This window comes from Dromaius novaehollandiae, chromosome 16 (genome assembly GCF_036370855.1).
Source record: "Dromaius novaehollandiae isolate bDroNov1 chromosome 16, bDroNov1.hap1, whole genome shotgun sequence".
NCBI classification, from domain to species: domain Eukaryota; kingdom Metazoa; phylum Chordata; class Aves; order Casuariiformes; family Dromaiidae; genus Dromaius; species Dromaius novaehollandiae.
The window spans coordinates 17,895,003-18,177,407 of NC_088113.1; the positions used below are offsets into that span (position 1 = coordinate 17,895,003).

Consider the following 282,405-nt stretch of genomic DNA (forward strand, 5'->3'; position numbering starts at 1 on the left):
CCAAACACTGTTGCGCAAAACAGACTGGCTCTTGCTAACAGAGCAAGGAAGTAGCTTTGAAAGCAGTTTTATTCTAAAAAATAAAAAATAAATTTTGCCCATGGCTATGAATCAAGAAATGCTAGTGCTGATAGAAGGGGACTTTGTTATATGTATCATGTCTATACAGATTACCAAATACAAAATGCCAGTGTAACTTGGCTGTATTGTTTTCTGCAGGATCTTGCTAACTGGTCTTATTGGCGCACTGACGTCTGTAATGTCAGGTTAATGTTGGGATCAGAGGGTAGTTGGGTTGCAGGTGTGTGACTTAATGAGTTATTAATTGGATGGCAGGTGGAGCATAAAGAGGGAGCACAAAGGCTGCTGGAATGCTAATGTGTTATTTGAACAGTTAGCTCTGTAGTGCAGATTAAAAGACAATAAATGTTTGCTTTGGCTTAATCTTTCCAAGAATATCTTTGTTTTCTTTTTTACAAGCAGCAAGATTACCTTTATCATGGAAACTCTTATTTTGGGGGAGACTGTACCCTGTAATCTGGAGATTTTTGTCTTGCATAAAAGTTATGAGAGGAGAGGCTTTTTGAGAGAGATAGTGTCTTTACTGAACCAACTGTACTCTGTGTATGTAGGGAGAATGGTTTAGCTTTCAGCTCAGCATTTCTTCAATAGGTTTACAGTCTGATTGCTACCCTAAAAGTTGTATTTTGATTTTTGAAACTATGGGGACTTTGTCCACTTCCATTAATAATGAAGTTCATTACTGTTGTGAAAACGGCTCTGCTATAAATGAAAATCTCGTCCTTCTATTGCTGCTGCCTAGCCTTTAAAGAACAGCTTTGTTTTCTTCTGTTTGTCTTCCATACTGCAATTCCCAGTGCTATTCCCCCTTAACAAGTTGCCTCATCTTGTTAGATAGGAATTAATTGTGCCTGCGCTACAGAGGTCTGGAAAGACTGAAGTTATGAATATTTGGATGGCAGGTTATATATGTGTGCCAATAATGATAAGGGATGATTGGGCAACTATCTCGATAATAGAACAAAGCTACCTTCAGGCTGCACTCTTGATTTTTTTCTATGCGGTTCTGAGACTTATTATGTGGTATGTGCCCGTTTTTCTGAGACATAAAACATAGCTGGCAGGACAAAGGCAGAGAGTTTTTTCTAGCTTGTTTTAATATTGAGATTGTGTTTGTCCTTCATTTTTCCACCAAGAGTAATTTTTCATCTCCTCTTTCCTAATTGAAATAGAATTGTCCAAGGAGGCCTTAATGGCATCTGATTCTCTTATCCACAAATTTTTTTCCTCTGCCCTTGTTTATATGAAATACCACTTTGACTCTCTGAAGTGTGCATTTATTAGGCTCCATTCTTAGCTGCTTATTATAATGTTAAGTCACAAAGACAGAAGTATACATGTATTATATATATATTTCCTTGGTTTAAAGACAAAAGACTAGCTGTGCTACTAAACCATATAATTATGGTTTAATAACTTAGTCATGTCTGCATGCTGAATTTCAGTAAGAGGTAGTGGGTATGACTGGTTACTTTGTTACAATCCATTTTATTCTGGTAACATTCCATTAATTTTAATTGGATTCACTCTGGCATAATGCAGTGGTGACCCAGGCCCAGATTGATTCTGTTTTTTATTTTATTTCTTTTTTTCCTGAAAGTGGCATTGCAGTATGCTCAAATATTGTTACTTTATGCCATGGTTATTGGATAAAATAAGCACAAGGCTCTTCATTTGTTATATCTTATTCATATATGCTGAAAATGTTTTCTACAGACTAAATTACCTTTTGAAATGCATGCTTTAAAAATGCACTTAGTTCCAGATATATTAATGCTGAAAAGTAGGACTGAAAACTAACTGCAGGACAAATGCATCTTTTATTATTCAAATCTTCAGCTGGGTGCCTTTTACCTTTGTAACTAGACAAATACATGGTCAGTAAAGGCATAGGTAAGAGTATTTTAGAAACAGAAATTATCTTAGGTTTTGGATTGATTTTTAGCACATGGAAAGGCTTGGTCATAACTTTTAAGAGTTTGCATTTCGATCGTGGCATTTGGTTCCTCAGTGCTTAATTACCATTGAGATTGGAACATCACTGTTTTCGAAAGACACGTCAATCCCCACCGAATATATCCTTTGTACACACACTAATCAGGCGTTGATAGAAGTTAGCCATTCACTGTCTAAATCTAGATGAATTAATCTTCCACTAAACGTGGAAAATGCTTATGAAGAAAAATATTTGCATGAGGCAATGTAATTACTAAAACACTGATTGTCAAGAAGACATCTGTGATATTACAGATGAAGTATCCATATTTTGATTATCTTATTCATGAAATCATACTGTTTTGTGGCTCTTCATTTCCTGTTGTTTTCCTCTATCACAAATCAGGAAGATGAGTTTGGCCAGCTAGTTTGCTTTGTCCAGACAAGACACACATTTATCACATTTAAAAAAATAACCTAGTAAAAGGTCACTGTATTAAATAAACATTTTTACTAGGTTATTTTAGAAAATGTTTATTTTCTTCATTTACACACCCCCACACCAGACATGTAATGTAAGTTTAAAACATCAGTTCAAATAAACAACCACTGGGACAGTGAGCTCTGTCTAGAAAAACAAGAAGCAGTAATATTTAGTAACTTCCCTGCCAGAAGTTGTGATTCTGAAGCTTGCCTATCTATGTGACGGGTGAAGTCCTATATTAGCTTTGTTTCCCAAAGGTCCCGATGGCCCCTGTAACTCTAGATGTGACAAATGTATTTTATTTTGGTGAGCTAACTCATCTTTATTTCTATATCAACAGAAAATTTCCAGCTTCATTAACTTATTTATTACCATCAGGAAAGTGGCTTTGAGGGATGAAAATTTCTTCTGTGTTTTGCCTCGTATCTTCTTTTTTTACAATGCTCTATCTTTGGGAGTGATTTATTAGCTTCCTTTTCCTAGTGGAAATTATATCACAAAGAAGCTGAGGTCCAAATATAGCCAGGTAGTGAAAAGCTTATGTCCCACTGAATTTGGGGAATTTGGAATATAAGTATCTGTGTATTTTGACCCAAGTGACTTGCTCAGTCACGTAGGAAACTTTGGCAAGGCAGAGGACCTGGGACTTAGAAAAACAGAGTATAGCACTAATCCTGTAATACTTGATTTTTTTTTTAACTCTAGATGGCTTGTACAAGCATAATTTATAACCATAAATGTTGTATTTACATCTGTAACTTCAGCATGCTTCACCTTGATGTGTCTACAGCAGGATGAAAATACACAACTCACTGAAGAGATGCCCGGTTCTGTGTGCTGTATCACATTTGCCTTCCCCAAAATTGGTGTTACTCTTGCAAGGTATTATACTTTTTCAGTATCCGTTTTACCTTCTTTGTGATATTGCAGTCTCTTTCAGCAGCTAGGATTTTAGCATTATCAGAGCTGACTCAGCTATCTCCTTTTTTTTTTTTTTTTAAATTCAGGATTTTTTCCCCTCCCAATAAATAAAACTTGATTTGTGGATTGATAGCAAAAATTGCCATGTGAACATGTACAGTTTATTAACTGGTGCTGCTAATTCAGGTAGTTTATCATTAATTCATTAAAGGTTCTAAAGATAGAGTAATTTTTAATACTTATTAAATGTATTCAAGTGGTTTAGAAAATTGATCAACACAGAACAGTTCCAGAATTGTATATTCAGCCAAAATGAACTTAGTGCTACATAAATTAATTTCATAATTTATCTAGTCTGGAGCAAAACCAATAATACATTTGACTAATCAGGTCACTTGATAAATGAGTGCACAGTATGAAATTTGCTTTTAGTGATTATTCAAGCTAAAAAATAGCTTTTTCCTCCAATTCATGCTACTAAAGCCTGAGTGCTTATATATTAATGGAGGCAATAATTACAGAGAGTCACAAACATAAAATTGGATAAAGAAGGAACTTGTTCAAAGTTTCTCAGATGATTTTATACCTGCTCTTGCCTTTGATAGGTAATAATCCATTTTTCTAACACAGTATTGTAGATCCCATCAGCACACAAATACCTCTTCAGAGATTGCTGTACAGCTTGCATTTAGCCTTAGTAAAGTTTGTTTTGTGTTGTTTTGGTGTGGAGGAGGCATTACTTCTGCTGCATTATTTCCTGGGTTGGTGCACTGTCGTGCCAATTTTATGAATGGTAAATGTTAATTAGAAATTTTCCCTATATATAGGTTGGGGTTAAAAAGTACTCTGCTAAAGTGTGCACGGTGATGGCACCTGGTGAATTAATTGCTATGCTGAGGTGGAAGCATGGTTGTTCAGATGAGTTGATTATAATGGCCTTAAATAGTTGATTTCTCTGTTCTTAGTCTTCTGTTCAGTGCCTGGGCTTGGGCCATCTCTTAAGACGATGTGAGTTAAGGAGGCATGGTGGTTGTATTTCTAGTTTTTCAAAGGAAATTATTCAACAACCTATGTTCTCAGAAAGCATTTCTGAGATGGTGACTTTGCAACAGAGCTCAGAAGCACATGAGATTTCTGAGGAGAAATTTCTAAGGGATATCAGCTTTTTATCCTTTTGAAATAGATGAAATATTCCATATGCTTCATTCTGCATGGGTTCTTCCTGATGAGAACTTCAGAAAGGGTGTGTTGGGCATTTGGGTCCTCTGCTGACATTTTAATTTGTCTTGTGGCTCTTTACACCTTGCAATGACAATCATTTGAGCACATCTGATTCCAGTCTTCCCTTTACTCTGGAAGTAGCTACATGTCAACATTCTTCTGTTTATGTAGTTCTATAAAGTATTTTGCAACCTTTGTGTAGATTAAGAATATTAACAGCAACAATAAAGGCTCTTCCTACTTGTTACTTTCATCAAATCTCTTGAATAATGGCTTAATTCCTTGTTATGTGAAGTCTTAACTTAAGCTTCATGCAAGTACTGTACATACTATTATTTCATCCCAGTATATTTTGAATACAAGCTATATCAGAGATATTAAGCAGTGCTTTAGCTATAATGGTCTATTGAATTTGTGCTTCCTAGAGTGTAAATTTTATGCTTAATGGAGGGTAATCACCTTGTTTTGTCAATCTGTCATCAATTCATGGACACTGTAGGGTGTACATGCAACCTTATGTTCAAGGAATTATATATGCAGCTCCCATTATTGTTTGTTGTTAAAAAAAACAGCTTCTAATGACTAAAAGCTGTGTGTGAGCTGTTACTTAACTCTTAATGGCTAAAGCATTTGCCAGAATTGTCATTGCCCTTCTAGCAGAGCTTGCTGTTCATGAATGCTTAGAGATATCCTGAATAAGACAGTTAACTATGTTGCGAACAGTTTTCCTTCAGTGTTAATTGTGCTGCTAAGTCCTTAGATGATATGTTAAAAATAATTCAAAAGTCAATGTCCCATCACAAATGCATTTTTGTGCTTAAAAGAAGGCCTGATGTCTACTTGTGGGCACAGTCTGCTAGTAAAAACTTCAGTTTGTCACGAGCCTTGCATTTACAAGCACAGAATGGATCCTTGTGTTGTCTGTACACACGTACCTCCTTTATGCTCTTTCCTTGCCATCTCTTCTGTATGGTCATTGTATATTATGGCAGGGGGCCTTAGGAGTTATTGGCAGATATTTGCTGTATAAGAAAAGCCTTTACAACACAACACAAAAGTCCTGCTTGGCACATCTGAGTCATTTTTTTAAATTATATCGCATTGTGGAATTTCACAAATGGAAAAATAATAGCCTTGTTCTTCCCCCACAAATGTGCACACATAGCCCTACCTATAATGTTTGCTAATTGGATGAAGTATTAGTTCTGTTGTGTACTCCGACTGTGCAAGCAGCTTGTAAATTACGGAGTAAAAATCTGTGGCCTGTAAACACCTAGTAACAAGTAATGCTCATGCATTCTGGACTGTAGTGATAAAAATGGTGGTGATTTAACGAGTCGTCAGCATTCCTCAGCTCACAAGGGAGGTTTACAGACAGACCTGGGTTTTCTGCCTTTGAGGTATGTACATGTCATCCTCTCCCAGGAGCCGGGGGTTTTGTTTAAGTGAATGCTAATGACACAGTTGTATATCTCAATAAAATGATGGCACCACATTATAGCTGACATCTTTCACCCTGCAGATTTCCTGGTTGCTTTTCTAAAAACTAATTCCCTAATCCTGCAAATGCAACCGTATTGGCAGAAAAATACGTTGTGAAATGGAGTGGAAGAAAGGAGTAGATTTAACTCAAGATTAAGTGTACGTGTAAGTGCTGTGAGATCCCTGCTATCCACAGGAGCATCTGTGAAACCTTGCATGATAAAGTCTGGTTTTGTGATAAAGCAAGGTGTTAGAAACCCAGGGAGCTTTTGCACTCTGTGGCAGTTATCCAGGGTGGCTAGCAACACGTTTTTATTCTCTGCCTGCTATTCCCACTTCTGAAGTGAAGATAATACTCCTTATTCTGTTCCATCTATTTGCAGAACAAGTGCTGTAGAGTGAGGGATTCTCTTCCAAGACCAGGTCTATATTTCAAAGTTGTACTGGCTTCACTGCATGGGGAGCTGGGGTTGTGGAAAATTAATCCTCCCTCTTAGAAATCATGTTGTTAAGCTTCTTCTTTCTAGCAAGGATACTAACCTAGTGTCTGTCTATCCCTGTAGTGCTATGAAAATGAATATTCATTTACAAACATGGAAGGAAACCATTAGCATTCTTTCAAATCAAAATATAATCACATCTTCCTGATTTCAAAGACTCTCTCAGCAGATCTCATTAATTATCCCAGACAGGTGTTTTTCAACAAAAGCTCCTTCTTGCACTGTCTCTTCTTCTCTAGCCTCCTACTTGAGCTAATGAAGCTTCAGTGATGTCTCTGGAACAATGGAGCAATTTATATAACTACAGGTTAGGAGAGAACAAATAAGGAGTCATAATTGAGGAAGGGTGCTGAAGAGAGGCTGTGGGAGCAAAGTTCTTCTATGTGTGTGAAGAGATATCTCATTATGGGTGATTAGGGAGGAAGCATTGCAGAGCCAAAAAGAAAGTAGCTGTGCTGAAAAATGTGCTTTGATAGTTTATTGATATGCAAACATTGCTCTATGAAAGGACCAGAGACCTCGTTATTTCAGCCTTTACATCCTCAAGTTAATGGAGTGTAGGTTTCTATTAAGAGAAAGGAACTGGCATTACCTCCAAACATGACTTATGGTAAATCACCTGGCCTGATTCTTTAAAAAGCTTCTGGGTACAATTTACAGCTGCATGAACATTGTTTACTAACACTCCATGCATAAATTGGATACTTCTCTCTGGAAATAGCCGTTTTCTTCCTCTGTGCCTATGTGCTTCTGCAAATACCTGATGCATGTGCTTAATTATGGCAAGTCATCTTTCATGTTTTTTGAAAACAGGACCTGCCTGTTCAGTTTTCTGTCTATAAGATAGAAATGGGACACTTTTTTAACAGGTGTGGTAACGAAATATAGGTGTCTGATACAGTGTGTGTGTGTGTATATATATATTTTTTTTGCTAGACCAGTTGACAAGACACCCTGCCTTGTCCTATGGTAATATGTTTTCAGAGTTCATATTCAATTATGCCTAGGAGCTCCCTAGTGCCTACCTTTTACAAATGCATATAGACATTCATATTCTAAACACTAAAAGTCAACAGAATGCAAGTACTCCTTAAAGCATATTTGAATTGGTCATCAGCTACTTTGAAACTTTAAACTAGTTCATAGCATTTTCGGTATGGAAACCAGGGTCAGGTATGGCTGCAGATACAGGCATAAGTAGCTATTTTTCTTTTTTATTTGGCAAAGCAGGAGCTCTTATTTCAGGAAGGAGTACAAGTATCTTTCCTGCAAAGTCTACCAAATGAATAAAATCACTTTCAGCAAGGTTTTGGTAATTCTCAGGAGTCACCTTTTAGAACCATAGGATACGCATAGAAAGAGTTCCCCTTCCTGCTCAAACTCATGGCTGGGCTACATTGTTATTCAATAATTTTTTTTATTTCTATCCTTAAGCAAGAACTGTTCTTGTTGAAAAGAAACTTGATTATTGAGTTCGACCTATTCATATCCTTCTAGAAAAAGCAGGCAAAAGGATATCTCTCTGAAAGAGTCCAGCTACAACAAACAGAAAACATAAAATAACCAGGAATCACCTGCTTACCTCCCAGCAGAGAAGGCTGTGGCCTTGGAGACACTATTACTTGGGGATTCCCCCAGTCCTGCAAAGCACCTCTCTGTTGCACATGCAGTAAGTGGATTTGATCTGGGCTTACTGTGCCAAAGATGTAGAATTGCTCTGAATACACAGATAAACTGTGTGCGCACAGTAACTGCCTTTCTAGTCTCCTAGCTCCCCTGAAATAAAGGGTTTCTTACTACATCCTGTATGTTTTTCTTTAGGATATGGGATTTGACTATGCATTAAAGTACTTTCTGTATTAATATAGGCAATCTGAAAAGACCTAGCATTAACTGGCAAGTCTTTTAGACCTTTCAAAATGCTTCAGGGGCCTGTGCACTAGGACGGTTGACAGTTGCAGCAAGGTTGACTCAATCCTTCCTGTTTTCCAGGAAATTGTTAACCAAACAGCAAAAAAAAAAAAAAGAAAAGGAATTTCTTTCTGACAAATTCATAAATCATCTATCTGCCTATGATCAAAGATCTCCTAGTGCTTTAAGGAGGATTTTGCCCTTGTCTTACATGAAATTTACTTCCTCGTGCACTGCAAAACCTACTCTTGGGTCTTTCAAACAGTGTGGGACTTGCTATAGAATTCCTTTAGCAGAAGTTCACAGGTGCCTAGGGGGAGAGGTGAGTGCGCAATACTCTGGATGCCCACTCAGTGCAACAAAACTGTAACGCTTGCATTCATTCTGTGCTATTGTGCTTGCCAACTACATGACTGCTTTCATAAATATTATGTAATTATGCACATAATGTATTTTGAAAAAGAACAATATTGTTTATGGTTCTGATCACCTTATAAAGGAACGGAGGTGTTTGCATTTTCCTCTGCTTTGTTTTGATATTGTTAGCTTTCACAATCAAAAAGAGTTGATTTGGAAGGTTAGAGGTAAGAACAAGAAGATACTATTAACCTCTCCTTAAAAATAAATGAAAATTTTCTTTGCTGAATTGTTGGTGTTCCAGTCCATAAAGTATAGGTGTTGATATTTTGCTGAATAGGGGTTGACTTAGCAGAACTTTTAAACATAGATCAGGAATCCATCACTTCTGGGGCAGTAAGCCCCTACCACAATCTGTTAAATCATGTGTAATTTAAGTCCAGGCTCCCAGTGCTGAGAGTCTTGAATGCTCTGTCTTAACTTGCATACATCTGACCTCTGCAGTATTCTTTTTTTTCCCTCTTTGATAACGACTACAGTGTGTCTTGAACAAACATTTCACACTTCGAATGCTTCACAGAATTCAAAATCCAAACCTTAATCTTTGCTGATCCATGAAAAGAATATTAACGTCTTTCAGAGGAAATAATCAATCATGAATATGTTTAATCATTGAAACTTTTATTTTCAGGCATGCATACATGTGTGGGTACAAGCATGGGCACAGACAGGTATATATGGTATATATAGTATATAGTGTCTCTTATAAGATAATATGCTATGAAGCATTCTAGAAGTCCACCAAATCATGTTTCCCTAGAAACCGGTTTGGAGGGAAATGATGCTTTACTCCTGTCTTATCTGAGAATTTATATTAGTTCTGGGACTGTGTTTTGCCCATCTTGACAATGCACATTGACACAATTGAAACATTACCTCTGTCATTGTGATGGAAGCATCATTGATTTCTCCTGTTTCCTTTTCCCGATGTCTGTGGTTTTCAGTCTTCATCTTATCATGCAGGAATAAAAGCTATGATTGTAAATCTCTCTGTTTGGAAATGAATTGACGGCTCCTTCTGTCCATAGGGAGGTCAGAGACCACACAAATACTCTGCAAAAGGCTCACAATAAAATGTATCCATTTTGTTACTCTTTAAGAAGGGACTTTTAGACCAAAAATGCTTGTTCCATTCTGATAGCACAAAGAAAAGCACCAATAGATTTTAAATTATACAGGAATCTATTGATGTCACTGGTGGGAATCTAAGAAAGCAAGGCACTTGTGAAGATGGTATGTGCGCTTCAGTGCAGGTACATCATGGTCTTATAGAATACTGAAAGCAAAACCAATCGCCACCAGCTCCCTGTGAGTTAGTACGATCATTTTTAGAAGTCTCTAAAAACTGTTCCTCAGCTCTGGTGGTCTTGCCTAATAATGTTTCAAGATGCTTGATGTGTATTGGAATATGGAGGAAATAAATAATTTTAAAAAACCCTCAGTCATCTTTACATTTTATGCGATCAGAAAGTCCAATTACCATTCCTTACTCAGGCAAATGTCTTGTATAGGAAGGACTGATAAATTCTTTGTTTGTTCATTTTAGTCAGGAGTAATGAAACCACAATAGGGATGATAATCTCTCACATCTGATTTATCAGAGATTTAGCTGTTAACCACAGAGAGCTGTGTGTTTTTTACATGGAGTTTTCTCTTTTAAGTGTCCTCTCTCTTAAAATGATGGAACAAGTGTCTGCTAATAAAAAGACTGCCTGACTTTCTGTTATGTTTAGAGATATTTCTGTGAAAAACAAAGCAAGCTCCCCAAAATGGGAGAATGGAAGGAGCCCAACCAGGTGCTTTGTGCTGTAATTGTATTCAGTCTTGTTAAATGGCATAACTGATACCTATTTTGACTTAAAGGTTTCCAGAGAAAGCTATTTTACTAACAGATGTAAGGACTAAGCTTTCAATAGTTACCTATAGCATCATGCTAGTTTTGGTGGTGGTAGATGGCACACAGTTGATGTTTGTTTGCAAGTAGGCTAAGGACTGATGGGCAGAAATCAGGGTATCGGATGGATATGTGTTCTACAGGTGCAAGAAATACTCTGTGTCATGTAGGGGCAAGAAAGAAGTGGTAGGGGAGCAAGCATTGGGGACATAACTTAAGGAGCTGAATTAAAGCTTCCTGGAGAAAGGTGCTCCTTTGAATCAGGGAAGACCACATGGAATGGGGCCGGCTTCTATTTTGCCACCAATTTAGTATAATTTTAAGAGATGGTTGGCCTCTACTGTATTTCAGAGACCTTCCCCTGACCCATGGAAGATCATGTAGGATAGTCTCTTATTTTTAATTTTAAAAGAAGATAATATCCTTTTTCTGGACAATAAGAATGTGGAGAAGGTTACTGCTACTTAATACCAGGTAGTAAAAGCAGAGACAATAATCCCTCCATCCTTTTCCTTTAGTATAACGTAACTACTAGCTTTTCTATAATCTGAATAAATGATCTAGTAGTCCTATCTCTCTTTCTGAACAAATGAAGAGAAACACAGCTGGAAACTAGTAACTAGTTCATATTATGAATTCGTCTTTTTCAGGCAGACCAGTGGATTTCATGAGTCACAGGAAGAGTTAGTGTTAATGTAACCTTTTCAAATCTAAATTGTGTGAAACATGCTCTGCAAAAGTAGTAGTCTTGGAAAGAATTAAGTGATATGCTTTCACCATGGACTTAATGTGCTACCAGGATGTGCTAATCAGTGGTAAGAGAAATCCAGCTGTCAGAGGAGCTTGTTTTGGAGTTGTTTGTTTGTTTTGCAAATGTATAAGCTTTAATTGTGTCCTCAGACAAATCTGTAGGTGTTCTGCTTTTCAGTTGGATTTATAATTTCCAACAACGCCCTGTTTACCATAAAGTATTTAGCAAGCTTTGTATAAAAATACTTTATTGAGGTTCTCAGAGGCTGGTAGACACAAGGAAAGGTACAAGCGAGCTCAACAACGTGCATACTAGCTATTCTTAGTATGCTTATTTCAAAGGATATGTTTTGACTCGTACATAATGGTCTGACTGAGCATGTTACAAGACTGAAATATCATATACACCAAACAAGGCAAGAACTTGACTTCATATGACAATATTGATCTACTCAACAAGTATCGCTGAAATAAAGTTCAATAGTATTGTTTCTTTTATTCCTACCAACAGCCAAGAAACTGTTTACAACAGCTAAATGTAATTGGCAATCACAACATCATAAGCTTTTGGGGACTACTTTACAATATTTGGGTTTCTATCTGTAGTTTTCAGACATATGATTTTGAGCTCCCCTGTACGTTACTGTTAGATATGAGCTTTTGCCATGGCAACTAATTATGTATTTATATTACAATAGCACTGAACAGTGCTAACAGAGATTGGGAGTTACAGTCTTTTGCTTTATGTTTGTACTACCTCTGTTCCCACAGAGATTATAGACTAAATAGGCAAGTATGAAGTGTGAGATGGGAAGCAGAGACAAAATTCCCAAGGTCTCACATTAAGACTGAGTGAGATAGAGCCCTGGTCTCTTGAATCCGGTATTGTATATGTGAAACTAGTTGACTGCTGAAAAGAAAAAGGATTTGATGCCTATGTTACTTGGATGAGCTAGATTAGGGTCTCTGTTCAAAATATGTTTTCCAAAGGAAGCGTGCAAGAGATTTGGAGCTTGCTAAAATTAAGAGGTCTGGAACTAACTTGAAAAGCAGAACGCGAACTTCACTTCTCCTACTGGCTATTATTCTACAACACATTGCCAAAAGAGAATTTTTAAGATCTTGCAGGAGATATTTAAAGACACCCCTGGGTTATCAGAAGAGAGACTACACGGAGAAGCTGACACCTTCCACGCAGGTACAGGAGCCCTGTTCTTGCAGTTTGGCAGGACTCCCAGCATCTGTGAGGACCGGTGACTACACTTGCTCTTGCTGGGCATCTGCAGCCTGAAAGTCACTCTCATTCCCTTGCTCTTCTCCATCCCTTTAATACATTGCAAAGCCAGTCAAACAGCTGACAGTCTAAATGGGGAAAGGCAGACAAGTCCATTGTGGGACACGGGACCATGCTTGAGGAAGGATGCTAGAGAGAAGAGGGGTAAGCTTCCAAAGGGGGCAAGATTGATAGGAATACACAGAAGAAGAGACAGAAACCATTGGCAAGGAGCAGAAGGAATTGTTGTCATGGAGGTGGGGACGTGGGCTGGTGCGTGGCTGTCTGCAAAGGAAATTTTATTGGTTTTGAAGCAAGGATCAGGAAATGGCAACAGGGTGCTTGAGGATGTTGGGGTCTCCTAAGTCTGGCTGTAAACTCCTTGGGGCAGAGATTTGCCCCTTTTGGGGCAAATACCTATTGCACCATCTGCAATGGGGATCTAGATTATGGCTATAGTTGTAGTAGCAATAATGACAAATGAGGTGGTTTTTTTCCTGAAGAAAAGTTTGAAATTCTGCATCATAGCATATGCATAATGTTATAAGTGTAAGAAAAAAAAGCCTCTCATTCACAAAAATAATCTGGTTTGAAAGCAGTCCAATGTTTTTAGATTAGATATTTGTATTTTAGTTTTATTTTTTTTATTTTTGTTTGTTTTAACAAAATGCTGGTGCCACTCTGGCTGACTAGGTGGCAGCAGAGCTCTTTTATGGCATCTTGTGGTAGAAGGCGCAGATTTTGGGAGCGTGGTTAATGTAAAAAACTTACCCCTCCATTCTGCATGTTTTTGTTGTTGATGGACTGGAAGAAATTAATACCGATCTCACTGCTGCCTTCCTCACATCCCCCTGACCAGTGCCCCCAGATTCTTCCAAGGAAGCAAACTACAGTACACAAGGGAATTAAGAGAGGCTCTTCCCATCCATACACAGGGCTGGGTTCACTTCCAGCAGTTCTGAAGGGAATTGTGAGGTTGAATCTTTAGCTTCTTCGGACAGAGGAGTTTAATAAAAGCTCTTCTGAAGCTGTGGTGGCAGAGAGGGTATAGGACAGGGTTGACAGCAGAGTTGATCCACAGCAGCCAAAAGGAAGTCTCATACCAGTAATCAGGGATGCAGTGGCCATGGCAGGCAGCACGGATGATCATGAGGAGAGTGTACGGTGCCCAGCAAATCCCAAAAATGCCCACAATTATTGCCAGTGATTTGGCCACTTTCTTGTCCCTGGAGAGCCTGAAGTGTTGAGTCATGCTCTGGGAGACTACCTTCATTCGTTTCTCTAAGGACAGAGTAGATGCTGAATTTTTAGAGCTCTTTTTGTTGTAATACTTTGGTTTTTCGGAGCACTCTGGGATTGTTGTCAGTGCATCTTTTGCGCTCAGGCTGGCAGTGGAGGCTGCGTGTTGTGCTTTGCTCTTGGAGAGGTTGAGGGTTTCAGCTGGCTCCTTCTGCTCCCACTTACAGCATTTCAAAGACGGCTTTTCTTCTGGGCTCGTTTCCATCTCTTCAGTGAAGGACTGGTTGTGTACTTTGTGGAAAATATCCAGGCGTATTTTGGTACGCTTCTGTATGTTCAGGTAAATGCTCAGGTTGAAAAACATTACACTGATGAAAGGGGTGAAAAACTCCAGCGTAGAGGCTGTCATGAGAAAATACCAGTTGTAGAAAAATTCAGCGTAGCATTCCCCGGTGGGTATGATACTCTGGCCTGATATATATTCCCAGCTGATAATGGCAGGTCCATAGAGCAGGAATGCTAATACCCAAACCATCACCATCTTCAGCACTGCTTGCTTGGTGTTGCCTTGCTGGGCTCTGTAGGCGACCTGCAATGGGGATATCTTTTTCTTAGGAATGGCCATACACACCAACTGGTTGAGGCTCTCCACAAATGAACTGTTAGCATTTCTAATAAAGTTGCTAGGCAATATCCCAGCAGTGTAACAAATTCATAAGCCATAGGCAACAGGAGCAATTGCTAGATAAATCACACTCCTGCAGGGAAAACTTAGAGCCCTCATCTTGCAGCTCCAAAAATGTACTTGGCTTTTCTCAGTGGAAATGTACTGACTTGGTTCAAGCTCGGCACTCCCTTGCCTGAGTTGTCCCTAGCTACTCTCTGTGACTGCTGGGCATCAAACTCCCAGGCTAGGCAGAGATTTTGCTTTGGCTCTCTCTGCACTTGGGCTCATTGCAGCTAACCTATATCATATCTGGAACCGGGGAAAAAACTAACAGCAATGGATCCGATCTGCCTGTGAGTTGCCAGCTACCTCCTGCGAAATGCCGAGTGTTTTCATCTCACAGCATAGTACCCAAACACCTCAGGGCAGCGCCCTGCAGAAGTGGAGCTGAAATCTACTGCCTTGGTAGCCACGGAGAACCTAGGAGTCCTACTGCAATCCACTTTTTTGTCCTGGAGATAACAAGCCCCTGGAAGTTGGTAATGGGTCTGCTTAGCTCACTGACTCACTTGTATATTACCTTCCTGGTGTCTGAGAAGGGAGCACCTGCACAATGGAGTTTGAACCTTAAATGATTTAATTGTGCCAGAAATACTAGTCTGAAACCACCACTGAATTATGTATTTGAGGATAATTATTGCTTTCCATCATCAGGCTGAAAGATTCATAATTTCTGGAGGATTCAAAAGGCTTTTAATTATTGCAACAAATCTGGAGAATAAAGCACGGGGAGAATATTCCCCACTCAGCTGCCATGACAGGACTCACCGCTCTTGTCACGGAGAGAAATCTGTCATAGCTAATCAGTACGATGTTGAAGACTGAAGAGGTGCAGAGCAGGTAATCAACTACCAGCCAGAGTTTGCAGAGGCTCCTGCCGAAGATCCACCTCCCTGTCAGCACATAGGGCACGTACAAGGGGATGCAGAAGGCACCTGCAACCAGAGCCGCTCGGTCACGCTGGAGCACGGGAGTCTGCACGGCGGCCGGCCCCGGGGGAGCCCGAGCCCGGCCTCGCACCCCCCGCACCCTCCGAAGCCCCTGTGCGGCCGCTGCTCCGCCCGGCTGCAGGGACCGGCCGCGGGGCTCCGGGCGCCGCGCTGTCCCCCGCGGCGGGCGGCGGCGGAGGGGACCCCCGGGCGCTGCTGGGGGGGGACCCGGCGCTGCCGGGGGCTGGCGGTGCGGGGAGCCGGGGGCCGCCGGGGGGGTGCCGGGGCACCGGCTCTCCCGGGCCGCCGCGAAGTTTCCTGCGGGGCCGGCGGCGGCGGCAGCGCGGGCGCGGAGCGGGGCGGCACTTTACCTACTAGGAAATCCGAGATGGCCAGGTTGAGCAGGAAGAAGTTGTTCTGGGTGCGCAGGCTGGAGTCCGCCACGAAGGCCAGCATGACCAGGGCATTGCCGGCCACCGTGACGGCGATCAGCAGCGCCATGAGCGCGCCCAGCGCCGCGGTGCCGGCGGCGGCGAAGCGCCCGGCGGCGGCGGCGGAGCCGTTCAGCGCCCCGCCGCTCTCCATGGCCCGCGCCGCGCCGCGCCCGCGGCCCCGCGCCGGGCTGCGCCTCGCCCCGCCCCGCCCCGCCTCGCCCCGGGGGCCGGGAGCCTCGGGGGGGCACCAGCCCCGCTGCCTCGGAGCCGCTGGGACCGGCGGTGCGTCCCCGGCGCACCTCTGCGTCCCCCAGAGCATCCCTGCATCCCCCAGAGCGTCCCTGTACCCCCCAGAGCATCCCTGCATCCCTCCAGAGCATCCCTGCATCCCTCCCCAGAGCACCCCTGTACCCCCCAGGGCATCTCGGCAACCCCTCAAAACATCCCTGCATCCCCCAGAGCACCCCTGCGTCCCTACCTGGGAGCACTCCTGCATCTCCCTAGAGCATTCCTGCACCCCTTTCCCCTGGAGCATCCTTGCCTCCTCCTCCCCAGAAGCATCCCTGTGTCCCCAAGAGCATCTTTGCATCCATCCCCGGGGGCTCTCCTGGATCCCCCCAGCACAGCCCCACATCCCTACCCAAGAGCATTCCTCCATTCCTCCTGTGAGCATCCCTGCATCCCTCCAGAGCATCCCTCCATCCCCCCCGAGCGTCCTGCCGCCTCCCCAACAGCCCCCCTCCATCCCCCTGGAAGCACCCTCCCTCCCTGCAGAGCATCCCTCTCTCCAGCCAGGACACCCCTCGGGACCCCCGCGCCAGCCCGCCTGCCCCCTCCTCGCCCTGCCGGCGGTCCCTGCCCCGCTCCGCTTTGGGGGCGCGGAGGGCCGGGGCTGCGGGCGATGCCCGGTCCCTGCGGCTCTCGGTGGGCACAGCTCCTACGGGGCCGCCTCGGGCGCTCTGCCTCCACGGCGAGGAGCGGAGGCTGAGGGCCAGGAGTCCCCTCCGCGCTGGCTGAGCCAGGCCTGGCCACGCTGCCGGGCAGTGCTGCCTGCAGCCCCGGGCCCGAGGGGGCTGTTTAACGCCCCGTCCCCCCGAGCGCTGCACAGCTAAGGAGAACAGCTTCGGGTCGGAGAGTCGGATCAGCTGAAGTTACCTGCCCCGTAAAACCCGAGCGCACGGTGCCCGCTCTGGGCTGCGGGCGTGCAAATCTGCAGGGGTATCATGTCACCGCGGAGATGGTCACCTCCCCACGGTGCAGCCACCGCTGGAGAAAGGCAGGGGAAAGCTGCAGGGCGGCAGCGTCAGAAACCGGAGCAGCACCCCGGCCGGAGACCCTGGCCAGGCGCCTTTTTCTTTTCTGGGGAAGTCTGGTAAGTTGTGCACCTTTCTGAAGAAGGGGGCTCCAGCGGCAAAGCAACAGCATCTCGCAACCCCGGAAACCCCTGCGGAGCTGCCGCCCGGGAGGTGTGCCTTGTCCGGCTGCTCCAGCCCCGCCGCGGGGCCGGGCCGCACGTGTCCCCCGGGGAGCCGGGGCCGCCGGGCAGAGCGGGGCAGCAGAGACAGCACGGGAGGCGAGCCCGTCCGCAGCTGGCATTTGGGGAGACCCAGAAGAACCTCGCGTGCGACTTCGGTGCTGCCTTGGGGAAGGACCAGCTCAAGGAGGAGGCTGACCGGCCTCCCGCCGAGGTGCTCGGTGGCGAACGGCAGAGCAGCTCTGCAATCGCGCCGTGGTCGCAGTCTGAGAGAGCTGCCGGGTTTGGGGCATAGCTCCCCATACGTAATGGAGAAAGTGTGGTTTTTTTTTTTTGATGATGTTTAATGAACCAACAGGCCACTTCCGTTCTGCTGCTGTTTATGATCTCGTATCACTTGTAACCTCTGGATAGTCAGAGAATCATTAATATTCATTGAAATGTTTACAAATGCCGAATTGCTGCGTGCATGCCGCAGCGTTATCACTGCAGGCTGCCTGCTGTTTGTTAGCTGTCGTTCATTACTCATGAAGTTTTTGCCGTGGAAGCAGGAAGCGGAGACGGTACTTTGTACCTAGGGTAATTTACAAAGTGATTTGCAAAATATGATATGGGCAGTCCTCAATTATTGTTTATCCAGAGTAATTTGCCTGGAGTATTAGATAAATAAGAGGTGGCAGAGCTGAGCAGACTACAGTCCTCCTGACCATGATATTTATCTCCCGCTTCAGCAGCAGGACAAAAATCTATCCAATTTACTTCAGAAAACCATGGTACCTCGGTAGTGAAGCAAAGGGAACTGCCCAGCTCGGAAGATGAAGGCAAAGCGGATTACATGTGGGTATGCAAGTGGATGGTGTGATGGACTTAGGCAGTTCATGGATGACATGTGGATATTGCATGTTCATGAGCGCCTATATCACACGTGTTCAGATGGGGCGTGTTGGTCGCCAGCCGGCCCCCGGGTCCTCTGCAAGGCTGAGAAGCCTCCTGAGCCTCAGCGCTTTTCTACCACTGACTCCCCAAATGGCCAAGGGTCCCCATGGGACCTTGTCAGAGGGGCTGAGCTGCAACCCAGCTCTCCTGAGCCTGGTTTTGGGTTATTCTGATGGCGAGGCCCCAGCCCAGCACGCCCCGCCGCGCTGCTCCCGGAGGCAGGGACGGCTCCGCCGCTGGGACGAGGTGGCCAAGGACCCTGGCACGCAGCCGAGGTGCTGCGGCACGTTTCCTCGGTGCACGCGCGTTTGCTGTGGGTCGGGAGCTGCCCCCTAAGAGAGGTTCCTGGAAGCCCGGGCGGAGGCCGGGGAGCAGCCCGGGGGCCGTGCCGCTTGGACACGGGCAAGCGCGCGTGCTGCCGCAGCGAGGATCGGTGCTCGGGAGCAGCTCCGGCGCGGGGTTTGCCAACCCTTGCTGGTGACCGTCCCCTTCTGCTTCGGGGCGATCGGTCTGACTCACAGGGCATTTTGTACCCGCTTTGTATGCGTGCGGCTTAGTGACACCGGCTGCTGGTTCTGCTGCTTATCATCTTGGTCTGGAGGTCCTAGAGGGACCAGTTTGGAGCTTCCTTTGTACATATTTCCTCTGTTCAGCATCTCGTTTATGTTTTCTCTTGTGACTTGTGGGATTGCACACAGATTTATAAGCTGGACAGACGAGGTATGATGAAGTTCTCTCTTCTCCAAAACTCTCTTTCAAAGAAATAAAGTCTCAGCGTGGGCTGATTATGCGGCCACTGGTGCTGGGACTGAGCTGCTCTTCCCAGCGGGGCACCTTCTTTTACAGGCCAGCACTAATTCTCCTTCTTTCTAGAATCCAGCATCCTGCAGTTTTATTAAGTCCCCATAGTCCCCATGCTATAAAAATGCAACAGTTTTATTATTCTCCCAGGTCAAGATGTTTTCACTGTAACGCTGAAGAGGTTCCTTGAGCTACAAGACATATGCTAGAGCCCACGTTAAATCTGAGCCTCTTATACGTGCCCCTATAGTGTCTTAGACCACCATCACTTTGTCTTCAGGTTACTTCACGCATTTGTTTGCAGTTCAGGAAGATCTCAGATAACATATGCCAAACACTGGATGTGGAAAATCACACCACAAAACCCATGTTCAGACTCTCAGCAGTGCCGTGGGGATGCTGAGATTTTGTCAGATGCTTTTTCGGGTGCTTAGATTCTGTTAGCTGCTCCTCATCTTTCTAACGAACCAAGAAGTCCAGATGCAAGGAGCTGGAGTGCTCCCCTCTCCGGGAGGCATGTCAATATATGTGATGAGACAACTTTCTTAGCTTGCTTTGTTGTTTTTATCTGATCCACTTAAGTTTTATTCCATGAAATGTCCTTTTAGCTCTGAAGAGTACATTAAAGTGTTTCCTAAATACAGCAGCATCCTTGCCCACAGGTAGCTCTTAACTGTAGTGAGCGTGGCGCCAGGTGGGTATTCCTTTTTAGCTGATCGATTAAAAATTTCTATATAATCGACAGCATCTCCCACCTTCAGCGACGGTGATCTTCTGCTGCTGACAAAGCGACGACCACGCTTGAGTCGTTCAGACATGAACAGGGCGAAACTTGTCCCCTCCGTCCTTGCAGGCTGCCTCGGAGGACGTGTGGCCTGACATCGCCTTCCCGCGCAGCCCAGCCCAGACGCGTGGTGATGGTCACGGCCCGGCTCCGTGTGCAGACGTCGCCTTGACTCCGCAAGGCAGCGGGCGGCCAAAGAGGATCAAACCCTGCTGCCGCAGGCGCTGATGTGCCGTGCTCCGGCTCGGGGGTCCACGGACACCTGGAAGCTCCCTCTGGAGCGGCCCCCGTCCTCCGGGAGAGACGCCGTTATCGCCACGCCTGCGCCGCGGTGTCTCCGTTGCCTATCGCTGGCCCACGGAGCCAGCTCATCCGTGAAACAAGCCCTGAGGAACAGGATGGTTAAAAACCCCTTTGTGTTCGTGCCTTGGCCGATGAGGGCTGCAAGTGCTCTGGCGTTCGCACAAGTATCTGTCGGCGTGCAGCCCGTCCCCTTGTTTCATTTCCTCCTCTTCTGGCTTTCATCGCGGGGAAATGTTTATATGGCTTGGAAAACGCCCTTTTCTGAGCTGCCCTCAGCAGTGAGTAGTGCCGGCGGGGAGCGTGAGAGCAGCGCAGCGGAGAGGAGCGGAGAGGCCCCGGAGCTGCGGGGACAGCGTCTCCGGACCACCGAGCTGCTCGGCCACTGCACAAACAGCGACGCCAAAGCCTAACGCAAGCTTTCTACATGCAGCCTCAGAGGAGAGGGTACAGAAAGTGCCAGGGCACCATCTCCCATCCCAGAGATGCCTCTCCAGTGAAACGCTACTCTTTGATATATTTTCCTTTTAAAAATAACAGCAACTTGACTGTTAAACTCGGTGAGATACGAGGTTTGAAGAACAGCGTGCCCATCCAGAGCTGGACGGGACATAACGAAATCGGCTCTCAGGCGTGCTTCATCCTGCTGCTCGAGCAGGCGTCAGAATGGCCTCTGCTAGCGGCAGCCTGGGGTTTTTCCTTTGAGCATTGCAAGGGACTTAATTCAGCAGGTTCATCGTTTGAGAAACAAGACGATGATGAGAACAGTCCTTGAAAATGCTGAGCAATACACTGGGAACTCAGCTTTCGAAAAGGTGAGGGCAGCACCCGCAGCTGTGCCCTCAGGTGGGCGCGTGGCTCCAGCACCCTCATCACCGCTGCTCCCCTCCTCAGTACGCGTGCGCTACATACATCTGCGTGCAGAGCAGGTCCTACACCTCTTTCCTTCTATTTCAGTGCCTTTCCTTCCTCCTTCCTTCCTTCCTTCCTCCTTCCTTCCTCCTTCCTTCCTTCTTTCCTTCCTTCCTTCCTTCCTTCCTTCCTTCTTTCCTTCTTTCCTTCCTTCCTTCCCTGGTGCTTCTTCTCTCTCCTTCCATTCCCAGCTTTAGCTGTAACCTGCAAATACAGCCCCACCAAAGCATCGAACCCCCGTATCCTCTGGCACGAGCGAGGCTCTTTCACTTGGACCTGTCCCAAACCGCAGTCACTGGCTTTGGCTCCGTGGGAACCAATTCCTTGAAATTACAGGTCACCTTGTCACCAAGCAAAGCCACATTCGCCGTCTTGTGCAGAAGCCAACCGCCCCGCTCTGAGCGTGGAAGTGCCGAGCCGAGCTGCTCCGGGGGAGGAAAGCACAGTCGGGCAGCATGAGTAATATGGTTAGTAATGAAGAAACTGTCTGAGGAGAATTAACACCTGGTTCTTGTCAAGGCCAATTCAATATTGCATTTTGAAATGAAAATTTCAGAGCACAAGGGGAATAAGAACAAAAGTCAGCCTGCATCTGTCAGCTTGGACTGATTTGGCATCTGCTAAGACCAATAGATGTTTTCACAGAGAGATGGCAGGGTCTGAATAACAAGACATAATATCCGTATACAGCTGTTACCAGCTACGCTGGAATCATTTTGCTGTGCGGATGAGTAAATGCTACAGTTCTACGGAAAAAACAGCAGTCAAACTTGGTTCTCCATCAGGTGATGCTTTAAGGAAGCAGGGCTGGGCTTCCTTTCTCAAGCTCTTAGGAAGATACATAGCTTAGAAGCTGATTGGGGGCATTCGAGAAAGACTGAACAGCTTCTAATCAAAGCCAGTTTTGTTCCCATGTGGATGTGAAAAAGGAGCAGCTGTAGAGAAATGAGCTGGGTTTCTCTGGACTTTGGCTGGTGCAAGCTGCGGGAGCGCGTGCTCCGTACTGCTTAATCAAACTTTATACAACTTAATGACACTTAGCAATTAGCAGGGTCTAGTTTAAACCCACTTATGGAAGCCACAGTTTTCTTCAGAGCTACTCCGGGCTTCCTATGGGAGAAGATGTGCAAATGTCAGCTCCCCAGCTCCCCGCTGGCCCGCGGAGACCCGGAGGCAGGGAACTCGTTGGGAACCTTATGTAATATTTAACAGACTTCCTGAACTAATTAAGTATATTACTTTATATAGAAACTAACATATCTCGAATACGTATCAAAGTTTAATTCCATTTAATTCATCACTGCCACACAACGTGGGGCCCAATTTTCTTCTCTCTGACGAGAGGCAGCCACATGGGCTCGTTGTGTGCGGCGGGGAGGAGAACGTAGCTCTTGTTCTTCCAGCAGAATTCCACGTGGAAACATAACGGCAATTCTGCTCTTGCCTGAACCAGGAGAGATCCTTCAGATTCACGCTAGCGTGGCTGAAAGCAGAAGCTGTTCAAAAACCCTCAGATAGGTGTTCAGCGTCTTACAAATTGGAGTGTCCTTCAGGCACAATGTTTGAGAAGCTTCTCAGAAAGTCAAAGTTTGGACTCACAGTCTGGTATTTATTCCACCAGCATATCTGGTTGCAAAAGCCATGCTGCACAGAAGAAGAGGTAGTTCTCCAGAGCCCTGAAGAGCAGAAGGCGAACATGATCTTTGTTGCTGAGATCAGAAACCAGCTCCAAAACTTCTTAGCTTCAGGGAAATCAGCAGTCTAGCTAGCTTCTAGTTTGGCTGATTGGACCATTTGACTTCTCCAGCACCCTGATAATGAAGCCTGTTGTCTCCAGGCTGCTGGACGGTGTCTAGCTGAGGGGCTGCAGACTCGTTGCTTTGCTCTAGCTATCTGGTAGCCTCTGTGAAACGAACCCACGGAGTCTGTCCAGACCCGAGGGATAGCAACCTCCTTCACCTAGACACTGCCCTTCCTCCACCTCCCTCCTCCGTATAAATAGGGTGATCTCTGCTGCTGCGGGTTGGGCACATCTCTTTGGGATGGGGACTTCTTCTGAGACCCGCGAAGGTCCAATAGCTTCATAGTCTGTTAGCAAAGTGCATCTCCATCCAAGGAAGATAACCTTTGTCGGAGGAGTGAACCGTGTCCCTCTGCTCTTCCAGCCTCATCCGCGCTCCTTGCTGCCCCTCTCCTGCAACGGAGGAGCAGGCTCCCTCCGGAGCCCGAGCTGTGTGTTATTGTCTGTGGGGCTCCGAATCAGTTTAATTCAGGAAGAACTCCCTCTGCACAACGATTTTCCCTGACTTCTGGCTTTTCTAACACAAATCCCTTCCCAAGCCACGTCTTCGGCTGCCTGCGGCAGCGTCAAGCCTGCCCTTAGATCTGACAAAGGCAGGTGGAAGATGGGCTTCGTTTTGAGCCTCAGCGTGCCTAATGTATTCCCTTCTATTAGCTCCTGCTCCAGGTCCTGATCTCCGAGTCCTCGTCTTTTCAGGTTTCCTTTTGATGTTCGTCATAAGCCAGCAGAGACTAATAGCGAGTGTGCCAGGCACCTCGCTACAAAAGCCTGGCAAAGGGGGATTGAAAGGGACACGGGGACAGGAGGGAGACGCAGCGTGCAGGAGGCATCAGCTGCGATGACGCTCAGCGTGTTTCTGCCCGCGGTGGTATCTGCTCGCGTCCCTCTTCCAAGCACAGAAACACTCCTGGCACACGAGGAGCCTCGTGCCTTGTCCGTCCCCCGTGCCTCGTCCATCCCCGGGGGCTCGTCCGTCCCCTGTGCCTCGTCCATCCCCGGGGGCTCGTCGGCCCCACGCGCCCCCCTGCCCCGCGCCCCCGGCTCTGCTCCATGCAGCCAGCTGCGATGTGTCCTCCTGGGGTTTACACTCGCCTCGGGCTGCTGGAGAAGACAATTTCAGCAAAACAAGGGCAACTTCGGCCTCTAGACGAGCTGGTAGTCTGGACCCAGACTCACGCAGAGAGGAACAGCCTGGGAGCAGGGCCGCAGAGGAGCCGAAACCCCAGCAGACCGGTTGATCCAGCTTGCAATAAACAGCATTTTAGCAACAAAATGAGTTTCACCGCCCAGCCTGCCGAGGCGAGGTTGCCGAGGTTTCTGGCCTGCTGTGCTGTCCCTGTTCCTCTGGACAGGGAGCTGGTTTTCTCTGGCCGTAAATAAGGGTTATTTGTGTTGTCCCTGCTGCATCCATGACCTTGCTCTCCCTGCGAAAGCCCCCGGCGAAGCCCCTCTCGGGGGAGCGCATGTGTGACACCGTTGCCCCCGAACACAACCGCTGCTGCGGTTAACAGAGTTCGGAGCATCCTGCAACAGATAACGGGGAAAGACGGAAAACAGCCAGTTCCCTCCCTGGCAGCCCCCGTCCTGCCCGATAAACCTGTGCCCTGCGGGGCAGCTTGGAGAGGAGCGAGGGGCCCAGCCGCCTCCGCCTTCAGCGTCTCCCCAGCGGCTGAAAGCTTGGGGGGAGGCCAGGAGCCAGGCCTGGGGGTGCTGGGGGTGCCGGGGCCCGCGGGATCCCCGGGAGGGGCACCGGATTTCGTGGCGAGGATGCCAGCAGCGCAGGAGACGCGTGCACCTCCGTCCCGGGCTGGTTTCCCCTTTTCTTAGTTTGGATGTTGCCGTTCTGCAAGCTGTGCGCAGAGGCCCTGCCTGCAGGGGCCGTTCTGGGCCGCTCTGAGCAGCTTTCGGGGAAGAAACTTTCTACTTCTGCTGCTTAAAACGCATCACGTCCAGGCAGCGCCGTTTCCAGGGCCCTGCCGGCCGGTCCCGCTTGCTCACGAGCAGGTTGGGCGCGACAGGGCAGCGACTCCAAACCACGCTTCATGCCACAGCTGGTGTTTAACCATAGTGTGGCTCGTTTTAAAGCCCTTCACCAGTTTCAAAGCAAATCTGAGTTGGCATGTGTAAAAACGGGTCCGTACATTTGCAGGCATCGATATCGAAACGCGATCGCCCAAGCGTGTCGCAGCCCTTTTCTGTGCCCCGGCACACGCCGGCAGGATTTCGCATCCAGACCAGTTGTGCAAAGTGCACTATACTTTGGAAAACAGATCCTAGGTGGATCCTCTGTAGTAAGCAAGGAGTGAAAGCTTTCGGGAAAGCACCCGGGCTGCCCGTTAGACCAGCCAGACTTCAGAAGGTGTCAGCAAGTTGTGGGACCTCTCGAAAACACGGAGAAAATATTCCACAGTTTTCCTTTAATTCAATTATCTTGATTCAGATTTATTTTTTTCCAGCTCCATGCCTCTTACACTGCTGATCGCTTGGTGGAGGCAGTCCCACATCCCGGAGATCCCAAGGATCTCAGAGCTCCCAAAGCACTTTGCAATTGGAGATTCATTTTCCGAAGCGTCCGCTCCGAGCGGCACGGCTGATGGGGAGCAGGGAGGCTGCAGCACGGCAGCGCCTAGAAAGCCAGTTCTGAGACGTGCGTTGTCTCCTGGTCCCGTACATGCTCGCTGCCCGCTGCCGTACAGATGCAATGCTGCGCTTGCACAACCACCGCGGCCGCGTGTACGAGAGAGGTGCGGGAACAGATTTCTCCTCCCAGGAAGCCGTGCAAGGAGAAAAGACAGCCGAAAAAAAAAAGTTGCATCCTGCACAAAGTGGGCTCTGTAAACGACACGCAGCAGGGCTCAGCCGCTCGAGTGGAGCGGAGCTGCTCCGTGCCGAAAGTGGAGGCAGAGCTGCCAGGCTTGGGCGCGAGGTCTGGTTTCCAGCGCAGCGGAGGCGATGCAAAAGCATCTCCCTCCTGCATTCGTGGTGCTGCAGGCTGAGCTCAGGCCGCCTCATGCAGGGCGTTTTCTCAAAACGCTGGAAAATCGCCGGAGGGGCGGCTGCTGGCACATCCCTGGGGACGGAGGCTCGCCGTCCCCCCTCGGCAACCACAAGCACCTCGGTGGCCGGAGCGGAGCGCGAGCGGCTGCACGGAGCGCGAGAGGGACGAGGCAGCGGCAGCAAGGCAAAATCCGCGTGTGCCGCCGCTCCACGCGGAAAACGGGGAACGCTGCGGCGGTGGGAGGGCATTCAGCCCTTTGCACTCAGGATTTGGTCCACTGTATGTCCCGAATAATCATTAAGCAAGTTCGGATAGAATTTTTATTTACCAGCCTCAAAAAGGAAGGGAAGGATCCTTAATGGTTGATTAGATCAAAAAAGCATAATTTATTTTTCAGTAAGTGCTTTAGATGCAAGATCAATGGCTTGAGGTTGATTGATAGGAGCTGTTTGCAAAGACCTCAGATCTAATTGCGCTCGGGCAATCACACGGGCTTTTCTTTGACTAGCGCTAGACACCATCCATCCCTCTTGTGCGGATGCAGGAGGTACCAGAAAACAGCGATGCTTTGCACTGGAGAGTTGCTCAGCAACTGCCCCGTTTTATTTCTGAGTTGTCCCTGAGTACAGCAGCCTTTCTCTTTGATCTTCAGGTAATTTCTGTTGCGGCTGCTTCTCGCAAAAAGAAAGACAGACAATATTTTAAAAGAATTGCACCTCTATTTGCCACAATCTTTTTCTCAAGCGCAGCCGAAGCCTGATGGCACCAGGGAAATCAGTGCGTTTCACTGCGGAGGGAGGGAAATGCAGGTCCCTCTGCTCGGCCAGAGCCTTTCCGGGGGCAGCTGGGGGAGCCGGGCTCCCACGGGAGGGAGCCTCCGTTTCCGTACGTGGTCCAAACCCGATACTCAGACGCACAGTAACGGCGCTCAGCTCTCGCCACCGAGCTGCCGAGCAGCCGGTTTTGGGGCTGGTCAGCAGGGCAGGGGAGCCAGACCAGCGCTCCCATCCCGGCAGCGTCCGGCTAAGGAACGGGATGGGGCGATTTGTCCAGGGAAGACGGCGCCAGAGCCGGGATTTCTCGCTCTGCTGCAACCCCCGGATGGGAATCGCAGCAGGTTGGGGCAGAAAGAGCATCCTGACTTGCAGCCCGAGTATCGGCCCTGCCTGGGGGGAGAGCAAGGCCCCTGCATGCAGCGAAACGCGGTCTGTGCCCGGCGGGGACCCTCCGGGGGAGCAGAGGTGCCGGTGCCCGCGTTTCCCAGCAGCTCCCGGCCGGGGTTACGTCCCAGCTGGGCGACGGCAGCAAGAGAAACGCGCGATTTCACCATTTCCCCTCGGTCTCAGGGCAACCGCATTGGGCAATCGATCACCTGGGCGCCAGCTGCAGAACCGCAAGCGGGGAAACCTTCCTTTCTGCGCTCCTTCCCCGGGGCGGGCGGCAGAAAGCAGCCGGTTTGATTTGCTGGTGCTGGGGCAGGCACCGCGCAGAGGTCTGGAACACGTCTCCCGAAACTTTCAGTGCAAACCAGCTCCAAAAACAACAGAACGAGGCAAATTCCATTCCTACATCTGGTAAAAATCGGAGCTCAAAAGGCCTAAAAATAGACTTGCCTTGCCTGGGGAATTCTAGCCTCGCCTTGTAACTCGTGGTGCTAGAGATTATTGCATTCATAATTTAAATGTTGGATGGGTATAAAATTACTTGTGTGGGAGTTTTTCAATTTCTGGTAAGTGCATTTACATTAAATAGCGGCTGCACGCACAAAAGGCAGCAGAAAGCCTTTCCACGCCTGCGCGCCCGAGGCAGGCAGAGCGCGGGCAGCCTTACGGCACGCTGCTGCGAGCGCTGAGTCTTTTTGCCCTGCCAAAAACCTGACGACGTTGACCGTGGCTGGAAGGTCGGTTGTGTCTCCTCCGACACGGGGCATCGGGCGCCGCTGAGCCGAGTCCTGCCGGGCTGGAAAACCGCCCCGCGCTGCTCCGGGTGCCTCCGGGGACGGCGACGGCTCGCGGCGGGGTTTGCAGCTATTGCAAACGAGTGACATCCCGGCCAACGGGACGTTCAGGTGACAAACCCTGCTCTTCCCCAGCGCCCAGCCCGAGACTCTCACTTCCCCATCACCAAAGACACGCACGGAGTAAGCAAGCGATCAACGGTGCTTTAATACCTGCGGCAACGCGGTCCCGTCCCCCCGACGGAGCCCTTTCGTGGCTGCTGGCAGCCATCCTTCCGCCCTGTAACTTGTTTTCTCCCGTTTTCTGAAAGGGCTTCCTCGGACAAAACTAGCGCCGGACATGTAAGGCGTCACCGTGAATATCAATGAAGGGTTTTCTTCTCCCTCCCGCTCGTGCTGCCCGCCGCCGGGCTCGCTCCCGGCAGACCGCAGCTCCGGAGCCAAACTTCCCGGCCAAATGGGGATAGGATTCGACTTTATTGTTCACGCTCAAGTGTTCTGTCTTTTTTACCTGCTTTTGCGGGATTTTGCGATGGGACCCTTTCCGTGCTTCCTTTTTCAGGCCAATCTGCAGCACCGGTACCGTTGGTTTCTGGAAGTTTTAGGGGATAATTTTCTCGCGGGCGAGGTAGCGCAGCAACGTGAAATTAATCCGGATTTTGTTTCTGACGGATGCGTGTGAATTAGTAGTCACTAATTAATTTGTTCTAGCGGTTGCCTAGGGACCAGCGATCAGCATTTTGTTACATTCAGTGCAGGAGACCGTCCCGGCAAGTGATGCTGGCATATAAATACTCGTTTGGATCAAAGGTGGATCAGAGGGGCAATTATCCAAAGCTGAAGAAAATTACAAGCCAGACTGATGTGAAACAGCCCATAGTGTACGAGTACAAACGCTTACCGGCTGCGGTACCAGGCCTTTCTGCAGGCGTTACAGGCCGGTACCCAACCATGAGCGGAAGTGTTAAAATCCAGGAATTTTCAACAAAAGTGCTGAGCAGACCTGGCTGGAGTCTGTCCCAGGTCTGGGCTGGGTGGAGGCAGCAGCGCGGGTGCCCGGGCCCTTATCCCCATCCCCAGAGTGATGCCTGGATCTGTCCTCCGAAGTGTGGGGAAAATGCACGGAAACGGTTCCCGCGGCCAGAGCCAGCCCGTCTGCTGCTCCACCGGCGATGCAGACAGGCGGAGAGGGGGCTGGCGCTGCCTTCGGGGACCCCCGGTGCTACCGAATTAATAGCAGCTAATTCACTAAATCACTTCAATTCACTAATTTCCCAAACAACAGCAAAGCATGCGTATTGCTGGGGCGGCAGGGGTGCGTCCGCCGTTCCGGCTCGGCAGGGCGGCTCTCCCGCGGCCGAGGCACCTTTGGGCAGGGCTGCAGGAGCGTCCCCTCCTCGCGCCCCGCGGTGCCGGCCAGGGCCCGGGCACGGGGACGCGTTACCGAGGATGCACCCAGGCGGGTTAGCGCTTACTCACACGTCAACAAGTCTAACGAGCTTCTCTCGACTTAGATTTCCGGAAAGCGAGCACCGTGCGAGCCGTTGCCTTAATCTGTGATGCAAGTCCCGCCGTCCGCGGATCGAAGTCGGGGCCGGAGCGCGCGGGGTAACTTGCCAGGCTGCTGCACACGCAGCTAAAACCCAGGCGCGGTAATTGAGCCTAAATGAGACGCTCTTGTGGCCAAGCTTGGCAAATAAACCTCTATTAGGATGTAAAGCATCATTGATCATGACCGCGAGATGAACTGGCGGCAGCGCGGTGGCTCGTGGGCACCGGGAAAAGAGTGTCCTGGGATCTGCTGCCGGGAGCGGGTTCCCCGACGCGGTGATCCCTTACGGCGCTTCCCACGCCCCGCACCAACGTGGGGGGATCAAAGCTGGGAGTCGAGACCCGTCCATCCCAACACGCCCTGCTTTGGGGCTGCGAGAAAACCACGGTCCTGCAGGAAAACCAGGGAGGGTGAGACGGGCCGTGGATCCGACCTCGTAGCCAGCCTGGCTGTTTCTGCTTATCGACTTTTGCCTTATTATTTATAGATTCCTCTTTCTCTTGAATTGCTTTTCTTCCAATTCTGGTTAAAATCCGTGCGCTTTCAGCATTACCATGTTCTTCACTAAAGCCTTATCGGTATTACTATTGTCTGATTTTTAATGTGTTCTTTATATTCAATAGATTTCTATGACACATAACATATTCACTCTATCTTCCTTTTTTTAGCGCCAGGAGCTCAGAATATGGTATTACAGGGAACAGGATTTTGAATGTATATTTTGCAAGACGGGACAGGCTACAGGAGGAAATCTTTATTATTCAGATAGTGTGTGGGTGGTGGGAAGAAAGAGCCATGCAGAATGCTAAAACTCAGATAAAACACTGGGGCCGAGCGCGATGCCCAGGCTGGCGTCTGCCCCGGCGGGGCGAGTGCCGGCTCCCCGGTGGAAAGCGGGCCCGAAGCGCTTTAACCAGCAGGGCCGGGAGCTCCCCCGCGCCGGGCGACAACCCCAGACCGGCCGCTGCCCCGACCCGCTTCCCTCTGAGCATCTCGCTGCTCCGCGGATGTTGCAGTTAGTGTGTTCGATCAGTCATTCTCAGGGCTGCTCTGCCCAGGGTGACATTTGGGGATAGCAATTGTGCTTTTAATTCACACCCTGCCTCAATGCAAATTAACTTTCAAGCGTAGGCAAGCCCCAGTCTACAGGGTGATGCTGTTTGCAAACGGGAGTGCTCCGTGCACGCTCCGCACGCGGCGCAGGCTGGTGCCGGGGCTTTGGAAAGCTCTCCAATGCAAAGGGGAAACCCGGGATTCGGCTGGGGGTTTCCTCCGCGCTGGGGTGGCTCCGGCAGAGCTGCGCGTGGGGAAGGGCTGGTCTGCTCTGCAGATGTGCAGGTGTGCAGATGTGCAGGTGTGCAGATGTGCAGGCGTGCGGGTGCGCAAGCGCACAGATGTGCAGGTGTGCTGGTGTGCAGGCGTGCTGGCATGCAGGCGTACAGGTGGCGGGTGCAGATGCTGCAACTCCAGCCCAGAGATGCTGCAGCGCTCGTTATATAAATGTTTTCGGTTTCGAAGCTCCCTGGCTGGGAGCCATCGCTGGAAAAGAGCACCCGGTGGCAGAGGTTAGCACTTGCCCGCGCCTGTCGTGGCTGGAGCGGCTGCCTCGGCAGATTGGCTTATTCGGAGAAGGGGAGAAGGGGCATTTGTCTCTGCTCACACACACTGGTGAAAATTGATCGCTGTTTTTGCTGTAACAGGCCGCGTTTTGAGGGATTATCTCAGGATCACAGGATTCAATGTGTTTTGTTTCTCCATCTTGCCCTTCCTTATTCTGCTGCAATTCGGATTTTGTAAATCTGCTGCAGTGACGAGGTTTTCTTGGAACGGTTCTTTCGGCAGATCGCATTGCTCCACAGTACCTGAACAGTTGGCTATATAGGCCAGGTCGATAGTTACACCTATGCATGAGACAGTTGCTCAACACTTTCCACTGTAAAACCCCATTTTAATTACTTTTAACATTGCAAAACCTTTGCCAGCAAGGCAAAATTTTCCATGCCATCTCCTGTCAAAGGCACCTACTCGCTCCCCTCACTGCCAGCGCGACGGGGAGACAAACGAAGATCTAGATTCTTGCCCCTCTCCAATTTTGGGGTTTCGTTGCCACAAGCCAAAAGCTGCCACAAACTGAGTATTCCTGGATCACCTAATCGGCAGACGTCCCTGTCCGCGAGCCCTTCCGAGGACTCGTCCGCGCCAGCTGCGCGGTCACGACGAGGGGCCGCTGGGGCTCATTTGTGTGCAGCGCTTGGTGGTGCCGAGCACAGGCTCAGAAAATAATCCAAAGTCCTGCTCAGTTTCTCTGTGTGGCCCTTCGCATAAAAGCTGCAACGGGAATATTTATGGGATTAATATTCAGCCCATAGGCTCACGCGCTGCTGAATCAGGACTTACTGAAGAAAGCGATCGTCTTTCTGTGCAGATCAGGAGAATCTTGAAACCGGATTTGGAACGATACAAATTATCCTCTCCTTCCAAAGACTTTTAGTCTTAAAAAATGAGTCCAACCCCACCTCCCCTCTAATTTACCCTGCGCGGATACAGGGGTGAAACAACACGCGGTGCAGGACCAGGGCCGCTAGCGAGACTGGATATCCTCCGAGCCAGCGGGACCCCCATGACACGTGTGAGAAATTCCCCATGGATGTTGTATTTAAAAGCTTCCGCTTGTTCCCGAGTGAGGAGCATTATCAGTGTGAATTCACGTCTCCCATACTGTCATGTTACTCCTGTATTACTCCAAAATACTCGCTCCGAAATGGGCTGAGAGCTCGTGGCCACCCGCCGTCGGCCCATTTCGGAGCGAGCAGTACTCGGGCATCGACGCGCTGCACCACGCAAAGCGGTCGAGGACGCTTGGAGGGAGCCGCGCCGCAGCCGGGTGCTGCTCTCCCGCCGGCACGGCAGCTTTGGAGAAGTCCTCTCGTTCCGCACGGAGCACGTCGAAGCCTCCCCGGGCAAACACGGCAACGGCTCATTTCGCCTCCACCATGCGCGATGTACTTCGTCCGGACTCGCCGGTTTTCTAGCTGCCCGGGACAGGCGCTTGCTCTCTCTGCCGTGCAGCTCCTGAGGTATCTTGCTCTGTTTGCGCTTTGTTTGCAATCTGTTTCGTTAGTTTGGTTTAGTTCTTTTTGTCCTTTTAAAGTCCTGGTTGCTGGGTCCAGTGAGATTTCATTTGATTTAGCTTTCAGGTACAAAAAGGGAGGGAGGGAGAGAGACATTTGGGAGGAAGAGTTTCAACTCTCTCTGATTGTGGGAAAAAATTCAGAGCGTGTGAAGGAAAAGCACCTTGCAGACTCAGACACGGGGAGGTAAATAAAAAGAGCAGAACAGGTCTTACCTAAAAGAACTGCTATGAGTCACGGCCATTTTAAAGTCCTGAGTCACGGTTTTGGTGCTTGCATCAACATCTACAGATACTCTCAGTTCCTTTAGCATGTCAGTAGTTCCTCTGCAGTGATCAGGGCTGTTACGAGCTTGCAGCGAGTTAATTGTTGTGTACGAGAAAGTGCAAGATCAGGGCAAGCGAAACAAAGGCGCCTGCCAGCTCCTCTCCGGGCTGGGTGCTCCTTTCACGCACGAGCTGCCAAGCCATGGATTTGTTGGCCATTTCTCTGGGATTTTGCCCCATAGCCTGCTCAGAGCAGTAGCACTGACCGCAACAGCGATGCTGGATGTATAGAAATCCTTGTGATGCGGGCGCAGCCCAAGGCCACATCGTGCCCGCGGGTTGAGGCCGCCGGGCTCACCGGAGGCTCTACAGAGCCGCTCTGCTCATGCGCCGCCTGCACCGAGCTCGTGGCCCCGGCACAGGCCGGACATGCGGCATGGGCATGGCTAGCGTACGCCAGCCGGCAGGACTTGCTCTGGGAGACCCCGGGCAGGACGTGGGGGAACAAACAAGTGACCTGAAAATCAGGATGTTGCATTTAGTGGCCTAGTGGTGACACATGGTATAACCTACAAGCAACTTGCCTCAAACTTGATTAGAATATTTAACAATAACACAAAAACACCTAATTCTTATCACGCTATAGCAAAGCGTAGGGCATGTATCAACCTCCAAGGTGACTCTGATGTACTAGGTGCGCCTGCCATGAGATGACAGATGAATCACACGCACACCCCACAAGCACACATGACCAAAGATAAAAGGAGCAACAATTCTTAACTGCCAGACCAATAGGAGACCCAACTCTCCAGAGGTTATGGTGAGGCCTGCTCACCCTCCTGGGTGGATGAAAACACATGTACCAGACAGAGCACACGCTGCCGGTATAGGCTGCAGCCCGAATGCGTGTGTCTGTGGGACGAGGGGCTCAAGGTGCCCCCCAAGGCGGCCCCCGGTGAGGCGTGCGCCAGCCTCCCCAGCCCGGGGGCTCCTGGTCCCCGCCCTCATCTGCATAGACTCGCCCCCGCGCGCCATTGGCCGGCGTTCTCCCCGGCGGTGGCGAGGCCGTGGGGCTGTGGGGTGGGGCGCCTCATTAGCATTCGCCCCGCCCCGGAGCGGGCGGGCGGGGGCGCTGGTTAGCTGCTTCTGGGGCGGCGGGGCGGGGCCGCGCTCTGCGATTGGCGGCGCGGCGCGTCATTCCGTCGCGGCGAGGGCCGCACTTCCGCCTCGGTGTCAGCGGCGCCGGGCGGGGGGGTGTTGCTGCGGCGGGGCCGTCGCGGGAACGCGGTGCCAGGTAACTGCCTGCCGGCCGGCCCCGGGCGTGGCGGGGGGCCCGGCCCCCGCGGCGGGCTGCCCTGCCTCGCCGTCCCTGCGGAGCCGCTGCCCCGAGGGGGCTGGGCTCCCCCCACCTGCCGCGGCGGCGCCCCCCGGCCGCGGGAAGGGCGGGAGCGCCTCCCTCGGCCCCGCCCGGGCCTCGCGCCGGCCCCCTCCCCCACGCGCGGCGGCCGTTAACGGCCGTTAACGGCTCCGCGTCAGCCGCCCCGCGGGCGGCGCTGCGCCGGGACGAGGGGGGCTCCCCCCGCCGGCCCCGCTCGGCCCCGCTCGGCCAGGTGTCCTGCCCGTCCAGCCGAGGACGGGCGGGGGCAGAGCGGCGGGGCCGAGCCCCCGGGCCTGGGCCGTCGCGCTGGGGGAGCGCAGCTGCCCCGAGCGCTGCTCCTGCCTGGCAGAAGCAGGATCCCGGACCTGCGGGTTTGTTTGCTCAGGGCTCTGTGATGCGTAGGCCTGTACAGCTGCATAAATAATGCGTTGTTTTGAAACTATGCTCCCTCCACCTTTCCTTTTTTTTTGTTAAGCAAGGCTGGCAGACCTTGAATGCCCCCGAGTGCGGGCCCGTGTAGCAAAACCCTCTGTCAGCCGCGGGGCTCATACCGGGCAGCGAGGGGGGCAGAGGGGGCAGAAGGACGTTTCTGCGGTGAGCAGGGCTTGCGAGGCAGCTGGGCTCTGCATCCCGGCGAAGGGAGTTTCTCTTCTGGTTGCTTTTGGAGCCAGGTAGTTTGGAGAAGATGTCTGTAACAGCTGGTTCCCAAGACGGATGTGTTGAGCGCAGCTCCAGCGTGAAACAGGAGCCTCAAGGGGCTTTTTAGGCCGCAGCTAAAGCACAGACAGCAGTTAGGATTTCTTTCAGTTTGTTTTTTGTTTTTCAGTCACCCACTCAATGTTTCTCTTACAGAGCTCCTGAAAGGGAGACAAGCAAGATGGGAAAAATAACAGGAAAAAAGCCTTTTTTTTAAAAATAACATGCCACCAGAACCTCTGCATGGTAACAAAGGTATAAATTATGTTGCCATTTATTTAATTTGGTTATTAATCTTGTTTGTGCTGTATGTATGTTTTGACTCAGGACTCCCCTAGGAAAGGGTTCGTTACTCTACAACACTTGGAGACCGGAATTTGAGATGTGCGCCTAAAAGCCCTTTGTTGTGTCTGCCATAAGCTTGCATTTCTCCTCCGAAATACCTGCAAAAGCGTGTTCAGTGCAAGCGCCTATTACTTTAATTCACTACCGGTTTTCTCAATTAAAATACATAGTCTTCATTTAGGCTTTCATAAAGCAAAAGTGAGAAAGAGAAGCTGAGCTGCAGTGTAGGTTAGCATTAGTGTGTCACTGTTCTCATAGTGTTTTCTTTCTTCAAGCTTATCCATGTAGGTAAGAAAAAATAAAATGAATTCATCTTTTTAATTTCAATTTTTCCTTCAAAAGTTCAGTAAGTCCGTGTTCATGTTGGTATGTGGGGGCAACCAAATGTATATCGTCTTACAAACTTTATGTGAGTACGTTGTGAGACTTCTACAACTTAAGGGCAATTTCTGGAAGCAGTGACTTGGGCAACTTCCAAACATAAAGCACTACACTGTGGGGTGGAAGTAGGAGAACTGGCTAAACTAGTAGGGAAGCACAAGAAATCCCAAGCAGTGATTTTTCTCTAGCTATGTTTTTGCTTAGTGTAGACATAGCTTTTTCTTCAAATAATTGTCAAGTTTTGCAAATGACTTTATAGTAATATAATGGAAACTTTTTAATTGTTGCCTCTTTGGGTTCCCAAAGTAAAGTTAAATTGGGAGCTTGCAGCAATTGCTAGTTAGATGAAAGTGTTCTGAAAATAAAACAGATGATAGTTCTGAAGGGACTGATCTTTCTTTTGACCGTGTGACAGAGAGGTGAGGGATGATTCTTAATGTTGTCTTGCTTCGTCAGGAGCACCTCATAATGAACTTACAACTTCAAGGAGTGCTGAAAAGAAAACACTGAGACATCTACTGTCTGGGAATAAATATGCATCTTTTTCAAAAAAATGGCTCTTTGGCCATGCCAATATAATATTATAAACAGAAAATTTGAAGATGGAAAATGATGATTAGATAACAGACTCTGTGTGTGGAAGTAGCTGAAGACTAGATAGGTCAAAGTAAAGGTTTTGGTTGATGTGGTGCTGAAAAACAAGAAAATTGAGGCTTGTGCAAGTAGTTAGTTATGTTTGGCAACATCTATGTAAATGCATTTATTTTGGTAACTGTGATCATTGGGGGCAGTTTTCACTGTTTGATGCTTTCTTTAAATGAATTTTAAAACTGTTACTGCTTTCGGTGATAGGTTCTTGCTTAAGCCGACAGGTCTTATGATTGAAACTGTTATTTCTTTTGGTTGTCTTATGAATACTACTGTGTGAACTTCACACATGCTGACCTAGAACAAAGGTGGAAAGCTTACCTTTCTGTTGTTTTAGTGTTGGTTGGAAAACATACCAACCATACAAACATACCAGGCTTTTTTGCTTTGATAACTCTGTATTTTTAAAAAACTGTTTGTACTGCCAGTCAGATGATTTTTGCTTGAAAGAAAGCTTCACATGTAAGTACTCTGAATCTTTACGCAGATAATTCATTAGCTTTGGTATTTGAAGTAACTTGTTCTCGAGCAGTTCGATGTTACATCATACTGCTTGATAACTAAACTTCCCTTTACAAGTTGGCATTTTTTTCCTGTCCTTCACTCAACATTGATTTTGCCACCTGAGTCATGAAGATAATCTCTGAACAGAAATGACTGTCCTTGACACTTGTATCATGTTTTAAAGTGCTGTTTAATCTGCTCTTTTAAAAATAACTAACATGTTTGTTTCTCATATGTTTTTTCCAAAATGCATAAAATCAGGCCTGCAAAGAATATGCTTTAAACATGGAGTTCTGAACATCCTGACTATTTTTGCCGAGTCTGAATAAGTAAATGGTATACTTGTCACAGGAGCATCTTCGTCTAGATGAATGAAGTGGGAAATTAGAGCCATGGATTGGTCATCCTTTATCTGCCACTTGGGTAGACATGGGACTTGGATGTGCTTCCTGATGCAGAAAATCTAGGTTATACATTGTATTGGTTTATTTCTTTTTTAATTTTTTATGCAGTAGACCCTATAGAACTTGGAATTAAAAATTACATCATCTCAAGCCTCTAATTCTTAACTTACTTTGCAGAAGAAAGTGTGATGACATAATTAAATATTTACTTTGTGTTCTAAGAGGCTCATAATAGAAACCTGTATGGAAGCAAGAAGTGCTTAGAATGTGGCAGATGCGGCTTACTGTTAGTTGCAGATACACTCTGAAAATATGTTGTTGATCCAGTACACAAGATAGCATCATAATTTTCAGGATCAATAGCATGTAAGAATAGATTAAGCTTACTTTAACTCTATTTTTATACTGTTAAAATTATAATTTAACTTTCTGGCCTAGACAGATCCTTCAGATTATTTTGGTATATTTTATTATGCACATGTTTTAATCATCTAGTACTGCCAAAAAAGTTAAGATGACTTTTCAAAAGTACTATTGACAGAATTTTTAGAGCCAGATTTTTAGTGAATTACAGCTGCCCTTCATTCAGAAGATGCAGGAGGGTGGATACCAGTGTCATCTTGCGATTGTTTATAAATCTGGTAGAGTATACACAAAAGGTGAATTGTGCCTGCAGCTGCAGAAATGCATCTGGATCTTTTAGCCTTGGCCCCTTTTTTCTATGGTCCAGAACTTAAACTGGCCATTGCACTGGGCATGTAATGTCAATACTTGGTATTAGATTTAATAGCAACCCTAATTGGCAGGATTCCTATTTGAGTTCACTTTCTTTGCTGTGGTGGTGGTGTTAAAGGTTTAGATGAGACAGGGATTGTGGCTGTTGGTATGCTTTGGACCTTTGGGGTATTACAGAGGAGTTTGCCTGCTCATGAAATTTGTCAAGAAATGCATTTTCATGAATTGGTAATTTCATTATATTTTACTAGTGTAATTTGAACTTTTCTGAGCCAGTTTTTTAGGCCTCTTTCTGCCCCCACCCCCCCCCCAAAAAAAAAAGAAAAAAAGAATCTGTTAATATAGCTCATTGGGTTTTGGTACTAGTGATAGTTCAAAAGTAATTACAGTACAGAAACTTTTAAGATGGTAAGCATCTGAAATCTAGGCATCTCTGTTCCTACACATTTCTCTCACTTCAGACCTAACCAGCTCAGACCATTGAAGTGGTGGAGGCCAACGTAGACTATGCTTCTTAAAATATGTTGGTGCAGTCGAGCAAAAACTACAGTCCTTTCAATAACTCTGAATTAGAAAGTGTTAATTCTACTGAGAAGTTAGCTCATCAGCCTATTTATAATGTTAGTTCAGCAGCGTGTTTGTTTACCAGACAAAATGAGATCTTAGTTGGAAGAATATATATTCTCCCACATGCATGTGTTCGTTTAGTCTTTACCAGAAAAAAAATAAACTATTGAACCCTTGTTTAATACTAAAACAAAAACATTACCTATATTTAGAGTTGAAGATAACTAATTTTTATTTATATGGTCTTATTTTCTCTTAAACATAATTATAAGTGCTTTGCAACCTTTTTATTATCAAAGTGGATAAATATTAGGAGGCAGGTGGCTATGTGGAGTCTTTATTAAAACTGAGCAGTAAATAGAGATAGAATTTGACTTCAAGCCAGGAAACTGTCTTTTTTTTTTTTTTTTTTTTTTTTTTTTTAATTCTTGACGACAGCAGGCATGGTAAGAACTCTTATCCTGGTATCGTAAGATACCTGTTATGAGTATAGCTTTAGGAAATTCATAGCATAAATTCTGACTTTATAAAAGCTATTTTAATTTTGGGGTCTAATCTGATAACTCGTAATAGTCTGCTAGCTTTAAAGGAACAGTTCTGTAAGCTGTTTGCATGAGCTAGTGCTGCAGGATTTGAGTATGTGAAGAATTGGTGGTGGACATAAAAACCAGAGTTGTTTAACATGGTAGTACTCTGCACTAGGTTAGTGAGCTGTTGTTGTCCTTGGGGCTTTTTTGCAATATGATTATCATCATAACTGTTCAGGGGTCTCCATGAAAATGATTTGTGAGATACTTTGTACAGAGTAAATGTAAAACTATACCAGCAAAGGGAGAATGAACGCACAGAAACATATGTTTAGAAGTGCCTGTAAGTAGGAAAATCAATAAACTAAACCTTTAACTATTTTTTTTCTGTTTTAATGGTTTTCTCCAGTGAAGTTATATGCCATAATTGTCTTTGTATTCTTAAATTTCAGTGATCAACTTGTTTACATTGTATTTACATGATGATGAGAAATGTTAAAGTATACTTAATTGTATCTTCAAAGTACAAAGTTTGGTTGAAAGATAAATGTTCATAGATGGTTAATTTTGTATCTACTGACACTTGCGTCCAAAGCTACTGTGTTGCATCCAAAGCTACTGTGTTTGGAGCTATTGATTACGTCCCACCTTGCCACTTTAGAAATATGGAAAAACAAATGTTCAGGAAACTAGTAAGAAGCAACTGGTTTTACAAAGCAGTACTGATTTACTAATTTTTTTTCTAACGGTGTGGCTAGAAATGAGCTGGTGTATCAGTCACGATCACGTGTGGCATTATGCATCATGAATGTGGAAGGCATATAAAAAAAAGAATTTTATCATCTTTTACAATTGTGGACAATGAGAGGGTTTCCAAGGGAAGGCTATGTAGTTTAAAGAATGTTGTAACAGATGCACTCAAGTGGGAAAATGTCTCAAATATTGATAAAAAGTTGGAGAACAATTACAGAATTCTATGGGAATTTCAATTAAGTGTTTTACACCAGAAAATACTAATTTGATGGAATCAGGTTTCCTCACTTTTTTTGTTAGGTTTGGTAACAGTTCTGCAAGTCAGCATCCTTGTCTGTAGAACAGAATTTGTGGCCAGAGTGAGACTGGGAATAGCCATCAGTTTTGTACGTGGTTAATCACTATACTGCTAAGAGTATTTTCGATCCAGTTTCATTTATACAAGTTTCATGTTCAATAAATCATGCTTCTGATTGAAGGGCCTTGTGATGGGGCATACTCAGGGTGTGGAACAGTTTTTTTGTAGCTTGTTCTGATGCAGAAAGAAACAGATTTTGTAGCCTTAATTTTGTAACAAACCAGAAACCTAGCATCTCAGTTGGCCCTAATTCTTATGAAGTATCACCAAAAATCTGTAGGCCTGGGAAAACAGAACATGATACCATCTGCCATTAAATCTATTTGGCTGATGTGTTCAAAGCTAAACTTTCAGATGTGCAGTTTGCTGCCACTGTTGTTTAAAGAGCTTAGCCGAACTTATTTTTAAAGCAATCAGCCTCATCTACTTCACTTCTGGGGTACTCAAAACTGGCCCTGGTGCATTTAATTGTAACTGCCAGCTGCATGAAGCTTTATAATAGGGATAGCTGCAGCCTTCGAAGAAATGGAAAGGTGATGGTGGGCCAGGTTTTCAGCTGATCCTCCTCATTCAACCTTTCTGTGCTCTGTTTAACAGGCTTAGAGGAGGAAGTTGCACTTCTCTTACTGTGGATGTTGGGTTAGTTTAATCTTGCCAAGACATCTTGGCAGGAGATGTTACTACATTAAGACTTTGGAGTAGGGAACACATGTAACTGGGTAAATAGAATTCTCTTCTGGATGCTGCCGTCTGTGTAGCTGTTCTCTGGTTGAAGAGATTTTAAGTGTGTAAGTTGCCAAATCAGATGGCTTCTTGGCAAATTTTTATACATGTTTTAGATCCAGTGTTGTTGGTAGCCTAATTTCATAAGTCAATTAAGATTCATCCTTGCTGAAGCTTTCATTCAGAGATGAAACAGTGCAGTTTGATGCTTTGAGGAGATGTGTATGAAGCAAAAACACATGAATATTTATCTCCTAGTTCAAGCTATTTATTTCTGTCCCTTGAAGTACTACTGCTATGTTTTATTTGAGCTGACAACTCAAGAAAAGATGGGATTGGCTCTTATTCCACTAGTCATGCTGTAGGACTATTGTTTTTTAGTTCTTATATTTTTAGTGCCAATATGAAGGCTGTATCTATTTATTCTTCTCCTGGCTCTTTTGGAGTGTCCTGCTCTGGACAAAAGTTGTGTCCTGGACCCAAGATAGCAAATGAATGAAAATGTTGCTCTTTATTAACATAGGTTGTTAGATGGATTAAAGAGGCCATGAATAGGTTTTCCTTTGCATCAAGCTAATTTTAAATTCTGTCCAAACTATTTCTATTAAATTGAGCTTGTGTCTTTTTGACCTATTAAAGAAAAGTGAAATTCTGAAAATTGAACATCTTTTCAGAGCTCATGTGATTTACCTCTTTTCTGCTATCTGGCAATAATTGTGCAGTATTTCAGTCGTGAGATTTGGCAGAAAGTTTTCATTAGTTATTGTGATGAAAACCTCACTTGACTTTCATTTTTCCTTTCATCTCTTCTTTTTTTCTTACTTGCAAGTATTCTCCTTTGAAGTTACTTTGTTACTTAGTTTTAAAATTTGCTGTGGAAGTGCGGGTCCAGCATAACCTCTCTAGGCATGTGAAAAAGTTGATGAAAATGCAAAATCATTGCTAATTCTTTGTTGGCAACTTAATTCCAGTGTATTGAACTTCTGATATACTACTGGTTATACTGGAGAAACCGTGGTTTACTATTTCTGTACTTGTGTTTATTTAAATGCTTCTTGATCTCAAATAGATTCAGTATCTCTATTCACTGGCTGTGTAATGATCATATCCTAGTGTTTATATATTTGTCTTGCAGAGCTAGAACACGTGCTTTAAGAGTGAAATATCAGGATCTGTAAAGGGAGAGGAATGTTGTCAACAAAACTTTTGCTTTCCAGAATTGCTGCATGATATTAAGTTGCAACTCTGGGTCCAGAGGTGAAAGACACTGCAGATGTAGTCAGTCAACCAAATTTCAAAAATGATCTTGGTGAACTGCATTCCATTCAAATCGGTCACTCCAGCTGTAATGCTTACCTTTCTGTAGAAATGTAAGTGTTTCTTCAAGGGGGAGTAACTTCTTCTGGTTAACACAGCTGGGTCTTTTTGTTGAAGACTAATATATAGGAACAAGTTAATAGGGAGCAACTAGTTATGTTAACTAAGCCATGGTATTTGCTTGTTTAAACTCTTACACATTGCTTTAAACAGGGCTTAGTGCCTTTTTTGGTGTATAAATGATGAGAATGTCAGGATCTTACCAACACAGGCATAAGTTTTTTTCTTCTGTTTAGGAATGGAACTTGAGCATGTGTTGTAACAAACTTCAGGAAATACTATCCTAGGTAGATAAATGGCATATCAAGCTTCAACTTCTAGCACTTGGCAGAGCTGTAAGCAAATGAAATGGTGTTATGGACAACCATTACAGATGGTATCACCAGCCTCATGTAGCTGTGGTGAATATAGGAACCAGAGAGGAACCTTTATCATCTCATCAGGCAGTGGATCTCCACCCCTTTGGTTTCAGAGAAAAACCTATATAGGATTGAGTAGGACCTCTCCCTAAAAGGTGTACATGTATGTGTTCTTGTATGGACAGTTGTATGCATATTGCAGAATGCATTGAGCAGATTAGATACTTTATAAAGCTATTTTCGAAGTCTTGTACTGTTGTTGTCCTAGTTTAAAAAATAAATACGTGTGAGGGGAAGTGGTAATAGATCAGAACTGTGCAAAGTCTGTCACTGATCTTATTGATAGGAGAAGAGCTTGATATACATCTTTGGAAAGCTGTTCTTTGTGTGTTCTGCTTCTAGGGACAATGAGTTTGTACAGCGCCCTCTGATCTGTGCAGAGTTAAGCTTTTGAAAGCAAAGCATGTTACCGGAAGCCAGATCAGCTGGTATGTGTTACTGTCAAGTTACCAGTTCAGTGCAATACTTGACAAAACACTTTCTGTTTGACATTATTCATAACCAGCTGATTGACAGGTACAGTAAAACTTTTTCTTCGTTATGGGAGCTTAGCTGTCACTGTAGTGAAAGTGATATGAATACTATAATTTTCTGGTTAGCCCTAGCCCACTGCTAATGTTCCGCATAAAGGTTGTAAAGCTGATCATGGAGGGAAGCATGTTTTCCTCTGAGTGATTGACTCTCTTAGGATCTGTTTTAGTATCAGCAGTGCCTGTCGGGACCATCGGTGTGTTATGCATGTTTAGGAACAGCTGTTGCTTGGTTATTTCTTGTCATCCTTAGCAGTTGTATTTCTGGCAGGCAGTATGTCAACCTTAGTAATTTCCTCCTCTCCACAGAATGTGTTGCAAGCTGTGTTCTCAACCTGGTGCAGGTGTTTTCTCTTATTTCTGCAGTGTTTAATGCAACTGCATGCTTTGTTTTGTCTCTGTGTTGTCTTTAAAATACTTTCATTTTTATCCCCCCCCCCCCCCCCCCAAGAGGGGAAACAGGCTACTAGTCGAGTTATCGAGCTGTCTTACAGGACTTTTTTTCTTTCCTCTTGGGAGAGAGTAAGGCCCTGATCTTGGTTTTCTGTTTTTATCTATTGGCTTTTACATTACCATCCTGGTACAGCTCAGTTTCTTTCTGTGGTAGATTTAAGGCGCTTGGATTCCTAGACAAAGTGTGAGTGTCATCAAACTGCAGTGTGCTTCTAGGATCCCGGTCTACAACTTGTTCCAGTGGCAAATGTGAATGAAGTCAGTGAGCGTCCATGGAGGCTTTTAACCTGCCTATAAAAACCAAGGGCCTTTCTCATATGCCTGTACAAAATAGACTAAATTCTGTTTCTGCAGCTTAATGACTGTTTTTACACCCCTGATGATAGCAATTTTTCATGTCTTCCTATGGTTTTGCTTCCAGTAGCAAGGTGAGGAGATTTTTTTTCAGTTGCCTTTTAAAGATCAAATGAGCTTTAGCTTTTATTTTGTAAACTTCTGCAATTGCCTTTTAGATTGTCTATTGCTTGGAGCTTTCAAAAAAACCTGCTGATGGTAAATTGAGTACTGCTGTGCCTTGGCAAAACATCCTAATGTCTTTTTAAGAAGAGGACTGTCCATGGTTATCAGTCATACAGGAATGTGCTAGCCTTTTTTGATGAGTTGTGAGAATTCAGAGGAGTTTTAGTGGAGTAACTTGCTTTTGGTCACCTGTCCTTGTGCAGCACTAATGACACCTTTTAATGATGAATGTGTGAAGCAGACTTTGAGTGTGTGAGACTTGTAGCTAGTGTTATATTTCAGTCCCCTATGGTTCAGATTGTTGGGTTACTTGCTTGGGACCAATCTGGAATTCTTACTTCATTGTTGGTATTAACATTTCTAAGTTGTGTTATAGGACAGTGTAATATCTTGTTTAACCTGTTGGTGCATGGTTTTACAACATCACTAAGGTGCAAGGCTTATTTGAGAGGAACCCAAATAGTAGTCCTTTGATTAGAAGCCATGAGAAGCTCTTGCAAGTTTTTGGCTTTGCATGCTATGCTTAGCTTAACTCTTGCTAGTCTGGTTTTGTATATCGTAGGTATTTGCATGCAAATAGGTAAAATGACTAGAAAAACTAGCTCCTACCAAAATAATTTCTTTGTAAAGATTTGCTTCAGGAAATTATGTTAAACTGTCTTCTGTTAATTGCTGTGCACCCACTTCAAATGTAATTGCAAAAAGTAGAATTGTTTTGTGAATGTTCTTGACAACTTAGTGCAGAGAATTTCGTGCAGCAAAATATAAGATAATAGTTTACAGTTCAGATTTACTAACCAATAATAAAGTTGTAGTGTTGCGATGGGTATGATAGCTTTTTTATTTGCTTTATCTGTTTTTCAGTTTTAGCTTTAAAAATATCACCTCTTCTGAGGGGAAATCAGTCTGTTACAAACATAAAAATAAATGTGGCAATTTTTATGTGTGCACACAAAACGCAAATAAAAATTAATATATACCAATCCATAGCCTTAAAATATGAGGAAACAGATGAGCTTTGTGATTTGTCTTACAAACCATGAAACCTGGGTTGTTTGTGGTCAGGAGAAATTAAATCACAAATTTCCAGTTCTCTTAAGAATTCTCTGCTTGCAGCTTTTCCTATTATTTATAAAATAATTTATTTACAATCTCTTGTTTGTTGTAAATTGGCAGCAGACAGCTGGGCCACAATCCCCAGGCCAAACCATCTTTCTGGGTATCTATGCCCAGAAAGTACTGCATGCTCAGGCCCAGCCCGTTAGCACTGGGTTTTAAAGTGAAGCCCAGTAAGCTAATTTTCACCTGTAAATCAGTGAACACCTATGGCTAAAATAGTGTTCTCCAGGCTTAATTTCCAAAGAGTAAGTGAAGCCCTAAAGGGAAAAATGGTTGTGGCATATACATAGCATTCAGTAGGAATGTAAGAAAATAACTGAATATACTTTTAGCCCTACAGTGTAGCTGAGGCATAAAGATGTGGACATGATACAATGTTCATGCTTTATGAAAGCTTTTTCAGGATGGGAACTGATCCTAGGGTTGGAGCTTTCTTATGCAGGAGTATTGCATCCCTTCTGTGAACATGTCTATAGCAGTTCTGATAAAGAAAGCTGTTAACTGCAGTTGCTAGTGTGTAAGTGAATTCTTCTTGGTACATGATGAAAATGCAGGGGGAAAGGCAGATTACAAATGTTGAATATGAAGCAAACAGGATGTTTTTGTCTTCTGACACTTCAGCTTAGTTTGAGGTAACTTTTTGTTGTTGCTTTTAATAAGAGAAGAGTATTTTACAGTGGCCTTTTGGCTCAGGAAAGACAAATACTGCTATCGGTATGTGTTCTGATACAAGCAGTTTCATGTTATTTCTGCTAAATAAAGAGCTGAATTTGGAAGAAGTGTACAAGTGTTAAGCTATTCTCAGGTTGCTTTGAGAAAGTTGATTACAGCTATTCTGACTAGTTTTCCCATCGCGATGTAGTGCAACTCTGGTGCAAAATATATTACTTTATCATTTTTAAAATCCCCCTAGCACCTTAAGAGAATGTTGTGGCTGTTGTTTAAAGTGACTTACATGAATATTTTGTTCTTTGTTTAGGTAATAGCTACAAATCTTGTGTATAACTTAGAGATATGACCGAACTCTCATTTTCAAGTAGACGGGAGCTTGAAGTGTAGTGTGAGGTGCATATCATGAAGAGAACTTATTAATAGCATAACTTTTAGTTAACTAAAGCCTTTCACTCCAGTTACTTCAATTGTATTTGGTGAATGTTGTTTATAGGAAAGCTTCACTGTCTTTGCAGTGGAATTGTGTGCTGCATAGTATAGTTCCACTTTGCAAGTCCTTTTGTAATGCAGTGATTATCATGAGGAGAAGGGAGATGAGAAGTTGGCATTCATCTATATGACCTTGTTTACTATAAGGCTCTTAAAAATTGTCAATTATCCTGTTATCAATGCTGAGTCACAGTTCTTATTCCTGAGTGCCTTCCGTGGAAGACTATAACATACTGGAGTTCTTGTTATCAAGGAGCTACTTGCAAGCTGATATGTAACATGGTTGTGCTTGGATAGGCAACCTGAAGAAGTGTGCTTTTTGCATTTGAACTGAGTAAGAGTGGGTTTAAAACTAGCTTGTGTGTGGTTTTTTTGTAGTGTATTGCAGGTAGCTGTCACTGTCCCAGACCAGAATCTCACCCTGTGAGCTGTGTGTTATAGTAAGATAGTCCTGCTGAAAGAGCTTAAGTAAAAAATAAAGTTATAACATAGAAACACAAGAAAACACTGAGGAAATGTGAGAACCGTAGTGCTGATCTTGAGAGTGCTGCATATTGTGCATATACAAGTTTTCTTCTGGAAATACTTGCTGCAGCTTTGCTAGAAGGATGCAATATTTGTAGACAGATAAAATGGTGAATGTCTTGCATCTCCCAGGATATAGTTTCTTGGAGAGATAAAGAAGCCCTCTAATGCAACTCCTTTTTTGGAAAGCCGGTGGAGCCATCTTAGTATGGTGATAATGGCTTTTTGGTGAACAGTTGTACTGAGATGTTTAGTTCCTGTTTTCTGTAGCAGCTGTTTTCTTAGGATTCTTCCCCCATCCCCAATTGAAAGGTTTATGTAGCTGCTTCCTTGAGGACAAATTTTTTTCACAAAAATAGGGTATAATTGGAGGCCTTGGAAGAGATACTTGCGGATACATTGCTGGTATGGCTGAAAACCTGGAGAAACTCTTAAGGCTGTCAGCTGCTTTGGTATGAGTGAGCATTTCTTACAAAGCCAAGGACTAGCTTCTGCTAGGCTAGGTAACACAGTAGGTACGCTGATTTTTTCTTGCAGTACAGATTTCAGTATTTAATTTGTTGGTAGTGAATTATGGCTGTGAAGTTCATTAATGTAAATAGGCATTTAGAACACCGTAATTCATTCTACTGTTGTTTTGAGATGGAGTGTAACATCCTGTTTTGTTGATCCAGAAATCTGAGCTAGCTACTACTTTTGAACGAGTTATTGGTTAAGAGGGTTTCTGTGTTTTTCTGGTTCTGTAGCAGCATGATTTCTGGTGGCCTGAACTGCCTGTATCTTTTTGAAGTGAAGCTGCTACTCCTTTGCCTTTTGCATGCAGAACATCTGCAGATAATCTTTCACTGAATGTCTTCAGGTATATGTGCTTCTGATTTGTTAGTAGTTTGAGCTGTTGCATCCTTCCCTAGGGGAATGTGATACTTTGACATATCTGAATCAGAAACTTGTTGCTGATAAGCAAGAAAGTTGAAGAAGGTTTAAAGGTCTGTCACTGTAGAACAGCACAGGAAAAAGAGAAGGAAACCGTCATTCAGCTGAGCAATTGCAACAGGAGTGTAGTAACAGTCAAGAGAAGCAGCTGCATATAGTTTTGTCCTTAGTGGCCTTGTAAATAAGAAATTACTGAAGATTTTGTGGAAGCTCAGATACTCGCCATGACTCAGAGACAGTTAAAAACTCTTATGATGGCAAGCAAAATAGGAAGTACCTGAGGGAAAAGTCCCGAGAGAGCAAGTGGCAAACTGAAATACCTGGCCTTGACAGACATAATGAATGTAGCGTTTGCCTTGAAGTATTAACTTCGATGAGCTGTAAAACAGATAAGCTATTTTAGCACTTCCTTCTGAATGAAGAATTGGAAGGACTATATGAGGTATTAAGATAGTTTTCTTTCTGGGCAATGAGGTAAAAAGACTTGAAATACAAGGGGAATCATGCAATTTGATTTCTTGCAGAGAGGAAGAGGAGGAACTGGCTTTAAGTGTGGCAGGCTGAGACTGTCTGTGGCAGACAGACGACTGAGAGTGCACTTCTGTCTTTGTTTCTCCTAATTGGAATGGAAATGTGCAAGTTATAATTACTCTGGAAAACCTCTACTGTCACAAAAGCAATGGGATCGTCAAGGATCATAAAAATTGAGACTGACAGATTTAGGTTGTTTTGGAGGTGATATTGATAGCATGCTATGCTGTCATTTCACACTGTTCTTGACTGGTCATTGGTACCTGGTGAACATTTGTGAGAGTGGAAACTAAATTTTCTGATTCTTTCCCTTTGACTAAAATTGGGTGAAATAAACATGTTTAGATTACACTGTTGCCAACCACGTGGAATAAATCTAATTTAGCATGTGAATAAAGCAGAGCTGGAATGCTTCATAAATCTGTAACTTATTTGTAGTGTGTGTGCCTTTACTGAGGAAAAAGTGTTTTCTTTTCTTACACTCTCTCTACAGGGAAAAATCTCCAGTTTTCTCTTCAAGAGTTCATAGCAGTAGCCTGACAAAACTTCTATAATGGTCTGGCCACATTTCAGTAGATACTGATGGCATGGTGTGGGATGAGTCCCAATCTTTCTGTAGCAGGGAGATTTTGGGTATCTAACATTCTCTTGCCTGTTCCCAGTTTTTTGTGTTAAGGATGCTGTAAGGTTTACCCTGTTTCTGAAGAAGGAAATTTTTACTTTGCCAGTTGTCTTTTTCTTTGCTCTGTTTTCTGCTCCTTCTAGCTCTCCTGTATCACTTGATGAAATTTAACTTACAGTATACAAAGCATATTTAACAATAATGTATGTGATGTATTTATTTACACACAGAAAACAAGTGTGACCTAATACATCCTTTTTTCTTGTGGGAGGTAGTGTCAGTTTCACAATTACTTTGGTTTAAAGACTGTTTACCATGAATGCAAGAATCCAAGTATGCAGACTTTCTTTTGTCATGGGAAGAAATGGAAAAATTAATATGTCAAGTGTGCATGTGTGTGCGCATAAGAAATGTGGAAGGTGCTAATTCTTTTTCCCTGTCTTGTCAAATAGATCATCTGAAACAGCTTGGCATTTGCAAACGAAGATCTCGAGAGCACACAAATACTTAATTTTTAAATCGAGCTCAACGATGCATTAGAGGAAGCTGGGTTGACTGTGCAGAGATTTCATGCTGAAGGATGAACAGTGAAGAAGAGTTTTATGATGCCGTTACGGGTGAGTGATGGGCACAGTGCTGAAAAAAACTACAGACTGCATTGTGTTTGTGCTGAGGGGATAGGAATCTATTCCTGTTAAGAATAAATAAGAAATAAAATGCCCTGGCTATGACTATTAGTAAAACCTTTTCTTTTCAGAAGAAGGAAGAAATAGTGGTTCAGTGATTTTTTTTGTTTTGTTTTTAAACGCTTATGGCTGACTCGCTTTATCACTGTTAGCACAATTAGTCCTTTAGTACCGATGTCTTGCTTTCATTTTTCTGTAAAATGTAGGCTATTTAATAGAAGCTTGAGAAGTGATGCCGTGAAAACACTTTTGAAAGGTGAAACATCTTCCATAGATGGTGGTTGTGGTTGTTGTTTTTATTTATTTATTTTAATGGAAAACGTATCCCAAAGAACTGAAGTAGAAAAAGTTTCCTAGTCAGAAACAGATTGTTACGAAAGCATGCTTTCAAGATAGGGAGCCAAATTTTTTGCCATCCAGTGCTGACATGAATCACTTGACACTTGAGCAGTGTATCAAATAGTACTTTTCTTTGAACTGATAAGGACGAATGGTTATTTATAAGAGCCTTACATAGTTTTAGTGGTGAAATGAAATGCTTAAACTATCTTTAATAAAAAAATCCTTTCAGAAATCCGAAACAGCTTAAAATTCCTCCACTTAAATGTCTCTTTAGAAATCCTATAATAGAGGTGAAATGAGAAATGCCAGCAAATAGTGCATGTGGAGTCCTTAACTTGGAATCAAGCGAACAGAAGGACAATAATGGGAAGCATTAAAATTGAGGGAATAAAAGTAGTATAGCAGATACAAGTGGGTAAGGTGGACTTACAGAGATTGGTTTGAGATTCCTCTGAGGAGTAAACAGAGAGGGGCAGGTGAAACAATTTGACTCCCAGCATGCTGTACAGGACTTCTCAAAAGTATGCCAGTGAGAGGAAAAGGAGACTTGGATTGCATTCATGCTAGCTAGTGGTGACATGCTTTTGCTCCAGATTCCTCTGTAAAATCCAAATAGTGGTACTGTTAAAACCTTGAAAACCCTATGGATTTTTCTAGTACGTTTTTGGTAAGCATTTGAATCCAAGAGCTCAGGACCACACCCATGAATGAACTAGAAATTACTCCACTTTAAAAGGTGAACAGAAATATGTCTCTAAGTTTAAGGTCTGAGTTTTACAGCCTTGACGATGTTGATGCATTCCTTTTGTCTCTTGCTGTAGCAATGCACAGCCCTCAGTCTGAGTCATCTGTATTTGAACAGTCAGTTCTTCTCCCTGCCTTCTAGTTCCCCTTTTCCCGATGCCAAAAGGTCGATTCTTCCTACAAGCTCAAGGTTTCTGAGCTACTGCGAGCAAGATGCTCATGTGCCTTACAGTTTTTGCTAGTTCCACTTGGAAGCAGGATATCGTCTCAATTCTGAGAGCATTCCTTGCTCCATCCTAATTTTATCCTCCCATAAGGAGGAATATGATGAGAAGAGAGAATATTCTAAGCAAAAGAAGGTGATGTGTCTTGTCCTGTGCCTAGATTTGCTGTCAGCCCAGCTGTCTCCTGGTTGAGAGTGTTTGGTCAACAGCACTTCTCCAGGAACTAAATGTGGTTGAATTTTTTTGCCCAGGAGCCTGGGCAATATCTGTTGCCCTGGAGCTTGGCCTGGAGGTGTTTTGTTTAAGTGGAGTGCTAAGCTTCAAATAATTTGTTTAAAATTCTTTCTCCCTCAGGACTGTCTTTAAAGGCAGATGCTTGCTGTCTTCCTCCAGCTAGATACTTTAGAAGATGCTGACAGTTTGGTGGATTATGTACACAAACCAAGTGAAGTCTCGAATTAGTTTTTCTTAGCTGTGTCTTCTCCAAGTCATGCATAAATGTGATGTGAAGTAGAACTATGAATAAGTCTTTCTGCGCTCATATCCCCCATCTCTTGGTGCCTGTAGTAACTCTTTTCTCCTGTTAGCCCTACGGGCTGTGTGTCTTTTACACAGTGCCTTGCTGCACTCCTTTCCACAGTGAAAACTTCAGGATTTGGGATTCCAAATTTTGATTAAAAATGAAATGCCCTTGGCAAAATCTTCAGTCTATTCTTTCCAAGGATACTCGCCTTCTTGCAGGTCAGATCAACAGAAGTCGGCTTTAGACGTGTGCTTGTTTTGCTCTAAAACTGTGACTGGGACACAGCTACCACATTCTCCACACATTCTCAAACTGTCTTAGCTCCATGTTGAGATGAAAACTGTGTACACAGTACTCTTCTGCTCTCACTCCCCCAGAGTCTTGTGTCCTGGTTTCCAAAGAGGGAGCTGTGACATGTTCCCACAGGTTCCCTGGTATTAGTAATTGATGTACTGTGTTTTGTGCCCTTTCAAATAGCAAAGCAGGTGTACAAGCCTGCATCTAGATTGTAGGGCAGTTGAACTCTGTATAAGTCATGCTTTAGAAATCTGCAGAAGTCTTAGCAGCAGACGAAGTAGGATGCTCTCCAATTTAAAGTATGAGTTCACTCCTTCAGGAAGCCAGAAGTTTTCTGTAGCCACTACTTAATGACATCCACTTCAAGGACATGAATCTGTCCTAAGGAGACTTGCTTTATGTCAGGATGAATTCCATCTCTTTGTTAATTTTTCTGCTTCTGACATTGTCCCTGTCACAGCCAAAAGACAAGCTCACGTGGTGGAATTGCATGCTGTGAGCTTGGGAAACATCCTCCTGGCAGATGATTTTACCCTGAATGGATGATGATTGTACTTGTAAACATGCAGGATGGACTGTGTTATATAGGTGATGAATCTTTTGCTTGAGCTTGTGAATGGTGAATAGCTTCCATGGAGAGAAGTTTCTTTGCATTCAGAGGTTATTACCTTTGCTGATTAGTTGGACATATGACATCTTACTTCATGAATGATTACTTACCTCGGGAATCTGTTGGAAAAATGTGTAGTGCCGATTGCTTCTTGACAGCACAACATCTGCTAGGTTCACAAATACAGTCTTTTCTGAGACTAGGTCAGGTAAACTTGTAAATTCTTAGAACTCAGATTTTTCCAAATATTATGCAAGACAGGGAGTACATAGCTTTCATCAATTCCTTCTGGTCTGTGTCACCCTGGGCTTATTAATCTTACTGTGGACTTGTTAGAGGCTGTATGCCATTGGGTTCTGCTGTGTTAGAACTGTATCTTTTATTTAATTCTGTCAGATATCTGTTTGCCAAAGTACTGTGTGAAAGGATTGCCACAGAACAGCAAAATGCTTGGCTAATTACTGGGATAATTTCCTGTTTTTCAAAAATAATAGTATCATTCTGATTTTTTGAATATTAATCTGCAGTTCCATGGAATCCCCTGTCCGTGTCCATGAGGTTAATCTGGCCTGGTGTATCTGTGAACATGTTGCTCTTCTGGTTCCTACTGTTTGATGATCGTTTACTGTAATCTATTCCTCCCTCCTGGGGAGGGAGAAGTGAGCTGCCAGATTCATATAATTTTCTAATGTTTGGATCTGACTGAATCAGGAGATTCTGCCATGGGGTTTAAGCAATGCAAATCTTGTGGAAGGTCAGCCTGCCTCCTATTGGAAATAGCTTGATACAGCTACATGTTGTGAAGACGGACTTTATTGTAAGTGGAGAATGTAACTTCTGGCAAAGAAAAAAATTATCTCATTTTACTTGTGATCTACATTTCCTGCATACTGATCCCTAATCTTCCTTCCCATTCTAGGTCTGTAGGTTTTTGGTACTATGCTATTTTGATTCCCTTTGTTTTGAGTGACAAGGTTGAACTAGTATTTAAGGAAGTTGCTGACAGTATATGAAAGTCTTGTGTCTTTATATATGACTCAGAATACTGTGCCTCCTTGCTGCCTCGTAGGTGGATGTATAACATAGTCTGAGTGGACTTATTTCATTTGCAGGATGGGGAAGAAGACGACTATGAAAACTAGAGTTACTGGCAAGTCATTTTTCTTTAAGCTCTTGAAATAGATTGATGTTGGCACCCAACTTAAGTATATGTTCTGTGAATGACTTTGAAAATTTAAGGCTTTTTAAAAGCTTTTATTTTCTCCTTAACACAGATAAGTTGGAACTTTTGATTTAATTAATTGTTAACACTGTCTTTCAGTGTGTGGTTCCCCTGCCTTTTAAATCCCCATTTTTGTCATTGTTCCCAGGGATTTCTCACTACAAAATCTGCTCCGTAAGTAGAACTTATCTACTGAGTTCTATGAGTTCCAAGCTTTAATGACAACTGGAGAAATTCTTTTGTAACTTAGAAAAACTGCAACAAAACATTTCATTTGTTTTTTTCTTCTGGATCAGTACTTCCTCTGTGAAGAATATTCTCTGGATAGTTTTTTGTAGAACTATAATACTTGGAATTTTTTTGACAAGCAAATTTTATAACTTACTCAATTGGCTTATAGTAGACAAGCCAGCTGTTACTTAAAGGTGGATGTCACAGCTGTTGAAAGTCTAGTGGTTGCATAGCTGTGTACACTAATTAAAAAAAAAAAGGAAAAGAAAAAAGCGAATATAACTGGGTAAAGATGTACTCTGACAAAGAGGACTAACACTTCTGATATAGCCTCTTGTTCTGGAGCAGGGTTTTAATTTTTGTTGCTTGTACACTGAAGACAAATTTGTTAGAACCAGTATTTGTTTAGTCATCAATGACCTTGTTGTCCATTTACATTTACCCCCCCCCCCAACCCCCAATCTAAATTCCTATTGTGATGTACAGGAATGGGGCAAAACACTTGTGAATCATGGAGAAAGATAAAGAATAGTAAAGAAAAGTATAGATAAAGACAATGACTGCTTCATAGAATTTGCCAGGTTCTAGGCACAGTGTAATTCCAGTGATGCTTTTCATAACCATTCCCCTATAAGCCAGTTGACTTTTCCTTTTATGAAACTTTCCTTTTGCATTTAGGTGTGTTTACCTCTTTGAAGTGCCTGCTGATGCTATGCTATGTGTGTTTAATCAGCTTTGTGGGTGAGGGCACATGTACCTGAAAGCTCATCTGTTTTTCCCCACTTCATCAGTTAGACTAATAAGTTATGTTGTTTTGCCATACAGTACTTGCCTTTTCCATCTCCTTGTACCTTAACAGGTACCAAAAAAAGGCTACTATATAATTAGAAATGCCACTTTTTAATAATAAATATTTTTTGTTGTGGGTTGACTAAAGATAGGCATATGTTTTTTTTTTTTGTTTGTTTGTTTTAAGACAGGTGTTTCAGGGTAGTCTTCATTTTAATGACCTGAGCGCACATAACCATCATACTTTCCAATTAAGTACTAAGACCTGCTAAGGTGTGGTTATTGCTGTATAATTATATGCTTGTGACATCAAAATGTAGGGGAGAGATTAATACATTACATCACCTTTTACAGCTGCTATTTACCAAATAAGATAGTATCAATGATACTTCCTTCTGTAGTTTTGAAGGTTATTGTTATGGTATTTATACCTGCTAAAAATGCAGCTTTTTCATTCTGAATGAATGCCTTATTTTATAGAGCAGTTCTGTCTAAGTGCTATATGGGGAATACTTTTTATTATGCTAATACTTGTGTGAAATGTGTATATTTTTACTTAGGCTTTAGTTTCTCCTTAAACAAATCAGAGAGGCTTTTACAGAAATGGTTTCAAAGTAGCTCTGCTGGCTACAGAATCAGAAATGATGTTTGCTTTGCTATGTGTGGGGTTTTTTTTTTTTTCTTCTTCACCTTGGCTTCTCTCTTGTCCATCTCTGTGTAATAAAGGATTAGGCTGCATTGCAGCCTTTCTTTCAGTGTTGACTTTAGGTAATTTTTCTGTGGAGATCAAGGTAGAAATAAGTGTGACCTAATATTTGATGATGTCTTGTCATGCTGTTATTGGCTGGAGTTGTACCTGTGTGCTTATGCAAAAACAGGGTTTTGTGTACTCAAGCACTGAAAGTGCAATGGTTGAAAATTTTACTCAGTGTTTGGATTCATTTGTGGGAAGTTTCCTTTTTCTTAGATCTTAGACTTATCTTTTTTAAAGGAATCCAAAACTGCTTTTTTTATATGCATGTAAATTGTTTAAGGAATCTGCGCTTACAATCATGAATTCCAGTGCACAGATTCCAGTTATTCTTTAGACATGTGCAAATGTGTGTCTGCATATATGTGTGTGTGTGTATATATATATATATATATATATATATATATATATATATATATATATATATATATATATATATATATATATATATATATATATATATACAGGCGCACATGTTTTTACAGTTTTCTTATTTAAAAGTGTATGTGAAACTAAATCATCGCCATGTTCTAACTGAAAAATGAATAGTTGACTGCAGAAGCTTGTGTTTCTGTAGATTCCTGTTGATTTAACTTTTTTGATAATTAAAGCTGTTCAAGACATGTTTTTTTGTGGATACCAGAGTTTAGCTATAACAATATTTCCAATAGCTTTTTTCCCCCAGGGTATTTCCACTTTACAAGTGGATGGAGTTAAGTTGTAGGAAATGAAGCCACTTATTCCAGGTCATGCTTTGGGTCACTTCTGGAGCTCAGTGAATGGTTCATCTTGGTTTCTGCAGGTTCCTGCTGTAACCGTTAGGAAAGTATTACGTGCTTTGTACAAATGGATGGCAAAAAGAAATTAGGTATCTTAAACTTCTGTTGCTCTAGTATCCTGGTTGTTTGCCGTTGAATTATGATACAGCCTTTTCCCTTTATCGTACATATTTTTTTTTCTTCCTTATCTGTTAGCAGTATGAGCAGGCAAGTTAATTTTTTTAAGGTCTTTGAGAAAAAACATGTAAGTGAACAAAATTATTGTAATCACACTGCAGCTCTGAAGAAGAGAACAATATACCTAATCTGATTAGGAGCTATTGAAGAACTCGTAGGGTTCTAAATCGGTTTTATATTCAGCAGCATAAAAAAATCAGTTGAGGATGCTTGATTCTAATGAGATACTTGGCTCTCAATACTCTTGGAAATTAGGTCACTTAATAAAGGTTCTTCACTCTGATATTTTTTAAAATAAAATAACCTGATATGAATGTATTTCTGCTGTGAGAGTTGCAAAATGTGAGTGACACTTTGTGAGAGGAATAGGGTTCCTAGGAAAACTATTGCCATATTATTACTTTTTTTAAACAGGCTTTGATTCTGACAATTCTTCGGGGGACTTTTCAGAAGCAAATCATAAAGCTGCAGAAATGCTTGATCTAGATCCACACCAAAGCAATAGGACTGGAAAACATAATGGAGAGAGAGAGATTCAAGAAAATGGAATTAAGAGACACAGGTAAACACACAGTAATACATAGTAAAGAAAAGTGTATGTGCTGGCTCACTATCTTTTGGGGCATTGAGGACTTATCATTGGAAGAGGTAATTTCTCTGGAACTCAAAAGACATTTCACTGTCTGTCTCTTCTGTTAGCTCTAGAGCAATGCTTTGCTGCTTTTGTGAAGACCTACAAATGAATATGTCCCTTCATTTAAGGGACTGATAGTGATTGTTGTTGTTTTTTCCCTATTACAGGACATCATTACCTGCCCCAATGTTTTCTAGAAGCGATTTTAGTGTGTGGAGCATATTAAAAAAATGCATTGGACTGGTAAGTTAATTTGGATGAATTGTGCTGTTGTTAGGTATCCTAGCTTCAACTGGCTAATTTTATTGTTTAAAACCTGGACACAGAAGAATACCTGATGCATTTTTCATTTGTAGGGAATGTCACTGTAAACTGCAGCTCTTTAAATGTCAACAAATGGAACTGTTTCCTTACTTGATTTAGCTGTTGGAGCACATGGATTGAAAATTCCTTGTGCTGTCTGATAAGTACTAGTCTAAAGCCCTTAGAAATAGTCACATATGGTTTGATCGACACAACCCTCTGTTTTTTCACTTTTCTGTACTTAGCAAAATGTAATTTGATGCTTTGATTTTTCATAATCAAACCAGTACGATACCCCAAGAAAAATTGCTTTCCTCTGATTTAGGGGATAGAAGTGCTTGGGATCTGTAAGTTTTTCTTCTGACAGAGGCCAGTGTGTGGACTTGGGCTGTTAATGATGTATTGCAATTGGGTCACAAGATTTATTTTTGGAGTCAGAAATGGACCTTTACATTGGTCTTCGTTTTTAAAGGACCCGGGTGCTTGCATCTTAATTGGCCATCGCTACTCTTTTCCTTTAATCCTTTCAGAACTGGGTTTCATGTTTCACTACTTCATTCTTATTAGGAATGAAAATGAGGTTCTGCACTGGAGAGCCTTCCTACTGTAGCTGCTTTTTAGAAGTATTAAGCAATTACATTCATATCTAGTCTAGGTGTGTTAGTACAGCCCTCTGTGAGTGCAACACACAAGTCAGCAAGCCCTTTCGCTAGCTTAACTTGTGTCATCTAGGAGCTGGTATAACTGTACTGACAAAACTCCTTTTGTTAGAATGGGCGACGTATCTGCCAGGATGCTGTGTTTGAACCAAATGAGTTTACGTCACTTAAGGGTCACGTTTTTTTCCTTATTGCCTTTGACAGTGTGAGGAAATCATTACATTAATTTTGTCTGGTGGGATTCTCCATTCCACTAAGACGTAAGCACTTGAGTAAATGCTTAAAGTGCTCGGTTGTGAGTGCCTTTCTTTAATAAGCAACCAGATGTGCTTGGATATAGTGGAAGAGCTTGAGAATTAGGAATCTATGTGAGATATTGACATGTGGAATGAGAAACTTGTTACAGGACACAAATAACAGGTTGCTGAAACAAAGCCACTAACATCTGTTAAAGCAATTTAAATCCTATTCTTTGTGTAACTGTTTCTTTGAAATAGGTAGGCTTTGTATTGCAGAACAGTGCAGAATCTGTGGTTACAGCAGTAAAATAGTTAAATTTTATGTAAATAGATATGTGAGGATTTCAGAGAAAGGCATGGTACTTAAATATTTGTAATGAGCTGGTTGGCACATCATTGCTGCTAAGGATAGAAATTTTAACCTTTTCTGTTTTACATAGAACACAAAATAGAAGGTAAAGTTTGTCTTGAATTTACTAGGTTAGCTTGTTCAAATTTTGAAGAGTTCTGCCATGCTTCTAGCCCCTTTCATCTGAAATACTTAGAGGTATCCTGTAGGCTTGTAAAATGTCTTTTGAAGAATGCTACAGCTAAATTAATTATTTTCACATGCAACTTACTTTCAAAATTCTTGTTCTTGTCATTTGATAACTTAGTGTTGTGTCTAAGAAACTAGTTTTTACTTCCGTCTTCTAGGAGCTGTCTAAAATTACAATGCCCATTGTCTTCAATGAACCATTGAGTTTCCTTCAACGGATAACAGAGTATATGGAACATATATACCTCATTAATAAGGCTTGTAGTCATGCAAATCCCCTGGAAAGAATGCAGGTATGTAACAGCTTCCACTGCCTGATTAGTTCAGAATAAGTGTTCCTCTCCCAGAGTCTTTAAGACAATTTTTCACCGGAGTGCATTGCCTTCTCTGGGGCTAATCATAAGAATCCCCATATTGGCCTCTCTGGACAAGTTTCTTGTTTCACAGTGGCTGGTATCAGATGCTTGGGTCACTTTCACACTTCATGCGGTGCATAGATACTGAGGCCAAGGTCTAGTGCAGGAGAGTGCCACAACTGACCATGTCCAGGGTCCTCAACCTGTTCAGTACTGCTTTAACTGTAACTTTCTTCTTGTGTTTGTGTGTGTTGTGAAGATGAGGTTTTACCTTTAAATTACTCTAAATTGATTTGTTGAGTAGCTCCATGATTTTTAAGTAACAGATGAAAATTGTTGTGACATAGACAAACTTTACCATTCTTCTTTTCTTCTCCAAAGTGGATTGGTTTTGGGGGTAGAATATAATATCTGACTAGTCTTACAGTAAGGGACTGAACGTAAGGGTACCAGGCCAGCCTATGTTAGGGTATACTGGTATTGCTCATGGCTCTATTTTAGTTAAGAGAAATTGGAGTGTACATCTTGTATTCTGTGTTTGTATAACACGTACCCCTACTTATCAGCCTGTGAGAGCTTCTAAATATCATTTGTACCTGCTAGTAGGATTCAAGAAACATCCCATCTACATTAGAAATGATGCTTGCCTGACACTCAGAAAAGCAAGACTCTGTTCCCAGTATACAAGTGTCCGGGACGGTCAAAATAGGGGAAAAGCAGATTTAAAAAAACAAACAAACAAACAAAAAAACGCACTATTAGAGGTAGGTGGAGAGGGAGAGTGAACCCTGACAAAGGACTAGAGAAAATGATTGCTTCTCGGAAATGAGATGCTTTTTAACTGCATCTCTTCCCCCAGTTCCATATTACTTAAATCCTATGGCTCACAAATGTTTTAACCTTAAGGAATATATAGTTTCTTTGTTTGGATGAATAGTAAAATACTGTAATATGTAAATATAGTGTACAAAAGTTGTAGTTTTAATGTACTGTTCTCATAATCTATTCTTACTTGCTTTTAGGCTGTAGCCGCTTTTGCGGTTTCTGCTGTAGCTTCTCAGTGGGAGAGAACTGGCAAACCATTTAACCCACTTCTAGGAGAAACCTATGAATTAACAAGGTAATAATTACTTTAAATTGGGAACTATTTGTGTTGTTAAACTGTGATGCCAGTTTGGTGGTTTATGCAGTGAAATAAATAAAAATCTGTTAAAAGAAGTTTCTGAAGTACAGCTATTTTTTCCCCAGACTAACACAAAATCTTTGAGAAGTTGTTGTAAAACTAAAAATTTTATTTCTACCTTTAGGTGGAGTTTCCTTTGAATTATTCAGAGGAAAAATTGGTCTGTATTCTTCTGACAGAGATTTCTCCTGACCAGATACTAATGGTTAACCAGTTTTAACTGTTTTGCCAATCATGTCAGATACAGGCTGAGAGACTTTCAGCTTGGTTAAATGGGTGATATGTATGCTGTGGAGAAAATGACTTCCAGTCAGATATACTGCTACCCGAGTAGCTCCAGAATATTCAATAGTTGTTTTAAACAGCTTCAGATGCCTTTCTGGGTAAAAGTCATTTAGGAGTTTTGATTGTGGGTTGTTTTGTGGTGTAAGAGAAAAGGTGTTCAGAGAGTATAATTTCCTTCATTTTATTGATTGTGTGCCATGGAACTAGAAAAATTGAAATCTCATGTTTAATGTAAAAATCCTTAAGACTTTTCCCCTCAAGTGTCAACTGAATTTTTTTTCCTGATGTAACGTTAAAAAAACGGTTGATTAACCACTTAATGCCTCCTTTTGTCTTTTTTGTTTGTTTTTATTTTTTTTTTAAGGGAGGATTTAGGTTTTAGGTTTATATCTGAGCAAGTCAGCCACCACCCACCTATTAGTGCATTTTATTCGGAAGGCCTCAATAAGGACTTTGTTTTTCATGGATCAATCTACCCCAAACTAAAATTCTGGGGAAAGAGTATAGAAGCTGAGCCCCGGGGAACAATTACATTGGAGCTGCTAAAGTGAGTATGAGGAAAAGAAATGTTTTTATGCTTATTTCCTTAACATGTAGTTGTATAAAAATAGGTGATGACATCCTATTGGTTCTTCATAGATGAGTTTCTGAAAACCTCTTGTCAAAGGGATTGTAGGGGTTTATTTACAAGTTATCGTTCACTGCTTTATTTCAGGGCTCTTTTGTTGGAATTGTCATGCCTGCACAGCTGCAGCAATTAAACTCTGTTTTGCTACTGTGAAAATTAACGTTTCTTAAAAATTGAATGCTACTGAAAACCAGTTCCTTGAAGGCACATAAAATTTAAATAGCTAAAATTCTATTACCAGGCTATTCAGGCCCATTGTACTTTTAAATTTCAGAGTCTGTTTTGGTCATTTGAAAATGTGTCTGTGTGTGTGGAAAGCATCAATTCAGAATAGTTGCTTTATGCTACAGGGAAACCTGAGGAATTCATCAGGATTTCTATCACCTATTTAACACTTTTTCTTGTGTATGATCACCTTCCTAATAAAATCACGAATGGCCTTTCGGATTACTTCTAGGCTTCTTTCTAATTGATTATATCTCTTATGCTATTTTCCTTAAGTTGGTTTGTGCCCTGGTGGCACTAAGACTCTTTATTCTTCCCGAGTAGGTCACAAACATGCACAAGTTTACACTCACAGAAAAAGCATTCTACATTTAGGCACTTCAAGGTGCTTTTGTAAGAGCTTTCCCCAAGCCTAACGTAGGTTATTCTGAAATATCTTTTTAGGAAACTTCTAGATGTTTGGTTTCAATGAAGGGGCAACTTGCCTGCCATAGAGAGTATTGACTTTTCCTGTAGTTTCTTTTGAAAGTGTATTGATTCACTGAGCTGCTGGCATCCAATCTCTCTAGGCTTATAAAAATAGGAATTTAACTTAGCTAAGGGGTGATGGGAGTAGAGGAAATTTCTTCTGAATATAGAAAGAATGTTGCTGTAGAATACAGACTTGACAAAAATCAAAGTTTGTTTCTGGAGAGAGAACCTTTATTTGGAAGGCTGTTAAAGTTCTTGTTCTGCCTAATCAAATTCCAGGATACAGATTTAAATAGGAGTGTGACTGAGTACAGCGTATCTGTTAAATATTTGCTTCAAGTTAGTAGCAGACATTGAACTCAAATTTTGAACCACTTAATCTTGTGATTCTTATTATTTTTTTGGTTTGAATAGGTCTGAGAACTACGCCAGACCTGAGTTCATAACAAGTAACTGTTTAGGTCGCAAAATTGAAAGTCAGCCTAAGTGCTGCATTTGTGTTAACCATGACTGTATTTTCAAAACATGCATTAGAAAGCACACTTCTTCCTCGCTCCTCCAGCACAAATACTAAAATGCCTCAATTTGTCAGCACTGGGCATGAGTGCCTTGTATTAAATTTTATGCTATGAAAAGCTTTTGCTATCAAGTAGTTCATGAATAAAAATTTTTGCTAAGGCTGATGTGATAAAGCTTTTCTTTTTTTTTCTGAAGAAGAGCAGTCATTGTTCTAAAGTATACTTGAAGACAGTTTGCCATGGAAAATTGTCAAACTTCAGTGATCTGCACTGTACTGGAAAATGACAGAACAGTTGGAATATTTAATGTTTGTGTTCCATGAATACTGCATGGAAGTAGTAGCACAAGGCATTTGTCACAAAAAGGACACTACTTTTTTTCTATATTTTTGGTATTAAAATTGGGTTTGCAAACTCTCCTTCGATGTCTTGATTGTTTACCAGGTAGCATTAGCATTTCTTTTGTTGGTATTGAAAATGAGTGAAAATAGAGGACTTTGACTCTGCCAAGCCAGTGATGATAGGAATCCAGTAGTTTAACATTTTGATCGCTTACAGAATAGTTTCTTTTAAGGGTGTTGAATTGTTAACTCATCTTTCTAAAGCTTTTTACAAAACATGTTTAAAAAAAAAAGTGGAGAATTCTTCAGTTCTAGGACTTTCCCTTTAGTTCTTCTCAGTAAATCTTGAGAAAAGGATTGAGTTGAGTAGTAAATTGAATTTTAAATGTCATATTTATGAAGCCTGAATATAGTGCCATGGTGTCACACTGATTTAAAAAAAAATAAACAACCCCACGAAACCCTTCAAAAAAGAAAAAAGGGAACAAAACCAAAAACCCCACACCACTTGGTAATGCGTTGGATTGTGTTGAAGTAAAGGCCTTGGACAGAAGGTTTATTTAAATAAAACACTGAGTGCAGTAGCATTTGTCTGACATTGGAGCAGGCTTCATATACTGATGGACTTTTGGCATATTTGTGGGAGACAGCTGCATTTTTAGTTTTTTTCATCTCTATATGCTTGCTTTCTAAACCCTTCCACAACTTGCCTGGAAGAAAGGGTCTTGGTGTTAAAAGCTCACAGCCCTTGTCAGGTTTGCTGACTCCTATCATTCTCTCCAGGTTCAAAAGCTTTTACCGCCCAGTGTTTGTATAAAGAATTGTCTAAGTGGATTAGTCTGACTAACTCTTAAGGAGGAGTGTCTTCATTTCAAACCTTGATAGTGACTAACCTCCCTTCTGGAAGTCTCACTAAAAATATTCATTTTCAGTCATGAAGGCTGAACTAGTTTCTTATCACAGAAAGGTGCTCTCTGGATTATGGTAGAGATTTATAATAAAGGTCTTTGTGGGAAGAAGTTTGCATAGCTGCTGCAGTAGTTGGATAGAAGACTTCACACATTATTTTGTCAGTCCAGTTCTCATGTAAGCATTATGTTATATCACATATGACTTCAGAGGTGCAAATGAAAAAGATGAATCCCTGTACTAGTGCTTATGTTGGGCTGGAATTTGTAATCAAAAGCGTAGCAACTCTAAAACTTACTGTTTCAGCTCTATAAGAAGTAAGAAAAATAAGAGGGATATTGCTTTATTAACTGGCTCTGATGTTTAGATATAACACACTGTTAGTTTATAAAGAAACGTCTGCTTATTTTCTGTTTCGAAGTTAACTGCCTGCTATTCATAGGAGTGCTAAATATTTTGCCCTACCACAAATAGAATTGAAAATCGGCTTACGTTCTATCTCAAATTCCAGAAATGGATTTATTTTTCTATTTTCTTTACAGACATAATGAAGCTTACACATGGACAAATCCAACCTGTTGTGTACATAATGTAATTATTGGTAAACTGTGGTTAGAACAATATGGAACGGTGGAAATTGTAAATCACAGGTAACACTAATCATGAAACTGAGGGTTGGCTTGTAGGGACTGCTGCATGGTTGTTTTCACATTTGTTACAAGGCAGATAATCTTGCTTTTGGTCAGATACAGTGTGCTTTGGTTTTTAGGTCCAAAGTCTGTTTTTTTTTTTTCCATCTGACAAATGTATACTATTCACTGGCCTGAGCTTAGTATTATAATGATATGAGTGAAAATGCGATAGGCTAGATGGCATATGGGATACAAAGACTTAGATTTTTGTGAGTACCTATTCAAATTCAGCCCTACTGAGAGAACTGAAACTTCATTTAACCTCAGAATAATTAAATGGGAATAATTGTTGGAGGCTTGCAATGGGCCTCCATCGTGTTCCTTGTGATTTGGCACTCTTTGTGGTTTGCATAACAGAGCATGTTTTAAATTAAGGGTACAACACAGAAGAATGACAGCAAAGTAGAATAATGTGAATTTAGAGCATGTCAGTTGCTCTGCTAACTGCCTATATATACGCTTTTACATTATATAAAATAAAGGAGAAAATGACCTCCTGTAATGATGAGGGAGAGAATTTTGTGAAAACTACACTACTTCTGCCCATGTTTTTTGGTTAATAAATGGGAGCTTTAATCCAACAGGGCTGCTGTTTTGATACTTCTTACAATGCCAGATCTGCAATTCTTTCAGTTATATTCCCAGAAAAGACCCAGTGTGATCTCTGTATGCTATATGTCTGACAGAAACTTGGCCAGGTACCTCACTGGGAGAGATTATCTGCATATGTGTACAATTTGATGTAAGGAAGATGCTGAAATACAATACTGGTGTATGTTTGTAAAATCTTAGTTCCGAATTTTGGACAAGTGCAATTTAGAGAGAACTTTTTAATGCACTTAGCTTGGTTTTCCTATGTAGGTCATTCATAAAAGTTCTGTGTATTTGGGTAAAAATTAGTTGTGAATAGATACCAATTTAAAATATGGTGCATTAATGGTGTGGATTAGGCAGTCTGCAGGACTGCATTCATTTTATTCCTAATGTTGTCAGTAAATTTTTGATATACATGAAATTCAGAAGTCTATTCATATTTTCAGTTGGCTTTCACAGGCTTACGATATCCTTACATCCACATTGTTTTCTTACTGGTCTTTTCTAGTTTTGTGTAATTTTGAAATTTGTGTGCCTTTTAATGCTCTGGTCAGATAATAAACTATAGTTAAAAATAATAAATAAATAGATCTCTGCCTGCCCCCCATTACCTATAAGTATATGAAAGAAACTAAATAAAGTGTGGATAAAGAGAACAAAGTAAACTTATTAGCGTGTGTAGGGGCTTGCTTTGTCAGATACACAGGGAGTTTTGTTTATTAGGTTCAAAGTCTGTTTTTTAAATGTATTCTTGTTTCTTTTACAGTACTGGAGATAAATGTGTCCTTAATTTTAAACCATGTGGACTGTTTGGGAAAGAGCTTCACAAAGTAGAGGGATACATTCAGGACAAAAAGTGAGTGATAAAAGCCTCTTTGCTTCTCTGTTTCTGAGCCCTATAGCATTTCTTTAGTGCTGGCATGGTGACCACAACCAATGTGGATGCAAAGTTCCCAGCAATGTAGATTGTAACCATTTCTCTGTGTCAGTATTAAATCCCTTGATTCTAGCGGTTTAATACTGACTTTGCAAGCCGTATTAGGAAAACTGTAAAGTCCAGTGGTTTGAAATAAAGGCATCCCGGGAAAATGCAGAGTAGTTGCAACTGATTTATTTTCATTATTAATATATTCACAGTTCTAGTCTTTCGTTCAAAATACTGAGAATACAGTAGTTAAAAACTTTTAATGAAAGCAAAGCCTGTCATGTGGCTCTGAGTCCCTCTGTCTTAAACTGTTGGCTTCTCTGCACCCACACTCATATTTTAATTGACAAAAAAGCATATGACTAACTCGCAAAGATATGTTATGCGGGACTGAATACCAGCAAAACTGGAAGAAGCTGAACCCTTTTCCTGGAATTAATCAAATTTTCTGGCTTGTAAAAATAAAAATAAATAAAAAAAATATATAAAAAAATAAAAAAATAAAAAAATAAAAAAAATAAAAAATAAAAAACAAAAAAAATAAAAAAATAAAAAATAAAAAATAAAAATAAATAAAAAAAAATCTGCAAGCAAAAAGAAAATACAACCAAGTAGGAAGCTGTGTATTTAATAAGGATCAGAATTTGCATGACTTAGCTTTTGCTTCTTCACTTCTATAAAGCTTTCTAAGTTAAGTGTCTCCTTTTGCTTACTCTACAGCAAAAAGAAGCTGTGTGTGATCTATGGCAAGTGGACAGAATGCTTATGGTGCACTGATCCCACCACATATGAAGCTTACAAAAAGAATGAGAAGAGAGGTGGTGAGCAGAAGAAACTGAAGCCGGTAAGAAGTCAGGATTCTTTAGGGAGAACAGATAAGGAAATATGAGAAATGAAAATATCTCCTTGTAACAATATCATCTTTACAAAAGTGGGCAGGTGGTGGTGAATGGAGGGTTAAAACAGTCTGTATTTGGTGGGAGTGCAGTGTTAGACCCATGAGATGGCAATGCACTTTGAACTTGTGTTGACTTTAGTGAGAGCTGCTGGTATTTAGAGAGCTCAGAGAAATAGCATTTGCTAATGGATTTGTTGACGAAGTCATCAAATATCAACTCCCAAGTTGGTGTTGTCCTGTGCTTGAGTAAGGAAAGTGGCTCTGCCGCCAACTCCAGACATGAAAATATCAGGATTTGGCAGTTCTAAAGAAAGAATGTAACTATACGCTTTTTTTGTTTAGTATGTTTGTGTTTTGTTGACTTGACCTTTTAGAATCTCTCACGTAGAGAGGCTTGACAACAAGAGGGTCTGGAAACTCGTGTGGTTTTCTTTTTTTTTCTTCACGTATAAGCAGAGTGTCTTGTTCAGTCAAGTTACCGCGAAAGCCTGGTGCTTTATGAAAAATGCAAAATGTTGGAATATTCAACAGAGGACTGCTGGGTTTCCTGATATAAACAGAAGTCTTGCAGACCCTGGTTGCTTGTTCAAAATGAAAATGATAGTTTAAAGTTAAGAATGAATAGCTTCAGTTCAAGAGGCTCAAACTTGGAGTGGGAAGCATTTACATGAGAAGAATCTAGAGCAATAACAGGCCTTGTTTTTTGGCTCTGGATTCTGTCATGGTGCAGACTTTTTTAAAAAAAAGTTTTGTAAATAAAAGTCAAAATAGTATGATTCTGTTCAGCTTATGAAAATCAATTCTTTCCTTCCTTCCTTGCTGTTGAATTTATATTTAGATGGGGAACTATCTGACAGTAAACCAGATGTTGACATGGAAAGTAGTCTGAAAGGGTCTTTTTAAAAAATGAATACTCAAACCAAATGAGTTGAAATTAGAATCTTAACTGTATGGAACCATTTTCCAGCATGTAAAACTGGGTCTGCTTAGTAGGGTATTTTTGAATAAAATAAATGAGCGATGTCAGATGGGGCAGAAAGAAAAGGAAGAAAAAAAATAAAAGGTGGGAGAGAAGACATTGTCACTCTAGGAGGTTATTGTCTCAAACTTCCCTTCTGGTCGTTGTGGCTTTAAGTAGTTTCTTATGGTGAAATCCTCTGAACATCTGCAATTTAGCTGTCCGTGTCCTAAGACAGTCAGATTCTCCTATAGATCAGTCTGCTGGCAGGAACCAAGTATGCAGGAAACAGATTTTCAGGTAGGCTAGGGAAGCTGCCAGATGATCTGTGGTCTGTACAGTTCAACTAGATGAAAAAGCATCTGGTGCTACAGCTGGTGTTGTCTGGCCAGACAGAATGCTTAGCTTGTACGTGCTCTGCCTGCCTGCCTCTCGGCTTTATGAGGGAAATGTTATTTTCTGCTGTGTTTGTGCTTCATGCTGTCTCTTTCTTTCCTCCAAGTATTGCAAAACCAGATTGTATTTTCTTCCTAAAATAGATAAAGCCATCACAAAAGTGATTGAGATCAGCGGAATGAGCAGTAGAATAAAAATAAAATAGCAAGGTGCTAAAGTAAAACTCTTCATCCCATTTTTGCTCTCACATGAAACTCAAACTGTAGTCCAGCTTTGTGAAACTGCTACTGCTGATGTTCATCCAACTTTCTTTGTAGCACTGAGCCTGGGAATGCTGGCCAGAACCCTGGGAAATACTTCTTCCTTTTAAGAGCAGTTGCTGAATACTTAGTGTAGCTTAGACAGTGCCTGTGTGAATCTGTATAACCTTAGTTGTGGTGTGAGTCCTGGTGTGGAAAGGTGCCTTTTGTTAGGTTGAAACAAATCAAATTGGTCAGGTGTTCTTAAACACTTAATTCCCTAAACTAAGTAGTTATTCTGCCTCCTTGGAGGCGCTAAGAGTAGTAGGAATGTGAGGTGACAGCTCACTCCAAGAATAGAATAATAAAAGTAAGTAGAAGTAAGACCAGTGGTTGAATGTCACTGTTTTAATGTCAGAGGGTCCTGTAAAGATTCACTTGGTAATTGGAAGCCACACTGAAATTTTTATTCAGACGTCAGCAGCTGAGCAGACTGTAGAAATCTAAGTTACAAGGACATCATTGTCTTTTCCAGTGGCAGGCCTAAAGGTCTGCACAGCTTCTTAGAAGAATATCTGAACTGGGATGTGGGGATAACTGGGATGTGGTGAGACTTTTCTGTGCTCGAAAGCATAAGAGATCACTGCACTCCTAGATGAGCTGTAAATGAACTCTTTTGTTGTCCTTTTATTATGTACAACTACATGGAGCCTGGAATAGGGCAGCTGTGACTTGGTCTACTGAGAGCAGCCTCTTGAAGAATACCTCTCTTGATTTTATGTATGTAATAACAGTGCATCACTGATTCTGAGAACAAAGGAACTTAGAGAGGAATACACTATTTATAAACTTAAGTACAAAGCCTTTATAGTGAGAAAACTGGCAGTGATAATAGTTCATTAGAATTTGGATCATAGGAAAACATATGCATGAACATATCTGTTTTTTAATCAGACATCAAAATTTTTTGCAAGTGATGGAGCATTAACCAAGAGCAGACATGGCCCTATTCATTAACTTCCCTATGCCATTGTTGGAATTGGTTTAAATTACAGTTTTGACTCATTCCAACCCAAAGAAGTAATAGTTATGTAGGCAGAATTAGGCTATGGGATGGGGCAGAAGGGAAGCTAGAGAGAAGATTCCTGAAAGACATGAATTTACTACTTTTTAAAAAAAAAAAAAAAAACAGAAGGTGAAGTTGTACATAGGTGATGAGAGACTATTCAGTGATAGTGGGAGCAAGACATTAAGATGAAAATGAGCAGTATATGGGGTGGGGAAAAGCAAACATAAGGGGTAAGGCAGAAATACCAGAGAGTGTTTAAAACCTTGAATTTTAATGGATTCTTCAACAGTCATTCTGTAGAACTCTAGATGATTTCCCTTTTCCCCTGCCACATGTTATCTCTGTTTCAGAGTGAAGATGTTATTAAATCTGAAAATGATGAGGCTGATGATATGCCAGAGGTTCAAGAGACAGTGCAGTTCATACCAGGCAGTAAATTGCTTTGGAGAATAAATTGTAGGCCACCAAACTCATCACAGGTAACTGTTCCAATCAAGTTGAGTGTTCCTATCACAAGTGACTTTTCCAAGGGGACATGAGTAACGTTCAAGGGAAACCCTGTTGATACGTCTGCTTATTGACAGACTCTGGCAATTCTTGCTGCAGCAGCAAAATTATAATATGAGAAGCTTTCTGCTTAGTCCCCTGGCAGAAAGTATTACTCCTATGTCAAAGTTGGCAGAAAAAAATGTATGCTCAGGCTGCAGCTGCTTCAGTGTAGAGTCCGGTGTCTTGGGTTCAACTGTCTGCAAGATCTTTGTGTTAGTGTAGCCAAAGTATAGATACATAGTGCACTCTGACCCTGCTGTTGGAAGCCTTGCTTTCAAAAAATAGAACCAAAAAAAACCGCTAAACAAACAAAAACTGCAGTAACTGGACAGCTGGGTATTAACTAATAATTGCAACAAGATTTTTTGGAAATTGCACCAAATGGGGAGTGTGTGTGTATATATGTCTATATAAATACATATATATATACACACACTATTGTCTTGAATAAGTCCAGAGTATTGTCTTCTGAAAGCAAAGAATGCATGCTTTCTTGAGAAAAATTACTTGTCTTTTAGTTTTAGGCTTTTCTTTTATAAAAGTCATGATATTAAATGTCAGACATGGAGAAAATCTATCACGGTCCTCTGAAGCAATTAAAGGTGTTTCCCTCTCCTCCCCCTTCCACCCCCTTCCCCCCCACTGAAAAGAGCACTTTTGTATGAGCTAAACCCTACTTTTGGGGTAGCCCGGAGGAGCACTTTTGACTTGGTGATTACTCTTGGAAATTTTGGTGTATCAATTTGGTGTAGTGAACCCAGTGCCACTTTGCCAAAATAACTTGTGTGTTATCTTTAATTTCCTTTTAAGATGTACAATTTCACCAGTTTTGCTGTGAGTCTCAATGAGCTAGAAAAGGGTATGGAAGCAATATTAGCTCCTACTGACTGTCGGCTGCGTCCAGATATCAGAAACATGGAAGATGGAAACATGGGTATGTGTTTGCTGGAGGAAGTATTTTTGTATTAGTAAGTTTGAGAGGTATGATTGAGGGGAAGTGGTTTGATATAGGAACACGGTGTTCTGTTTCTCATTCCTGAAGTTGCCTTAACACTTTTTTTTCCTCTATCCTGTTCTAATGAACATGCTTTTGAACAAGCTTTTGAACAATATATAAAGTCTGTTTCCCCCTGAAAATTCTGGGAGAGCAGATGTGTCCAAGATGGATCCCAAAGACTACTACGCTGCATTGTGGTGCAATTACATGTTTGGTAACTTGGAGAAATTGGCAAATGTACTTCATTGCTCTAGAATTTGTCCAGAAAAACATGTGGAGAACAGATGTGCCCTGCTGCTCTGGAGTTTGTCAGGAAAAGCATGTGGTGAAATAGTGAAAATATGCTTTATTTATTATGTTCAATCTGTGTTCTTTCCCACTGTCTGGGTTCCAAGACATAAAACGCCGAAATTTCTGATTCTACTCTGCATTTGTAGTAGCAACTCTTCTGAAGTGATGGTTTTAGTTTTGTTGAATGAGATTGTCAAATGCTTTCTCTTGTTTGTGAATCGCATTCTATTTCCCTGCAATCTTTCCCCTGTTTTCTGCTTTTTGGGGGGTTTTATTTTGCTAAATAATCAATTCTTATTGAAATGTTTTGTTAGATCTGGCTAGCAAGGAAAAAGAGAGACTAGAAGAGAAACAAAGAGCTGCTCGCAAGGAACGCGCAAAAGATGAAGTAGAGTGGCAGACACGGTAAGGGGGGAAGAAGTTGGGCGTGCATTTAATGCTTGGAGTGGTTTGGTTTTACTGCCTGAAATGTTTTTATTCAAGACAATGTGTGCTTGATTTCCTGCATGACAGCACAATCCGTAGTGTCTCTTAAAGCATTTGCTGGGTCAATGTTTAAATAATGTAACTGGAAGCCAAAATTGCTGATAATTTTGTCCTGGAGAAATTATCTTAGGAGTAAATGCTGAAGCCTGTCATAATTAACTACTATGGCAATGCTGGATTTTTTTTTTCCCCCTCCCTACAGAGGTCATCATCTTATGTTATTGAATAAAATGTTAAGTCTCATCTCCCCTTTAACTACTTCCTGCCCAGTTTTTGGCAGTTGAGTAGCATGTTGTGGCCCTCCAGAGCTTCTTACTTTCAAACTGTCAGGACTTTTTGACTTGGTTACTCCAGAAATTGCTCTTTGATTACACATTTATGTGACTTTTCAATCACAGACTGCATCATGGAGTAATGTGCAATTTGGCTTGTGCTTCTGGAACAGGTTGCTTGTACAGATGCCAATACTATGCAGTCAAATGTTGTACACACAAGGCCAGTTTCTGCAGGGGTCTCCTTCAAAGGCAAAAACTTTTGGATGTTCCCATGATCTCATGAACTTCAGAAGAGAAAGCATTTTATTCCCAAAGGCTGGAAGGAACAGCTACAAACTCATTCCAGTTATTGCCTTTGAAAATCTCTTCTAGAGAACATAGAATTGTTTTCAGTTAGTGTGGTCAAAAACTGAGCATTTGTTGACATTCTATGCAAAGTACAGCTCCATAGAACAAAACCATTTTTCTTGTTTGGGCAGGTTTACAGAAAGGATCCTGGAACTGATTTGGCATTCCTTTTAAGGAAAATTATCATATATGATCAAAAATATCAATATATTCTTTATATTTAGAATGGGACAGCAATTTAAAAATCCATTTCATATCCCTTCTTGACTTTATATTAAAAAAGTATGAATTAGAGGATGATTGCCATTACATCGGAAGTTTAATGCTGTACTTCTAATGTTCTGAATATTTCTGGAGAGAATAGGCTTTTTTCTTCTGAGAAAAATCAGTCTCTCTTTGCAATGTCTTGTAAAAGGAGCAAAGTGGTTTTTTCCCCCTTTTAATAACTGTTCCCTCTTTTAACCATTTTCTTTGTTTTTCTTTTTTCCTTTACAGATGGTTCCATCAAGGCACTAACCCATACACTGGGACTCCAGATTGGCTGTACTCAGGTGGCTATTTTGATAGAAATTTCTCAGACTGTCCAGACATATACTGAAATTACTGAACCGATAGCTCATCTCATCTGGACATCTAGTTACTAGATTTCATTCTAAGCCAGTTACTCTGGTTTTGTTAATAGCAAAAACCAGCTTTTCTATGTAAATTTTAACAAAAATTCTATCACTCAACAATCGAGGATTTAATTATCACTAACTTTGGATTGCCAAATACTTAAATACTGTTGCATTCTTTCCATAAAGCTGAAAATGATCATGTTTTCACTAATTTTTAAAGGGACCTTTGGTTCTTCATTTTTTTCCTAGTTTCTTTGTCAGGAAGGTATGCTGTATCTGGTAGAGCTTGTAACAACCTTGAAAACTATGTAACTTTAATAAAATAAATAGAGATAATATCTTTGTTACTTAGTACAGCAGTGAAGAATCTGAGTTTTTGGGAACTTGGAATAGAGATGAAAAACTAGTACGGTACAAACATGATTACATCTATTACTGTTGCTATTCCCCATGAAGAGATGTATGTGGAATTTTTAGATGGTATGTAGCACTACATGGGGATTGGAGCTCCTGGCCCCTCTCTCTCTCAATACGGTTCAATACTTCAAAGACTTGCAGGAACAAAACACAAAATGTTAGCTTCTGGAACTGTAGTTCTGTTCAGTAGTCTGTTACAGAGTCTTCACAATCTTTGGACACTGTGAGCATTAAACTGTGTACCTGTGATAAAATTGCATAAAACATAGGAGAAGGGAAGGATGCGTTAAAAAAGGTCTGCTTTTTCTGAAGTAAAATGGTGTTCTTAAATACAGGAAGCTTCAGAAACAATTGCAGGAATGTTGAAGTGGTTACAATGTAAAATATATTGCTTGCTACCACTTGGAGGCTTAGATCTCCAGCACTACTTTTGGCAGCTTTGGCACTATGTATGCTTCTAGACTAAACTTTTATTTGGAAGCACTTGGTAGACATATCCACACACGTTCATATTTTGGGGATGTTTTTGTTTGCATGTTTTTATTAGGTCATGTCTGTTCTGTATGTTGTGAAAAAGCAGAACCAATTTAAAGCTGTAGCATAGTTATACCTATTATAAATTTTCAAATTTTCTGTGAGCACGTGCTGTCATACAAGTGGAATTTTTTGTTCCATATTGAAATATCAAAGCCATATAATACTGGAACTATTTGAACTACAGGTCATTTACTGTATTGATGCATTAATTTTCCTTCAAAGTGGTACACTTCTGAGAGGGGGAAGGAGGCTTGAAAAATTAGGCTGAACAATTTAAACTAATTTTAATGTTGCTTGTTTCTTTTATGAAAGCTTTTAATTTAGTAACCAGGCAAAACTGCAGAGTGGCTGCAGTGCAGCTAGGTTTACAGTAATTCGGACATTGCTGATGTTAAGCACCAGCAACTTGAAGAATTAGTGGAAGAATTGATCTGATTGATGCCCAGACACATTTGTGGTTTCATCCAAAGATTAGATTTAGAATTGCTTCTCCCAGAGGATTAAAAAACAAAAGAAAATAAACATTACCCTGGTGAAACATTTTTATATGAAATCATGCATTTAAAGATCAGGTTAACTTTAAATTTGTTGAGATTTAGCTGCCTTCTTTATTGGAAAAATAGGCAAATTGTAAAAATTCAAGGCAATAAGTAAGGGCATAATCTGAAATGTGCTCATGGCAACTTCATTCTGTTGCCAGAAATTGGACTTTACGCTGATTGCAGTCTTTCAGATATAACCTAGACTTGGAAATATGGTGCAGACAAATTAATATTTATTCCTAATAAGTGTGTAGACACTTGGCTTTTAAAAGACATTGCTGATCCTCATGGGACAGCATAAAAATACTTTCAGCTTTTTGTAAAAATTTAACTTTATTGGCTTTACAGACACTGTATTCCCCTTTCTAACCTCACTGTAAGCAGAGTAGGGAATCATTTATGTAGGTGAGGCTTGAAAAGATTCATATATTAAGCTGGTTTAAAATTTCACGAGAATTTAAAACTTGTTTGAACTAAATAGTATGTACACTGTTGTATTAGTGTTTTTAAAACATTATGTGTAAAATGGAATTGCCAGAATGGAAAAATGATATAGTAATTGCTAAAGAAATACTCTATTTATAAGAAGTAACGTACAGGTTAGCAACTCTCTCCAAGTCATGATTTAAATTCAGAAGACCTAACCCCTTTTCATTATGCAAAACCATGAAGAGATAGTAGCAGCATGTTTAATCCAAACTGCTTTATAGCATTTTCAGGGATTAAAAAAAAAAAAAAAAAAAGGAAAGATTTCTAAAATAGGATCATTTAATTTTTTCTTTATCCCCTTCTCCTCTTCCTTTAGTGTATTGTTTTTTTGGGTAAAAAATTCTGTCTTGGTTCTGAGTCTATTCTCTATGTAGTTTATTGTTCTTCATTGAAAATATTTAGAAAATATTTTCCCACCACTGATGAAAAGTATGTGTTTGGCTGGCCATGAGATGCATACTACAAAATTTTGATTACTCTGAAAGTGGAAACGTTTTATTTTAAATGCAGATCTCACCTCAGTAGTTTACTTGTCAAAACATTGATAACTTTGCACCTTTTAAAAGAATGTCACTTTTATAACTTGATTAAACACTGACTGTATATAAAATAACTGTGTTAGTATATGTTAATATAGCTATGTAGAGATATCATCTAGAAAGAAATTATAATAAATGCTTAACACCCTTTAGAGCTCTAGATGGTGAGAGAGAGGTTTTTGTAAAGTGTGACTTTCATACTAGGGCAACTGTTTTGTAGGGCAAGAAAACAGTTGGAGATTACTCTGGCTTTATTGCTGAGCCGGTGTCAGATCACTTACATTTTGTATTCCCCTTGATGCTTATTAGACAAATATGATTTAAATTAGAGCTTTGACACCCCCCTCTCTCCCAGATTTAGCTCTTTTCTGCACATAAGTGGACTCAATTCTTTAACAGCTTGTTGCTGTGCAGTACATTGGATATAAGAAATGTGGGATGATATCAACGTACACTGAGAGCTATCATGGCAAAGGACATGTAGTTGGTGGAACTCATTTCTGAGATGCGCAAGGTAGAAGAAAGGGCCGGGGAGTCTTGTGGGAGCCTTCTCACTGCAGGGGAGCCACACAATGCTCTAGGCTAAAACAAGCTGAGTGTTAATTGGAGAAGGGGAATAAGTGGACTTATACTAAAAAATTTTAGTGGAAGTGATAAACTAACTTTGTAGTCATTGTATAGCTTCTTTTTCTGTGTCTTTGAGGCAATGTCACATTGCAAATTGGGAGCAGCTTTTTCAAACATCAAGCATTTAGATAATTACTAGTGTCCAGATTAATGATGACAGGAAGTGTATGCTCTAAATTAGTCAGAAAAACAACTAATTAGCAGTATTTATCCCATTTTAACAATTAAAAAATCAATTCTCTGTTCTTTGAAGTATAACATTGAGTTTTTTTTTTTTTTTTTTTGCTGAAATTTAAAAATAAATAACATTCCCCCAAATCTCTTCTAAAGTAGAACTGTTGTAAAAGACTTCAGCTCCCCCACTGTAGACAGCTGTGTGTGATGGAGCAGCTCCCCCACTGTAGACAGCTGTGTGTGATGGAGCAGCACAAATGCCCCTCGGGTCCCTCCTAAGTGTAGCCCTTGGCCTCTTCACTGTTCCCTGATGTCCTCATGTTACATGTGAACATACATATTTGTTTATTAGGCCTCATGCTAAACACTACAATAATTTGGTAATGCCCTGTAGCTTGCTCTCATTGAAAACACCTGTGACTTGGGTCAACTGTATGATAAAGCAATATTTAAATTATGTAAAGCTAATAGTTCTAACACCTAATTTGATTCTTGGTATGTTTTTATAGCATGAAAAATTAAAAATGCTTATATCCAGACTTCCAGTCCACTCTGATTTATACTTCTATGAAGCTGCTTCTTGCCTTACTCGATCGCTGTTTCCCTGTTCCCTGCCCGGTGTCTGCCTTACCCCCCTTGCATGAGCGTGTGGATGATAAAAAATGCTCTAGTGAAATGGATTTATTTTTATAATATTTAATATCTGTCAATACCCATCTCTATTAACAACCGTTTGGCTTTTTAGAGAAGTCTGTACAGGTTTGTGGACATACATGTTAAACTGTAAAGCTGTAAATCTGAATAAAGGTCATTTTGGAGAAGACGCCCCGCCTGCGGCCTCTGCTTTGGGGCGGGGCGGGGCGGGGCGCGGCCCGGCCATCTTGCCCGGCGGCCCCGCCCCGCGGCCGTTATGACACAGCACAATGGTGGGGGGCGGTGCCGGCGCGGTGCATGTCGGGCCGCCCGCGCTTGAGTGACGGCGGCAGCACCCAACCCCGTGCGGCGCGGCGGGGGACGGGCGCGGTCGGCCCCGTGGCGGGCGGGGTTCCGGCGCGCGGAGCAGGAAGAGCGGAGCGGGGCGCGGGGCCTGCGGGCGCGGCGGCGGCGGCAGGTACCGGCGCGGGGGGGGGGCGCCGGGCCGGGCTCCTCAGCGCCGTGCGGGCCCGCAGCCGCCAGCCCGCCGCTGCCAGCCCGCCGCCTCCCTGGGGAGCGGCCCGGCCGCGGGGGCAGCCGCGAGCCCGACCCGGCCGCGGTGACTAAGCGCTGCCGGCGGAGGCGGCGCTCGGGGCCGGGCTGAGCCGGCGGCAGGGGCCGCGATCGCGCTGCGGGCGGGCGCGGGGCCTTGCCGAAGCCCTCACCCCGGCCCCTCCTGGCGTGCAGGCACCGCGGCGGGGGTGCTGGGGGTGCCCGTCCCAGCCAGGCGTTCCCCGGGGCGGCTCATAGGAAGCCTGAACTATTGTTTAGAAGCGTCTTAAAAAGCAATCGCGAAGTCACTGAAGCTGACATCGTTTGCAGTTTTCAGACAGTAACGTCTGTACACGCTAGGTTGGCAGATAAGTTATTTGGGAAACCTGATCTTTGTGGCGCTCAGAAACGGCAGCACGTGAGGCTGTGGGGACGTACAGCGTTCAGTAGCAAAGAGGTTAACCACGAAGGTCAGTTTGGGCACTAGTTGCTGAAGCAGGAGTCAGAAGATCAGAATTACAATAGAGTTTTACGCAATTAAAATGTCGCTGATCCTGTGAACGGTGTTATAGACCAAAGGAAGAAGTTTCAGGGAGAAGGTGGTTTCATTTTCAGGTGTGTTAGCGGAAGCGCTCCTTGTCATTAGTGGAGCTGTGTGGAGGAGCCTTTCTTCATTCTGCTTTTTTGGGTCCTGTTTTAGCTTTTGGAGTGCCTTCCAACTCCCGGAGCCAGTGGGAAGTTCATTTTGTAAAGTCTTATATTGGGAAGAGGGAATGTGGGAAACCTTCTGGTCATACTTGCTGATCCCTCTCTATTCCAGGATGTCTTCAGGTGCATTGTTTCCAAGCCTGGTGCCAGGCTCCCGTGGCTCTTCCAGCAAATACCTGGTGGAATTTCGGGCAGGAAAGATGTCCCTGAAAGGCAGCACTGTAACCCCAGACAAGAGAAAAGGCCTCGTTTACATCCAGCAAACTGATGATTCCCTCATTCACTTTTGCTGGAAAGACAGGACTTCAGGCAATGTTGAAGATGTGAGTATAGTTTTGTATTTCAAGGTATTAAGTCGCAGTGTTGTCTTGTTTCTGTTTTGTCAGCGTTGCTGAAAGAGCTTTTCTAAGACAAGTTAGGATGAGAATGCCACTGTGGCTTGACAGACAGGCATGTTTAAATCCTCTCTGTTCAGGGAGGAGGGCAGAGGCCTGTGTAGGAGGCTAAAAGGAGTAACAATTATTTCCTAAAACATTTCTTGCTACTGCTGTATCTTCCAGGATTTGATTATTTTTCCTGATGACTGTGAATTCAAGAGGGTACCTCAGTGTACTACTGGTCGTGTGTACGTGTTGAAATTCAAAGCAGGATCAAAACGACTCTTCTTCTGGATGCAGGTTTGTGAGAAGTAAATAATGTAGGTCTTGAAGCAAAAAACTTCCAGTTTGTCTTGCAGGTGTAAAAACAACTTTCTTACAGGAGCCGAAGACAGATAAAGATGAAGAACACTGCCGTAAAGTGAATGAGTATCTCAACAATCCACCAATGCCTGGTGCTTTGGGTGGTAATGCGAGTGGAGGCCATGAGCTCTCAGCATTAGGAGGTACAGTCCATTCTCTGCTCTTTAATGTGAGAAGCCTTTTCAGAAAATAAGCACTTGTAGTTTCCTAGGAAGAAATTCTGGAGGACTTTGGAGGGTGAGTTGGGAACGATGTTATTACAAGAAGTGTAAACACACTTTTAGCAGAATAAAATGTGCTGTCGTAATAGGCGCAGGCTGAAGGTAAGACTTCCAGAAGAAATCTCTCTTGTTGCCAGCAGATTCTCTGGAGTCTTACCTCTTTATGAAGCCAAGTTGCATTTATCTTTTATGAGCATCATGAATCAGTAAACACTTGAAACTGTTTTTTTCCGTACAGAATGTGATGCCAATTAATCTCCTGCTGTTTGAGCTGGAGTGCTGTGAAAAAACTATGTGAATATGTTGTGTTTCAGAATGTTTTTGTTTTTAGGTGAGGGTGGCTTGCAAAGCCTTCTTGGAAACATGAGCCATAACCAGCTCATGCAGCTGATCGGACCAACGGGCTTAGGAGGACTTGGTAAAATGCTTTAATATCTTTATGCCAAAATGGTATTTTCTCCTGCCAGGTTAAATCTTACCTGACGATGAATATTTTCAAGTAGTGCTATTGATTTGAATAGCACTTCCTTGACATGAGAAAGCAAGGCCCTACTTCAAAGATGAGCTAAGGGACAAAAAAAAGGATGCAGGCAAGGAAGGGAACCAGAACACGGCCCTCCTCTTAGGGCTTGATCTGCAAGGAACATAGGTTCCGCTCCTTGCTCCCCTGGATCTTTTGCTTTTTCCCCCTCCCTCTTCTTCCGCCTAAATATTCACTGGAGCAGGGATTAAACAACAGGGATTCATCCCAAGTGGATACCCCAGTTACCAAGCTAAAGAGTCTTGCTCATATTGTCTCTGATACAGTAAATATTTGTGTGCAAAGTAGAATGGCTTCAAGATGAAGGCTGGAATGTTCCTACCCCACTGCAGTTTATAGCTCGGAAGGGTTTAGGGCTTTCTCTTCTGGGCGTTGCTTGGAAGAGCTTGAATCACTGAACTGTTTTTCTGAAGGGAATGAGAGATAGGTTGGAGTCACCGTTGCAGTCTGCTCTTAACACTGTCCATGCTCAAAGCCCAATAGGGCATTTCCTGAGAAATCAGACCCTGCCAGTGAAGTAGGCAAAGGAATGCTTAGCAGGTGTCAGTGACAAAAGTTTGGTGCTTAAGCTTTGAAGTCCTTTTTTGTAGATCTAGCCTTAGTGTCTTTGTAAGCTTCAAATGCAAATCTGATGCTGGTTGGGGAAATGTTGGGAGATTCTGACTTCTTAGGATGTGTATGGAAAAGGCTTTCTTGCTTCCTTCTTGAAGCTTCACAGGACTCCTGAAACTTATTTCTTCTTACTCTCAATACTGGTTGTCAGCAGCTCTTCTTTCTTTGCCTTTCCATCTTATTGTAAGACAGCTTGACGTGAAGCTAACTACTGTAATGCAAAGAAAACCATCTGCTTGAGTCTGCAAACAGTGGTTATGGTGAAACTGGATGGATCTTTCTCCCTGGTAGTATATTGTTCTTTTACATCTGGTTTGCATCTCTCTCAGGACTCTGCCTTTACTGCAGCTCCTGGGTAAACTTTTCCTAGCAAGGACAAACTCAGTAGAGTAGCATGTGATATGACCTGGTTAGCTTTACTCTGCTGGTTCTGCTGCTGTGGAAGCAATGTGGTTAGTGAACAAGCGAACAAGTACCAGACAGGCAGCTTAGTACTTGCTCTGACCTCTCCAGATTTCTGCAGTTTCAGTCAATGATGCATTTGCTAATGGAGCACTGTCTTTTTCTCCTCTGTGTTCTCAGAGAGTTCCCAAAAGGTGGATGATGAATGCAGATGCTTGTATAGGAAAGTGTATCTAATTAGATGTGGTATAAGAAACCCTTGAGTGGGAAGCATGTGGTAAATGAAGCATTTGGCTAGCATGGCTCAGAAGAATCCTAGTCACCAATAACTCTAATGGGTCTAGAAGCCACACCATTCCCTAGCTCTTCTTAGCTGATGTTCTTGATGCTGCTGCAAGTTCTTGGTAGTTGTGAATAGCAGTATGGACGAAGGAGGCTGTGATTCTGATTTCTTTTACGTATGACAGTTGGCTCGAAGGCCAAGTGTTGGTTTTCTGCTGTTTTTTTTCCTGATCAGTGTTCTGCTGGGAGCACTTTACTCATGCAAGGCAGTGTCTGTACTTTGCCCTGCCTGTGAAGTGTTTAAGGACTCAGTTGCTCCTGCTGCTGCATCTGTGTTAGCTTTGAAGTTGCAAGAAGTCCGGGTGTTTGGGGGAAGACAATAATGGTGATTCAAAGGTTGCCTCTACAGTCTATATCTGCTGAGGGTCTTGGCTTTAAAGTTTAGAGAAAAGTTGGATTTTTTGGAAACTAGTAGATAGGAGGGCAAGGGTTCTCTGATAATGATTGTGTATGTATGGCACAAACCAAAATCATTTCATCCTTGTGAACAGCTAGAAATTGAGTAATTTCTAAAATGTGCAATTATCTTTAAGACAGTTTTCTGATAGGGATGCAAGATCAGGAAATGAGAGCTGTTTATTTACAGAAAGGGGGGAGGGGTTGGTCTAGGTTCTTTCACCCCCTCCTCCTTTATTTTAGCCAATAAAACCTTTCAGGTACAAGAATGACCTCTCTGGACCAGAGAGGTGCAAGAAAAGAAAGAAAGAAAGAAGTTTCTAAATCTGTTCTTTTTTTATCTTTATGGAAGGTGGGCTGGGTGCACTGACGGGTCCTGGGCTGGCTAGTTTACTTGGAAGTGGGGGACCACCAACCAGCAGTTCATCATCAAGGTAGGATACCTATGTGGTCTAGGATTGTAATATTTTTGTAATGTAAAATTGCCACTTATGTGGGAGGAATTGTGGCCTACTGAGCAGAGAATATAATGGGAATTAAGACTGCTCATTACCTCTCTAGAATGACGGTGGTAGCTCTTTATATTGCCAGGGCTTGAAAAGAAGTTTGTTTATTTTTTTTTAATGGAATGGGGCAAAACTCTTTTTGCAGGTAACTAGTTCTACTAATTATCCTTCCAGCTCTCGCAGCCAGTCAGCTGCTGTGACACCATCTTCCACGACTTCTTCTACACGTGTAACGCCTGCCCCATCTGTTCCTGCGGCTGCATCTGTGACCAGTCCGAGTCCTGTACCGAGTTCGGGTAATGGAACCAGCTCAGCCACAAGCCCAACCCAGCCCATTCAATTGAGTGACCTTCAGAACATTTTAGCTACTATGAATGTGCCATCTGGAGCAGGAGGACAGCAAGGTAACAGTATTCTGACCAGACAGCTGTTGGATCCAGGAGTCCTTTGGAGCTGTTTTACTGTCCTATCCTGTTCCAAATTGGTTTGAAAGGTCTCTTAAATTTTTTTGTTCTTTTTTTCATTTGAGTGCTATTCTTCTTGGCTGCTTCAAGAATCTTAATCTTGTTCCAAAACTGAGAGGGAGAAAGGGTGCCAGCAATTTGCTCAATACATTTCAGTACTCCACTGGCAAAATCAATTGCTTAACGTGTCAAAATGTGTTTTTTGTACATAGTCTAACAATCAACCATTTATTTTCTTCCTAGTTGACTTGGCTACTGTTCTGACTCCTGAGATAATGGCTCCCATTCTGGCCAATGCTGAAGTGCAAGAGCGGTTGATGCCTTACCTTCCCTCAGGGGAATCTCTGCCGCAGACAGCTGAAGAGATTCAGAATACCCTGACATCTCCTCAGTTTCAGCAGGTAGATGCCTAACTGTCACTTAAGTGCAGCTCTCCTTTCCTCCTCCCCTACGTGGGGTGACTTGTGCTGCCCTGCTTTGTCAGGTTTCTGCCACTGTTCAGAGTAGGAAGCTATTCTGTAGAAGTGAAAGTGGGGAGGGACATGACTTAATGAAACACTGTTCTTCCTTTCTTCCTGTGGTTGCCCAAGGGCAGATTAGAATATTATACTTTCTCTTTTGGAACTGGGCTCTACCTTTCTCTGTATTATAAATGCTATCTCTGGCAAATTACAGCAGATGTAGTAGCAAATTCATTATTTTCTTTTAAAAAAAATGGCTTCTACATTGTCTTAAAACTAGTTTCAAGTGACTGCACAAGTGACTGGAAGGGAAGAGAAGAGGTGCTGGTGTTTACATCCCTTTTTCCTCTTAACCACTAGTATGTAATTCAAAGTATGTTTGGGCATACTTTATCAATCAGATTAAATCTGCTTTATTATAGGCTATCTGGACCTATGCAGACTGAAATTTGTCAATATACAAAACTTCACTGGCCAAGAAGGATGTCTTTAGATTAAACTGTGACAACTCTTTTGTGCAGACAAGATTTCAGAAATGAGGGATATTTTTTTCACTGGATATTTGACAGAGTATTCTGCAGGTAGATAAAAGCTGAAGTTGTCCATGCTCTAAATTAGCTGGAAGTTATGTCACTGTGGTTTGGTGTGCTGCTCAGTCTGCATTCTAGCAGGGCATATCAGTTTGTGCTTACTGTAGCAGTGACCCTGACTGTATGGCATCTAGTTGGTTAAAAGCAAGTATTGTTCCTGATGATTGAAAAATACTCACAGGGCCTGTGGTGTGAAGAGGCAGTTCAGAGCCTGACCACAGTGCAATAATGTTTTTAAAGGAGGGAGGCTGCTCCCAGGTAGGTCATACAGTCAACATGCTATAATAGGTTATGGAAATGTACAGAGAATGCTGTCATCATTAGATTATTATACAGCAGCCACGTGGTGTTGGAGAAACATGATGCAAACTTTATCGGATGCTGTTGACTTTAATTCACAGGCATTGAGCATGTTCAGTGCTGCCTTAGCTTCTGGACAGCTTGGCCCCCTAATGAGCCAGTTTGGCTTACCCGCAGAGGCAGTAGATGCAGCAAATAAAGGTGGTAAGTATTTGTGTTGTTGGGAGCATGATTAAGTATCCCTTTTGCACTGCAAATAACCATTGCATGTGGATTCTGAGTAACTTTCAAAAGCTGATTCTTGCACTCTTTTTTTTTTAAATGAAAAAGTATCTATGTGGCTCAGGTTTTCTTCAGCAGATGCAGCTATTGATGTCAGCCTGACATCAGAGGATTCACGGTTCTACAAAGAGATGTGCTGAGTAGCTTTGTGATGGTTTTCTTGAAAGATACAAAAGATTCTGGAAATGTCATAGTCCCCTTGTTTAGGAATGCTTGCTTTTGTGAGAATCTTTAATGCTTCATTTGAAATAAGTGCACAGTTGGGGCCTTAAGCACTGTGAGGGGAGGGAGGGTATCAGTTTTCCCTGATGAGCTTTTAGAATCCCTTCCATTACTCAAGTAAACCTGTTCTGAGACTGCCTGTACACAGTGTTAAACTCCATAAAATGCTGTTGAGGTCAGAGTATCCGAATATGCACTATGTATGAATGAATGTTAAAACTGTCTTCTCTATTAGTAGAGTCTTGCTAAAGAAACTGTTTATTTTTCAACTAAGGAAGCTTAACCTCCTGTGGAGAATGAATCCTGTCTCTGAAAAATGCAAATTTAAGTAACTCATGTGTTTAATTTTTAGATGTAGAAGCGTTTGCCAAAGCAATGCAGAACAGTGTCAAGTCAGACCAAAAGGAAGGCGACTCTAAGGACAAGAAAGATGAAGAGGAAGATATGAGTTTAGATTAAGTTATTTGCTCTTCCTTCCAGATATTCCTAGATACTAACTTAAGCAACTGCAGTAGGATTACTAACTAACTTCATATTATGCTTATGTAAATCTAAAAATAAAGGAATTTTCTTTATCTGCCATATTGGGTTTCTCAGTCTATTTAGCATGCACTTCAGTAGTACTTGCTGTTTCTTTTCAGTGGAGGGGCTTACAGTTCAGTTCAGTTTTAATGCATTTGACATCAGGTTAGCCCAGTTCTTCAGATTTCTTTGTGATGGAGTCCTGAGAGTTGAACACTATGTAGGTGGACAGAATCTCAAGTGTTAAGTATAAGTGGAAAATAGGAAGTTACTTCCTTGTGTTCTGTTGTGTTTCTGCTTTGCATTGCTGAAAGTTGTAAAAAGTATTTTTACTTGGGTAAGCAGTGAGTAGTTACCTTAAGGCTGTGGGCTGTATGACAGAGGGGAACAAGCACTTCCCTCAGCCTGGCAGCTACACTCTTGCTAATACAGCCCAGGATGCGGTTGTCCTTTGTAGGCGTGAGGGCGCACTGCTGACTGACGTCCAACTTCTTGCCCACCAGGTCATGTTCTGCAAAGCTGCCAGCTAACCGAGTCATTGTCCCGCATGTACTGCTGCGTGGATCATCCTGTCCCAGGTGCAGGTCCTCACCTTTGTTGAACTCCTTGAGGTTCAACTGCATGAACTTCAGACCACCACCACCGCAGGTAGCGTGCTAGGAATTACGGCAGGAGCTCCTAGAGATGCTGCCGGAGAGGGAGCTGCTTGTGGCAAATATAAATGTAGGGTCCCATGCTGACATTTCCTGAGGTGGTGGTTATTCCTCTTCCAGTTCTACATAAATCTAATATTTGCTCTTCACTAGTCAAGTGAAAGAGTAACATAAAACTTTATTCAGCTCCAAAGTATGTACCACTGATTTACAAAGACCATCTTTAATACTACAACTTAAAAACAGGTCATAATTACATTTAAGATAGACATGTTAAAAACCCATTTTACAATATTTACCCCTCATAAAAAACAATATAATGATATAAGTTATAAGTCCATTTCAGAAGCAAGATTTTGTCCCCATGTGTCTAGATATATATATATACACACACACAAATATATATATGATGTGTAAGTGCACAAGTGAACTAGGTGGCTTGGGAGAAAATGGTTTTGATTTCAAGTGAAAACTGCACTACAATAGGAGTGAGTTAAGCCAAACAGGAGAAGGTAACTGTTGGAAGGGCAGGTGAGGGCAAAATGACATATCTCAAACCTAGCCAGGCTTAGAGGTAACCTTTCTTTATTTCTTCCCTTTCAAGCTACACTTTCTTACTTCATACAACAGGACTTTTGCCAGTGTATCTAATGGCAGTGAGTGTAAGTGCAGAGTTATGAATTTAGGCGTGGCATTTGTGATGTCTTTCGTCTTTCCCTCAGCAGTTCTTCCAGCCTTGTCTTTTTTTTTCTGATTGTTTTGAATTAATCTGAACAGAAGAGGCTGGTTCTGTAAACAGATTTTTGTCTTGAAGCCCCGCCCTTGCAGAGCTCTTTGCATAGCAGTGGCAGGTGAACTGACAGTGACCTTGGGGGTTAAATGTATCCTTGCTTGTAAAAACACAAAAGTGACAGAATTAATCCAGTTTGTCCTAATTGCATTTATTATAAAACAGGCTGCCTAGAGCCTTTAGCAGAAGACAGTCTGTGACTGTTACTAATAGCCTCAAGTATTCTGTGAACTAAAATCTATGTGCATTGAAGTGTGGGGAAAAGGGAACAGGATTTAGGCTGTGTGAGTGCATGGCTGCTGACTGCTTAAGCCCGTGCTCTGTAGACGACATGAGCCACGCATCAGAAAGAGTCCTGCTGCAGATGCTCGACCACTGGTAAAGGAGTTAGTTAGCCCTATCTCCTGTTCAAACTTTTTGGTTCCATTTGTAAAAGATGTCCCTGAAGTGCCCCCTTCTCCCCACCTTTCTCCCCTGCCCTCCTTCCCCATAGATACCTGGCCCCTCTCTGCTTTTGGCCCCTGACTTGCACCTGCAGGCTTGCTCTGCAGTTGCTGGAGATCAAGTATGTTTGACCACTGTTAATCAAATCTAGTAAGTAACAGCTGGGGCCCAGAGAGCAGTGCAGCTTTCTGTCGGTCAGACTTTACACTGAGGTGCACTTAGAGCATGGGGCAACCCTTAAGGCTGACTGAGCCCCTGACAGTCCTGGTTTGCAGCAAGCTCATGTGGCTCCTGTTAATCACCAGATTCCTTATACAGCCCACGTAATGAGGGAGGGGAGGCAATGGCCATGCTGTGCCGGCCTTGGCTGTCTCTGCAAAGGGAAAAAAAATAAAACCAAGTATTAGTCTGGTTACCCAGAGGCATTGCCAAGTGTGGCCTAGTGACGTGAAGGCAGGGGCTGTGGCACAGCTTCTTCGGGGCTTCTGGAACAAGCTCCAGTCTGACAGGTGCTGTGTTAACTTGCCCTGTGGCCTAGCTGATCGGTTGTGTGATTACATCAGGTCCCCCAACTGTCTCTGGCCACGAACCTCAGGAGTCTTTGGGGTAAGTGAGATATATAGCACAGGAGGCTTCCCAAACACCTCCCTCCCCCTGCAAGCGCTGTGAGACCTCAACCAGCAGCCACTGCCAGGCAAGGGCTACGGCCACAACTCTGCAGGACCCCAAAGAGCTACTCTGGGACTCCCAGCTTGAACTGCTGCCGTTTGGGGAGAAAAGGGCATGCGGCACAATGAATTCATTTGAGGCAGAGCAGGGTATTAAGTGCCTCTTAAAACAGGAATAGTAACGCCTTGGGCTGTGTGGTGGTTTGTTCCAGAGCCGAAATCTGCTCCACGGCCCTCCCGACTCACCTGGCAGCCCTCCCAGGTGGAACGTCGCCCTGGCACCGGGTGCAGGGGGCTGGGACCTCTGGCTGGGGCCCACTGTGTAGTTTCCTTCTGTGTCCACATCAATCTGGATTATGTTTTTCCTTTTGATAACTTAGAAAGGAATTGACAGTCAGTACTGCTTCCTCATCCGGGGAGCAATTCCACCTCCTCCCTCCTGCAGGGACCTGTTTGTTAAAACCCCCCCCCGGAAAAGGGCCTGATGCAAATGCTCTAATTGCTGAGTTTTGCAACTCGCAGGTGTGATAAAACACTCCCCCTCTAAAACACCGATCTCCGCTGTGGGGTTTGAGCCCTTTGGACACAAACTGAGCCAGGTTGGAGACAACTGGGCTCTTGTTCCTGGCAGGAAGTGTTAACAGTGGAACAAGCCAAGGCTGGGGCTGCAGTAGGGCGCTGGGCACGCAGGGCACCCATCCCCTGGCCTGGGCCAGGCACCACCTCCCCCCTGTTCACCAGCTGTGACAGCACTAACACGATCAGGCAATTAGCTAATTAGGAAATGACTTACTGGCAGCTCCAATCTCCTAAATTAAGTACTTACAGGTGGGAGCTGGGGCCTTAAATACCCAAGGAAGGGGCCTAGGCTCCCTCCTAGGAGAGAGGAGTAGAGCAGCAAGAGCCAAGCTCCAGCGCGGTCTGCTCTGAGCTGAGCACGGGGTGCCACCTCACCTGTAATGGTGTGCCACCGCCCGTCGCAGAGAGCCGGGCGAGCCACCGACGTCGAGAACTCGTCAGCCCCGGTGCTGGCACTTGCGGTGACCTAGGGCAGCGAGACAAACCCAGTGGATCAGGTTCCTTCTACTCTCTCCCTGTGGAAAGCTCAGCTGCTCCAAAGGGGCATCTCATCTTGTGAGAAAAGGTGCAGCTGGGAAACAGGGACCCCTCCCTGTCCCTCTGGCTGGGCTCTCCCCAGGAAGCCCCAGTGCAATGGGGTGGCTTTGGTGTCACCCCTCCTCCCCCCCAGGGGAGGGGCTGCGTGGAGTTGGGGGCTGGCTGGGCACCCACTGGGCCACCCTCCTGCTACCTTTGTCTCGTCCATGTACAGCTGGAGGTGGGGGTTCCTCCTCGTGCCGATGTGGAAGACGAGGCCAGAGGCGCTGCGGGGACGGACCTCCAGTGTCACCTCCAAGTCCTGCCCCGTTGTCACTGTGTCAGCTGGAAGGAAAATGCCACTAGTGAGAAGGAGGATAGGGACAAGGGGCCTCCTATTACACATGTCCCTCCCTGTTAGTGGCTGGCTTGGAGCTGCAGAGCACCAGGGCCAGCCCGGGCTGCTGTGGGTACCTAGGATGATGGACCCGCCCTCTGCAGAGAAGAAGACGCCGCTCTCCTGGGCTCCCTCGTAGCACGGTGTCACTGCGACGGTGTGTGAGGGGGGGCCCAGGGGCCTCCCATCCAGCTGCAGGTTCCTCAGGCACCCGTTGAAGCTGGAGGTAGAAGCAACCTGCGGAGAGAGGCCGCAGGAGTGAGCGCAGGGGGGCCAGGAATGACGCGCATGGAGCGATGCCATGGGACCGCCAATCCCTTACCGGGACATGAGCCTTGGCCATCCCAGCTGGCATTCCCCCCACGTAGAAGGGAGTCTGGGCTAGGAAGTGTCCTGCGGCGGTCACAGTGGCCTCCTGGGCTCGCAGCCCATCGATGACCAGCTGGGCTCGGCTCTGGTCGCGGCTGAAGAAGACCTGCAGGGGCCAGAGGTTAGTGCTGGCGCTGGGGGTTTCCTGGTGCAGGAGGATGCTGCAAGGGCTGGGCTGGGGAGGAGGGCACAAGGGCCTCAGGTGGGTGCAAGTCCCCAGGACGACCCCCATGTCCTCGGCTCGGAGGTTCAGCCAGCCCTAGCAGTGTAGCCACTGCAGCTCCCACACCACCCTGGGACTTGGATGTCCCTCGTGCAATTGGGACCAAGGCCCAGGGAAGGGCTGAGCTGAGCTGACCTCATGCACGAGCACCTGAGGCAGCCGGTGATGGCATATCTGCAGGAGTTGAGCCCCTGCGAGCAGCATGGGTCGAGTCCTCCCTCCCTGCCGAGCCTGGGGCCCCCTGCTCACCGTGTGCCACCGCCGGTCCCGGTACTTGTCTTTGCTGCGGATCCGCAGCCGGCGCCCGCCAAGGTCTGCCAGGAGCACGAAGCGCCCGTTGGAGACGATGAGCGCCAGGAAGGTGCCCCGCTCGCCGGCGACGTAGAAGAGCAGCCCGTTAGAGGAGCTGAGCTTCACCTCCAGGGAGAAATAGGACCTGGGGGGAGAGGACGCGGGCTCTGAGCACCTTGTGTCCTGCGGCCGCGGGCAGCCAGGGCACCTGCTCTCCAAGGCCTGCCCTCGGACGGTGCCCAGGCGCTGAGCCCGCGTGGGGCCGGCCCGGGATGAGCCTCACCTCTCGCGGAAGGAGCCCGGGATCTCCTCGAACTCCCAGCGGCTGCTTGGGGACCCCCCGAACTGGAAGCTGCCTCTCGCCGCGCGGGGGTGCAGGGGCAGCTGGCAGCCGCTGCCCTGGTCGTGGCGCCGGTCCTTCGAGGCAGCCTTGCCCGGGGGCTGGGTGGAACGAGCCCAAAAACAGGGTGAGGGGAGCACGCTTGCGGGTGGCACCCCCGGGCACGGCTCTGCCAGCCCCACGCCCCCGGGGTGCACGGAGCAGGGACGTGCCGGTGCGGATGGGCAAAGCGGAGGCTGGGCAAGTCCCACGGGAGGCAGGAGGGCCGGGAGCTGCGGGTGTCACAGGACACAGGCGCCCAGCAAGGGAGGGAACAGGAGGAGAAGACAGGGGAGACATGGGGAATTTCAGCAGCTGTGGGGCCTGGGTTGGTACCTTGGGTTTCCGCCTGTCCTTCTTCGAAGCGACTCTGAGCTGCTGCGGCCGCTCCCCCCAGGGACAGCTCATGGTGACGTTGACGCTCCGCACGTTCTGCTGCAGGTCCACGACCATCTGGGGGTCCAGCTTCCTGCAGCGCAGAGAGAAGGGGTCTCCCGTCACCGGGAGGTGGGAAGGGCCCGAGCCCCGTCCCCGGCTCTCCCCAGCACCCACCGCTTCACGAAGACGTTGCTGATGCAGCCGCTCAGGTTGCTGAGGGCGCCCGGCTCCGGCGAGCCCCCGAGCTGGAAGAGCTGCCGCTCCTCCTGCCGCCGCTGCCTCCGGCTGGGCCCCGCTCCCGGCACGGCCTCCTGCAGCTCGTCGTCCACGTAGAGCCGGACCCTGCGGGGGCATGGGCGCGGCCTGAGCGGGGTGCTCCGGCGAGCCGGCACCCCGGGCCCCGGGAGGGCGGCCTGGGACGTACCCGCGGACGTCGCTGTAGAAGGCCACGTAGTGGGTCCTGTCGTCCGCGTAAGCGTTTCTCGTGGTGAATTCGGTTTTCAGCACGTTCAAGGCCAGCTGGCCCCCCTTGAGAGACACCTGGCAGGTCCCCTCCTGGGAAAAGCATCACCCTGTTACTGCCGGGAGGCCAAAGCCCGGGGAAGGACTCCTTTCCCACCCTGCCTGGAGGTGCTCCGGTGCCCAGCGGGGCTCCCACCTGGGTGCCGTGGTGGTAGAGCAGCCCCTCGCGCTGGCTGGTCCGGAAACTGAAGCCGCTGTAGAAGTCCTGCAGCTGGGGCACGTTCTTCAGGGACAGGGTCAAGTAGCCGTGGCCGTGGAAGGTAATGGAGCGAGCCACCTGCGAGGGACACGGCGGGAGGCAGCATGAGAGCGCGGGACCCGCCAGCCCCACCACAGCCCTTTGCTGACCCTAGACAAGCCACTGAACCTCTTGGTGCTGCAGTTTCCCGGGGTGGGATTGCAGGGATGCTGGGAGGACAACCCAGTCGCTCGGTGCTTGTTCGGTCAGAGCACTGAGGAGCTGCTGGCTTTATTTCCCATGTGAATGAGCCTGTCTCCGCTTTTGTTTCCCCAACAGACCCTCTCCCCGGGCCCGGGGAGGCAGGTGAGCACGCAGGCCTGGCTGCTGCAGCGTTTCACCTACCAGGAGGTCCGAGGTGCACCCGTAGCTCACGCCGACCGTGCTCATGCGCTTCAAGTCGACGTACTTGCCGAGAGCCTTCAAGCCCTTCATGCAGCCCCGGATGGACCCCCCTGTGGGGAACAGCGCTTTCAAGCTGCGGGAGAAGCAGACGGCGTTACCAGGCTGGCCCCGGGCAGGGTCTCGCCCCGCGGTCCCCTCCAGCCCGTCACACGCAGCACCCGTGCAGGACCACAGTGCCTGGGAGTGTCTGTGGTGCCTCGAGCGTGAGGCTGCTCCAAACCACCTGGCAATGCCAAGGAGGGCTTGGTGACACCAAGGAGCAGCTTGTTCCTCATGGAGATGTTGAGTCCTCGAGCCCATGGCAACAGGCTGGAAGAAAAAAGGCTCCTGGGAGCTCTGCAGGGACCGCACCAGTAGCCTGGGATCTGGCGAGGAAGCGTCAGTACCACCCCAGCCCTTCCCCGGGGTGCTGGAGGGGAAGATGTGGGCTCTCCTGTCCTTGGTCCATGCACGTATCCCCAGCCCTGTGGTGCCTACGTGGGGCTGGACCCACCTGGAGGGCAGCACAGCCGGGGGCACGCCACCCAGGTAGTAGGAGACAGCATTCTCCAGGGAGTTCTCCTGCTCCACCATGAAGATGGTGAGTCGCTCCAGCCGCACAAGGATGCGTTTCTTATTGCTCATTTTGAGGAGGAAAATCTGGATCTGGAGACAGAGGGGGAAATCGGGGCAATTGGTTCTATCTTGAAAGACTGCAGAAGGTGTCCAGTCCACAGCTGCAGGTGAAGAAAACCCACGAGGGAGACCCAGAGCCTGCAGGCTTCAAACCTTCCCCTCCAAATGAAGGTCTGAGCATCCCGTTTGCCCTGTAGATGAGCAGCCCTGGGGGAGAGGGAGCTGAGAGCCAACATGGGAGCTGTGGCAAGGAGCAACCTCAGAGGACGGACTGGCCGAGCCCATCTGGATCCCCCATGAGGGCAGTGCAAGGCCCAGGAGAGCAGGGCCACTCTCATCCATGCTGCGCTTCCAGGGGCTGCAGCTGCTCTCCCCGGCTGGCAGGAGCTGTAGCCCGAGGCCGGTGCGGCTGCTGCGTCCCTGCTCGGGACCAGCCGGGCACGCGCAAGCAGGGCACGCGGACGCTCCTTACCGCTTGGTTTGCGGTGCTGCCGATGGCGAGGGACGAGGAGTTGCTGCTGGGTTTTGCCATCTCCAGGCCACCGCTGAAGTCGTAGTAAAGCACCAGCTTCCCGTCCCGGATGGCCAGACACAGGAACTGTCCCTGGGGAAGAGAGGGTGGACGCTCAGCACCCCCAGCCCCATGCGCTGCTGCTGAGCCCAGCCTGCCTTTTGGCACTAGCAGGAACGGGTCCCACCACTGCTGCCTTGACCTGAGTCACAGAGATGGTGACAGAGGATTTCTCTGGAAATGGCAGCCCTGTGGCTGGGCATGAAGATGGCATCGTGGGCTGGAAATGCCTCTTGCAGCACTGCCTGTCCCAGCAAAGGCTGGCCTGGCCTGGAGGGGCTATGGAGGTGCATGGATGCCCTTGGAGGTAAAGGCAGTCTCTCCAGAACTGAACTCTTCCCATCTGCTTGCCTGAACTGGGAACACTTGCAAGCAGGGATGGGATTTCCCCTGCCTGCCTGCTAAAGAGAAAGTCTCGATCCAGCCCTCCAGGAGAGCTGGGCCAGGCCTAGGTGGGGGACGAAGGCTCCCTGACTGCCCGGAGGCCCCACGCAGGGCCAGGGGAGTTGGCACCTGCCTCGTTCTCCAGGAAGAAGAGGATGCCGTTGTAGGAGACCACCCGGATCTCCTGCTCAAAGCGCTTGGTCGTGCCAAACTGGCTCTCAAACTTGATCTCCGCGTAACCGGTGCCGTCAAAGTAGGAGCCGTCTGTCAGCCAGGGGTCTCCTGTGGACTTGGACCTGAGCCATGGGAGCAGAGAGGATGCAGCATCACTGCAAAGCCAAGCCCACATGGCTCTGGGGCAGCCAAAGGTCAGGATAATCCCCATCTCTGGGGGCAGGAGCTGCCCTAGACCTGGGCAGGGTGTCCTACCTTGCGCAGGGCTTCTCCGCAGTGGTGTCCAACTGGAAGGTGCGCTGGAAGTTGTACAGACTCACCACCTCCTCGTTCAGCGTGTCCAGCTCCAGGCATCCACGGTAGTTGGGGTAGCGCAAAGTGGGAGGGGGCTGGGAACAAAACCAGCCAGTTGGGGCAAGTTTGATCCTGCTTTCCCCGTGAAACAAAGCATCTCCCCCCAGAACCTCCAGGGGTATTGCTGAGGTCTCACAAAAGAAGCCTCCCTCCCTGCTCCCAGTGCCCATCTCACCGTGAAGCTGGAGGGGTAGCCGCCCACATAGAAGACCACGCTGCGTGGGTCCAGGTTGAGCAGCCCCTGCTCCCCCTTGGCGACGCTGTCTCCCTTGGTCTCATGCACCGTCTGCCTCTCCACGATCACCGACATGTGTCCGTACTGCAGGATCCTGTGGCAGGAAGGGATGGTCAGGATGAGTGGAGGCCCACAAGGAGGGACCAGCCCTGCTCTCCCCAAGCACAGAAGCCTCCTTGCAGAGCCCTGCAGGAAAGGGGCCACATCCCCCATGGTGCAGCCCCATTGCAGCAGCGCACTGAAAGGAGCCAGGCTTAACATTATCAGCACTGTCACAAGGCTGAATGGATTTGCTACAAAGACATCTTCATCTCTCCTCTCCCACAGGTGCTCTCCAGCCCCTCTGTGATATGATACCTCCAAAAACCAGCAGGAGATGGTGTGTTATCTCAGTGCTGACCACATTTAAGGACGACTGGAAGTTGGAGTCCACATCACCTCTGCAAGCCCGAGGCCTGCCTGGTTTTGGATGTAGCGCTACCTGCATCTGCTGCTGGGACAGTCCTCCGATGAAATTCTTTGGGATGTGTCCGTCCTCCTCCTGCTGTTCCTCCCCTCCTGGACTGCTGCCATACTTTAGGCAACTGCTGCATTTCTCCCTTGGGGTGGTCCACCCGTTCATCTTTGCTCTCCCTGCACTGGCTGTCCCTCAGAAGAGCCTGCCATGCCCCTCATTTGCCTCTGTCTCCTACCTGTTGATGCTGATGGTGGCAAACTGCTCTCCAATCTCCTCGTCGACAGTCAGGGAGGCCGGGTCCTCGTCTCCCAGTTTGTAGACCCACTGCACTTTGCGGTCCTTGAGCACGATGCCCAGGTAGTCTCCGGAGGCCTGAATGCGGGGAACAACAGGGCCACAGATTGGCATTCAACCCCTCCAGGATGGGCAGGACTGTCAAGGGATGCTCTCCCTGATAGAGAGGAGTCCTCCTCCACAGCAGTAGAACACGGGGATGAAGGCTGCACGTCCCTTACCCCTGCATGTCTGGTGCTGAGCATGGTGGCAGAGGGAGGCTGGGCAAACCCCGCTGCCTGCACTGCCCTCTCCATCACTGCATCCTCCTGCCCTTCTCTGCCACCGATGCCCAAGTGGCCCGTCTTACCTCTCGGCTGCCCAGGTACAGCACGAACCGCCCCTCTTCAGCCCCGTCCTGGTGCTGCTGCCTGGCCTTGGGCTCGGGGTTCTGGATGTAGAACTTGAGGGACGTGTAGGCTGCCAAGTCCTGCAGGTTGCTGGGCATGCGGACCTGTACGCCTGAGCTGCCGTTGAACTTCATGGGGACTTTCACCTGGAGGGAGAGAAATCCAACCCCGCGGGACTGAAAGCGCTGTTACCTCCTCTCCTTCCATCGCCAGCTCTGCCAAGTCAAAGCACTTTCTGGAGTTTGTGCATGCGAAAGGGACACTACCTGGGGGCCCCAGAGCTCCTCTGGATGCCTCTCCCACTCATGTACTGCCCTCATGCTCGCCCTCATTCACCACAAACCCCCCAAACCCTCCACCCAGTGCTCTGCAGCCCTCGTGCTCCCATTAACCCACCTTACTCGCCGCGTTCCTCGCCTGCGTAATGAGCTGCCGGATCCGCACGATGTTCTCCGACACGGTGGCGTTCTTGTTCCTCCTGTTCTCCAGGCTGCTCAGCTTCCCCAGCAGCAGCGGGATGGTGCTTTCCAGACTGGACACTGGGTTTGGAGAGGAGCCCAGTTTTATCAAGGTTAGTGCGGGAGAGAGAGGTGAAGCTTAGGCAGCTTGGAGACATGCAAATCAAGGCAGTGGTAGTTGGGAGCAGAGCCACCAAATTATCCCCTAAACCCAGCAGCCTCGATGGTAGACTGAAAATATTCCAGTGCATGCAAATCCCTGCAGTAAATGCACAGGTGACATGCACTGCAGGGCTCGGGAAAAAAATGAAGGGTACAGTAGCTTGGAGGCACCCAATGTTAGCTGCCTGCCTCCCTCTACTCCTGACTTGAAGCTGCGAAGCACAGCTTCCGAAAGCAAGGTGCTTGCTAAGGGCAGACCTGTCCACGTGCTGACGGATGCTGAACTCGGCCGCAGTGAGCCCAGCAGGCTCAGCGCTCACCGGACTTCCTGGCGTCCTGGACTGCCTGGTTCAGGTCTTCGTTTCGAAGGTCTCCGTATTGGTTTTTCCATTCATCCAGGTTCTTTTTCATGGTGTTCAGGGTATCTTCCACTCCCGCAGCTGTTTCATTGGCCTTGGCTGCTGCTGCTTTGGCATTCTGGATTGCCTCCTTCGTGTCCTCTGCAAGAAAAGGAGAAAAGTCTCTGGGATGAACAGGGAAGAGAAGGAAGAGTCCAGCTCCTAACTGGAGTTAGCTGCATGCCAACCCTCACAAGGAGACACAGGCTGCGGGGCTTGCAGGAGCGATGCTGGAAATGGAGACCTCTGCAAACCCAGGTACAGGAGCATGTGTGCATGTTTACCTAATGCAAAGGGCTCCACATTAAAGGAGGATGTGGTCCATTCCCATCCATCCAGGGACTTCTGGGATGGAAAACGGGGGCGGGCAGCGGGAGAGCTGTATGTGAGTGCTGTACAGCCTGCCTCCCGTGGGAACACTGACCCCTCTGCCTCACCCACGCTCAAAGTCCAGCCCTGTCCACAGCCCCCCTGCCTCGAGAGGGGAGGATGTAGACTACAGAGGGATTTATAGGACCACCCTACAAGAGCAGGCCATGTGGGGCATGGCCGGGGTGTGAGGAAGGGGGCAGGAGAACCTGCCCAGCAGCAGCTGCCCCGGGACAAACCTTGGTCCCTGCCCAGCGTGTCCTGTACGGACTGGAGCTGGCTCAGGAGCTCTTCCTTCTTCACGCGGAGGTCAGCAAGTTTGTCCTTTGCTGCCTGCAGAGTGCCTTTAATAGCTGCAATTAAAGAAATGTATAAACACATATGCCATGTGTTGGGTCTCAGTCCAGCCCAAAGGACATCACACCCTGCTACTTCCACCCACAGCCACCACCCAGCCTGCCCTAACCCACCCGCAAACTGCTCTCCCCGCACAGTGATCTGCTGTGACTTCTGCTCTCTTCCCAACCTCCTTGTGTCTGTGCAAGGAGCCTCTCACCCCCGTTGAGTTTTCTCTGCTCTCTCTTCACAGCCTCTTCAAGGTTGCTGCTGTTCTTCTTCAGTTCTTTAGAGATGGCCCCGAGGTTTTCTGACATGACGTTCTATAAAACAAACATGCACTGCCTGGGCCACGGCCTGAGAGTCTGGAAGAAGAAATTAAGTCCCTGGTCCTCGGGGTGTGCTGCTGGGCTGTGACAGGCAGAGATAAACAGACCTGGACTAAGGGACACCAAACCCCAGGAGACTGGCCCTGGCCTCAGCAGGGCCCGGAGAGATGCTGTTCTCCAGCACAGAGTGAAGTGCTGAAGCCCTAGAGGGAAGGGGCAGGCAGAGTCCAATATGCTGGTGTGAAAAGCTATGGGGCTGTCGAGGGGACAAAGAAGGGTTGGATCCTGCTCATCCACGCAGGGGATACCACAGCACATACCATCAAAGCCTCGCTGGCCGCCTCGTTGGCATCGTGGGCAGCTCGCTCGGCTTTTTTCACAGCTTCGATGATGCTGGCATAGGCGTTGGAGGCGTCAATCGCTCGCTGGATGAAGCCATCCTGGTTCGTGCCCTGGATAATGCTGTGTTTGAAGATGAAGCAGTCAAGTCCTTGAAGACAGCTCAGGGTAGGTTCCTGCCCTTGCCCCCCGCCACGGTCAGACCCCTTCAGGCTCCTCATTGCAGCGCATGCTCTGCACTAAAGCCCTGGAGACCGCACCCCCTGCTCCCCTGCCATGCCTGTCCCCAGCACCTCGGGCACCAGCCCCTGCGATGAGGGGCCACCTGCACAGCCGCTTTGAGAGGCAGGGCGCGGGTCTCGGGGAAGGAAAGTGCCATCTCCCTGTTACTGCTGCTGGTCTGGAGCAGTCAGGATACAGCTGGATCCAGGAGGTCGGCTGACCGTAACGCAAGGGTCACACCTCCCCAGCACCGACTGCCCCTGCTCTCCGCTGCACTCAGCGACGGGACGGGGTGCTTGGCAGCGATGTGCGCATGGGACAGAGCTGTGGCTGGGGTGGAGGTCTCTGTCCCAGGCGAGAGAGGGCTGGGTGATGACGACCAAGCGGCAGGGAGACAGGTGGATGCATTACCTGGACAGGTTCCTTGCAAGCTCGTCCAGGAGCCGGGCATGCTCCTCAGCCTGCTCTACGATTGGGATCTTGCTGCTGGCTGGGGAGAACTTCTTCACCCGCTCCGTCAGGGGCAGCTTGGCCCCATCCAGCAGAGCTGCCAACCTCTCGTACTCCTGCAAGGACACACGTCACTCCCGAGGGCCACTTGCCGCCTCCCCAGCGTTGCACCAAGAGGGTACAGACACCCGTGCGGGGCTGGACACCTGGTTCAGCGGTGCCACAGCTGCTCTGTGCTCCCCTCCTCCCCTCCGCCCGCCCCCGATGTGGAGCTGTGTGGCCCCATTGCCCCCCGCTCTCTGGCCAGGCTGAAGCGCCTGCATCACTCACCTCCTTTGCACCCTCCATCTTCTGCAGGAAGTTGGAGACCTGTGCCAGCGAGTCCTTGGCCATCCTCAGGGTGTCCTGCACCACCCCGTACTGCTTTTGGAGTTCCCGGCTCTTTTGCTAGAGACACAGGTGTGGAGTTAGGAGCCGGAGGCCCTAGGACAGGCCCACCCTTGTACTGCATGGCCGTACAAGCTCACCCGGGGAAGGAAGGTCTACCTGACTCTCCTCCAGGTTGTTGCGATTCAGGCTGTTCAAGTCCTCTGTCTGCCTGGTTTTGTTCACAGCCTCGTTGAGGGCGTCACGGAGGTCCATTAGCTCAGAGCTGTGCTGAGCCAGCCGCGCTCGGATGCTGCTCACCAGGTCCTGGTTAGCCTGCCAGCGGGCGTACAGCTCGTTCTTCACGTGATGCAGCACTGAGGACAGAGGAGACAAGACCCGTTTCTAACCTGTTCTCCTGTGTTAAAGGGCTCTTTCTGTGTCTGTGCTGCAGAAAAGCCTGATTTTGGTCTCACTTCGCAGATATTGAGGCCAGAAGAGACCATCCTCCCTTCCTCCCTCCTTCAGCCTGCACAGCACACGATCTTATCCAGCATCATCTCCAGACCTACAACTTTAGCTTGAGGGACAGCATCTCTTTCAGAAAGACACCCAGCCATGACTGAAAGACTCCAAATGATGGACAACAACTAGCTAAGGTTGGTTCCAGTGCTTCATTACTGTTTAAAAAAAAATACTGCTTATTTCTAGTTTGAGAGTTTGAGTTTCTAGTATTTCTAGTCTGAGAGCTAGTTTATAATTCTAGCTTTCAGCTGCTGAATTTTGTTGTGTTGCCACAGCCCCTGGTGCAGCCAGCTATGCAGCAGGGCTTTGTGTGGAAGCAGAATCTGGCCCCTTGCTTGCTGCAAGAGATGCCCTCAGGATCGTGGACCTGGCATCCGAGCCGGCAGGGTAGCGGGCTCTCTGCTGTTGTTCTGAACAACTCCACTGCGCAGTGAACATGAGCAAACACGAGGGGATTTATTTGCATCCACATATGATACATATATAATAACAATAACTCCTATTTCTAAGTGTTATCACTTTTCATCATCAAACAGAACTACCCAGCTATTATAATCAAAAGTCAATTAAAAAAAAAAAAAAGAAAATCCCAGAGCCAGACTCACGCTTCTGAGCCTCCTCATGCTCCTGCCTTGCCAGCGCTTCATGGCTGCCAAAACTCCGCTCCTTCATCTCCTTCAGCATCCTCTCCACCTCGGCCATCTTCTGCCGGAACTCCTCGGTGGAGGTGGTGCTGGCATTTGCCATCCCAAACTTGGCCATCTGCTGCATCAGGTCTGCAGGGAAATCCAGGCCCCTCATTAGCATCAAATGACCCTTCGCAACCCACCCGAGCTCTTTCCTATCTCACCCCGAGAAACTGCACCCAGCTTTCGCGGCAGTACTCAGGCACCCTCTGATCTGCTCAAGATCACTGAGGAGCATCACCACGTTTCTGTCCCCTTTGCTGTCACCATAATACATGCTACACCCCAAGCACCTGTTTGTGGATCTCTCCTAGACCCAGTCACTCTGTTTTGCTAAATCTCTCCTGGAACAGTGGTGCAGACAGCCCCCATTTTCTGCACTTTAACAAATGTTTGTGCAAGTTTGACATGCTTTTTCCAAAGATGGTGCTCAGCCAAACAGCTGGGGTTCACAACAACCCTGCTCTACTTAAATAACTAGAAGCCTGCGGGGATCTCCATTATATTTGTATTTCCCCTTTGTTTTTCCAAGGCATGCGGTACACTGCTGCTTGCAAAGCGAGAGCGTGGCATTCCCAGCAGGAAAAAAACCACAAAGCAGAGAGACAACTTTAGCACCTACCTGCAATGCTTTTCTGGATGCTTTGGACATCTCGCAGGAGCTGTTCCCCCCTCTGGTAAGTCGCTCTTGTGTGCTGCTCTAAATGGTTTGCTTCTCTTTGAGTCATTGTCATCTACAACACAAAATCCAGGTTTAGCTGAAGCATGAGATTGTTTAATGTGACCTGTCAGAGAGGGAGCGAAAGTTGGAGCTGCCTCAAAAGCAAGTAATGAATCGAGAAACGACCAGAAATACCACAGTAAGTTTAGCAGCCCTCCGAAGGACCAATCCAGATAATCTAGTTCAGGCATGTGAGTAAGAGGCCCTGACACCCACAGCTTAGTGCTGGGCTGGGCAGGTGATCCAGCCGGTCTCAATGAGGCTCCTCAAGGCCTTCAAAGACCTCATTTTTGGTAAAAGGAGGGATTCATACTCCGGCAAGGGGAGGAAGATGGGCAAACACCCTACTTTGTGCTGCAGTGCATTGAGGTCCTGCGTGAGGTCCACGTTCTCGTCCTCCAGCTCGTCCACCCTTTGCCTGACCTTGCTTAGGGCTCGCTGGTACTCGCGCAGGTGGCTCTGCAAGAGAGAGCAGAAATCAGGCAAATGGGCCGGGAAAAGCAGGCAGAAAGCAGCGTTAAAGCCTTCCACGTACAGTGATGGTGGCCATAGTGCTGTTGAAACCGTGGAGGCGAGCCCAGGCGATGGAGCTGGCGTTCAGGTTAACCAGCTGGCCCTGAATGGAGGGGAAGGACGTCTCGATGCTCTGCAGATCTTCGAGCAGGAGCAGGACACAGCTGTCGCACACTGCCGCGGGAAAGGAGCGGTGAGCAGAGAGCCCTTTCCCTGGCTTCCCTCACCACCTTGCCCGCGGCTGCAGGAGGGACACGGGCTCCTTTCCCGGCCAGGCCACCCCAACCCTACTGCACCACCACGCTGGGGCAGAAGGAAGGGAGAAGCGAGGAGAGGTCACAGCACGATACAGACCTTCGCACCTCGTGCCGTCCGGGCCGTTGGCCACGAGGACCTGGTGCTTCTGCAGGCAGACGTCGCACTGCTTCCCTGCCAGGCCGTTGGGGCAGGTGCACTCGCCCGTGCGCGGGTCGCAGGAGCCGCCTTTGCACTCGCACTCTGCCGCGAGAGAGGGGAGGCTGGAGCGGCCGCGCCGGGGAACGCGGCGGAGCAAACCTCCATCCCGGGAGCAGGCACTAAGGGCTGGGGTTTGTGGGTTTGGGGTGGGAGAAGGATCAGCCCAAGCTTTTCTTTCAACCCTCAGGGCTAGTAAGAGGAAAACAGCAGTGGCATCGTTCTGTGCTGTCGCCATGCTGCAGGGAGGGGAAGGGGGGGTTATTCCAGCTGTGCAGCTGCATCTGTGCTTATCTACGTGGTTTCAACCCAACAAGACACACAGGATCTGAGATACCAGCAACCGGTTTTGCTCTTCAGCAACCCAGCGAGTGCCACCCAGGCCTCGCCCAGCCCCTCCACGCCCGAGAGCCGGGAAGCAGCACTCACTGGTGCAGCCGCTGGGGCCGAAGCCCCAGTAGCCGGGGGCACACTGCTGGCAGCGCGCGCCGCTCACGCCGGGCAGGCAGCTGCACTGGCCCGTCTGCGCCTGGCAGCGGGGTCCCACGGAGCCCACGTCGCAGTCGCACCGCCGGCAGCCCGAGCAGCCCTCGAAGCCGTAGTAGCCCTCCTGGGGAAAAGGGGGGCGGTTGGCTTCCCGCTCAGCCGGAGGGCACGCGGACCCCGACCTTGCTTCCCGGAAGCGTTTTCAGCACCGCAAAACACAGCAAAGACCGGGAGATGGGAGGAGGGCCCATCACGTGTGGGCAGTTAAAGGCAATGCGGCGTCTGCCGCCCCGCGCCCACCCACGCTCCGAGCGGGCCGCGGGGCTCCCCTCACCTCGCAGCGGTCGCAGTGCTGGCCCGTCACTCCAGGCTTGCAGAAGCACTGGCCGCTTCGCGGATGGCACGAGTCGGTCCCGCAAGGCGAACAGTTGCACTCTGCCAGGGAAAAGCACACGGAGTTACACGGAGAACGGAAGAGACCAGCCACCGACCTCCCTGCTCCCGGTGGGGAATCCTGTTTTCCCCTTGGCTGTCACGGGCAGAGCAAACACAGAACCTCTCCTCTTGGATTTGCTCCTTCCAACGACTTATTGCCATGATAATTGTCTGGGACAGACCCCTTTTCTTGAGCTATAATTTGGCTGCTGTTCCTCAAAGGGGAGACAAGCAGCGTTGGGAATAGACCGTGCAAACCCATGCTCCAACAGGAACGACGTCCAGGTGAGCTGCGGCCTTATTGCAGGGGAGCTGCTTGGGTTGAGCCTGGGTGCGGCTTAGTGCCTCGCAAATGGGGGTGGATAGGAGCTTATGGAGTTGTGATGCCGGAGGGGAAGTTTTTGGAGTAGCTCTTTTCTTATTACAGCTTTTGGAGGCTGCCTGCCCTGGCATGCATGCAGCGCAGTGCGTGATTCATCCGTGCAACGCACAGGGGCTGCACAGGGTCCCGGTCCATCTGTCCATCTTCCCTTCTGGTGCCCCGGTGCCCCCCACTCACGTGTGCAGTTCTTGGCTGCCACGGCATCGCCGTAGTAGCCGGGGGCACACTCCTCGCACCGCGCGCCGGCCGTGTGCTGCACGCAGCCCGTGCAGGCGCCCGTCAGGGAGTCGCAGCTGCTGAACAGCATGTTGGGATCCGTGTTCCCGCTGCAGTCGCAGGGCTGGCACGAGCTGCCGATCACCAAGGGATTGCCGTAGTAGCCCGGGGCACACCTGCAGAAAGACGGCACGTTAAGCCACAGCTGGAGCATAGGGGGGGCCCCGCAAGCCCTGCGCAGTCATAGCCGTGCAGGCATCCAGCGCCTCTCATTGCTGCAGCCCCCAGGGATCCCAAAGCACGTCGTGTTTTACCTCGCGATACCCCAGAGAGGTGCCTTTATTGCAGCCTGCAAGTCAAGGCAAAGCGTGGCGAAGGGATACAGCCACGCTAACATGCTATATCAGCAGCGGAGACTGTAGTAGGGTATTTGCAGGCTGAAATTTGCAGGTCACAGCCAACCATTTCCCCTGCAGTTTCTACTAGGACAAATTCCCTTCTGCCACAGCGGTGGCTACACAGCCTAGCGTGGCCCCAGCCCCGGCAACCCCGGGTGCCGTCGCTCTCACCGCTCGCAGTTGGGTCCAGCGTAGCCGGGCTTGCAGAGACACTGCGTGCTGGAGCCCTTGTGGACGCAGCCGACGGCAAAACTGCAACGACACGGGTGAACGCGAAGGAACGGTCACCTCACTCACGTAGCGCCAGGGCAGCCGATCGTCCGGTAAGGACTGCCGGGGCTCAGCTCACAGACGAGGCCACGACCGGGACATCCGCCAGGGCCAAGGCAGTGCCCAGGCGCGGGACATCCCGCTTCCCAGCAGTTAAACAGCGGGCCCAGACAGGGAACCCCATCCGTGGGCGCTTACTTGTTGGAGGCAACCGAAAGAGGACACGGGCATCCCACACACTGCAAGAGTCCTTCAGCCGAGTGGCTGCCCACGTAGCCATCCTTGCACTGCTCGCAGTGGTCCCCCTCCGTGTTGTGCTGGCAGTTCTGCAAGGACAAGGCAGGCCACGCGCTCAGCACAGATGGTGTTGGGACACGCAATTCCCCATCAGATAACCGGACGCTTTGATCCTTCTTCTTTCCCAGACCTGTCTTTCACCCTAAGCTGACCCAGAGCCAGGCCATCCCTGAAATGGCACATGCAGCTAATGCACCTATTCAGGCATGGTCTACATGCGAAGAACCTTTTGACCATGTGCTACAGCCCTTCCAGCTCCAAAGTCTCAGCATTTCACTGCTATTTACTTACCAGGCATATCCCGGACCCTGGCAGGCACTGATCTGAGTGGCCGTTGCAATGACATGGGATGCATTTTCCCAGAAAGAGCCCCTTGGTGTCCCTGTAGTAACCTGGAGCACATTCCTAAGGACGGAGAAAGAGAGAGAGATGTGCAAAAAAGACAGAGATATGAAAAACAGCCCGACACATTCAGGCAAAGCAAAGAGGCTGATTTAGTTCCCACTGCAGAATTCCCACAGGGTTGTGCTGCTGGAGAAGAGATTAAAAGCAACAACAGTTAAAGATTTCTCAGTGCAGCTCTTTCCTGCTCCTCCTCAGTAGAGATAATTGGCCAGGCAGAAGGACCTGCTCCCAGGCACTGCATGCCCTTAATTTTGGCCTGTAACACCTGCACAATTTCCCCATCCTTCCTCTTCCAGGAGCCCTAACGCACAGCTCCCAGGTGAGTAGCGTTGTGGTGGGAGGGAGCCTGGGAAAGGGCTGCTGCATGGGCAGCTTGGGAGCAGTTTTTTCTTCCTCGGGGGCAATCTGAGCTGTAATTAAAACCAGAGCCCTGAGGGGCTGGCTTGGAGCTGGTGCTCTGGCACCAATGCCGCGCATACAGCGAAGCACATCCAAACCCCGTGGCTGCACACGAGGGATGGCTGGGGCCCCGAGCGCATGGTGTTCGCTCCCGCTCTGCCCAGAGCGGCCGTGTCCCCTTTTGCCCCTACCTGGCAGGAGTCTCCCTGGTAGTTGGCTGGACAAAAGCACAGCTCCACGTTGCTGGCACGGGCGCCTGCGGCCGTATCCGTCACCATCTCCAGGACCACGCGGCGCAGGGACACCGAGGAGGAGAGCTGCGAGAAGAGCGCCCGGATCTGCAGCTGCTCCAGGTTTGCCAGCACCATCATGAGCTCCTCCCTGGACACCGGGTTGTGCGTCTCCGTGTGCCTGAAGCTTTCCTAGTGGGAGAAGACTCGACATTACCGGCAGGAAGCACAAGCCCTTATTTTGTGTCGGGCAGCTGCAAAACAGCCCCATTCTGCTGCACAGGCGCAAGGAAAGCCAGCCTGCCTGCTTTAGGAGCAGGGTGTTTCCACACCTTAGCACTGTCTTAATGTCTCACTGTCACACAGATGCAGCAATGAGGCCACAGGCCCCTGAAACCTAGGGCAGCTGAGCTGGGTCTAACAATTCACACCCAGCACAACCAAAAACCCTGAATCTAACACAGGCTGCCAGGTCTGAAGCTACACCACGGTGATCTGTACTCCAGAATGACTGGCACTGGCCTTGAAAGCAGATGGACATCCAAGAGGCCAATACGTGCTGCTGCAATTCATATCGGCCTCAAAGGTAATGATGCAGAGAACACACATTTTTTGATATTTCAAGTGAAAAACTCAGACCTTGGAATCTACAAGAAATTTGTTTTATGCATGTTTGAGAGCTCAGACAAAAAGAAAGTGCCATGAATGGGCAGCAACAGGCAGCACTTAAAACTACCAAGTTCAAAGCAATCGTCCCTTCTGTCTACATCCTAGCCCTATCCTTCCATTAGCATCTGAGCGCTTAACTCGGTACCCGCTTGCGTGTGCACACTCACCTCCACCAGCTGCAGCTGGCCTTGGTGCACCTCCCCCGGCGAGGGGTAGGTGCCTTCCAGAAACATGATGCTCATCTGATTTCCCTGGAAGTAAGGAAGTTGTCAGTCACCATCTCGTCCTGCTCACGCGTTAGCAGGAGGCACGAGGGCGTTTCTTGGGCTCTACCTTCAGGATCACGTCCGGGCGGGACTCCATGGGAATGAACACGTCCCCCCTCCGCGGGTCTGAGTGAAGCTCGTAACGCAGGTGCCCACCGTAGGATGAAACCTGGGCGAGGGCCAAATTGCACAACAGAGTTACATTGCTGCGAGCCAGGATGGAGATACGCTGTGGTGAGCCGTGCCACAGCTGTCTGTGCTGCACCGGAGCACTGAGCAACACCTGCACGGTGCTGGGCATGCCACCGGCACCTGTGTCACCAGCACGTGTGTGACCACTGGTCTGGCTGCCCGGGGCCAAGCGCGTGCCCTTACCCGGTCCCCGAGGTAGGAGCTGGGCGCGACCCAGTAGAGCTCCTGATACGCCTCAGGGAGGGTCTTGAGGTCGGCACGAAGGAGCTGCTCCCGCAGGCTCAGGGTGGTGGGCACTTCGTGGCGGTCACTGCTCAGCAGCAGCCACCCGCTCATGTCGACAAACTAGGGGAGGAACAGGAACTGCAGATGTTTCCAGAGCTCCCTGGGGAGCTGCAGAATATATTTGGATGCTGACACTACAGAAGAGTACTTCTTCCCGCAGCGGAAAAGATGCCTACAGGGTCATAACCTCACTCATCGAAGTCACTGGGCAGCCGGGCACCGCCCCAGCCTCCCGCCCTGCTGGAGTTCCCACCGCACAGTACCAAAGCTCAAATGCAGTGACTTCCCACCCTGCCACGAGACCGGGAAAAGGGGCTGAACGTGGGAGAAGGGCACAGTAGGATGAAGATAACCCTCCTCGCATCGAATCTCCCGCAGGGGCAGGATTAGTGCAGGACGGGAGACCTGAGGGCACTGGGAGCCAGGAGGGTGGGAACACATCCCAACAGCCTGCTCTAGCAGCCCCCCGGCCCCCGGCTCCACTCACCTCGGCTCGGTACTTCTCAGCACTGCGGCAGCGATCGGTCGCTCCGAAGCAGAAACACTTGGTGCAACCCTTGGGGTTGCTGGCATCCAAAGAAAACGTCCCCAAGCGGCACTGGTCACACCTGGGGCCCTCCACGTTTTCCTGCAAGACAAAGGCAAAGCTTGACACGTCAACAGCTCCTCGCTAGGCTTTAGCGGAGGATGGCCACAGCTGTTTGGGCTACCGAAGCATGACAAGCTGTACTGCTGGAGCAGGAGGGTGCAGCTAAGCGGGAGCACCCCACGCGAAGGCACCCGCAGGACTGACCTTGCAGTGACACTGCCCCGTGAGCGGGTCGCACACACTGGCTTCGGTGCCAGCCTGGTGGCAGTCGCACGGCCGGCAGTTGGGGTAACGGTGGTAGCCGGGGGCGCAGAGGTCACATTGCCGTCCTACGACGTTGGGCTTGCACCTGCACGGCACGCAAGAGCAGCAGAGTTGGAAACCTCCGCGCCGGGATCCCGCGCAGGGAGCGGCGAGGCGTTCAGGGCTTCGCCCACGCCGGCACGGGACGCAGCAGTGACAGGGACGTCCTATCCCGCTGACGCATCACGTCACCCCCTGAGGACCGGGGAGGCAGGTGACGCTGCCAAACCCGCGGCCTCGGCGCCCCTCACCTGCACTGCCCGCTGTCCACGTCGCAGCCCGGCTCCGCCAGCTCCTGCACACCCGGCCGAGAGCAGTTGCAGTCCTCGCAGCCGACGAGCGGGTGGCAGCCGAAGGTCTGGGGCTCGCAGACCACGCACTCCGGCCTCAGCGTGTGCGGGGGGCAGATGCACTGCCCCGTCACCTCCTCACAGAGACGCGTGCCACAGTCGCAAGCTGGAGGGGGGAGAGGGGTGCTCAGCCACGCTGCCGGGAGCTGGGCTGCTTCCTGCCTCGTGCGCAGCGTAGGTGGACCCGTCGCAGGCCGAAACCAGGGCCGGGCAATGCAGCCGTTTCCCGAATCAGCCTCACCCTGGCAGGAGGCAGAACAGGGCTGGGTGGGAGACAGGACAACTCACGCCTGCAGTTGGGGAAGCCCCAGTAGCCGGTGGCGCAGCGGGAGCACTCCCGCCCGATGACGTTGGGCTTGCAGGGACACTGCCCGCCGAAGGGCTCGCACTGGCTGCCCCGCGCTCCGGCCTCGTGGCACCGGCAGGGCTGGGCCCCGTCGTTGTAGAAGAGCGAGAGCGAGATGGCGGAATCGCGGCAGAACCTCGAGGACGTGGTGGGGCTGCAGGAGAAGGCACGAGGAGTCACCGCGCTGAGCACCCCAGCAGCCGCCCCACTGGCCCACACGGAGCATCAGTGCAAAATCCAGCAGGATCTCCCACAATTTACACTGAATTAGTGGAAGGGAGAGCCCAGCGACACCAAGATCTCCAAACATCCAAAGGTTTGGTACTTAGATAAGGAAAGCAACTAACTCTTCCCCTCCCCTGCCACTTGCAGAAGGCAGAAAGGGTACCCCAGTGCCAAGGATCTCACTTGATGTAGAAGCTGTTGATGCCACAGCTGCTGATGAAGTCATAGGACTTGTCCAGGGGTTCCTCCTGCAGGTACTGAGAACTGTAGCTTTCTTCTGGCACCACGAGGATGTAATCCTGCCATGAGAAGAGGGATGAGCCAGGCTCTTTAGCTAGGCCAGACAGACACAGTCTGAAATGAGCTCACTCAGTAGCCCAATTGCGCCTCTCACTTCCCATCAAGCCATCCCTCCATTAGGGTTTATCCATCAGGGTCCATCTACCCTAACAACCCATGTGAGGAGTGGCCAAAATTCACTGCAGTTGAGAAAGGCAGAATACCCTAACGGGGCAGCAGAGGCTGTGCTTCAGCATGGAGGCAGGCAGTCATCGTCACCTTAAACTCCTACCTACACAGTCACCTGGGCTCCAGTCCTGTCTTTCAGCCTTCTAGCCTTCAGTCTAGTCCTTCTGTGCCCGAGTTTAGACTAACAAGGACTACCTGCTTGCATGATGAGACATGCCTGGACAAACAATGCCATATAGGTGCCAAATACCACTGGGGCAGGAAGAAGGTTTATGCTGGATTATCACAAGCTATACAAAGCAACAGCTTCAATTTCCACCTTGCTTTGGTGTCAAAACCACACAGCACCGGGGAAACAGTGTCATACACAGAGCCTGTCTTTGCAAATTCTACGCTCGATTCCGCACCACTAAGTAGGTTTAAGATTGTGGCTTTACAGGATAGTGCAGAAACTGAGTGATGGTGGGAAACATTCCTATGGCCACACAGCAGCAAAAATCCTCAAGGACAAACTGCAGCCCTGCTGAAGGTGGGTCCAGCAGGCACCCGGAGTTTCCTGGAGAGAGGCTTACCAGCCACAGCTGCTTGCCTTCCGGCACTCGCACAATCACGGTCAGGTCGTGGTCCGTAACATCCAGGATAATCTGGTTCTCAGAAACTACCAGGCTCCGGCACCCGTAGCCATGTGGGCAGAAGGTAGCATTGGTCTCCCCTGAAAAGGCAACAAACCCCTTGGTGCCCCATTTCCCTTGCAGTCCCCATCGCCCCCTCCACCCGCTCTCAGGGGAATCTCCTTTCCAACCAGCCACCCTTGCCTAGGCCTTTTCTGCTAGGAACCAGTGGTCTGCAGACCCCAAAGAGCCTCCCAGGCTGCTTTTGAGGGGCGTGCAATAACCGGTGAAGAAAAGCAACTCTACTGTTAGAGGGCTGCAGATGCCTACATGGAGGTCCTCATCTCTACAGCAGATTTTTTCAGGGTTTCCAAACTGAAAACGGTTGGAAAGGACAGAAAATGAGAAGGACACCGGACACCCTGCAACAGAGCTGTCTCACCCTGCTGCTCTCTTTCTCCACTGTTCGTTGGGACGGAAGAGACTAGTCAGGCACATTTTGTTTTTCACAGTTCTCATAGGGCCTGCAGTTATCACCTGGCATGACAAAGGCTTCTGGGGCTCCTTTTCCTGCAACTTCTCCCAGGACCCAGCTCTTCTTACCTTGCCAAATGCGTCCACCATTGATTAACACTTCCACAGGGAAGGTGGGATGGTTGGGCTGGTAATAATGCAGGATGAAAGCGTAGCGTCCCAGCGTCTGGATCCGACTGTTAAACACAACGGCAGCCTGGCCCAAAACAGGAGAACAGAGACACAAGAAACCTCATCAGGCGTCTGCACCCATATCCGGGATATTTTTTATTACTGCACAAATCTGTGCTCTTATTGCACAAACATGAGTTAGCAGTCACGCACTCCTGAGACTTTTGGGGACTCGACCCCCACCACATCTGCACCGGTAACCTCCTGAATGGTGGCTCCCGGGCTGCCTCCCACAGCGATCTGCAAAGCTTTTTGTGGGAGCCCAGAGAAGCAAGCAGGGTGGGATGGAGGTCAGACAGGAGAGTCCACGGGAATTACAGGCTCAGGCGCGCATCTAAATCCTTGATTAAAATTAAGAGCTAACGACCGCAGAAAGGACGCTTCTCCACGCAGCCTGGTGCCCGCGCAGCGCCAGCGAAGCAGCCACCCAGCACCCACACCCCTACCTGCGGGGGCTGCAGGAGGATGAGCTCTGCCGAGGAGTCCACCGCGGTGGGAGGCCGAGGCGCAGGCTCCACGGGGACAGCAGCTGGGACGACGTGGACCGCCTGAGCCAGGGGGGTGTCGGGGGCGACGGGCAGAGCCTGGCCTCCCTCCAAAACGATCGACTGAGAGAGTTTCAGGAACCGCGAGGGAACGCAGGAACTGCTGCGAGGGAAGGAGAAAGGATGTCAAGACCCCCAGTAAGGAAAGATGGAAGCTGCTGAGGGTCTTGGCAGGAGAGAGGACGCCCTGCAACACCCGTCTGACTACAGCGTGTGCCTGCCGAGGGAGAGCTTTCTGAACGACCCTCGGGGGCTCCGGGAAAATGCGCTCAGCGGGAGGAAGAGGAGCCTTGCACAGGCTAATTCCTGTGCAAATATTTATTCAGAGCAGTGTCAAGCCTCTGGATACAGCGACCGTCTCCTGCTGTATGCAAGTAAACGGAGGAAAGCCTATTTCACGATGGCACCTCAGCATGTACCGCAGGAGGCAAGGCAGTGGGGCGCTCGGGTAAAGACCAGCAAGCTGGCTTCAGGCCTTCCTCCACCGCTGCCTCCTCGGCGGATGCGGGCAAGGCGCTTCGCCCCAGCCGCCTGCGCCACGGAGATTTCTTTCTCCCGTGTCAGAGGCTCCAAACTTGAGGGAAGTGGGGGAAGCGGTTGCTTTTGCAAACAGCCACAGTCATGCTAAAATCTCGAGGGATCTGAGCCCGTTACCTGTTGGAGGAGAACGTGCCGTGGACGCTGATGCAGTGCACCTTCGGCTCGATGAACTCCGGGGTGAACCGCGCAGCAGGTACGAGGTACGCTTTGTACTGCCGCACCGGAGAGAAAGAGAGGCCTGGTTACGCCATGTCCCCTGCCACTGGGAGCCTGCAGCTGCTCTTGCACCCCCCAGACCAGGCCAGGCACGCTGCGCTTTCCCTACCAGACACTTCACAACCTGTTAACGGCCAGGGAGAGACTTTGGGCTTGGCGGAGGACAGGAGCTGAACGCCTCTGACCCTGCATCACCGAACGTCACTGTGAGAGGAGCTGAGGGCACGCAGGCTGCGGGGTAAGCAATGCACAGGATCCCCTCTGGAGACTGCCGATCCCCTTAATCCGCCACGAAGGGCACAGTCCTGCACAGCAGGTTGCATCCCTGTCTACTGCCCCTTCCTCTGCAAGCCCTAAGGCGTTTAGGAGCTCCACTTCTTCATGGGATCCTTCTCATCTTGGCTAAGCAGCCGCGAATGCCTTCAGGTAAAACAGGATGCTGCACTGGCAGGTTGCTGCACAGCTCCTCTGCAAAGAGCAGCTTCTCTTTCCCACCGTCTTCCAATTCCCAGTCCCACGATCTACCTCAAAACACATCGCTGAGCATGTTCTCCACCTTGGAGTGCTCACGACATAGATGTAGATCTAGTAATCGGTCTAAAGAGGTCCAGAAAGCCGTTCTCCAAGGTAGGCACTGCTCCCACCTCTGCTCCTCGCAGTGTGCACACAGAGCTGTCCTCTCAGGAAGCCTTACCAGGAAGAAGTCAGCCTGATCAGCCGTGAACCGAACGGTTGCCTCCGAGGTAAGTTCAAAAGTTGCCAGGCGGCTCTGAGAATCTACAGCCATCCCTCGACAAAGGAAACTGTAAGATAAAAACAGATTTTGAGTCTAGCCTTGAGCAGGGTCATGACCCATTTCTTGTCTTGCTAGCTGTATGTCCTGAAGGTATTTACACAAAGTCCCTGTATATCTTTTGATGCCTTTTCTGGCATGTCTTAAGAGTGAAATATCCCAAGGACATCCCAGACCTTTGTTTCCTATTGCAAACGTTGCAATCTGAAGTCAGACATCTGTGCAGCAAGGGACAGGCTGTTCGAACTGCACCTGTAGCTCCAAAAAACTTTTCTGTAGGCCATTCCCTAAACTGGGGCCCTTCCCAGTTTACCCAGCTGCAACTGGCAGAGGCATTACAGACCATGCTGGCACGCAGTTCCCAGGGATGGCTTGTCACCAAAATCTGCGACCAGCTAGAACGAGTTCAGCCACACACAGCTTAGAAGTACGACACCGAGGCATCAGTTTATCCACGCGATAAAGCAGAAAAGGCTGAGCTGAGGACTCTGTCCTTGCCGTATCGCCCAAGGACTGACTCATCTTCCCCTGCCCCTTCTCTGCGCCTCTCGCTTGGAGCTGACCGTACCTGTAGACACACAGGTAGAAGGTGAACGTGCCCTGCTGCATGGCTACGTGTGGCGAGCTCACGGCAACACCCGCCGTCTGCAAAGCGTTGGTGTTGGCGTACTCCACCACCAGCACGTATTCCCCGGGCTGGGGAACAGGCAGAGACAGCTGGACTTCCACCTGGAGGAGAGAGACACGGCTGAGCGGGGGTCCGAGAGTGATGGGGAAAGGGGGATGCACACAGTGCAAAGCCCGGCTGGCAGCCGGCCCTGGCGGACGTGAAGCACAAGGTGGTGGGAGCAGAGGGCTCGGTGCTGCAGTGCTTGTGCGAGGGATGAAACAGAGAAGTTACTCACGTCACTGCCGCTGCATGCTGCCATCCGGGGATGGGAGGGGGTGAGCTGCTCCGTGGGACAGGCTCTGGGTAACCGGTTGTCCAGCCTGCACACTGCCTCCACTCCTGACGCAGCGGGGAAGCCGTCCACAGCCAAGTACTTATACAAGAGGCAGCTAAAAGCATTAGGAAAAGATGTGCAAAGTACTGTTGTTGTATCAAGATTGTGGAGGAGTCAAGAGCAACCCCAGTGAAATCTGAAAGAAGCTTTGGTAGAACGTGAAGGCTCCACTGCCCAGCAGAGCACCCCTGGCTAGCATGGAGCAAGAGGTGCTGTACTGCAGGATAAGCAAGGGCAGCAACAGTGAGAAGATTCTCCCCTTGCAGTGATCTGCCCTTCATCCCAGAGACCCTCACTTAGTGCAGAGGGAGACTGGTCTCCACAGCCCAGCCAGCCCTCCTGGCACATCAGCGGGGAGGTCTGGGGCAGAGCAGGCCCAGCGCACCAAGCACTGACCAGGCACCGCAAACTCATTTTAAAGCGTCTAGTAAGCATCAGCTCATCGCTAGCCATTTGCCAGCGTTGTAGACTGATGCACAATCCGGTGCTGGGAACGCAGCCTAGCACAGGACGGGGCTACGCTCGCCCTGGCAGCTTCAGCTCTCCGGGAGCAGAACACACGGCCTGCCCGTGCCATGGACGGAGAGACGGACGTGGCTTTCTGGCCAGCCCAGGTTCAGCGGGCATTACCAGCTGTGGCAAAGTGCTCCATTAAGTGGCTTTACTGTGTCCAGATCCAGCCAGCTCCAGGTGCTCACCCAACTGTGACCCGAGGTATCCTTGCCCCACCACCTCGCAGAGTGCGGACTGAACTTATTTCTTAACCCCAGGCAAAGAGGACCTGAGTAGGTCCCACACAGCACAAAGATGGGGAGATCCTTACTTCTGCGTGGCTCTTTCCGGGGCTGGCTGGTAGGTACATGGCTCTGTGACCTTCAGCTGCAGTATCGGAGCTTCATAGTATGAGCTCGGTAGCAAAACCAGATAGTCCTAGGAGAAGAGAAGGGAGAGGGTATTACTTTTGGGATATGTGCTCCTGGGTGGCTGCTGAAGCCCCCCTTGGCGCATGGAGAGCGGTCCTTACCAGCAGCACACCCTCTGCCTCAACCACCAGAGACCAGGTGCTGGGGTTGAGCACGAAGGGCTCCCCAAAGCTGTTCTGGGGGACGGTGACAAAGGCGGGTTCCGTGCTGGGAGCAAAGACGATCTGCTTGGTCTGCTCTGTACCTGGGGCGGGAAGGACGACAGACTGTGAAGGCACTGGGGAGGGGTCGGGACAGCTGGGGCTGCAAGTCGGAGGCTACAGGCAGGGACGCAGCTCTGCAGCGCAGCGGGGAGTCCTGTGCTTGCGCCTTCTTGGAGCTGCCGTAGCAGATACACCACAGTCCCACACGGACCCGTAACAGAGACATCCGTGTGGAATCTGCCCAGTAACTTAATGGGAGGAAAAGAAAAAAAAATCACTGCAATCCTTAATGCTAATCCACAGCCCTCGCAGTGTGCTTTGCATCCCTGGCTGCACAGCATGGAATATCACATGCCAAAGAGCATTTCGCCAGCTAGAGAAGGAAGGAATTCATCCATGAGGAATTTATTCTGAGACAGACAAAAAGAATCGCCCAGATACGTTTTTCCACAGGGATATTCTAACCCCAGCTTCCCGGGTCAGATACCTGTTTTCTAGCAAACTCTCAGACTCCCAAGCTTTGCTCCTGTCCAGCCACAGACTCCGCAGCTGAGATTTAGACATTAATTTTAACCGACAGGACAGAATGGATTTAAGGCCTGGTCTTGCTGCTGTTGAACAGCTCCTTGGTTCAGCTGACATTCTCGTAACCTTTGAATCCATTAACTTTGGATGCAATAACGATACAGCACCTAGAAACAGACTGCCTGCCTGCCTAGCAGTCTCAGAAGTGTTTTGAAGCACATCGACAAGAGAGATTCACCAAGAACGCAGCTGCCTGGGGAGCGGCTGAGATGAAGAAGGCAGTGGGGAACTTCACACGCTCAGCGGCTGACTGTCCTGGTGTGGTGCATGGACATCAAGGCACAACGCAGGAGGACAGAAGCTATAGCAAGGGCTTGCGTTACTCCTGGGACTGGTCACCACTCCCCATATGTGCTATCTCTATTACGTGACCAGCATTAGCTGAGGCCAAGCCCTCACTTTCTCAGAGAGAAAGTGGAGAAGGTGAGGATGCAAAGGATGAAGAGCACTTCCCTGCACAGGCAACAAGGGGTAGATGTCTCAAAGAGCTGAAGTTTGACATCCCTTGGAGAGAATAGACATCTCAAGTTGAAATGGCTCGTGGAGGTGGGGTGGGAGAAGCTGGTCTGCAAATCACCCACTCGGAGAAGGCTTCCCTTTTCACAGGTAAGATCTTCTGACTTCTCTTTTTCAGGCAGGGAGAGATTAAATGGTTGAACTTGGTGTGCTAGTTTCTTTCCACACCACTTGTCCTCCACCATCTGAAGCCCATTCCACCCACGTAGAAGGTGACCCCACATTTCTGGAGCCAATCTGGCCTCGCAAAGGAGCTGCCCTCCTGGACTCATTTGCTGGTCCATCAGTTGGCAGTTTGCCTTCAGCTCTAGAAAATCAAATGTTGTTTCTGAACAAGGAGGGAAGCACTTTACAAAGCAAATGAGCTCTGCCACTGGATAGGGCAGATTAAATCCTCCCAGACCCTTGGTGGGATCTTGAGGCATGAGGGTGGCTCACACATCTCTTGTCTTTCTGCTGCATAACATGACTGGCCACAAAAAATAACCAGATCTTTCACTCAAAAAAAAAAATTGGAAAAACAGTATCTCGGCATTTCAAACTTGGCACAGCATCTTCAGCTGTTCACAAGTCAAAACATCTTCCATGTTAACTCAAGACAAGGGAGAGAACTTCACATACTGATAAATTAGGTAGCCTGTGTCAACTTGCTCTGTGCACACGCGGTCTGGAGGGAGAAGCTCAGCAGGACAGTGTGTCTGTAGAGTCATCAGAGTGGTGAAATCAATCAGACAGCCGTGCACCAGTGCTCTTGTGCAGCCTCAGTTCTGGCCCCACGTGATCTTGCTCATACTGATTGCCAATATATTCGATGAAGAGGTCTCAAGGCTTCTTCAGTCATCTTTTCTGGCTCTTCTTCTTGCGCAGCTCGTGTTGTGATAGCAACTAACCACCAGAGTGCAATGCCGGCATAACGTGTGCAGTTCCATGCCCCTTCCAAACTCGGCACCCTTGTGCAACCAGCAGCCTGGTTTGGGAGCAGCACAAGGCAAGGGCAGCCCTGCCGTGGGTGGGGACCTGCGAAATAAAACCAGGTCCGGCTGCCAAAGTCTGGATCCAGTTCCCAGCACTTGGCCCATCCTGATTTTGTGGAAACTCAACTCGGTTCTGCCTGGGGCACCAGGGTGACGCTCCCCTTGCAGGGAAAGCTGTATCTAAATGTACAGCAGCCTCATCCAACTGCAGCCTAGCTGGTGCCAGTCCTCGCCCTGCACGGCCCCAGGACAGGGGACCACCATGCTGCTGCTTTCTTAAATGAGGGGGCTGCAGGCTTAAATCAGCCTCTGAGTTGGAAAGGCAGGACTTATGGGATAAAGCCATATGGAAGCGTCTTCTGGAAAAGATGATGCAGGAGGTTGCCTGGGATGGGAAGGAGGTGGCGATGGTGCAGGGGAGCAGAGCGGTCTGCGATCCTTACCTCTCCTTCGTGGCTGATAAGCTGTAATTTTGCCATACACAGTGGCCCCTCCTGAATTAATATACCTCAGGATGACATGGAACAGATAGAGCTCTGCCTCCTCCACGTCTACAGTGACTCTGACTTTATTCTGCAAAAAGCAAAAAAGCACATGGGGCACACGTCACTGGGGGGCCAGCTCCCGGCCGCTCGCCCGCTCCGTGGGACAGCCTTGGCCGCCTGCCTACCTGCCTGCCTGCCTGCCTGCCTGCCTCTCTTCCCCCTCCCCGGCCATCACGGGGCGCCTGGGACCGGCACGCCTGGGGCAGGAGAAGGGCCAGAGGCGCAGCGTTGCAGAGTGGGGTGGGCTGAGTTAGTCTAGAAGTGAAAAATGCACTTACAGTTGCCACACACATTAAACTTTCCTTCCTCAAGGACCGAGACCCTCCCTTGCACACTGGCGGGCCCCCGGCTGACGTAGCGGAAGACGACGCGGAAGAGGTCGGGGGAGGTCACATTGAGAGTCACCACTACCTTGGGCTGGTGGGAGAGAGAAAGGGGAGAGAAGCAGAGCACACCTTCAATTACCTCCACCGCTGCCAGCCGCCAGCCCAAGCGCAGCCGCTCGGCACGCTGCTCCCAAAGCGACATGCCACAGCGCGAGCAGGAGACAAGCGACCGGCCCTAGCGCGCGGCCCGGGGACGAGGCAGCGCGGCCTTCCTGCACCGCGATCCCATCCCGTCCAGAAACTGGACCGGGGCTGGCCGCGGAGGGAGCGATCTGCCTGCGGGATGGGGATGGAAAGGCTCTGACGACACCTGGAAGAGGCTCTCATGGAGCAGGGTGGGTTGGCTGGGCTGGGGCACGTCTCCCGCAGCAGGAAAGGTTTTGAGCAGTTCTTCCTCTTATTATGAGCATAACGTTGCTTTTGGGCTTTGTGCCATAACCCACCGGCAGGTACCGAACGCTGAAGCACCTGCCCTTGTGCTTACAGGTCTCCTGCCCTGATGCTCCAGAGAAGGCTGCAAACGGAGCCCACGCCTCACCCCGGGAACCTGCAAGGCTAATGCCTGGTGGTGCACAGGGAGGGGGCCGCCGAAAGGTGCCTCAGCCCTCTGCCTCGTTAAGCATCGGTTAAGACATCGGTTAAGCAGATGCTTAAGTCCTACCAGTTTCAAAGATATCTAAGCACCTGCTTAAATACCCTCCTGCGTACAGGTCAAAGCGAGGGTTTGCCCAGGGACACTCCCAAGGAGGACTGTGTTCCTCAAAGCTCCGGTTACACACCATCTTCTCAGAGCAAACTAGAAGGACCTTGCAGAGAGCAAACTACAGAAGAGACCTGCCAGCAGAAAGCCACATGCTAACCCTTCTGTCGAGGCCTATTCCTATTTCAAATGGCAACACTGGATGCAAAGCAAAGGCCATAGGCTTGAGGCTCATTCTTAACCTTTAAGGCTGGGATTTTCTCGAGCCTACGGGTGTCTGTTGTCTCCCCAGTGCCTACAAATTCAATGGGAAATAGCTAACACGTCTGGCCCCACTGTTACTTCACCTAAGCATGAAAAAAGTGAGGAAAACAGAAAGTACACGCATCAGAATAAGCAACACCTTATACAGGACAAGACCACAGAAATCACGTCAGAAATCCTTGAGCTACACCCTGTTCCCCAAACACACGCAGACAGACAAGCGACGCTTTCGTAGGGGCCATGCAGAAGAAGAGTCCATCAAGGGGGAAGCAGATAAAGTAACTTCACCTCTGGGGCTTAGACAACTCCAATTTAGCGTAAACCACCTTTGTGACAAACCATCTATGAGCAAGAGTCTGGGCAGAGCAGTTACAAGAGGTTCAAGCTGAATATGGCAGCCAAGAAGAAGCTGCTTTATTTTTGGAGAAGGGAGGGAAGGTTATGCAGAGAGTTGCAGGAAAGAGCAGAGTCAGATGAAAGAGCTGCAAGCAAACCCAGAGACAGTGTTTATAGACATCCCTCTAAGCAATTACCAAGCTACCACCTTTGTCTAACCGGATTAGGATGTCAGGGAATTCCCAATTTAGGATCTTTCCTCTCATCAGGCTATGTTGTCCCTAGCACTACAGGAAATCCCTGCACAAACAGGCTATATATACACCACACTGTTTACGCTGGCCATCACGTGACTTTGGGCTTTGAGAAGCATTTGGGGTGAAAGACGAGTGCCAAAGGCACGTCAGCCCTGTGGCCATCCCTATCCTCCCCGGGGGGGAGCAAGGCTGGGACGGAGACGTTAGCCGTACCTGGATGGGAGACATCTGCGCGTATCCTCGCCAGCTGAAGTTCTCAAACTCCAGGGGGTTGTAGCCAAAGCGCACAGCCCGGCCGGCCGGCGTGGTGCCTTCTTCCAGCTCGAATTTCAAGTGGTGAAGGTCGGGAAAATAATGGTCCCTCGCAGGTCTGGGGAGGAGAGGAAGCGCCGTTACCTGCTGGGCTATCCGGGCAGGAGGGCTCTCGTCTCCCAGCTGACATCCCCTGTAGCTCTCTGACGTTAGCGGTGACCCTCGCGGGCTGCACGTCAGCGTGTCCCACCTGGGGACAGCACCTGGACCCACCACCTGCTCACGGGTGCTTGGGGACCCCACGGGCAGGAGGAAACCTCCTCCGGCACCAACGCTGAGGACGTCGCGGCCCAGGAGATGCGGCACCCGGCGCAGAGTGGCCCCGGGGAGAGGGAACGGGACACGGAGCATCCACCAGCTGGACTCCCACCACCTGCTAGGGGACAGGCCGGTACGCGGGGACCTCCGGGCTCTTACTGGGTGCACGTGGGGCCGCGGGTGCTCTGCCTGCAGGGACAGGCTCCGGTGCGCTCCTCGCAGGCGGGTCCCACCGAGCCGCCGACGTCGCACTGGCAGCCTGAGGGCAGGAAGCGCGTGTTTACATGCCGGCCACGCTAACGAGCTCCCGATAGCGCTAATCAAAGGTGTGCCCCGGCCGGAGGGGGGGCCGGGGCGCTATTTTTGTCCTAGCGTCTCCATTTTCATATTGGCCCCGGCCCCGTTTGGATCGGCTTCTCCACCTCAGCGCCGAGCTATTTCCAGGCAGCCGCCGGGAGTTGCAGGGCCTGCAAAGCCTCACGGTCCGGCTGGGAGCCCGGGCCCCCCAGCACCCCGGCTTGCTCTCCTCCCCAGCCCGAGAGCAGCCAAAGCTCCTCGGGCCCCTCTCCTCAAGGGCACGGAGGAGAGAAGCCAACTCCACGCATCCATGCCCACCCGCTTCCAGTCTGAGCAAGTGGTTCCTCCTGGAGGACGTGGCCAGTGGTTAAACGCACCAGGTTCTGAAGCAGGCAGCCTCCAAGGAGGCACCTTGCACGACCTTTCATTCCCCCCAGCCTGACTGATCTGTGCCCGCCGGTGCCAAAACGATGAACTCGGGCCTCTTAGGTCCTTACCAAGAGCTGCCCCTGCTCTGTGCCTTGGTACGGTCAAACGCAAGCGGTAGGGCATCTCCCACCCCTGCCCTCCAGGGCTGCCATCCAGTTATGTTCACACAGCCACTTGCTCCGGGGACTGGCTCCCATGGCCCCCTGCTCCATCAGACCTGACACCCCAAAGGCAGCTCACCTTGGCAGCCGAAGTAATTGGCTTTGTCCATGTTGAAGTATCCATCTTTGCACGTCGAGCAGAGCTGCCCGCAGATGTTTGGTTTGCAGAAACACTGCCCATTGCCCTAGGAAACGGCAAACACGAGGGTCAGTTACAGAGCTCGTCCCCTCCCCACAGCTCGTCACAGCCGAGCTGTTTCTTGGCTGTTTGGGTCCTAGTCTGAGACACTGGAGAAGCATTTTGAGTTTCATGCTCTGCACTGCTTCCTGTGCGTGGGTGGGCCAGAAAAATACCAGATAAGTGCAATTACCCAACGCATGCAAGTAAAAATCCAGGGACGCCGGGCCAGACCCAAAAATATTTAGGTGCCTAATTTATGACAGGTCTTAATCCTATGTTCTCATGCAAGCCCAGACAGTGGTGCAAGCTCCGAGTGCTCGGTGTCAGGACAGGCCTCTACAGCGGCTGCCAGGAGAGACAGAGCTGAAACAGTCTCCGTTCAGCACAGGCCTGGAGGTGCCTGCACGCAGACTGCAGCAAACTCACCTGCTGACACTCTGCAATGCCACTGACGGTGCCCTCGGTATCGCACCTGCAGCCTGCAGATGGGAAGAGGAAAAATGAGACAGCCAGAAGATCAGTGCAGCGCTGAGGAGGTGTGAGCAGCCTGATGCAGGACAGTACCCACCACATCAGGGGACACCAGCTGTGACCTCTGTCTGGGATTAGAGAAACTGAGAGTAGAGTAGCGCTGCCCAAGGGCTCGACTTTCATTTTGGACAGTTACTGCTGCAGACACAGCTACCAAAGGCATCTGACTTTTTTGCACGTCTCTCCATGAAAACCCAAGTGTGCAAAGTCTGAAGGGAGGGCTGAGAATGCCACAACTCACTGCGTGAACCCTGCCAATCCTATCCCAAGCAAAAAGCTCCAGACTCCAGCCTGTCCCCTCCCCAGGTATGGGATACTCGGACCATTTCGGCTCTGACATGTCGCCTCACGGTGAAGCATGAAGGAAAGGTATCACTTCCATCCAACAGCGACGGGGCCCACTGGCTTGGGTTTGGGTCTTGCCCCATTACAGCACAGGGGAGATGTTGTGGGGCCACGCAAATAACATTTCCTTACTCATGCAGCCGTAGGGGTTCTCCGGAGTCAGGTTCCAGTACAGCGGTTTGCATCTGTCACACGCTGGGCCTTCAACATACGCCCGACACGCGCAGGAGCCCTGGGGCGGGAGGGAAAGACGAGGGCAGGTAAGAACGGCGAAGCTTGCAACAGCGTGGCTGAAGGTGAAATCTGCTCCTCTGGAGCGGGTAAGGGCTGCTGTCGGTGTTGTGCTTAAGGAACGAGCAGAAGTGAGCTGCAGAGATTTGCAGGTGTATTCGATACTCACCGGGGCCAGCGAGGGGTCTGCAGGCACCAGCCCTGCTGGGTTACAGGAGCCCACTGGGAAACAAAAGCACGAGGGGAGGTTTAGAAAGAGATCGTTCACCCCTGGCTCGTCCTAACGGGTAGCCCCGGCCGAGCAGGAGGCAGCTACCTTCGCAGTGCGGAAATCCGTAGGCCCCCGGCACGCAGGCGTCGCAGCGCAGTCCCGTCACCTTGGGCCGGCAGCTGCACTGCCCCGTGTCCTGGTCGCAGGTGCCGTAGAGGGAGCCTTCCCCGGAGCACTGGCAAGCTGCGAAACGGGAGAGCAACTGCTACGGAGCTCGCTCCTCCCGGCTGGAGCATGACCTGCACGCAGCGACGGGGGGCTGCGGCCGAGCATCCGACACGAGAAACCTGCCTGCAGTGCAAACTCCTGGGACAACCCCTGCTCGATTTAAGACCTTCCAAAGAAAACATCTGGAGCTCTGCTCAGCTCCCCGAGCCGCCACCAAAGCGACCCTGCGGCTGCAGGGACACAAGGACTTCGGTGTTCAAGGCTTTATACCAATAAGCTCCTTTGTCTGCCTGACCTTCACCATCGCCACAGCAGCCAGAAAAATGGGTTAAAAATAACATATGCACTCATTCTTTGCTCTCAGCTAAAACCACCCTATTAAGAAGTGTTTATCACACCTATATATTTAAGTGTATTTCAGTGAGAGGGAGCAGCTATGCGGTTAAGGAAAAGGAGAATGCACGATTGCATCCTCAAAATGTTGGCTACCACCTGCAAAAGGCCATTTACACCCAAACATCTAAGAGCAGCGTTCGGCTCTGCACCGTGGACACGAGTGCATGCGCCTGCCTGCAGCACCAGGCCGCAGGGATCTCCGGTGCCTGAGGGCAGGAGCAGGGAAACGGCTTTGGGCTGCCTGGACAAGCTGCCTCCCGTGACACGCTGCCCGGGGCCGGGGAGGACACGCCAGGGCTGCTCTGCTCCAGCAGTGACACCTCCTCTCCGGGCACCTAAGCGTACTCTGAACAAGTGGTTTGACTCTTCTCTGGGCAAACATGACCCATCACCTGCATGCGCTTTGTTCAGAGAGGTCTGGGCCACCGCTGGTCCCCAGGTTGTATGCTGCAGGTCTCTTTCTTAACAGCTTGGGGGGCTGGGGGCCACCAAGCCAGACTGCGTTTCACCTCCCACCGGCGCAGGGACGCTGCCCTGCTCCTGCTGCTAGCGACAGGGACTGAACTGGGGATTATGGAAAGGAAAACCATCATAAAGCCAGTTATTCACTAGTCTCCCACGAGACCCGGCGCCGGGGCAGCTACTCACGCGTGCAGCTGGGGTACCCGTAGAAGCCCAGGGCGCACTGGCTGCAGGTGTGTCCCCCAAAATTTGCGTGGCATCGGCACTGCCCGGCGGGGCTGCAGTCGTTGTCCACCGAGCCGCGGGGATCGCAGGAGCAAGCTGCAGGAGAAGGCAGCGCACGGGCTCGACTGAACGTGCAACCCGCGGCCCCCGTTCAGTCCCGCAGGAACCAGCTGCTTCCATCAGAACTAGATTAATTCATTTCTTAATCCGCTGGAGAGACAGGGAATACTTTCATCTAGAGTCATTGCCAGACCAGGAAAACGCCCTGGAGATTTTTTTTACGGCCCATTCAACGCTCCCCAGCAGTTCAGTAGGTTAATGCACTAAGCAGACAAAAAGGCAGGAGCTGGGACACCAGCTCGCAGCGACGAGGAAGCGTGACCGATAAAAACCGCTTTGTCTTCCAGGCTTTGGCATCATCCACGACCTCCACAGCCAGCCTGCCAAATTTACAGTGCAAATCACATGGGTTTTGGTTTCGAGAAACACCAACGTCTTTCTAAAATAGGCCTGTTTTTTGGAAGGTGATGGAGCAACAGGATCTGAACATTAACCCTCATTAAAACGTCCCATGCGAATAACCAAAAATTTGAGATATGTTTGAGCTTTTTTTTTTTTACTGGCTGACACAGGCTGACCTGGGAGCCAGGCTGTTTTTTTTCCTCTGCCTTCAGTGAGATGTCGCCCAATACCACCTCGAGGAGACCCCAGACTCGGCTGCCCCATCTGCGCAAGGGACAGCCTGTCCTGCATTAACCATCTCCTTTCACAGCTTGTTTCGGGGAGACACGAGCACCCTGTGACTTCTTTCACTGCACTGCTCTGAAGCACAGACGTCTCCACCTATTCACCCGTAGCGCCGGCAGTGCCGGACGCTCCTTACCGTAGCAGTGGGGGTACGAATGGTGTCCGGGGCTGCAGCGGTCGCAGTGAGGCCCGTCGAACTCCGGCTTGCAGAAACATCTCCCAGCGGCGTCGCAGCCTCCCGGCAGCGTCCCGACGGCGCTGCAGCCGCACACTGCAACGGAGCGAGACCTCAGCCGCGGGGCGAAGGAGGCCTCCCCGGCCGGGAGCAATGCCCGTGGCAAAGCGGGGCTTTTTCTGAAGTTCTCCAAGGGACATTTAGGTGCTGCCTTAAGTGCTCGAAGCGTCAATCTCTGCATCCATTTGCCGGGTTCCCCTTGTCAGCACGTGAATCATCTACACGTCCCACATCCTTCTGCCTCTCTCCTCTTTATCCCTTCTCTGATCAGCTACGTTCACCCAAGGGCCCAGTGTCGCCCCCTTCCCTGTTGCTGCCCATCACGGATGTCCTCCAAAACACCCACAAAACCACTTCCCAACCCTTCCCAACCCTCCCACAAGTCTCTAGCTTTGCTGCAACATCTACCCTGGGGTGGCAGAGGCAGATTGCTCCTTCCACGCTGACCAACACCAAGTCACCACTGCCCTGTGCTCATTTTCGGATGTCTCTTGCCCAGTACAGCGACCACAAGCAGGGCAGAGACCGTCTTTACAGCGTTTGCCACCACCCAGCCCAAAGTTCTGATGTCTCTTGGGGCCTCCCGAGGTCGGCGCTTGCACGGGCAGCCGCGGGGCCCAGGCGCACGCCGGGGCGGATACGCACGCTGGCACAGAGGGTAGTTGAAGTAGCCGGGAGCGCACTGGCTGCACGCGTGCCCCTCGAAGCCGGTCCGGCACCGACACTGCCCGCTCTCGCTGTCGCAGGTGCCGTCGTACTGCCCGGGGCCGGAGCACTGGCAGGCTGCAAAGCAACGAGGGCCCGTGAAATCGGCCCCAGGGCTCGCCGCCGACGGCATTTCACCCGGGGAAAGGTTCTCCCTCCAGCACGCAGAGGGCACTGGCTTTTCACGGGCTGGGGGAAGGCGAAAGAACCCAAATTGTCCACTGCTGCGGGGTGGAAATGCAGGCAGCGGAGCAGCCGCAGGGGCTCGAGCGGCCAGCCAGCACGTCCAGCCTGGAGCTTGCGTCCGTAGGGAACTGCTCCAGAAACCCCCAAGGCGGAGAGGGTCAGGGCTGGGTGGGAAATACCAGCAGAAGTCGTGGGAATTTGTCACTTGGAAGCGGGGCCGGAGAACCGCTGCCGCGCGGGCCGAGCGGGGAGGGGGAGAGGCGCGCTCCGGAGCCGGGCTCGGGGCCGAGCACTCACGCTGGCAGCTGGGGCCGTAGTGGCCCGGCGCACACTGGTCGCAATGCGCTCCCTGGAAGTTGGGCTTGCACACGCACATGCCCACCCGCGGGTCCTTGCGGCAGGCGTTGCCCTCTGTCCCGCCGGCGTAGCAGTCGCAGTCTGGAAGGACAACAACGCGCGCTGCTCTCAGGACATCCCCGCCGCGGGGAAGCCTGGAAATCCCGGCCCGCTCCGCCGGTGCATTCCCACCAGGACGGGGAGGGGTTGCAATGATGGGACGGCTCAAGGGCTGGCCTTCGGGTTCGGCTGTTTTACTGAGCGCTGCTCAGGCCACCAGCGCGCCCGGTTCACGGGGTGGTGGGGCGGTACAGAGACCTCGGCAGCACGCAGACGTGCACAGCGCTGGACGGCAATAGGGCAATGCGCAGGGCAGACGGATGCTCCTTGCACAAGCCCAGGTGGTCCTCAACCGCTGCAGCACTGCCAGGAGCTCTGCAGCAGTGACCGAAGCCTTCAGTGACCCAGGGTGGACTTGGGGCTCTCTGGTCCTCCAGGCTCAGCTGCATTTGGGCATTTCCCATTGCCAGGGTGGGCTGGGGCTCCAGGCCAGCAACGCGGGGACCCTGGGCCAGCCCTGCGTTCGCTGCCTGCCCCGAGCACACAGCAACGGCCTGGGCACGGGGCTGGGGGATGGAAGTGCAGGAACCGTCTGAGAACCGGAGGGAGGAGGAGGTGAGGAAATGAGAAGGGAAGTGAGAAATTCCAGTTCAGGAAGGAAAAACCTGCCTGGAAGATACAGAGTTCAAAACATCAGAAGGAAGGAAAAGGTTATCTGAAGGGCACTGGGAAGCAGGAGGAAAGGGAGAAACTTGGTGGGAAAAGAAACAAAAAAACACAGGGGAAGAGATGGACTGAGAGGGGTGAGGATGTGAGACGAGGGAGGCCGAAGGCAGCAAGGATAAGGGCAAGGGAGAGAATTCAAAGCAACAGAGAAAGCGAGAGTGACTGGACCCGACTTCTTCCCTGAGGCTCGCGGCAGCGCTGCGGAGGCACGCACACCCACCGTGCCCCCAGCAAAGGTTGTGTCGGAGCCGGGCACGGGCATGGGCACGGCCCAGCTGGGCCTTCCACGGCTGGGAAAATGAAGAGCGTGCAGATGTGGCAGAAGGACAAGTTTGTATCTAAGCTCAAAGGCTGGGATTTGGGAGAACCCAGCTCGGTTTTGAGCTCAGCCACAGTCTTAAGGTGATCCTGGGGGTTTCCCTGCAGAAAGGCCAGAAGAGACCCCCTCATGTGGCACAGGCGACAGGATCAAGCACATAATCACACGTTTGCTCTGTGCTAGAGTTTCCCCGTCGATAAAAAGGGAATCATGAAACTTCCTTCTTCCTACCCTTCAGCTGCCTCCTCTCTCAGGGCCACAAGCGCTGCGTATCAGGGCTGTCACTTACAACGCGTGTGCCCAAAAAGCTGAGGACCTGATCTTGCCTTGGGTGGTGAGACTGGATAATAACCCCAGCAGTATGATTGCCAAAGCAGCAAGTAAAATCGCATTACTCACTTATTATCTGTCCTGCAGGGAGCACTTGTTCTCCTGTATCGTTGTGAGCGAAAGCCGGAATAGCTACGTGGAGAAAGAGACATTGCACAAAGTCATGACATACACGCTCAAAGAAATCCTGTTGGGAGTATCGGTGGGTTGATGGTCCCAGAACTGAACGGGATGAACAAAAACGTGCACCCTGAGAGCTAAGTGCAGACATCCCACTAACCAAAAATTAATTACAGCCATTTTTAACCTTCCCTTGGGCTCTGGAGAGATCTCTTTTTCTCTCCTGCACAGAAAGCAAGGGATGAGCCTTCAGCCAAATGGAAAACTCCCCATTGACTCCAGAGAGCCATGTTCATCCCAGTTCTGTGCTACTCCAGGCTCCGTTGAAGCCAAACAGGGGCTTGTCCGTGCCTGTGGGTCCCCTTGCCGAGGACAAGGGAATTCAGGAGCGCAGAAAGGTGCCTGGAGAGCAGATCCAACGGGAGCCAGGGCTGTAACACCAGTCCTTCTCGCACCCGCTGCATCTGGAGGGTTTCAGACCTTGCCGCCCGCATGCCAGCTCCCCCCAGCCGAGCCGCCCCGCACTTACGGTAGCAGTGCGGGAAGTCGAGGTACCCCTCGGCGCAGGCATCGCAGTGCTCCCCGGTGTAGCTGGGCTTGCAGTAGCAGCGCCCGGTGAGGTCCTCGCAGGTGCCGTCCGTGAAGTCGGACTCGCAGTTGCAGCCTGCGGAGAGCGAGAAGGCCACGACGGTCACCCCCGACAGCGACCCTCACCAGCCGCAAGCCCAGGAGGGACAGCACTGCACCCATCAGCCAGAGAGCCTCTAGGAAAGGCCCCGCCATCTACTGCAAACCCTCTCCAAAAATAAAAGCTACGATTGCCCCTTTGGAAAGGACCTGGCCCAGGGGAACTGCTGCCACTGTCCTTGTCACGCTGCAGGGGCCTAAGAAAAGCAGCACGAACGCAACTCACTTCTCTAGAAATTACCCTGGAGAGAAGGTGGTGGCACACTGCTGCTAGGAGGCAGTGCAGAAGAGCCAAAATATCGCAACCAGCAGAATGAGCCGAGTTTCCCAGACGGCTATAACCAGCTGCTGCCTGGAAATCCCTGTCTACCGCATGGAGAGCTACAGCCTGCTGCTGCCAGCTGAAAGGACACGGAGATGGTGGCTAAGCCTGGACTTCTCTGCAGGCACGGCAGGGTCAACAACACATTTTTAGCTCATTCCGGTTTTGGAACAAGGAACCACTTCTGATTTCATGGCTGCTGCGGACACACATGCCGTCTGTGTGCACAGGTGGCTGCGTGCACACACGCATTTCCGTGGGCAGCGTCAGCTGCAGGAGGAACCGCACAGCTGGGCTCTCACGTGGCCACGTCTGTCATGGTGCTACTGGCCCATCACACCAGAAAAATCTCTCAGCCTGACACTCTAGACCACCCTCCCCAGTGTCACAAAGCCAGGACAGCATCTACGACCTGCAGGGCAAATCACACTCACGATAGCAAATGTACGGAGAGTCGATCGGGTGATCGGGGGACCGGTAGTATCCCGGGATGCACCTCTCGCAGTTAATGCCCGTAGTGTGATGCTGAAAGACAGAGACAAGGGCGTGAGTTCCTCTGCCAAGCAGGAGAGGATTCAAGTTCATCTGCCAGATTTGCTGGCAGCTTCAGGACCAAGAGGGAGCGACTCAGGAATGTCAGTACACGGAAGACCCAAATCTGCTCAAAATTCCACATATGCCGATTTGAAAACCAAGTATTTCCTGCAAACTGCGTATCCTCCCATAAGCCCAGTCTGAGTTTCAGGTTCACATCCGACCTCAAGCCCGTCCTGCTTGTTTCAGATGGTAAAATGTCCCGACTGCTTTGCATAGCAGGACAGAAGTGATCCGTTTCCTCTCAGCAAGACTGTAGAACTAGAAGTCACGCCAGATTCCTGCCACAGCATGAATCAGCCCACTGTGGCCTTGGCAGCAGCAGAGCTACTAGACTATTCTAGGGCACTTCTGCTGAGAACCTCAAAGGCTGAGGAGATGAGTATTTCAGTGGTCAGGCAGCAATCCAGAGAGACGGCAGCACCTGAGCATTGCAAACTAGGCAGGGACTTTCCAGCGTGTTCAGCATCAGCCTCGCTCTGTTCCCCCCGGAGGTCAAAGACCAAACTCCCCCGGGTCCTGGGAGAAGCGGATGCAAACCACTGCTTGGTGCCTCAGAAGACCTACCCAGAAAGCATGAGAAAGGCAATGTTACTCTAGGAGAGGGACGGCTAGGAACTCCACTGCTTTTTCATTACTGGTGCACATGCCTTTAATCTGTTGCCAAGATCCCAAATTTCCAGGATACCTAATTAAGATAACGGAGTGTGGGGGGGAGAGGGAGTTTGCCAGCAAGGCAGCACTCCAGGTTGACAGTGGAAGCAAACACACGGATCCGCAACAGCTTTTTCTACCATACACCTTCTGGCCTACCTGGCAGTCAATGCAAACACCTCCCCCTTCAAACTTGTCTTCGCGACTTCTGCTGGCTTTGTGGCGATCCACCTCTGGGTCGTAGTAGCAGTCGTAGGCATGGCCATTGCAATTGCAGGCTGCAAACAGAGACATCAGTTAAACCACTGCTCCGTGGAGGTCCTCCTGCCACCAGCCTGATCTCAAGATCAGACCCTTCCTCATGGGTTTGATACTGGATGGGTAACATTTCCATGAGAAACGAAGCTCAAATGCATCTGGAGGATTGCATGCTCTTCCAGAGCTTCCAGAGGTCTTCAAAAGCATGGAAGAACAGGCTCTTTCACAAGGTCTAGTCTGCACACCAAAAAATGCAGCAGGCACAAACCCAGGAGTAAAATATGTACAGGCATGTAGAGACAAGAAAGAGAAATTATCCAGTTTGGGGGCCTGAAGTGGTTTGGAGTAGAGGGCAACATTCCTGACTGTATCTGCTTTCGTCCCGTCAGGGATGGAGGTGAGCTGGAAAGTTCAGCGCAGGGTGAGGGTGTTCTTTACAAACCCACAGGAATAAGACCCAACTGTCCTTTGCGGCTCTGCGTTTATAACAGATCAAGTCATGTAATTACGCTCCACGCTCCGCATTCCCAGTGCGGCACAAATTCCAGTGTCGGCATCTAGCAAAGGCTTCTGCTAGACAAACAACGATGTCCTGTATGTAAACAGATCCAAACGCAATTCATCTCGGAGAGAGAATTGAGCAACCAGGCTTGCCTGTGTCAACCCTAGGATCTGCTCCCGCCCGCGCAACAGCTGGGAAAGAAAGAAAACCCCGCTCCAGCCACCGGCAACTTACGCTGGCATTCGTTTGCGCTGTCGGCGGTGGCTGGCTTCCAGGGGAACTGGTTGAAGCCCGGGCAGCAGCGGTCGCAGGAGCCGCCGCAGGTGTTGTGCTGGCAGTCGCACTGCAGCCTGCGGGGGACAAGGCAGGTTTTGACTTTTGAAGTTTGCTGTTTTTCCTAGGAGCCAAACACCAAGTTTTCCTCTCCCTTTTTTTCTTTTTCTCCCCCATCGCCCCTTCTTTCTTTACAAGGAGCAGAAGAAAATTATTCCCACGTCCAGCCAGCTCCACAGACAAGAGAGGTGTGAAACAGCTGGAGGAGGCAGCAGCAGCAACCTGAGCTGAAGCAAATCACTCGATGGGGAGCTGCTGGGTGCAGGCGACCAGGGGATGGTCCTGGTGCTGGGCAGGAGCAGCGTGGAAGGAATAAACGCCAGCCCAGAGCTGGAGAGGGATGGGGCCGCACAGGTCACATCCGACCCTCCAGGTGCACCTGTGCTTCCAAAGAGGAAGGCCATGAAGCACGAATTTAGGCAGAATTTTAAGCTTAGTTTTCACAGACGCTTGGCCCGGTCTCTCTGTGCAATGCACCCCCTGCTCTTCTCAGCTCGCCTAAGCCGGGCTCTGCTGAGTAAACAGGCAGCTCCGGAGACGCCGGGCGAGCAGTCTCGAGAGCCGACCGAAGGCTCTCATCCCCGCTCAACCGCAGTGGTAATTCATTAACGCCGGTGACATCACCTCCAAAACCTCCACTGAGCAGGCGGCGATTCCCCGTCCAACACAAACGCTTTCTGTTGCATTAGACGTATGGACAATACAGCGTGTTCCAGCTTTTATCTGTGCAGTTACTCATGCCCCCGAGGGCAGGCCTGCCACTCCCCGCTCTTCCCATGCTTTTCCATTCAAAAGCAGCAGTTAAAAATAACTGTCATTTCTTAAAACATTGGAAACAAATGAAGCAGTCATGCTGGGTGAGAAGCAACGACGTGGGCATATTCCTCCACGCTGCTACTGTCGTGTGCTTCCACCCATGGGTGTTTTCAAGATGCGGCACCCGCAAGCGCGTATATTGTTATAGCCAGGCAGAGGCAGCAGCACGGCACAAATTAACTCATTTTCATGAAATACGGAATGAGCTGAAAGTTTGGGGGAACCTGAGCTGAACGCACCCACAGCCCTGGGAGGCCCGCGCTGTGCCCGCAGTCTCGCCCAGCCCTCCTGGTGTCCTCTCCTTGCAGGCTCCACCAAATGCTCGGCTGCAGCTGCCTCTCTGCACCCTCCTCCTGCCCCGTCCTCACCGCGTCCCCAGGCCCCCGCACGAAGCCGAGCCCCGGAGGGGTTTGTCCGTAGCCTCAGTTGCAGAAACGCGCCCTGAAACACGCACACTCACCAGAGACTTTGTTCTCGTGATGCTGTGCAGACCCAGGAGAGACCTGAGGAGCAGGCTAACATCTGGCCACACTTCTATAACGAAGCTATCCACAACCCCCCTAACTGGCTGACCACTGCCCAACGCTTCCAAAGCAGCAACATTCTCATGGCAGCAGTCAGAGATAAAGACTAAACTGTGTACAAATGTGCGTTGAGCAAGATGATCACCAAGTCCAGGAATGTATAAACCTGCTGAGCAGTGTTAGTCTCGCGAACTCGAGGACGTGGCTCCAGCCGCACACCCTGGCTCTCTTACAGTCGAGATGTTTGAAAAGCATTGGTTTGGTTCCCAGAATGCAGAGAGGTGGCACTCAATGTGTAAAAATGCACTTCTCAAATGGAGAAGGAGCTATTTATTTAGTCTCTGCTGTTCCAAGTCAGCAAGGACCTCTCAGAGAGCTCATCCATCACGGCAGCTTTACTGCACCTTGTGCCCAGTCGATCCTGCTAATGAATCGTGGACAAACATGCATAAGCTACAATATTTACATTTCATTGATGGAATATATACAAGGAAGGAGAGAGAGTGGCTGTGCTCACACAACGCACGTATTTCCTGGTCATCCTGCCTTGAAAATAAAACCTCAGCCTTCCCCCTGGAACTGATGCTCAACAGCGGAGAGCACAAGGAGTTTCCAGCGAGCAGCTCTGCCGGAGCTCACGGTGCGGCACACAAGACGCACATCTGGATTTGGCCAGGACACAAGGGCAGCACAATCGGGGAAAAAAGACGCTTGTTCTAATTGCTCCTGATGGTACTGAGGGAAAGTCACCTGCAAAACAGACTTGCTGGGTCCTCGCTGGGGCTCATCTCGCTGCTCATGTGCTTTGCCAGGAGACAGGTTTGTTCTCACCTCGCTGGTGTTCTCCTTCAACCAGATCTTTCCTTCCCCTACCTAAATTCATCCCAGTACATTGTAGTGCTAACAGAGCCAGCTGTGAAAAGTGCAAATGGCCCTCAGGGAGGCTGTATCTGCCCACACACTGCAGGCCCTTGCGCTCAAGCACCAACACCGGGACAAGACTTATTGCCAACTTAGCACGGCTGCAAGTGCAGCTGCCGTATCTTGGCACTTCAGAGAAACTTTCCTAAGTTGGATAAACATTTTCATTTATGGCCAGGAAGTCAGCTCATGAAACACGCTCCATCATGTCCTGAAGTCTTTGCCAAGATTTCCAGCTCGCCTCACCTCTTCCAGAGTGTTCCTCCTGCCTTTCTGGGCAACAGGCACAAAAGCACAGGCATGTGCAGAACAGAGAAGTTAAAACGAGAGGCAGGGACTTCTCAGATATGCCGAGACATCATCAGGATTTCTACTAGGGCCAGAAAAAGCAGACTCCACATCTCCCTCTGTTTGCATCTCCTTGTCTTGTTGCTGTCAAATGCCAACGATGAAGAGGCAGGACGTGCTGTTGGACACCGCACCTCCCTCTCCAACGGGTTGCACAGATTTATGAAAGAATGACGGGGTCCTGACAGCTGCGGCCGACGACACGGCCAGCCTGCGTGTCCACGGCCCCGGCTGCCTCTGCGGATGGCTCTCGCCATGCAACGTGACGCCAGGTATCGCCACGCTAGCCCCACGCTGGGGAGGCATCGCGTCGGGACAACGGGGTAGGAGCGCCTGGCCGTGAGTGCCCGCCTCAGCGAGAAGGCTGCAAACAGCTGCTGCCGGAGCCTTGGAGAAACAGCAGCATTTCCACTGATTACTCACTTTCTCAATTTAAATGCAAGCATAATTTCACTTCCTCCCACCTCCTAGAGAGTATGGCTGGGGGAAATGTAAGAAATAAGGGCTCAAATCCCATCTCCTCGCTACCAACATCTTTTTGGAGACAAAATCTGTTACAGTTATTACTGAACAAGTATCCAGCTAGCTGGTCCCCCGCTATCACACTCCTGCTGCCGTCTTTGCGCTTCTGGGCTCGCTAACAGGTCACCGCAATACCATGAGAAGTTCTTCTCTTTACCCAGCTTCCTTGCCGGATGTATCCCAAAGGGCCTTGCAGATGTTGTGTGTTCATGGTCCAAAGCACCCAAGTCGGAAATGTTTTCTTCCCTAGGCAAGTGCAATCTGCTCTGCGTGAAACGCAACAGCTGTCAAAGAACACGCGCTGCTACACTACAGCGCGGTTTGGGACCAACAGCGAAGACGCCAAATGCATCCAAATGAAAGTGGAGGAGGGAAATTCAGGGAGGCAGAGACAGTCATCAGCAGAATTGGCGCTGAACAAGGCTCCCAGCTCATCTATCTTCCCTCAATTTTCCCTCCCTTCCTAGAGCACCCTGAGCCATCAACATACCCAAGAAATGCCAGAGCATTTCTGTGTTAAAAAATCACTTTGCACCATGAAGACCTTCTGTTCTGCTACACTAGTGTACTGTGCATCCAGCAACACCAACGTCTAAAACAAAACTAAGGAACAATACATTCAAATATTTATGACCTTTCCTTTGTCAGGGAGTTAAGCACACTGACGCAGACTTGCTTTTCAATACGTCTTTGTTTTAACACTTAGCAGCTTTTAATCTTGGCTGGGACTCACTGGAATTTTATTTTACAAGATCCAAAAGCTCTACGTGATCCTTACGAGAAAGAAATATAAGCTTCCTTGGTCCCGCTGAATCTACCCATCCCATTTATAAAGGCAACATTCAGGCTGCAAACAGATGGCTCAGAAGCAACACTTTCATGGTTTGAAGCAGCTCTTTGGCATTTCAAGTAGCTAAGGCTGACGGGAGGAGTCCCATGAGCCAAAATGTAAGCGCTTTGCACGCTCTTGTTCTTTTGCAAAGAGTATTTGTCTAGTTACATATACCAGCAAGTCCACGGTTCTTGTGAGTAGAACTGGACAGCAGAATCTTTGTTTTTTTGGGAAACTATCTATTTATGAGAGCTTTGCCCCAGTTCTTAGGAAGCCACGCGTGGAGCAAGGGACTGCTCAGAGAAGCTGAGAAAGCTCCCTGTTCAAAACCAGTACTGGCTTTGCATACCCACCCTCCCGTTTCAGCACACTGATCCCACTGGGATGGCAAAGCTGTAGACAGGGTGGGAAACCAGACCTGGCACAACGAAGAGGACACAACTCACACCGGCATTTTCCATTCTTAGCAAAACAATTCAAATGACTTTACACAGATCTGGGACTCTTGAAAAACCTACCTGTAAGGGTCATTAGGGTCTTTGGCATCGCAGACGTCCGCGTGGCCGTGGCAGACACAGCGCCCTCCAATGCTGATATCTTTGATGCTGTAGTAATACTGGAGAACGCAAGAAAAGTTGGCCGTGAATATTGTTATGAATAAACTTCACAGGTGCTTCCACCTGCACACACCGACCATGAAAAACTGCCTTACTCAGGATTCAATAGGGCTTTATTTGTTAAAATGACAGTTCCCTTACATTGGCAAGCTCAGCCTCATTAGAGCCAACGGCTGGCTGTAATCTCTGCCTACAGTAACACTGCCACCAGTAAGAGAGGACACTAGCTACAAGCTGGGACTCCCAACACAGCCAAAAAGCCAGGGGCAACATCAGCAGGTGTTTCCCAGTTTCATGTTGCTGGCCCGAAGCATGGCTCTTCCCCAAGCGCTCAAGGCGGGAGTCTCCAGCAGTGGCATCTGCTGTAGATGCCTTCACCTTGGCCAGAGCAAGAGCGGAGAGAGAGGAGAAACCCCAAAGCAAAACCCAGGGATGTCTTCTCCCCAGAGATGGCACGCACAGCCCTCGAAGAGTTCCACCCCACAGCAAGAGGTCAAGAGCTATCAAGGACTGCCTTACCCTCCTGGTCACAGTAGGGTCCCTTAAAGCTTTTCCCATCAGATGCCCCAGCAGCGTGTTTGTCTGCAGGAAGCGCAGCCTGATGTTGGTGGCTTTAGTGAAATTCCGTAGGAGAGGAGAATAGGAGAAGTTCATGGCTCCCGGGCGCCCGTTTACCAGCGAGACGACAATCTGAGAGCGTAAGGAGGGAAAACAAATCAGTGTGATCCTTGGAGATGAGAGGAAATTAACCTCTCCCTCAGCCAAACGCAAACCTGACCCCTCTTCAAGAAGACTGAATCAGTTCCCTGCCAGTCTCGTTCTCTAGAACTGTGTAGCTTAACTGACATCCAAACGAGGGAACCAACTACTAAGAGCATCTACAGCCATTGAGAAAACAAAACCAGAATTCTGTTATCTTCTCACACCCCTCAATGCCTGCCAAAGAAATCAGCCCCAAAGACCTATTCCCTAAGGATGTTTTTGGCATTAAACATAGCATGGCTCTCTCCCTCATGCCAAGCTGCTGTTCATATCAAGGCTGCTGAATCCCCTTGGACACTGAGTCTCCTCTCCAGTGCAAATATTGGCATTGATTTGTCTATATTTCTTTATTTCTTTTTACCTGCTCCTATAGAGGAGACAGGATTTAACTTTAGTAGTGCCTGATTTGCAATGTTTTGTCATCATGCCCTTTCCATTTCTCCTCCTCTTCGCTGTCATCCTCGAAAGCCTCCCGTTGGACCTGTGCTTTGTACAGAGGAATGCCTGTGGGGCACTGACCCTTTCAGTTTGCTGTGACTCCGCGGGTTCAGGCTCAGCCAGGGCAGGAGCAGAGACGGCAGTCCCGCCTCAACGGCTGGAAGGATTCCCGTGACTCACGCTCCGAGCACAATCGGCGACCGGATGCGTGGTGTTCCTCCCGACCGCCGCGCCCCACGGCCATTTATCATTGTAAATGGAGGCACAAAGGGAAACAGGTAATGTTTCCACGCTGCTTCCATGAATGGACATGAATGTCCATCTCTGCGTGCTGCCTGGGCTCATACGCCAGAGGACAAAGGACTTTTTTTTGTCCATACAAGGAAGCAGAGATCAATGCTGGTCCACTGGGAATCTTCAGCTTGAGGAGCAGCAACCAGCAGAAGAGCGTCCACAACCAAACCCGCCCAGTCCCCACTCAGGAAAGAGGGAAGATCCTCTCAGCCCTCAAAGGCCTCTTCCCTGCTTTGGGAGCAAAATTCAAGACTTGCCACTCACAGGCAGAAGCCTTTCCAGTCTCAGAGCAGCCAGAGTCTCCTCAGAGGCTTTTCCACCTATTTCACTGCCCAGTTGTCTCACCATTTTTTTCCCACACACAGAAATCCTGGAAACGCCAGGTAACTGCTCACCTCCCCGTTTTCCAAAGGCACGATCCGGGAATATTCAGTAGTGCAGATGGCATGGTCGTCCTTGGTGATACGATCCACCGTGTGCAGGCCAAACTTCTCTATGCAGTCCCTCTTGGAAGCTGTTCATCAACCAGAGAGCAGAGCAGTAAGGGGAGAGGAACGATTCAGAGCCCTGTATTTCCCCATGCTTTCCAGCAGGAGAGAAGGTTGTATGCTCTGTGTCAAGCATTCACTAGATGCAGACTGCCTTGCATCACTAATTCTCTCACCACTAAAATACATGTCCTCCTCTCCAAGCCTGCCGAGAAGGGAGGGAGTCACTGTGGGAATAATAGGCATGGTCAGAAATCCCCAGAAAAGGCCCCATTGCAGTGAAAGAATTCAGCAGTGGAAGGCGAGAATGGACACTGTGACCACCTGCAGAGCCCCAGGAGGAGAAACCTGTCCTGTAATTTTGGCTTTAAACTCACAGCTTAACTAGTTTGAGCTCTATGTCTAGTCTGGATTTGACCGACTTGATTTGCCAGCCACTGGATTTGCTATGCTGCTCCTGCTGAACTGCAGGGTTGTTTGGTGGTTTGCTATTCCCTGCGTAGGACCTTGCACGATCACAACCGCGTCACTTCTTAACCTCTTGCCTATCTCCCAGAGAGCGAGCTAATGAGAACTGCAAGACACGGAGCAGCCTCCTAAGCAGAGCGACTGTGGGGCAGAGCAGGATCGCAGCCGCGGAGAGGGAGCCCGCGGTGCTGGGCCAGGCAGAGCGGCCGGCCCCAGGACATTTCCCTGCCCGCCAGCCCATTGCTGAATTCTGCAATTGCCCTTAAACCAGTGCTACAAAACAGAAATGCCGAAGTCGCCCGCGAGCACCCCTCGGGGACAGCAATCCAGGGCTCCTGCCACTAAGTGGCAATGCAAGGCTGGCTAAAGCCCAGGGCCAGGCTGCCGGTCCCTCACGCTGCTGGTCACGGCACTGGCTTTTGGGACCTGAGACAACTGCCCTGCTGGGTTCACGGGAGCCGGAAGGCGATGGTTGAATGCTGAGCGTCTCCTTGCAGCCATAGGAGCGTCCTGGCTCCCCTCGCACAGCCAGAGAGGTGGTGTCGCAGACAGGCGGGCAGCCCTGCGAGCCCTCGTCCCCGGGATGTCTGACACCCCGGAGCCAGCAGAGCTGACGGGGATGGTGTGGGGCTGCCTGTGACAAGGAGAGCATCTCCCCAGCACCCCTGGCTCCTTCAGGATTCACCATGGAGCTGGGTGCTCCAGCAGGGATGCAGCCAGTGTGGGTGCTCAGCATCGAGGGGGTTGGGACAGCATGCGTCAAACTACAGGAAACACGCTGGGGCAGCTAAGGACCTGATTCTGCAGGATGTACACCCATATCTACCAACGCAAAAACCCTACACAAAACACTCGCTGGGGCTGCTTCCCTGGGGAAGAGCCTGGGACAACTTCTGCTGCCTCCCTCTGAAGCTGCTGGCGGTGGCAGCAGCAGGGACAGGGCCTGGGAGAGCCCAGCTTGGAGCCAGCACGGCAGGTGCAAAGCCTGGAAGAAGTCAGAGCTGCTCAGATCTCGTGCTCTCAAGAGAGCACCCAGGCTAGGCACTGCATTCGGGTGTCCCCAGCTGCTGAGGGCACGGACAGAAGATATTGGAGTCGATCAAGAGAAGGGTGAGAGGGATTTCCTCTCTCGTGAGCACCCAAGCACTATTTCTGCTCTAGTCACCTCCATTCTGGAGATTAGGAGACAACGTCTGGAAACAAAATCACAGAACAGAGGAGGTTGGAAGATACCTCTGGAGATCACCCAGAGTAGATCACCTAGAGCACATTGCACAGGACCCTACCTAGACGGCTTGTGAGCATCTCCACGGACATGACTCTGAAGGCCCGTGCGGGATGTGCACCTTGCACTTCGGTCCCTTTCTGCTCTGACTCTTCTCTCCTCGTGCTGCCCTCGCTGCTCCTTCTGCTCCCGCTACGCCCGTGCCAGGAGCCCCCAGCAACCCGTGCCAAAGCGCAAGTCGCTGCGGCGTCACTGAGGTTGTTTCCAGAGGGAGAGGAGAGAGCAAAGGCAGCCAAAACCACCAGCTGCTCCTGCCAGCGCTGCTCGGCTCCTCTTGGGAGCTGGCGGAGAAACCTCAGCCCACCTCATGGGAATAACCCCCCAGATCTGTCACGGCGTCCCCCGTGAGCATGCCCCTGCCGGTGTCCCTGCCGGCGAGGGAGCCCCGATGCCGCACAGCACCGGGGCGCAGGGCGACCGCCCGAGGCCAGCACGTCTTCCCCATCCGGTCCCCGTTCGAAACGCCGCACGGGGAGTCCTTCACGCGCTTGCAGCCACCACCACGGCTCGGTGGGCGTTTTGGTGGCACAGCCATGGGGTGGCCGGGGGAACCGACCCCCCAGCGCTGCAGCACTGCAGCCACGAGCGGGGACGATCAAGGTGGCCAAGGGCTCGCCGCGCTCAGCCCCGGCAGCCCCAGGCCACGCGACAACGCGGCTGCAGAGCTGGAAAGGGAAGCCCGGTTAGGAAGAAAGGAAAAAGCAAAGCAAGTGATTTGACAGCAGTAATCCCCCCCCCCGGCGCACAGCAGCCGCCACGCAAAGACACCGCGGCGAGGAAACCGCACGCAGCTCCTTCCCGCGCGAGGAAAGGCCGGCAGAGACAACGCACAGGCTGGCAGCTAAGCCAGAAAAAGGAGCCTTCGGGGCCACCCTGGGGCACGGTCTCCGGGGCTCGCAGCTCCTCCCTTGCCGGGTTTCGAGCCGGCATCGGGCCGCGGCTGCCGGGTAGCAGCGCCGTACTTACAGGCAAAATACTGCCAGGGCTCGTAGGTAAGGCCGAAGTCAGTGGACCGCTCCAGCACCCAGAGGTCAGGACGGGGAGAATTGGCAAATTTGATCAGGACGTAGGCCACGTGGAAGAGCTGAAAGAGAGGAACGTGGAGTTAGCTGGCTGCATGAAGCTTCACAGAAACCCCGGAGAGCTCGGGGGTACCCGATGCGACTAACGGAGCCAGCGCTCTGCAGAGCCACCGCTTGCGGGTCCCGGACTGCCGAGAGGCACCAGCCGAGGAACATCCCCTTGCACCTTGCTCACACCATCGCAAAGTCCTTTTCCTACGGCTCTCCACCTCAGGCAGCCCTGCTTCACCCGAGTGACCTGCGTTTTGTAGTCGGCTGCAGAAAAGCCCCAGCCCAGCGCCTGTTCCAGGTGCCGCAGGGCCGGGAGCCCAGGAGACCCACTTGGCTTCGGCACAGCTGTAACACTGGGCTGCTCCCATTCGTCTGGACACTGATGTGTGCAGGCGCGCGTCCTTGCCAAGAATAAAATAAATGTACTCTCTAAAGAGCTGAAATGTCAGCGCTAGAGAGAAACAAAAGCTCCAGCAGAATTTCCCTTCCCCGGCTGGCACGGACGCGCTCCAAGACTCCCCGCTCCATCATCCTGTCAGAAAGCAGTATTTAAAGGCAAACTAAGTCCTCTTATCAGAAGAAATTCCTAACATCAAAAACAACCCGAAAGGGAGGTTAGTGCTTGGAAAGTAGAGATTTGTGGCTCAAGAGTCCCTCCTCATAGAGCCAGCGCCGCGTGAGCATCCAGCCCAGGACCAGCAGGTGCCGACCAGGCTGACCCGCAGCAGAGCCACCAAAGCCAGCGCCGGCACCTTGGCACGCTCTGCCCACGGCTGAGCACGGGGTGGGACTTCCCACCGCCCTCAGGGCTCGTGCTGGTAGGCACTGGTGTGGTCCTGAAGCAAGGACGGAAGCGGTCACCCAACCGAGCTCCCTGCTGCCCAGAAGACTGGTGAGCCCAAGCGCAGGGACAAATACTCCAAGTTGCTAAAAACTGGAGAAAAACAGATCTAAACACAGCCTTATATTCCCCTCCACGGCCTACGTGTCGTCAAGGCATGTGAGAGCAGGCTTCCTCGGAGGAGCAGCCTTTCTGCCCGCCGGCTCCCAGCAGGACCCGTCCTCACATCTGCATCTCGGCAGGGCGAGCAGAGCCGAGCACCGGCCAACGGAGTCACACCTTCCCTCCGTTAGAAACCCTTCTCCGGCTTCATTCTCCAGGGAACGGATTAACGTTCCTGCGGGAATGGGGCAGGGCTTTCGGCTGCACAAGACGGGCCGCGGCTCCCGCGGGCGGCAGCGGTTGGGGTTCCCGGCGCGAGGAGCAGAAGGGACAACCTGCCTTTGCACACCCGAACGCGGAGCGCTGGCGGCACGAAGCACCGTCGCAGAAGCATAAAGGGCAACAACACAGGGAAACAAGGAAGAAGCGATCGCTCGAGACCATGGTCTTTGCAGGCAAGCTGTGCACATAGGCTGGTCCCCCCGAGCAAGGCAGCACCGTCATCCCACCCGGGCCAGGCTCTCCTAGTCCTGCCGGGAACCGGCAGTTGCTATCCAGCCAAAAAGGCATTTCAGCCTGAAACCTCTGGATGAGAGCGCCTGCCCCGTGCTTTCGTGGGAGGATGACTGTCAAACACGACGAACTCGCCCTGCTGCTGGGAATCTCTATGTTCAACCAGTGAATCTGGTGACTGTGATTTTGGGGTGCCCAGCTGGAAGTGGCAGGAAGCACTTGGTTCCCTTTTAGGAAGGGAAAGGAAAAATCCCTCCGGTCGCCTTTTGTGCCTCTTAGCAAAAACAACCAAACCCACGTGGCAGCTCTGAAACGCGCACTTGGCGCTTCCCTCGACCCAGAGGAAATGCCACCTGCACCGAAACACTGCGACATTTACTCGCGGTGCTCTAAATTGCTTTGGTATCCACAGAGGAAAGATGCTCCCAGGAAGGTCACCTGTTTTTAGGAATTTCTGAAAGCAGGGTGCGTATTTTTGTCCTCACGCTTAGAGGGAAATGCTCTGAGTGAGCAGCAACCACAAACAAAATGAATGGCATATCGGTATCTTCTGCATTTATCCTTTTTTTTTTTTTTTTTTTTTTTTTAAAAGACAGCCAGCTATGAGTTTCTCGTCAGTAAACCCCATGGGCTTTGATAAGGTCTTCCTTGCTGCCTAGTTTCATGTTGGGAAAGAGACATTCCCAATTAAACGCCCTTGAGTCCAGACTCCTGGCAAACTTCAGCCTCTCAGCAGTCGGTTGCTCATGGAGAGTACCGATTGCGACCAGTCAGATCGGTGCAGGCGAGAGTCTTCTCTGCCCAAACGCTGAAACATGACTCACAAACTAACCTAGAGCTCAGTGCTTTTCAAAATGAAAACAACAGCCAAAAAAAGAACCAGCGCTGCTGGTTGCAACCTGAGCGTAAGCGTCCCTGGGGCACGGGAGCGCCGGGGCACCCAGAAGCTCACCACCCGCAAAAGCTACCCTCTCTGCTTGGCCGAAAGAAAAAAATGGAGCTGGTTTCAGTACATTTGAAGGCATCAGAGACGTGGGTTTGTGTGCACACACACGTAAGGCTGTCTCCTCCACCGAGAAACACTGGGCTGGGGAGAACTTTCTCATCCCGTCTTTCTCGCACCAGGGAGCCCAGACTTGGACGCGGTGCTCCATGCTCCAAAACTGCCTCCTTGCTTCTTGGGACCTTCCCCAAAGGCCCGTCCCACCCACGCTGCGAGGGTTAGATACCCAAGGCCAGGGCTGCGATGCTAACTTTATATGCATTTTAATGGCTTTTCGCAGGAAAGAACCACCACCTCAGGCTCCCTGCTGGTTTAGCCACAATCTCTTGGCTAAACCCCAGCTCAGGTATTCCAATCCCACTTCCACTCTCCAAACCAGACAGCATTCCTCTGCCCCTTATCCAAAACCATGGTTAGCATCGCTGTGTGCTGCTAAACTGCCGCTAAACTTCATCCCAGCCATGACCACGCTTTGGGGACAGCAAGAAGCAGGCGCCGCTCATCCTGCAAACCTGCTCAGCACAGATGGATTAGGGCCGGTCTTAGACCACAGCAAATATTTGGGAGTCCGTGACCACAGTGAACCTAGTCCTGGGACAGGAGCCGCATCCTGGTGCTCAGAGGAACTTCTTGTCAAATCTGGTGACTGCCCTGGCCCTCCATCAACAGCCTTATCCTCCCGAATACGACAGCCGGCCGGAAAAAACAGAGGCAGGCTGCCTGCTTCGAGTGCATACGCTGAGAAAACTCACCGAGATACGACGACTGCGCAGCAGCTCTAAAAATAGAGGGAGTTGGCAAAGCGGCCAGACTTCTCATTCCACATTTAGTTCCAGTACGGTTCTGCCCAACCAATATTGCAAGAGAAACAGTCATTTTTTTTCCAAAGCCTTTATTTAGCTCCTATTATCAGCCCGATGAATAAAAACCTCTATGCTCCCAGAGTGTTAGTCATTTTTTTTCCTTCTCCATAGAGAAGGGAGGTGAAACACCAGATTTAACGCACACGCTTGGCTCAGGACAAGCGGATCCCTTGCTCCCATCACCTGCGAAAGCAGATACAGGTCTGGGATTGCACGAAACGTAAAGCAGGCAGCAGAGCCAGAGCAGCCAGAGACAAACCCCAGAGCTTCATCGCAGGATGGAGGGACTGTGCATGTGCCTCGGGGTGGGAAAAGAGTACGGAATGGGGAAACGCTGAGATGTACGTGCAAAACACCCTTGGCCGAGGGGCTCCCAGGGCCGCACAGCTCCTCCATCCTCAAGGGATGAGGGGTTTTGGGAAGTGAAGCTAGGACAGGAGACAGGCGGATAGAAGTCACATTTCCAGGGTAAAAAGCTGTCACTTTGTCCCTGCATGGATTAGCAGGGTATGGCAGCTGGGCTGGGCCCTCCAGCCCTGCCCCAGGCAGCTCCTGCCCAGAGCAGCGTCCGGCAGCTTCGCGGGGGAGCAGCACAAACCGGGTGGGTTTTCAGCCAAGAAATTCTGACAACCAGCAACCAACTTTCTTTGAAAATAGTCATAGCTCTATCTCTAGCTGACGTTTTTTGACTGGTTTTGAATCGCGTTTCCCTGGTAATGACCCTTTGCAGGCTGCCCCTGTGCCTGGAGGACGGGACCATCCGCTGGCAGGGAGAGGACGATGGAGGTGAAGGCATCTTCTCCACCACCTGCCCACTCCCTCCCTCCGTGCGTTTGGATAGGGAGCAGCTTTTTCCAGTACCAAAACCCCACGAAAATGCCGTTCAATGGGACAGCGCAGAGATTTTGAAGAGGAAAATCAGGATGCTGGGAGGCGAGAGCAGTCCAGCTCCTTTGGGATCAGCGCATGCCTCGGGGGTACGGCCTCCCGCTTCTCCCTCTAGCACAAAACAGCAAACACATACGTCCATCCTCTTCCCTCCCTCAAGACACTAACTTCAGCTCCTGGCTACCGAAGGCACGCGTGAGAGCTGGACAAACTGGAACCAGCAATATTTCCCCATTGCTTCAGAGCTTTTGGGTGAAGTCTCACTTGTGTTCTTTCAAGGTGCCCCAAAGCCACATAGCAGCATTTAACACACAAACAAAACCTTTGCGTTGCTGTAATATCATCAACTCTGTGCTGACAAGCAGCCAGAGCCCCTTTTTGGTGCGCTCACCACGAGGACCACAGCCACCAGCGACGAGCCGCAACCCTGAACCCGGGTGACAAAGCCAGCGGGGACCACGCGCAGCTCCAGCCCCAATCCCGATCCCCGATCTGCAGTGCACTGCCGTGGTTTATATAGCAAAGCACATTCGCTTTTTCTGTGGGACGGAGATTTATCACCTTTGGCTTTATTAGAACAGCACCAAGCAAAACCAGAACAGTCCATCTCTTCCTAACCGCTGCTAAAAATCCCGCAGGTGATCTGCCCCGCTCTTACCTTTTGCCTGCAATCACTTATTCTCATCGAAGCAACCAATTTACACATTAACAACCTAATCGTCTCCCTGCTCAGCCTCAGCTGTCAGATCGCCTTTATTCCTAGCCCAGAGATCAGGATCATTTATTAAGAGCCCCGCGTCTAGCTGTCGATAGGTACGTGTGTACCTTTTATTTCTGATCACGCAAGAAAGACTTCAGCCCTTTGAGGCAGCTCTAAAGGTGCTTCCCCTCCAAGCAGCGGGTCTTTTCTCTCATTTGTTTTTTAATAAATTCCTCGAGGCCCCGATACCAAGCAGAGAAATGCCAAGCACAAAAGCCAGAATTTGAAAGTCTGCCGTTCTGCCACGTACCAAAATGCACATTTTGTCCCCATTTCCCTTTCACTCACCGCCCCTCCCAGCTCGTTCTGTTATGTCTGCGCATCAAGATCGCACTCCGAAACATGACGCTTTTCCAAATTATTCACTCACAGCTACGAGGTACTGAGTGAGAAATTCCCATTTGCGTAAAAGAAAACCGAAGATTTTGACAGCCAAGTTTTCGAGATGACTACCAGCCTCTTTAGCTCTCTGCAGAGCTCCTTGCAACTCATCAGGCAGCATTGCTTTACCTTTGCGCCCGCCTGCTCCTGTCCAAGCTGCTCTTCCCCAGCTGGTGCCGTGCCCGCTTGCTGCCAAAAGCGCCCGGAGAGCTGGATCCGCAGCGCTGACGTGAGCCGGGACGGACCGGTGCCACCAGCGCGTGGCTGGGCGAGCCTGTGCAGCACTGCGCTACCTGAGCCGGCAGCAGGGCTGGGCTTGGTGACGGGCTGGGGTAGCGTCCCGGTCGGATCTGGGGCTTCCCAAAGAAACACGTGCAGTAACCCCGCGTGGCGGCTTGGTTACACGTGCAGAACGACCCGGGCGACGCCAATGCACCGACCTGGACGTGCTTCAGCACACGCGTGTGTTCAGACCCCAGCAAGAGGCCACCAGCATCCCACCTGCATCCAAACCCAGCCCGATTCTGTTTGCCCCAACAGCCACCTGAGACACCTACGAAAGCCAGATATAAGTGACTGCACACCGTGCCAACGCACAGGGAAAAAATCAAACGCAGCTGAGGAGGGGATGGCTCAAACTCCTCCAAACGAGACTTTGGCCATTAGAAGACAAAGCTGCCCTGCAGGCTGCCTGGCACCACGAGGGACCACGGCTGCTCCGCAGGCACGTTCTCCCCCGTCTCCCCCATCGCGTTATCCCCGTTTTAACAGCGAGGGGAAAACGCGGCCGGCTGACCTGAGGCTGCCCAGAGGACGAGGCTGGTCCCAAAGGGGCTGCGGCCGCCCGCCCCGCCATGCCCCGGACCGGGGACCAGAGGTGACGCGGGATGCTGCACGTACTGCCGGGAGCCGGAGGTGGCCGCGCACCGGGGCAGGGGACAGCCCTGCCTGGAGACCATCGCAGCCTCAGCCGTGCTTTGCAACCGCTGACGGGGAGCCCTGACTCCCACCAGTGCCCACCTTCACCAGAACCTCTCGCTTTTAGACCAGCGTGACTCCTTCTCCCGTCCTCCCCCCTTCCACCCTCCCCGGCTGCTTTAATCCCCTCACAAACACCAGCACAAGCCCAGCGCAGCAGCAGCGAGGGTGCCCTTAAAACTTGCCAGCACTTCCGAGACAAGATGCCGCACCGATACACACGGTTTCAGCTTCTCGGACTAGTTACCCTGAGCTGTCAGCTTTCTTTGACCGCTAAAGGCTGCTAGGAAGCTGCGAGGAGCGCTTCAGGGGGTCAGGTACTCCAGGAAAATATGGGCATTGTACGTATGAAGGAGAGAATGACAGTACATTGCCTCAACCCCTCCCCTCCTGGCTACAAAATAATAACTTAAAAAAAAATCTATATGTTACTTCTTGCATTAGAGGAGCTGCTGGATGCCTCGTTTGAGACGAGGCTCCGCCGTGCTCCCTATGGGACATGTGAACGGCAGCAAGAGGCTCACAGCGGGCTAAAGCCAGACCTACATCTGCTACACCTGCTTTACAGCGTTTTTTCTCGTTGCATCTTTCAAAGGCGGGGCGGGGAGAAGGTCTGATGCTAGCGAAAAGCCCGTCTTTCTTTTCCCCCTTCGCTGACTGTTCCTGCCCTGCAAGCATGAGCAGAGCCGGCAGCAGAACGGCCACGGCCACGGCCATCGCCGCCCGGCCCGGCGGTTGCGATGCAGCAGGGAAGGTCCTGCGACACCCGCGTTCCTGCGACAATTAAACACTTGAAGTCAAGAGCTGCAATGTTCCTTAGCAGCTGTGGCCCTGCCTGGCACCACGCGTGCAGCGGATGAGCTGTCCGGAGCCACGGACCTTTCCTTCTGCTTCCAAAACGCAGAGGGGGCATCCGTGACCTTGGCAGCAACCGTGACACAAGCCCGCGTTAAACTCGCATGCCGAGCCCGGGCGGTCGGGCACGGCTGCTGCATGAGCCGGTCCGCGGCCCCGCGCCGCGACCACCCGCCTCGCCGCTGCTTTTTGCACGACTCCACCGATCTCCGCTCCCGCGAGCGGCTGCCGATTCGGGGCGTTCACAACGGGGATTGCAAGATGCAAAGTTTCTGCATCCGTCTAAACGAAAGCTGAGGCGAAGCCTCGGCGGGTTTGCGAGCAGAGCTGCCTCCCCCGGGCCGAGGCTCCCACACGGCCCAGCAGGAATTTCGGAGCGCAGTGGGCCAAAATTCCTCAACTTCCTCCAAACAGCTCCCAGCTAAGAAATCTGCTCTGACCTTTCCTGCTGCTTCGTTTCTTCTGTTCTGCAATTACAAAGAAACGGCAGCCTGGCCATCTATTTTTGCACAGCGCCTGTGTGGAAACAGCGTGGGCCAGTAAAGAGCAGCTTTGGGGGGCAGGAAAAACAAGAGTTGAAATCGCTGTGCTGGTATAATCTACGGCACCTGCATTGTGCTGCTAAATCATACCGAAAAACAACCCGGCAGGCTTGCGCTGCCACCGAAAAGCAATTTGGCGGGTGCAAAGGGTGCACGGGGCCAAGGCACCCGAGGGGCTCGCGCGAGGCAAACACAAGCAACGCAGAGAGTCTCTCAAGAGCAAGGGCCAGGTTAGCATGGGAAAAAAAAAGCCTGAATACCGCAAAGCAACAGGGCGAGGGGAGGCCGCTGGGAGGAAGGACCCAGAACTGGAAAAACTGGTACCTGGGCCCGGGAGAGGGAGCAGCGCGGCGGGGTGGGGGGAGCCGCTCCGAGGGGGTCTGCGAGCACCGCGGGGAGCTGCGTGCCGGAGAGACCCCCACGAAAGCTGGGCACCCCCGAGGAAGGTCCCCCCAAGGCACTCCAGGCCAGGCGAGACGCCGGCACGGTCAGAGCGCCCGGCGGGACAGCAAGGCAGGGAGCCGAGGAAAACCCCCCTCGGACTCCGGGAGACGCGGTGCCCGGCAGGTTTCACAACCTCCTCCTGGAACAGGCTTAGCTTTAAAGGTGGCCTAACCCCCCCCCGGGGCCAGCGTAACGCTGGCAAGCGAGGCCTCAGCTAGCTGCATCTCCCCACACCAGCAGCATCTCCCCACGCCTGGCAACACGGAGCAGAAACCCACGGTGTGCACGGGCAGGAGACCTCTCCCCATGCGGGTAACAACCCCCTAACAGCATAAAGCCGAATTCCTCACAAATTGGGGGCAGGAGGGGGGAAAATCGAGCCGAAATCTGCAGTACGAGACCAGCAAGTCTCTGCTCTTGGGAGAGGCGAACGTCAGGCGTCACGAGATGGATTAGCGGAGCAGGAATGCGGGAGGAGGAAGGCAGGAGCTTTCGGGGGACCTCGTGACCGAGGGCAGCCCAGGTAGGCGAGCGGAGCCTCTCAGCCGACTGGGATTCAGCTCCGTTTCGTTTTAAAGTGAAGCAACACGCGATGCCATCAGGCTCTGAGCACGACAGACTCGTACGCAGCAGTAAGGTGGTGCGAGCTGAACAGGCTCCGAGCCGTTTTGGCTATGCCCCGAGCCAAGCCGGCTGCACAGAGGTCCGGCGAGGGAAACGAGGGTCTCGCCCGGCACAAAGCTGGGATCTCCTTGACCTCCCCGGCCCGCCCGTTCGGCCGTATCCTCCAAAGCGCCTTATCTCCGCTCGCAGGGTTCACTCCAGCCTTTCGTTCTCCTCTTATCTCCAGCCCCTTCCTGCCCCAGCTTCAACAGGAGCGTTCACCACCGAAGACTGAACAGCGTGGACGAGTGAAAAAAAAACAAATCCAACCCTTCGGCACCTTGGCTACTCAGCAAAACGCTGGCAACGGCAGGAGGGGGGTTACACGCAGGGGGACTTGGTGCAAAACTCCCCCCAGCACCTTGAACACAGCTCATCAAAGGGGGCTCGTGCAACGCCCCACCAAAGAGCGCTGGGTGCCCCTCTCCTCTGCCAGGTTAAAGCAAGCCCCAAAGCGCCCGGCCTCGGTCTTCCCAGGTGGGCTCCCATGTGCACGTCGCGGCTCTGCTCTGCCGGGGAACTTGGACTCCCGTAGGAAGGAGGCCACTGTCCTCCACAGCTCTTCACTCACTTCAAAAGCCGGCTCAGCTCCGGCATCCCAGCCCTCGAAGCCTGACGCTGACCGAGACCCCCAAGCGACGAGCAGCCCCCAGCTGCCTTGGCGGGGGGCCCGGAGCCCAGATGTGCTGCAGGGTATTCGCCTACTCGGGCTATGCCGCGAGCTTCTTGAAAACCAACTTCAAGGTCATCGGGGCTATGCAAGTTTTGTGTTATTTTTAGGGCTCCAAATTACGGAGGGATATCCGGGAAGACTCCACAAATCCAGTCCAATTCCCACAGAGTTCAAGACCAAATTGCTCACAAACTCATTTTATCCTCAAGGGTCTTTTCTTAATGTTTGGCTTATGCCCTCCTGCTTTTATTGGTATTTTCTTTTTTTTTAAATATTCTTATTAAACATTATTTTAAAGGGAAAATATGCTGCAGTCTTTGTGGGTGGGACAGATATTTTAAAGTATTTTCCACAGCAGGAATGAAGGTCTAGAACGGCTGAAAAGTCCCTTCACACTCTCCCCCCTCCTTTAGCTTAGGGCTGTGGTAAGAAAAACAGGGGGAGATGAAAAGGATGGAGCCACCTTTAACGGTGCACAGGCAGGAGAGAACAGCAGTGATTTATGCTTCGATCCAGTCTCTGCAGTGGTGGTGGTTACAATTCAAACTTTTGGGTAACTTGCTCCATAGGCAGCATCCAAGTCCATTCCCGTGTCCGGTACGAACATGTCCCCTTTCCAGCTCTGCTCCTTCTCTTCCAGTGATCACATCTCCCCCAGCCAGGGCTCCCATTTGCTCACACTCTTCTGAATTTCAATTAGTCCATAGCAAAATTTCGATATTTCTCTTTCTGATAGTTCCTCTCATGCTGAATTACCATCCGCAGCATCAGACGCTGCTGTTCTGCTCCACGGGCTCATCCACAGGTGTATCGTGACCACAACACTGCTTTTGGCCGAGCCGTCTGATTCAGCTAACGGGCTGCTTTTACACTGTCAAACCTCTCTCCCTCCTTTTCCTGCCTTTTTGGGAAGTTCCCATCAGAGCTGGACACTGCCGCCGCAGCCCAGGCCTCCACCGCCTCTGCGGTCCGGTGCTGCTCGCCCCGGGGGCTCTCAGCACGTGCAGAAGCCCAGCCCTTGCCAAGGCCCAGGTTCTCCTCCGCCGGCTCCAGGCACCCGCGCTAGAAGCAGAGTCACCCACGGTGACCGACACACGGGGTTCTGGCCTCCCCCGGCCCAGCCTCCTTTCTCTTGTTGACCAAAGAGGGAAACTATGAGCCGGACTTAGGCGACTCAATTAGCTAAGATGAGGTGGAGTAAGTGCGAGCCTGTGTCCCAGGACCTTCCCATTTGTGGAAGCGCCCTGGCCACGCTGGCCCGGCTGGGATCGCGGAGCACGCAAGCTGGAGCATCCCCGGAATGAGCAAAGCGAATGCTGGCAGAGGAGGGAATACTCCACGGAGCGGGGATTTATCCCTCCTCCTCTTAATCCAAAATAGCCCCATCGCTGGCTTATAGGGCTCGCTTCGAAACCCGGCGGCTCCGGGGTCAGACGAGGAGAAAGCAGCCGCAGGCGGGAGTCGTGCCGTGGGGACGGCAGCGGGCTTGCCAAAGGCGGTGGGACGCGAAGCTCGACACGAAGAGGCTGCTGAGGACCGCTGATTTTTCAAATGTTTTAATTAATGCGAGGCTGCCTGGAGGCAGAACCGGACGCTTGGTTATTGAGGCTGTATCCAAATAAAGAAAGTGACGGTGCCGGCCTGGGGACAGCTGACGCATCGAGGCAGGAGCGGAGTCGCTCCCGCGCCTGCTCGCCGGGCAAGCTCGGCCCGCCGCGCGCAAGACAAACGATCCCCGCTCGCTTGTCTACAGCGCATTACGCTTCGAAATATTTATTGCCGCCCCGATCGGAAGAAAGAAACATTTCTCTCTCGGACATAATGAAGAACACATTTTCAGTACTTAACAGCTGGAAGCTGGAGAGGTGGCCAAAGAAAATCCCTAACTGTTTTTTCCCTTTAAAGCGAGCATCTGGAGAAGTCGTTTACCGGGGCAGAGGAGCTTTCCCAATCCAGCGCTGGGAAAGAGGCAATTAAACCCCGTCGCAATCACAGGCAGGGCTGATAAGATCCTATCTCGAGCGTGATCTCAGCAGCGTGTTTCTGTCTGCTCCTGGCAGCTCGACTTCAGTGGGATGAAGAGAGGCTGCTGGCGTTTAATGAAATCCAGCAACTCCCCCAGGCAGGGATTTGCAGCGCAGTCCTGATCCGCTGCTTAAACATCAGCGAATTCTCCAGTCCCTCCCCCCGGTTCCCCGGCTGGGGCACCCGTGGCCACCGCCACCCCAGACGGCACGCGAGCCCCACCGCCCCATCGACGCGGCCACCGAAAGCACCCGACACCCGCAAAGGAGGTGGCAGCGGCCAGGGCGGGGGGAGAGCTGCCACCCGGAGCCAAAGCTCTCCTGCTGTTTTCCAGCCCTCGGTTATCTATCTCAGCAGGCAGCCGGGCTCTGCCAGAACAAACAGGGCAGCAAATAAACAGCGCGTTACGACGAAGCGCATTGCAGACGCGCGCGGTCGCTCCCGCGGTGCAGGCATCGGCCCCGCTCCTCCCCGGCCGGCCCCAGGGGAGCTTCGCCCTCCACCGCCGCTCCGGCTGCTGGGGGCCAAACCCGGCTCGAAGGCGGCAGTTGCGCTCAGCTGAGGGCTGATGCTTTCAGCACATCTCCAGCCATCCCAGGCACAGATACGCCAGCACGCAAAGAAGAGGCCAACTGCAGACAACATCGTTCATGCAAGTCCTGCCGCTCAGACGATATCTAACCAAAACCAGCACCAATCCACCTGCTCGCAGGTTTAATATTGCATTTCTGGGCGATGAGGCACGGACGACGTCCCGCGGCCGGGGACAGGGGGAAAAGGCACAGCCCAGCTTCCCCGGCACGGATGCGCAGAGCTGGAGGGCATTTCGGGTCGTGCTCCTGACCCAGTTTCAGCAACATGGGACGCAGGGAAAACAAACCCCAAAGCCCTTCAAACACGAGCACCAAAGAGTCTCCTGGCCTGCACCACAACTAGCTCACGTCTCCTCCTTCCCAGGCCGGTAGGCGAGCGGTTGCGGAGCCACAGGTCGGTCCTGCCAAGCCTCTATCCCCGCTCACTCCCCAGAAAATAGCATTAGCGGGGGGATTTATTACCCTTCAGCACGAGAAAAATGGAGAGCAATTCAAGTCCTTGTTATGGATACAGTGTAAGCGCTGGCTTACACGCTCAGCATGCCACGGACAGCTGGCTTGTGTCCTCCCCGGAGCGGCAGGACCACCAGCACAGCTGGCAGAGCCCGTCTCACCTCCACCGCGCTCCGGGATTCGCTCGGCTGTTCAGACACGGACCGCGAGACAGGCAGCGGCACGGAGGGAGATGCGCTCAGCGAAAGCACCGCCAGCTCAACCGCTAATTGCTGCCGTGTCCGTACTGTGCGTCCGAGCCTCGGAGCAGGACCTCTAGACGTTAGGCTGTTATTTTGGAAGCAGCGGGAGCGTCGTTGTGGTGTCTCATGCTACTACAACAGCGAGCTTTTAGCAAAGTGGCGTGAACATCCCCAAACACCCCAACGAAGGCTGCTGAGAGCAGCCATCTCCCTGCTCCTCTTTACCGAACATCTTCGGTTCCTGCAGAGACGGGCAGCTCGGAGCGTACGTTAGCACCGAACACAGCACCACGTACAACGATGATATAAACACTACGGGGTCAACGACGAGCAGTAGCTACCAGGGGACGGAGATGGCATCCCTCAGCAGGACGCCTGCTAACCTGAGAGGACTTGGCTCGCAGGCTGGTAGATAGGCCACCATACTGTACAACTCGGCTCTCAAGGGGAGATTTATAAATATTTTCCAGGATAAACATTTGTAAACAGCGTCTTTCAACTTGTCTGAGAGCAGACTTTTGATCTCCTGCTTGCAAAGAGAGTCATCATCTTCAAAGGAGGAGAGGCAAAGCCATTCATGCAAACGGCGGAGCGACGAGGAGTCAGCACTGCTTGGCACGGGTCTCGTGGAAGCTGCTGTGCCGGGTGTTTGGAGCAGATGGTGCGTCCACCAAGCCCTCCCCTCCGAACCCTCCCAGCGCCGTTCCCAGGCGCAGGGTTCATCACCCTCATGGCCTCCAGAAACCGGATCCGCTCGGGGAAACGCGATCGCCTCAATACTTCCGCCGCCGAGGACAGGGGTCACATTCTGCTGAGATCAGAGCAAAGCAGACTGGCATCCACCACTGAACCGTGCGGCCCGTGAAATCAATATAGGCTCCGCGGTAGTAATTTCACCTCTCCAGCTCTTTGAAGAGCTCCCTCCCTTCCCCCTGTGCTGGCCAAGAAACCAGACTCTGGGTGGTCCCTTCCAAGACTGTAAATTGGCTTGTTGAAAGCCTTAGCAAAAGAAAGGTCAGATGCCTTATAAACTAAGCAAAAACAATAGTGTTACAGAACTATTTGCAACTTATTCAAGGGATCTGCGCATTCGCAGAGCTGGCTGCACCACAGAAGGTGTCATACCTCATCCGGACACGGCCACATGGTCCAGGGCTCCCCAGGAGCAGAGCGAAGATGCAACCCTCAGCGCCATGCCCAGACCTCCAGCCCTGTCTACAGGACAGGGCCACGGTGCAAGGGGCCGAGCAGATGCCACGCACCACCGGGGACAGTAACCCCCCATGCAGAACACATACCCCTCCGGGGGAGCAGGACCCAAACTCCCCCTCCCTCGCTCACGCAGTCAAACAAGATCTCCTTGCAAGGAGCAGCGATAAAACCCCCCGGCTTTTCTGCAGGCTCAGCCACGAGAAGGCAACACCCCATACACCCGTGTGCACACACAAAAAGCCAGTGCAGAGACGGGGACTGCCCAGAGGCGACTGCACGCTGCAAAGCCACTGCTGAATGTTTACTGTGGGACAGTGAAAGCCCAAATGGAAAAACGGGTGCACCCCCTTGCCCACCCCCGGAGGGGTGCTGGCCAGCACCACGCGCACCCGTGCTGCAAGCTCTTCTTCCGCGCACCGCGGCAAAGCGGGGCAAAACCGCACAGCCGGAAAGTTACTGCACTCGTGCCGGCTCCGTGCATGCGAAGGGGCATCTTCCAGCCCACCGTGCTCCCCCGCCCGCAGGCCCACAGGCAACGGGAAGATTCCCCTTAGCTTTGGTGGCAGCAAAAGCATAAACACAGGGCTGATCGCAGCCATGAAGCCATTAGTCCCATGAAAATTTGTTAAGATTTTTAATTCTGGGAAAGAACGTCTCATGTTTGTGCCTAGCTCTGATTCTAGCTTAGAATGGGAGCTGGCAAGCGCAGTGGTACTAGGAGTATTTTAAAACCTGGCTCTTGCCCGAGCAGAACTGCGTCTTCATCTCTACAACTTACACGGCCTCCAATTTTTTTTTTTTTTTTTTTTTTTTAAAAAAGAGTTTCCACACCAGAGCCCCCTCCCAGCCTCTGCTGTCTACTGGGTGGCTGTTAATTTGCCTCCTGCCTGCAGTGCGAATCCAGGGAAACCTTGTTCTGAGATGGGCTGCGACTTGCCCAAGTGCACCCGCTCACTTGTCCCACCGCCTGCCTAGTATCATCGAAAGCACCTTCCCAGGACTTGACTGCACCTTTATTCTGCTGGTCTCAAAGAAGGCAAAGCCTCCTGGAAGAGGAGGAGAGAAGGGGACAGACAGCAGGGACAAAAAACACACACAGCCCCCCGAGAGCGACCCTCCAGCCAGTTTTCAGCCCTGTTCTACGAGCTGGTGTTCACACCAGACACTGCAGCTTTGCACTGCAGCAACCTGCTCCAAACCCCACTGCCTCGGACCTTAAACCGAGCATTGCCTTCCAGAGCTTACAGTCGTCCAGCAATTCAGCAAGCCCCAGCTGTCCTCGAGGGGTTCCTCCTGCTCCGCCTTGCCTTCCGCTGGGAGCCACAGGCATCACTGCAGGGCAAACATGCCTCCACCGCTCGCTCAGCCCCTCCTGCTCCCCCTGCCCAGCCCTGGAAAAGAGCAGAGATAAGCGCAGTGCTACAGAAAACGCAAGGGCTTAAGAGAGCTGTGATTTAGTGGAGATAAAAGGTATGGGTGTGTGAGCACACACTGATGAAAGAAAGACCACTGCTGAAAGAAAGAAGGGCATGTGCAAAGGCATGCGTCTAGGGAGGGGGCACAGCAGAAGTATGTCATTTACTCTGGAGGCTAAAGCTGGGGTTTTAAGCAACGAGTGCCCCACTCTGATGAAATACATCCAGCTGGCTGCACAAATAATGGAAACGGCTCTTTGCACATGGCTCAGCAGATGCCTGGGCACCCTGGCATGGTGGAGAGAGGGGTCCCGCAGCTCGAATGAGTGCCCTGTTCCCCTGCTCTGCAGCTCAGGGCAAACACCTGAGCACTGCGGGGAGAAGGCTGAGCAGAGAGGGAAGCAGAGCCACGCGGCTCCCGTCTGCGAGGCCCATTCCACCCTTGCTGGAAGCAGACCTGCTTCTGTGCAGGGTGGGCTAAAGACCCCGCGTTCACCTTGGTTTGGGTGAGCAGCACGTGCTGGAGAAACCTAGACTTCCAGCTTCATGCAGTCAGCTCAGGAGACCCCGTGAACCACCCTCTGCTCACGTGAATGGTGGCACACACCTGACAAGGTCTGGACTCTCACCTTTTAACATCCTTCTAACACCTCCCAAAGCCACCGCAGAAGAGAGCCTGGTCAACAGTGCTGCAGCTCTTCCTCCCTCCCTGCCCTCCTGCTCGACACCTGCTCCCCGCACCAGCCGAGAGGCACTGGCACAGTCCGGTCACCTCCTGGGAGCAGCTTCTAGTCCTTGTGCTCAGAGCAAGAGTTTAAGCCACGCTCTGGATACACGAACACGGTGGTGGAGATGGGGTGCTGGACGGGAGGAAGACCTCCAGCATAAACACAGGGTGTAGGCCAAAGTCCTCTCCTGGCTTGGGCTGAAGAGGTTATGAACCTAGCCTGGCCAGAAGCCCCCAGCCCATCAGACCTGCTGGGGGAACTGCTCTAGCAGGCACCCCTCTGCAAAGACCCACTACCAAAACCGATTCAGATAACTTGGGCTCACTGACTGAAGACAAAGTACTGGAGGGAAGAAAACAAGGACTTAACCTCACACAAAAGTCACATGTCCAAACATCCAGGCACTTGCTGTATCAAGGGGCAATCCCCCCTCTCCAGCCCCTGCCGAAGGAGGCAAGTCTGCTGCACGTGGAGCTGGAGCCACGGCAGCTCTGCAGAGCCCGGACCAGCTACAAGCTCCAACCCAGCACATCACGACTCTGAACCACGCATTTCAGCTGCCCGCCTGGGGCACAGGTTAAGCCAGGAATGTATTTCAGTGTAGCCCTTACTCTGAGCACGCAATTCCCCAGGTTTCTTAATGAGACTATTCATTTTTCACACTGTTAAGGGGAAAGCAAACAGCTTAAATGTCTCTGTTCTTACACTAGCTCTCAAACACATTTGCCGCATATCTTATCAGCACAGCTTTAGCAGCCTTTCTAAGTTGTTTCAAGACTTTGGCCTTCAGAAACCTGGAGTGGGGGGTGGAAAAAAAGCTTCTATTCATACTTACCAAAGCATAGCACATTTTCAAGAGGACGTTCCTACCACCCAGAACAAACAAAGCTTCCTGACGGTATAGTCCATGTATTGGTTAAGTTACAGTAAGTAAGAACTATCCAAGTTCATTGTGCAAGACAATTTAGATACTCTTAGGAGTTCCTGGGCCAATTTACAACTGAAACGGAGAAGCTGGTCAAAAGAATACTTGTTTCTGCCTTACCAAAGGGTTCAAATTCAGACACGCCAATTCACTCCTTTTCTTGCCACAGTCATTACAGATCTGAATTTGTTACAAAAAGGCTTTCTGCAATGATGGGAGGACTTGGGTGTCACCAAGAAGAGCCTGCAGCTGTAACGTGGTGAGTTGGGCAGGGGCAAGACTCTTAACCACACAACTAAGTTCTCCTAGAAAATCCAGGCCTATCACAAGTTTGGCACATAAGTCACCTAAAACAACCCAACACCAATTTTAATCTTGACAAGGCACAACTTGTATGGCTGAGACACAGCAACTTCACATCAAAACAAGGCTTCAGACCCAGCCGGTCCATTGCCCGCACAGATGGTCTCCTTCCTTGTGCTTATGGGGCCAAAGAACATCCTGGTCACACATTTCACTTCCAGAGCCGCAGGAAACCTACTCCAATTCGCATGCCAACTTCAGCTACGAGCGTTTCCTTGGGCTGTCCTTTCGGAGACTGGGAGAACAAAGCCACCTTGGCAAGTGGCCATGGCCACAAGTAAATATTTCCCCCATTCTCTTGAATTGAGTGGATATCCTGTTACAAACCTGCAACCATGGGAAGGGTGAGGAGGGGAAGGAAAGGGAAGAGGATGAATTAGCTAAAAATTGGCACAAAGTGATAGGACTCAGCCTGCCACAAAAGCCAAGGAGATTTTCATTTTAAATGGCCAAATGCAGAAGATGAGCAACTCGCACAAACTTAGGTGAGGCCCAAATTCATCAGCACCCAAGAGCAGTAGTACCTAAATCCTTCTGTGTGTAGAGCTGGTTGAAATCACCTAAATCTCTCTCTGCTTCTGAGCCCAGCTCTACAAGAAGGTGAATGCCACTTCCTTCCCTCTCTCCACTCCCTGCCTTGTTTTCTCCTCATCTGCTCCCAGGGCAGAGCACTACTTTTGGAAACTCCTTTTAGGAGCCACCTTCAGGCAGCAGCTCCAGGTCACGCAGGTACAGAGAAGACCTGGCTCCAAAAGGTGCTCTGCGCTCAACCACAACCACGGGAAGGACGTTCCCATGCTCACCTAAAGCATGCTGCCCTGACGGCTCCTTCTTCCGTCCTCCAAGGGGGAAGTCTGGCAGGGGTCAGATCTCACCTGAAACCTCTGGTTCCCTGGCTGGGCCATGCTGATTTTGCTAATAACGTCTTGGGGGAAGCGGCTTCCTCCCATCGTGTATTAGCTCCCTGCACCGAGCCCTGACTGAACAAGCTTCCAGGCCTTTCAGCAATATCACTTTTTAGCAACTCTTCTGCACGGTTCTCGCAAGCCCTGGTGACGCTGTGCTTAACGCTACAGTTGTTAGCAAATTTCAACAATGCCAAACCTGACACATGCAAGCAAGTTCATTCTTCTAAAAATCTGTGTCCTAGCCAGGCACTGTGCTAGCATTTGTCAGCGAGTTTCCCCACCATGACACCGCCATTCAGAGCTGGGTTAGCTGACCCAAGAGCAGCGCATACCGGGGCCGCAGTGGGATTAACATTCCCGATGCCACTGCTAACACCGGCAGAGAGCTGCAGCTCCAGCGTTTGCAAGGCAGTTCCTACTGCTGTTCGGACACGCAGCGTTCACAAATACACAGGTTTTTGTAGTCACGCAAAACCCAAGAGCACCTTGTATTTGCAGTCCCATTTACACATACTTGAAACAAGCCTACTCCAAGACAGAAAGCAATGACTGGTAAAGAAAGAAAAAAACCCAAACCCATCCTGGAGCCCAGCCAAAGTTTGATGCCCACTGAAGTTTGGGTGGATGCAGACTTTGCAAAAGACTGAAAAAGGATTAAGCAACAGCTTTAGCAAACAGCCAGGACAACATGATGAAGCCAGTGGTACAGACTTCTGTTTGCAGTCCTGAGTCTGTGTTTACAGTTTGCAACTATGTGCAAATACCAGAAAGCCATTCTTTTCCTCTTCCCATCAGGGCTTGGCATCACAGGCATTTAGCTGGATCCAAGAGATGCCTACAGCAGCATGCCAACTGTTTTTTGGTCATACTGCATGCTCTGATCCACAGTGACGGGAACTTGTAGGAACCCATAAATAGAGCTCAGCTGAGTGTTTGTGCGTTAGGGCTCAACAGTGCTCTGTATCAAAGCAGGCAAAGAAAGAAATGGGAAAGAGCAACTAGATGCATTTGTCAAAAATTGTGTGTCAGCTCTCAGGATTTGGCTGTTTGCTTGTCACTGCATGGGCTGTGCAAACAATCACCAAGAAAACTCAAGATGCCAAGCAGAAGATGCAAAATTATTCTCAGCCAGAGCACAGCAACTAGAGCTGAATTATGCCTACATACTTTGCTAGTAAATCTGCTCAAAAGACATGATTTTCAGTGCATGCAAATACAATGGTATAAGCCATCAACAATACGCAGCTTTACTAGGAAAGAGGCACCTTATTCCAGCAGAACCTATCCTGATTTCCAGGTTAGTTATACCATTCATCATAGACAAATGCATCTTTGCAAGAGAGGCTCAGCTAATTTAGCTCTGCTGGCAGAGCGCCAGAGCTTCTGAAGGTAGATGTGGCTGCAAACAGGAGGGATCAAGTTTTCCACCAGCTTGGTGGAAAACTTGATCCTTACGTCTTTCATAAACATTATTCCATCAGCCAAATGCTTCCTCCACCCCTTATTTACTGGAAGGAAAGATGAGGACAAAACAATTAAATCACCATCCTAACACAGTCCTCCAGGAGCTCTGACCAACGAGCCCAGGCAAGTCTTGCTGCGGCAGCTGAAGCAGTCGCTGCCCCTGCTACCTGCTCCTCTTCTCTGCGGAGAGAGGAGGTGCACGCACGGTTTGCTCTGCACCTTTGGACAGCAACGGACAGCTCGGTTTAGGGGACAGGGAAGGGTTTCAGTTGCCACAGCGACATCCACTAGACCTGGTCCAAGATCCACTTTTGTCGCAAGCCTCTTAGGTCCGATGGGTCCACGATCACACAAGCAATGTACTGCTCCAGGAGCAGGGTGGGCAGCAAATACAGTACCTACCTTCCATCAGCAGTGATCCCATGTTAACAAAGGCCTTTTTATAGTCACGCTTAGCAAGTCTTTCTTTGGAGCACAAGACAACATCATTCCATCCATCCTTGTCAGAGTCTCTGGTGACCACGTCCAAGGTGATCTCCAAACCGCTACACTGTCCTTGCCCGCTGCAGAGTCATCAGGGCCTTGTCCTCCCTGGATCTCCTACTTTGACAAATCCTAGTTCCAGTCTTACCTCTCTATCCATCCCTTTACTATGCCTCCAGAAGCATAAACTCAGTTACCAGGTCCATGAGAACAAGCCGTGTTTCCCTAACTCAGATTAGCTATCCCTGATCTAAACTTCGCTCTCTATTTCCAAAGTATACTTATGGCTGTCCTGCTGGTTGATCAAACTCAGTACACCTAAAACAGTGGTTTGAATCTTCTCTTCTCCTTCCTCCCACAGCCACTGTGGATAAAACTACCAACCAACCCACTGGCTCCTCTTTGTAACATGGACATCACCTTCGCATTTCAACTGCGCTCCTTGTCCAGGCAGCCTGCCTCCACCTAAGCCTCACAATCAATCTCCATAACTTGTCACAGCTGATCCTGGACATCCACAGAGCTAAAACACTTTCTTTGTGCTCCCAGCTTCATCTCAAGCATCACAGCTTGCTTCTCTTCTGTGTTGCCCAACACAATTGCAGTGTACGTTCGGAAAGACTTCTCCGTCCCATCACTCCAGGCTTGTGCCTCTCACTTTGCATCTTTCTACGCACCTCCCTTTTGTCTTCTATCGAAACGGAAGCGGTGTATTATTTATACCGCACTGCCTGGCATTAAGCACAGGCAGGGAGGTGTGGGATTTGAAGAGCGTTCAACCCGGAGAACAGGAAGCGGCGAGGATCAAGGCTGGGCACGGCCTGGAGGCCCACATTTTACGACTGTAATAAAAGGATGAGGCAGAGCGATGAAAGCAGGGCTAAGCCAGGCTTGGTAAAGCATCAAAAGAAAGGAGCAGGGGGGATAGAGCAGGCTTGAGGGAGCAGGGAGGTCGATTAGGCACACGATCGCAAGGGCCTTTTAGCACCTTCCCTGCCAGCCCAGCGGATCGGAGCCGGGAAGCGGCAGCGCAGGAGCCGCAGAGGCCAGGGACAGCTCCCGGAGACCTGCTCGGGGAGGAGGAACTTCCCACTTGGAGGGACTTTCCACCGCCATCAGGCCGAGAGCTGACGTTACTGCGCAAGGCCACGGGGCGAGCGCGTGTCCTGACCCACGGCTGCTCACGGAGCGCCGGCCCGGCAGCATCTCCAAGCCAACGGGCCTTCAGCTTTAGCAGCGCGCCCTCGGGGGCACGCGCACGGCACGAGTGCGAGGACAACTAACCACCCCACGGTGCCGAGAGATGATGTTACTTGTCTGAGGAGGATGGACACAGCGAAGACGAAGGCAGCCTCAAGGTCAGGGCTGCACGCAGCAAAGCCAGGAGCTTCGGGGGGGCCTTGGCTCAAGAAATCATCCTCCTACCAGCAGACCGGTTTTGTACCTGTCCCCCCGACGCTTGGGGGGCTCTAGCTTGGTAAAGGCAGCATGCACAAAGCAACGGAGATGGATGCATTAGTCCTGCTTTGGAGACAAAAGTGGAAGTTCGGAAAACACTAACACAACTGCTCAAGACGCCAGCGTGCTCGGTGCAGAGCTGGGAATCTTTGCCTTGGCTGTGTACACTGGCCCTTACAAAAAAAGGGCCCCGAACACCTGTTTGAAGTGGGAAAACACAACTTTCTGGTAAAAAGAGGCCTGACCTAGATGGTTCTGGTCTGTTTTAGCTCGCCTGGTACAGCCCCAACCTGGCCGGCTGAAGCTGACCCCGGAGCACGCCTATCCGCACGTTCACACCCGAGTCACGGCGCGCTCCTGTTCACCGGCCCGGCCAAGCAGCCACCTGAACAGCAAGAAACGGCAAGGCTTGCCTTCCAGCTGCTCACTCGCCCCGGGCCTTCTCCTCATCCTCGAGGAATCCCAGGGCGCGGGGGGAACGGCAGCCGGGCGGCGGGGAGGGGGCCCGGCTCGGCGGAGGCTCTGCCGGCAGCTTCCCTGCTGCTCCTCACGCCAAAGTCAAAATACACAGTCACACCGAGGAAGAGCTTACACTGGAAACCTTGCATGCACTTTTTAAAAAGAGTGATTATCCTTCCATCAGTCTTTACCTGGAGCTGTTCGAAGGAGCAGCCTGTGCAGCGGAAGCACAAGGGTCACGCGTATGAGATGCAAAGGAAAAGCAGCAGCAGCCTCCTGCGAGCCCAGGAAAGGTGCCACAGCCCCGAGCCCTCGGCCCACGCTCCCTCGGCCCCACTGCCAGCAGCTGCAGCTGGACAGAAGTGCGAGGGCACGACGGGTCTTTTGGGAAGCAGAGAGGTTACAAGTGAAATATTATCTGCTCATTCCAGCCCTGGAAAATTGATTTTAAGCAGCACCGGGTCATGACAGAAGTGTAACATAGAATTAAAATTCACATGTCACCCATGATTTACCGAAAATGGCATTCTGCACATTTTTTCCCCTTGCAGCAAGCAGCTACGGCAGTAACAAAGAGAAGAGGAATCTCAGCCCGCGCTGCTCCGGATCCTGGAGAAGCAAACTTGGCACCTGCCCCTGCAGCACTGTTTGAAGGGGAGAGGAGGGGTTTGCCCTCCCGGCCGGAGGGACTCGGACCCTCGCTGCACCACCGACCCGGCCCTGCCTGTCTTCTCACCGGAAGCCTCCTGGGAGCCCAGAAAGTGGGATCCCCTGCTGAAACGGGAGCCCCAAGCCACAGCAGCCTGCGCAGCCAGGACTTCAGAGATTAAAAACAAGCAGATCCTGATCTACTTTTGGAGGATTTTATGGCAATTGCAGAGGACCCACGCAGAAGAGACTGTAGCCTCAGCAGCTGAGAGCAAAGGGTTTCCATTCAGCCTGCTTAACATGCTTTATTTTTAATACTGCTGCTGCTCCGAGTGCCAGGGAACAATTTGGAGAAAGAATGTCTTTGTTCGGGATTTTCTGCCCTGGCCCTTTACTTAAGGTGCAAAAGCTCACGATATGCGTCACCAGGCCCTGCCACCCTTTCCTCACAGACGTCCCCTCACGCGGTGAGGACCTAGTGGTCTTTAAAGAAAGAGGACAGAAAAACAGAATTATGTACCAAAATCTCCAAAGCTTCATCCGTTCTTGCAGTGCTCCAGGGAAAACACACCCCTGCTGTCCCCTGAGATTTCATGAGTTTTCTAAATAAGATGGATCTTATTTTATTAACTAAGACAGTGAATAAACATGAGATTCATATGCATCCTGAAAGTTTTTGCTAGGGGCAGGGAGGTGAGCCTCAACCCTTCAGTCTGGAAGGCATTTCTTCCATCAGTCCTTCCAAGAGCTCTCCTAAAGGTCTCCAAGAGCAACTTCCATTACTATTTTCATGTAAATGAAAATAAAACGGAGGCTAGAGACTAACAAGAAGGAAGACTTAAGAGCATTGTGCCAGGCCAGGTACTATATTTGCGTTCAACGATGTTGAACCCAGAACCCAGCCCAGACCTATCAAAAATTATTAGGAATTTAATATTAGTTAACAAGGAACCAGTTTGCTTAAAACAAAACGCACAAAAGGGATCGACCTGCTCATGCAAGTTGGGCATTCAGCCGCGTACCAGAACCTGCAAGCTTGGCACTCATAAGCTCACCAGCTGGCCCAACAAGGGGCCAGGAGAAACGGTAGCTTTGACAGATCCCACTGTAACTACTAGAAAACCGAGAAACTCTTCTCAAGATGCAAGGTAAGCTGTCAACCTGCTCCTTTGCCTAGACACATCTCTCGCCGAGGCTATGAAAGGCTCCTTCAGACTAGCCCTGAGAACTCAATTCTCAATCCCTTTCATTTCCTTTCTCTCTATTTTCATAAGCAACCAATGAATGCAACTTTTTTTTCTTTTTTTTTTTTAAATAAAGTCTAAAGTGACCTGCATTTTAAGTGTGCTGCTTGGTAGCAGTAGCAGCCTGGAGCTCTGCAAGGGAGGAGGTTTCTCCTCTCCCCGGGTGACCGAGGTGAGCGGAGGTAGCCGTTTCCCGCGGGTGGCCGGGACGGAGGGGAGGCTGCGTGCCCTCTGGGAGCAGTGCCGCAGCGGGGCCGTGCAGCATCCTCACGAGGCTGGGTCCGAGCACTGCCAGACACAGCTCTGCCAGACCTAACTTACCCCTGAAGTAGAGGCTTTCAGACATAAATCCTGTTCCTGACTAGGATGAGAAGTAAATACCTCTGGGGGTGTAAACCAAAACTCTGCAAAGCTTCGGTCCAAAGTTCTGCTGTTCTCCAGTGTCACCAGGGCCAGGAATCTCGGGGGGGTGGGGGGACGCTATCCACCACCTTCTCGCTGTGGTAATTAACCCCAGGCAAGCACTGGCACGAAGCTCCTGCTCTTGCATGATTTGCAAGCATTCCTCTCCGCAGCATTTATCCTAAAGCACCAGCTATCCATAAACATCTCTGGAAAGGGCTGGCCTGGGTTCACCTTCATGCAAGGAAGATGTCAGGCCCTGGCGGAAAGCCAGCCATTCATGTTTCTTTAAACCTCCTGATTTTTGTCAGCTCTGACTCAAACAACCTACTTGGAAAAAAAAAAAAAAGAAAAAAGCTTCCATCACACCCTTTCCTCCCCTCCACCCACTGTGGCTCTTAATCACAACAGGATCACGGAGGACAATTGCTGTGGTGGCGGTGAGTCACGGTCCCCTGTCCCTCTGCTTGGCGTGCACAGCCCCTGTGCAGCAGGGGCCCCAGCCACCAGATGCTGCCCCGTTTTCCAGCTGACCTGGAGGCTCCAGGCAGGAAAGGGAAGACCTTGGAGCTAAGCAGCGGAATGGGCTCAGGAGCCTCGCAGTCCCACCACGGGCCATCGCCCTTCGAGCTGGCCAGAACAGGATGACCTGATCTGAGGACAAGTTCGGATTATCCAGCAACACCACAACACAGAGGATTGCCCTCTCACGGGGACGGCATCCTCCAATTCCTCCACCCCGGGAAACCTGAACCGTGCTCCAACATGGTGCCTTGACATTGTATTTTGACTCTCCAGACCCGTGGAGTGACCCAATCTCTCATCCTAAATTATAAATACACTAAATCTTTAAGCACAAGATCTCCTAAGATCACTAAATTTCCTCCTTGGAGTTGTTTGCCTTATTTCTAGCTCCCAGATCATGGTATGACATGGGAACTCCAGGTGACTTTTCCTCCTTTTCCACTTTTTCACCCTAACCATTCTGAAAAGCAAAACTGCCCCTCGCCAAGGAGGCAGGAGCAGCTGCAGCCCCGGCGGGAGCCGTTCAGACCGATCCCCCCCACCGGCAGATAATCGGCACAACCTCCTCCCGTCCGACGCTGGGAGCTCTGATCCGCCCTGCCAATGAAGCCGTTAAGATTAAGCCACCGCTGGCACTGAGATGACATGACGCGAGTATGCAATGCACTCGCGCCAGCTGGGTGGCCGGCCCGAGCGGTTTGCTAAACTGCTGTTTGCTGGCTGCAAACGATATTCCTCCCTCTCTCCTTCCCAGAGGATTTTAACATCCCGGTGAGGAGAGCAAGCTTTCAGCCAGCAGCAAAGACCAACACGCTGCTTCCTTAATCTCTCCCCGTTGCCACAGCCTTGCCACAAGCTAGAGCGACTTGGTTCTGGCTAGTAATTAAACAGTAACGACTCCAGAAGAAGCGGGGAAGCACGGCAACGGGCCCTTTGCACCACAGCATCCGTGCCAGCTGTCCTCCAGCATCGGCACTCACGGCACTAGTAATGACCCCAAAGGGACGAGAGCTTCTAGAGACCCTCAGCCCCTTCAATTAAATCTTAATTGGTCCAAGAGCTCCCTGGAGGGCTACGTGGGAAAGGAGAGGCCTTGTTTGCCAGCCAACCCCCTGCTCTCAGGCGTGCCTCCGAGGGTGTTACCTGCGCTGTTTCGCAGGTATCCAAGGAATTTCCAAACCTCGCTTCCAATTACAGCGGCCTGCTGCAGCACGGGCCCTGCAGACCCGGCCGGTCCGGAGAATTCCTGTCTTCACCTTCCTCCCTTTCAACCAGCCTCAGCTTCAAAAGGAGGAAACTAGGGATTCGGTAACGTTTCACCTTGTTTCTACTGCCTGACCCACCGAAACAAAAGAGGGAAAAGCAGAGAAGTGGCTCCCATCAGGAGTCTCAGCAGGTTCTTACACATGCCCCTATTGCATGTAATTGCTACAAAGAGGAAGCTGCTAAAAGTGGGCTGAAGCTTAAGGCTTGTGCTCCTGTTGGGACAAGCTGGGCAACCACATACTTTGCAAAGGCAGGAGGGAACCAGAGGGATCTACAAGCCCAGCGGACGAGGCAACCACGACCAGCACCACACGTACAGCTTCTGCTACCGACCTTGCTGGAACGAGGGTGCAATCCCCCCGCTCCGGGCTACGAGTGAGCACATGCAGAAGCTGGGGAGAGGAGGGTGGAAAACAGAAGGTAACCTTATGCCAGCACACTTTTAGCAGTATTCCAGCCCCCCAATATTATTCCAGGCACTGGCTCCCAGCTCTGAAGGCTGCAAACCCCCAGGAAAGCCAGACTTCAGCAGCTTGCGAGCATGTCACAGTGGTTAACGCTGGCCTGAAGCCAGAAGATCTACATAAGGAATCACAAATAGGAGGGGAAGACTGCAAGGTAAGTTGGCCTTTGAAGACCCCCTTCCAGACTAGCAGCGAGCAACCGGAGCAAGCTGTGCCGTGGGCTGGCCCTGGTCAGGGGAGGGAGCGCGAACGATCCACCCACCCAGCCAACTCCTGCTAGTCAGGAGGTTTCCAAGAAGCACAACAGATGCCACCCACTTGGGTTACCGGGATCAGCCCGCTGCCTCCAGCGCCGGGAGGCCTGGCCCACGGAGCGACTACACCATGCACATCGTGCCCAGGGCACCGGGGGACATTTTGCTGGTGCTGCGCGTAGCACGGCTTTAGACAGCTGGCACTCACGGGACACAACGCGTTTATGGAGAGCGCTGAGAGGATCCAAGCGACTGCTACAGCTGGGCAGGGAGCGGATCAGAGAGGATCTTGGGGACTAAAACGTTTGAGACACCTAGCAGAAGGGTATAGCCATCAATACGTCCCAGATCTGCAGAGATGCTCAGATCCCTTACAAACAAGGATTGCAAACGAGCCTTAACCCAGGGCGAGAGGGTAAAAGCTATCTGCAAAGCTAGTGCCAAGCTTCAGCGCCCACCCAGACCTGAACTCAGGGCAACCTGAGGAAGCTCCCAAATGAAGTCACACCCCGAAAGGCTGCCTGAGCGACGAAGCAGCCACGCTGCCCGGGGGTGACCCGTGCTCGGCCCCCGGTGCCGCACGGCTGCTGGCAGAGCCCAGGGAAGCGCGGCAGAGGGGAGGAACGCCTATCCCTGCCGCTCCCGGGGTGCTCCAGCAGCTAACTGCTAAACTGGCATAAGGAGACTCAGAGCGAGTGTCCCAAATTGTGAATTCCAAGGCCTGAACTGCTCCCAGCCTCCTCCGCCCACCCTGTGCCAGCAGCCGGGCAGCTGGGGCTACTGGCCAGCAGCCTTGGGCCTGGCTTTGGGTCAGATCCGTCTGCTCTCCCCTGGGGGATGCTCCGTCCCCCCTTCTCTGGGTCCCATTTGCTGATGCCCTGCAATGCGCTGGGTCTAATTAAATACTGAACATAAGTATTGAGTACGTTGCTGCGCGGCACCGTGGGGAAAGGGGCACGTCCCGCGCTCCCTGCCCCGGCTGCCCCCAGGCCGAGGAGGTCCCCGATCCAAGCGGCCAGAGCAGCGGCCTCGGACCGAAAAGCAGACACACGTCCCGCAGCCTTTTAGGTTTCTCAATTATAACATCCTCCCGCCCCGGCAGCTTTCAGAACGGACATCTTTTCCGACACTTTTCCCTGTGCTGAGGAAGGTCCGAGAGAATAACACGGTTCGACGCTGAATAGGAGCTGCAGAGGAGGCGGCGGGGGCCGGTCGCCAGAGCTGCTACGATGTTAATGCTCTTTGACTTGCCAGCACTAGAGACCAAGGGTCCATTGTCATTCCCTTTTTTTTTTTTCCTTCTATTTTAAATGTGAAGACCTTCAGAATGGACTTGCTCTTTCAGAGCCCCAAGGATTTAAATGCACGAGTTAAAGTTTTACAGCGTAACCTTAAACTCCTCAGAGCTGCAGTTTGGATCTGGCAGCAACACGTTCTGGGGTGAAGCTCACCCATCCGGCTGCCCCTTCGGTAGCCGGGCGCTCGCTTCCCAACGGCACCTGCGTAGCACGGCAGGTTTTCATGAGCGGTGTTGCCTGACCCAACTTTTAGGGAGACCTTAAGCGTCAACAGTAAATAGCACAGACTGTATTTAAGACAGACCAAAGCGTTTTCTCCCCGAGCCTCCTACCCTGTCATTAAACGAGAGGGTTTGGTCTCGCCCCTTGAGCAAGGATCACTGGAGCACTTTGGAAGCAGAGAGGTGCAGGTCCTTGCCAGCATGGCCTACAGCATCACCGAAAAGGACGGGGGTTACCTGTCCAAGGTCCAGGGTGACGTTGACTTGGTTGAACTCCAGCCCCCTGGAGAGAGGGGGGCTCTGCCACCAGCGCTCGGTCCCATCGATGGCATTGGTTATGGGATGAGCCTTGTTGCTGTTTGCAGAGGAGCAGATGTCGCAGTACTGGCCCTGTTGGAAAGAACAAAAACAGCGTTTAACTGCAGCCAGAAAAACACACCACAAAGCAGTGGTACCCTCCAACCTGCATCTACAAGTATTGGGAGAAAGAGCCCGACTACCTGGGTGAGAAAGTCTAGCAGGAACACAGACACAAAGCAGACGGTACCGGAGCAATTCAGAAAATACAGGATCCAAGCCTGATGGTGCAAACTGATACATCAACTTTTTGTATGCACCAATTTAGAGCAGGGACTGAAAATGGACCAGGGAAGAGCTTGGAGGAAAAAAAGACAACCCCCCCCAAAAAACCACACTAACGTAGAATTTGGACTGCCTGCCTGCATGTCAGATATGCACCGAGCGCTGGGGTAGAGGGACCTGGACAGAAAGTGGGTGCCAGATGCAAAAGAGCAGGCAGCAGGGAGGCCAGGCCCCTCTTTGCTGACCCCAGGGTAAGAGGCTGCACTGCCGCGGGGAGCGAGCGGCCCGAGCTCCAGGGCCATCAGCCTTCGGCTTCTCTACGGAGGCTGCCGGCCTTGCAGATACCCCCGAGATCCTGAGCTGGATCCTGACCATTCCCGGGCGAGGATGGACACAGACTGGCAGTTCTTCTATTCATCTCACAGCCCTCTGGTGCTTGTCAGCCTATTCATTTCACAAGTATAGTCCTTTCAACTACATTTTCATGCTTAACAGTCTAGCAGCCAAGTCCCCTTTTTGCTGGGGATGCTACAATGCGAGGCCGGGAAGGGACAGCCCCTGCTGTCAGCTGCCCGGGCACCTAGCTGCAAGCAAACCCACGAGATCTTTTCTGTCTTGCTTTAGCGGTGCAGGCTGCTTTGTCAGCTCCCTGGACACGCTGCCAGAGAAAACAGCTCTGCAACTTCAGCAGCACCTCCCTGGCAGGATCAGACAAAGGCCCGAGCTGCTACGGCTAGTTCTTTCTTTCCCATTTAATCCACAAATGGATTTTACCAACTCTCAATAGAGCCTGCAAATATCCCCCAAATTGTCAAGTTGTGTGTTTTGTGGAGCCTCTGCTCCGTCACTTGAATTGCTGCCACAAGCATCCCACAAGGGAACTCTGTTACAGGCAGTTTTCCTTCAAAAGGTGCAGTTATCCTGCCCTTCTCCATCCCAGCTGCAGCCAGCTTCAGTATTATACCAGGGCCGTGGTCCGGAGACAGGGACAATCTACTCCCCTCTACTCCAGCTGCACCCCTACAAGGACCGGAGCAAGACAGAGATCCTGCAGAGCAACCGCTCGCGACTTTCCAGATGCCCCCAACACCGGAGGGCACCACAATCCCGAAGGAAATGGAGAATTCCCAGCATTCCTCCCCACAGCTGGCGGTGTATTATTTGCAGCCAATTATGCAACGCGAATTGTTCCGAACAAGCACACCTTTTAACTAACTCGGCTAGAGATAGGAAACCAGCAGCCAGGCAAGCACAGGGCCAAAGGACGGGTACAGCCCCCCTGCCCGCGCGGCGAGCTCCCGCTGCGCCCAGAGGGCCAGGGCACAGCCCCCTTAAAAGCCCTGTGAGGGAGGAAAGACGCTCACCAAATAAAACTGACCCACCGAAGAGCAAGCCTTTGAAGGGAACCGGTGCAACAGGTTGCATGGAGACTTCTACTGCACTATATAAATCGGGGGGGCAGGAGGGGAGGTGGGGAAAAGAAAGCCAAGATTACAAAATGGGGATAAGATGCTTTCGCACTTTAAATTCGTGCTACAGAACTAAGGACAATTTTGAACCAAAGTTCATGCTGACGTACAACAGGCATTTCAGGTTTTATGAGAGGGGACTGAAAATTAGGGTAAGCTACCAGGCACCTGCAACGCCGACGTTCCCCTCCCCGCTGCCGCACGGCTCGCGGGCGCTGGCTGTTGCGGCTGGGACCGGGACAGCGGCGAGCTGAGCTTGCCGTCGGAGGTGCGACCGGACCCTCGGACACACCGGCTCCAGGGGCAGGCAGAGTTTCAGTAGGGCTGAGCATAAACATGCAAGAGTCATTTCCAGCTTTGTCCCGCTTCATCTGGCCTCGCCGTGACCCAGCATCACTTCTCCTAACCTAATTTATCAGAAAACCGCAGGGAGCGTGACCCAGCCCCGGCCGCTTGGGATATGGTGAACAGGGTGGGAAACAGAGGGGGAAGAGTAATATTTTGGACAGGAAAAGTCCACGTTTGTGACCCACCAGCAGGGCTGGCCTCGCAGAGCGGGCAGCTGCCTACACAAACTCGGGCAGGTGCTATTGCACTAGGCATCTTTTTTGCGGCAACTCTAACTTGTTCTAAAATTGCTTGTTTTCTGCTGCAGTTAAACCACCAATGTCAAATGCTTTCACATATATAAACACGGACGAGACACGTATGGAGAGGAACAGCCACAATTGTCCCCTTTCAGCTGGTCACCCGAGCCATCAGAGATCCAACCACGCAGAGCCCGAGAGACGGGATAGAGAAACACGGGACCAAAAGCACCGCTAGTCACTTAGGACTAGAGGAAATCAAAAGAAAACACCACTTAATTCAGAGACATTCAGGTAAAGGACAAACTCAGACCTCATCTGCCCCAAAACCACCCGGGACGGCGAGAGGGAAAGACCTCCGGGAAGCGCTGATGCTGCTCGGGCGAACCTCAGCTCAGCGAGGTGGTCAAACGCGCAGACAAGCGTTTTGCAGCAGCGGGACTTAGATGAAGATAGGATTAAATGAAAGCAAGAGATACACGGATTGGAAGTCAGTGAGGCTTGCTGCACTTTTTTAAACCCTAAATCCACCTCGCAAGGCAGCCAGCCACAAGCGCCTTCAACGCAAGCGCGATCAGAAGACGACCCAAGCCTCTAGTCTCCCTTTTGCCTCGACTCCCCGAAATCCGTCAAACGCGGTTCGCGCCAGCGGGCCGAGGGAAGGCAGCCGCCCCGCGAGACCCCCTCGGCGTCGACGGGCCTCCACCGTCGCAGCCCGCGAGGCCTCCTGCGGCCAGAGCGCTGCCTCCCGCCGGGGAGCCCCGCGCGGAGCCGGGGAAACTCCCGGACGAGGCTTCCAGCCTTCCCACAAGCCGTGCCAAAAACGCGGCAAGCGCCTGCAGGGCTGCACCGCTTCTGAAGGCGTAACGATCCCTCACGTTTTAAGGATACCGCACTTCAAGGTCCGCGGGCTGCCTTTTCTGAAAGGCTACTACGGCGTGGAGCCAAACCCAGCAGAAAGCACGAGAACGGCGGAGCTCATCGCTTAGGTGGCTGTACTGATGCTCGCGCCAGGCGCCCGTCCAGGCAGTCCCTGCGGTGCCGGGGGCATTCGCGACGGCGGCGGTGCTGGGGCGTTTTGTCCGGCGAGGCAGGACCGCGGCGGGCACCCCGTGGCTGCCGGCTGCTCCGAACAACCTGCCGCTGCTGCTCCGGCTCGGCAGAGCCGACACGTTTGCTTGCAACCGCACACAGCAAGGAAGGGTAAAGAAGTAGCCGCTACTATGTTTTAACATGATAACGTTGCTCTAGATGCAACAAATAGGTCCCTATGGTCTCCCGCTACTACTACTTAAAGCCGAGCTTACTCAAGCCACGTTATTTTACAGTGTAGCAAACTGAAACAGATCCCTTAACTTCGAAAAGTGGCAAAACTCAGAGAAGCCTCTGCGGGCTTCCCCCCCGCCCCGCTCCTGTTACATCTTTAACAATTTCCACTACAAACAGGGCAAAACCCCACGTCGCAACCACACGACAGCCAGGAACCTGCAAATAGCCTGACACCAGCGTGGCCGGAATAAGCGAAATGCTTCTAAAGCTGATCTTAAAACAAAGCCGCCCCTTTGAAAGGCCAAGAAAGGCTGCGGATCCGAGAGGGTGATAGTTTTCCCCGCTCTCCCTTTCCTCGCTAATACATAGAGCACAGGCGATCAATCCTATTGCTGCATCGCAGCAGGTGAACGGGCGCTGCGCGCCGCAGAAGGGACGGCAGAAACCCGGGCCGGCGGCTCGGGGCTCCCCGCCAGCTGCTGAGCTGCCCCGCGCCGCAGCAACAGCGCAAACCACAGCCGCTGCTCCGCGGCAGGGCGGCGGGTCCGGGGTCCCTGCAACCAAGCCAGCGTTTTACAGCCCCGTTGCGATCGCGCTTCCCTCTTTCCAGGGGGGCCGGAGCTGCTAAACCGCACGGCGGGTTTTCCCATCCGCAGCGCCGGCTGTGAGCTCCGCGGGGCCGCTGCGACGCCGGGAAAGCGCCCCGACGGCCGCTCTCCGCCTCGCTCCTCCCAGCACCGCCGGGGCCGAGACCTGCCAGCGCCGGACGCGAGCACCTTTACCGGCCCGGTTCCCCGCCCGGCGCCGGGACCGGGTGTCCGCATAAACCCGACCCCTCCAAAACCGCCGCCGGGGCGCGGCCGCGGCGAGGCTCGAGGGCAGCGCGCACGTGCGTCCCGGGCCCCGCGCCGGCCCTCGGGGGGGCTCGGACCCCCTCCACCCCCCCCCTCCCCCGGGGCAGGGAAGCGGCTTGGATACCTGCACCCGGACCCCCCCCCCCCCCGGGGCAGGGAAGCGGCTTGGATACCTGCACCCGGACCCCCCCCCCCCCCGGGGCAGGGAAGCGGCTTGGATACCTGCACCCGGACCCCCCCCCGGGGCAGGGAAGCGGCTTGGATACCTGCACCCGGACCCCCCCCCGGGGCAGGGAAGCGGCTTGGATACCTGCACCCGGACCCCCCCCCGGGGCAGGGAAGCGGCTTGGATACCTGCACCCGGACCCCCCCCCCCCCCCCCGGGGCAGGGAAGCGGCTTGGATACCTGCACCCGGCCCCCCCCCCCCCCGGGGCAAAGCGGGGGGGACGCGCGGCCCCTACCTGGATGGTCTGGCTGGGGTCCCCCCCCGCCACCGGGCCGCCCACCAGCTTGCAGTAGAGGTCCTCCACGGCGCGGCCGCCCGCCGCCTCCTCGCCGCAGGTGGCGGTGGCGGCGATGCGGGTGCCCTCGGCCAGGTTGAAGTAGGGCGGGTGCAGGCTGTGCCCGTTCACGTCGCCGGGGAAGGAGGCGGCCGGGCGGGCGGCGGCGGCGGGAGGCGGCAGCAGCGGCAGCAGGAGCAGCAGGGCCGGCCACGCTCCGCCGCGCTCCGCCGCCCTCGCCATCTTCACCGGCGCTGCACGCCGAGGCGAGGAGGAGGAGGAGGCAGGGGAGGAAGTCAGGAGCTGCCCCCCCGCCGCGGGGGGCCCGGCGCGCCGCGCGCTGCGCCGCGACATCGGCATCAGCCTCCCCCGGCCCCGCCGCCGCCACCGACCGCCGCCTCGCCCCGGCCCCGGCCCGGCCCGGCCCCGGCGAGCGCCTTGTGCCCGCGGCGGGAGGGGAGGGGAGGGGCCGCCGCCACCGCGCTGCGCCCGCCGCCGCCTTAACCCCTTCGCGGCGGCCCCGCAGCCCCCGCCCGCCGGGGGGGGGGGGGGGGGTGGAACAAGCCCAACGCCTTTAAAAAAATATATATAATAATAATAATAACAACCGGCAAGAAAAGGATGGGAGCCGCCGCGAAACAACGCGCCCATTGTCTCCGCGGCGCTGCGCTGCCTCGGTGCGGCTCGCCGGGGTTTCGGGACGTTAAACGCCATTAACCAATAGGTTGGTTTATCGGCAGGAAAAGCTCGCTCTATTACTAATTAACGAGGCGCTGAAAGGCCCCACAAAAAAGCCGAGCGGCTTTTCTCGCGGTAGGCTGCTTGTTTGCACCGCGTTTCGGGAGCGAGGAGTCGCTTCCACTCGCTGCTGGCCCTTCCGGAGGGCTCTGCTCTCTCACCCGAGGGGGAAAAGCAGCAGAGCAGCAACCCCCCGCCTGCCCGTCCCGCTGCTACCCCAGCGAGCCGCCTCTGCTACCCCAGCGAGCCACGGCAAGGGGATGGCAAAAGCACGGAGGCATCGTCAGGTCTCCCTGCGCTACCTGGGACGATGTCCTAAAGGCAAGAAACTGCACGAATTGCAAGAAGTTACATGCAGCTGTACATAAGTGAACTCAGCAAAATGCTACTTGGCTTTTCTAGCACACAAAGGCCTTTATAAATCCAAGAATTGAGTGATACATGTTATTAAAGAAAATGATGTGCCTGAAGTGGCCAACACTGTTCTTTTAAACGAAGAAGATAAATGATAGAGACAAACTGGGATCAGGTCTAGAGTCCATACGGTTGGATTGCTGAAGTATTGAACCCAACGGGAAGCAAAACAAGCTCTTAAGCACGCCTGAGCCTTTGCAGTCTGCTGCTGAGCGTTGGCCTGTTACCTCACCTCATCCTCCCTGCTTCTCTTCTGTGGACAGTCTAGGAGGAAACAACCCTCTCGGAAAGGGTACTGTCTTAAATAAGGAAAGCTTTTTTAAAACAGAAGAGGAAAGTCATTGGTGCCTAGTTCAAATAGGTAGCTAGCAGCGCTGCACGCGTGCACCCGCTGGCAGGTACCTGGCAGGCCATGCAGCTGCTCCCCTTCCAGCAGGAGCCCTACCAGGGCTTTCCAGGGCCTTCGAAAGATCCTTTTCCCCCTATCCAAAGCACCGTACGTCACCTACGACACAGCGATATACTGCAAGATTACCGTATCGCGAGTGCGGAGCCGCAGTTGCCGCAATGCCCTTTGCTGCAGCCGGTCCGACACCTGCAGCACGTCACCCCGGGGCTGCGTGGAGAAGCCGGTGGGTCCCACGTGGCAAGGTGGGGACACCCAACCCGCCTGCCACCGGGCCCCTGGAGAAAGCGCAGCAGCCACCTTCGAACACACTTGTGCTCTGCACTAATCGTTAACCAACATGTTTATGTGCGGGAGACCAAAACTCCACAGGACAGGAAGTAAAACTTCCTTAAACTTTATCAAATGCCACACTTAATTAGCTGCTTATACCCCATGGTATCTGTGAATACATAAAAAGAATTAACAATGAAAACAGGGCACAGATTAGGAAAGCAACTTTCTTCTACCCCCACAAGAGTTATGCGGCAAAACACTCGGGCCAGTCTAATATCTCTAATCCCTCTAGTGGCAACGTTGTGGCACATAATTAATCACCCTTCCAAAATGCAATTAAGGAAAGCGAACAACCCATGCAGAGTGAAATCACAGCAAACACGTGGGCTTTGTGGCACAGGATCAGCAGCACCAGGCAGAAAAACGACCTTTCGGCAGTCTGCGCCGGCCTCCTGGTAACCGCGGAGCTATTTCACAAAGATAGTTTTAAAGACTGAAAACATATTTAGGCCGTCTTATTTTAGGGTATCTAAAGTTTTCAGAGACGCAATGGAAAGAGTCTGAAGACATACAGTTCTGAGTTTTGGTGTTTTTTCTTTCCTTTTCCAGCATAGAAATCACAAAAAGAAAGGGGCAGAGGGCTTATAACATAGTTGAACATCCCATTTTGAGGTTAATCAAAAAATTTAGGTTAGCTGCCTGAGCTCCTATTCTGCAGCCATCCCAACCACACTTAGGAAAACAAGACGTGTGCTAACCCGGACCTGACACGGTCCCATCTGGCAGCATCTCCTCTGAGAGTCACCAGCGGCAAATATTCTGGGTGAAACCCACTTGCAGGCAGAGGAGGAACACTCTGTCCCCCCAAAGGTCTCTCATCTATAACAGCTACAAACCAGCTTGAATACTGAAGCCTTTCTTCCCTTTGAGAAGCTTTTTTTAAGCACTGACTGGATATTTATCATTCATGTTATTATCTACTCAAATCCTTTTCTTTGAATTTTACTAACGTCTTGAGCCCAGCAATGGTGCTTCTTGGCTTCATGAAGCTATTGCCTATAGCGAAGCACTCTCAAACAGGAGGTGTTGAAGCAGAAGAGACTTCTGTTTAAATCCAATCTACTACCAGCGAATGCAGAAAGAACTGCAAAAATCTAGCCCGTGGCAATCTCACCCAAATCTGTTCTCCGACCCTACGTGTAACAACACGATTTCAGCCACGCTGCCATCCATCTGCAGCCATTAAAGGCATCCGAGCTCCACGGAAGCTTTATTTTTGCCATAAGAAATGGCAAGCTCTTTAGACAAGCAAGGTGCAGAACGACAGCAGGGTTTTGGGAGGGTGGAGGGGCAGGAGGAGTTTCAAACAGATCTGAAAATAAATTTAATGTCTGGGCTCCCAAAGCCTTCCCTGATTAGGGAACTTGGTTGCTAAAGCAGAACAAAGATTCAGGAAATACCAGTCAACAGCTCTCCTGGCTATGCACCCTTTTAACCTACTGCAGAAGCGCCGGCAGTGTCCAAGTCCAACAGACAGAAACGAGGCCCGACGGGTATTTCAGTGCCGATGCTGAAAAGTTTGCTTGCTATAATTACCTTCTCAATTTTTTAAGTTGTCTATTACACAGAGAGAAGAGAGAAGATGCTCCTCCTTCTCGGAAAACCAACGCGCGGCCAACCAAAGCAGGACCATTGCCTTCCCGTGCAGTATCGAGGTCCTGCTACGTTCAGAGGGGACAGCAAAAGGCTGGTGCCTGAGCCAAGAGACGGAAGTCAGCACATGAGTTTTGTGCTATTGCATGGGGTCAGGAACACTTCATCTTAAGGAAGATTTAATTTCTTTTCTACCACCCTTATGCAAGTAGCACGGAGGAACATGTTTCCTGAGCTTTGGTCTGTGGTGACTGAAAAGTATGAAACGATGGCCATTTTCCTAAGCACATCATGTCTTGGCATAAGTGTGTCAAGAGCAGCTACTAGATGCTAAGAACTGGTTCCGCATGAGCTGGGCTTGAGCCAACAGGAGCAAGAAGAGCATCCGATAGCCTTCCAACACATCTCCGGAGTTACAGTTTTACAAGAGAGACTGTAAAAGAAAGCCAAAAAAAAAAAAAAACCAAAACAAAAAAAAACACCCAAAAACCCACAAGCAGATTCCTGGTCCTCTGCCTTTCAGCAAGACCTGCACTGAATTTGCTCCGTTCACAAGGGCCTGGAAAAGTTTCCCCTCCTGTTCATATAGACCCTTGCACACATGCACACCCAGACGCTTCTGCAAACTCAGCCTGCAAACATAGCCCCAAGGAACATTTTCCCTGTTTGTTCTTCAAGCTGACAGCTCAATTACAGCTTTTTAAACCCTTCTGCATAGGAGGAGCTAGGGCAGAGTTTGCATCTACGGTGGGAAATGAGCTAAGAGTTTTGTTGAAGGCATGAGGAATTTGACCAGAATCCGCCTCTACGACTGGTTCTTACAAATGTATAAAGCCAAAGGCCAGAAAGAATGATTAGACTTGTCATACTGCCTAATCTGCCCTATTTACTACAAATCATAAACTTCCACTCTGCACTGTTGCACCAAGCACAACTCTGCCTCTATAAAAATACTGCTGCAGCTGGTTTTGCAGTGTTAGCAGAGAGAGAGTTAAAAATTGGACAAGCCTAACCAGGCTGATAAGGTGATGCAACAGGAAACAAATCTGCTAAGATAGAAAGTCTCCTTTTTATCTTTCCAGAGCTGAATTACATTATGTGAAAGTGCAGGACGCTCCAGCTAACAAGCACCAAACGAGCATTAGCGAGTACAGAATTGGGAGACATCTGGAATTAACGGTTATTTTCTTTCCTTTTGTAAAATTACTTTAAGGTATCCTATTTCCTCACTAGTCTTCTCCCTTCCAACATTTATTCAAATCTGAAGGACTGTTTTGACTCAAAACTTCTGGTCAAGTTGCCAGGCCTGGGCAGTACCTTTAAGTTAAAAAAAGGGATGCATCTGTGTTTTGTCTGCTGAGGACATTTTCACTAAGAGATCAAGAAGTTTCATAATCTAGCGGGACATGTTACTCTACACCAGAGAGTTCAATTCCCCCGAAGGTCAGGCTGTACCTCGCCTGTAACCGGTGGCCCCCGAGCCCCCCCGAAGCCAGCACAGGTGTTTCATTCACACTGTCTCTCCACCTGGCAAGAGCCCAGAAACTTTCTTTTAAAGCCTAAACTCGGTGCTACTCCGGGGCACACTGAGGACGTACATATGTGCTGTCTCCTAGGCACGCTTCAGGCTTGGTCATCGCTAGCTATGTGTTTTTCAGTGCACAAATCAAATAGAAACAGCTGCTTTTATGCTAATAACCAAGGCATGCTTTAGATTCACGCCATCGAGCTCGCCTTCTGGCCGGGAGGCGCGTGAAGGGCCGCGCGGGTTGAACGAGCTGACACGTCAGCAGGGATCAGTTCACCCACGGGGAAAGCGCGGCTGCTCCGGCGTGAGACGCGGTAGCGGTTTCTTCCCTAAGCGCTCTGGTGCTAACATCACAAATTACCGAAAACAACAGGTCCTGCAGCAAATCAGTAGCTAACACCCCAAAGGAAGATCTCACCCAGATCAGTCTGCCTCAGCCTGCCCTGCCTTTGTAACCGCGTCTACTCAGCTGGAAAGCTAAGGGTTTGCTTTGACCAGGGAAACGCTCCGATGTCGTTAGCGCGGCTACGCCGGCACAAGCAGAGCTCGCACCCCGCGCGTGGTAGCTGGCTGCAACACGGCTGCCTGCCGACGCAGATGTACCTGCTCCCCCGGCAGCCAAAGAGCTTCTAAGATGAAAACAGCTCCCAAGTCCAGAAGTGTGCTTTTGTTAGGGTCTTCTGTCACCTACACTTTCAGGTCAGGGGCTTTAGGGTTAGACTTTGCCTTTCCTGTAATCTGATGGTTCCCAACCAGCTCTTCTGGCTTTGCATGAGGAGCCACGGTGCTCGTGCCCCACCTTGGACTCAAGGGGTATGTCAGGATCAGCGTGGCAGACTTAGCTTAGCTTCAGCCTTGTTACGCCTTCCTGCGTCGTGGCTGTGCCTCAACAGACGTGCAGATGCATGCCGAGATGCTCCCTGGGTTCTGGTCTCCAAAATCCAGAAAATCTTGTTCAGAAGTCGCCACGTGGCCCACACGCCTGGACTGCCTCTCGGTGAAGGGAGGGGGGAGGTGGCCACCTTCACCACATCGCAGCTGGAGCCCGGACACAGCAGGGGCACAAGCTTCAACATGCTCCTGATTCCACCAGCACAGACATAATTGGGATCCCATTAGGGCAGTAATTACACTATCCTGTCATATAGAGGCATTTTCCCCAGGACTGATGAGACGTAAAATCATGCACTGAAGCCCCCTCGCTATCAACTTCTAGTACTTGGACTTGATGGGGAGACCATCTTCTCTGCCATACAGGATAGTACCATTCACATTTTCCTACTAAGTTTTAAGCCCTGTTTCTTTAACAGGAATTAATAGATGCTGTTCTTACCTGAGAAGTGTCATTAAGAAGTGACAGACTTCAGCAACATTACATGTGCCAAAATTGCCCTGCAGAACAGGTCATCTCAAGAAACATCCCAGACCAGCAAAAGTTCCTTGGTTTGCCTAGGTGTTTTGCAAGCTGAAGGACATGCCCAGCCTAACACACATCAGCTGTGGCCCCACCAAAGACTTTGCAGCAGCTGAACCTGAAGAAGGTCATCAGTTACCACGAAAAAAAAAAGCAGAGCACCACCCTTTTGCAGCAACCTTGCTTTTGAGCCAGGAAACTGTGAGTTTATGCACATGCTGTTTTCCCCATGCCCAACCACCCAAGCAGATAATGGAGGCTTGTATGCAAAATGAACGTAAAACTCATACAGTTACATACAGCGGTGCAGGGAAAGTCTCTCTCCTTGCGGATACGATTTTAAGAACTGGCATTTGAAAGAACGGACAGTGGGATGTTTGCTGGGAATCCTGAAGAGCTTCACCCTCAAGTACCTTGCTAAAGCATTAGCTGCCTTCCCCATCAATGTGAGCAGTTTCTGCAGGAGTTTTTACATGTTCCAGATATTGTTTAATAAGCAATACCAGTCCCTTATCGACATAAGGGATAGAGAGAGGGGCACCGCCCTGGCAGGCCAACCCAGCAGATTTGTTGAATTCAGAGGAACAAATATTCAAAGTTGGAATTTCCCTGTAACCTCCAATCTGCAATTGAGCCTGATATTTAAAAATGCAGCAAAACTGAGGGAAGCAGCAAAGCCACGTTCCAGACACAAAGCTCCAGTCTTTGCTGCTCCCCAGCAGCTTTTCTAATTGCACTGCACATGTTTTCCCAGATGAAATGAGAACTGTGGGGCTTATAAACAGTGCCAGCTGGTAAAGAGGTTAGATGCAAAGTCTGAAAAGAAAAATGTTAAAAACGAAGGGTTTCTTCCCTCGTCCCTTCCAAAGCAGTTCTCGAACGTGGGAAACGACCTCATTCCCCAAGTCCAGGAAGCCGAGCGGCCAAGCACTGGTACAATGAGTGTGCGGGGCCTCTGCCAGAAGACCCTCTCCCAGCAGAAGCCGGCTCGGTGCCGAGACCGGCCCATCTCGAGTCCCTCTGCTTGAGGGCACTAACTTGCCCCGGCGCGAGCTGCGCTGCTGCCAGCCGGAGCGAAAGCCAGTGCTGCACCTCCGCAGGACGGCTGGGCATCGACTTGCACGGGTGACGATGAGCTCCGCGTTTTCATACCTGCCCTTTCCAGTTACTTCTGAGCTGGAAGGAGAGAGACTAGCTATTACCCAGGATGATCTCTCCCCAGGGCAAAGGCAGTGCTGGAGGATGGACAGAGCCTAGCTCCAAAGTGCCCCAGCTGCGCGTTGTAGGCTCTGCCTACGGGGAACACCTTCTTCTTCTGCCTTTTTTCTTCTTTGGGACACACTCAATCCAAGCACAATATTGACAATAAACGCCTCTTTCTGAGATTCCCAGTCCTAATCCATGGGACTTGCAGAGGGCGAGAGCATTGTAATGAAATATAAGCGAGAGTTGCCTTGGTAACTGCCCAGATGAAGCCCTCTTATATTCACTGAAGTTCTCGCAGCGTGACTAATACCTCCCGGGCTATAGTTACACCGCTCCGAATGTCCTGAATGCATGACCAAGTCAGCAGAGCAAACACACTCAAGCCCCATTTATACGGTTATGGCTTAATCTGATTATTTTGTAGTTTGACCAAGAGCAGGAAAAATTTGCAGAGTTTCACTCCACAGTCACTGGAGTTAGAGTCTGCAGCCGCTTTCATCTCGCCTCTCTCGCTAATTCAAGCTGGTGTTTCCCATGCTGCATTTCCTAGTCAGAAGCAACAGCAGCCTAGCAGCTGAGTGCAAATTGCAGGCATCTGTTCGAATGCATCTGGCAACGCTTTCTTCGCCCCGTTAACCTCATCAGTGAGCGTAACACGCGCGCAACACCAAGGGCCTTCGTGATGCAAAGCAAAGCGCTCCACGCACAGGCCTTGCTGGTCCCCCCCCGCCACAGTTCTCAGCCAGTTAAACCAGCTGAGAGAGGGAAACCAGCAGACCATGGGACACCGGGAAAGGCACTGGCAGAGGTGCTTGGCCCCATCACCGACCTGCAAAGGCAGCCCCGGCTGCAGTGCCACCGTCCCCAGAAAGGCCCTCGCGCCCCGCGCAGCACCGCCGTGGCAGCGGAGGAAACGGCTCCAAACCAGGCTCAGGCGCTGCATCGTGTCCCTTCACCCCAGCTGCCCTCCCAGCCCCTAATTTTCCTGTGGCAAAGCTCCTTTGGCTGCCAGGACTGAGGATTTATAGGTCCCAGAAAGAGCAACTCAGTGCCCCTGGTCCTCCCTACCACTCAGTCTGACTCTTATTTCTAGGGGCAGGATTTGACTTTTCACTTCCCCCGGGTGGGACTGGGGCTACAGCACCTGCAAGAGCGAGGACTAGCAAGAATTCCCATCTGCTTTAAGCTTTTTGGAAATGCACGGCATTACTTCCTTTGACAGGATAACCTCAAAATTCAGACACGCATTTCTGTCCAGCAGGCAAAGCTCCCAGGACTCCTGCTTTGTATCTGAGAGAAGGCAATCACAATATATTAGGCACATCAGGGAAAGTTAGGGGCTTCGGGAGCTCTCGTCTCCGAGCTGCAAGGCCTGGTCAGCAATCCCAGGTAGTGTGTGCACACATACAGCTGGCTGCACGTCAAAGCTGATGCCAGGATGTGTTTGCTACCCTCAGACTCACGCTTTGCAACGTGCATTCCCCACGGGAGCGTTGGGAGGGCACAGCAGAGAGGGAAGTGCAGGTTTAGGGCTGCTGTGTTCATGCCTGACCCAACGGTGACAACGTGTGCTGGGATTTCTTTCTTCTTCAGTTAAATGGTGGGGGGAAATTAGTAGCTGTGCAAGCATCTGAGCAGAAAGACTGGACAGCTCAGGGAACGGCTTGCAGCTGCTCCAGGGTAACTGCGGTATCAGCCTGGGGAGAGCAAAGCATGACAGCAGATGTGGCTCTCCTTCACGTAGCTGCAAGCGCTGAACGCAGGGCTGCTGCCGTGCTGCAGCTGCGGTTCCTGCAGACGTACCTGGCTGCTCTCGGAAGCAGGTAGCACACGATTTGCTAGCGGCATAGCTCTGGAGCGATTCAGCAGTCCCGGCTGGCTCAGCCTCCAAACACAAGGTGCAGTCAGGCTGTGCTGCAGCAAGGGAGATATTTACACCCCTCACTAGTACTTGTCTCCTGCCTGCAGCACAAGTGAGTTTTCACACCTGTGTCTGCCACAGATAAGAACTAGTTATGGTTTGGGCTCCATATCAGGAAAAGGTTTTACATATTTCCATTGTCACAGGCATTAATCTGAAATCTAAATTACTTCCTATTTGGGAAAGCATCTGAGCTTTTTCCATGCAGATTATTCCTACAGTAGCTTAATATGGACAGCTAGGTATTTTGCACTTAAAAATAATTCGCCCCAGGAGAAAAAGATACCAAATAGGAAAATAGGAGCTTTCTCCAAAATAGAAGAGCTATTAGCCTGTTTCTAGCATCAGAAAGATGGTGCCACAGCCAAGAAACTAATCTACTGCTGAGGCTTAAATCCCTCTGTACTATGGTTTACTGTGTGACCTTAGACAAATCACTTAGCTTTCTCTTTGCCTCTTGTCACCAACTTAAAATGAAAACAGTAGCAGTCACAGGGTGTGATGAGAATAAAAGCTGTGAAATACTCAACCACCAAATGTCAGTGCGTTTTTAAGTCTGCTAAAAATGGATTTAACAGCTAAGCCCTGCTTGATTTTGTAGGTTCAATAACCCTCAGTGGAAATCCTGCACACGCTGCCGAGCCTCTCTGGCTTGCCTTCCAGGAGATTAAATAGCTAGCACAAAACCTGACAAGTTTGTCAGAGTTTAAGCAGTTCGGAAACATTATGGTCCCTAAACTCAACTGCAGGGGCCAACAAACGGGAAAGCCATCACCAGCTCCGACGCAGGGGAACGTGCAGAGCCCGCGAGGTTCCCGAGGCCGCGGGCTCAGCAACCGTGGCAGGACGCGCAGGCAGCTCTCTGCGGACGTCCCTGCTGCTTCAAGCTGCCCAACTGCAGACCCTCAGCTTGTCTCGGAGGATGAGCTGGTTGCAGGACGGCTGCCGGAGGTCAGAAACCCTTGTTTAAGTGCATGGTGAAACATTTTGGGATCCTTCAGTGCAAAATGTTGGGTGCGGTTTTGCAGCTGCAACACTTCTAATAAGGTAGCTGGAAGCACACTAGAGACTAGTCACGGGTTTATTCTTTGACTACTGGCTTTCAGCATGAGACTTTCCTCCCTTACAATAACCTGCAATTTCCTCAGCACTTGAAGGATGTTTGTACTGCGCATAACTTCTGTGCAATTGTCTATAACCTGTGTACAGTCCTCCGGGTATCCAGAGATGCCGTCTTGTACTCAGGATGGCTGGTTTGCTGTGACAGATCTTGTTACTGCTTTTAAATGTGTTGCATTAATATGAAGGATAATATTTAAAATAAAGAAGAAAGAAACCTCAGAACTACAGCTGGACTGTTTGTAGGAGGTTTCTCCTCAGTTTTCAAAGATCCTTGAAAAACTGGCAAGGAAACCAAAAGCTATTTTACCTTCTTTAGAAGCACTAAAGGAAGAAAGGTATTTTGCGGATTAGGAGATTAAAATTACAAATACATTGTATAGCAATTTTATAGTAATTAAAGTCATTAACTTGAGTGTATGCTGCCATTTCAGCCAGTCTGGGCTTTTAAAATCTTATTTAAAAGAGCCACATTCTTAAAGAGCTTCAGATGTGCAATTACTGATGAAAGGTATCCACTCGGGACTGATCCACAGCTCTGAACGTTTAAGGGCTGCAAAGATGAAAGCCATGTGGAAGCTCCTCATGTGATTTATGCATGTAGTGCCTGACATCCCCATCCCCATGCCAGGGGATTTATTCCTTCCCTAATGAGGTGAAGGTCAGGCATGCCGCGCTCCTTCGGGAAGCGGAGCGGGCACGGGCGTGTGCCCATTGGCATTCTTGCCTTCAGCTTCGAGCATGAGGTAGGAATAAAGGAATTTAATTAGTTCTAGCCTGCTTCTATTAAACCGCTCCGGAGGGAGGGATGAGGAGACAGTGCAATAAAGAGGGTATGTGATTTGCATGCTAATAAAGGCACATGCTCTTTCTCTGGACAAGCTTTGACTTGATACTGAGATTAGAACTTGCATAAACCCCAGCTTCCTCCCAAAACGAGCCTGCCACACACGGCAGCGCGAGTTTCACAGGGTTTTAAAGTTAATTACGACCTATTCTGCTTTTGCTGTTTAATGTCTCTCTGACTGCTGCCTGGCCTGCAGCTGACTGAAAAAAGCAGATTAAGTGCTTTGGGGTGTTTATCAAATCCTTATTATTACAGGCGCTCGCTGGGTTTGGGGGAGGAAGCGTCAGACTCTCCTGCGCTGTTTGTCGATGGTGCTCAGGGCTGGGCAGAACAGAGACCCGCTGCCGCCCGGGGGGGACCCGGACCACGGGCTGACAACATGTTGCCTTTGGCAGCAGGATCCGCGTAACCTGTTTCTGCTCCCCTTCCCCTCCCGGCTGTGCCAACACAACCATTTGCGGAGCCAGGCTGTGAACCAGAAGAGGGAACCGACCCAGCTTTAAAAACGGGTGTAAACAACTTTTTGTATTTTTTTCTTTTTTTTTTGAAGCTAGCTCAGCCTTTTAGTGGCAAGCCCTCTCTGTGAGATTGCACAGACATCTGGAAACACAGCTGTTTCTGCAGCAGGCTGGTAACACAGCTAAGCACTAGAAGCCATGGAAAGAGGGGACATCCAGCTCTTGCTGATTTAAGACAATGGAAAGACCGTTCCTAATATTAATAGCAACGATGTAAAGAAGCGTGGAGTGTCACCAGGCCAGAACCGAAAGTTGTGCGTCCATTCCAGGGGAGAGGAGGATGGGTCAATGCACCCAGAGCTGAGTTATTTTTACTCTTGGGAGCATATGCAAGTCATACTGTTTCAGCTGGCCTTGCAGACCCTGTAAACCCCAAATGTTTTGCTGAGGAATTTCCAGTCAAGGCGGATAAGTGGTAGGGACAGCAGAGTTAGTCTCTGGAAAGATGAATCAGCAGCAATAAAAGAAAAAAACCCCGCAGTTACTTGCTGGAGTGCTTATCTGGGAGCTGGGTCGAGTCCCTGCTCCGGCAGGAGCTTCCTAAGCGGTCTGTAAGACTCGCTGCCTGCAGCCCGGTTTCCCAGCTGTACCCACTGCGGGTACAAGGTGGCAACGGGATCTCCTGCGAGGAGCTTGGAAGCACGGCCGCGTTCCCAGGGAGAGATCTGGGTGGTCTCTGATGCAGCTTGCAGTGGTAATTCACAAAAACCACTGTCTCGGCAACGTACCGCAAACCCCTTCCTGCTAAACCAAAGCCCAGGATTGTCCCTGCAGCATGCTGCTCGATCCGACGCAGCTGCTCTGCACGGGCCCAAAGGCACTGCGGAGCGTGGGAGGTGCACGGGAAAACCCTGCAGAAGTCAAGTCGAAACGCCTCCTTCTTTCTCCAAAGATCCCTCAGTTTACAGCCCTGGTACAGCTTTCAGCGTCGCTTTATTAGGCAACAACTGTTCATTCTGCTGGGCTCATTCCCGGCAGAGCTTTTCCTACTGCTGAACCGCTGGTATCGGCTGGACATGGGACCCTCACCCCCCCGCCCCTGTCCATCCCATCCCAAAAGGTGGGAACAGCATCTCTTTTGTTGGGCTGTGTCCCAACCTCCCCAAAACGGAGGTCTGCAAAATATCGAGCCTGGCGACTCGCTGCGGGCAGCTTGCCCAGGACCCCTGCAGAGCTCAGCCTTCCGCTCGCCCGGGGAGCAGCAAGCCAAAGGCAGCCAGAAGCTCTGCTCTTCTGCTCTGCCGCCCGCTGTGCTTTAACTATCAGTCATGAGCCTCCTCCTGTGCTGTTACAGATGCATCTCAAGACTCGAAACACCGTAACTCACAGGTGTTGGTAAAGACTCCGGAATTTCAGTGCATTTCCCTCCACTGGATTATATCACTGTCATCTTTTGGTTGAAACTCATTTCAAATGTATTTCATGTGTGCGATGGCCTGGATTTACAACTGTCAGAACCAGGTTCCCTAAGTTTTCAGCCCTTTGGAAGATCCACCTTCCCACCTTTTGCCCCAGAGTGTTTCACGAGGTGTACAACAGCCCCAAGATTTTTTGAGAGGTATGTGACTCGCAGTCCAAGTTTGCACACCTTAAAATGGTTAAATTTTAAGGTAACCACTGAACTTCCAGCTTCTGGAAACCAGACTTGCTACACCAGGCACCCCGGTGTTTGAAGGTGCCGCCCTGCGTGCACATGGTTAGAAGAAGAGGATCCCACATGGATACGCTGAAACGTATGGAGTGACAAAGGGCTGCTCTTCCTCCCATGTAACAACTGCTATCATACTCCTTCCCTGAGAACATCTCAGCACCTTCTAAGCCAGCCATAAATCCCCCTTTGACAAGTCGATACATCCTGTTGCCCTGCTTTACAGCTGCAGAAATTAAGGCAAACAACAGTCATGCCATTTACAGAAGGTGACAGCGAGTCCATGCCAGCCTCCGTTAAAAATAGTTGAAAATTCTCCTCGAACATCTCCACCGTCTCCAGCCAGAGAGCAAGCCTGAAAGGAGCTGAGCCGGGGACCAGGGCAAGCTGCACCGCAGGAAAGGAATCCCTGCAGAATTCCTCCGGAACGCAGAAAAACCCTGCGATTCTGCCCGATGTTTTTTCCACTCTCTTAACAACTACTAATCTTTATGACGTTTACATTCCATGTATCATTTTTATAACCAGAGATCAGAAAGGGATTACAACCGGGGGCTGCAAGCAATTCACACAAGGACCCTGCTTATCTAAGCAAAAAGAGCAGCTCTTCTGCTTTAACCATATAAATACTCCAGTGCCGGCAGAAGCACTGCCAGGTGGGACACACGCAAAGCCCATTTACTGTCCCACACCAGGGTGTATTTAGGCGGTGCCCTTTCCATCAACAGAAGCGTCTTTAACACAACACTACGTCCCGAGCAGATTTTCCTTTTTACGCCCAGTTTACATCCAGCTTTCCTCGAGCGTAACATCAGCAATCGCGTCCCTGCTCCCACAGCGCAGGCTGTGCGCTGGGAGCTGGAAGTGCTCTGACGAAAGAGCGCTGTGACCCCGGGACCTCTGGCAGGCATAATTTAGAAAAGTCACGGTGCCGATCTAAATTCATACTAAGGGTCAAAACATCCTCTGGGGGCTTGCTGGGGCCAAAGCTCAGCTACGAAAACCACGCTGCCCAAATCGACAAGAAAGTAACTCCAGTCCAGCTCACATCGCTGGATTTAGTGTATCGCAGTCCCTGTTCCCTTGGATGAAAAGGTTCTTTTATTTATCTAAGATGTGGCTGCCACCTCTTAATGGTAACAAAGCAATATGGTTTGAAAGGGTTCCTTTGATCGCCAGCAAACATTGCAGTCCCGATACACAAAATATTGTAGCTTCTATTTTGAAGCAATAAGTGGTATGGCCGAGCCTCCGCTTCCCTTCTGATCTGGAAGGCCAGAAGCAAAAAAATTAAAACAAAAAAAAGAGCAAAGACAGTATGCCTTAAGATAAAAAAAAAGGCAAAAAAGTCTGTAAACATTCAGTTGCTAAGAAAAGAAACCGATTCCTTGATGCATGACAGCATTTTCTTAAATAGCAGGAAGAACAGAATCTGCACGAATCTGTAAGGATTTAACAAGAACAGAAGCAACCGATGAAGGGAGAAAAAATGGACTTCAGAAGACTTATTGGAGCAGCAAAGGGTTCCGAATTATGGCAGAAAGGGAGAGTCGTGGATTTAATGCTCAAAGGTCCTGTTGCAGACTTGCAAGGGAGCGGGCTGTCCCCAGTGCCTGCTTGCAGAGCGTCCTCGTGGCCTGGAAGTGCTATATAAATTATACAGTAACCAAGAAAGGAGCGGGACTCGCTGGGCTGGTAGGCCTTTACCCTCATTTAAGGACCACTCCCTCAATAAAGCTATGCACGTGCTACCTCAAAAAACCTGGCACCCGCTCGTTTTTCCTCCCGGGTGTGTGTTTCATCTCCTACCTCTCTGCTGGGTCTCCGCTAGCATTTTCCAGCTTGTAGCCCCAGCAGACACCAGCCTACGGCCGCCCACCGCTACTCCGAGGGACGCGTAGCAGCTGTCCTGCCCGCGCACGGCTGGGCGACCGGCACCGGACTCTTCTTTTGTGCTGTGCTGTAAAATAAACCACGGACTAAGCCGCTTTAACATCGGGAAACTCTCTTTAAACAGATGTGGGAGCCGGAGTTTCTGAACTTGCATGCCCAGTTCTTTGGTTGATGGGGAGAGGAGGAGTCGCTTGAAACGAAACTGGACGGCCCAACCTTCAGCAGACGGGAGCTGTCTGCTCGCAGCAAAGCGGGTCCAGGAGATGCTCTGCAGCTGCGAAGGCCGTGAGCAACCTTCGGCAGCAGCTCTCGGCCACCCTCAGCGCTAGCAAGCCCTGCACTGGGGATCGCTCCCCCAAAACGAAGCACCGCCGCATCGGAGGAGCGAGGAACGGAGGTTTTCCAGGCTCTTTCCTTGCTGCCCGCTCCCACCCCTGCAGGTACAAGCGCCCACCTAAATCCGCCAGCGCTCCCTCCCCTCCCCAAGCCGACCGCTGCGTTTGCAGCCAGAAGCAAGCCTTGGGGACGACCGCAAGCAGCTCGGGGAGGCAAAGGTTGCAGGTGTGCCCCCGCTCCCCTCCCGGGAGCTGGTGGCGGCGGCGTGGTCTCGGGCCCTGGGGAGACAGCTTGACGAATGACGTGCCACATCAAGGCTGGCAGCTCCTTTGCCTGGGAGGAGTGGAGAGGTTCACGAGCATTTTTCTCCTCTGAAATCATTCCCCTGCCTGACCGCCATTTCTAGCCCCTGTAGCTCATTTCTCTTCCTAATAAACTGGTTTACAGATAAAAGGTACCAGGCGAAGATCCCCTCCCGGAGCTGAAGGCACTGGGCAGTCCGTGGATCTCCATGCTTCACGGCTGGCGACTTTCCCAGCTGGCTCCTGGCACTGCAAGGTGGCTCTCGTGGAAGGGGCAACCGCCAAGGCGGAGCTGGCACCATCTCACGCAGCGGTGCAATTTGGAGGGACAGAGCAGCTCATCTCACAAGTCATCCACTAACTGCAGTGCTCCAAAGAACCAGGAGCATCTGCTTTATTTTCTTCCTAACTTGAACACTAGCTCTTCTTATCCCTAGAAAAGAAGCCTCAGGAGCTCAGGCATGGAGGCTGGTGACTACCCTCCATTTTCAGAACCAGCGAGAGCAGAAATCTCCAGCACTTCACGTGTTTGAGTCACAAAACCACAAGTCCTTAACTGCAGTCATCCTTCTACTTCAGGCAAAGCTGAGCGATGCTGCATTATTAAAACATAACCCTTCAGAGTCCCTTTGCTATAGACAGAGACCCTCTAAAATCAACAGGAGCATCCCCAATGACACCAGCAGTTTTGGATCGAGCCCAGGAATCTGCTCTTCAGTCCCTGCTGCGGGACTGTCGGCGCTGGATCCTGCCCCGCGCGCAGGGTAGTGCCGTCCCAACACCCGCGGCACGGCCCACGCAGCCTCACCTTTCCTGGCCCGAGCTCCCCTGCTCATTAAAAATCTGCAGAAAAAGCCAAGTCCACGTAGAAAAAGATCTATTTTGTTTTAAGTGAAGGTGTAAAAAATGACCAAGACTGCAGATTTCTTTTTACTAGAGGCAGGCAGAAAGGGCAAGAAACACAAAGGAAGAGGCTAAATACCTGCAGCTACAGGCATCACTCGGACGGCTGCACCGGGGCACGGACACCGAGCGCATGGGAAAGCGCAGCCTGCTAAAGCCCATCCCCCTGTTTCGGCAGTTTTCAAGTGACATATCAGGCCAGGGCTCATAAATCTCAGCTAACCAGGGCATTTCCTTAGGCCCCCGTATCTTTAATCGCGTTCCCCAGACCACGCTGCCGTTGCAGACCTTTGCCTGCGAGAGCTCGGCAGCCCCAGCAAGTGCCTTAGTGAACGCGCCCAGCTGCCTCGCCGCTGCCTCCGCTCCCGCGCCGGAGCGGCAATCCCGGAGCAATCCCGCGTGCTGCGGCAGGGCTGTTTCTCAGGAGACCCCCACGCCAAGAGCCGGCCCGGACAAAGGTTTACTGTTAGCTTTGTCTGCCCGGGCAGTTTAACATGCATCATCTACAGCGCTGACAAAGATTAAATGAGTCATCCCTTAGCAAGTGTTCAGCCGGTCAAACTCGGTCTCGGGGGGATCCTAGACCGTAACTCAAGCTACTTAAATCTGGTCTACATTAGGCTCCTGTCAGCCAAAAATGACTTAATTCAAAGTGTGTTTGGGGGGTAATCACACTTTCCAATGCAAACTCAACAGAGCCCAAAGGTGACTGAAAACCCAAGCTGTACAAATAACTTCATGAAAATATCCTAAATATGTAAAACAAGCAGTCTACTCTTCCAAGACAGCAGGAATCTGACTCAAAATACACCTCAATTAGGTCATGTCTCTGTCTGATACTGTTCCATGGGAAAAAGTTATTAGTACAAGATACAGTAGCAAAGAGTTTATATTGTCCATGTCTGGGGACTGTTCTTTGAATTTTCAGCAAAGGCTTGCTATTAAAAAAAAAAATCTCTGTGCTGTAAATAGTCCAAAACCAACTATAATTTTAGCTTGGGACTTGAGCAGAACTTCAAAATTATTTTAAAAGCAAAATAAAAGATGCTTCGCTTTCATTTCTGAGAAGGCAGAGTTGCTGCTTAGCTGAGCTTGGATTTGGGGAGCCCCTAATTCACCTACAGAAATAAAGAATGAGACAGAGTTATTTCACAAACTTTTAAACCTATTTGGCACAGAACTCCAAAGGAGAGAATGTCCCTTGTATCCTGGCAGTTTCCATCACTGGAGAACTCTAATCTAAGGTTTAAAAATTAGAATTGGTATTCCCACAGGATGAGAGTTCAATCTTTTTAACAAGGAAACAGCTTGGCTGGCAGCGGTGGTGAGGATTAGGTGTTCTGATGCATTTTTATGAATGGGGACAATCAGTCAGAGAGCTGTCAGAAAGGCTTTAATTAGGATTACCCAGGCAATATCCAGAAGTGAAGAGGTTCAGAGGAAACCAGATGCCAAATGCAGCCATGTTTTGCTTTGCAAAACACAATTAGCAGATGGCTAAAGACTCCTTAGGTAAGAGACTCACCACGAGCATACATAGACACACACACATTCGTAGACAAAGAGAAAAAAAACACAAAGAAATCTGTTGTCCTGATTACACTTCTGGAAAGCCGCTAGAGCAGGACTCATTCCCGTCCCAGTCCCACTGGCTATCCTTGCCCATGCTGCGTATACCAGTGTGAGCCCGTTAAAAGTGAAGTGCAAATAACGAACCCCATACTATGACCTGATGAGCTATTTCTACATGCAGAGGATTTGTGCCTGGGCGATAAACTGCATAGGAAGATGCAGCACGTTTGCCTCCACACCCGCTCCTCCCTTGAGCGGAGGCACTTGGCAGGGGCTGTGTCACGGGCAGCAGGCTCAGTTGAGCCACAGCCATGCTAGGAGGAGATGGAGAAGCTTTTGTCCTCTAAAATTTCTGAATGGTGCCTCCTAGATCAGTCCCTGAGGCTGGCACGAATCCCTGCGGGCATCTCTCCATTCAGTTCAAAGACAAAACACTTGCGTGAGCACAAGTTAATCTTTCAAAACACTTGAAAGACTCAACCGCAGATGGTGCAAAGAAAATACTCTCACTCGCCGCCATGCCATACCATACAAACACAGAGACGCATGAATGGGGATAAAGGCAGTGTAAACAGGCAGCCACCGTCTGTCAGCAGAGCAAATGGCCCCTACAATTAAGAGCACAGGCTCTGTCTGGTTTTGGCATCATTCATTTCTAATGGCGGCTGCCATATCACGTACAGACGCTGTAGGTGAAATTGAGCCTGGAACATGCACGATATATCATCTTTATCCAAAGCACGCATGGGAAAGGTATGCTGACACGGGAACGTGACAATTTAAGTGTTGCTCCCGTCAGTCTTTAAAAGCGTTTGCAGTCAACTTGAACTGCCCAAACTGCTCTATTCTTCGGCTGGAAAGTTAAAAATAATAAAAATAGCGATAGGTGATGAGCAGTGGAGACAAGTGATGCCGGAATGAATTAGCACGCAAAGTCTTGGGGACTTATCTGTATGCCTTCACCCAGTAAATAACTGACCCTTGTAATATTTTGGCACATGTGGTCTTGGTTCAGGGGAACAGAGGCAAGTGAAAGCTGAAAAAAGCGGTTTCTGTGAGCCAGTCCGTATCAGAAACACTGAGGTGGGGCAGGGGAAAAGGTAGTTTTTACACAAGAAAATCTGATCCCGGGGGGCTTCCCTGGGGGCACGGGCAGACCGTCTCCTCCAGCTGCTGCAGCAGCTAAGCGATCCCCCGACGTCTCCCTTCCTCACCACTTGCCCCTGCGTGCCCGGGCCCTGCAAGCAGCAGCGAGTGCGCTGCATTTCACAGCCGTACGCGCTCCCAGCCCCGCACGTGCACACCCTTTTTCCACATGGGAAGCCCGAGGGAGGCCAGACAAAGGGATTTTTCAAAAACAAGGGTGTATTGAGAGCATTGCAGCTACAAACAGGATAAAACAGGACCCAGCCCCTCTGTCCACCCAGAGGACACCGCTGCAGCGGTACTCTCTGCTTGGGCCAGCACAGTCACATCTCCTTTATCTTTGCAAACCGTGTCCTCAAGTCCCCATTGAGTTTGTTTCTTCTAACACAGCACTTAGTTAATCATATACCGCAAGAACACAACCCCTTTTGTCAGAGCCCTGCAAGCGTAAACACTATTCAGCCAGTGGGTAGGTATCACTCGAATTTATGACATTAATGAGGGTCTCCTTGTTTCCTTTCCATTAAGCCTGTGCGACCCAGAGGAAAGCCTTGGCCCCAGTGCACGCAGAGGGCAGCTGCATCCTGCCCCCCTTCACGCCTGCGGCGGGGCCCCGAGTGCAGCCTAGCAGTGCCTGGGGTCCACCTCACCGCCAACCATGCCCCCCTTGGAGCACCTCCAGGCAAAGTCCCTGCCCGTCCCAGGATCAAAGCTCTAGCAGCAGCAGGATGGTTTCATCTGGATACTGCAAGGACAAGGACTAATTCAAGGCTCTACAAGCCTCAGCCCAGAGCCCAGCATCTGACAAACTCCGTTCAGTCTCAGGGCAGGGAACCACTCTCCAGGTGTCCTTTCAAGCCCAAGATCCCGGGTGAGGCCGAAAGGGTTGATGCCCAGGGGAGAATACCTGTACCCATTGCTTCCTACCCCTTTCTTGCCTACTGCCAGTTAGAAATGAAGATTCAGTACTGGTAGCCTCTTGTCTTGGCAGAACTGGTGTCCTTGACTTCCCTTCCATGGATGGTCAGCCCAGTTTCATGGGGAGAGACTAAGGTAACTGCAATGAACATAAAATTGCACTGCATAAAACTGGCATTCTTCAATGATCTAAAATATACACCTGGCCTCTGGTACTGTAGTGTCCCTGAACCTTACCTTATTTTCACAATATGTAGGGGAGGATAGCAAATAGCAGCATTTCTCTTTGAATAGGCAAGAAACTGAGGCACAGAGGTGCATGAGATTAATCTACTAAGATCAAAACATGCCGTCATCATTCAGAATAGCAGCAAAGAAAATGTAGCTTGAGTTCTGAGCTAAGTTGCTTAAAGAAGGTCTACAGGGAGGCTGCTATTCAATTTAAACTGCAGCTTGAAGTCCAGATGTCACTGCATTCACTGCTCACAAGCCCATATTGCCACCTGCGCAGAGGAGAAATAAGCTGCCCCAGGCAGACATTTGAAGCTGGTGTCTCAGGAGGCATCCAAAAGTTTGTATGTGCCTGTGCCCAGCAGCCTCCAGTGCAGAGGAGACGGAGCAGTTAGGGTTGTTACTATGTGCTCTCATTGCAGACTTCAGTAAACCATTTCATCCCTCTCCTTCCCACTTTAAATACTGCTTCCCTTCTTTCGGGATGTGGCTTGAATGCTACAGCAATGCAAAGTGGGGTTTTATGCAAACTCCATCAGCCTTCTCTGGTCAACTACACCATGACATCTCAGCTCCTTAGCTCTTGGAAGACCTTAATGGATTTGGTCTGTTTGAGCAACAGCAATTCAACAGCAGATTCTGGAAGTGCCTCTGTTGGGATTGAACCTAGAAACAGCCAAAGTCACTCCACGGATGCACCTTGCATTGGCTTGGGTTCAACCACCAGGTTTATGGGCAAAACCAAAGATGTGGTTGTCTGAGGTAAGTCCAAAGTGGACTTAGTGACCTAAAAGGTCCCTTCCCTGCACTCCTATAACTGTATTTCTCAAAACCAAAAATTAGGAAAGAGCTTACGTTGACTTGGACTGGTAAATGGCCACAGACTGTCATGCGTGGGCTGACCTACTGTCATCGCAGGACCTACAAAAGCAAGAAGAAATGTGCGTGGGCCGAATTCCCGATTCCATAACCGGCCTCAAAAATCAGATAATACCATGGGAAAATACAGGGATGACCCCTGGGGGAAGCAATCCTGTGTCCCCCGCAGGCAGCACAAGATAGAGTCAGCTTCCCTGAAAGCGCCTCAAAAGCTGCCTTCGTTGTACAGAACGACATTCATTTCTGCAACTTCAGTAAACGCCTGATTGCTAAAGATCTAACTATACAACACACTGCTTCAATCTGAGTAATTAAAAAAGCATGTTCTATCAGCCAGCTGTTTAATTAGCCAGGCTAGTAAGTACAGCATGTAGCTAATAGAACAGCTTTAAATTATCAAAACCAGCTATTCCCACTGCTCAGTTTATTGGAAACAATTGACATACGTAACAGGAGACATGACTGCAATCTGTCCTTGTTGGTACCACCCTACTGTGGGCTGCTATGGAAATACCGCGGGTCTGAGTACATGCTCTTTAGTACGCTCTCAAGGGAAAAAGTGGACTAAACTCAAAAATAAAGCAAGGGTTCCCATCATGGAGAAAATTCCCTTGGAGGATTTGTATTGCCCTGGCCATAGTTAGCTTTATGTCATCTCTGACCTCCCCAGTCAGCATGGGAGATTCCTTGGTGGTCTGGAAGAGGGTAGTGCCGAGCTCACCATTTCTGGGGAGATCTTGCAGGCCTCCTGCGTTGGAAGCACTCCAGTGAGATAAGACTGTCACTGAATGATGAGCCCCTGAGGACTGCTGACACCGCGTTTCTTTTCAAATGCAAGCAATTGTCTGTGGTCCAAGAAAGCATTTCACACTGCCCAGCCCAAACATCTGAAAATCCCCCTCTCCCCAGCTGAGTTCTGCTTGCGAATCTCAATTTAATTTTTGAAAATCCCCCTCTCCCCAGCTGAGTTCTGTTTAAGAATATCAATTTAATTTTCATTAAGTTAATGAACTCCAGTGTTTTCCACCTGCCTTTTGATTTCTGGACCATCTTTGGCTTGTATTTCAAGTTTTTCCCTACAGCCTTTACGAGCAGAAAAACACATTTTAAAAATGCAAGCAGAAAACAAAGCTTCAAGTAAAACATCTGATACTGTGGGACATGATAAAATCACTGAAGCTGGCAGAACTGGCAGGCTGCCCTCCCCTCCTCTATCTGTGGCCCATGTGAATCGGCCTTTGTTTGCTGCAGATTCACTCCAGCAGTTTCTCACCAAAAATTAAACCCTGTTTTATCCAAACCTGGCCCAGAGGGCCTCTGGCTGCTAGCCAGAACATACATAGCATTTCTTTTTATTTGCTCTTCCTTTCTCAGTCTCTTTCCCTTCAGGATTCTGTTCCCTCCCGATTTTACTGATTAAAGCACTTTCTTTCACGTCAATACGTTTGTTCCGTATTGGCCTTTGGGGTCATAAGGAAGTACAAATTATTACGGACTTAAAGGGAGCTGGGAGAAAGGCAAGGAGGAAAGGGGATATTCGAAAGCATTCCTTCGGTGCTGACACACGCCCTGATATTAGCCTTGCGATGATTCAGAAGCGGGAGGGAAATCGTGATGTCTGCAACGAGCCCGGGGAACACGCGGTTACCGGGAGGGCCATGTCCAAGGACCCACTGTAAGCGCCGTGGGACGTCAGGCCCCTCCACGGGTGCTGCTGGGCTGGACCCAGGCATCCTGGATAAAGTGCCCCAGGCTTCGGCTTTCCCATAAACGCAACCGAGTGACTCACCCTGGACTGCTTTTCCTGAGCCCACCGCAATATACAGTGCCATTTCCCTTAATGTTATAGCTTTAAAACTGCAGGGAAGATAACACCCAACCAGCAGCAGGCCTTGGCACAGGCCCAGGGAAGTCCTGTACTCCAGCAGGGAGACAGATGCCCAGTGCCAGGGACAGTCACTCCAGACCATGCCTCTGCTACATGCATCTGGCTCACGTGTCTCACCAGTCTGGGCCAAACTTGTCCTACCTGGACATGTCCATGCTGCAAGCTGCTTTCTGCCTTGCTCCTCCTCTCCTCTTGCAGAACGTAGGTTCTTGGCTTTGCTCCTAATGAACTTCTAGGCTGCTGTCACACACCACCACCTCCCCAGTGCCAGTCCTCTGCTGTTGGGTTGCTGCCCGGAGAGTTAACAAAACATCAGGTTAATAATCTTGAAGTGGAGATCGCTGTGGGCTAAACCTGCCTACGAGGCTTAGAGCTGGGTATAAATCTAGGGGACTTCAAAGGCAGATGGAATCTGCATCTAGAGGCAATGAATCCTGCCCTTCTTCAGCACGTGGAGGTCTGGGATCAAAGGCTTTTCCTGTGTGCAGTGCACAGGTGCTGTCACCTTCCTCATTCTCCAGGTTTGGGGAAAATAGTGCCAGTGGAGTCACGGGCATTGCAGGAAGCATCAGCCAGCCGCTGCACACTCGCCCCGTACAAGCAGCCGTGCCCCTCTGGGGTGCCGGCACCTTGCTCTGACTTTGGCCTATCTTGCTGGCTCTGTTTTCTCTCAGAGTCCCAAAGACAGGAGTGAAATCTCTGAGCTGGCAGAAAAAGCAGAAGCACATGGGGAAATATCAGGGGCTTGGAAGGAGTGGAAAGGCTTACTTCAAGACTTCGATGTCTTCCTTCCCATCCTCCTATCTGCTCCGTTCCTTCTTCATTACCTAGTTACCATTTCCACCTTCAAGCTCCCTTTCCTGATCTTAGAGATCTGACTGTGTGTGGGCCCCTTCCAACAGATGACTAGCTCCTGCCTTAGCCATTTCCCTGCCTCCCTGTTCCCTGGGAGCTGAGACCTTGTGCAATTGCCTGGCTGCTTCCCCCTAAGGGCTGGCTAAATCACCTTGCCTTCCTCTGATAAGACCTTGCAGCATTTGTTAAAGAGCATGGAAAAAACAGCTATATATACAAAGACCTCAAGCAGACTACAGTATGAGATCTTTATCCAAATCTAAAGTCAAAGGACTTTTTAAATCAATTTGAATTTAAACAAGATCCATTCTTCCCTTGTTTCTCTCCAAAAATCAGCCCTAATCGCAGGGCGCTTTCATTCTCTCAAAAGCTGGAGAACAGAGTTCGTCCCTGACGCTAGTGCTGGGCAATTTATCACAGGAGATTACCCGCGGAGAAGGTCCTCATGTGATTAGGATTTGCCAGTCAATTAAAAAATGCCAACGTTTCTAACAAAGAAGCTGGGATTAAGGAAGGACTGCAAAATGACTTCTTTTCCTTTCTGTCTCTGATGTCCACCTTGGGAATCTACCCATCATTAACCCCGATGCTCCATTCAAGCCAACTGGAACAAGCAAAATTGCTTCTGAAATTTCATTACAGTGGGAATCGTACAGCTAGTTCTGCCATCGAGGCAACCGGGTCTCTAGGAAAGCAGGCATAAAAAGCTGTCTTATGTCTTAGACTTTATCAAAAAGATTCCAACCATGTGTTTAATGCAAGTGATTACAGTGCTGCTGCTGAGGTCATTTCTAACGAGCAGACGGGAAAGGGCTACTCCTTTTTGACATTAACCACTATCAGACAGCTCAAAGGAATACAGCGCTGCCAGTTAGAAAGTACAGGCTTTTACAAAGAGCACATGGCAGCACAGTGCTTGCGTAGTGATCTGAAAGTCTGGGCACACACAGACCGTAAATGCACAAAGAAAAAAAAAGAAATCCTTCCCAAGCAGATCTCTTCCAGCAGGCAACAGAACAGTACCTTCCCTCCAGATCTCAGTGTGGCTTTCCTCGAAATTTTCCTGCAGTCGTGACCACTGAGCACCTCTCAGGTCCTGTCACATGCTTGCTCCTTCCTCGCTGGTCCAAGAATGACCTGCTGGAACGTGCCCAGTATTGCTGCATTTATGCTGCATCAACCCTCCTTACAAGCAGGGAGGGCCAGGCGTGGAGAAGGGAGCAGACCCACTCCAGATGCTCTCTGGATTTCCAGCTCTAGCGGCAGCAGTTCCAGGTTTGTGGCTTCCCTGCTCTTTATCTACCAAGCCCCTCTGCCTCTCTTCAGATCTCACCTCTCTTGTCTTCTGCTGTGCTCCATTTGCCCTCCCTTTCTGGCCGCGAGACGGGCTGCGTCCAGCTGCGAAACATCTCCTATTCACCTAGCGCAATGCGTTTCAAAACAGCGCAGGAAGCAAAGCATATCACTGCACAGTCTCTTCCATACTGGGTGACGTTAAATTGGGACGGTTTGAAAGCAAGATCCCAGGCTCGGCTTTTATGTAAGCGGCTCATTTCAGAACAGGAAGAAGAGCATGTTACCCGACCCACGCTCACCTTTCACAGAACGTTTCTATCCACCACTTTCTTTCAGTGACATTCTACAACAGTAAAAAAAAGATGATTCTGTCAGTAATTTTCCATTTTATCAACCTCTTCCCCTAAACTCTGCACCCCAGAGCTGTTCATCTGGGATACCAGTTTGCAACTGGTAGGCAGGACAACCAGCCTGCCCACCTCCTTCCACGCCACGGTCTGCCATGGAGACTTGATGCATCTGCTTGATAGACACCAAGCCCCACTGGTTCATACCTAACTCTCCTCTTCGTGGGGTGAGTGCAGCGGGGTCGTCCAAAACACCAGGTCCCTCAGAGCTGACCCCAGCACCCTGCTCCGGGCAAGGCCTCCCAGCAGCCTTTACGAGGCCACGCCGTGATCTGGAGCCATGACCATGGGGGCCACACCGCCTCGCCCAAAACAGCCACGCAACACAAGAACCCCCAAACCACCCAAACCAGCCCAACTATGAAAACAGGCAAAACACCGTGAAAAAAAACCCAAATTAAAAAAACTATATAACACAGAAAAGACAAAACCACAAAATACAAAACACCAAAAAATCCCTAAGCCACACAACTCAAAAACTGAAGAAGTCCCAAAGCAACCAAAACCACCACACAACCCCCCCAAACACCAAAAACCCCACACGACACAGAGACAAAGAGAGAAAAACAACCAAAACTACACAACTCCACAAACAACAAAAAAGCCCCAAAGCAACCAAAACAACCGCACCACACAACACAACACCCCAAACAACCACACAACACAAAAAATCCCAAACAACTCAAAACCGGTGTATCAGAAACTAGAGTATCATTTGCTGGAAGAGGAAAGACAAAATGTGACCCAGTTAAATCTACAGAGTATTTCCTGATACAGTTGCTAGACTAACAGCAAGGTCACGCTTCTCTCCAGTTCCCACTAATAACTGCCACATCCAATGGCCAACTACAACACAACTCGGTTTTCCTTCCACGTAGCAGGAAGGAGCTGCTGAGAAGTCCCTAAGAGCCGAGTCCTGCCAGACACAGTGCCTAACACTGACTGGGACCAAATACTTTCTCCTGGGGATGCTCATCTTCTCGCATCTACATCATTTTTAACAGTAGAGCCATAATTTTCTATCAAAGCTGTTCCCCTCCTCCCAAGAAAAACTGAATTTCCCCCCTCCTCAAAGGTCTGCCTCATTTTTGTCAAGCCATAGTACCTGAAAACAAGTGTTTGAGGCCAAACCAGAGCTAAGATGCACAGACTACCACGGTGCTGCCTCCTGTCTCCTCCTCAAGCTCCATCTGCCACCAAGCAGCGTGGCTCTGCGGCACCAGCGATGACACCGCAGGGCGATGGTGATGCGATCTGCAGGGTCACGCTTCAAGGGCTGTTAGGTATCTAACAGAGGAGCCAGGAGAGACATTGGCAACGTTTCTTAACAGAGACTTTTCAGACTCCAACACACACTTTTGTCTAGAAAATCAGAACCCAAAGTCAACGTTTTCCACTGCTAAAACCCCTCCATACTTCTGGCAAGTTGTTTTTGCCAATATATGTTGTTTTATTCATGAGTGCATGTCCTAGCTTTCCAAGTGACAGCCAAACAGTAGTTACGGGCATGTTTATTCAAACGATAACATGTTTTCCTCCTTCTCCCAAAGGTCATGCAGACAGTCAGAACCAGCACCCCCACAAACATTTTCCAGGAAATAGTGTCTTTGGGGAACCTGAAAGACTGAGAATGGAAGTTGTTGATCAGAACAAGCAGCTGTACCTCCCTGGAGGCGACAGGCCATGCAGAACGGGATGCTGCATGACGTTCTGTTTAAATTGGGTGGATTTATGAGCTTCTCTGATAACAACCGCTATCTGGAGCTAGAATCGGTTACCGCCCCCTTTGCTGGAATTCCACTTGGTTTGTTGTGTTCCTGGCTCTGAGCACTGATGGACGCTGCTTGGTGCAGCTTTGTCATCGTGTTGCAACTTTGTGAAGATGGGAACCTAAACCTAATGGTGTCCTGTGAATATACGTAAAGGCTCTATTGATCTGAGGGGCCTGAGAAGTCTTTAGACTGCGCCAGAGAAGTCGTTAGACTGGACCAGAGAGGTAGCAGCAAACATGGCAGCTACAGCTAAGCGCCTTAGAGAAGCAGTAGATTGCACAATGATCAGTCCTCTGCATTGCGCATGAATCCTGGGCTCCAGTTATTGATGCAAGAAATGGGTAATTCAGAACAGAATCCCCACTTGCATTACTTTTTGCATTTTGGATTCCCAAAATACCAGAGGCGTTATCTCAAACTGCAGGGCACTGTAAATCAGAGTCACTCTTTCCAGTACTCAGCTTCGATGTGACCCTCCCTCTCATTACCCACCCGCTAAAGGAAGAAAAGAAACCCCCTGAAATGTCCTGCCCCCTTAAATAGCACAGGATTCTGCAAAAGGGAAAAGATACCTGAATTATTTTACCTGCATGTCCATAAAATTCACAGGTGATGCAAAATTCCCCTGGTGAATAAAGAATAAAACCAATGATAAAATAGTAAGGTAGGACATCTGCCTCTGGTTCAACTCCACCGAGTTTATTAGAGATCATCTTTAAAGAATATATTCCTTGTATGGTAGTTCAAATAACAACACCACCTCACTAACATTACATTTTATGAGCATCCCTCAAATCAATTAGAAGTTTGCTACTTCTTCCATCACATTCATTTTAGAGATAGGTAAATTCTGCCAGGCCCTGGCCTCAGAGCTCTGGTTTTTCTGAATGCCTGTGATGTGCACTTGGAGGGAAGCACAACAGCAAACAGCTCTCTGCTCAGCAGAAATCAGCACAACCCTCCCCCCCCCCCTTTTCTATTTAAGGCACTAAAATCAATGAGGGTTGAGTAACAGAACAGACATTGGCCACAATATATTTGATGAAGTGACATAGTTTGAGATTTTACATGACCACATACAGAACTGTGATATGTATGAGCTTCTTCAATATTAAAATTTTCAGTAATCACAGTAATCACTTTATCACTTGTCCAGAAGATGCCTGATAAGACACCATTCCCTCCATGATCAAACGATCCAAGGCCTGGCTCAGTTACGGTCTGAAACAGGATGCAGACTCCAAAGCCAGCGCTGTGTCAAGATGTGCTGGGCTTCTGGAAATAGCAGCTCTGCGCTACAGTGATCAACCCCCCTCTCGGGTAATATACTCTGCAGCCTGAAATCCACTTCCTTAATCTTCCCTTTGTAATGCACATTTCAGTTGGCACCACCTGGGATTAGCTTCCTTTTATTTACTTATTTTTGGGTACATGCAGTCTTGGATCCCCAGATTTGGGCCGGTCTGCCTGGAAACTGTTCCAAATTGGAGTTTACCATGAACTGTATCGAATGCTGGGGTGATGGATTTCAAGTGCTTGAGAGCAGACACAAGACAGGAGCAAAAGTGACCCATCAGCAGACACTGAAGTTAATTGCAGTGTCAGTTTTTAAGGTCACTATTTCTTCAGCACGGACGGCCTGTGGGCTGTATAGTCACAGATCTGGCTCCGGTGCCTGGCTGAGCGATCCAGCACAAATGACCCGATTTTGCCAGGAATGCAGAGGGAGTTTGCTGTAAGCATCACTCCCATTGGCCAGAACAGGAAACACACACGTAAATCCCCTTCTTTTAGCACCAAACTGGTCAGAGGGAGAATTAAACCTTCAGCCCTTCTAGCCCTTGCAGAGATCTGAGGGAGTAACACTGAATGAAGCAGGGACAGGCTGCAAGCAATGACTTCCTATCGCCTTCCCAGTGCAGTACTCACTTTATTTTTCAGTGCTATTTTTATTCAGTCTTAGATATAAAAAACCCGGCAGTCTTAAAACACTTTTCCAAGGGCCTAATATCACATTTCCCAGCATGAAGAGCATCTAACTATCAAACCATATAGAGAGTTGTGCTAAACATTTTATGAAAAAAACATTTCATGAAAAAACATACCGTATCTCAGCATTTTTGTTCAAGCCTACTTACCTGACAGACATCGCAACTCACTTCCGCGACAGCCTGCCTGTTTTCAGATATCAGTCATGGTAAGATTACAAGCTTGGCTTAATGCATGGTAAAGCTTCTAGCCAAAACACAGAGTTATTTCAGGAGTGGCCGACAGCCTAATATTATACTTAGATTCATATCAGGAAGCTGGCACATTCCACTCTGGTATGTGTTGATAGCTGCAGCAAGATCAAGGGTGCTTCTTGGGGCTCTGGTGCCCTATGAAACCAGTGAAAAGGCTTGATTTCAGGCAGAGCTGCATCAGAGACCCGGGTATGCAACAGCTAAATCTTGATGGATAGGGCATGTCCCAGCACACAGCTTACGGTTAGTTCATCAAAATGCAAAGTATGACTTCTCCTTCCATCCATGCAATAATCTCAAATCAAAGCCCAGCAGATCTACTATTTGCGCCAGGATGTTGCTATGTCTTCTTAAAAGAACATCTGGTGTGAGTTAACGGATAATATACTTACAGCTCTGAGACTCTTGAAGATCTGCGTTTTACTCCTGGTGCTATCAAATGCCTGATGGATGACCATACCTAAGTTCACTTCACTTCCAGGACATCATCACTTTTCCAGATGCAAAACAAGGATAAAAACATGCACTTCTTAGTAAGGCCCACAGAGATCTACTGAGGGAAAAGTGCAACAGAAAAATTAAGCATCACTGAAGTCTCCCATAAGTTATAGGAGCTTAGCATACAAGACAAAATTTTTATTATTAACTACACCATCATCTGTACCTCTTGATCAGGACTAGAGCGTAAAAATCAGCAGAACTGCCAACAAAAACACCCTGTCATTATGAAAGGGGAATTCACTGAAAGGATCTGCCTTTAAAGGCACCAGAGATGCCTCCCCTGCCATATCTAATACCACCCATTCTACTCTCCTTTGTAATTACCATCAGCTTAAAGAACTCATATTGTTGCTTGCAGCCCCAAACTGAAGTTCACCAATTCTCAGCAGAAAAGGCACATGCTTACTTGTCTGCACAGTTCTTGTCCAATAAAAAGAAACTGCAGAACAGAATTTCTTGGCAGACTAAAGCGCTGGTGCGTACGCTGCAGGAGAATTCATTTGGTTCAGTCTGACTACATTTGCTTTACTTCCTATCAGCATGCTATCTGAGATAGATGTTGAAGAAGATGCCTTTTTCATCATAGTACACCACACTGACCTTATTAATAGCTCTTAAAATCCCAATACCTGCAGTTTCAATTGAGGATTTAGCCAAGGGGAACTCCTGCCTGATATTAAGCAATAGCGTATTTCCCAGCAGAAAGGAGTGCCTAATTGGTTTTCTATGGCTATTCCATGGTTGGTTAGTCCAACATACATGTGGGAAGTTGTCTCCTCTCGGATACCTAAACACAAACTGTCATCGATGAATTAACTAGAACCAAAACCACCTTTAACGTATTCAGAGTGATATTTGCAGCAGAGAAGTGTTTTTATCGCAGGGTATCACGAAGAGTGACAGCAACCGGACAAAACAGGAGATGGTAAGAGACAGCCCTCCATGACAGCCAAATGAGAAACAAAAATGCTACCAGATCTAGTGTAACGGCTTAGTTCAATCCTCTGGACAGGTTTTCAGCAAGCTACAGAATCACTGCAGCTCTGTGCCTCTGCATGCTTTCAGAAAACAAACTGCATCTGCGGAGGTTTGGAACAGAAAGAGCCTCCCTTGCAAGCAATCCCGGCTTCCTCTCTGTAGGGAGCACCAGCGAGACAGCCTCTGCTCCGCGCTCTCCAGCCTGCGCCAGGCAGCATGCAAGCAGCAACGACAGACGCACACGTAGGCTGAACACATCCCCAGCCCTCATAGTCCTCTTTTAAGTCACAACTCTCAATACCTTTCTTCAGCAAAGCACAACCAGAGCCAGGGAAGCACAGCGCCTGCTGTCCGCTCCCAGCCTGGAAGTGTTTTGCCTGTTCAGTGTCTTGCAAACAAAGCTCGTTATCAATGCTGCTAATTCTGTGCCCCCAGCTACAGAAGATACAGAGGTCTCCTAACCCCAGACCTCTGATCATGACACGCTTACAGTTAAGATTGTCTAAAGCAGCTTTTCAACACCATGTAGGTCATTAAAAGAATGTCTAGGCTTAAAAGAAACCAAATCAGTGTTACAAGACATCCACAAGCTCCTAGCAGAAAAGAAGGTGTTTTAAGAAGTAGACAGTTGGGCTCTGCCTGGGCAGCAAAATTTTGGCCAAAGATACTGAAATAGCCTCAGTTAGATCAGATGTCTTTAGGATGCCACTGCCAAGTCCTTGTAAGTAACAGAAAAGAATTTCATGACTGGGTGCAGTGTAACCATGTAAGGGCAACTCTGTCCATCTTGTACAGTACAAGTACAGTTCATTCCCTTTCATGGCTCTAGAAGATCTGAACTATTCCTGTCACAGGAAAACAAAGGACATTTTACATCACAATACTAGAAAATGCAACTCAAAATTAATTTTTAAAGGGACATATGTTCTCCCTTGTTATGATTCTGCAGAAAGTTTTCTAAAACCTAATGCTCCACAATTTCTTTCCAGTGAAGAGACTGTGAACTTCAGGATCCCTTTGTTATAGCACCAGTTCGTTTCCAGCTGAACCACATTTTAGGATATGGCATCATAACATTTCATATCCTTGTTCTGAAAGAAATCAGTGTTTTGTTCGATCCAATTTTCTGAACTTCTGAAATACATAGGTTAGCCGTCAATATTACATAGCAGAGAAAAATTTTAAATTAAAGCATAATTCTTAAATACACAATTAAATTCTTAAATACACAATTAAGACAAGAGTATACATTTCATTTGGCATAGTCATATTCTAATGGACTTTTTTTGCTCAAAAAGACATTTGAGAGACCTGAAGTTCATCTTGAGCTTTTAACCTCAGCTCGTTTTGCATTATGGGGGAATTCCACTGAAATCCACATGGATGAACAGAGTCTCAGAGGATTAGAAACAAGTCAACGATATTTAAACTTTTTGGTAAACTAGGCATTTATCAGCAGTAAACAGTTACTGATTTTATTTAAATTTTTACCCTAACACCAAGGCAGAAGCAGCTAATTTAAGATATGTCGGTCATTTAAGATCAAGTCCAATTAAAACTTATCTCCTTTTACTGTGTACAAAAGAAAGTAATGAGGACTGGACACAAGCCAAGCCTAACTCTCTCCAGTTTGGAGACAGTATTTGTTTTTCCAGAAAGTGTTTTCTGAGATTTATCTGCTGGAAAAATGAATTATTTCCAGGAGAATCACAAATAACAGTCTCATTTTCTTTTGGATGGACTTTGATGCAAGAAGACAGCAAGTCCGAAAAAAGGGGCGGGTTTTTTTGGTTGTAGTATTTAGAAGGTGCCTCTTTTGCATTGGGAATTCAACATGAAGCCTTTTTTGGTCTTTCCAACTGAGTTCCTGCTTACTTGAAACATACAGGAGTTTATTTATCTTTTTAAGTTCTATCAGCTTGGAGAAGGGCTAGAAAATGTAAATGTTATCAGTGGGAAGACAGAATGTGCAACCAAGTATGTTTTAGTTCATAGCTAAGCTAAAAAAGGATAGCAGCCTGCTGATTTCAGCCTTCTCTCTGCTGCAATTGCGCCTGCAACAAAGGTTTATTTATGTACTTCAGTATATCCATACAGTAGCATGCACATGAAATGCTACTTCAGTTTTTGCCTTGAAAAAAAGATTCAAATTTAAAAAAATATATTTTATACTGCAATTAAACATTAATATAACCTGATTTACTATGCCTAGTTCAATAGATATCTATGTAGTGCTAAAAACGTAAGACATGATCTTCCAGAGTATGTTGCACTTCAAAATGTCTAAGAATTAGACAAATACAGAGAAAGATACTATACATAGGACTAGTTTATCCTTTTCCTTAGTTTGGAAGTGGTAATATCCCTATTCCAGACTACCCTGAGGGAACTCAGAGATTTAGATTTCCCACACCCACGTGAATCCACAGCAACTTGCAAACATATCAGAAATAAGCTACATGGTAACTAGCTCTGGGTGGAGACTGCTTACAGCATAAACAGGAAAGCATTACCACAACCATTTCCATCACACGAGGAAACTACAAGATAGGGTCTACCCAGAGATTTGAACAGTGGTAGTTCTATGCATTGTCCTACTGAGGACACATGGTGCAAGCCCATGAAGTGCTGAAGAGTCTCTGTACTACCGGCATTTTGTCCAACAGAAGATCATACAGGTGTGAAAATTCTGTAATCTGGATATAACCTTTCTTAGAAATTCTTCAAAATACACAGATGAGAACACAGTCTGAAGGACAATTTGTGTATAGGGGTAGCTACACCTGGATCCTGAAGGGCAAGATGTTAAACTTCAAGATTTTCTTTCTTTTAGAAAGTCTTTCTAGAGAGCTTTTCGATTCTTATAGCCAGTAATTGTTTTTCCTAACCACACAAACAAGTTGTATTGCTTATTCACAGTGAGGATTCACATCATAAATACAGTGCTTAATACCATTAAGACATAAGGAAGTAGTAATATAGTGGCCAAGGCACCAGAGCCCACTCGGCTGATATACAAAATCCCAAAGGTCCAGTTATAACACCTCGGGAAAAGCTCTTTATTTCTAAAATATAAAAGCCTATTCAGAAGAGCTGAAAAACATTACAGAGAAGACAGATCATGAAATGAGGTATTTCTGGCATATTTATGCACACTAAGCAAGAGCAAGTTCAGAGATATTAGAATACAGTATTGCAAGATCAGGATGGTTGTAATTTTTATACACCTCAGTTTCACAGTACATCTAGGATCTCAGCATTGCAGAATAATCAGTATCTTTATTTCTAATCTAGAAGCTCAAATTAATGCATGACACAGACTTAGCAAAGCTAGCAGTTTCTTAAGAGTGTCAGCGTGGTCTGAGCTAACAAATGGTATTTTTGCTTTCACAGTAACTTCTTCACAATCTTTAACTTCAAATTCTTATCATCAACAAACTAACCAGTTCCAAGTAAAACCAAACACCTGAAGTACAACAGGTAAAATTTTGAAACCTTTTCAAACTAAAAGGTAGAGAACTTTGGTGTGCATTATGCTAATAGTGGTGGAAATTAGCCAGAGACAGGGAACTGGCAGATAAGAGAGGCAGTATCAGCAAACGTAGTCCCATTCAAACTGCCTGCCCCCTTCCGGGGTTCTGCTAGTAAGATAACTAAAAATAACGCATCATCAAGCAAAAATTTTATCTAGCCATTAAAGGGCTATCAAGCTATTTATTAAAATTTTGCCAAATATTCAGTTATTTCTCATCAAATTATTTCCTTGCTTTCAACACTGAGCTCAAAAACAGAAATAAAAAAGATAAAGCCTTCTTTAACAGTCTCTTTCACATGGCAACCCATCTGCTAGCATGCCAAGAAAACAACCATTTCTGATAAGACAGTTCATGAACTACATTTTAATAATTCTCTTAGAGCCTGAGTGTCAATGGCAGAATACATGCTGTAAGCCTCTGTCAAGTGAAAAAAGATGCTAAATTTTGATACCATAGCCAAAACAATCCCCTTATAGACCATATTCTGTGCAAATTTCCAGTGAAATAGCAGGCCAAATTAAGACTGCTGCATTGCAAAAATGTGCCATTACAGATCGAGAAAGGAGACTAGCTACAACTGCAAGACTTCTTAAATCTGAAAAAAAAAGAAAAAAGAAAGCTGACAGCAAACCATAATGGTTATGATCAGAACAAAAGACAGAGCACAAGATAGATTTGAACTGTTTATTTTACATCACATGTTCCATACCAGAGTTTCTTCAGTTAGAAATTCCTAGAAAAGAAAAGAAACAAACACTGTTACAAACTAGTATGCTTCAACAGCTTGAGTAAATGTTTTTGACCAACTGTATAAGCATCCTATAAATATAGTGCATACACTTTCATCCTAGAACTTAGGTTTGGGTATGGAAATCATCCTTGCAAATGTTATCAAGGATGAGATAAACATACTTACTTGGAAACAATTCCATCATTTTTTGCCAGACGCAGAATGGAGTCATCCGATTCCCCCTTTAATAAAAAAGATAATTCTGAAGGGGCCACATTAAAAAGACAGAGAAGTAAGATCATTGCATTTTATGTGTGCCGATTAGCATTTTTAAAACAAGTTGTTAAATTCTCTGTCATCCTGTAGAAAAAGAAATAATCTTAGCTTGATAGAATATACACTTATACTAACAAGATGTGTTTCTGAGTAAAAAAGCTTCCGATGAACTCTGGGAAGCTCCACATCATGTTTGTTTAATGCTAATTTAAGGTATGAGAGCACAAACTTTAGTAATCACAAACAAAAGATTAAAAAAGCAAAGATATCAGTAGCTTGTTACATTTGTATAGGAAAAATTCCACTTCTATTTTATTTTTTTTAAGAGAAACATACATAATTCTCCAAACTAAAGAACTGAGAAAAAAACATTAGAAGAAACTGATTCTGCAAGTGAATGTTTGTTTTCAACTTGTCTTTACAATCCCACCAAAGTGCCTTCACTTCATTCTAGACACAAAAACTCTTCCTCTTTCTGTGATTATACACGGCCTATCTTTTTCTGCAAGCAAAACTTGCATCCCAAGAATGACTAATCAGTATCAAAGGGAGCACTATCATTTCCTAGCTCAAGAAAACACTTACCATCCTACGAATTGCTCCGCAAATGGCGTATGTTTTGAACTGGCCATTGACTCTGCCCGTTACCTTGTCAACCTGTAATTACAAGCAAGTTACTCTACACAAACAGATTCTTACAGAATTCTTAGAAAGTTATATGACACTTGCAAAGCATTCAAAGATGAAAGCTGCTTGTTAGATTTTGCAAATATATTTTTCTGCAAGCTACAAAAATCCAAGGCAAATACTTTAATTAGAAAAAGAACTGTAGAGTAAATGTAAATTTACCGTGAAAAGATTGTGAAATTAAACCCTGTGGTGAACCCTATAATACTTCATGGCTTTGTTTTTGAGTTCTGCTAACCTCTGATCTTTTGAAAGAAAGAAATAGGGATCACTGAAGGCAGGAAACACAGTGAACAAGAAAAGTATCTGCCTTAACATTTACAGGAAATCATAAAATTATTTTTAAAATGCTGTTTAAGTCAAAGAGATAACTCAAGAGATCCAGTTGTTTAAAATATGGGAATGTAGACTTGTGGTCTCACAACTATGACAAGAACAAACTCTTTATTTACAAAACAAGAAACAAATATACAATACCAAGTCAATATAAATAGCTAGCACTCCGCATGTAAAGTTCTAAGCACATAAAACCCAAAATACAGAGCTAATGAAATGCTAATGCTGCACAGAAAAAAGCAAGCAATCTCATCTGTCATCTATCAAGAGCGGCAGCGTTAAGTATTAACACAAACACGGCATGCAAAACACAGAAGATGGCACCCTAGTTAAGTGAAGTAGAACAGAAATAGACTCCTGCCCTCGAAACTACATCTTTCTTAAAGTTTGGACAAGCTAGAAAGAACACAGAAGATCAGCAAGAATATAAATTTAACAAACAGGACACTCAAAGAAAGACTTAAGAATTGTACTTTTTTATACACAGGTGAAGGCTGAGTGAACAACCTTTTATATTTCCTAACTTCTACCAAAGCTGAAGTTACAGCTTTCTCATCAGGTATTTCCATTATAAAACTTACCTCAGAAATATTTATCTGAATAGAAGCATGATCCTTGGCACCAATTATTCGGTTGCTAGCAGAGCTGAAGAATAAGATGACAACGAACAGACTATTAAAACCAAATCTACAAGAAATTAAAGCTGCACAAGAAGTTTTGACAGTAGCAGTCAAAGTTTCAGACATTCCAGACAATGTTCAGAAAATTAAAATGCAGTTTTAAGACCCTTTAAAGGAGAGCAGTGTTATGGTTAAGTTGGTAGCATTGGTAGTATTACGATTAAGTTGCCTCCTAACTCCTTCAATTTGTCCATTACATGCCCAGTTGCTTCCTATGCAGTGCACACACTGGCACAGGTCTTCAAGACAAGTGCAGAATTAGAAGCTTTTCTAACATGCAAAAAAATAGGGCAATTAGAGTAATTGATGAGAATGCAATTTCTATAGCTTTTTCATTAGGAGCTGTTATAGCTATCAAAGGAACCTCAGGTTGTCTAATGTCAGTTCTCCAAGAAATCACATGTTTTAAGAAACATTTACTTTTGAAAGTGACTAGAAAATAAGCCATTTGTATGCTGTTAACTTTATTAAATTTAATAAACGTGTTTACAAGAAGCTCCTCACTGTCCATTTGCTATAATCTCAATGTTACATTCCAGATGCATTATCAAGGCAACATGCAACTTAACAGGTTCAGACTGAGCACTCTTAACGCACAAATGCTACAGTGCTATGAACATGTGCACTTCCCCTAAAAGCAACTGCAGATTAGCTGTTACTGCCACTGTGAGGTTAAGCATTATGTAGCAGAACCAGTTCAACTTTCTCTTCGATGACTTTAGTCTCAAGTTAGCATACTTTATTTAAGATATTTAAGAAATGCTTATACGTGCTTTGAAAAGGAATTTAAATTTATTACCTAAACTTCCTCCGAAGTATGGAAATAAAAAACTTTCAGACTAAACCATATCAATTCAGACACAGCACACAAACCACAGATTCATGTTACAGAGACTACGGTACCCCACCAAAGCATCGATGACTACTAGTGCAATGGTGGTGAATAGGCGGTAAATGAGAAACGTGGTTAATCTCGTTCAAAGAAACTGGTATAAAATGGTACATAAAGAAAATTAACAGGAGGAAGAAAAGCACTGACGTGATTTTTTCACCGCGTGTTAAAATAGCACTTTGCTCCCCAAGCCAGGGTGTTAACTGTTGTGTGGGAACTGCCCTTGGACACATCGTGCTCCGGTAACGGTACCACCAGGGGTGGGGTGGAGGGAGCAGTCCCCCGCCGCCGCCGCCCCGCGGGAAGCGCTCACCATTTCCGCGGCACGTAGAGGTCCACGAACTCGCCGGCGTCGTTCTGCATCTTGCGCGCCTCACGCCGAGCACAGGCACCAGGCGACACCTGAGGGAGGCAGGGCAGCGCTGGCGGCCGTCCCGGCGGGCGCCGGGCCCCGCTCCCACCGGCTACCGCCTCGGCCCTGCCGGGAGCGGCCGCCCCCCCAACCGACCGCGTGGCCGCCCGGAAACCCGCCAAAGCGCACCCCCCGCCGCCCCCCCGCCTCCTCAGGGGCCGCCGCGCCCCGCCGCCACCGCTGCCCCCCGAGCGCCGCCGCCCCGCGCCGCCTACCTCGCGCGAGCCCGCGGCGGAAAGGAAGGAGCGCGGCCCCGGAAGCGGAACGGCGGCAGAGTGCTTCCGGTGCGGCGGCGGCGCGAGAGGGCGGGGCCTCAGCACTGCTCCGTTAAACGGTCGCCGCGGGGCCCCTCGCCCCGCCCCTCCCCTCGCGCCCCGGAGGAGGGCGGGAACAGCCTTGACAGGAGGGCGCGTAGGGCACGCGGGGCGTTTAACCAGGGGCTTAACACGGGGGTTTCTCGTGTTCTTTACCTCACAGAGCCCAACGAGCAGGAGGCTATTGCAAACCCCGAGCAGCTCAGCCCCGCTGAGTACCCAAACCTCGTTGAAAATAGCCTAAAGCGACCCCAACCCAGCCAGCTTCCGCAGCAGGGAGGAGCTTAGGAGAGCTGGAGTACTCAAAGCACCTTACAGACCATTCCAAAACAGGGAGTTTGGTTACAAAACATGTATCAAAACAGTTTTTATTTCACAGCATCTTAAATTTCACAAGTTCATTCAGGTGAAAAGTATGTAACAGGCTACACTTTTAAATTAATGGACGAGGACACAACCGTAACAGCATTGTTTACAGAAAAATGTACAGCCTCTTACCAAGAGAGTTAGTTCTCCGTGCTGAGTCAAAGCAGCATCATATTTACACGGTACACAGAGTTGAACCACCCCTCATCGTAAACCAACATTTCTCTTCAAAGCATGAGGAGTTGGACTGTGAAAACGTAAAGCTGGCAGATACCTTATTTTGGGTCCCATTTTTAGGTTATTAATCAATAATGTAGTAATACTTCTTTGCCACATGGTGGCAGCTTTTAGGTAGCGAGATAAATATTAGCACACAGGCTTAAATGAACAGGACTGCAAGCTACACTCAAGAAATTGAAAACACATACACACATAAGTTACTGTATCTCTGCAGAATGACTGTTTCTGCACAGATGACGAAAGAGGTACCAATTTAAAAGTTGCAGACTAAGTGTCTGGCTGGCATCAGTCCAAAACTAACGCTCTGCAGTGTCACTCGAGAACTGCCTTCTGTTTATTCCAGAAACAAGCACGACGATCACTTTGGGTTGTCATTTTTGGCCTGTACTCTGTACAGCTCTTGAGCTGAAGAACTCCGCATGTGCCGGACAAATGTTTAGTTCTCTTTAAAACAATATTCAGCATTTTGTAATGTAATATTCTTTACCCTAATTTGTTCTTCTGAAAAAGAAAAAGCCTTGCCGTTTTATGATGTGAAGCCATAGCTTCCGTTCTGCGACTGTTAACTCCAGCCCAAATGCCCACTGTAACTAGGCAAACTTCCACTGAATAGAGACCTCTAAGAATTCAAAAAAAAAATCAAAGCATATTTTTTTCTAGTCTGTGAGAAGGGTAAGTTAACTGTTAGAGAAAACTCTTTATATACTAAACAGGAATAAAAGTTCCTGGAGAATTACATTCTCTGACTACACTCATACTAACTGAAGTATTTTACTATTCCTGGAGATATTGTTGAGAAATTTCTACACTCAATTTTTCCTCTCTCCCCTCCACAATCAGTTTAGTAAGCTGTGGACCACTAGACTTGAGTTCACCACTGCTTGCTAATTTGAAGACTTAGGTATATGCTAGATGTTTAATACTTAGGTATTTCTTGCATGCAATAACAGTTACGTTCAGTAGAAAGTTTAACTAGTAAACATTTCGTAAACCTTTTGGAAGATAACTGGCAAGCTTATTGTCTATCTGGTTAGCTATCATCTCATTTTAGAAGACTGGAAAGTCCTTTTGTGTTAAAGAGAAGTTACAAGCATATTAAACTTTACACGAATACCTTAAGTTACATACACAGAGTGGAACACAGTTACAAAAGGTTTGATAGTCACTGTAGTTATACGAAAAATACATTTTGAGCCCCTCTTAAAGAGGAAGAGGCTCCAATAAAGTTTGCTGCAATTCTAATGAAGCCAAATTAGCTTCAGGCAAAACACAGCTGAAGAACAGTTTCAGCTTTGTTTTTCTCTACAACAAACATTGAATACAAGGAACTGGAATTTACATTACTTTACATATTTGACAGCAGGTATCCTTACCTCAGTAAGAGGTCTAGTATTTCATTCAGGAGTCAAACTTAAATTACAGATTTCTTACCATAATAGCCAAGCATCAGTTTTGTTCCTTGCAAATGGACACAGTTACTTGTATCATAATATTGCTTAGGAAAATAAAACCAAGAACCAATATCACAAAAGGTTCCACTTATATGTGAATTAATCCTCAGTCTGGATATTTTAAAAATACATGAAGGAATAGTCAATGGTCAAAGTTATTTAACCTCTGCATAAGCACGAAAGCGCTGCTGGACATCAGCCGTTAAGTGGCTGTTCAGATGTGCAACAAATGCCAGTTTCATGAGGATCATCACAGTGACACAATGCTTGGAAGAACGGAGTTAAAAAAAAGGTGGCATTTTAGGTATTGTGCATGCTTTGTTTCACTGGCTTAGTTTGGCAGCAATAACTCTACTGACTTAAATATTTGTGTTCAAAGCATACAAGATCATATATGACAGTCATACTAAAAAGGTGCTTAGTACAGACTACAGAACACTGAAACAAATCAAAATCATAAATGATACGTTGACAGCAAGTTGCTTGTTCTCCACTGAAGAGTGAATTAGGATGGCAATCACTTTGCTGCACCTACCTTGTTCAACATGTGATATTTCATGACAGATTTTTCAAACAATCTTTCTTTTTTAAATAAAATGTATATTCTTAAGGTTAGTTAACTAATTTGAAACAGTAATTTCAGTCTTGCTACTTACAGATCTATAGTATAGTATAGATGCCCTATGTATCATTAGAGCAGATATATTGGAATTGTTTTCCCTATATGCAAGGCCAATGCAGGTAAAGAATAAATGGCTATATAAATTCAGGAATCTCCACTAAACAACATAACTAACTTAAAAAGTACTGGTTCCAGACCAGCAAGTTTTAGGCACATCTTTAAAAAAATAAAGTATGCATTTCATTAATGTCGAAGTGTGAGAAGATTCTTAGAAAGATCTGAACTTTATGATGCACTGGAATGGAAGTGATGCTTCCTTTAGTTTCAAGGATGCAAATAAAGGCCTTAAAGAAACAAACAAAACAAAACCAAAAAACCCACAATACCATAGAATTCTTCATAGGGAAGAACAGTTTTTAGTAAAACAGAAAAGATAAACAAGGAATAAGCAGCAGCTGTGACAGCCAACTGGTGAATATTTGTGCTTTAAATGTCCAAAAGAAAATAAAGTTCAACAACTCTTTCTGTACCATCTCTCAGACTCGGCATACATATCCATAATGCACACCTTGACAGTTTAAAAAACGCTGCAGACTTCAAAACTAGCTGTAGCCATGACAGGATGTGCACTGTGGCACAGAAGGGCCAGGGGCAAGTTCAGCAGCGGTGTTCAGTGATGCTATTCCCAGAGCCACTGGCTATCAGCTGGAATGTAGCTTTGGTTAAGACTGCTGCGTGAGCCGTCTGTAATGAGGTAAAACTTGGTTTTCAGGAAGATAGAGAGCCAGTTCCAAAGCTACGAGCACGGTGAATTCAAAACCAATGAGATCTCTTCTGTTGAATCTGAATCTCTCTTCTAGTTTCTATGATAGCACAAAAAAGAAGAGGGAGGGAGAAACAGAATCAGTTATCCACAAGGTATCAATACACTGTCGGATTAAGTCAGCATAAAATAGGAGTAAGTGCCGTGTGGCCAGGGCTTCACCTATAGAATCAAAAATGTTGCTTGGGACCAAACAAGTAAACCAGCTTATCAACTCAGCTGTGACATCCACACAGCAGTTACTGTTTCTCACACAAACATATATAAATAAAAAATAAGCTCACTGCAGGATCATTATGACATGGGACTGTATCAGCCAGGTACTGTTCGAGAATTTAAAAAAAAAAAAAAAAAAAAAAAAAAAAAAAAAAAAAAAAAAAAAAAGCATCAAATAAGTGTCCTAATGAGACTTTGACAGAGAGTTGGTCTTAAATGCAAGCATGCTATGCTGAAAGTCTTCGCTCTAATCTTTGTCTTGTTCTATGAAATACAGACAAGGCTTTGACAACACCTGAAAGAAATCTGATAGTACTTACATCTATAAGGTGTTTGACTTCATGTTTCCTGAGGTCACTACTGATCTTGGCCGCAAGCAGAACACAAGCACCAGCACACAGTTTGCGGTTCTGTTTGTTGAGCTTGCCTTGGAGAACAAGCTTCTCAAAGTAAACATAAGCCATGGACACAGTAACCGGCTCCAGACTGCACTCTTCACTCAGATTCCGCATCTCTCTTTTTAAGCTAGAGATAGAAAAAAAAAAACAAACAAACTGTCAAACATGACAGTTTTTATGAAATGCGCTAGAAACACTGCACATGGGAACTGGAAGAGCGTACAGGCAAGACTTCTGTTGGGAAAACCGTGATGAGTATCATCTTAGACTGGGTAGCTCAGTTGGCGGCAAGGTGGATCTGGCGCACAAACTGATTTAACCTGGCTGACAACATCTACCGTGGAAGAACACTCCCATCTGCCCACAGACATCAGCAGCTTAGCTGCCTCGCTGACACATGGGCTATTGCTGCACAATTCCCACTGAGTTCCCAAACTTGTCTGCAATTCATATCATGAGACTGAATCACCCTGGCCTATGCAATACCACTTGAAAGCTGTGTAGATCACAGTACTTGCTGCATAGAGACCTGTTTACTACAAACACCCAGAAAGAAGCAGGACTGAGTAGACGGGGAGACTGGTTTACATGCTTCCCGCAATGGCTAGCCCTTCATTTCAGCAGAAAGGCAAGCTGGCAGGGGACAGATGCTACCTCTGTCACTGTCATTCATGCTACACCTGCAGAGATCCCTCTGTGAACCTGCAGTTCACAAAACAGCTACAAAGAGACGTGCAGGATAGTCTGGCAGAAAATGTAAACTGCGACTGAGCAAACCTTCCCCTCAGAGCTGAGAGTTACACATAGCTCTAATGATTCAGCAGAATCATGTTTTTAGCTGGCTATTTCAGAGGGCCCTGACTGCATGAAGGCTAGTGTACTACCAGCAAGATCACAGCTCTCTTTAGATGCAACAGTGCATCTCACTGATGAATAGCCAGAAGCATTTCTAGAAGACAAGGAATTCTGCATGGCATAGTCCTATGTGAAGTGCTTTTCTTTACTGAGAGTCCTCAGATCTAAAATTATTCTTTATACTAGAATCCTGTTAGAGTCCACGGTCATCAGCTAGTCTTGTAATTGAAAGGGAAAAATAGCCATATGGTTCAGAGAGACAATCCAGTTAAGAGTGGAACTGCACTGCAGCCAATCAGGTTGCAAGTATTTGTTTCAAGGCCTAATGCTGATTCACTGTTAATTAGCTATTAGTATTAGTGCACCACAGTCGATGAAACAAAACCCTTTTAGGCTGAACTATGAAGAGATCGTTACCCTTTCACAGAATCCAAAGCATTCCTGTACAAGGCTGTCACCCTACAGTCAGCTCAACTGGCAACAAGAGATTAGTGTTTAATCATATATACTATTAATAGATTTAGTGGTTGCTTCATGCGAGTGAAGATAAAAGCAGTTTTGTACAGTGTTAGATTTCCTCATTACTCACTTCTTGTTTCTTACCTCCTAATTTTGCTCAATGTCAGCTTGATGTGAGGAAACTTCTCTCGGAAGGTTTCATTCATGTCCTTTTTCAGGTCCGAGGGTTTCACATATTCTATGACTGTTGTCTGAAACACAGGAGGCAAAATTTGTCATTGCTTCTGTTAGCAGTACTGACAGCCAAGCAAGCCTTTCAAGGACACTTTAATGCAAATGCAAAACCAAGTTCTTTATTCACTATTTTAAATTTCTGTAATGTCCTGCTAACTAACAGCCAAGGTTGAGTCTCTGCCACAATCTTACAAATCTTAATAAGCTACTAAGCAAATGGTCATAAATAAATGGGAACACGGACATAAGGGCCAGGCTGGTTCTTGACAAACTCCATGTGCAAAACTAACTGTTGATATTTTTCCTAATCAGTTCTCAAAAAAGCCACAACTTGTTTTTCTCCTCTCCCCAGGGGTAGTTCTTTATAGCAGGGTCTTCAAGCACTGTTCAGGTATGCCAGTCACTTACCATGTAAGAGGCAAAGATAAGAACACGCTTGTGTTTTCCACAGGGCCACTGAGGATCATCCAGAAGATTTGGATCATACTCTGCTGCTTCCCCAGCTTCATTTCCTGAAGGAATGAAGAAAGCGCAACACTGGGCTACAAGACACACAGCTTTAGAAATTCTGGGCTTCCTCTTAAAGAGAGTTTTCAAACAGCAAATGTTAAGAGTTTGCCTATACGCTGGGATCTGCAGACGCTGCAGCTACAGCCACCTGTCCGCATTCAATAAATGCACCAGTCAGGTATCAGGATTATTAACTAAAAAAAAGCAAAGCTTTCTCTAACAGACGCTTGATGTACCATTTCAGACTCAGTGCAATATAACAGTTCATACTTTGCAAACATGCACAGAAAAGAGCAGCACAAGACTGAATTCATTTGTATATATTCAAATCTTTCAGATGTATTTGTCAGATGTGCACATTTACAAAAGAGAACAGATTGTCATAAACTCTTTGGTTAATGCATTGTTATGGTGCTGGAAGGCAAGGAGGACCACCTGTCCATCAAATGTTTCTTGATGAAAAATGCAGAACCTGAGATTTACAAGGAAAAGGCTGCACTTCTTGAATTGCATAAATATAAGTAGGCCAGATATACAGAAGAATGTAACGAATGCATGCAAGTCCTTTGCACTTCATTAACTTCCTTGCCTTCCTTGCTAGGATGCACTAAAAACAGTCCCTCTCCAACTGCAACAAATCCTTCCTAAAAGTGCATTTCACCAATTGCATTGTTTCTGACAAACATATTTATTTCATGCCGTGTGTGCAAGTGGTAACAAAGCTGGCAGTTGACCTTACCTAGCTCAGATCCTGCTGGTATTGTTTTTGCTGTCACAGGTTTATACCTTGATCCAGGAAGACTCCGTGAAGCACTAGCTCGACATGGAGGAATAACACTATGGCTGTCAGTTTTGCGGACAACTAGAGCATTGGTTGGATACAAGAATTTTGCATAGGACACAACCTTAAATAAAAGAAAACTGTAGTAGTTGTAAAGGGAACTTCATTGAAATGCTTATTTCCAGACACCTAGGACTTTCCTAAACATAGACACCCCTGGATTTTGTTTGGCGTGGGAGACCCCTTTGTTTAATGCAAACCTTGAAATGTGGGGGTGAGGAAGGGGGAAGAATTTGGACACAGGAAAGCCTTTCTTCCATCACTTCAGTAGAGGATGTAGAAGTTGTAGAGGATTTAGGGGATGGGAGAAGAAAAGGGGAGAATCACATCAACAACCTTCTGGCAGTACATAAATTTGATCAAACACGTTTAATTTTTTTTTCATATTCCTATCAAATCATCATTCACAAGTTGCCCGAGATCCAAGAGTCAAATAAACTCTCCAGAAACAGAGGCAGAAGTGATAAGGGACTGTGACAGCCTCCCAAAGAGGAGCATTATCACAACTCAATCCCAACACGTCAAACTATAAGGAACTAAATAAATAGAGCTCTCATTTTATGGATGGCAAAGTACAGCATAAATTAAATGATTTGTCCCAGTGTCGTATTGTGACAAGGCTAGAAGAGGCTAGCTTATTTGCCCATCATCCCCTGCCCCTGTCAGTAGTTTAGTCATCAGCATTACAGATGAAGAGATACAAAGCATTTCCTTACCTTGCCATCAGCTCCTAGCTCTACTCCTTCCATTCCAAGCACCATCTCAGTGGAGACTGAGACTCCCCCAGAAGGATGTCGTTGCTTCTGTCCTTCCATTTTTAGATCGCTAAATGCAGATAAGAGTGCACTAGTGGAAAATGCAGCACAAGCTCAACTTCCTCTATGATAAAACCATTGTCTACAGCCAACACCACAAGGTCAGAGTTCCATTATGTGGGAACAGGGCATCCCCTCGATCCCACTTCCAAGTAAGCATTAATTTTTGAATAATCTACTCAAAATGTAGAGATTCTTCATCAACTGAATAATCAGATTTCATCTCATTTTAACTCAGATCTGTACCAATACAGCTACTAAAAGTAAACTCACGTTTTTATATATAGTCTTTCTGTGTAAAATTATTCCATTTGTTACACACTAATGCTCAAACACTTAACATTAAGCACGATTTATATTACTAGTTTTCCAGGATTAGAAACCTGCCTTTCAATTGCAATTTTCCAACCACTGTGCACACAAGCTCACACTAAGAATTAGGATTGCTAGCAGAACTCTGCTTCAGTGATGGCAGCATACAGCATTGCCACCTAAATTCCAACGCAAAAAAGCAGCTTTCAGTTGAAGAACTGCCTGGCCAGCTTACACACAAGCAGAATGATGCAGTGCTCAAAATCACTCTAAAATAACTCCAGCGACCTTGCTGCTTTTCCATGAAATGAAAGAATATTTCCCCATTGACTATTTTTATAGCAAGCATATTTGAATACAATGCAATTCCCACCACTAAACATCCGTTTCCTTCTTCCATATGTTATGTACAGGACAGAGGTGACAACACAATTGTCTTGACAGAAGTGGATTAAAGTAAAGTGCATATTTTTATAGTATACTTGTATATCACAGACCTTCACAGAATCATCTTAAGAGTTCACAAAGGACTGAGCAAATCTGCAGGAAAATCCAGCTAGCAGGTTATTTCTCACGACTGGTCTTATTTACAGTTCTACGCGAAAGTGGAGTTCAAAATAAACTAAATGCAATATTAATCAGGCTAAATTGTTTCAGTTTCTCTTAGACTGCAAATACGACGACACTCATGGCTTAGAAGAGCTGAAAGCTAAAAGAACATCTTAAACTTATTTAGATATAGCTTCACTATAAACCCTTGAGGAGTTCTCAGTAACAAAGGCAGCATCCTTCCCTAATGCTCTGATTTAGTGCAGTAGTATCTGAGTCCAGGTTATCCTGCAAACTCTGTCAGCATCAGTATAGGTAGTGATCAAGGTGGCAAAGGTACAGTTTTGCTGTGGCAGGATCCAGGTACACAGGCCATCATGCCAACAGAAACACATATTTAAGGTGCAGCTTTTCCTCATTCTGCTATGCTATTGTGTCAACACAATTGCTTTTGCACTAAGGAGAGTTGCTTTTGGATCACTTTAGGAGTGTGGGAATACTCCTACACTGCAACAATCATGCCACATATTCCCAGCTGGTAACCAGAATTCCACAGGGCCGGAGTCTTGAGCATGAGAATAAACATCTGAAGAGAAGCCTGCCCTTTTCCAGTATTCTTTCTTGGAGTTAGAACGAACACTTATGCTGGGGCAATGTCTGATTTTACTGCTCTGACAGCAAGCTCTTATCCATATGTTTAAGTGGCAAGTCAGATATATGTTCACTTGCTTCAAAACAGGATAGCTACAACAACTGCATGCATTTAAGAAGCTCTTTTGCAAACAACACCCCAGAAATTTCACAAAGCAGTTAAAGATGACTCACCTGATCCGTAAACTTTCTCCGTAAGGTAGGATAGAAAAAGCCACACACAGTGTTCGTTTAGCACAGATTAATACTATCCTGTAAGTAGACAGGAAAACATCAGGATAAGAACTAAGAGTCAGAAGCTACAGGCAGCAACAAAGCAGTTTTTTATGGAACACAAACACCAGATTTCTCTTCATTTGCCCTGTAAATTACATAGATTATGTAAATTACATAGATAATGCTATGGATTTTATGTTTGGAGAAAGTGGCACAAAACCAGAATATTCATTCTGATCCTGTAGGTCCTTAGCACCACGCTCTATACCAAATCCCAGTGTTCAGTAACTGGCATCACCATGGGGACTTCTCATAGGAAGTTCCAGTTTTTAGATTTTTATATATGTACACATATATATATACGCACACACATATACATATATACATATATATATATATATAATATATATGAAAAAGCTGATTTAGGAGTGAGAGTCAGCTATTATAGATTCTTGCTATACAAGAATCCCCAAATTATTTTCTGACTTGCTGGCCTGTCACCCAGTGCCCAGGTCTGCCACCCTCAGGGATCAGCAGACAACATACCCCTAATCAATGTTGACTTCACTTCCCTCTCACTCATATTTGGCACCAGCTATAAAAGACAGTTTACCTGCTCTTATAAAATAAGTCACTTTTCCCTAGCTGCTTTCCCACTTCTACAAGCATTTTGCAGCAGTAGCTTTGGTACCACTCAAAAATCTCACAGCCCTATGAATATTGAATAGGGAAACAGCCCCTTCTTTCTCTGCTGCCCAGTAATTAAAAGTCAGGGATTAAGATGAACCAGGCCATTCTCCACACACCTTCCTCAGCTCTGATCTCTCTCTGTGCCAGAGATGAGGAAGCAGCTGGGAGAGAGTGATATCTGCCTTTAACCTCCTCAAAGCAGGATGGCAGAACCACCAGAATATTGCTGAAGCTGTAACAAATATGAACATGTAATGCCTTTAACACATATATATTTAAAATTAACAAGACCACATGGACACCACATATTATTACCACTAATATGAAACAGCTAACCACACTGCGCTCATGGAGTCTATTTTTGAGAGTATCCTATTTCACATGAGCAAAAGGGGCACAGCTGGTCTCCAGAAGTTACCTGCTGTTCTTCGTGTCATACTGCCTCATGTTCTTGATGAAGTGCATCTTCTTCAAACTTTTGTGTCTTGGAGACCCAGAGATGTGCTTGGTTCTGCAATTTAACAAAAAAACAAAAACCAAACAAAAAAACACTCTTAAGTGCTCCAAAAAAAGTCATGCCGGTTTTATGATCAGATGGCAGCACTAGCATGCAGGACCTCAGATATTGGCGTGGAAGAGGGTGGAGGGAGGAGAGGACTGCATGCAACGAGTTAAGATTAATGCTGCTTTTGAAAAAAGTACCTTCGTACACTGGCATATTCCACTATGTCTTCTAAAAAGTCTAGAGAGCAGCGCTGGGAGATAAAACGCCTTCTGTAAAATGTACAACACCACGAAGAGTGAACAATATTAGTTCATGGCCTCCGAGTTTAGGAACTTCAACAGATCTATGAGCTCATACTGACGAAAGGCAGGGTTTTTTTTCTTTTGGAACAGCGCTTAAGTAGGAGTTTCAGATTTCTAAAAGGCCAAGAACTTCCCCCCGCCCCCCCCCATTCTAGGACCTTTAGAGCCTTTTACTTACTTTGAATTATGTATTTATAACAACTTTATTAACAAGGGCATTCACCATCTTCAACACATAGAAACACTCGCCTACAAGTTATACACCTAAAAAGCTTTCAAATGCTTGTTTAAAATCTTACAAGAAATATTACAAAAAGCCTCCCACATTAAGGCAAGTGAATAAGTCACTTTTAATCAATCTACTGATATATATACAGACATAGCTGTATGCTGATGGAACATCTATATCATTATCTGTAATGATCTATAATATCATGCTATCTACATCATTAACTCAATCAAACTGACAGATCTCTCAGAAAAACACTAGAGAGGGCTATTAGAGGAAGCGAGGAGTATTCACTGCCCGTCTGAAATCCCAGAATGGAAGACGCAAAGAGAACAGCAGGAATTATGTGAGTTAGTATAACAGTAATGGGATATTACATTTAAGCAGAAAAATGGACCTTGCCAAAGAAAGATATATTAACATTGTCCAAGTCAGCTCATTCTTTGCTGGTAGATAGTTACAAATGAATTGTGAAATCCTACAGCTGCAATTTGCAGAGGCACAATGCATTCAGATTCAACTGCCACCAACAAAATACTGCGTTCAGATTCTATATTCTCTGCGGTGTTTAAGCATATATTATGATGTATTTTTAGCGCAAGTCACGTGCACTGAAGTCCAAATTTTTCTTACAAGGTTACACAGTAACTCAATAGATGGACAACGCTCCTGTGGAAGTCAGCTTAGCAGAAGCAAACTCAACAAAGCTGCAGGACTCTGGTTTAAAGGTTTTACAAGATCCGCTTTTTTGGGGGAAAGAAAAAAAATCTTTACGCTCCACAGATCTCATCCCTAGAAAAACAATCAATACTTGGAGAAAGAAATTGCTGCTGTTTCTAGTAAGTTACAAATTTGCAATGCAAGAGGCAGCAGTCCTACCCCTTGCGGCACTCTCGCCCCCGGGCCACGCGGCTGCACGCTGCCCTCGGGATGCTCCGAGGTCTCGAAGAGCAGCTTCGGGAGCACCTGCACACGCGAGCAGCCAAACTAACTATTCAAACAGGCTGAGGCCAGGTTCCCAGGCTTGGAAGTTAGCATCCAGCACTAAATTATAAGCACGGTACCTTGCGTGGGTGCAGGGAAATAAAGGATTTCAGGATAAATGGGATTTATTAATTACTAACAGCTATGGAAGAGTCTTATTCAGGAAAGACTTTTATAGCTTCAGTTGGTTCAAGTTAAGTATCACAAAGAGCTACTTGGGAGTAAGTCTGGTCTTGAAATCCAGCACGTCAAGATTTCGAAATAGTTTAACAATCTGCTAATCCTGGTTACTTTGCCTTTCATCCTCTTCAGCTTGAGCTGAATAAGAAATACAAACAGACTATTTTGTTGTTGCAGAAGGACATACGGCAGAGTACTGGACATGAGCAAAATCTGGCCGCTTTGTCCCTAGCCTGGTGCTGAGGAGTGCAAGTACATGCTCGCTTGAGTGACCAAGCAGGTGCTTGCACCTCTTTTCCTCCTTCTTGCAAGTTATTTCCTCTCCTCTGAGTTACTCGGGAGTTCCTGCCAGAGCTGCCTGCCAGAGGCCGTGCCAGCGAGACGTGGCAGTTGCACTCTGCACAGTGCATCGTAGCCACCGTGCAGAGTCACCAACACGCAGCACTTTCCGCTTGGCATGGAAATTTGTAGTGGCATAGATTATTTGCAACAGGGGTATTTGCCCCTTTTGTTTAAAGCTATACCGGTTCTTCTTTCTGAGTTTAAGCGGCAGGAAAAACTAGCACTTCAGAAAAGGTGATGTTCTGGTATTTTTCCTTATACATTGACATAAGCTATATTAAAAAAATGCTGATCCATAGGCAAACTTCTGCAATGAGGTTTCTAATGTTATTCCTGGAGTTGTACATACCAGCATTTATCAAGAGGTTTTCCAAAGAGACATGTCAGTCTCAAAGTACTCTAAAACTAAATTAATTCCTCATTCCTCACCATACATTCAAGAGAATGCTAATTACCATTTTCCCTGCATCTTCAAGTATGTACTGAGAACAAATGCCAAACTAAACAAATGAATGTTTTTCTTCTTCTTCCCAAAGTTTGCTTATAATTTTCTTAGCGTCCTTTTAAAAGGGAATTTGTACCAACTTACACACCCATATAAGGCTTTATTTTTCTCTTAAAGTAAATCTGATATTGCTTTCAGTTTCTCAGCAGCAACATTCTTCAGGAAAAAAAAAAAGAAAACTCCCAGAACACCTACAACTCAAACAAGTAAGTGGCTGAAAAATTAGTGTCCCTTTCTGTAAACACAGGAGAGGCAAGTCCTCCCCATGAACTAACACCTTTATTATTGCTAGCGATCACCTCCTACAAGCCAGCAGCTATCCAGGGAGCTGCTGGAGAGCGTTGCTGGCACGCCTCATGGATTGCCTCCAACGCCCTTCACCAATGCTTCGGTCTTAAAATATTTTTTTTGTTCTTTTTCAGCAAGAACGGAATGAGAAAGCTCAACAATTTCACACCCATGAGGCTTTCCACTCCAATTCGGCATCTGTCCCGTGATGAAAAACACACCTTCCCGAAACGCGGAGCCCAGTCTCACAGCTACTGGCACGAACGCAGTTATCAACCCCTCCCTCGTCTTCCTCCCCCAGCGGGGGAGACCTGGCTGGATGCAGACTGAAAGCAGCCACGCGTGGGTGGGCAAAGGAAAAGGGAAGCTAAAGCCAACGACAACAGGGATGGGTAGAAGTGCACGTGACTGTACAAGGTGCCAGCGTAACTAGCTGGCCCGATCCGCAGAGCCACGCTGCCACCCCGGGGCGGGTGGTCGGGAGCGTCGCTTGCTCCGAACACCCTCTGCGTTTCCCCGTGCTGGGTACGAGAGGGAACAGCCCCTGAACCTGCTCTGTCAGCGCCTATCTCAGTAAAAACCTGCTGCAATGAAAGGAGGATCCTGCCGCTTTGCTCAAAACCACAGTGACTCATCCCCGCTGTGCCAACAGGAAGTGTCGTCTTCAGCTGCATTCAGAGATGATAGTTTTGGTCCTCAAGGGAAGGTGTCACCTTGGAGAAACTCAAGGTGCTGGGCAAGACATGCTCCTCAGATCTCTAGATAGGCACCAACTCCAACTGGACTAGTGAGATCTCTACGTGCACCCGAAATAGTGCGTTTGCTCGAGTAAACATTTTGCAGCAACACCGCTCTGTCGCTGCAGCCTGCGGGAAGCTCCTTGGTCTCCTCAATCCTATTAGTCAGCAGCACTTCTTTACCAGACGGTGCCTTTTTGGAGTATATTGCAAACTAATGCTTTCTAAAGCGTCTGGGTTTATTTTGCAAATGACCTGCTTTAGTTTTGGTGCTTTTTTCATGCAGTTGATTCACACTTCAATAGCAGGGAGCCCAGGATCACTTCAGCAGTTGCTGGCTTCTGCCCGATGAAAAAAAAAAATGTTGAGTCACACACCCCGAGCTAAGCAGATTCATCTAGGATAACACTCCTTGCCTGTCGTCTGATCTGCTGGAATTCAAAGGATTATAATTAGTTTCTAGAGTGCATTTGTTGCCAAATGCCACCTGAATACTGAAACGGAATACCAAAAATCTATACGTGTCCTACAAGTTACCTTACAAACGCTCTTACTGACACACTACTTGGCAATTAAAGTATCCAATATTAAAACTGTAATGAGCTCTGAGGAGCAGGTTATAATTTCAACCATATCCTGAAGACAGCTCAGACGCATCCGCTAGCCAACATCAAGTGAAGTTCATGGCCGTGAGCAAACAGCCGCTGGAGCACAGCTATGTCTTGATAAGCTATGGGGGTCTTTGCTTGCCTGTTTGTACTTTTTGGTCAAGAGATCACTGTTGGGGCTTACCCCCTTATTTTAGGGGCAAACAAAACAGGACATTCCCAGAACCTCAACATTAAAAATAGTAACCGTGTTTATATAACCAGCGCCTCCTGGGACCCACCAGAAGACAACCCCAGGCAGCACGTGCTCAGAGATAAGGGCCGAGCAAGTAGAGGAATTCTGGATTAAGCCTCTGCTTCTTATCACCACATGCACACGCAATCCAACGCAGCTGCTGAATCTGGAATGAGCTAAACACAAACATAAAAAACTCCCTTAAATTCAAAATTCTGTTTCCACCTCCCCCCAGGGAAGCAGTAGCCAACCCCTACATTCATCCTTCTGCATGGATTTCCCACCGAAGAGCCCCAGCCACCAGCACTCCTAGCTTCAGAGCTCTGTCTCCTTCCAGGCCTGACAGCGTCCTACCAAGTGCACATAGGGAAATACCCGGCAGAGGGCAAACAACGATGGCCAAGCAGCACACAGGCTTCCTGGCCCAGAGGTTTACATAGCTCCTAAGTGTCCCAACTGAACAGCACACAGCTAAGAGCAACCTATGTATAGCATCAGTAATCCCCAAACGTCCTGACGTGCAAACTGAAAGGAAAAAGCTGTTTAAGTCACAGCAGATTAAAGAACAAACAGTGACCTTTCAGGTGACCTGCCAGGAGTATTTTGACCCCGTCCCAACAGGCTGGTCTACAAACAGACACCCCCGAGGACAAGGGAGGAATCTACTGTGATTAGACAGGTCATAGTATCTGCTAAAGACGGGTCATCTCTAAGCAAATGCAAAGGGGACACTAACCCTTCCCGTGTTATCAGACATCACTTAAGGCACAAGCAAGCCTCTTCTGCTCCGGCTGCTCCTGGGCCATGCCACCCGCCAAGCGACAGTGTCAGCCCTCTGCACCATCTGGCCACCCACTCCACGACCACAGAACCCGCTGCCGTGCGCAGGCTCCACTTCCAAGCCTTTTCCGTTTAACCACTGAAACCAGCGGTCCTCACGCATCTCATTTTAACTAGTATTTCCCCAGCCTCTCAAAAGGGTATTTCCACATCAATCTATTTCCTTCAGAGGCTTTCCAGCCTTAATATCCATCCATTATTTCCACTCAAGGTGAAAATGAGTAGTCTGGTCTTTAAATTGCAGTGGCTGATGATCTTACTTAAGCCAGTAAGTGTAGCTGCTATTTCACTTTTTCAAAATTTCTCTGTGTAGCCCTTCTGGTTTCTGTATTTCTGTCATAGCAGGTGAACTGGCTCCAGCAGGTCTCTTCCCTTCCTAAGAAGGGGTTAGGTCAGAAGTTTTTAAAAAGAAAAATCTTAATAGAATTCCCCTCCCATCCAAATTACCACCCACTGCTCTCACATGGGCAGGTCGCAGTCTGCACGCACCAGCCAGCCAAAGGGGCAGTGCAGGCAGCGTTCAGCTATTGTCACCTACAAGCATATCACTCAGCCACGCAGCGTCTGGACTCTGTCTCCTGTCGCGACTTTTTGTCATGATTAGTGCCATGGCAGCGTAAAACAGGAGAGGAGAAACACCGTGTTCTTGTTTCGCACCATTATTGCGGCTCTGGGTATATTCCATTTTAAATGCAGTAGCTTTCTGCTAACCTTTACAGAATCCCATTAAAAGTAATGAAGAAGTTGCCAGTGATGCTTCAGGTAGTGCTGGGGCACAGAAGCATGGAAGAGACCCACTACGAGCTTGGAGAACTCGTTACCAGCCTCAGCGCTATCTTCAAGCTGCATAAGCTGCTGGAGTCATTACAGCCCATCAGAGAAAGGACTGCAACATCTGGTTAGGTGCTAAGTTGCTCGTATCACCCAAGCTTCCTCCTGCACCATACTTTATGGGGAAGTTTAGTGACTTCATCATCAGCTACATCGAATGAGACTATCAAGAGATCAGGTGCTGCTCACACTGTTGCTGGCTGGAAATAGGTTCCCATTTCTGGACTCTAAATCAATCATTCAGCCTTTCTCTGCTATAAGGGATAAATAATGTCTTACGATTACTTTTGCTGATTGCAGACTCTGGAAAACGGTCACGGGGAAGCTACTGGAGAATACTGGACATTAGCAGAGGTTTATGCACGCTAGCAGCTATGTGAAACCTGATACGACAATGCACTACATAAATTGCATCACCACCTATCCTAGGATTATTGCTAGTTTCACAGAACTTCTACAGGGAACTCGGCAGACAGAGAAAGGAAAAAGTAGAAAACAAACCAGAGGATCACAGAAAGAAGATGAGAAAAGAACAGGGAGAGCAACAGCCTGCCCCCGACCTATATTTTTGCTCCAAAATATCTGGGCTCCTTCCATACCGCAACATCACAAAGCAGTGGAATGAAATTCACTTAGATCACAGGAGCTTCCTTCTGCTTCTGTGCAGAAGGCTGCTTCCAGGTTTGCCGCTGGCACAGCACGTTTGCCACCAGACTCCTGTCCCCATATCCCATTTTCACTGCACCTCGACAGCAACAGGATTCAAAGCAGGAGCAGAGAGCAGGCAGTCAGGCCCAGCGAGACAAGCGTTAGAGGATGCTACAAAAGCCAGGCAATAACATGACTTGAGATCTCCTCCAGCCAAACGCATAGGCACTACTGATTTATTTTGGATAGAGTCACATCCATCACCCTTCTGCTGGAGGGAAGGATGCCACAATGCATGCACACGCGTGCATGCACGCCCACAGGCGCTTGGCTAAAATTAGCAGCAAGGCTTATATCCTCTGTTGCTCTTCAGCAGTGCAGACTGCTAATAGGTGGACAGAATGGAGGAGGTCAAGGATTTTTAATTAGAGTGTGAAATTAGGGGCTAATAGAATTTGCTTTCCCATTTCTCACTTGGAAGAGTTTTATTTTAATATGGATGTCCCTTTGTAAGGTCTTTTACACGCCTCAGTATAATCACAGCTGTCAAGAGACTGAGTTATTAATACAACAAGGGCAAAAAGCATTTACTGGTTTGTGGAAGCACCAGTTTAGGAACAACCATCAAAGGAAATCTGCACATGAAATCCAGATCCCTACTTCAGTTTACAGTAGGAAGATATACCTGTCACGTTTGTTTTGTCAAGGTGTACTTCAAGGAATTCAGCTGTATAGTTTTCCTTCCTTACATGCAAGCCAACAAGCAGATACGAATTGTGCTTCTGTCTGACTGGGTAAGACTACTGGCAATGGGGATTAAAAAAAATTAAGTTTAATTTTTCTCAGCGACCACTATTTGGGCAGACTGGGAGACATCTACTGTCTTCAGGCTTGCATTTAAGGTGAATCCCTATTTTCATACCCATGTCCCATGCCTTACCACCCTCCATGTTTACATTAATGAGCTTCCTGCTCCTCAAAAGCAGATCGAGTACAACCCGCCAGTAGCTGCAACTTTTCAGTAATTAAAGCTAAAAGTAGTCAGAAACCACATTCATACTGAATCCCATTCAAAACAGTGTCATAACCACATGTGCGGTGCAACAAATCGCCTCAATGAAGAATCTGTGCCACCAAGTGCCGAGGACCAAGACAGACATTTTCATGGACAGATGTTTTCAAACCTGACATCCACCGTGGAGCTGCAGTAGAGAAGCAGACACCCTGCGTAAGTGATGCGGCTCCTGCTCAGCTCTGAAGCGCTCCTTCCTTACAACGCGAGCTGCTCACTGCTTTATGGCAGCACCGCTGGATGCACAAACACGCAGCACGTGGGCCACCGCGCAGAGCTCGTGCGGTGCAATTTGCATTGCAAGCCACTGTCCCCGCAGTTCATCCTGACACTTGTTCAAAATGCCGGACTGCCAGAGCATAAATGCAAGAGTCACACAGCGGCCTAGTTCATCTCTCCAAGGATCTCCATTTTCAAGAAGAAATGCAAACTGATTATCTAAGTTAGCATGGAAAGTGCTTTCATGTTTCAGAGCAGGTCTCTGTCAGACCTCCCAGGCTTAGCGAGGAGGCCCAGTTCCTTGACCTCTCTTCTTATTCAAGGTTTGTTTACAAAACTGAAGGGGCACAAGGGGCTTTCCTGCATCAGAGCTGGTCCAAAACAGCCCAGAAAGAAATCCAGCATTCCCCAAAAGAAAGGAAAGCCACTTGCAAGAAAAAAAATACATCATGCAGCATACACAACAAGTGAGAAGGAACAGAACTGTTGAATTAAGTTGGAGACAAGTAAGACAGAAGCTCACTAAGCCCGAAAGGCTCCAAATGCTAACAAGAAAAGAAATTACCGTAGATACTCGCACAGCGGCTGCTCCTTTATTGCTGATTCACAACTACATATGATTAAGAACCTAATGCTACTAAGAAACAAGCTTTGCATTCACTGCATTTCATATATCACATTGTTTTGGTGCTAAGAGCGTTTAGACAATCCAAGGATTAAATAGTGCCTTCCAGTTAAGTATTACGAAAACCATCTGTTGCAACAGAACCACCAAGCCAGATGTAAGATTTGCTGTGCCCAGAGCCTACTTCTTCTAAAACACGTCTAAACCCCGCTCCTAAAATCCCAGCTGCTTCTCACAAAGCAAACTGTATGTGCTGGCCAGGACACAACATTTTGTTCTGTGCCTTATTAAATAAAAGCATCCAGCAAAACTCCCAATTAAGAAAAGAGAACCTTTTACTTGGAGGAAGACGAAAGAATTCAGAACAGATGACGAGAGGAAACCTCAAAGAAAGTTTGGGGAGGTCTCCCGCTGGTTTTAGGCACACTTGGTTCTTCCCACAACCTCTGTCATCTCCTCTAACCCACGATCAAGAGGTTGTAGCTCAGCAAGGCAAAACACATGCTTACACTGCGGTGACCGCAACAGAGCAAATGCAAGCCTGTCTGCGCTGTAGGTCAAGCGGCTTCGACTGGCACTTCAGCCCACGCTGTCCCCCAAGACAGTGGGGCTGGTTATCCAGCTCTCCGAGGGGCTCCTGCAAGCCACGCTGAGCTCTGCTACCTCCGTGCTATGCAAGAAGTGGCACAAGAAGAGCTCCCTGAAGAAGCTCGCTGCATACGATCTAGCTGCTCAGCGCTTGGAAGGGAAGGGCCACCACGATCACAGCAGGGTTAACCCGTCGCAAGCTCTTAGCCTTTAAAGGCTCAGTATTTCTAATGAATCAGAGTTGTATCTCCTGAAATGTTCTTGCTTCCCTTGCATTTAAGGGCATAGTAAAGACTCATTGAAGGTCTTTTTTAGAAGTTAGACTAAAACAATTTACAGTAAATCACACACACAATAACTATAAACCAAAGGTTAGGAGTTTAAAAGCTCTGCCTATGAAGAGCTAGCGTGACAGACTTTGTAGCTGAGCACCATCAATCTACAGTCACCTGCTTTATCAACAATGCCTCCTGCTCATTAAAGAGTCTAAACTTCTTCATGCATGCACGCACGATGGATTATGCATTTTTAAACTCAAACTACAGAGCAGTATACTTCAAATAGTCTTCAAAAGAAGGATCACAAGCATCTTCAAGCTCACTTAGCCTGACAGTCTCAGAGCTTTAACTGCTTGACGGGTGGAAGATGGGGGAACCCAGGATAGCTTAAGTTAGTCTTCGAGATTTAATGTGACCAAAAGACATATCACAGGAAATTTTAAAAAATGGTTAATAAAGAATTTTGTGGGAGTCACTCTTCTCCTCCCACCCCCACCAAAACCACACACACAGCAGAAGAGCCGGTCTGTAGTTCAAAACTGTTTTTTAAAACTGAAAGCAAAGGTACTTCCCCCTGTGCTTCATTCCACTGTCCACACGAGCACAGCGAGCCGAGCACCGCAGCTAATGACTCTTCCGAACCGGTTTAGTCACTGTGTCAAAAGCAAACAGCAGCCCTGACAAAGGAGCTTCAGCGGCAGATACGGTGAACCAGCTGCCAGGTCAATCGGCAAAGCAGTTGCCGGTTTGAACAGTCCACTTATCTGCAATTATCAGAAGGACTTTTGTGCTAAGCGGAGTTAGGGTGAAGAGCAATGACAATCTAAACATTTCCTCGGCATGTAGGCTTACGGCGCTCAGCCTCCAGCTGCTGCTCGACATGAGCTCCGTGAAGTCTGAGTGCTGAGCCTCAAAGGCAGGCACTTGTTCCCCAACAGAGATTTGAGGGGAGGAGGGAAAAGATAAATATTTTAGACTATGAACCCGAGAAGCTCTGTTTTAAGCCAGTACACAGATCCCGCAGACTCCAGAGCCAAGAGTTACTTTTGAAAATAACAGTCTAATAAAACTTCATTATTTTGCCTGACGCGGAGGAAGCCTCGTACAGTAAACAATATTGCAAGTAAACTGCTATAAAATAGCCTGCACTACTACATAGAGCTTTGGAAGTACAGTCAAGTCCACAGTACAGCAGTATCGGAATAAGGAAGATCTGCTCCCAAAACACCGGGACTTGTTTGCTGGACTTGTTTGCAGCAGCAAGCACAGTTAACGCCGTATGCGGATTCCCCCGAACGGGGAACGGGGCTGCTTGTAAAAGCCCCTCGTCCCTTCCAGACGAAGGAGCTCCAATAACCTCACCGTTGGAAGTCTCCATGATTGCTTGACCAAGAGCCCCTTGCAGGAGGGCATGGGATACGAGGACATGTATTTTCTGATCTTCATGTTTCCTCCTAGGCATACAGATTACTTAGTCTCTTTTTTGATTATTATATCTGTCTGGGACCTTCATATATTAAACAGTATAGCTAGTTACTAATCATAAGTCATAAACATTAATATTGGACCAATGTAATCCACCCGTACGTGCAAATGAGACAAAGCTGCTGAAGTAAACTGTATTTGCCGAGGAGGAGACGACAGCCTTCAGCTGAGCTTTAAATAAAGCAGGGGTTTAGAAAGTATTCGTTTTCAGGTCTGAGCAGCACCTCGCAATCTATTGTTTGTGCCTGTAAAGTCAGAGCCTCCAGACTCTGCTAAATTGCCGCTTCCTGAAAGGCACCGTATGTGCTCAGGTCACTCCCAATATAGCTTAGAAATTAAAACCAAGACCTTTATACGTTAGATTTCATCCACCTCAACAAAATATGCGTATCAGCAGCTCAACTGTCAGCAGGACAGAACAACACATCAACCATCGCAAGCATAAAAGCCTGACCAAGCATTTCTGCCATTTTACACATGGCACAAATCTGATCACAACTATGTCAGCAATATTGCATCCAATTAACACTTCAAAGCAGAACTGGTCCAAAGTACTGCTGTTATCAACTACTGTTTAAACCCTCACCCTTAAAATGATCTAGATCAGCTCAGTCATTTCTGATTTATCAGCAAAAAAATCAGCATTCAGTTCAGCCCCCTGGCCACTGAACATCAAGGGCAATAAAGCTTCAGTGGCAAATCCTTTAGTCCCAGGTTTGTTCTTAGGCCCAGCAACACGCAGGGAATACACGGCAAAAGAGCTGCTCTGCATTACACCATACCGAAACCTCTGAAGAGCACAACAAGCATTGACATTCAGGGCTGTTGTTCCCATTCTTCGTGCTTTCATAACCTGGCTATTTTCAGGGCTCTGTTATTTGTGTTTCCCAAGAAAGCTCTGCCAATTTCAGACCCAGCTGCAGAAATTCATTAAAATCTATGAATGCTGATTTGTTCATTATTTGCTGCCTCCCTCCACTGCTTTTTGTTAGGTTTGTTCTTTGAAAGAACAAAAGAATGGAGCAAGATAGAAAAGGAGGAGGGATGACAAGCATGGTAAGAAAGCTGGTACAGCACAGATTGGTAATTTGAGAGCCTGTAAACAGAACATTCTTTAGAAAAACAAAAACGGAGGATTAAAGTCATTTTAAGTTTATAATGCTCAGCCAGTAGCATGCCAAAACCAGGCGTTTAGATTAAACAGCACCTTCAAGGAAGCACTACTAACCCACAGCCAGGTCACCACCAAAGTCTCCATCCGGAAGGGCCTGACACCTGGGAAAACCTGACTCCGGGAAACTCAACATTGTGTCGCCTGGGCAGTTTACCTGCGCCTTGGACCGAAGCAGAAGTTTTGTCTGCTGCTGATAAAGAAATCCCGGCTCCAGCGAGGCGCAGCCGCAGCCTGGCCCGAGTTATGCCAGCCAGTCCCAGCGGCTTCTCGCAACTTCACCATCAAGTCAAACAAGATGGAGTTTTCTAAAGAAACTGCACAATGAAACTGCCAGTTCTGGACAAATTAAGTGACCTCTGCTGATCTGGGCACACACCAATGCTATGAAATCACCAGTTATGGCACAGGACTCGAGCAATGCTGGTCACCTAAAGCAGAGGGGGCAAGTCTGGGAGCCCCTTCTGCCCTGGTGCATTTAAGGGAGGCTCCACCGTGGGCAATTCAAAGCAGCTCTGCACAGTGACTAAAAAAAGGACCGTAAGGAGAACAGCTGCCTTCAGTGGGCACCAAAGATTAGATGTCCAGAGTAGCAAATACCACCTCCTCCTCCTCCTCTGATGACTTCATACGCCTGTGTATTTGCACGATGTAAACAGTTAACCCATGTGGTGAGCGGCAACATACTTTACAGCAAGAAGATACCCCAATTCCAGAGTCTCAATAAAAGCAAAGCCATTTGGGTTGTTTTGTTGGTATCAGGGATGACAGAAAGATACGCAGCTTTTAGCTGCTTTCTGAATCTTATTTTGCAAATACTACACCACACAGAAAGAGATGCAGTACAATAACAACTATCCTGCACGATGGAAACGCATCCGATGGAATCGCTCTGCGTATTTGCAATGAAAGGAGACGCTGGGGTTTTGCAGGGACCGAGGGCTGCCGTCCACCTCGGGATGGACCATGGAGCCAAACAGGGGGCAAATAAAGTGCTCCAAGTCCCTCACTCTGAAAGCCTTCCCATCAGGTAAAATGGTCATTCCAAAGCATGGCCCATCTCATCCACTCCGGCACCCCACAAGACTGGTAGTAAATACTTCAAGAGAGTTTAATACATCTCCATGGGCAGCATAAAACTGTCCTTTCGCCAGAAGGAGACGGATTCAGTAAGACACAGGCTCATATTTAACATCCGAGAGACCTGTCATCCATTCATTTGTCTAGCCCCTTTATTAAGCCATGTACACTTTTGAGGCTCCTGCAGCCACGAATCCGACAACTTAATCATGCATATATAAAGAAAGATGCGGCTCTTCTGCCTGACGATTGCAACGAGTGCTCCCCGCAACTCTTTTTTAAAGACAAAAAAAGACATGAACTTTCACTCCAGATCACCTTCATTAGAGGTACATAAAACGATTAAGGCAATGCCATGTATCCTTTCAGCCCTCTGTTTCCCAAGCTGAAGAAAATCAGTCTGTTTCGTCATCGCTCACACAGAAACCCTTTCATTCCTCTGAATACCCTCCTCACACGTCCTTCTACCATTTAGTCCTGATTTAACATTCTTTTCAGAAGGGCTAATCAGAATTATTATAGCAAAGCATAACAACATCTAAAATTAGATGCCACGGAAAGAGGCAGGAAGGACATCAAACAAGAGAAACTCCAAGGAACATGCACTTAAAAACGTTCTCTTTGTGTCCTATTGACTTGGCACGGAAAGAGGAAGGAGTGAATAATTTACCTGAATTTCAGAAGTACAAAATTCAGCGTGCCTGGGCACAGAACGCTCTGTGTGTCACACGCAGAGGTTATTATACTTGTAAGGCTCCTGATGCAAAACTTGCCCTCCAAAGCTTGGCATGCAATATTAAAACAATACCGCGAATGGCAGAGCACCTAGTGCACTGAAGTGGCTTTTGAGGAGCACATGAGTGCTATGAAGAAGCTGTGTCATAGCAACACTGTTACTTTAGGCTTTAATGCACAAACTGTACACAACAGCATATGCAGTGCGTACAGGGCATTAAAGTAGCAGGCCCAATCTCAATTTGTTCGAGAAGTGGGGAAAGAAGGTCCCTTCCATTATGAAAGGGAAAGCAACAGGCAGTGCGTGACAATTCAAGAAGAAAACAACCTGGCACGGACGACTCCTAAGAACATTCTTACTCACAAATAGCTGCTCTCCTCTAAAATTCACTGGACCCGCCACGTAGCAGCTTCTTGACGATCACCAGGACGCGTCCATTACCTGGACGTGCACTGAAAGGGAACGCTAATCAACTGTATTAGCAAAGCTCCCCAGCTTTAAAGCACAGACAACATCTCTATACCCGTTTACCAACAAAGCTCTGCGAGCCACTACAAAGAACGGAGAGACTCGGATGTCTTTGATACTGTTTTGGTTATACGTATGCTCAGAGGGCCAGCTCACTTTGCAAAGCTATTTCTGCAAGGAAAAGGCCTGACAAGAACTGCTTTAGAACTTAAACCCCAAAGATCTGAAGAAGATCCTGCCTTTCAGCTGATTAGAGACCTCACGCTTCCAGGCTGACAGAAGTCCCCTGGCTGTAAAACAATAATTTCCCTCTGAAGGCCAGAACATCCTTCCCTGAAGCTGATTCAGAAACTTCCCAGCGTACAAGCATGCATTAATATTCCTCTTCGAGCTACTGTGTAAACAAGCAGCAGAAATTAAGGGAAGGTACTACTCCGAGTAGTCACATTACCGGAGCAAGAGCTTACCTAACACCGCCTCTATTAGCCTCATGCGCAAACAGAACATTTCCAAGATCAGGCTTTGAAAAAAGCACGAAGCGTTCGGGTTACCGCAGAGTCCCAGCTGCAGACCAAGCGGTGGAAACATCCCGCAGCCCCGCGACACTCGCACGGCTTCGGGCATGCCCTGCCCGCGCAGCTGCACGAACGGCCAAGCGACACACGCGGCGCGTCCAGCGCGGCCACCGCGGCGGCGGCAGGGAGGGGGGCGGCAGGGAGGGGGGCGGCAGCGCTGCGAGGGGCCGCGGAACGGCGGGGCAGGGGCGGGACGCGCTGCCGGGCACCGCGGGCAGGTGCTTCCCGGGCTCCGCGGGGGAAGGGGCCGGCGGCGCCCCCGCCTCCCACGGCCGGCCGCCCCCGGGGGCGGCGGTTCCCACGGCCGCGGCCCCCGGGCCCTGGGAAAGTCCGGCTCTTCCCAGGGCTGCGGCGCTTCCCACGCCCCGCCGCGGCGGGGGGACCGCGGGTCACGGGAAGGGAGGCCCCGGCCCGTTCCCACCCCGCGGGGAGGAGCCGGGCCGCGGCCCCGCACTCACCTCTGCCGCTGCACCTCCAGCGCGAAGCCGCCGCCCGCGGCGCTCGGCGTGGGGCTCAGCAGCCCCGGCAGCCCCGGCGGGGCGGGCGGCGCCGGCGGCGGCGGGCAGAGCTGGCCGCCCAGCAGCAGCTGGGGCAGGAAGATGCCGCCGCGGGGCGGCTCCGCGTCGCCCTTGGTGCCCGCGGCGCCGGGCAGCAGCAGCGCCGGCGGCGGCGCGTGGGGGGCCCGCGGCGGCTGGCAGGGCGGCGGCGGCGGCAGGAGGCGCGGGAGGGCTCCGGCCGGCTCCGCCGCCGCCTCCTCCCCCTCGCCCGGGCCCGCGGGGGGCGGCGGCTTCTCGGCGGCCGGGCAGGGCGGGCGCCCGTCCAGGGAGATGTTGTTGAGGAAGAAGAGGGCGGCCTGGCGCCGCCGGGAGTCGCCGCGCTTCCGCGGCGGCGGCTGCTCGCGGGGCGGCCGGCTCGGCGGCGAGCCGCACGCCGTGGCCGCGGCCATTCTCCGAATGAGCCGCGACGGCCTCGGCCGCCCGGGCGGGGTGGCGCGGAGCGCGGCGCGGCCGGCAGCTCGCCCGCTCATTGGCCGCGGCGCGCCGGGATGCAAATGAGCCAGGCCGCGGCCCGGCGCTCGTTGGCTCGGCTGCTCCCCGTCGGTAGTCCCGCCCCCTCCTCGCCGGCCGGCGGGGCTCGGCGCGGTCCTAGAGCCGGCGGAGGCGCAGCGCCTGCATCGGCCCCGCGCGGCTCTGTGGTGCCACCAGCGGGCGGGCCGGGCTGGGCCGCCCCTGCCCCTGCCCCTGCCCCTGCCCCCGCCCCCGCCCCTGCCCCCGCCCCCGCCCCCGCCCCCGCCCGGCGGCCGCGCAGCCCTCCCCGGCTGTCCCCCTCCGGCCCCGCTCCTCGTCTGTCCCTCCCCCCGGACAGTCGCGCAGGAAGCCCCTTCCTCCCTTGCGTATGCCCCTACCACCGCCACACACCCACCCGTGTCCCCCCAGGAACACCCACCGCACCACCGCGTGAGCACCCACCGCGTCCCCTCACAAACACCCACCGTGTCCCCTCACGAACACCCACCACATCACAATGTGAGCACCCACCACGTCCCCTCAGAAACACCCATCCCCGCAAAAATACCCGCTGCATCCCCTCACAAACATTGCGTCCCCTCACAAACACCGCGTCCCCTCACAAACACCCACCATGCCCCCTCACAAACATCGTGTCCCCTCACAAACCCACCAAGTCCCCTCACGAACACCCACCGCATCACCATGTGGGCACCCACTGCATCCCCTCACAAACACCCGTGTCCCTTCACAAACACCATGTCTCCTCCCAAACACCGTGTCCCCACACACACCCATGTCCCCACGCAAAGACCCACCTCTTCTGCATACGCACACCCACCATGTCCCCACACATACACCCAGCCCCACACAGACACCCACCGCATCCCCACACAAACACCCCGTGTCTCCCCACGAACACCCATGTCCCCACACAAACACGCACCTCTTCTCCATACACACACCCACCGTGTCCCCACACAAACACCCCGTGTCCCCCCACGAACACCCACCATGTCCCCACACAAACACGCACCTCTTCTCCATACACACACCCACCGTGTCCCCACACAAACACGCACCTCTTCTCCATACACACACCCACTGTGTCCCCACACAAACACCCCGTGTCTCCCCACGAACACTCACCATGTCCCCACACAAACACCCACCACGTTCCCACGCAAACACCACGTCCCCCACAAACACCCATCCCCACACAAACACCCACCGCATCCCCCCACAAACACCCACCATGTCCCCACACGAACACCCACAATGTCCCCCCACGAACACCCACCGCATCCCCACACAAACACGCGCCGCGTCCCCTCACCAACCCCCCCCTGCCCCCTCACACCCACCCACCGCGTCCCCACCCAGCAGACGCCGGTGGCCTCGTGCTCCCAAGGTCTCCCGGCTTCCCGGCACGCAGGGCGGACGCGTCTGCTGCGATGACCAGCGCGCGTGGGCATGTCGGGCGGTGCCCACAAAGCCAGAGCAGGGCAGCCATTCCCATCCCAGCCTCGGCGGCTGGGACCGGCCTCCCGCTGCGCCCCGCGGGCCGCTCGGGGTGATGGTGGGGCTGGGGCTGGGAGCGCGGGGTCCCGCGGCCATGCCAGGACCCACCTGCAGCACCCAAAACCGGCGCAGGGCGATAAACCTCCGTGTGTCCTGGCTGCTGGGGGAAAGCGGGCAGCGCGGGGCTGAGTGTGGGCTGGATATGGAAAAGGCGGACGCAGAGAGGGCTCGGTGGGGAGCTGGGAGAAGATAAACTTAGCGTCGTCTCCAGAGTGACTCCAGGCGTAGCTGCACAGCACGCCGCTTCTCAGGCTCGCGTGTTTACACTGCGCCGTACAAACATCCCCCCAGGCACTTGAACCCGTCTCCCACATCCCGGGGCGACGCTCTGACCGCGTGCCAAATCAGCAAACGATGCCGTCCGCCTCTCCGCTGCGCTCTGAGGACGCGGATGGGAGCGTCCGGAGGCCGGAGAGCTCTGCTGGGAGTGGAGAAGCCCCGGCGCGTTGAGCATCGGGCTGCAGGGGCTGCGGGAAGCTCATGGCCGCTGTACTCCAGAAACAAGAACGGGCCCTGCAGGCTCCCGGCGCCTCCTGCCTTACCTGCTCCGGGTGGATCTTGCCCGTAGACACGAGCACACCAAATCAAATGTGCCGTTGAAGAGGGGCTAGTGAGATATTCACAGTTCAGCAGCTGCTAGTTTATTTGCAACGCTGGACCCTTACAATGGTAATTTCTTTTGCCAGTTAGGATCCCGCTTTTAAAGAAGCAACACAAGAACAACTGCAATTGTTTGCAGTTTACACCAGGAATCAAACTGATGTCTAATGATATGACCTGAAATGTGCGCACTAAATAACAGCTAGATTTTCAAAGTGTCTTACAAAACCTTATATAGTTGCTAAGTCTTTTTATACAGCTGTTTCATACAATCCATTTTTTTGCATACTGTTCTAAGTAGGACATCAACACTTGTGTTATAGTATTTATAGTATTTAATAAGAACAACACTAATAGGAAACATAAGACAATGTTTTCTGTAGGGTTTCATTTTAAAAGCTATTAAAATAATACAGTGCAGTATAATCTCTCCCTTTAAAATCCCAAGTATATTGTGATATTCAATATAGGTCAGATTTTGAGCCTAAATTATTTGGCAGAATCATCTCATATCACATCTGCAGAAAAAATAATTTGGGATAAAAAAGAATTAAAACCCTTCTTGCTGGCAAGCTTATCAAAGAAGCCATGGGATAATGGGCATGGAAACTTAGCAAGGCTTTCTCCAAGCAGTTCTCCAGAACCCAGGATTTGAAATAAAAAATAAATGGTATTTTTTCATTCTTTCCTTGAAAAAAACAGCTGTAGGATGTAAATTGTCCCACTGAGTCAGCACAGGATGAAACAGAAAGAAGCCAGCCTCCATAGCTATCTTAGTGGGTTGCTAACTTCAAAGCTGAATTCAGAGGTTTCAACGTTGCTGCTCTTAACGCTTTAATGCTGGGGAGCTTTCATCTACATTTGACAAGCAAACTTGCTTACAGTGACTGAATATAGCAGGCATATTGCTATGTTTCAAGGAATCTGCTGCTAAAACAGATGGGCATAAGGTCAGCAGCATTTCCACGGATTACAGTAATGGGGTACAACCAGGGCAACCTTCTCTCCCTGGCCTTTTCCCTGAGGGAATCACCATACTGTGGGGAAAGAGGGAGATGGAGCTCTGTTTTGACTGAACATGGTAGTAATTCACAGCACAGTGATGTGATTTTTGGCAAAAGGCTTGACTTGTCACAGTGTTGCTGCATGGTAGCTTCAAGTTCTGGGCACAGGTATGCTTGAATTTTTACTGCTGCAAACCTTCCGAGATAAATACTAAGGCAGGCAGTTTTGCACTTGCAGCAGCATTATGGCACAAATGTAAAGCATTTTTTTGACTATCCAATCCCTAAGCCTCTCATTTTGCTCCTGGACTAAAAGCTCAACCTTATAGGAAGCATTGGACTGCATGGTCCATAGGTTTGAGCAGTCAAAGCGTTGCTGGAATAAGGAGCTGCTATGGATGGGGCCAAACCTGCAACGCTTTATTCCAACATGATGAGGGGAATATAGTTACCAAAGTCACCGAGAGTTTTCTATATTCAAGAACGGCAGGATTTGGTCTAAGCATCTGATATGAGACAGCATTTAAACTACCTATGTGGGCTGGGTGTTATAATTTTGCAAAATCATGGCCCAAAACCAAGCAAAGATAAACAGGTCATGAATATATTTAGGCTGGGAATCAGAGGAATAGTGTTCCAGTTGGAGGAACTGTTGGTATTAAGATGAAGTGTGAGAAATTTCTGTACAAGTTTTTCCAGTCGAAGTGTAGTGCGGATCTGGCGATCCAACAGGCCTTTTCTAGTCCAGCATTGTTATATATATCACACTCAGGAGTCTCTTCTTGCCAGCTCCTCTCTTCTTTTGCCATCTGTCTCAGGAAAAGGGAAACGGAGAGAAAAATGCTGCTTTTGTCCCAAAGCCCAAACAGACTGGAACTTGGTAAAAAACCTGAACTATTTCTCTCACCAGTTGTGGAAATATCCTCCGGTTTCCTGCGGGTACAGCAGCACTCCTTGCATCCATAAATCTCAGCATTGCTGTTATTGGAGCCTGCAGAGCAGTCCCAGCTGAGGCTGTTAGCACAGGGGACAGGGTCTCCCAGCTTTTCCACTCACACCAAACCCCTGTCTCAGAGATATGCCACATATGAGAAGCACAGTCTCTAGAAGCTCTCTGTGCTTCTTGAAACAAATTTTCTCCTTAAATTGGCAGGCCCAGGATGACCATCTTACTTTGGAGCTAATCTTCGCAATCACCAGGTCCATCTGTGGCACCTAAAGGCCACCACATTTGGGTCTATGCATTCTCCTGAGCCTGTCTACGTGCTCCTACTTAGTAAGTCTCAAAAATTTGCCAGGGGAATATCATTCCCTACATGTGTTACATATCTCACAAATTTTCCTAACTGCATTTCGTATGCATTTTGGAGCACTTTCTCTGCTCTCTGCTTGCACATTCACCTCCTTTGACTGTCCTCCTGCATCCCAAACCTGAGGGCCAGGTTTGATTCAGGTTGGCCTCGCTGTCACATGAACCACGTGACGTGCAACATTTTTAATATGACTGCAGCCAGCTCCAGTTGGGAGTCCTGGTTTCTCTTGACACCTATTGGAGCAGAATGGACATTTCCCCTGGACTCCTAATAGATGTGCATTCATCCGTGCTGAGTTATGTAATCCTCTTCTGTCATTGCAGATTTCCAGTTAAAGCACAATAACATGCCGAGCCCCTGGAGGAAAACATTACCAACAGACCTCTGTGCTGATTATTGTGTGCCTTGGAAAATGACTCAGGCTTTGCTGCGTGACATTAAGTATTTAAAAAGTACAGGACTGATTGATTTAATTGTATAGCTCTACTCTAGGGAGGGCTGTGCGCTCACTTCATGAAAAATGTATGTGATGTTTACATGAGGATTTGTGAATGAATGACTCAAAACATTTCTCCTGAACCACACGGTACAGCAGCTGCAGTACATGGCATTACTGTAGACCAATAATGTGCATGGGGTGATCTTGTAAGAATGTGTTTTCTGAGGAAGTCCCACAGGGCTGGTGATCAGCACATGTAGCAGCAGGTTTGGTGAGAGCAGGATGTGCAGCACAGCCCTGCTAGGGCTGGGAATGCTGGAAGGGCGGATGGCAGTGTTCGAGGGAGAGCACCAACCGTGATGCCCAAGGGATACAGGAGGATCATGCACTTACCTTGGCTCAAAAACTCCTACAAGAAACTTTGCACCAGATAAAGGACAGCATCACAGGAACTCCCAAATTCTCCTGCTTCCGAGAACCATCACTGCATGCTACACTCAGTCACCAGACCTGCTAAACCTATCCATTATCTCACAGTCTCTCACAATCCATCTATAATCCTTTCAAAGGTTTAAGATCTTGGCCTTATGCTTTGTTATGAACATGTTTGAGTCCTCCCTGTCAAATGTCCCACAGCCCCCGCTGATCTCCTGCAGAACAGCACGGAGAGGCTGTCTAGACATGTCACTGCCCTTTTCACACATGCGGGGTGCATCTGCCCTTGGGAAAGACCTACACAGAGTGTCCATCCTACTTAAATCCCCCAAACGGGACTTACGCAAGACTTCAGTAATGCCTGGAATGAGCTTTTCTACAGTGAACCGATGAGTGAAGCTGTGTTTCCAAACCTGTCGCTGTAAATGGGCATTACTTACCGAGCAGATCTCATTTAAACTCATTTAACTCATCAGCTCTCTTCTCTCACCACAGAAAGGGTGGTGATCCGCCTCGTGAAAAGGGCATGGGTTGAGACTCTGGGGGAACGCAACAGAGCTTTGTTAAACACCTGATGCTATAGAAAGCTTCCCCGAGTGGAGCAGTAATTCCTTCAAATCAACAGTAAAATTTCAACACCGAGAAGGTTAAAATCGTATGGCTAGATTAGCAATTTCATAAACATATCATCTTCATAGTATTTACAGCTACGGAGGGAATAACACTGCCGAAGGCTGTAAGGGAAGGAGGAGAATCTGATATGCACTTCTCTATTTCTGCTGCTGTAGTTCCTGCCTCTCCGTCAGCCGGGTCACCAGCACAGTTCCCCTTTGCTTCGAGCTAGTTTGGCTTCCTGGTTTCCTGCTACGGCACAGCAACATCTCAGTTACAAGTGCAACAGAGGAACCTTTGTGCGGAGGCAATTTTTTTTTCCAGGACGGAGATTTATATCAATGTCTGAATTTGCACAAATTTACTTCTTACCAAATTTTACAGATAAAGTCTAGAGAGTAGCTGGAAACAGTTTACTGCTGAGGGCAGTGGGAGTGTCGTGCACAGTAAAGACTAAGGGTATTTGGCATACATTCCCAAGGTTTGCAAGCTGAGAGCAGTGATACATGCTGTAAGAATGATTCCACGTATACAAATGCTTAAGGATCAGCAAGCAAAGACTCAGGGTGGTCTGTTGTTGGGACTGTTTTGCACAGCAGTGCGGGAGCCAGCCGTGGCTATTTTTGATGGAATAAAAATGAGCAGGCCCCTAAATGCTTGCACAGTTGCTCTTTCCAGTTTGTGGAATTTCAGATCCAGTCCCTGAGCTGGCAGAAACCAAGCTGTGCTCTGAACCCATCCCTCTGGGAAACCAGTTCACCGTCCCAGTCATTCTACCTACATTTCTTTACTGATGACATCAGAGCTCTAATTTGTCTAAATAAAATAAACAAGAGCTGCCAGCCTCCCAGAAGGACTGGTCGGTTCATGGGACAGCTTCTATTCTGCTTTAGTGCTCTATAGACTTATGCACTGCATTAAGGGTGATTTTAGTGGCTTTGGGAGGAAGATCACTGTGCAAAAGAGTCCTTCTTGTGCTGAACAGAAATGCAGCCAAAAAAAAAAAAAAAGATTTAACCCTCCAGAGAGCACAGATCACTTGGCCTGGTACACAGATGCCCTTCTGAGTCATTATTGAAACTCCGCTGAAGTTATTAAAAGGCTGCCATGCTCCTCAGCGAAGCAGGATTAACTCATCAGATTAAACATTGCCCAGCACGCTTCTGCAAATGTATTACCTCGAGCAGAACTCAACCTGCATAGGGAAAACCTCTGTGAAGCTCAGCAGTTCCCTGCATATCTCAGATTATTTCCTTGCAGCAGAACAGTTCCAACCTCAGGCTGTTTGTGCAAGTAATACCACCAAACTGATACATGCATTTACCTGCCAAGAATTATGTTAACAAGAGATCGTCAGGCGTAATTACAAGAATTAAAGGACCTCAGCAATTATCCATGTTTCTGCAGCTAATGCAGAGCATGGGGGGAGCAACAGAAACATGCCATGGGCTGGATATGAGCAGAGTTTATGGGACTGGATAAAGTGCAGTGTATAAACTTACATTTCACTTCAGCAGCTTGTTCAGAGAAGCACTTTACTCAGATCTTACAAGACTATTTTTTGTTTTTATAGTTATGGGATTGTCCTAACTGCGAAATATGTGTCCCTGCCAGGCCCCTCAAACATACTGCATGGAGATACTGGGCATTGGCTGATGATGCCTGTTGGAACAAGGCAAGCAGCAACGTAAAAGACGATAAAAGAAAAGCCCGATAAATGAAGGTGAATTCTGTGGTAGTCTTGTGCAATAAGAGGAAAAAAATCTCTTTGTGAAAAAAAAAAAGAAATTGAAGACTTTGTTATTGTTGGCAGGAGTTTTGCACATTTTGCTTATCAAGAGATCATGGTAGGGAGGGGATTATCTTACAGTTGCGTAAAAGTTCCATCCTTCCTTAAATTCTTCTGCTCTCCAGCTGCCTCCCTGCAGTCTGAGGGGCCTCTCTACAGGTTTATATTTGCATTTTCTTCTCTTGGTTGAATCTCTTTAAAAGACAGACTTACTCGGTGCACCATGCACGTTCACTGCTGCCCTGGGTATCGCTGCCCCTGCAAGTCGGCCCGAGCAAGGGACAGATGTGGTGCTGGCTGCCCCGGACCGAAAGGGGAAGGAATCCGAGTCGTGGCCCAGGTCCAGTCGCCAGGGCTATGACCCGAGGAGCGCTTGAAGCCGGGATGAATCAGCACTGGCACGGGCCCTTCGCCGGCGCCCCGGCTGCTCAGCCCTTGCTCGTGCCAGCACAGCTCGTGTGTGCCGCGTGCGGACCGCAGCACTGCTGGGGCTGCAAGACTGAGGATCTTGCTCATCTCTCACCTCATCTCACCTCATCTCACCTCATCTCATCTCACCTCATCTCACCTCATCTCAGCGGGGCCGAGCTGAGCCGAGGGGGGCTGTCCCACCTGGGAGCGATTCCCCACTGACCCCACGGGGTGACGGACCCCACGGAGGGTGACGGACCCCTCAGGGGTGCCTGCACACAGGGCAAGCGGCGGCTTCACTTCAGCAGTGGCTTCGCTTCCCGCCCCCCACGTTGGCAGCCGCGTTGTGAAGCCCCGTGAGACGTTGTGGCTGGGGGCTGCTGCAGCCTCAATGCACGGTGGCAGGCGGACGTAACGCTAGTACACACACACACACACACACACACACACACACCCCAACACACTAACGCATGTGAATGTGCACACTAACACACACACAAACACACGTGAACATGCATGCGAACACACACACACACACTTTCATGCTAACACACACCACACTAGCACACAGCACACGCATGCACATGCATGCATACACACATACACACGCACACATATACGCACATGCACACATATACACACACACACACACACACACACACACACACACACACACACACACACACACACACACACACACACTCCCCCCCCCACGCGCCCTCTCCCCGCCAGGTGGCGCTGCCGGCTGCGGCGGCTCCCGCGGGCTGGCCCCGCCCCTGGCCCCGCCCCCGGCGTCAGGCCCCGCCCCCGGTGCCGCCCCCTCCCGCGCCCCCGCCACCCGTTGCGGGCCGGGCCGGGCCGAGCAGCTCCGTTGCGGGCGGCGGGGCCGGGCGGTGCGGTCCCGTGCGGCGGAGGGGGAGCGCGGGAGGCCGCGGGCTGGGGAGGCGCAGGCGCCGCCTGGGCCCGTCCCCCCGCTCCGCTTCCCCGGCCGCCCGTTCCCCCCACGCGGGCCCGGCCCGGCTGTCGTGGCGCCCGCCGCGGCCCTCCTCGCCGTCCCGGGCCGGGCAGCAGCGGGACCCCGTGGCTTGGCGCTGACGGGGAGCACGCCCCGCCTTAACACAGCAGAAAAGTCTTTCCAGAGCGATTTATCCACGTGGAAACAAGCTCGTGGCGGTGCTGCCGCGGCCGGCCTGCGCGCCACGCCATCCCGGGGGGACACGTCCCCCCGGCCCTCAGCCGGGACGGAAAGCCGCCAGCCTGGCCCTGCTCCAGCAAGGGGGCCGCGCAGGTTTAACCGCCGTCGGGTTTAACCGATGCCGCCAGCCTCCTCCAGGAGCACCCAGGACGGGTGTCCTCATGCGGTCCCTGCTGCCCAGCCCAGTGTCCTCACTGAACCCTCGCGAGGTCCCCGCCGCCCAGCCCTGCGCCGCAGGAGTCATCGCGCTCCCGGCGTGGGAGGTCTCCGAGCCAGCCCGGCCCTCTCCTCCGCACTGCCGCGTGCCCCCGTGGCTTCTCCTCCCGCCCTGCCGTTAGCTCTCCTCGCAGGCATCGTGCTGGGAAGCGGAGCTGTTCTCCAGGGTCTTGGTGGTCACCGGTGCCCCAGCTGGGCACTCTTCGGCTTGGACTTTCTTTCTTCCCCTCGGCGTCTTCTTTGATGCTGTTAACAGGAAGATGACCGCAGAAGTTAACCACAGAGTTAGGACTCAGGTGCACAGGGTCAACGTGGCTTAGTCTGAAAATACTGACTGCACCGGAGAAAGCAAGCGCAGCAAATGGCAGATGAAGAGAAACCCTCTCACATTTGAGAGGGAAAGGTATTTGGGGGAGGCTGTTGCGACCCTGAAAGCAGAAACTATGTGTGTCCCCTTTGGGCACAGAAGCATGCCTACGAGGTACATCCCCTTCCCAGATCAGTGAGATGTGTTTTTCTGTCTTTCTTCCCCTTTCAGAGCAGTACACACCGCACAACGTGAGAGGGGTTGTGCTTCGCCATCGCCCCATCACTGCCACAGCCGCATCCAGCCCTGGCTCTGGACATCTCCATCCAGTCCCGGAGCCTGCACTCACATGAGCTGGGCTCCAAGCTGGGCTCGCTGCAGTGCACACCGGTGCTGCTGCACGTCTGCCCGGGGGAGGACAGGACGGCTTTCTCCTCACTGTTCCGGGAGAGGCTTGTTTTATGGAGCAGTCCCTCTTCTCACCCGCATGCGATCATGTTCACGGCACTAGCAGGCATCCCCCAAGGCCAGGAGGAGAGCAAGGGGCAGCGCTTCCTTGTTAAACAAGCTCCCTTTTATGCTTAAGCAACAGCCGTCTATATATTTTCAATCGGTCAACACTGCCCTTTCTTTACTGACTGTTAGTAGCAGGATATTTCTGACAGGGCAGTATTTAAGCCTTGACAGGCACACTGTTTTATCCTGGCCCTTATCGGGAACAGTTTTCTGCTTATTCACCTGTAGGAAACCGGGGTACAACACATTCCATTGTCAGCCAGGGAAAACCTCTGCGGCCGCTCTGGAAAATCAACAGAGTCTGCGAGAAACTTTTCTCCGAATGTCAATAACTCACGGTTGGGAATTTGGCCTTCTCCAATCAGCACCTCTCCAGACTGGCTGAACAAACACGAGGGACTTATACCTGTTAGCTTAGGTGTCCAGGAGTGCTCTCTGGGCCGCTGTCGCCCGGGCTCGCCTGGCTAACCATTAGCAGGGAGCTCCTGGTTGGAGATACACCCGTTGCCAAAGCACGGCACAGCGTGTCTTATCGCAGGGAGCCAAGAGACTCAACTGTATCACCTTGGGCAAACATTTGTTTGCAGCGTGCAATTCATTTGGCGGAAGAGCACCCGCCTCTCCGTGGGAAGGGAAAGTGCCGGGGGCCCCCGGGTGTTTCTCTTGAAAGGAGCCCCTCGGGAAGCGGCGGAAGTTGTAGCCCTGAGCTGATCCCACAAGGAACTCCTCCTTCCTACCTTTTGTCCAGGCATCCTGTGCTCTTTTTCGCTTCTTTAGCAGCACATGAGCTCTGTCTTTCACACAAAAATATTTTTCTTCAGCTTGGGCTTCTTGTGGGATGTTGTGTTCATATGGGGCAGCGACCTACACCAAAGGGAAGACCCGTCAGTTTGCAAGTTAGTCTGCTTTCCAGGGAGCCGATGGCTGGGCTGGATTGCCATGCCGCTGTGACAAACGTTGGCATTAAGGAACCCACTTGACTATCTGGAAAGTGCTATCTCCATCCCTTCTTGACAAGTTAGGTAGCAATGTGGAAAAGGGGTTTGGCATCCCCTGTAGGAGCTGTCACCTGTGTGACCAGTGAGTCCAGGCAGGTGGACGCTTGTCTTAGTCTCCCGTTGCCTCCCAGAACAGGAATCCCCAGACCGAAAGCATCGCCAGACCCGAGGCAGTCTGAGTTAATGGACTGAGGAAAGCAAACAAACCTCACTGTCCGTTGTGTCGGGCTCGTCAGAGTCCTGCTTCCCAGACTCAGCATCATCGTCATCTAGGGAAATACAAAAGGAAGGGGTTTTTGTCTGGTACGGGGCCTGACAAACTCACGAGCATGATACAGAGCTCCAGCTTAGTGGCTCTTAGTAGGGAACTTGCGTTGAGGAGGAGAGGAAGGACGACAGGCGAGCTGTTTCCCTGCCCAACAGAAGGCTTTTGCTGCACACAGGCCCCGAGGCTACATGCCGGCAGACACGTACCTGCGTGCACCAGACACGCACCTAACCTTTGCACAGAGAGCGGCTGGCACAGGCTGGGACCGAGCCCTGCCGGCTGTGGGCACCGTCGCCCTGTCCGTACGCCCGGCGTGCACCCGCGATGGCACACCCACGCTGGCCCCGGCACCGAAAGTGCAGCGGTGCAGAAGGGTGGCAGGAGGGGCTGGGGCTGTGCTCTCCTGCAGCACCGCTGCCTTGTCCCCACCACGCCGAGAGCTGGGGGGTCCCACAACCTCGCAGTAAATCTGCCCCCAGGTCTAACCGCAGAAAAGCTCTCGCCTAGGTGAGAGAGCAGATCATCCGTGTTTCAGACACTCGCAGAGCGCTTGTAGCCTGCTCCTGTCCTCACTTTATCCTTCCGGGGGTTAAGGTTCACTAGAAAGTGAGCAAGTATTTGTATATTGTTTCCTGGGCTTTGTGTCAACCTTCAGGTGAGAACTAAAGAAAGTCCTGTATTTTCCCACACCCGGAATGTAATCGGTTGAAATTCTTCTGCCATGATGATATCTCCTTAACATGTAAATCACAGAGGACTCCCCTTTTTTTTCCACTGTGCAAAATCCTGCTCTGGAGAGTGTTCCCAAACCACTCCGACACACCCAGACCAACTAATCCAGGCGAGCTCAACTTTCTGGCCAAGCCAGTAAGGCTGGTACGGAGAAGCTCTCAGGAGACGTGCTTCTCTCTGCGCTCCTCATGGCTACAGCCTCCCACCCACCGGGGGACACCTGCCTTCCATGTCCCACGGCGGTCAGCCGGGGAGGAAGCCCTGAGTGTCCCCAGCTGTTTGCTTTGAGATAGGAAAGGGCTTTAGCCATGGATGGAGCAGGGAAAATGGAAGAGCGTGCCCCGTCCTACCTCTTGGAGGTACCAGCATCCCTTGCTCCTTCTTTCCGTGGAGAAAGGGGGCACAGACAGGGATGGTTTTTCTCTGTGCTAATCCTGCAAACCTCTTGCCTTTTCCCTGTCCCCAGTGGGAACAGTTTTGAGCTTCTCCTTTTCTGAGAGCGACCTGTCCGTGTGGGTGATCATGGAGCAGCAACACTGTCTTGTGTTTGTGGCTCACCAGGGAGTAATGCCAAGAGATCCGTGCTAAATCAGCCTCTTTAGCTCCTCGAGCCTCTGTGCCCACCCGGCCGGTGAGCGCAGGGTGCAGGCTGCTCTGCAGGGCATGCGAGGTGAGAGTGGGTGGGTGCCTCCCGGTCACGTGGGGCAGAGATACTGGCCTCCTCTCCAGAACAGCCAGGGCTGCCTCTTCCCTAGAGACTGAGCCTGACTTTTGGGCATCTCCAGGCTTGAAAATTGAGTAGTCGGGGATAGAAATGTGAAACTCAAAGCTCCCGTGATGGCCCAGAAGAGCTGGGAGCCAGGTGCACCTGGGCCCCTAGAAGGGGGCTCCTTGTTATTTAGTAATTCCTTTTGTCAGTAGGAATTGCAAGTGTTTGCAAAGTCCAGCACAGAGAGTTTCCAGCTGTAAGTTGCCTTCACACAAAACAAAATGCATCTTTTGCTCTTGCCTTCTCCAATGTCACATTTGCCTGGGGCTTTTTACCTGGTTCTCCCTTCTGTGCATTGAGAGACAGTCTCGTCTTGGTCTCCGGAAGGGCCTCAGGGTCACTCGACGTTGACTTGCTTGTAGGATGGGCCTGCGAGAAAGAGAGCTGTAAGGTACAAAGTGTGGCAGCCCTGTAAATGCTTGCCATTACCTTAGTTACTAGAAACACTGCCTTCTGCGAGGCAGGAGACAAGGCCAGTCCCCAGCCCCTATGCGCTGCCTGTGACAACTGCAGGGACGAGCGTCGCGGGGGCATTTCTGTGTAGCTGTGGCATGTTGCAGCAGAGGAGTGCGGGGACAGGGCGCAGACTGTCTGCACACCGTTGCTCTAACCTGGAAGGAAAATCTTTCGGACATGAGTGGGGAAGAGTCTCCAGGCTATTTTCTGCCGAGCTGAAAAACAAAGACTGTGACCAGGTGGCCGTGACTTTATCATATGCAAATATATCTGCGTTGGCTTCACGTGAGGCAAAGCCATTTGCTCACGGGCCTTTCCAAGACAGGACATTAAAGGTCATTGCAACTGTGCTGGGCACCCAGAGCCCGACACTGGACTCCCTGGAGAGGGGAATGCCAGCGCAGGCTGTACTCACCACAGCCGCTTCCTCTTCCTCCTCTTCCTCCTCCTTGACACCGCTGGGCTGGCCCCTGGGCTGGGCGCGGGCGGCTTGGAGGCGGCAGTAGGTGAGGGGCAAGTCATCCCACTCTGCCCCGCGCCGTCCGCAGGGGCCCCGGGCTGCCGGAACAGCGGGGCTCTCCGTGGGGCTCAGCCGCCCGTGGCCAGCCTCCCGCGGCTCCGGCGAGCTGTGCCAGCCCGTCTCCCTGCCGCGGCCGGGGTCCGATAGGTCCAGCGGTACGTCTGCGCCGTAGTCCCTCGCCGCCTCGGCCTTCTCTCCGAGCTCGGAGCCGTCCCGGCTTAGCCAAAGCTCTTTCTCATCTTTCCCATCCGCGGCGTCCTCCAGGAAGGACCTCTCCTCTTTGCGTCCTGGTGTGACGCTTAGCCACGGGGACAGGGACCGCTCCTCGGGAGCGGCTCCGGGGTCGCCGTCCGCCCTGGCGCGGAGGCTTTGCGGGCGCTGGTGAGCGAGGAGGTGCTGCAGCCGCTCCCGGTGCTGGAGGAGGTGGAGTTTCCCCTCCAGATGCTGATCCCGCATGTAAACCACGGCGGCGGGGAGCTTGAAAACGGCTGCGCGATCTTCCCAGTCGTCGCGTGCCCTCGTGCTGCCTTCAGCGTCTTTGGCCCTGAGGAACTGGCTGGAGAAGCTGCCGTCCCTGTCGGCAGAAGCGTGGTTACTCGCCAGCCCCAGCTGCTGCAGGGGAAAATGCTTGTTGAGGAGGCAGAGCTGCTCCGTCCTGGCGGTCAGTTTTAAGTTTTCGTAGGATGGAGCAACCTTGGGGGAGTCCAGTTTGCTTGCTGCTGCATAACTAGAAGAAACAAAAGAATCCCATCGCATTTATTAGAGAGTTCCCATATAATTTCCCAGCTCCTGCAGGTGATGATGCACTTGCTCTCCCCTGCCCTTTCTGTGCCCCACTGACTGTTGCGGCTTCTGGCCCCTCGCGCTACACTTGCTTTGGGTGTTGTGCTGGCGAGGAGGTGTCCGTCCCTGGGACGGGCGCGGAGGTTAGACGCCCAGCAGTGCTGCCGCTCGCACTGCCGTAAGCTGTTACCGTGCCCTTGCCTCCAACAGCGTGTTCCTGTCCCTGGACCACGCTAGCACAAGGGAGGGGTAGAGTCAGTGCGGGGATATAGTGACAGCTCAGATCAGCATTGCTGCTGAAAATTTGCTTGCTAAACTATACCATACAGCCAGACTCACCCTAAATTCCACCCATACCTGTTCTTGGTCTTTCTTAGTGGTTTGGTGGCTCTGAAGACCTCCAGGACAATGTCACACCACTGATGAATAATCTGTCCTCCCCTAATCTCATCCACTGGGAGATTTTTACAGCCCCGTTAGGAAGGCCAGCATGGCGAGTGGAGCTGCTCATGCAAACCACGTCCCTGCTGTTGCTTCTTACTTGACAGCTTGCATGTGCACGAGCACTGGGAATGCACGGCAGGGCTACTCCCACTCTGGGAAACTTGCTGTCTCTACAGGTGAGCTTACTGGCTTTGCTCAGCACTGCTTCTGAAATCAATGGGAAGGATAAGCCCTGGAAAGTGCTGAGCACTGCAGAAAAGCCCATTAGAATAGATAAGGAGCAGCAGGGATTGCTGCTTCCCGCTTAAGTCATCTTCTTGTTCTTCTGCAGGCTGGAGATTGGGGCATCTGGTTCACTTTCTGGTTCTGCCTGATGAAACTGAAATAACTAGAGACTGTTCCCGTAGGGCTGGATTCCAGTCATTGCTGCTGGTGTAAACTGGGAGAACCATTGGACCATCCCCCCATCCCCGCGGCTGTGGGCAGTACAAGAAGTCTGGAGAAGGTGGTGGTTAGTTACAGCAAGAACTGGCCATCTCATCACAGTCTGCTCGGTGAGGTTTCCAGCCCGGCTTGTGGATCCAGTATTTCAGCTTAACCTTCACTGTTCACAGGGATGAGTGGGAGAGGCCACAGGCTGACGTGGTGACAGGAAGATCTAGCTAGTGATGGGGAAAGACACCCCCCGTGAAATGAGAAAGAGGACAGTGGCAGCTTTTTTGCTGGCTGCAGATCAGACCTACGCGAGCCCACCAAGAACTGCAGCAGGGTAACTCACGCCTCGAGGCTGGGGCTGTGCTCACGCTCCGGCTGCAGAGGGGTCTTCCTTGCTGGTGGGGACAATGCAGCCCCTGGAGGACTTTTTTCTGGGAGGCACGGTCTCGAGCCAGGTCTCACCAAGGCAAAGGTTCCGTGCAGCTGGTTGGCGATCCTCTGGGATGTCTACGGTAGGGGGAAAGAGTCCGCGTGAGCCTTTCTGCTGTACTCCTTGGACCGAGGGGGGTCTCGGAGCAATGTCTGGAGAGCCTCACTGAGCAGAGACAGTGGGCTTCTTGTGGGAAGCAGACTGAGTGCTCCCTATGAAAGACTTCACAGCATCTTTCTTAACAATTTCTACCCCAGAAGTGATCAGAAGTGATTTGATTCAATTCCAACCAACAGCTAAATAATATTCTTATTGGTTTTCCCAGGAAAGTTCCCTTCATTATTTTCCAGTGGGATCTACATTATTCTTCATTTCTGGCTGCACCATTATGTAGCCCAGGAGGTCATGTGCCTCCTCTCAGGTCAAGCCACGATTCAGTGGCTTATGCAAGATAAGACCCTGCAAATTTCCAGACCCCTATTCAGGCCACTAAACCTCATTCATGTGAGCTCCTACCCTACCTTTATCTAATGGGTGTATTTCCAGTGGAGGCCCCAGTTGTGAGGCCAAGACATCATGATCTTTATCTATTGTCATATAAGGCTCAGAACAAGTTCTGACTTGACTTTTCCCTGCCTGCTTGGAGATGTCACCAGCCTTTACTGTGATCCCCATTAATTATCCTCACAGCCTGCCCACAGCCTTACCAAAACCTCTTTTCACCCACTCTTTCAAGTTTTCTGTGGATTCAGGTAAGTGAATCCTGTGCCAAAACGGAACCATCTGTGTGGGTGTGTATGTGGGCTCGAGTTCCCACCTCAAGGAACAGGGCTCAAGGTCTTGAAGTCTCAGGGCCCAGTGCCCAATATCTCCAAATCATCCTGCATCCCTCACACTCTGTGTTTCAAAGGCACGGCAGGCTCACATCAATGCACAAAATGGCATCTATTCAGTGCCAGTCTCTCTGAAAATACACACAACTCTGCTATGGCTGCACGAGCATCCCAATATTCACTGTGCTGCAGATGGAGAGATGTCTGAGATGCTTGTGGGTAGGGCTGCTGTGGCGTATTCATGCTCTGCACTCAAAAGCGCCCACGGTTCATGTGTTTTACAGGCTTTTCCATTATTCATGGTGCCCCAGACTCTTGTCCCCCCAGATAATGGAGAACTGACTCTGTAACTCAGGGTGAACTACAGCAAAATGTGGGCCTGCGTGATCTCCCAGGGTTTGTCACTCCTGAGAGGTTTCCCTAACAAGGCATCCAAATGGGGAACCAGTGTGATGAGCAGAGGACAAAAGGATACTAGACATGTTGTAGATCTGTCGTGAAGTACAAATATGGAAACAAACCAAAGATGTGGACTCTCACAGCAGGAGACAGGAAGCCTGTACCAAACTCTGAATGCTTTTCTTGTAGCTAGGGGCAATTTCTGCAGAGAGGTTGTATCTGGCAATTGGTAGGTTCTCTCATCAGCTGTGGCAAGGGCATGCTGCCCAATTCTTTCACCCTCTAGGGCCTCTTGGCCATTCACTATCCTATTCTACTCTGATCTGGTGAAGATGGCCAAAGTGGTGGGGAAAAGGCCTGAAGACATTAGGCAAGCTCTGACAACTCTCACCATTTCTGCAAGGCTGGTTTCTTGGAGGACAGTGCTTGGGGAAGTCCTACTGCCTGGAGAATTTCTCGTTCCTGTAGTCTTTTCTGCAAACAAAGACACAACCAGTGACCGTGACAGCCCCGCAGCGTAGCTCCGGGCTGCCCTGCATTCCTCTCCCACGTGCTAGAGTCTCGCAGCCTACCGATGACTGTAGCGTGGAAAGCTAGCACACGACAGCTGGGAGGAGCTGGCAGGCACCAAGCACTTTCTACTGAAGATTTCTCACCAAAGTTGGGCCAAGATTTTTGCCTGACTCAAACCAGCACCAGAATTAATGTACCCTCTGTTGCATATGTAGTTGACAGCAAGGCAAACACATAGTCTCTGCACCAACTGGGTAGTGGGTCCACGTTTGCATAGCATTTTTCTTACAGTAATGGCACCCAGGCATCTCCAGGGACTGTTTGCTCTAAAGCAGAGCACCGTGTTTATCCCTTGACATGCAGTTTCCCTCACGGCAGCTATTCTGGCTACAGCAATGTCTATCCAGGCTTCCAAAAACTTGGTATCTGCTCCCCAATCCCATTCCCAGAGCGGCTTTGTGCTATGGCTCAGTCATTCTTCCCTTCCCCAGTCCCTTCAGGTGTGGCTGGGGCCAGCTGCTCTCACCTTCTCCCGGCTCGAGGCCTGGCACGTCGTGGTGTGCCTCTTCTGCCCCTCTCTGAGCTGCTTTGTCGGTGCTGGGGGTCCTGCTTACTGGAGACAGCAAAGCCAAGGGGAAATTGGGGGTGGAACTGCTTTCTCTGGAGATGACTCCTGGGTGCTTTATCCTGTCCCTGTTGAAAGGAGAGGGACACAAATGAATGAGAAGAGGCAGGAGAAGGAGATCACCAGTTTGAGAGTCACTGAACTGTGAGCTGTGAGTTATAGAGCTATGTGTATATATGGATATGGACATACTGGGTCCCCAGACCCACCTTCTTCCATTTTAGCTTATCACAGGTTCAGCTGCAGTCAGGAACATGGGACAGAGCCAGCCCAATAGCTCAAGGTCTGATTTCCCCACTTTGCCGTGGGTAACGTTGCAGGAAGCCACGACGTTGGGTAAGCCAAAATCCAACTCTGGCTATTGCAAAAGCTCTGTGAGAAACTGTCTTTCTCCAGCTGGGATTTCAGCCTGATGGAGTGGGGTGGATTCAGCACGTGGATTTGAGGACTGTCACCCTTTACCATTTCCAGCCGATGGGGCTGATGCTCTCAGTCACTATGAGGGAATTGCTGTGAGGCTCAAAGCCCCGTGCCTATGTCCAGCCCTAGCTGGATCCTGATGCTGAGGCCCCAGAGTTTGGCTGAAAATATCCTTGTTGAGCAGTGCAGGGAAGAGCGGAGCAGGAATGCTCAGGGACCACTGAACCCCACCAGATCCAGGGCTAGGAAACACCTCAGGCCTCAGAAAGCATCGGGACATAAAAGTGAGAGTTTCTCTTTAAATTGATGGAACTTTCTGAGCTCCAAAGAAAACACATTTCTAAACTAATCCCTTGGTGCTAATTCCTCTGGACTTTAAACCCTTGAGGAATGAGCTGATTTGTATATATTGGCTAGCCCGACAGGTTCCTTGGCTTTCACCACAGCGCTCTGCTAAGATATTAACCTGTTGGAGCAAATCACTTCTCCCTCTTAACCCTGGCTCAGTCCTCTCCTTGCTTGCTCTTATCCCCACACAAAATGCAATCTGTTTCCTGCAAACCTGCTCTACTGACTTGGGAGTCTGCCTTTCCGCTGCAGTCGCACACGCGTGCGGAGCCCCCGTGACTCTGCAAAGAGGTGTTAGGTCCTGCTGGGGGTCTCCTCTGATTCCCACAGTCTGCCTGCTGCAGGAGGGGAGCTGTTGGCATGGAAAAGCTGTGAAATCCTACAGCAAAGACTGTGGCCAGGCAAGCAGCCCCAATTTTACTTCCCATGATAGTCCACCATGGGTGTGTGCTGAATACCCTTCGCTCCCCAGGAGACATGGGAGTCGACCTGCACTGCTGGCCAGGAGAAAGGTACTTTCTCCCTTTCCCTTGTGGCGCAATCATTGTTCAGTAGAAGAACTGGACTAGTGGGAAATGCAGGACTAGAAAATGCCCACAGCTTTCCTGTACACTCCTCATCCCACTACGTCCTGCTTCAGCCATACCTTGCTCCAAGGAACTCAAAGATTAAATCCGTGGATGCAGGTGACTAGGGGAGTGAGCAAAAAATCAAGAGAGATTTAGATCATTGCAGGTATTCTGGTGTCTATCTTCTACCGGAACCTATGGGAATTAGACACTAAAACACCTCTGAGGATATTGTGGTCTGGCCATAGCCCTGCTCAGCTGCAAGGAAGCCTCTGGCCAGACCAGCGGCCCACGTAATGAATTAAACCCAGAAGAGTGCTTACTCCAGGCCTCGGAGCCGCTTGAGGTCTTCCTTGAGAGCTTTGTTTTCCTCCTTCAGGCGGTTCATCTCGTTAGCTGCAAAGAGAGGCGAGGGGAGCGGTGGGTTAAGGTGCTGCTGGGAGGGATGCGGGAGCTCCTTGCAGTGTGCTGCGGTACCTGTGTTGGGGAGGAGGGGGAATTTGAGGGGGTTTGACTTCCCTTCCTGCTCCAAAAACATGTTTGGTGCTAAGGATAAAAGGGAGCAGCTTTCTGACTCAAGCTTGGCCAGGACCGAGGTCCGTCAGAGCCTACTTGGTTCCCGGGGAGAGGGCGGCCGGGACAGGGTGACCACCGCAGGCCGCGGTGCAGCAGGAACGATGCAGCCAGCATCGCGCCCGCGAGCGCTGCCTTTCCTCCTCCGATCGACGGGCACCGTGTTACAGCTAGAAAGTAATTCTTTGGAAAGCAGGAGTGACAGTGTGACAGGGGGATAAACCGAGGGCTGCTGGCACCTCTCCATCCCTCCTTATCCCTTTTCTCCTTCACCCCCACTGCCCTCCCCGGGCCAGATACATGGAGAAATACACCCCGGGCTGGAGCAGCGCTGGGAGTTCTGCCAAGGGCTCGGGAGAAGATCCCTCATACATGTTGCTTGATTTCCCTCTAGCTGCGCTGAGCCGCTGCGAATTTCCAGTCTTTTCCAGAGCGTTGCTCCTGCCCTGCCAAGCGCATCTTTCTCCAGGCAGCCGACACCGCCTGGCTGGGGACCCCCAGCAGCAGCCGAGCCCAGGCTGCAGTCGTCAGCTCTGCCGGTTCGTGCCAGCAGCTACCCGGCGGCATGCCGTCCCGGTGCTGGAGGTGCCGTCCCGGCAGTGGGGCAGCCTGCGCCCGGGGAAAAGCATCCCTGAGCCAAAGCCAAGCTTACAGCAGAGCTCGGTACGTACTGAGGATGAAGATGTGCTGGAGACTCTGGAGGTGGGAGGTCTCGTATTCATTCTGCTTCTTTTTCGCCAGTTCCTGGGTGACCATGCATCTGTCGCAGAGACCCGCTCGCAGCCTGGGGGGAGAGCCGGGAGCTGGGGCACCGAGACCCGGCGGGGGCCTCGACGCCACCCCCGCCACGGCATCCGCACCCACCCGTGTGCAGCCGCGGTGCAAGGAGCCGGTGCCCTCCACGCAGCCCAGCCGCTGCCCCTCTACCTGCCCGCGTCCAAGCCCACCACCACCACGCTGTGATGAGAAAAGACCTTCGCGCGCTGCAGCCCGCTCCTGGGAGGACACCAGAAAGCAAGCCCTGCCTGCAGGACGGTGCGCTCACTGCTGCAAAACAGTGCTTTCTTCAGAAATACATCTTACCTGTTTTCTAGCACTTTCACATTTTCCTTAAGGACCTTCTGTTGTTCCCTTAGTTGGTGATTTTTTGCAAAGAGCTCTTCAATCCGCTGGGCATCACTAATGTGAGAGACAGCACAGAACGAGCAAACAGAACGGGTTATTGGATTTCCCCTAGAGCCTGGGGCTCTATTCTGGGGGCACTGGCAACGGGAAGGAGTTACCCTCCGAGCCCGGGGTGCTGCTCGCACTGGATGGCTAAAGGGCTTTTACTGGGTGCGTGGGTGCCAGGGTGGATGGGTGCCAGGGTGAGGAAAGTCCTGCTCAGCCCTGGGGGCAATGCAGGGGAGGAAGAGGAGGAGGAGGCGGCGGCCAGCTTGCGCAGGCACTGCGGAGGGCACTCGTGGGTTGGTGGGATTTTGCCTGCTGAACATCTGACAAGTCACTCCTGTCTCCTTGCTCCGGAAATCACCAAACCGTCTCAGGGGAACGTCACCCCAAGCCCCGCCTGTGTCGGGCCCTGCGTGGCGCAGGTCACCCAAAGGTGTAAACGTGGCAATGCCCAAGCATAGGCGAGCCATGCTCTAACCCAGGCAGCCTCTCTCGGGACTTGTGGCCTTTGCAGGCACCTAGAGACACAGCAGCCTCCGAGAAGCTTCTGCGAAGGTCTTAAAATTAAGCAGTGCAACCCCTCGTCCCCCCCCCCGCAGGCCTTAAACACCGCGGGGCAGATGGGGAGCACAGCGTGCATCGCTCACCAGCATTTCTCCGTCGTCAGCTCCGTTAGCTTTGTTTGCAGACCTGGAATAATTAACAGAGCCAGAGACAGGGGCATTTATTGCAAATTCCAAGGCAGTTTGGAAACAAAATGCGATAGTCTAACGTCAGGAGGGTGCTTCATTTTAAAGAAGCATCATCAATTTACAAACCTTATTCCTTGTTTGCCTGTGTTAAATGACAGCAGCTTAACATAACGGGAAAAGTTGCGTAAAATGTGAGGACATGTTGTATTTTCATGATTTAATGAGTTTACATTCCCTCCCTCCCCCCTGCAAAATCTGATCGGTTTTACTTCTCGTTATTTCTAGTTACACCATGCATTTCCCAGGTGGGCAGTATTTTATAATTCTTGGGGCTGCAAAGCATCTTGGAGAGCATTTACAGCTCAACAAGAACCGCTTTCATTGATGGATCTGCAGACATTACGTTCTGTCAACTCCATTTTATGCAAAATAGATGTAAGTGTGTGGTTTAAATTGCTCAACAGTTTCCTCTGTACTCTCTCATGGCCTGAAATTACACAAGACAAGGATGAATTCATAAGCCAGAATCCTGTGAAAGCACTGTTGTGTTCGTAATATTAATACTGAGAATTATTCTAATAGGAAAACAATTGGATCTGGCATTTGTTTGCATAACTTAATGGTTCTTATTTTAGTAGCGCATGACTTGGCAGCTCCCCAGAGGACTGAACTATCTATCCTTATCCTAAGGTTTTCTTCAGCAGAGCCGCACAGTCCTGCTGCTTCTGTCCTGCAGATCACTGCGTCTTTCTGCTTCCCCTTTGATCATTCAGTATCCAAATAATACTCCAAAGCCGCGTGGCCGCAGCTATAAGGTATACATTGCTGATCGGCTGTGCTCTCCGGCAAGCCGGCATGTCCCAGGTGCAGCCGGGATTCCCGGGGCCTTCCCAGCGCGTTTGGGGAGCTCGGATGGGAATGGCATCGCCTCCGCCACGTGGGAATTCGGATTTATCACAGACCGCGGCGGCAGGGCAGGAAAGGGCAAACCCTCCGCGGTTAATGCTTGGACCAGGGGCGATTCCCGCAGCGACGGCCCCCGGGGCTGCGGGGACCAGATCAGACACAAAAATGGGCTGTTTCCTCCTTTCCTCCTTATAACCCAAAGTGCTGCTGATTTTCTCTGTAAACCTCAGTCTCCACCTGAACGATGGATTAAAATACATCAAGGTGCCATCGGCCTCTTGGTTCCCTCGAGGGTCAGGCTGTGACCCTGCCTGTCCCGCGGCTCTCCCGCCTGCACCCTCGCCTCCTCCCGTCGGGTTATTCGGCACCAGATAGATGGAGGGGGCATTAAAAAGAACCGGACCTTTTTTTTTTTAAAAGGCCGGCCATTTTTTAATGGGAGCTCTCATGTCTCCTTACCTTGGACCTCTTTCTCGTGGATTTCTTTGAGCTTATTCAGGAACTCTGCAAAACTGTCTGTGGTCATGTTCAGCGCCGTGCCGTGCTCCCGGGCTGCCGTGCAGCAATGCTCCGCTTGCGCCCCGAGGCCGTCCTTTTCTTCTAAATCACTCAGGTTTTAGCCTAACATGCACACATGGAAAAGCCCCCAGTGAAACAAGCACCTGAGTATTTTGTGTGCATTGCGTTTTGCAAAGTCTTAGGAATAGGACAAAGGGACACAAAGGAACCCGGTATAGAAAGCAAAATCATTTGCTAAACTAAAAAGGGGGAAAAAGTAGCATGCTCACATGGAGACAGATATTCAAACCTGTCCAGCTTATGTGGAGGTGACACGCGCTGCTCCGCCGCCTCCCCAGCATCGCCTGGGCTCCCCACGGATGCTGCTGACTGCGGCGCTCTGAACCCTTGGGAGACACAAAACCAGGCGTTATAGGCCCCGTTTTACAGCCAGGCCCGGAGAGGCAGCAGACGGGCTGGGAGCACCCTGGGGTGCTCGGGCTGCCTCGTGCCCCGGGAGGCATTTCCAGCCCCACGGCAGCATGGGGGGGCTCTTGCCGGGCTGCTCCCCTGCCAGCAGCCCCGTCGGCTGCATGTGCAAGACGCCGGCACGCGGAGCTGGAGGAGGAAACTTTCCCCTGAAGGGTCTGATTTTAAAAAGAAATCTGGCACGTGCAGCAAAACGGTGACCTGGCTGCACGGAGGAGCAGGTAAATGCAGCACTAGCCGTGGTCGCAGGAGCTTGCAGCCAGCATCGCAGCGGCAAAAGCAGGCCCTGCAAATGCTCGTCCCAAAGGGGTTTCACTTGCCTTTTGAGCAAATCCTGTCCAAATGGAGCAGAAATTTCCTCGTCTTGGGAAATAACAAGCAAATAAAAGTCATTGTTCCCGCTTCCCGGGGCATAAAACAGCCTTTGCAAGCTCCAGGTGATCTTGTAGTGAGCAAAACGCAGCCGGCACGGCATGTTGCGGCTCGCAGGGCCAACGCGCTCGCTTGGGACCAGCCACCGTGGGACGGCGTTGGGAACCATCTCCTGAGCTCGGCCTCCAGAACTGCGGCTTAGCGATGAGCCAGGTGAAATAACGCCCAGCTCTGCTCCCAAAAGCTGGATGAGATGTTAACACGAGCTGCCTCCTTGTACCCAGCAGTTCCTTGGCACCCACACGCTGGGCACGGGGAAGCGCTCACGGGGAGCACTGAGTCCCGACCCGGGCAGGCCCCCGGCTGCGGGCAGAGCCTGGCAGGTCGCGGTTTGGGGCTGCGGTTCTGGCCAGGGCAGAGGCAGCAGCTCCGCAGCCTGGGTTTTCTTCCTCTTGGTGCCCCCATGGCAGCAGGGGAGCTGGGACCTGCCCGGGGGGTTCATCCCGGCCCTTCAGGTGTGAAAAGCTATTGCAATTTTCGGTGCTTTCCCGAGACCCCAGCATCCGCTCTCCCCCGCAGACGGCACCGCTGCCAGCAGACAAGCCTGGTGCGGAGCTCGGTCTCCTCCGTGGACACCCACCGTTGCAAAAAGAGGGAGAAACGCGAGATGCTGCATGAACATCGATCCCTCCGCGTTGCCGGACCCACAGCCAGCATGTTGCCTAGCCACCGTGTGCAACTCTCTGGCAACGGCTGCCGTGCTCCCCCCAGCCCTCTGGGGCTCCCCTGAGTCCCGGGTCTTGGGGCGCCCGAGGGGGGTGGCGGGGCTGGTGGCAGTGCAGCCTGAGCCCCGGCCCCCGCCGCCCCGCAGGATTTACTGCGGCGGTTTCCTGACGAAGCCCAGACGCGGTGCCCCCGGCGCAGCGCCCGCTGCCCTGCACAGCGGTCTCATTGACAGCCCCGTGCCCTCTCCAGAGCCGTCACCGTAAAATACGCCCGGGGGGGCCCAGCAGGTGCCCTGTGCAGACAGAGCATCGGCGTCGGCACTGCTGGAGCTCCGCAGCCTCCGGCTAGACGCGTGCAGGATACCCGTCGCTAGGCGATCGCCCGGCAGGATTGCTCTCGCTAGCCAAACTCCGTTTTCTTGGCTACCCCTTGGTGCTCTCCATCTAATTTTAGCACTATAAATTGAATTTATGTTCAGAAAGGCTGGCTGATCAGTCATGGAAAACCTGCAGTGCCAATGGTATTTTGCAGGCCAAAGCGAAGCTGTTCTGCTTTTCCAGTGCTCCGTGCACTCGGCAGCTTTGGGAGGTTTTCTTTTTTCCTGGACATTTATTTATTTGTGTGACTGACATCACATGGCACAGGCCGTCCTAAAGCAGAGTCCACGGCTTGCTCTCCGCTGAGCTGGTTTTGCACGTGGCCGTTGGAAAGAGGCTAGCGAGCTGCAAAAATACCCCCCGCCGGTGGGCTGGGGGTGAAAATTGGCTCTCACCTACAAAGGGATGAAGATGCAGTGCCTTCCTCCACCTCGCGCTGCCGGCCCTGAGCAACGCTCACTGCAGCCGCTCTGCGGAGCCGGGCACGACCCGGAGCTGCCTGCACCGGCCGCCGACGCGGACCCTGGCTATCGCGAAAGCAGCTCCTCGCCCTGCATCCCAGCCCTTCGCAGGCGACCGCTGCTGCTCCCACTGCTGCGGCAGTCACCCAGGCGATGTCGGGGTTTGCCCGCTCCCTTATTATCGCACCCGAGCCCGGGAGAGCCCGGTCACCTGCAGCATCCGAGCGAACCCGGGACCGGAGGCTGCGGGGTCTGTGCTCCCCTCCCCGGCGCCTGCGACGAGCTGCTCCCTGCCGCTTTGCTGCGATTCAGCGCTGCGCATTCGTTGCGCTCCCGGCACGGGGGGACCCGCACCCCAACCCGCTGGGGGTGCCGCCCTCGAGCATGGGGGGCTCGGGCAGCGAGGCCAGGTCTGCCACGGGCGCTGGGAGCTGGGAAATGGCAAAACCAGCCACTTATCTGCCTGTGCATCTCGGGATAACCGCAGCTTCTGTTAACGTTACTTAATTAACGCCTCAAAATGCTCTGGGAAGTGGCTAATGAAGCATTATCACATTTTTCAGGTGTTTTAATTGCGAAGCGGTGCAGCTGAGGGAATAGCTGGAGGCCTTGCAGCGAGCGCAGCCCCGAAGCGCGCTGCCTCCCGCCGCCCCCGTCCCCTAAGCAAACCCCTCGTACTCGATACCCCGCGAAGGGCGGTGAGGAGGCAGCGTCAGCCCCTGCAGCTCCTACGAGGCCGGGGCTCATCCCGCGGGGGCTCCCCTGCAGCCCGGTCGGGGCCAGCGGCACAGCCCCCCCCCAAACCCCGCTCTCACTGCGCTGCAGCGCGCCCGGGCGTCCTGCTCGCTCCAGCGGCCGTGCAAATAACCATGCAGATAAACCTCTCTCCCCTGGATATGATGCGGCTAATGAAGCCCATAATTGTATCAGCTTTCCTCTGGAGCACTGTTTATAGGAACGGCGATGTGCTACGGCGTTTCAGTCCTGCAAAACCGCACGCGATGCTGCAGTCCCCGACCACCTTCCTATAGGGGAAAATCTGTATTTTTACATTCTGGGAGCCAGATGTTAAGCCAGACAAGCAACGCTGCTGTTTGGCAGATAGGAAGGAGATAGATACATGCCAGTTCCTCTGCGGTTCTTGAAAACACCGCAGGACTGTGGCTCGGGTTGCACGGGGTCGAGCCCGGCGGCGAGGCGAGGGTCTCCGCGGAGCCCCCGTCCTGCCTGCCCAGCTCCCACGTCCTGCCTGCAGCCGGTTCAGCTCGAAGCGAGCGCGATGCAAGGGTGAAACTCGGTGGAAGATGGGTAACGCTTCGGGAGGACAGCTGCCCTCCTCCTAGCCCTTCTCCCTGGCCGTCCTCCCGGGACCACGCTTGCCCCTTGCACGGTGCCTGCTCCGGCAGAGCAGCCCGGTACCCAGGCGGAGCCGCGGCTCGATGCTCTCCGGGGCGGCTCTGCCTGCGCTTTGGCCGCGTCCCGGTGTCGCAGCCGGCTCAGCCCCGCGCTATGCTGCCCGGCAGGCAGCACGGCCCCGTCCAGGCATTTTTATGGGCTGAGGTGTCCCTGCCTGTCCCCAGCGCGACCTGTGAACGCTCCGGCTCACGGTGGCATTTGACTCAGGGCCGGGCTCCCCGAGGGGCTGCTCGGGTGAAGGGCACGGTCAGGGACGTGATCTCTGTCGGAGCTCGACGGGGGTCCGATGGCTGCAGATCGCTGCATCGCTGCAGAGGGGACCAGGAGCTGGTGACGGTCCAGCCCACAGGGGCAAAACCCTGGTGCAGTGTTGAGGGGACACAGCCCCGCTCCTGCTGCCGTCCCAGCACCGCTTCCCTGCTCTTGATGGGAGGGAGAGAAGGGAGGGGGGGTGACAGCCCTCTGCGTCCCCGCAGCATCGCGCCGTGCCCCCGGCGGCCCCTCGCAGCGCCGGGAAGCTCCAGGATTGCCGAACATTTGCGTTGCCTGCAGGAGCGTTCTCCAGCGGCACGGGGAGTGGGAGGGCATCCCGAGGGACAACGCAGCGGGAAAGGGTCCGAGCAGGGGCAGAGGGCCGCCCTGCCCGGGGAGCAGAGGTCACTGCAACCCGACTCCCCTCCGACGGGGGGAAAAGAGAGCAAATTCCACCTCAGCCCTGGCAACAGAGAGGTGCTGGGTGTAGGGTGGGAAGCCGGGGGAGAGCAGGGAGCCTGGTGACCCAGTCTGACGTTATTTACTGTTGAATGTGTGCACGGTTTGGGCCAGGCCAAAAAATGCTCTTGCCCCAAGCCAGCCCTCACCCCCTGCCCTGCCGGGCCGCCGCCTTTGCCATCCTGCCTGGCAGGTTTCGGAGCTGCCCGCACTTTGCCGAGAAGAAGCCGTGCCGGGCACGGATGCCCCGGGTGGAGAGGCACCGGCAGCGGGTGCCCGGTGGCCAGGGATGCTCAAAGCCCAGGCGCTGCTGGGGACCGCGCGGAGCCGCGGGGACCCGGACCCGGCTGAGGATGGGGCTCTGCTCGCGTCGCGGCTGTCGCGTAGCCTTGGGTGTTTGCTCCAGGAGAAAACGTTGCTGTTTTGACCCCCAGGCCCTGTTCTTTGGATGTAAATCTGGCTATTACATAAATCTGGGTACCCACCAACTGCCACTGACCCTGGAGCAGCTATTGCATTTAGACCGAGTGGGATCTGGATGACATCTCTTCGCATTGCAGATGGCAATGACACCGCGCTACCTTTCACACGTAGATGGAAAGCACCAGGGGAGAAGTTTCCAAGAGCCACACAGTCCCTGTCCCAGGGCCATGCAGCCCAGCCTGGCTTAGCTCTGCTCCCTGCCAACCCGCCTGCTCCACGCCGGCTCTCCTGCAGCAGCAGAGCCGGCTTTGCAACAAGCCCTCAACTCACTGACTGCTCAAAAACCCAAATTTCTTCTACAAACTCAGACAGGGCAAAGGAAAGCAAGCAACCCCCCGCCACAAGCGTGGCCCCATCCTGGGACAGCTGGACCAGGCGCTGGCTGCCGGAGCTGAGTGACAGCTCTGCCCTGCGCGCTTAGGCGCGTTTTGCTGGCACTTGTGCTTCCTTCGCACACGCACGGCTCCCTCCCCAGCTAGGCAGGGCTGCAGCCGTAGGGGATGAGCAGAGACCAGCGCGGGCCCAGCGGTACTCACATGGGGGGCTGCCTCCGCCGCCGGCTCCGCTGGCTCAGTTAGGCTGCGCTCCGCGGACGCTCATCGGGGACGCGGGAGGCAGGAGTGAGCAGTGTGGGTGAACTTGCACAGACAATATGCCATAATTTTTTCTTTGCAGTCGGACTGGCTTTACTGGTTTGCGTTTCTTTGCCCCAGCAGCAGAAAGGAGGCACAGCTCGGCTCAAGCTGCTGAACGGGTTCTGCTATAACACAAAAAAGTGGCAAGACCGGTAGAGTTTGAACCCAGATAGAGATTTGATTGTTTTCCTGTAATTACAGTTCAGCCTGTGCTGTTGGTTGAAGTCAATCACATTAGCAAACAGAGCCATTTAAACAATTCATCCACCATTAAGGTGGGAATTATTTCTTTTTACATAAGGTGACTGCTTTAGAAAGGAGAAGGAAAATAAAACATGACGGGGCAATCCATTAAACCCTTCCACGCTTTCTTGGCTCGCTCAGAGGGACATTATCTCCCCAAATTGCTGTAAAGTGGCCTTTTAGGAGAGTCATTTTTCGGTGGGGCAGCTTAGGCTAGAAGCAGGCACGCATAGCTTTTGGTGTGGGGCCGATATTGCTCTCCGTAGGCACCGCTGACTATCAACATTGACCATTTTTGATACCGACGGGCCTTGATGAGTATTGATTTCCATACGTACCGCGAAGACACAACACCCATAGCTACGGATGCCTCTCGGTACACGTGGATACCTCTCGATGCCAAATTCATGTGACCTGCTGCTGGCAAATGCCGGATTGCAACCTCTGTCCCCAGACTGTCACTCAGGGGCACTTTGTAGCAGAGGAGGATGCTCTGGGGACCAGCAAGGACAGGCAGGGTAGTCGGGGTGCTGATGTTGCCCGGCAGCCCCAGCATCCCTGCAGGCTCCAGCTGCTGACACAAGCAAGTCCCATCCCCAAACCTTGGGCCAGCAGAGCCGAAGGGAGCGTGGACACGTCCTAAGCCTTTGAAGTGCGGCTATTTCAGCATTCCCCGGGACAAGGCTGGCCGTGACCCCCCTGCCCGTCTCTGCCGAGGTTTGGCGGGTGCGGGAATGACCTCCCGGGAGGCCCGGCCCTGCTGCGCCTGTCCCTCTCCCCGAGTCACTGCGGACGGCAGTGGCACGCAGCAGGCTGCGAAAGCAAAAAGTGCTCGCAGTGCACATTGGCTCACCACTGGTGTGGTAATAAATAAAATAATAAAAAATAATAATAATAAATAAAAAGTAATAGAAAGTTGTTGCTTGAAAGCGTGAAATTCAAAGCGCGTGCCCTGTTGGGTGGAGATTGCTGGTGAGACCTGCTTTGCGCATGCAGCCACCTCGAAGCACGGCTCCGTGCTCACACGGGAAGCGTCCACATTGCTTCACCGGACACGTGAGCCCGGAAGGATGGTTTCCATGTGATATTTTGGGAGTCTGTGGGTAGGAGAGGTAGCAGGGAAGGGGATTCAGGGCGCCGAGGCCGGGGTCCTGCCCCGGCGGAGGCAGCACGAGGAGGGCAGCGCTGCCACGGCGTGCATCTTCCAGCCATAGGAACAGCTCCGTCCTCAGCCGGCATAAAGTCACACGTGTGCAGTGACAGCAACGTCACCAGGCCCGTTTGCAGCAGGACTGCTGAGCTGGCTGGCGATCTGCGCTCTGCTGCACAGCGCTGCCTCGACGCTTCGCCGCGCCGCACGCGGACAGGCTGGGCCGGGGCTCCCGGGAGCGGGACCAGCCTCCGGCGTGGTGCCCACGGGCGGCAGGGAAACACGGTGCCGCGGGGCGAGCCGCGCTGCTCGACGGACCCGCACGACGGTTTGGCGGTCGCGCTGCGTGTGCGAAACTCCTCGCTCGCTCTTCCCGAAGAGGGATGTGGGACGAGGCTAAGCGTTATTTTCCATCCAAGGCTTCTCCCAAGCAACCTGCAATAGGCGCAGGGAAGCTTCTGGCTCCTTTAAGCCCTTCTCCTTCCTTTTGGGCTGTTTGTTTTCCTGGCGGACATGTCAGTGAGGGAATGGTCGGTTGATACAGGCCGGTACCTCGGGCTCATGTTTGCCACGCTGGAATTTATGGCAACCACACGGAAGGCAGATCTTTGGCTGGACCAGCCGGCAAGGTAACAGGAGCGGTGGTGGGGAGGCGCAGAGCTTGGCGAGACAGCCGGAGGCAGCCGCACCCCACGCAGCGATGGAGCCACCGAAGCCTTGCACCTGCCTCCAGCGGTTCAGCGACTGCTGCGTCTGCACCGTCTCCCGTGTAGATCCTGGGATGGGAAATACTAAGAGGAGGGGTTAATGCCCCCCCCGCCCCGTATGTGGGTGGAGGGGCTGTGCTGCCCGCACGGGCTGCAGTGGCGAGGAAAGAGCCGGGAGCAGCTACCCGGGAGAATTGCCCTGATGCACGAGAAAGCCGAACGGAGATTTCTGGGAAGCAAGAAGTGATGCATTTAGAAATGCTCTCCATCTCTCCTTGTCAGATATCTCCTGGAAGTCAGGTTGCTGACGGGAGCCACAGTTAGACTAAAGACTGCCATTTCCAGGCCATAAAGTCGAAAGATCTGCACAGGAAATGTGTTCCTTTGCAACTAGAAACTGAAACACAAATAATTTTCAAGTACTTTTTTACTATTAAGGAGAAAAGTCTCTTTAGCAAAGAAACACAAACCCACTAATGCAACCTGGAGGTTTATGGCCCAGCGCGAGACAGACGGCTGCAAGCGGAGGACCAGCGAGAGGAGAGGCAGTGCTGCGGCGCGGGCAGGCGGGACGCTCAGCAGCATCTGCAGCAACGGGACTGCAACGGGCAGTGGGGAGGAGGGAGCCGTCGATTAACCATGTTGTGGAAGATGCCAGCCAGCTCAGAGCGGGAGCTGTCAGAGGTCACCGCCTAGACATGCGGCCACAGGAGAGGACGATCCATCCAGAAAGCTTGTGACAATCCCTGCCTGCTCGGGCCACCGGGAAATGTCCTCCTTCGCGAGGACGGGACAGAAGTCACACAGGAAGCCCTGCGCTCCGCACAGCCCCAGCCCAGATCCAGCGGTCTGGGAGATCCGAGTCACCCCGAGGTGCTGCCGCGCGGGTGCTGCCCTCGCCAAGCCCTGTGCCCCGTGGGAGTCCCTCCCCACCCGCTGCACCGCCAGGCCAAGCCGGTGCCCAAACAGCCGCTATTCCCCAGGTCGGTCATCTTCTGCCCATATCTTCGAAGCCAACCTCAGCAGGAGCCCAAGGCGGGACACGAAGCATCTCCTGCTACCTAAGAAAGCAACCTTCACACCGTCACCATCTTTGTGCATCCAGAGCTTGCTGAGGAACAGCAAGTTAATGGGTCCGAGAGCACCAGCTCGGGACAGGTAACAGGGAAACTGGTTTGGTGGTGGGGAAGTCCAACCCCTGAGCGAGGCGGCAGGACGGACCAGGGAGCACAGCCAGGCGCAACGCAGAGCCCACAGCGCTGGGGAAGCTCCTGGCGACGGTGCAGGCCTGAGGCCAAGCGAGGGGGCCAGCCCACAGGTCGGGATCAACGGGGGCCTTGGCCAGGTGCGGGCACGGATGTGGCTGAGCTGGAGGCTGGTTTTACAGGCGGTCGGATCGCGAGCCTGCTGGGGCTTAGCTTGCTGCATGCGCATTTCTGCCCCATGTCCGTACTGGACGTCGATATGAACCTGGGGACGTTGAAGAGACGGGTCCTCCCAGGACTTTGGTACCACCCTGCATGGACCAGCCCACGGCCCGATGCTCGGGGCATCCCTGCAGGAACGAGCCGTCCCAGCAGGCAGGAGTTGCGCTGCCGGGTTCATCTCCGGAGGACACCGATCTGCAACGGATATGCAGGAACGGCGGCAGAACCAGGAGCGATACAAACCAGCCGGGCAGCTTCTGCAACGAGCTGGTTAGCCTCTGCCTCGTTAGACACGTCGCGGCCGGCGCGGTGCTGATATATGACACGCGGCCTCCAGCAGAGGCTGCTCGCCGGCTTCGCAACGCGAGCCGCAGCGCTGAGCCGCGGCACCGGCCGGGGCCCCATCCCACCACCCGCCAAAGCAGCGCGAGGAGCTGCCTGCTTCCTTCTCCTGCCTCGCCGAGGTGGGAAGGCTGCACAAGCGCGGCAAGCCCGGGCGGAGAGGGACCGACGAGCGGTGTGTCTGACAACCGGAGCCGCGTCGGACGTTGCCCCGGAGCCTCCGAGGGCGGCTGATGACAGATGAGCCGGCGGTGCCGAGGCTGCGGTGCCGCCGAGAGCTCTCCCGGCTCTTTGCAGCGGGGTAAATGTCATTATCCCCCCGCGGAGATGCAGCAGCTGACGGGCCGGGAGATGAGCGTGGTTTGCCGGACGGCCGCGGGAGCAGCGCCGAGGGATGTGCCGGAGCCGGAGCCGGAGCCGGTGCCAGGCCGATGGAGACGCATTGTGCAGCCCTCGGGCTTCGGCACGACCTGCCGCTCAGGAAACACCTTGAAGATTTTCTTGCTCCCACCTAAATTCACCTGCTGCTCTCGCTATGGCTCAGATTTTCCCAATAGCCAACACATGGATATTTAATACCCTAAAAAATCCGGCTAAAAGCTTCGCTCTGGCACCAAAGCTGAGATTTCCAGGCTGCCCCGCGGAGGCAAAAGGAGCCCAAGGGGGGCTCGGCACATCCTTAGGGCGAGCGCAGGGAGCAAATCCAGCCCCAGCCTTCGCAGTCAGGGCCTTCAACGAGAAAGACGGAAGGGAAAAAACTAAAAGATGCTAGAACAGCACATTTTTTGTGATTTTTTTTTTTTTTTTTTGGCCGCACCTGTGGGCTGTGGTTTGCTGTGCAATGAAGCCCTGCTGCGCTCATCGAGCTCGGCTTAGGACTGAGGGCGGGCGAGATGCTCCCTGGCTGCCTGGGCCATGGGGACCCTGTGTCCCTGGTCCCCAACGTGTCCCCGACGTGTCCCTGGCGTGTCCCCAGCGTGGTGTGCAGGACACACGCCGGCACCACGGAGGTCCCTGCCCGCGCGGCGATGAGGACCAGGCTGGTGGCGGAGGCTGTGCCGGGGGCGGCCGCCCACCTCCCAGCCTGCCGAAATGGACGTTTCTTAAATTTTGTGAAAACGCCCCCTTTTTGGCTCAGGCCTGCGGGAGGAGGGAGCGGGGAAGGGAGCCGGGGCGGGATGCCGCTGCCTCCGCAAGCCTCCGGCACGGCTTGGCTCCCACCAGCACGGTCGTGACCCGGCCTTTGGGAAACTCCCCGCTTAGCGGTCCTCCCTATCTCCTGCTCCTCCACCTCTGCTCCTCCTCCTGCGGCATCCGCTTTCCCTGGCGCCTCCCTCCCTCCTCCCCATCCAAAAAAAAAAGCAAATTTCAGAGCCAAAGATGCTTTTGGCGTTTTAAGCAGCCACCAAGGAGTAAAAAAGCCCCTTCTGGTGAATTATAGCCCCGTGGAAATGGCCCCAGTCGCACAGAGAGTTTTGTAGATTAGAAAAGATGCAAGTGTTGATGGAAGCAACTCTTGCAGGAAATATTTCTCCCGACTTCTTCATTAGCAAAGTTTTCCCTGGAAACGCTTCTGCTCTGAGAACGTGGGAAGGATGGCAGCTCTTTATTTTTGGTAGGTCTGAAAAAATTTCCTAATAAAACACAACCACACCATTTAATCCCTCTGTAATTAATTCATCAAAAATACCTCAGGCTTAAAAACAGTATTTCAATGCTTTTCCCGTTCATTGAGACCGCAGCGTTCCCGCAAGCCGCTTCCATTTTTGACAAAACTGCGCTTGCAGGAAGAAATCGGCATTAGCCAATTATTCTTTTTGATCATTTCTGCCCTTGGCACATCGTGCACACTCACCGCATCGGCTGCCGTGGAAAACGCCCCGGCACAGCCCTCGAGGCCACGCTGCCCCGCGTCCCCAGCGCCTGCCCGTGCCGGGGCTCGGCTCTCCTTCCCGAAAGCATTCCCGTGCCGCGGCGGGCTCTGGGGAGCCTGCGTCATCCGGAGGGTCCGTGTTTCGCCTGTCACCCCACTGCTGATATTACAGGAGGTGTTTTAGGGATTTCATAGCAATAAAAGGCAGGAAAGGCCTATTTACCTGAGTCTGAATGAAGCGGAAAAAATGCATGTGAAACCAGCTGTAAAACACCCGGTGCCGCTAATTCAGCATTGTTTTCTTGCCAGCCTCCCGCAGCTAAAGGTTTTCTTTAAGAGCCAGTTTGCAGTGGTGTCTGAGCAACTCTCGGGGAAGAAAAAGCAGGTCTCCGTCAAGTTACGCTGCAAAGGAGAAACTAAGATGTTTCCTACAGCCTTGAAACCCAGAAGGTAAATAAAAAGGACTCAGCTAAAACAAGCACTGCGCTTACATGTACAAATTGCTAAGCCGGTGCTAGCAACACTATTTTCTCCTTCTAGGGCCAAAATCTTTGGAAATGCCGGATTTGCCTTGGGGCCTAATTGCTAATCCGCTGGGTTCATATGATGCAACACTTCAAAAGTCGTGTATGCAGTTTTGCAATGCAATAGCTCACACTGTATTAGCTAGTGATTTATGTGCCTCACTCACAAGCACAAATAAAAGAGACCTCTGTGAAATTTCGTTCGCTAAGTGCGAAAGCTCCGTTTGGGAATACGATTTATTTTGACAGCCTCCTTTCCTGCGCGGCGAAAAGGGTTCCCGCGTCCTCCCCGGCGAGCTTGATCCAAATGCACCACTTTCTCCTCCCGTTCGTCTCTCAGAGTGTTTTAGCAAGTTCTCCAGCGTTGCCTGGAGGGAAAAGTATCCATGCTGCGCTCTTTGCAGGAGCGAATATGCAGTAAAAGCTGCAGGTGAAGGGCTCTCGCGCTGCCTCCGCGCCTGGCCCGGCCGCTCGCCATGCTCCGAGTGGGCCCTCGCCGCTACGCTATTTTTGCGTTTGCTTTTGCTTCCCTTCCCCACAGCCCTCCCAAAATGTTTTTCATTTTTATTAAAGCAATTTATTCCTGGAGCTGCCAAAGGCTTATCGGGTTGGGCACGCGTTCAGACGAGTCGTGCCTAGTGATTGGGGGGGGGAGGCGTGTTTGGGGGAAGAAAATGAATGAAAAGCCCTGGAGCAGGGCGCCGGAGCGGGGCTGGAGCCGGCGTGGCCAGCCTCCAGCCCCGAGATTCCTCGTCCCGGCGAGGGTGGAGGTCAGCAGCGAGGCAGCCTGCGCCGAGCCAGGGAGGAGCAGAAAAGGGGCAAACGAGGTGGGGAGAGAGATTTACACCCCCTCGAGCTATGTGCAATATCCCTGAGGCCGATCCGGAGCGGCTGGTATTTCGAATGGCACTTGGGGAGACAGCTTTCCTCACTTGAAGGGACGTTAATTAATCCTCTGTTAAGAAACTCCTTGGAAACGTCAAGAGAAGAAGAATCTTCTCGGTTGACGAATTAATTTTCTCCCTCCGCTCGACCCGCCAGCCCGTGTTGCCAGCAGCGTTCCCATCAGCTCCAGCGGAGTTTGCCAGCATTTGCTCAGCTCCAAGGCCCGCGGAAAGCCACTGGAGCCTGTCCATCGATTTCAAGGAGCTTTGGGTCAGGTCTTCTGACTGCGGGATAATGCCTGGGGTATGCGCGTTGGCTTGCTGCGCTGAGCCTGCTCGTGAGTGATGAGCTGCTGAACGACATCTTCATTTTGGGGCAGGGCGGGGAGGAGGGACCGGGACGTTAAGTGGAACCATCCCGCGGTGAAGTCATTTATTTCGCCGCGCCATTTCCCTTCTCCTGAAGGCTCCCAGAGAGCGAATCGGCGTTTGCACGTTGCGACTTGTGCAAAAACCAAGGGCTTTTGCTTTGCTTTGGTTATAAACTGTAGAGATTGAGGCTTCGTGACAGAGCCTTGGGGCAGGTTTGGTGAAGGTTGATGTTCCCCTGCAGCCTGGGACCACCACAAACCCCCCACCGCTGCTTTCCTGCAAACACAGCGACTCTGTGCAGAAGGGCCAAGGCAAAGCACGCTGCACGGGGCGAACCGCGTCCGCCGGCGAGGCGATGGCTCCCGGCCTGCCGCTGGCAGCCTGCTCTTCCCGGCCCCGTCCAGGGAGGACGCAGGATCTCTGGAACCAGCGGTTCTCAAGCGCTCCTTGAGAGGCAGCTAAACACGGGTTTTATCAGCGCATGAGAGCTTGCAAAGATAACACTTCAAAGAAAACATGTTTTAAATACACCTTTAAAAGCCTTAAAATGTAATTCCATAAATGTTTGTGTTACTTGGGCAATAGATAAAGTGAAGTGGTGTTGCTGAACTATAGCGTGGCCGAATACCTGCAAACTTCGCCGGTGTCCCTATCAGATGAATGGTTCACTTATTAATCTGTATCTATATATACTAGAGCCCTTTCCTTTCTCGATGATCGTTTTGCCCTCATTTCTCCAGTGTTGTCCTCCGTTTCGCCGCGCGGGAGCACGTAGGAGCCGGGGCAAATGGGAGCAGGGGTGAAGCTGTCGTGCTTGGTCGGGCGCAGAGCTGCCCTTGCCCTGTAGATCCCGGCCCCGTTCTTATTTAAGTCGTGATGCTGATCCCACTGCTCAGAAGCGATCGATCCCCTTTTTCTCTGCCATCGTCAGGGCAGGAGTCGGGACGGTGATGCCTGGCTGTTCCCGGAGCGGGACCGGAGCGGCCGCAGGGCCGTGAGTCGGTGGGAGAACGGTGACGCAGTTCCCCAATTAATTTCCTTGTAGCACGTTTAGTCCCCGGCGCTGTTTATCCGGGGAGCAGGCAGCCTGCTTAACAGGCTAACGTGACACACCATAACAAAGCATCAGGCCGACACCTCTGGAAACGTGAAGCCTTGCGAGCGCCAGCCCCAAGACGCTATTTTGGGAGCCGCGTCCGCCGGCGCTGGCACTCGTGAGCCCTCCAGCACCTGCAGCCGAGAGCAGCCTTTGGCCCCCAGCGCGAGACCTGCGCTTCTCCACCGCCTCATTCCTTCCCTCAGGCTCCAGCAGCTTTCTTGAAGCTCGACCAGAGTTGACATTTGGGCCAGATTTCACCTTTAATCACGGCAAAGACAAAACTGGTGGCAGGTCAGTGGCTGCACCGGCCTGGCAGGTGCCGGGGGTCCGTCCGCAGTGAGCAGCGATGCCGTGGTCCCGCGGAGGGATGGCTGGTGTCCCGGGGGCTGCACTACCTATCTTTTTTTTGCCTACGTGAAGATTGCAGCTGAGGCCATACGTTTTGGGACCGAGCCTGCAGCCCCCACCCTGCGGGAGGTCCCCCTCGACAGAGCTGGTGGGCCGCGAGTGGAAACCGATGGCCGTGCAAAGGCAGCCCACATTGATCCAAACTCCTGTCCGATGCACAAAAACTCCTGGTGTAGCAGTCAGTGCGCTTATTCTTAAATAATTAACAATATTCTTGAAGTGTTTTTTTTCTTTAAAACTCTCTACATACCTTTGTCTGTATTTAACCTGTCCATATCACTTTTCAATCTCTAGCATGTTCTTTCTTACAAAACAAACCTTCTGGATTTCCTCAGATGCCAGAAAGCAAGAATTCAAATTTTTGTTTTAGATCCAGAAACGTTTCCCTCTCCCTTCCAGCCAGAGAAAACGCCTCCGAAATCTCTTTGCACCGTGCAGAGCAGAAAAGCTCTGTGGAGCTGAGAAGTAGAAAGTAGAAGTAGAAAACAGAGGAAGGGGCACGGGCACCTGCTGGGCACCACCCTGCACCCAAGCAACGCAGGGAACCATGGTTTTCCCCCAAAGAGAGCGTCACGCCATCCCTCCGGTCTGTGGGGGACCGCAGTAATGATACACTTTACCGGGAAGTGGTTATATACTGCAGGGATAAGTGGCCGTGCCAAACCCCGCGGCAGGGAGGAAGATGGATGTGAGGACCCGGGCTTGTGAGCTGGGTGATTGAAATCTAGAGTCAACAAGGATAAAGACTCGCAGCAGGAGAAATCCTGGGTTTCCTCGCCGGGAGATGCTTTCTCTCCTTTATCTGCAGCACAGGCTGTCCAGGCTGTGTGTCCGTTCAGCTGTCGGTGCCCGGGACACATCCCATCTTCCTTTCTGGTCAGCACCTGGAGGCAAACCCAGCGGTGGTGGTCCCACCGCCCCAACCAGCCCAAGGGCTGCTGAGCACTGTGTACCGGGGGTGGCTTTGCCACACCACGGAGGTGAAGCTGGGGCCTCGATTAAGTCCCTGGCAAAAGAGGAGATGGAATTTTATCCGTAAGAAACACTGACTTCCAGCACAGCTGCCTGCTAGGCGAGAGGCAAAGAAACCCCTTGAAGACAGGAATCCCCAACGTCACGGAGAGGTTTGTATCTGTGTGCAGAGCTGGCCACACCGGTGTATTCCTCCCCGTTTACTGAAACGCAACCAAAAATGTTGGTCTCGTGAAAAGCCTGAACCGAATCAGTGCTGGAGTCCAGTGGGACAGAAGTCTCCAGCCCTGATCCTTCTCCAAACGTCCCTTTTGAAGCCCAATTCTGCTCCTGCCGTGCAGGGGGAGTTTGGAGAGCGTGGGCATGACAGATTAGCACTCCGGCTCTGTAAACCGGAGTCACTGAATGGTAAATAAAGGCTTAATCATTTGTGTAATCTTTCCTAATTACCAAAGAAAAGCAACCATTCTGAGCCCACCCAGAGGCTCCAGTGTCCCTGTCAAACACTCCTCCCGGTGGTGATTGATCCTGGGTCCCCTCAAATTTAAACTGATATGGGTTTGTTGAATGAATCCTGATGGGAATGGAAAGTCACCTGGGTAGTTTCTGGGCTCTGTTTTGTAGTCCTCTGTGACCCATCGTTGTGAGTATCCTGCTCTGATTTCCACCAGTGCCTTCAACCACGCTTGCTGGCATGATCCACTCATGAGAAGAAGACACATTAAAGTATCCCTTCACTTCTGCACACAAAATGCGGCTCCATCCTTGGCTGCGGGTGGACTCCTTCCAGGCGCAGCTCTGGGGAAAAGGCCATTTGCACCCCGAGGGTCCCGTAGCCATTCCCCAAGTCCGGTGCAGCCCGGGCATGCTGCGGCGTGACCGCGACCCACCTGCCGAGCTGTGGCTGGGCTGCAGGGCCCCCCGGCCCCATCCTCTGGGGCTCTGTGACCTTTGCTGAGGCCCAGACCTGCTCCCGGCACTCCCGCAGCTCCGCTCGTTCCTCCGGGAGCTCAACCGCATGGGACCACGTCAACGGGCACGCTGACGGCTACACACAATGCATGGCAAGAATGCACGGGACCACCACAAAGGGTTAACTAATTAGGAATTAATGACCCTTTTTGGCTGGGTTACGGAGTACAGAGATGCCTGGAGATGTCCTCAAGGTGGGGTGGAGTAGGGCTGGCTGATAAGAAGTGTCATGAGGTGAGATAAGCAGGTGAGGCCCTGCAAACGCCTCCCCCCTTCTGCCTGGAAGGGCCGAACGTGCCTCCGTCTTTGGAAAGCTGCTCCTAATCCCACCCCAGCTCATTGCTGAACAGCTGGGCCGGGCTTTGCCACGTGTTGGCTATTGCTCCACGGGAAAGCGTTGGAGTCGGCGTGTGGGGAAAGCGGCGGTGTCAGCTGGGAAGCCAGCAGACCTGCGGGCACGCTGCTCTCCGCCGCCGGTGCAGGGCTTTCAGCGCTTTCACGTTTCCCCTCCTGCTCTTCCAGAGGGGTTTGGCCAGAAGTTCCCGCACGTTTCAGGAAGAGGCAGAGGAGGCGGGAGGGGACCACGCTCATGTTTGTACGTGGTAGGCCTTCTCGCAGGGACACACACTGAGATCCCTCTCGGTCCTGCTCTGCTCTCCCACCATGGCACCAATGGGACCAAGCCCGTCTCGGCCCTCCTGACAGCATCAGCAGAGCTACTCTGGATTCACACCTGAGCAGCTAAGCCCAGTGAATCACCCTGTTACAACTGCATTTTCCAGGGTGGCACAAGGATAGAAAATGAATGAAACCATCCCTGAGTGGGGCCCAGCTCTGGTTTCTCACGAGGAAGCCAATGGAAGTCCAACTTACCTGTTACTGCAGTAAAGCATGGGTATTACTGATGCAAGCAAAGGTATTTTTAACCCGTAGAGAGAAAAGAAGGAGCTGAGAAGATATTTGTTCAAACTAAGCATCTGTGAGGATTTGGCACTGAAGGGTCCTACCCTTTCTCTTACAATTTACTGTGTTTCACTCGGACCATTAAGTCAGGCCATCTGCAGCGTGATGGGATAAAAATCACCAGATCAGCGGGTAAAAGAACGCAGCGTCCCTGAAGTCCATGCAGATGGGGAAAACACGATACCTGGAATTTGCAGGGGCAAATGGGCTGTTTTCAAAAGCAAATCCAAAAGGAAAAGACAGAAGGGCTGGCTGAAGACACTCTGGAGCCGTGTTTAGACTTTTCCTGCTTTAAATATAATGTGGCCTGTGCAAGACAGACTCACTGCACCACTCGTCCAAAATGCTCCTTATTTGCAATGAGAAGAAGATATTCTCCAAAATGCCAATCCCATGAGCCGACGCTCCGCTTCCTTCTGGCCAAGATATCCAGTCTTATTGCAGAGACGCTACTTTTTTCTTTCATTTTACCTTTCTGTTGTGCTTCTCTTCCTGCAGGACTCGAGTGCTCTACACCAGTGGTGCCGACGAGGCTTTCAGGTTGCCAAGTCCCTTCAGTCCTCAGCAGAAATGAGGGAGATATTTCTTCTGTTGTGTGACATCTTCGTAGCAGGAATTGCCTCATGTTTTACAGCGCTCACTTGCAGTGCGCTGTGCATGGACGCTAGCACTGATAATTTTTCGGCTAACAGTGGTATTAAATCATCAAATAAAAACTAATGACGGAGAGAGCCAGAAAATGCGATGATGATGAGGGGGAGGAATTCACAGCTGCGGTGTGTGCCAGCCATCCTGGGCCGCAGCCATTCAGCCAGGCAGGGCTGCCGAATTTATGTGCGTGTTAATTAACATTTT

At 49.7% G+C, this 282,405-nt stretch overlaps 7 protein-coding genes across 19 annotated transcripts; 2 read left to right on the forward strand and 5 right to left on the reverse strand.

Annotated features, from left to right (window-relative positions):
* Nucleotides 1–11,827: 11,827 nt before the first annotated feature.
* HRH3 (histamine receptor H3) lies at nt 11,828–16,396 on the reverse strand. The gene is made up of 3 exons (XM_064521590.1): nt 16,136–16,396; nt 15,604–15,770; nt 11,828–14,697 (listed from the first exon to the last, which is right to left on the reverse strand). Exons 1-3 carry the CDS (start codon nt 16,347–16,349, stop codon nt 13,813–13,815), a joined length of 1,266 nt encoding a protein of 421 aa, XP_064377660.1. The 5' UTR covers nt 16,350–16,396; the 3' UTR covers nt 11,828–13,812.
* Nucleotides 16,397–34,264: 17,868 nt separating this feature from the next.
* Nucleotides 34,265–77,464, forward strand: OSBPL2 (oxysterol binding protein like 2). 5 transcript variants are annotated; one of them, XM_064521598.1, is made up of 16 exons: nt 34,281–34,404; nt 35,341–35,439; nt 49,771–49,935; nt 53,857–53,894; nt 57,108–57,255; nt 57,495–57,570; nt 59,225–59,359; nt 60,445–60,542; nt 61,255–61,437; nt 64,525–64,632; nt 66,035–66,124; nt 66,914–67,037; nt 70,104–70,232; nt 71,113–71,236; nt 71,905–71,995; nt 73,195–77,464. In XM_064521598.1, the coding sequence occupies exons 4-16, from the start codon at nt 53,858–53,860 to the stop codon at nt 73,295–73,297; spliced, it is 1,446 nt and encodes a 481-aa protein (XP_064377668.1). In that variant the 5' UTR covers nt 34,281–34,404; nt 35,341–35,439; nt 49,771–49,935; nt 53,857; the 3' UTR covers nt 73,298–77,464. The 5 variants fall into 5 exon arrangements, with proteins under 5 accessions (XP_064377667.1, XP_064377668.1, XP_064377665.1 ...); XM_064521595.1 differs by lacking the exon at nt 53,857–53,894; XM_026092878.2 differs by lacking the exons at nt 34,281–34,404; nt 53,857–53,894 and adding an exon at nt 34,722–34,859.
* Nucleotides 77,465–77,619: 155 nt separating this feature from the next.
* ADRM1 (ADRM1 26S proteasome ubiquitin receptor) lies at nt 77,620–85,195 on the forward strand. 4 transcript variants are annotated; one of them, XM_064521601.1, is made up of 10 exons: nt 77,620–77,752; nt 78,647–78,857; nt 79,095–79,211; nt 79,294–79,417; nt 79,827–79,913; nt 82,141–82,222; nt 82,469–82,698; nt 83,002–83,159; nt 84,211–84,313; nt 84,966–85,195. In XM_064521601.1, exons 2-10 carry the CDS (start codon nt 78,648–78,650, stop codon nt 85,070–85,072), a joined length of 1,218 nt encoding a protein of 405 aa, XP_064377671.1. In that variant the 5' UTR covers nt 77,620–77,752; nt 78,647; the 3' UTR covers nt 85,073–85,195. The 4 variants fall into 4 exon arrangements, with proteins under 4 accessions (XP_064377671.1, XP_064377672.1, XP_064377673.1 ...); XM_064521602.1 differs by lacking the exon at nt 77,620–77,752 and adding an exon at nt 77,923–78,296; XM_064521603.1 differs by lacking the exon at nt 77,620–77,752 and adding an exon at nt 78,313–78,441.
* Nucleotides 85,196–85,946: 751 nt separating this feature from the next.
* LAMA5 (laminin subunit alpha 5) lies at nt 85,947–174,075 on the reverse strand. Of its 2 annotated transcripts, none has more exons than XM_064521600.1 (80): nt 173,650–174,075; nt 168,664–168,816; nt 139,764–139,881; nt 136,952–137,070; nt 135,582–135,752; nt 134,964–135,061; nt 130,384–130,499; nt 129,549–129,667; nt 128,576–128,666; nt 127,662–127,796; nt 127,082–127,144; nt 125,539–125,679; nt 124,996–125,133; nt 124,252–124,386; nt 123,330–123,464; nt 122,163–122,300; nt 122,016–122,068; nt 121,748–121,847; nt 121,166–121,218; nt 120,638–120,743; nt 119,831–119,930; nt 119,315–119,471; nt 117,057–117,186; nt 114,437–114,579; nt 114,236–114,342; nt 113,314–113,467; nt 112,977–113,137; nt 112,310–112,418; nt 111,514–111,611; nt 110,761–110,962; nt 110,213–110,339; nt 109,571–109,710; nt 108,714–108,829; nt 108,248–108,459; nt 107,861–108,065; nt 107,511–107,655; nt 107,205–107,345; nt 106,616–106,777; nt 106,308–106,409; nt 106,142–106,225; nt 105,267–105,497; nt 104,563–104,676; nt 104,173–104,300; nt 103,876–103,956; nt 103,268–103,482; nt 102,608–102,708; nt 102,217–102,397; nt 101,689–101,832; nt 101,357–101,508; nt 101,170–101,280; nt 100,723–100,834; nt 100,020–100,190; nt 99,070–99,266; nt 98,854–98,970; nt 98,485–98,639; nt 97,833–97,974; nt 97,404–97,506; nt 97,087–97,200; nt 96,401–96,580; nt 95,857–95,999; nt 95,421–95,606; nt 95,013–95,149; nt 94,261–94,414; nt 93,987–94,120; nt 93,691–93,853; nt 93,075–93,206; nt 92,481–92,632; nt 91,928–92,060; nt 91,481–91,621; nt 91,247–91,377; nt 90,997–91,164; nt 90,781–90,913; nt 90,349–90,506; nt 90,024–90,210; nt 89,505–89,657; nt 89,260–89,419; nt 89,000–89,130; nt 88,645–88,735; nt 87,937–88,065; nt 85,947–87,395 (listed from the first exon to the last, which is right to left on the reverse strand). In XM_064521600.1, exons 1-80 carry the CDS (start codon nt 174,046–174,048, stop codon nt 87,241–87,243), a joined length of 11,196 nt encoding a protein of 3,731 aa, XP_064377670.1. In that variant the 5' UTR covers nt 174,049–174,075; the 3' UTR covers nt 85,947–87,240. The 2 variants fall into 2 exon arrangements, with proteins under 2 accessions (XP_064377670.1, XP_064377669.1); XM_064521599.1 differs by lacking the exon at nt 117,057–117,186 and adding an exon at nt 117,437–117,575 and having other exon boundaries at nt 173,650–174,074.
* A 35,627-nt stretch (nt 174,076–209,702) lies between these two features.
* RPS21 (ribosomal protein S21) lies at nt 209,703–213,411 on the reverse strand. The gene is made up of 6 exons (XM_026092931.2): nt 213,261–213,411; nt 212,947–213,035; nt 211,643–211,706; nt 210,624–210,695; nt 209,949–210,004; nt 209,703–209,765 (listed from the first exon to the last, which is right to left on the reverse strand). Exons 2-6 carry the CDS (start codon nt 212,994–212,996, stop codon nt 209,756–209,758), a joined length of 252 nt encoding a protein of 83 aa, XP_025948716.1. The 5' UTR covers nt 212,997–213,035; nt 213,261–213,411; the 3' UTR covers nt 209,703–209,755.
* Nucleotides 213,412–213,713: 302 nt separating this feature from the next.
* CABLES2 (Cdk5 and Abl enzyme substrate 2) lies at nt 213,714–240,165 on the reverse strand. 4 transcript variants are annotated; one of them, XM_064521604.1, is made up of 10 exons: nt 239,597–240,165; nt 224,310–224,381; nt 224,026–224,118; nt 222,876–222,953; nt 221,091–221,220; nt 220,273–220,438; nt 219,432–219,535; nt 218,934–219,040; nt 217,398–217,602; nt 213,714–216,901 (listed from the first exon to the last, which is right to left on the reverse strand). In XM_064521604.1, the coding sequence occupies exons 1-10, from the start codon at nt 240,163–240,165 to the stop codon at nt 216,761–216,763; spliced, it is 1,665 nt and encodes a 554-aa protein (XP_064377674.1). In that variant the 3' UTR covers nt 213,714–216,760. The 4 variants fall into 4 exon arrangements, with proteins under 4 accessions (XP_064377674.1, XP_064377675.1, XP_064377676.1 ...); XM_064521605.1 differs by having other exon boundaries at nt 221,091–221,199; nt 239,597–240,161; XM_064521606.1 differs by lacking the exon at nt 224,310–224,381 and having other exon boundaries at nt 239,597–240,163.
* Nucleotides 240,166–249,458: 9,293 nt separating this feature from the next.
* RBBP8NL (RBBP8 N-terminal like) lies at nt 249,459–269,637 on the reverse strand. Of its 2 annotated transcripts, none has more exons than XM_026092819.2 (15): nt 269,516–269,637; nt 264,255–264,351; nt 263,906–264,067; nt 262,496–262,538; nt 261,762–261,857; nt 261,350–261,462; nt 260,429–260,501; nt 258,670–258,836; nt 258,022–258,104; nt 256,312–256,475; nt 254,202–255,033; nt 253,606–253,699; nt 251,769–251,830; nt 251,301–251,427; nt 249,459–249,986 (listed from the first exon to the last, which is right to left on the reverse strand). In XM_026092819.2, exons 3-15 carry the CDS (start codon nt 263,970–263,972, stop codon nt 249,859–249,861), a joined length of 2,049 nt encoding a protein of 682 aa, XP_025948604.2. In that variant the 5' UTR covers nt 263,973–264,067; nt 264,255–264,351; nt 269,516–269,637; the 3' UTR covers nt 249,459–249,858. The 2 variants fall into 2 exon arrangements, with proteins under 2 accessions (XP_025948604.2, XP_064377678.1); XM_064521608.1 differs by having other exon boundaries at nt 264,235–264,351.
* Nucleotides 269,638–282,405: the final 12,768 nt, after the last annotated feature.

Bases quoted from the DNA above. Each gene is read 5' to 3' on its own strand.
- HRH3 (XM_064521590.1), bottom strand. From the start codon at position 16,349: ATGGAGAGCGGCGGGGCGCTGAACGGCTCCGCCGCCGCCGCCGGGCGC. The intron at 15,771-16,135 runs GTAAAGTGCCGC...CTCTGGTTGCAG, and splicing joins CATCTCGGATTTCCTAGTAG to GTGCCTTCTGCATCCCCTTG. The intron at 14,698-15,603 runs GTGAGTCCTGTC...TCCCCATTGCAG, and splicing joins TTCTCTCCGTGACAAGAGCG to GTCGCCTACAGAGCCCAGCA.
- OSBPL2 (XM_064521597.1), top strand. From the start codon at position 49,899: ATGAACAGTGAAGAAGAGTTTTATGATGCCGTTACGG. The intron at 57,571-59,224 runs GTAAGTTAATTT...TCCGTCTTCTAG, and splicing joins TAAAAAAATGCATTGGACTG to GAGCTGTCTAAAATTACAAT. The intron at 64,633-66,034 runs GTAACACTAATC...TTTCTTTTACAG, and splicing joins GTGGAAATTGTAAATCACAG to TACTGGAGATAAATGTGTCC.
- ADRM1 (XM_064521601.1), top strand. From the start codon at position 78,648: ATGTCTTCAGGTGCATTGTTTCCAAGCCTGGTGCCAGGCTCCCGTGGC. The intron at 82,223-82,468 runs GTAGGATACCTA...TTATCCTTCCAG, and splicing joins ACCAGCAGTTCATCATCAAG to CTCTCGCAGCCAGTCAGCTG. The intron at 83,160-84,210 runs GTAGATGCCTAA...TTTAATTCACAG, and splicing joins CATCTCCTCAGTTTCAGCAG to GCATTGAGCATGTTCAGTGC.
- LAMA5 (XM_064521599.1), bottom strand. From the start codon at position 174,048: ATGCCGATGTCGCGGCGCAGCGCGCGGCGCGCCGGGCCCCCCGCGGCG. The intron at 117,576-119,314 runs GTACGGCTAACG...CTCTCCCACCAG, and splicing joins CGCAGATGTCTCCCATCCAG to CCCAAGGTAGTGGTGACTCT. The intron at 97,201-97,403 runs GTGAGAGGCTCC...CTTTAATTGCAG, and splicing joins GCAGAGAAAACTCAACGGGG to CTATTAAAGGCACTCTGCAG.
- RPS21 (XM_026092931.2), bottom strand. From the start codon at position 212,996: ATGCAGAACGACGCCGGCGAGTTCGTGGACCTCTACGTGCCGCGGAAA. The intron at 211,707-212,946 runs GTGAGCGCTTCC...CTTATTCTTCAG, and splicing joins CTCTACGTGCCGCGGAAATG to CTCTGCTAGCAACCGAATAA. The intron at 210,005-210,623 runs GTAAGTGTTTTC...TTTTTATTAAAG, and splicing joins GCGGAGCAATTCGTAGGATG to GGGGAATCGGATGACTCCAT.
- CABLES2 (XM_064521604.1), bottom strand. From the start codon at position 240,165: ATGAGCGGGCGAGCTGCCGGCCGCGCCGCGCTCCGCGCCACCCCGCCC. The intron at 220,439-221,090 runs GTAAGGAAATGC...CTTTTATTTAAG, and splicing joins AGCTAGGAGCTGATGGCAAG to GTTGTGTCCTATGCAAAATT. The intron at 219,536-220,272 runs GTAAGGTCAACT...TCATTCCTTCAG, and splicing joins ACCAGCAGGATCTGAGCTAG to GAAATGAAGCTGGGGAAGCA.
- RBBP8NL (XM_026092819.2), bottom strand. From the start codon at position 263,972: ATGACCACAGACAGTTTTGCAGAGTTCCTGAATAAGCTCAAAGAAATC. The intron at 262,539-263,905 runs GTAAGGAGACAT...TAATTATTCCAG, and splicing joins CCACGAGAAAGAGGTCCAAG to GTCTGCAAACAAAGCTAACG. The intron at 258,837-260,428 runs GTAAGCACTCTT...TCCTTTCAACAG, and splicing joins AAGCGGCTCCGAGGCCTGGA to GGACAGGATAAAGCACCCAG.